We start from the raw sequence: 276611 nt of genomic DNA on the forward strand, positions 1-276611 counted from the left end.
AAAAATGCTTTAAGAAATCAATAATATCATAATTTATTTTGATAAATTTAGACGAATAAGACAATAAGTACTTAATTATTATTAACGCTACCATTTTTCGATAACAAAAATACTTTAATTTTTATATACTTAATTATGTTGGTTTTTATCTTGAATATTTCATTATCTACAAATAGGTAATGTAAATCTTACATTCATATTATTTGTCAATAATGAAAATTAGTATTGCTTTACAAATTATATTTACAGGCGAAAATGGTAACACGTAGAAGTATTGCTAAACGTTAATCCCTTCCCATTAAAAGAATTCATCATGAAAGACCCAAGTTGATATGAGATGGGTGCTTGAATAAAGATGCAATTTTAGTTACTATGTAAAGTCTTATAAACTGGAGAATCACGGTTCAGGAATGGCAGGCCTCTTGTCAATAATTATGATGGTGAAATTCTTTATGTGCGATCTATAAGGATGTTGAAATAATCACAATTAATTCAAATATTTAATAAGTATGTTTAATGCATTTAAGGCATACATAAATCATGATTACACTTCCACAATACACGTGAGTCGTATGTATAATTTATTATAAGGAAATCTAAAAACTCCAAATCTATTTCAATTCGTAAATTTAATTTGATTATCAAAAGTTTCTGTTTCCTTAGAAAATCATGTACCTATTCAATGAAAAATAGTTATCATCGGTTTTTTTTATTTCGGTTATAATGTAATTTAAACCTGTGCACGGACCAGTCGTGTCTATGAATGTTTCCTTCCTGGGCGTTAGTGCATCTAATTGGCGTCTACCTGTGGCTGGGTTCGGTTTCCTCAGGCAGGTGAATGTTTCTCTTAAGGTTACGCACGTATAATCTCACCGCAAGTGCATCTCATTCGCTATAAATAGGTATACACTATCCATTTCCTCAGGTGGATAACCCTTCTAAATTCAAACAAAAAGATGCATCGTCAAAAACTCTAGGTACGTACTTACCTACAACAGTTGAATAAATAATACTCTACAATGTTATACATCCTTAAAACATAATAATATAAAACCAAGGGTAACCATAAAACAGATTATTTACATTAATATATCATGTCACTTATCAGGTGTACCTAAACCTTATTAGATTTTGTTCTTAAGTATGTAATGAAAACTATCAATGATCACTATACGGTGACTATAATATTGTCATGTTATAAATAAAAGACAAATCCTAAAATCTAAAAAAAATCAGCTGAAGAGAAAAGTGATGTTGTCTTTTATATTAAATTAATATGGCCTTGAATGCTTTAAAATAAGCCCAATTGAACCCATAGTATCGGCATTTTTGTATAGTATGTTATCTACACAAATTTTGTGATAGTAAAATTAATTGAATTTCCACTCATTTGGTTTACTCATTATATTTGAAATTATTTGACATCACTTTTCATTATTTATTCTAAATCTCATTTTTGTAAACTCGTTTCCTTTTTGGATCCATGAACTTAAAACTAGGGAAGTAGGTGTATATTAATTATTAACGGTTACAATATTTGCATTTGTACAGTAGCATTTATTTTATTGAAATACTGCAATAAATTACCTACTGTTGCGTGTAAAAAATATTGTATCGGTTATTTACACAGTTTGGATTTCAAGTAATGGGCTAAAAAACGTGGTTTCTAAAGTTAAACTTCTATAATCTACACTATATAGTGAAATACTTTAAAACCATCTAATCAGATTTCACAGCACAAAAAAATGTTAAATCAAAGGAGCTTACGCTTATCTAAAAAAAATCGCGATAAACCTGAGTTATCCTACTGAAACACTAATTTATATTAATTTTCAGTTAGAGTTAGAATCTATCTATACCTTAAATATTAAAAATTGACAGAAGTGGATTTTTAAAAAAATAATTTCTTAACATAAATCTTAACGTAATACAATTTAATTAAATTTTCTTGATTGCCATTTAAAAGAAAACTATAGAAATATAACATAACGGTTAAATAAAAATTTGTGTTGAAAACTTTTATGTTGGTACTATGATAAAATAAAACATATCCATGATATCCGTTTCGAGAAGTGTTTTTATATGTTGATCTAACCAGGGCTCGAAATGGAACGGAACGCACCGGAGCGCCGTTCCGGCTCGTGAAATTTGTAAAATCATCGCTCCGTCTCGTGGAAAAAATATGTTGACCGTCTGAGCTAGATAGGCCATAGAATAGAAAATCTGACACTCATTTTTATAAAATACACATACGATTTGATGACTATATAAATATCTTCAGAAAATTTGTCGAGCGCTCCGGTTCGTAAATTTTTCCATTTCGAGCGCTGGATCTAACGGAAATCATTAAATTTCGCATAGGTATATATTTGTAAAAGATTAACCATTAGCTAATAATATCCAGCATCTTGCGGGAACACACCAATGAATGACAGCTGTTTGCATTTGTGTATCTTTATTCTATTATAAATGACGTAGTCTTGACTAATGAGCATTAACCAAAGTACCCTATTGCAAAATCGATAATATGTATAATTTATTATTATTAAACTCGTATTATGACCACGGCTTTGTAGTTTTTACTATTTAATATATTCAATTGAAATCATTTAAAGTCATTCAAAAAGATAAAATTATATTAAATTAGTTTTAGCATTTAATTTGCGCAAATAAAGACTCTCAAGATATTTAAAAATGCTTTAAGTTTAATCTGCACATGCTTAATGCCTTGATGGATATGTAATTTCTGACATTTCGTAAAGCTATCGGGCCCGTTAATTCATCGGCTTATTGGTATTAGACGGTATGCAGCCAATAAAGGATCGGCTGATAGGTATGAAGCGGTTTGCACCCAATGATGTTTGTAATGGATGATTTTCATTTTTAAATGCGACTCCGTGACCGCAGCATTTTAAATGTCCTAGTGATATGTCTCTAGCAATCACGGTAGTCCACATAGTTGATGATAATGAGAGACCTGTTGTAGCGTCCTTCACTCGGTTTGACAATCGATCAAACAATCTGCCTCTTCAGCGGCTTACATCAGGGCTCGAAATGGAACGGAACGCACCGGAGCGCCGTTCCGGCTCGTGAAATTTGTAAAATTATCGCTCCGTCTCGTGGAAAAAATATGTTGACCGTCTGAGCTAGATAGGCCATAGAATAGAAAATCTGACACACTAATTTTTATAAAATACACATACGATTTGATGACTATGTAAATATCTTCAGAAAATTTGTCGAACGCTCCGGTTCGTAAACTTTTCCATTTCGAGCGCTGGCTTACATCAATCTTTCCCTGACGATAAACATTTCTAAATTATTATCATGTGTCGCTACATTTCAAAATCAGCGAAGTCCACCTTTAGGTATTTTTGACGTTTTTGTGAATTGCTGAAGAACTACTGCTTTCTAAGATTTCTGCATTGTCGAAATGTGGAACTTATTCATTTAAAATATTCTATAAGTACTCGAAATAATATAAACTTTCACCCTTGTGACTGTGTATTTGAGAAAACAAAAAGCGGGTTTTCTCCTATTCATCTATTATGGACTTGCTGGTTTTGAAATCTAGCGACACTTTTTCTAGTCATGAGACCAAATAACTGCAGCACTTTCTGGAGAGCCGATCGTTCAGTGATATTTTTTAAGAACGTAGATATAAGTCCTATTTGTCATTTTAAAATTCGATATACAATAGAGCTTATAGAAAAAAAGAGACCAGGTCACGACACTATGATGCAACCATGGCATTGCTCCAAGTTTTTGTAACGAACCATGACTCGCTATCTTTCTTTTTTCATAGATTTCGGTTTTCTGAATGCTCGCTAAATATAATTCACATGGTGTATACCACGGAGCAACGAATTGCTGGCATGACATGAGAGGACACAAGAAGACAAACGAGCTGCATGAATTCTTAGAATTGTCGCATGGATCCCATAGGTCTAGCTTAGGAGCAGACAGGTCTAAGAAGAAAGTTAGGAAAGCATCCAATACACCAGTCCTATACTACCGTTACTCCTTTGCTCAGAATAGTCAGAACAAGAATAAAAAACAATGGAAAACTACGCCTTTGCTTACAACCATTGAGATAATCGGTCACTCTATATAAATTTCTTCATACTTGCATGGTTGCATGCCTGTGTTATAGCTACGATCTCTGCATACTTAACGGTTGATATCAGGCGTCACCAACCGGTTATGCCCACGAAAATATGTTTTGAAACATTTAAATTCTATTGCCGCTTAACCATAGTAAACCAACAAAATAAAACTTCCAAACATTGTCCGATATCTATAAAATACTCGCATTATTTAAATTGATACATACCTATATGAATTACTAATTAATTCATTATAATGTTATGTTATTCCACTACAATTGAACAGCCAAACGTGGGTGTGATATGGTAATAAAAAGAATTTATAAATGCGCATCTATTCTCTACAAAAGACTGGTATCGACGGCTACCGAAGGTAGTTTATCATATATGTATTTAGGAAGTTAATTGTTACAATAAGTTAACCGTCTGAACTGTCAAAAAGTGCTATGTTTTAACAGCACCTCTCTTGGCTGTGTTGACTTTTAGAGCGAGATAGACAGTTTTGACAGTTTAGATGGCTAACTTATTGTAACAGTTGTAATACCTCAATATATACTTAAATATGATAAACTACCCTCGATAGCCGCCGATAGTAGCCTTGTGTATAGAATTGATGCGCTGGTATTGATTTAGTAATTAAAGGAATCGACACGGACACCATAGTTTTTGAAATCTTCATTTAAACATTGTATCGTTTTTGTATTAAAATTAAGTATTGTCACGTTGAAAATATACATAATCAAAAATAGGAATAGGGATTAGCAATTAGAAAAAGACACAAGATTAATTTTGTCTTTTACACGAACTGCAACGCTGTGGCAGGAGTGAAGGGCTGTAAATTTCTTTGATTCGGTCTTTAACCTTGACTGCACAGCTGGACGGATCTTTTTGATAAACAGTAATTTATCTTGACGGTTGCCGCTCGGACGGTGGATGCCGATAAATTTAGAATGACAAGTAGCTTCATTTGAAATTTTTATAGAAGCAATGAATACCAAAGGACATACAGATGAGTATCCATGTATCTATAATGTTTTTATAAAATTATTTTCCGTCTCTGCGAATATTGATCATGAGTCTCCATTGTTAGAAAATACCATGCTTCTACTGTTTTAATTTATTTTAATAAATAAATTATATAAAAACTATCTAAATTACAGTGTTTTCTTTACATCTGCAGTATTTCATCATGTATATATTATTTAGCGCCCTAATTACTAATATATACATTTACAAGGCTTTCTTATTTAATATCTTTTATATTATATATATTCATGTTTCACTGATAGTCAAATCCATGTGACAGCGCGATCACAAGCCCCGATATTAAGAGTCAATTAATTAATCTAGCTTTACCGTTGAGCATATTAATACTGTTTATGCCTGACATTTCTTTTATTTCAATAACGACATGAATTTGCAACTTTATACTGTAACAGTATTGATGCCGATATATTATCATGATAGTCTCCTGTCTTCTGACGGTTCCTTACCTGGGTCGAGTTTCTGATAATAACTTAGGTAGGTATCCAGATTTCCAATGACCGTGGGACTAGTGCAGATCTATGTACACACTCAAACATGAAAAAATGTTCGTGGACATTGCGTTGTAGACCGCTCACTATACTGACTTTATAAAAACTTAAGCATAGACTTTCGATGATCCACAGTTATAATTCATAATAAAATATCATCTCGTGTCTAATTTGCGAATGCTTTTTGTTGAAACAACGGCCAATCACGAACATTTTATAATATATCTGGCCGGTTAATGATGGTATAAGTGTCGGTGTAGAGATCAATTATAATTGTTCTTTTAATAATAATCTCTGCACAAAAAACTTGCAATAAGTATGTAGGTATTATTTTAATAAAATTTTAACCGTTATCAAAATTGCTACACATTAATAATAAGCAGGAATCTGCTCACATTGCCTGCAACAGTATAACATTATTAAAACCAATGAGATTTATAATATTAACTGAATCATCTGAATTATCAATTTTCGGACATAGAGACGTCCCGTGGGTGTAAGCAGGCCACAGTGTAACGGAAAGAATGCGAAAGTATCGACATCTATAATATTTTTAAAACACACGGGAACCTCCAGACTTTTACGTAGGTATCTAAACCTACCAATGTTTGAGAATTTCGTGTTAATGCTCTAAACCGCAGTAGTTGGTGTATAAATGTTAATGTAATCAAGATTTTTGTTGCATTTATCAGCTTAGTTAGATACCCGAAAATAAATAAGTACCTAATAAAATAAGTGGGTATGTAGGTACCTAACAAATTTTAAATACAATTTAAGACTAAAAATGAAAGGGGGCAAGTCTGCCTAAAGGCGGCATTTTGCCTAGGGTCGTCACTGGATACTTCCCATACATCCATCCGCATAGCGAACAGTTTATTAATGTGCAATGAAACCCTGCTATAAATTTAAATTCTAACGGACCCACGGTAATGTGTTCGTTTATTCATACATCTGGTTAGTTGAGAAATGAGATTCTCTTTTCTTTTAAAATATCCATATTATTTACATTTAAGTAAGCTGTTGTTTATTGCATAAGTAATATGATTTTAAATAAATCAAATCGGTAAAAATAAATTTTAAGGAGATGGATTGACTATGTAGTAGAGTAGACTGAGTAGAGGACTTAACTAGGATGTAAATAAACTAAAAAATATTGATGAGAGACAGATGTCAGTGCAGGATACAATTATAATAAATTAATAAAACATCAAAGCAGCCAAAAAATTAAATCCCAAACAAAAATGCCATCAGATGCCGAAACAGCGATTATTATGTATCGAGCGCAGAAATCCTCTGAAGAGGTCTCTCTCCAATCTCCTGGACGTAGTAAATATTGGTGCGCTCGTCTGTCATTTGTAGGAAATAGGGAGACTGGTGACATTTGGATTAATCCTTTATATGCCGCAAATAGTTAATTGATAGTAATTAACATAAGAATTGATGTAATTAGGGCGTCCAAAGACGCTTTGGGCACTTAACCGGTTAAAATGGCCGACTCGTAGCGGTTTGCGCAGTCGCAACTGCAACACTGACGGTGGCTGACGGCGAGCGACTTGCAGCCCGAGTCGTGTACGATTTATTGCTAGCGACATCAAATATTTTTTCAAACTAAAGTATCGCATTCGACTAATGTGCGTAGCTTCATGTGGTAACGTGTGTTTTGTGAATAACGATTACGTTACATTGACATGTTGTAGACGAGACGAGTTTAGATGTGCGAGACGGCTAAATCTTCGATGTAGTATCTAATATTAATTTAACGTGTATAAGAATACTTCAAAATATTACACTACTTACTGCTTATTGTCTTTGGTGAAGAACTTTTTATATAATTTATTTAACTTGGTTTTGTTGACTTATTTTCTCTTTTTACATTATAATTTATTACACTAATGACTAATACAATAATATATTGTTTTGACGAATCTTTATCATAAATATCTAGATCGTTAAAAGACAATTTATCATTTTTTCTAATTCGGGTAATCATCTGTGCCGTTTCGAGCACGTGTTTATATAAATGCTTTTTAGTAAATTAATCTTTCATTAAAATTAACACTGCAGTGTGTGAAAAATGTATCCCAATTAAAACACAATACAACCAGCGTTTACATTAATTTCTAAAAGTATTACTTTTTAGATTTCAAACAAATTATATTATTAACAAAGACAATGGCGGACTACTTCCCGCGTATATTTTTGTAGTCATTTAATATTACATATTATTTATTGCACCACGATCATCATATTTACATATAATAACTTCAACCTGACAATATAAGCAGTAAATATAGCATTAAAAAAAATACTTGGTTGGTTTCATTCCAACGCATCGCACGGAGAAAAATAATTTAGTTATTAGTTAGTGGGCACAGCCTACTCAGAGACGTAAAAGTACTTGTATGTTATTGATGAATATTGAACACTTCTCATTAGGCTGTCTTTAAGCTGTTTTCAATCAACCTAAACTGTTTCGAAAAAAACAGTTAACTTTACTTACTGTTAATGGCGTTCATAAATAAAATTTCCAAACAGCTGTCTTAGTTTTGCTGTACTTTAGTAGATACTCACACTACCAACATGAACTTCAGATACTACACGACTGCATATACATGACGGGTGGAGATGGGGTAACGCAAATCATTAGTTGGTAGATAGTAGATACATATTAACTAGGATAAAACTATTAAAATATACGTCAAAAGTATTACCAATAACAAAAATCAATTTATAAAATTAAAATAAAGTGAATCTATCGATATATGTAATTATAAACTATATATTGTTTCAGTAGGTATTGTGTTATTAACCGGAACTCATTTATTAACTAAGCATATCCTAAATCAATATCTAACATATGTTTGTTATAAGAATATGTTTACAAACTTTGTTTCTGTTGCATTATTATGACAGGTACATTTTATGCTTAAAACAGAGGAAACTCTTTTTTCAATAATCCGTATAGATTAGATATAGCTACGGTGAACATCCGTCTTTTATTTAAGTTGACATTCCTTTATTTGCGCAAAACACAGTGAAAATCGTACTTTTTTACCAAATCCGGGAAAACACTCAACATTTTAAAGATTGGCATGTTTGGGTGAACTTGATTCCAGAGAATAGTGAAGATAAAAGAAAATGACATTGTTCTGGAGGCAAAATAACGTCTTTGAAGGAAAACAGGGCAGAAGGAAAAAATAGAGCTAAAAAAGACGGTCTGGATTCTGGAATGTGTTTTCTTTGCGGAAAATCTGGGTGGACGGGATTTATTTGGTAAGAAAAGGCTAAAAGTACTTTCAACTTTAACGGATTTTTTAAAGAAAATTTACAATCAACACAATACCATTATGTTCCCTATGTCGGCCAATGAAATATGATCACCTTAAATATAGCTCAAGACTGTACCTATACAATATGTTGTACAATATACTACTATTAAATATTATATTTAATTAGTAATTCTACCGTCTATATCCAGGAGGTCTTAGGTCTTGTGAATCAATAATTTCAGCCTGCTAATCTCAATCAAATCAAAATTCTCCCAAGGTGCAGAACCAACGTCACACTGGTAATGCCAATTGGGAGGGCGATAACTATGTTCAACGAAATTGCTTCGTGTGATGATATATTCCACCTACGTGAGGATGAGTATAGGTGGGCGTTGCTTTATAAATTCTTAAAATAGGGTCTGCTTAACTCACCCGGTGTACTTCCTTGTACCTATCTAATTTATATTTTTTGTATTCACACATTTCTACTGTTTAATAACATACTATCTATCTCTATACTGATCTATCTCTTTTTTATGTAATACTGTTTTATATTTCTTTGTTTCTAAATGTCACGTTGTGAACATCTTAAACTTATAATTTGTAATGTCCACAATATGTTAAAAATAATTAAATTGAATTGAAAAAAGTTTCATAATATAACAACAGTGTGAAGTGTTACTACGATAGTTTTATAATAGTTGTTAACATTAGAGCTGACGCACACGAAAGCCAGCCTCCCGCATCGTGGAGTAGATACCTAACTGCTCGTAACTAGGTAGCCCTTGAAGTCTCCAGTCTGAAGAGTGGGCGGATTACCAGGCCAATGCCCGGACAACGCTCCACACTCAACGTCTGCGCCCCTGGTTAACCGTCAGTGCGCAAAGGGCCGCCGATAGGAAATAAACCATTACGCTATGATTGTATTTGGTATAGGTACTTGTAATATATATGCATGTATGTATTACTTACAATAATATAGATATAACTGCGTTATCTTCCTAGAACTGATAACAGTGATAACTCCTAATATACATCCGTATACTGTTTGACGGTTTGATGATTATTATAAATTACCCAATTCAATATTTGATTCCGGTGTAAATTCAATTTACTATTTGCCTTACTGTTGGCATATTTCCACTTCCACGTACAGTATTGAAAGTTCTTTCTTTAGTGAGAAGCATACTGAGAGTGGGTCGATTGTTCGGGCTGTCGTATCAGTCGAGATACGGCGTTATTGTGAATATTATTAATTTCTGAAAAAATCGATATCTTTAAATAAATAAAACGATGAATTATTGAAAAATCTTTTCGACATCTTCAAGAGGATTTATCAAATTTATATTTTAATTATAATCATAAAAATATGTACTTAAGTATTTAATAAGAAGATAAATGCATTCCACGAACACAAAGTTGTTTTATTTTGTTTAATTAAACATTTTATCTTTGTCTATTTTTCTTGTAATTTTTTAGATACGTCTTTATCGTTTAAAACACACTAATTGTAAATTGTATTAAATTGCATCTTTCCTAATCTCTCGCTAGGTGCCCCTAGTTGCATTACATTCTCCCTCAATTGCGTATTTGCAAACAACATTATTGATAATTTTAGATTATATTATCAACTTTACACGCGGATTTTCATAATGTGTAGATACGTATTCAAACTCAAAACTCAACTTTCTGATTTTAATATAAAATCATAAAATTAAAAATAAAAATAAATACATTTTACTTTGTTTTACTTCCTAGACAACATTAAATAATCATCAGAATATCAATAAGTAAGTATTGCTTTGTTTAGAAAACCTGGTACTTACTATTTTATTCATACAACCAATAAGACTCTCCAGACTAATATAATCCGCATACAAACTATATTATAATTAATTGTTTGTATTTTGTTGCTGATTTGTACATTTGCTTGAAACTCAACGCCTGTCGACACCGGCCACCATTGCTATCAAGTTAAATGTAGTTGAGCAACATTTCACAAGACCACAGGTCACTACTTCATATGAAACATTTTAATAATTTGTGAACATACATAATTTTGAAAACACTCATGAGAAAAATATAGCCAATAGAAAAAATCTTTTTCGAAAAAAGTAAGACACCCGGCACACCGAATAAATTATTCGTTGAATAAAAGAAATAGTTAATTAAAATTATTAGCAAGTTCAAGTAAGTTGCAACATAAAATATTGGAGATATCCATGACGTCGGTTAGTAATTAAAGTAATAAATACTTTTCACTGCGTCCAACGCTACTGGTGCGCTACCCATCAGGTGGTCATTAGATATAATTAGCATGTTATTTAAATGTGGTGAATTAATATTAATTAAAATGTCCGCAGCGAATGGGTTTTAGAATACAAAAATCGATCACCTACCGTAACTCAATTTGAGCAGGTATTAATTAAAGCCAATAGTTAAAGTTTGTCGCAATTAAGCATGGCAGTCGTAGCATAGTGGTAATGCACAGGGCGCGATACCCAAGAGACGCAGGTTCGATTCCTGCCAGGTGTCTTACATTTTTCGAAAAAAAAATTCAATTGGCTATATTTTCTCATGAGTGTTCAGAATTGTGTATGTTCAATAATTATAATGGTACATTCTTAAATCTTGTGAATTATTCGTTGAATAAAAGAAATAGTTCGTTAATAATTTGTATACAAAAGCTTACCTAAGTACTATGTTTGTTTGTTTGTGTACGGGCAGAGATGTATCATGGCCTGGACTAGGCATTACTCTCTTTATCCGGCAGATTAAACCGGCTCTGCTGGCCAGCACCCCTCTCGCCCTTCATTGCATGCATCCCGCCCAATTAAAGTGATCTGTCAGTCTGTTTTCGGCTCAAATGGCTTCAACTTAACGGCAATCTGGACCGCTTCGAGAAGAGGCTTGAGCGCGTTGGGCGGCTTCCGGAGCTCTAAGGTCACGGTCAAGGCTGCGCCGGAACATGTCTATTGTCGCGCCGGTGACCAACGACGGGCGTCGCTTGTAACCATATTTAAAATTGTACAGAATTAATACAAAATAGTAATATTTAAGAGAAGATACCTACAACGCTAATTTAATATCAGATGTAAACACGGAACGTAAAATTTGATTTCTATTTAACATAAGTTTTGTACTTCTCCTTTAGAATTATTTTTACTTACTCAATTATTCGCTTAGCCTACGTCAACTGTAAGAATCGTAAGCATACGATGAACTGTTTATGATGAAAAACAGTCTCGTCTCGAGGGGGTAGGCAGATTGAGTGTCGCTTGGGGTCAGCAGTTACTCGAAGGGCGGCAAATCGATGCGAATCATTTGGTATATATAGAAATAGCTTACAAAATTTAGTAATAATGAAAATATCTTTCCATTAAAAAATTGAGCTCACTGGTTGGAAACAAAATGTAGTAATTAACATAAAAGGTGACATGACTGTATTTTTTATCGGTATTCGCGATGTCTAGTTCACTTCTGTTGCCCTTCGATATTCTTGGTGACCAGAAACGACACATGCAGATTTGCGAATGATTACAGTCTGACTCATTAACCAGTGTACACGGAAGTTGTGTTGGCCGTCGAAACTAAAGATGCAGCCCAATCTCACAGAGCGTCCCATTTGTCCACGATTTTAGTCTGTATCGAAGCGTCGCGCCGTCATTATATCGATTATCGATTTAATAATACCCAAACCTTTTGCGATCTCAGGTGAAATAATTACAAGATAAAAAGAACTTTTTATATACAACGTTTTTAAATTTTCTGTTGATTAAACTTGACTTGACTAGTTTAAACGATCATAGAATACTGAAATGTCATATTGACATTTCATTTTGATTTCCATAGTAACGCACGTATATATTAATAATTTAGTTGCTAGAACAATCCGCTTAGCAACCAATAATGGTGTCGAAATAACTTTTCATACAAAACAGAATTAACTAAAAATTAATTCAATTCTACTTAAAGATGGCTAAAAGTATTAAAAAAGTGCATTGGCATCGTGTTCTGATATATTCTAAAAGTTTCAAATGTCTAGGTAGTCGGGAAGTTAGTTAAAAATCGATTGCAAGATTTGTACCGGACAAATAAGAATACGAGCTAAGAAAAACGTTGTAAAATATCATTACAAATGTTGCCAAATCTTGTGAAGAATAAAAACCTCACGGATCGCCCTTAATTCCTAAGGACAGCGCTATTTAATGTATCGCAAAAATTACATGTAAGAAGCCACTGTATTACCAGCGTCAAAAAATGCCCACTTTTGTTATATATTTTGTTTGTAATGTATCCATTCAACACATTTCGTAGATAATCATAAAAGGATGATAAAATTACTGTGTAAAAAATGGGGCGGCATTTTGTCTAGTGACGTCACTGATAAAAATATAACTATAAAATTTTCTACAATATTATAAAGACTCGAAGTGCATGCGGTCAAAGAAATGTTAACTACGATGTATGATATAAAATGTTCATAACATGGATTGCGGAAATCTATCCCGGGCGTTGCCTACGGTGCACCAGATTACCACATAGGTAATATAAATCATTTTCGTGCGTAGGCACTTACTAAATCGCATTATTCCTTTACGGATAAACAAGTCAGACAAGACCTGTTCATAAAATCAAAAACAGGTCGACACATACGTTTATTACGCACCTACCTACCTGTTTGAATATTATAATTAGGTAAGTTATGTGTAATTATCAATTATTTCTTATACTGCATTGGCGACGTATGTTAAGTGGTCTGATAGTAATGGATTTACAATGAATAAATTTATTCTCAGAGATTTAGAGATACTAAGTAGAACGTATTTTTACATAAATAAATAATATATATTTTATGTCATTTATGTACGTCACAATTTGTGGCTTTATAATTTATTAATTACCTACTACAGAATGCTTTGTACCTATGTCTCTTCGATATCATGCTGGATAACTTTGCCTTGATGATCAAATGTGATACATATATCATTTTTATCGTCGAAGAAGAAAGTCCACTGAGGAAAATAGATTAGATTTATCCAAGAATTTCAAATTTCAGACAGTCAAATAATAAATAATTCTTTAAAATAAAATTTCAATACTTAGCCCTTTTAGAAGCATCAACACAAATGTCATACTTTTTTTAATTACTTAAAATACATTACAAGCATTTTTAAACAGCAAACTAGAAAAAAACTGATGAAAAACCCCCTATGTTGGATGTTATCCAACCATGAGGATGAGATTCGTCTTCTTTCAGTGATTTTTTCCTGTATTTCCCTTGTATTATTTAAAAATTGTCGTCATCACCTCACGATGCTGTGATAATAATCGTAATAAATACTTGTGTAAAAAAAATGCCATTAACACATTTAGCAATCCACTAAACACATTCTTGGTAAATTCTTTAGTTTTTACGTATACAAAAGGTCATACGACTTAGCAGTAAAAAATATTTTCTGTATAGATAGAAGTCCAAGAAGAAATCAATTAGCAAGATAAATATTAAAACAGAGTAAATATTTTTATGTGCAAATAAGGATGATTCTGCTTACCTTTTCGGAAAAAAATTACACGGTTGATTTATAGAATAATAAAATTTATACTTCAGTGTAAATACTCGTATTATGTCCGTTCCGGAATGGTAGTATTGATTAAATATTATAATATATCTAAATACTTACTATGTGATTCTTGTTTAATATTTAGTGGATGAGTGGTAGGTTTGTGAAGTCATGGGTGTCAGGTTTAAGCCCCGATGCTGGAAAGTTCATATATTGTTTCCCAATGTGTGTGTTGAACCATAGCATATAACGAATACGTTGAAGATGTAGCTAACATCTGTTCCTCGTAAAAAAAACTATTCAGAAACCTATTCAAGGCGCCCAAAATAATTGGCGTTCGATAGTAAAATTAACGTAAAATATATTTTTGTGTAATCGTAATAAAGATTTGTACATTTGCAGCTAAATCCTTCCAAGGGTTCCAATGGAATGGGTTCATGACTTAATCCGAAATTTCACTACATCTTTGGTCGTTTTCCAAGTCTGTACACCAAGCATACAGCTATAATTATTATTGTTAACTTCATTTATCCAATGTTTTTAGGGTTACATGTAAGTTGTACGTATGCAGTTCATCGTGGGACACTTATTCGTGCGCCGCAGTACGTTGAACATGAGTTCGTTTAACATTTTATCAAATTAATGACGAGTTCTTCGTTGCACATTTCACCGTGGAATACATTTTTACGTATCTTACAAAATGCGGCGATAGTTTGCAAATAGTACTGTTCCAATTAGATTAACCCTAACCTAACCTAACCTAACCTAGTAAAGACATCTCATAAATTCGCCACATGTTGTAGCATACGTACAAATATACTCCATGGTGACATGTTCAACGAAGAACTAATCATTTGATTAAATGTTACACGAACTCATGTTTCACGTACTGCGGCGCACGAATAAGTTTCCTGCGGTGAACTGTTTACGTACAAATTTCGGATACAGATTTTTAGAACTGCATTTTCTTCTACGCCCAATTTGATTATTCGACATTACCCTTAAGGGAATGATTACTCAGCGGTAATTTTTCTGACGCATTTTATTTCGTCGGAAGATTTAAAAGGGGGCTCAAAATAATTCATATTAGTCGTACAACCTTTAAATTATTATACTAAAGTCCTATATCAGGGATGGCGAACCTTTTTACGTACGCGTGCCAAAATTTCCCAACTAATATTTTTCAACGTGCAGTTTTTTTATGGCGATTTTTTTTTAAGTTTTGTAAAAAATAGTTGTAATAAGAATTATATTAAAAATGTTTAAAAATTGCAATTCAGTTATTATCTATTCACTGTATTTCTAGCCGAAGGCATATCTTTTATTCTTTGAATATTTTTTTCCTTGTTTTCAAATTACTCAAAGAGATCGTGGAAGCATTTAAACCACTCTCCTTTCATATTATATTCTCCATCACTGAGCGGTTTTTCAATTTAGAGATTATGTTTGGGGTAAAATAACAAGCAGTTATTATATTTCAATGACTGCCGATAATTAATTTCATAGTTTCATTTGTTGATTGTATATTTTTAAGTTTAACTCCCCGATCCTAAGGACCGACCTATGCAATCGTAAATTTACATTAAACGTAATGATTATTCTTTAAAATGATTTACCTGCATTTTTTTATAGAATGCGATTTGTCATTATTCATGCATGAATTTCGTCGCCTAAACATAATATAAAAAACCGAAGAAAATATGCATGGCTATGTCGTCATTATTTTTTTAATATTATATATAAGTAAGTACGTATAAGTAAGTAAGTTTGTAAAAAAAAAGATTTTGTAAATACTTAATAATATATAAATAAATAAAATAGTAAAATTTATTTTCTCTTCAAAATAAAACATTCGCGTGCCATGCAAAATCATCTCGCGTGCCATAGGTTCGCCATCCCTGTCCTATATAATGCATACTTTTCTCAAAACGGAGTAGGTATAAAATATTACCCGAAGCATAACAAAATCCCTCCAACTAACATCAAATGTGCATATTACATAACCACTCAAACATATACGCACTTGCACACAAAAAATAAATCACTAATATTATAATGTGACATCGTCAATAATAATTGAATATTTTACTCGGTATGTATGTTGGTAGCCTCGAGATTCCAAGTCCCTAAACGCGCCACTGTGAACAATATTTTCCATATGCGTCGGAAAACTAAATCCAAGGTCAATTGAATCGGAAATTATTATCTAAATATGTACGTAAATGTTCGGAAATACTTTTCATACAACTTTTGAACAGTTTCTATACAATGTTCAATGGACCGTCGTATTCTGACATTAGCTTTGGTTAGCAGTATTATGTTATAAATTGAAAATCATCCGAACAATATTAATTAAGCTATAATGGATTTGAACTATTCCATTTGAGCCGTTTCGCCTTTCAATATCTTCAGGCACTATGACTAGACAATGAATACAGTTAATTCTCGCTTATAGAATAAATAAATACAATAAAAGTAAGTAAAAACCATATTACATACCCACTAAGCAATGGATCAAAAGTATAAAACATTATTTGTAGGTATGCACTCCATTTTTGTTTTATTGTATATTACAACGTATTGAAATGTCATATCCTAGATCAGGGTTGGCAAACCTTTTTCAGTTTACTAAAATTTAAAAAAATGATGATGTTCTAATAGCATACATATAGCTTTATCACTTTTTTCAATTACGCTATACATTTCGGTCCGGCAATTTTGAAACTGTCTGCCAGAATTACTACTACTAGCTTCACCAAATTGTTCTTATTTGTGGTCATTTTTTGAGGGCAGAAATGAAATTATCTGTTTATATGTTAATTATATTGGTCATTTACGCACACATTGACATTAGAACTGTTCCGATTAGATGAGGTATTCTCTCGCTACAGTGGTCTCAAGCATTATAATCTATCGAAATTAGAGGTACGCGACGCGGCATTCCTCGCCACCTGATGAAGTTAGTGCGATAATATTATATGTGACGCATAAAGTCTAAGGACCGACCTATGCAATTATATATTTAAATTAAACGTAATACTTATTCTTGAAGAGTTTTTGCCTGCTATTTGTTATACAATGCGATCTGTCATTTATTAGTATTATAGTTTTTTTTCTCTTCAAACGCGTGCTATAAGGTTCGCCACCACTGTCCTAGATTCTAATAAAATTATTAACAGTATTAATAAGAATTTTGTTACATTCATTAATAAAAAAGTAATAGATACCAACTGTAGGGCTATTTATTATAATGTGTATATACCTATACATAAAATCCTTAAATTACAGTTTTTGGTAATCTTAAGCTGTCTATAAAGTTACATACAAAACGACGCAGTCAATGTTAACGCAACATCTTTATACGGAGAGAAAAATGCTTTTGACAGAGGTGATAATCATTTAATTTGTTACTTCTTGGAAGGAAGATTTGTGTGAATGTGATTGCTACATTTTTTTACAGTTACACATTAAGTTTTATAAGGTGTTCTTTATTGCGGACATCAAATAAATGTGCTCGTGTCTCTCCATACGTGCGCCTAGGAACCCGTGGTATTATTGAATAAATTACTTTTTGAAAAATAGCTGGGCGTAATAAAAATAAAAAAATCTCAATCGTAGATTCAACTACGTCGCATTATTTATTTTGTATCACCGCATGTTAAATATTATACACATTCGACATTAAATTAAACACGTTATTAAGTAAGACATAAGAAAAAAATAACATGACAATGATTTCAACAAAAAACTTTGTTTACAATCGACAAGGCAAAACTTTATGTTTACGGCTACAGCATATAAATTATCTGTTATGATATTTTTATGTCAAACGGATATCATGACATGATTTAATCAAATAAAAATTTACCAGTTAATTTACAGTTTTATAATATGTAAAACCAATTGCCTTATGCATTTCAACCCAGCGATGTAGTACTAATCTAATCAAAAAAGTCCCACAGCTTTAATTATATATAATATTTTAGCTAACCCCGTCCCATCTTACAACGTTATGTTTTAAGAATTTTAGAATAAAGTCCGTTTTAAGTTAGCCATATTGTGGCCAGTGAATCAACGTAAGATTGATGTGCATGATCAAATTTTGTAAAGCGCTTGAAGGATCAAACACTATATTTTGTCTCATAATCGCATCGGAATTTGACTGTTTTATCGTTTTTTACGCATTTTCACGCACAGTTTATAAGGTATGAATATACGTTTTTAAGTTATCGGTTATTTCCGGACGCACAACGATACAATCTTTCTGTTATAATATATTTTCATGCATAAAAAATATGAAAAGTTTCCATCTCAATATTGAAGAAATAAAATCGAGAATCGTCTGTTTTCCAGACTTATTCTTCAGTAATAATATTTTAATAGTATTGTTATTTTTTTAATTAGTTCGTAAGTATATAAATTATTGCAATACTATGTGACATAATTTTGCTATTGGGTATAGAAATGATACTTATAGAATATAGAAACACAAGGACCCCTCACATTTTCGGTACTGATACGTTGCGACTAGGGTTTCCAATCCCGAGATCCCGAGCTATTTTCGATACCTATGAATCCCGGGATTGATAAACATAATCCCGAAACTTTCGGTATTGATTTTTTATCAATTTTTACGGAAAATAAAATAAAAACGAAAATATAACAGAAAAAATACTTTTAATATCAAATAACTACATTAGAAATAAACTGAGTTTGAATGAAGTTTGATTTATATCCATGTGTACGTTGACGATTCATTTTATGTTTTCACATAAATTAATAAAAATGAGAAAGATTGGAAAAAAACAATGCTTCGCACTATTAACAAAGTAATTCCACCATGATCTCATACGTTTTACGGCAGTTTCATATTTGGCTGACTAATTAGATTTATGAAGCGGAAAGCCCATAAGTACACCATGATTTACTTTACTATTTTTAATCTCGCTAACCTATTCATTAAGTCTTTACTATCAGAAACAGCAATCTCATATTAAATTCACATTATTATTTATATTACAATATTACTCCATTAAACTTATGTATTCCCAAGATTGAACGTATACATATTAACAATAAATGTCTTAAATAGTATAAATTATACTAGATTTATTTTTGACCGATTTTATCAATGTTATTTGTAAATATAAACATTTTATATTAACAATGGAAAAAAAATTCCAATCCCGTGACCAGTCCCGGGATCCCGGAATTGTCAAAATGTAATCCCGAAATCCCGGGATCAGAATTTTGGATCAGGATTGGATTCCCTAGTTGCGACTGTTGCGACAGAAATAAGTTGACGAAGATATTGAACTGCAACAATTTTTGTACGCTTTACGCGGAGGATTTCGAATAATGCCGCCATTAATGTCTCGTGTATAATATAGCTTAAAGCTCCAATCTTATGGCGAGATTGTGTATTTAATTTCCTTTGATGAGAAAGCTTCAGATGCGTTCCGACAAACGTAATAGTCAATCTCCAAACTTTTGCAGCCCAACAGCGAATCCTATTTCTTTATGACAATGATTAATAATGATGCAAAAACTTTTTCTCGGTGATGCAGAACGTTAATGATTCCTGATGACGTGTTATATAATACTTTGCGCGAGAAGTATTCACTTCCTTTCCAGAAGGTATAATGGAAGTCATTTAACGTGGTGTGATTAGGCCATTATTAGTGATGTCCTTAGTAGAATTTTTAATGCTTCGATAATATTATAATATTCAACTTAGTTAATATAATAATGAGCAATTTTTAAGTGCATTTTGCATTTACGTGTATTAGCTTGTATATTATAAGAAATTAACTTGTAATTAAAATAAAAATATAACACGTATTTCGCTCACAAAGCGTATCCTTTGTAAAGGTTATAATGTGAGTGACACACTAATATATTGCTTTTTTATATATTTTGGATTTTATAGGTTTTATAGATAACATTTTATAAATTATTATGAATGACCACTTTCCTACATCATCAGATAGATAAGTACCTACTATCATCAACATTAATTAAATCGCCCATTCTAAATGGATTTAGAAAACTTAATATATGTTTGGAAGCTCTCGTATATTTCAAATGCGTTGTATCAGGGTTTCTTAAGTTTCTACGTTTTGAATCCTTAGAGATTTATTAGAACACAAATTGATGCTAATATTATCGGATATAATATCATTTCGTGATGCCATATAATCGCGTCACTATACATGAATTATTCACGTTGGAAGCATTGTTTTCTTGGTGATACTTTGTCAAGTTTTGGAAATATGGTAGTTTTATTTTAATTTGCCTCGCGAGTTATGATTTTCCTCCTGCTCCAGTATAATCCCAGTCGTAGTCAATGTTCATTAATAGCAAAAAAGTTACTTCAAAAACCATATCCTAATTCACCTTCTAAAACTTCAATCTCACTAATGTTCACATTCATGTGTCATGCCATGCGTGTAATTAATACAGCGAACCGCTTCACAGCCATTTCGGAGACATCACTCTGGTTGTTAAGTGAGGTATTCTTTCATTCAGCTTTTTGCTTCCAAGTGCAACTTAGTCAAGGTGGGAAAACAAAAATACAAGAAAAGCTGTCACGCAGGATTATATGAATACACACGCTAATACAGTATAAACTATAAAGCAACGTATTAAAATACAGAAATACTTAGTTACTTACGTTTCCTGATTTCAGTTGTATGGTAATCCCACAGATACGATGTTGTAAAGGTAAAGTATATCTTTCTGATGCTAATTGAAAAATTTCCTTTACACGACTTTGATATTATAAAATTTATCATTTAAATAATTTCTTGTCATCGTATTTTCTGTAATCAGTTGTATTTACAACAATTTTAGATAGTTACAGACATACATAGGTAACATTCTGATTTTAAAAAGTCCAGCCGAACAAACATATTTCTTCAAAATTAACATTATGTCTTCTAATATAGCGTCACGTTTGGAATACATAGATATTCTTATAGTTTTTCTTGGTTGGTACGGTATTATCAATAGGTATTCTTAAAAGGTGTATTATCCATCCATCTTTAATGGCAGACGCTACATCGAGCTTCGGCCAGTTCAACTTTTTGTCTCCACAATACTCGGTTCTCCACTGCTCCCCTCCAGATGTTCACTAGCAGCAGCTCCTTGGCATCATTCCCCACATTATCTCCTCAACCCAATTCATCCATGCATATTTTCTTTAGGTTCGCGGGTTAGTTGTAGGTGTCCCACCCAATTCAGTTGAAACATTGTGATCATCTTAGTATTTTTACGTATGCACTGAATCTTATAAAATACACAACATCAGTCAATAATTATCTACACAATATATTATATCTTTTAAATTTGACATAAAATTGAAATAGAAAATAACTTAACGAAAAATATCACATACCTTCTTCTTGTTGTGCCATCCCCTAGCGGAGGTCGGCCACAATCAAGGCGATCTTATCTTTGTCGTCTGCTACCCGGAACAGTTCAGTGGAGCTGCACTCGTACCAATCACGGAGGTTCTTAAGCCACGAAATGCGGCGCCGTCCTCTGCTACGCTTTCCATTGATCACATACCTACTGTTTTAAATTAATTTTATTGCTGGCATTAAACTCACATGTGTACTTAAATTGTATTCCCGGGATTACGGGAGCAATATCTTTTCAGTCTCGGAATACTCATTCTTGGGATTAGATAAGATAAATAAAAAAATCCCAATTTTATCTGTGTCTAGAACCGACATAATACGAATTAATACAAACAAAAATTACATACGTAGGTAGGTATAAGATTTTTCAAATGATTAGGTATAGCACGTTTATGATGACTTCGTTTATAATAAATATGTAAGTGCTATAACCATGCATAATTCTTTTCTGATCTCGTAATCCCTCAAAATAGTAATTGTATTCTGCAATTCATTTCTTACTGTTTATAAAAAAACTTATAGCAAACCCTTGTCCCTAAATTACACAATTCTGACATGTTAATCAATCACTGTATTTCAACAAATCAATAAATTGAGCGGAATCTCTAAATTGGGGATCCCTTGATTACTACCTCTATGTGCAATGTGTAAATATTATAAAAAATAATAAATAAAACTATAAATAATAATAACCGCTTGACATGCACCTAAACATTTCATTCAATGGCAGTGTTTATGAATGAAGAAAGCAAGGCGGAAAGATAAACTGCAATTTTATGCTAATCTTGAGGCACGTGTCGTGTCAAACACGGTTTACCATTTAACTGTCACTCTGTATAAAACGAGCGTCATTATTACGTACATGAAAAATTACATATTGTGTGATTGTACCTACTTATATATTTTCATGTAGGTACTAGGATACAGTTTACTACTAGAATATTATTATCTCCTGATCTGTATGTATGATTATAAAAAACGTAAGTGGGCACAATCTAATATGATTTCCGCTTGCGTTACTTTTTTTGGTAAGCAATAGAATTTTTATTTCCGTAGAAAGATGAATGACCGACGAATGCTAATTGAAAGTAAAAATGTTACAAAAAAAAATTATAAAATAACTGGACGGCTTGGACATTCTAATATAGAGTTAAACTATCATTTTTATTTTGTATAATTATACCGACAATTTTATTGAATTATTTCCTTCATCAGATCTTTGTTGTATTTATTGGATTGTTAATAGTTTGTATTTTGTAGAATGTGTAATCAAATCAGACTAAAAACAATGAATAAGTACTAATTTTATAGGAAAAAAAACTGTCGTTGCGATTAAATAGGAAACGTGGATTTGCATATGTGTACTATATCAAAACACATAACTTAGTCACTCAAAAGATAGTGTGGTTTATTAAAAAAAAAAATATTTTCAGTCAAAGCAAAAGAAGAAAATTATCTAATATCAATGGAAATTTGAATCATATTAATATGCTGACATAAATTATGTATCAATATTTAAAGCTGAAACCTTGCTTGCAAATTTGTAATTGAACTATTTCTTTAAATTTGAGTGATACTAAAGCCTAATCCAGACCAACCATATCTGTATAATATATTCATTATTTCCAATCCTCCTAGAAAAAAATCTAAACTAATTTCTATCAGAACATAAAAATTTTTTGAAAATGTTTTGTAATTAATGTACTTAATAAATAAAGTAATAAAGTAATAATGTTTTGTATTGTAAATTCGAACGATTTGTATACAATGTTTGATATGCACCGAACCGATGGATTTCGGTCTGGACTAGACATAATGTTACCAACATTTTAGCGAAAATAAGTTGGGTATCTCAAAAGGGTTATGTATTTTAACGATTTTTCATAGGTATATTCGCTTTAAAATGACATTCAACATATACCTATTTATTAATTTTAACAGTGTTATCCAGAGAAAAATAAAATTATTAGACATGAGTAAAAATAACACATACGATGGCCGCGCGGATAGGCGTTGGTCTATTGCGTCGTGGATCTCGGGTTCGAATCCTAGGTCTGACAAGTACACATATTGTTGTTCAATTTGTGTATGAGTCAGAGTATGGACCTAATAGGTTGAGCAAGTGGCTGACATCCATTTCTCGTAAAAACAAAAAAAACATCTGTCAATACAAACCTCCACTCTGTAGACGCCCATATAATCATATTAGGATCGGACATGGTCGAAGAAGAAGAAGAAAAATAACATATCCTTCATTTAGATACGATATCTAACGTAAATATAATATCGTATGTACAGATATGTTTTCTTCGGCTAAAGAAATTGTTAGATTTTCTGTAAATAAAAAAACGTTTAATAGTATACTTAATAATATTTTTTAGATTTTTTTGGTAAGTATAAATAAACCAAAGAACTGTTTATACGGAAACTATTAAACTTCATAATCAAACGTAACTTACTGAAGTTATAATTTAGTATAAGTAGGTACCTATAATATCATTCGTAAATGAAAATAAATATCGAATAAGTGATTAAATTTTGAATCATACTTTTAAACATAATTTATTCTGAAAAATATGTTAGGTACCTACTCTTAGGACGGCAGCACACTACTGGTTATTAATTTTGCTAGGTTAGAACAAATCTGTCGACGAAAGAAAGCAAAGTACACTCAATTCTGAGCGTTCCTGTTTGAAATCCAAAAATTCAAAGACTATTGAAACATGCGTTGATTTGTGAGAACATGCAATGAGATAAATCTACCGCGAGAAACAGCGTCATCTTTACAATAAATTATCATAACTGACTTCTAGCACAAATTCTACACAATTAAAATTCACTGCATGCGGTTAGGATTCGGAATAAATTTTAATTGAAAAATTGCAATCTTCTGAATAATAGCTAATTTTATGGATGCAATTGCCGTGTCTGTAATAATTATTATAGTTAATCACTAAAGAATTTGTTCAGACATACTATGAGCATAATATTGTGATAGACATATTATGAGTATAATATATTGTGATAGGTACCTATGTGAAGTGTAATTTTAAATTCAAGACTATTTAATAAATAATCTAGGATCATTGGTGAAGTGGAAATGGAAATTTCTTATAGATTCAATATTTGAAATAGTTTTAATTAAATACATAGTAGGCCTAAATCTAAATCATATACCTATGCCACCGACATTTATGTTGTACGTGAGGATGAGGATGAGGATGAAATCCTGCTCTCTTGTTTGAGTGCGGAGAAATGTATTCCACTGAGAGACTTCTGTTCTGTATGCATATTCTGTAAAACTATTTGCCATCCACCACACACACCTCCACATACGAGTGAATGAATGAATAGTTACCAAACAGAACTAGGTACATTGTGTAGATGGGTAGGTCTTAACTTCCTCTACCAATTCTTTCATAGAACACACCTAACTTAAATTCATTAAAATCTTTTTGTAGAAATAACTTTGTTTATACCTACTGAATTGTTCGATTATTCCGTGACTTTTAAAGACTGCTAACTTATATATAATTATATATATAATAATGTAAATAGCTTTCAAATGGGTGCTTTTAAACTATAAAATGATATACACCATCCACTTCCGTTTCTCTACGGGGAAAATGTGTTGGCGTAAACCTGTCAGCGTTGATGTCACGCATGCGCAGTTGCACAGTCGCACCGCAGGATTTTCTTGAAAAACCGGTCAGGATGCGAAACTTCTGCGTAGTTAACTCATGCAAGACTCGAAAACCCATTGCATTATAAAGTTTAACGTATTTATATTATGTAGGAATTTAATGAAATACATATTGTTTTATTTTATAGGTTCAATTTTATTCTGCCTTACAACTTATATTCGGTAAACGACTTTAAGTATTTTCTCTGATTCTCATTATAAAACGCTCTTACAATATTACCTCCTCTGAATCTAGAAAATGAAATGTATTTTAATTCTTATTTATATATTTAAGCATATCATGGATATTACAAATTATTTTTTCAAGGCGTTAACAACACAACATTGACTTTCTTTAAAACAGGTTATAAAGTTTAAAAAAATAATGCAATACAGTCAATGATAACGTAATAATTTTTGGCAAAACGAAAAAAATACTCATAGTTTATATTAAATTTAATGAACCATTATAAAAAAAATCTTTTTGACTGTTGCATTTATAAGAGGTTACCGTTTGTTGCTAACGATTTAATATCAAGAACAATTGTTACTTAGATACCAAAGAATTTAGACTATAAATAGAAATAATTGTATACGTTATATAGTATATGTTATGACATTTGAATTTGTTTTACAATCCCTTAAAGCATCGTTAAGTTGGTAAACCTCACAAATATTAAGATCGCTCAGTTGCCATTCCGATTTTCTTACATACACAACGGAGACTATTTATTATGTTCATTGTGATTATTTACTCGAGTGCAGTTATAAACGGTTTTGACGGATTGTCTTATTATATGCACTGCAAATTGGCAAATAAATTGCATAGCAATGGCGTGAAGTGAACATGTAATACAAAATCACTTGTAGCTAACTTAATCAGTGGTCCTTTGTTTCCTTCAATTTCATACATTTAGGCTCCATCTCTATATAAGGTTTTTTACAAACGTAATTTCTTCGTATATATTTCAAAATACTTTTTTAACATACGGAAGTAGGTAAGTAGGTACTTACCTACATTTTTTCATTTAAAATTCACTTGATAAAATCGTCGGGTGCAATTTTATTTGTTTCCCTTTTAATGTTAAACCTTTATATTAATAACATATTTTTATTCAATTAATAATATGGAATTCACAAAATTTAAGAATATAACATCCTTTATTGAACATACATAATTTGGAAACATCTCAGAAAAATACAACGTTTTCAAAATATGTTATTCTATTTTTATTTAACTTAAAACACTTCTTTTTATTTCCTGATTTATTGCATGTCATATTCAAAATCCATCGTAGCCAGATTCTAATGTGGTTTATTGTGGGTCGATACAAAAGCCGAAATAACTATCGACTCATAAAATATTATACCGAATCAACGCAACTCATGCGACTGGTTCTAGTATGTGTACGAATACATTCCAGTAAATTTAAATAATAATTAAATTAGTAATGAATCTAATGACTTCTCATAACAAAACAAGCCTCATTCTTTTTTTGAACTCTAATTTTCAATGTCAATAGCAATAGTAGGTGAGTTATAAGCAACAATGTCTTCATTATGAACGAAGTAAAATAAAATAAAAACGTTAATATTAAAAAACCGAATAGCTGTAAATTCGAAATTAATTTGGAAGGTATCCATACGAAATTAGTTTTAAAAAGTATGGTTGCCCATAATGTGTTCAAAGAGGAAATGCCGCCAAACTGAGAAGTTGCACACTCGCAGCATTATGGAAATAATTGGAATTCCTATAAAACCTGAGTTGTGTCACGCGACGCATGTAGAATCTTTTTATGTGAATAAACTTGAATTCTTAAAAAAGCTAATTAAATACTCGAGAATAGTTCGAAGAAAAACAGCTTCCGAAATATTGTCTTAAAAACCTTTAATTGTCTACTCACGATTGTTCTCAGAGAATTCAAAATTACTATAGGTATGCGGTAGCAACGTATATTTCAATTACAATTTTCTACATCGTTATACCTAATTATTTTAATGGAAATTAGAACTTAACACACTAAATAATATATACCATGTTTACTCTATACTCTTATAGCAGTGGTTCTTAACCTGGGTTCGATCGAACCCCAGGGGTTCGGTGAGTCAGTCTCAGGGGTTCGGCGGAGGGTTTAGTGTTGAGACAACAGATGTCAATGATGAATACCTCGATTAAATCATTGAAATTCAGCAGAGCCAGGTTCAACAGCAACTCTTCAGAACAACAACGCTCTCAACGTTTTAGTGTCAATAAATGGTAACGTACCCTGTTATTGCTAAGAAAGCTCTGAAGATTTTCATACCGTTTGTTACAACATACCTTTGCGGGCAATCCTTTTCGAGGATGTTGGAGATAAAAACGAAGAAAAGGAACAGATTTTGTTGCGAAAATGACTTGAGAGTGGCCGCGCATTTCTGAACTGGTCTCTGAAAGGCAACAGCAGAAGTCACACTGATTTGCAGTAAATATTCATTATTATGTTTTTGTTTTTGTGTGAAAACCATGTTTTAATGGTTTTGTTCTTTGAACACAGTGATGTTGATGCACGGTTCATTTTGTGCACCAGTAAAATATATACTTACCTATGTTTTGAATTTGAAAAAAATCATATTTTATTTTTCCAATTAAGAAGGGTTCGGTGAATGCGCATATGAAACTAGTGGGGGTCAGTACCTCCAACAAGGTTAAGAACCACTGCTCTATAGTCTATAATCATGTAGTCAATAGTGCAACCGTTTCCAACGCGTCGATTGCATGATATATTTTGATTGATATAATATAGACCCATAGGAATCGTGCCGTGAAAATATAAAAATCGAATATGTACATTATGTTGTAATAATATAACATGATTTAATTTATATCTCGAAATTAAGTATTAACCATTCCTTTTTATTTACTTAACTTAGTTGAAAATCGTTTTCAAATTAACCACGAAGAAGCCCGTGTGACCTCGTAGTATCACTTGATTCGTATTGCATCACTCGCAATCTGTCGCATAAGTAAGAGAAAGAGAATCCCGCGCTTTAGACTAAGGCGTAGTCTCCCCGTACCCTCGCGTAAGAGACTCTTTGTATAGTATAATAATAGTTTGACGATGAAGACAATGAGTGCCCAAAAAATGACTAAAACTTGTCAATTTCACGACGAGTGAAAATTTGAGTTAAATAAAGTGTTGTTGTTTAATTTTTAGCGTCTCAGTGTATATGGCAATAGTTTGTTCAAGTTGAATGTTGAAGAATGACAATGAGAGAGTGTGTTAGATCACTCATAGTTTTGATACTGAAAAGTACAACAGCACAACCTTCTTGAAGTTGGACATGCCCGGTATAGTCCGACCGTGTTTAGGAAAAAGGGCGTAACCCACACTGACCAAATTTTACAGGAGAGGCAAAAAACGTTTTTTGAATGATTTTGGTTTAATATTAATAAAATAAAATAGGCACAGACATTAGGTGGATGATGATTGATAATTTGGTGTAATATCTTTTCGATTTATTAATAATTAAAGAAGTTATTACAGAAAAATCATTAACATTGAGGGTAAATGCTTTTTTCCTTAAATTAAAACTTAATTAAACTCAATTAAAACCTGAATTTAGATAATAAATCGGCATTTGCGGCTTACTTCCTTTTTACAGAACGTGTATTTAGTTGTATACATTGTTAATATCTAATAAAAGCACTTTTCGAACAATCGAGGGTTACGCCCTTTTTCCTAAACACAGTCGTAAGCGTTTCAAATTCTTGCGTAAAACGATTATGCGAATAGATTTAACTACTTTAAAGTTAGATTCCTTTTCAATGATTCCTTTGACTGTACCTTAAGCAGGAAGGCGAAACTTGGAGAATAAATCACGACAAAAAGATGTACAACTTGTACAATACACCCAGGCTCTGTAGACTACTGTGTTCAGGACATGTCCACCATGAGCCAAAAATACGTGATCTGAAAAAAATCTCACTGAACACCCAGCTAAAAAGACCACAGCTTCTCTATCCCAATGAAGTACCAAGGAAAGTGGTTGACGGGAATTAATGAAGAAATAAAAAATCGTTTTACACAGACTAATAACATTTTTTATCTATCTAGAATATTTTACTTAATAAATTATTAAGTTTATATCGTGTTAAAACAGTTCATTGCTTCGGTCGGTGCTGGCTATTTACTTAATATGGATTAATTACTGGACGTGTATCATTCCTATATACTTACTTCATTGGTTGAATTAACGACGTAGCAATGGATAATTAACTAATATCTAAATACACCTAACCGGTTGTATAGCTTTATTTTACTAGTTTGAATCAATTCTTTGCATTGCATTTCGTTCATGACATTCCAATACAAACATGTCATCTAGAAAACAAACACGTTTTAAATAGGTAGGTAAACATTTGACATGAGCCATCGACACTAGCATGTTACTACGATTTTAGCACAGTTCAATCAATATATTTCGTCGTGTCGGATGCTCAATGGCTATAGGATATTGCTCCAGAAGTTAGCAAAGGTAATACCATTATCAAAAAGTTACATGATATTAATATGTTGTTTAATCAATCACGACCCGATACCGCTCAAATTGCACCAAACGTCAGACGAAATCGGAACATCAAGAGGGCGTATGACAATTCAATGTTATATTTTATTTCAGTTTAATTTTAAAAAAATAACGTCACATTTAATAATGCAGTTATTGTATAACGATTTCATAAAAAAAATATGTTCCTTCTGCCATAAAATTATACACACGTTATAACATTCGTATAATTGAATCGAAATGTCGCTTTCTTTTGCAACATTCACACGAGGTGTAATAAGTTGAAATGTGCGGAGCGAAATTTTTACTGTTCATGGTTTGATTTACATAAGTTTGACTAATTATGACAATTACTCTTTCGTACAACTGCTTTCGAAAGTATAATATTATTTCGGCGATTTCATCTTGATCGTATCGACGCACTGCTATAGAACGAGAAGTCCAGTACTAATTGACCATACAACTTATTTCACAATATCATCATTTGTATGGTTTTTACAATGCTGTTATTCAAACTTTATAATAAAGCTAGAAAATAGAAAGAATAAATAAGAAAACAAGTCTCCTATTATTATCATTTATCACCCATGAAAAAAACTATCTAAAACAATGAGATATTAATATCAGAAAAATACGATTCACATGTAGGTACAGTGAAGCAACATCCGTACATTTTAAATGATTTCTTTGAATCGTACCTATCATACCTAAGGTTTAGTGATTGTGAGCGAAATGAAAGACAGTGCCAGTCAGCTCTCAAAATGAAAAATTAAGATAACATTTGGGATACGCATCAATACATTCATTCGATTATTGGTTAGATTGCGATTTAAAATACCAATATACTAATATTACAATTGAAGTGTGATTATGAAACATTGATATATTATGTACCTACCTTTTGATTAGCTGTTTGACGATTTCTATGGCAAAATATTAATTTAAATTTATATATGTATGTCAGTTTAATTCGTTATAACTCAAAAACAACTGTACCAATATAAATTAAACTTGCACAGATTATCGAATACTTTGTTAGTATATCTAGATATCTCAAAAGGTTGCGAAATTACAAAATAAACTTCTTGGAAACTACAGATGTGCAACAATTTATCACGACTATATTATCATGACAAGGTAACAGTGGATTAATGAGATGAGGTACGTATGGGAAGAGGGTGCGCCTATATCCAATCGTTATCGATCGCGCAGGATCACTCGAGCTTTCAGCCGAGTATAATACTGACGTAGTAGTAATTAGATAGATACGGAATGTTGTCTTGTCTTTCTCATTGATTCTAAAAAAATTAAACCAAATCTGTTGATTTCTTCAAAGTATATTCATATAAATTGTATTTAAAAACTTCAAGTAGATGTAATCGCTAGCTGTCGCTAGTAAGATATAAAAAAATACTGAAAGGTAGGTTAGATAAAAGTATCTATGTATTAGAATACTCATTGAAAACAATTGAGTTTTTAAATAAAGGACTTCACTGGAGACTAACTATTGTAATTATTGGTGTGCGTATCTATAGGTATATACTGATTAAAATACTATCAAAATTATAGGTATTTTGACTTCGCGTCTACATAATTTATCATTGTTTGTTGTTGACTGTAAAGTAACCTCTTGTATTTGTGTATATAGATAACATCATGAAAAAATTTGCATTTCAATCTAATTGTATGGGGGAATTGATTTATTTTGGCGTTCCGATATCAATCTTGTAACAATGGATATCAATTTATTATATTAATTTATAACCGTAGATCAATTTACTCGATCATTTTATTACATAAAAAATAACGGTGATTTTTTTTCTCGTTTCGATTCCGCAAGCGCGGGCGCGTGGCCGAACAACCAATCGGCAAAATTATTATCTTATTGTATCATATTTATTGCTTTTCTGTTACCCAATAATATAACTGGATTGGTAGGTATTCTGTTCGTAGTCGTACGATGTACGAGCCTCGAGAAGATTAATGAGTCCACGTCTAAACTCTTTGTTAGTTGATCACTTACCTGAACTACCCACAGAGATAATATGCTAAATACGTAAGAGAAGCCCATGTATAGTATGCTTTTAATTTATTATTGGATTCACTATTAATATGTTTATAAATTTATACTGGCGTTGTACTTGAATCAGTCTCCTTCAATCTGATAGGTCTTCAACTTTCCTTCGCCATTATTTCCAACGCTCACAAAACGTTATGTTGGCCATCAAGCCACCGAAGTCATGGTCATCGCACACTAAATTTTCCTTCGACACTTTGATCGAACATGTCACATGACAAGCTCGTCACAGGCATTGGATTTTGATACCTCTGACGACGTCCGTGTCATCAACAGGCGTACGAGATGTTGTGTTTTTGAGGAAAGATTCGTCACAATAGTATATGAACTATTTGATTGAAAACGATGCATCTATACAACTAATACAAATATATATAGTATACATAAATGATTCTTCAACTAGACTCCTGACTTATTATTGTATTAAATAGTATGTACGCTATCATTTTGATACTTCCTACCTTTAACCTTTTCACTAGGTACCAGCCAAATTTTACAAGGCCAATCTGGTTTACCTGTAGACCTGGTATTTTTGAAATAAACGAAATCACTTTGTAATTAATATGAAATACGGTTATACACGGTGAATAAATTTACTAAATCAACATGTTTCTCTGATTTTTTGTGAAAATTTTATCCTTGCATCCTTGACAATTATTACTATTGGTAAGCCATTTAAATTAAATAATTTAAAATAAAAAGTAATCCATGATAGTAAAAATATTTCCACAATGAATTCTTTTATGTGATACATCGAGATCTTTTTACTAACAAGGTATGTTTATGAAGATTGTCGAAATAAAGCCAAGTAGGAAATTTATCTAAATCGAAAAACACTTTTTGAGCCGTGGTATTTTCTTCCGTTAAGTTGATAATGGTCATTTTGTTATCTATACCTACCTACATATATTGCTATAAGCATATGGCCGTTATTGTTCAGATATTTCAAAACCGATAACGAGTCCGTTGAACCTTTCAAAATTGTCCAGATAACATTATTCAATAATGCATGTACTGAGTATTTACTGAAATGATAAAATAGACAGGTCATAAACCTAAAAAAAAAATACTCTACATTATTTACTTTTCAGAAATCAACTATCAAGACGACGCATTTTATAATGGAGAGTCGACGATCTAAACAGGGCTTTTCTTTTAATATTATTGGTATATTATACTTTAAAAAAATGTAAAATACAAAATACTATTATTATGTAAGTATGTATTTACTTCAACAAAAATACATTTGATTTCAATGCATTTCCGATACGGCACAATTCATTCATCGTCTCCCGGCGAATTTATCAATGAAATGTAAACAAGACTAATAATACTACGAATTGATTTCAAATCTGACCCACTCCTACCACAGTGTGTGGGCGCGGATTCTCTATTTGCGTAATGCTTTTATTTTAGCGTCGCGACGCCGACGCTGCCGCTTCGGCTCTATAACTCGCACGTGATGTTTATTTTTGTAATATTCTTAAGTGGACGAAAACGAATAAACTACCTACTTGTAAATCAACAACTCGGAACGGTTTCTCTCAGTTCTTTTAGTGTCCCATCTACCGATGAAGTAAGTGTCTTATCATATTTTCGCAAGAAAAGATTTAATAATGTACAATATTTAATAAGTATACAATTTTCTACTAATTATGACGCAGGAGAAACACAATAAGAAAATTGTTTTGGTAAATAAAAAAATGTATCACTGCAATAATTGTTATAGTTTTTTCTCATCGTTACAAAGAAATCCACCAATATTTTTAGACAATATATGGCTCATTATAATGACATTCATTATACTGAGAACTGATTATATTTATTATTTTAGTTTTCATGTCTTCCGTACTCTCAATATTATCGGGGTGATGAAAGTTCATTTAATGGATATTGCGTGATTGAAATAATCAATTTAATTTTCAATCTTCACTTACAAGTCTGTATTCAAGTATATTGCATACGTCATAGTATTTCTTATTTTAGCAGTTTAATCAAAAGATAAACTACATATATATAACTTAATATTATTAAGGTAAATAAATATACCAAGATAATTAAGAATATAACGTGTTTGACTAATAATTAGCGCAAATAGTAAGTATAATATTGGTTTTTAAATACATTATAAAATCTATAAATTTAGTGTCATATTTACCAATTGACATTGTGAGAGTTATATATGTAATCGATAAGGTACATTTATTTTTTTAGAATATTTACCACATTGTTTAACATTCAGGGCTGAATTTACGTTTGAAACAAGGCTAAAAGAGTAAGATATATTATGGCCCCAAAAACAATTTATTAAAATTATATTCAAAATTATTACTTGTAGCCGCGTGGCTTAAGCGTTGGACTATCACGCCGTGGGTCCCAGGTTCAAATCCTGGGTCTGGCAAGAGTGGCAAGTACACATATTGTTTTTCAGTTTGTGTGTGAGTCAGGGTATGGACCTAATAGGTTGAGCAAGTTTAGTGGCTGACATCCATTTCTCGTAAAAACAAAATCTGTTAATACAAACCTCTACTCTGTGGAGGCCTATAATATGATCCTATTAGTATCGGACATGGACGGGAAAAAACACTTTTTAAAATAAAAAATGAAATCTAATATTTTTAACATTTCAGACTCTATTGACGTTAGTGCAAATGAAAAAAAAATATGTTGTCTAATTGTGTTGCGTAATCGCTGTAAATGACAAAATTCTTTAATTCGTGACAAAGTAGAAAATTACGTTTTGCCTAGAGAATTGTTTGCTGGTATGTAGGTATACCAATATACTGATATCGTTTTGTATTATATCTTTTGCGATCAATTTGAATAAAATTGTATTATATTACAAGCACCTTCTCCTGTCGAGGCTTTAGATTCTTTTTTCGGCCCCTGGAGCCTTCTAGTCTTACGATAATCAGTAAACACAGCCATATTAGCATTAGTTGTTATCAATAAAAGTTTATACTTTACACCCCGTTTACAAGTGCATGGATTTACTACTGACAGTACGTATCATCACGGCCATAGCAAAAAAATAGACATGTAAACACATATTATATTATTGCTAGATTGCATGCATGGCTCAAAAAGTTCAGAAACTTCTGCATTTTCACGCGACAATTGGACTGTGCGAACCTGCCGGTTAAAAAAAACGATCCACACCGCGCAGAGATTCATTTTGAGGTTAACCGATTTTCACGACCTGTCAAATAGTACCATACAATGACAACATCGCGTCTCGCTTACTCTTGATGAATGAGATTGGCGAGACAATCTGCACTTTTACGAGTAAATAGTTATTATCGCGATAGTTTAAAATATACACTATTGGTGCAAGTAAATCCATGTACGTTTATAGGCGCTGTATTAGCACAATATCATTTAATATAAAATCCAACTAATCATAATAGTGTTAACTTGTCTGTGATTATCGTAGCATTGTTGCAGACTTCTGGATAACGGCTTCCCTCGGTATCGTTACATCAACATTTCGTTGTATGCCAGAGACAGAATGTTAGCGCAAAGATACTGTTGTTTTCTTGTATTACATGCATTAAGAATATGTGATGGAATTTGAAAAATATCTTGTATTTATAATTGTATTATTTTGTTTAATATTGGACCACCTTTGAGATGATATCACTACCCAACGTATCATTACTTTCTTTAAGTATTTTTTTGAACAGATCGATAAATTTTTTATATTATGGCAATAATAAAACCGCAATAAACATTAGCACACTGAATATTATAATTGGTAAAATAAAATGTATATAATAACGATTAAGTATAGCATATCATAGATAATATTTAGTGGGTTATTATAGTTATTATAGATAAAAAGTATAATTTCATAACACTACATGATAATTAATTTATAAGTATTATACCTGCTCTACCTATCGTCATCGAACTGGTAAAATCTCCGATTAGAGAAAACATTAAATTTAACATATAAGATACAAATAACTCCATTATAAATACAAAAATTAATGTATGCTTACATTCTTGATTTATCTAATTAACATATAGGTCGAATATTTGCAATAACTCGTAGCATCGATTATCGAATATGTTAACAGTTCGACGGTAATTCTCTGCTTTGGGTTAACATTTCAATTAAACAACAACAAAAAAGTCAATAAAATACGTATATTGTTAAAATTATTGCGAATTACTATTTCAGCACAAAAAATATGCTATCATAAAAACGCTTTCAACACTTGAATAAATTATATTTTGATTAAATGATAAAACTGAAATAACAACGAAAATTAAGTAATCATGAATATTTAATGCAAAAGAAATGCCACTTTCACAATAATGTTAACAAAGGTATTTTTTTTAATTAATTGCATAATACAAGTCAGTCATGATGATTATGCACCTATATACATATTATTGGGTTAAGTACGTGATTAGGTGCTACATTTATTTTGCATTTTTTTTGTTCAAGAAATGAAATTATAAAAAACATTAGGTATATTATGTTTTTATTCATCTTTTTGAACGGATCTAGGACAATTCGGCGACGGGACAACCTGGCGCTACGCAATCGAATGACATTTGAAAATAAATAGACGTTCGTGATTTATAGGTAGGTGGCTGCACGGCTCAAGCGTTGGACTATCACGCCGTGGGTCTCAGGTTCGAATCCTGGGTCTGGCAAGTACACATATTGTTTTTCAATTTGTGTGTGAGTCAGGGTATGGACCTAATAGGTTGAGCAAGTGGCTGACATCCATTTCTCGTAAAAAACAAAATCTGTTAATACAAACCTCTACTCCGTGGAGGCCCATATGATCCTATTAGGATCGGACATGGTCGAAAAAAAACTAATTTTTAAATATATATTTAATGCTTCTATATTATTTAAAACTTGGTGAGAATTTAAATATACACACGTAAATAATAGCGTAATAAATTGTGCATATTACATTTAAGTTCCAACGAGAAAAGGGTTCTTCTATTTTTATACGAAGCGTCTGCCATAATAATTCTCAATCCGCAATAAAAAAACATTATGCCAGGAGCAAAGTGAATTAAAACTACTAAGTAGTAGATAGACACTTATTAAACTTCCTCGTCTACTTTCTGTATGAAATCATAACGGACATATATTTATTTCGCTAAAGTCTCAGTTGTCCCACTACCTTTTGAACCAATACAATACATACTCAATGCGCTCTACTTCGAAGGCGGAAACTCGATTATCTCCCTACTTAAACTGACACATTTTTTGACTTTTTCAATGCTACCAAACAAAACTACTACAACCCCAAGCCGCTTTTGCTATACCTATATAATGATTTACCTATAGGTATCTAAAGCAATAAGGCATATATCACGAGCATCAATCAAAATAATTCTAGTTTCTTTTTTTCCACTTCAGGCGTGTGCACTGATTCTATAAAAAAATCGTTCTTACACAGTGACGTCCCGTGGGGGTAGGCAGGTCATGAATTGCTTAAGGGCGGCACGCTATATAAGGGGGCAAATGAAGGAACGAATAAAATCATTACAAATTTTGAAATCGGTGGCGGTTTTCCACAAAGCAGACAATGCGGCCGCTTCATTAAAAAGTATCGAAATCATAGTTTTTTTAATCATAAGGGGGCCTCCATACTTGTCTGCGCCTCAGACTTAAAACCAACGCTGTTTGAGAGTAGGTTTAGTGGAAATACTCTAATCCTCAGTGATGACATGTATTTTTTTTTCAATATTTTCATTGCATTATTATCATTAGTCTATTTAAGATAGCCGAAAAACTAGGATAGTAAAAAGGTAGTTAAGTATTTACTTAATAAATTTGAATACAATTTGAGATTAAAAATGAAAGGGCACTGTATTTTAAGTCTGCCCAGGGGGCGGCACCTTGCCTGGGACATCACTGTTCTTACAAATATTAACTATTCACTTATTTATATAATTATACTTATGCGCAATCCAGTAAATACTTTTCTGTAATATTGTAGGCATCGCTGCAGCAATTTCCCTTTGTATTCTAAAGTTTATTGCACTATTTGGTAATTGTGTTATCTTTCATTTTAAAAATCAACAATTTTCACTTATGGCATAACAACACTAATGACAAAAGCATTTTTTTTTTAAATGATTTGAAATACCCGAGAATGTGAAAGTTGAGTGTTTTTAATATGAAATTAATAATTAAAATCGCAAATATTACATAATTTAAAAAAAAGCGAATAGCTAAGTAGACGATTTCATAAGATTCTGCGTGTGTATTTTATTTATGTAAAATTATGCATTGCATCTTTTTTATAATTTAATACAATGCACATTATTTGACCAACATAGCATTAATTCGTATTATGATAAAAAAAAATATTTTGTATTCTGAAATATATCATTATGTCTCGACTTAGAAAATAAATGCAGAAAATTCAGCCATTATCCATAATATATTAATTTTATTATTATCATTCAATAGTGATTATTAATTATAATTCACAGCAGTATATTTCGAAACAAAAAAAAACTTGCATACAAAAGGGAGAGTTTCTACAGATGTAAAATCAAACGTTTCATTATTCAATGAATTTATTTAGAGGGGTTGTTAACATATGAGGCGAATAAGTATTTCCAAAAACAACATATTAAGTATGTTATAAATTTATCAAAAACTACTTATCTATATTATGGTGCAATTCCACTGAATATGTAATGGTCTATAACTTCCAAAGTACGCCAAAATCCTACGAAAAAATATTTAAAAATGGAGTGTCAAAAAAACGACTTATCTTATATTGGGCATAATATTTTTATACCTCTATTGACATAGGGTTATAATTTGAAAATACAGTACGATAGTAAAGGTAACCAATCACCTTACGCCTGAAATACAAAAATATCTTTTACCACAAATATTGAATCAACACTTTTTAGAGTACATCTCTAATGCATAGGTATTGTCCGCATGATTATCAATTCACCTCACCGTCCGATTGCGACAGTTGTGGGTGAGAGTACATTCAGCGCAATTCGTATTTTAGGATTTTTTCTAATACATTTATTATATTTATGATATTTTTAAAATTGTGTATGAACTGTAAGTATTCAAATTAAAATTCTCTGCGCTGCCAGAATTGCTTGTAAATAAAAAAAAATACGGCCTGTTTCGACGCTTTGCTTTGAAAACTTACTTACATATTGTTTGTTATTTTCAGTTATATGTATTTATTTATCTAAATAATGATGATTTATGAAAAAAACTTTTTATATGCTTGTAACATTAATGGTTGCCGCGTGGCTTAAGCGTTGGACTATCATGCCGTGGGTCTCAGGTTCGAATCCTGGGTCTGGCAAATACACATATTGTTTTTCAATTTGTGTGTGAGTCAGGGTATGGACCTAATAGGTTGAGCAAGTGGCGGACATCCATTTCTCGTAAAAAACAAAATCTGTTAATACAAACCTCTACCCTGTGGAGGCCCATATGATCCTATTAGGATCGGACATGGTCGAAAAAAAAAACATTAATGCTAGGGGTTTTGATCGAAGTGCAGTCACAGGAAATAAATCATAGAGTAGGTACACTGCGAAATCACTAATAAAGAGTACTTGTAGTATTTTCTTTAATAACAGTTTACATATTCTTACGTTTATTGTCATTATACATTAAATTTGTATCCCTTTTTCTCCTCGTATAACAGCAGGGTGCAAAACACAATGCCGAAATATACACAGAAACAAAATCACAAACACAAATATACACAATATCGGTTGTATGTTAATATTGGTTGCAATTATCCTAGAGATTTCAGTACATTCAGTTCCATTATTGGCGCATTAAATGAATACAACTGTATAGATGAATATTTGAAAGCTTTCATCATACATATTGGTGTTGTGTCAGCCGCATCAGTGAACTGTGTCCCATCACATATTTTAAGATGTTACATATTATACGTGTATGTAACTTAACATTACACCTATTATATAAGATTCATTTATATTTAACTCATCTATTTCGTATCACACACAGTAAGTCTTATCCAATGAATGTTATTTATAGTTATATCGTGATTCAATAATTCTAGTCTTTTCCGTTCGTGATAAGTGATAACAATTGGTACAAGTATTGTATGCGATTAGCTATTTTTCTAATCCTCTCTAGGAATGCATTCTTATAATCTAAATCAAACACAATAAACCATTTCAGTCAAGCAGCAATTCCAATGAAATGTTTACGTTACGTGATAATCGTAGTATTAATTATTTGAAAAAATGTTAAATGTATTGCCACTAAATAATTTAAAAGCATTAGTAAAAAGTAATTCCGTAGGTGTTTAGGGATTAACAACGAGACTCAAATTTACATTGTGTCGATAGAGGTCAGTATTATCTATATTAATTATTGTTCGCAATCCGTATCGGGTTAAACTAACCTTACTAACTGGTTAATTTCCTGTTAATGTTACCAGCGCTCGAAATGGAAAGTTTACAAACCGGAGCGCTCGATAATTTTACGAAAATATTAGCATACCTAGTTAAATAGCTAATTGTATGTGCATTTTATAGAAATAAGTGTGTTGGATGTTTTATTGTTATATAACAGAGAAGTCATTGTTTAATTTTATTCCGTGTCCTATATTTCGCTGGTTGAATAATGTCGTCGTAAATATTAATTACAAGCCCCGAAATAATATAATATTTTTATTGCTTTGTTATGAGAGACGCTGTAATAATAATTATTTTGTGCTGCTTGGGCCGCTTATTACATAGGTGAAGGTTAATGCGCGGCAAGAGACGTGTGATTATGGTTATGAATAAACGCTTCATACGCCGACTTCGCCCGCTCGACGCGTTCTATGGGCACTATCGCTTAGGCGTATTCTACCCATGTGTATGTACTGACATCGCCTTTTTATGACAGCCCCAATTTAAAATCATTTCAGACACCGCGATTTGAAAGTCATTTATGAGGATTGTTTTTGGTTTAGGTAATCAGTTTATCATTTTATTCATTACGTTTGTCTTTGAAACGTGTATCTTTAAACCTGCTTGTTTCGTGCATACATCCATACATCTTCAAAAAGGTCAAATATAATTTTATTTATTAATACAGAACTAAAAAACACCACAGTTTTTGGCACTTTAAAAGTTAATATCGTTAATTTGTATACGCTAGAAATGCAAGGGGGATAATAAAAAGCTTTATTAAAATTATATATTTTTATTAATAAAATAAAATGTTTGTGTTAATTCTTAGTTCGAAAATGTTATCCCGGAATTCGACTCCTCTGGCCTGCATCTTTTCATAATTATTTTTATTATTTATGCATTTATTTCTCACGTATTCATTTAATGAAACCAGTTTTATTAGGAAAGAAACATTTTTACATATTATTATCTACGTATTGACTGTTCCATTATTGTAATATATTGCCGTATAGATACCTAGAAATAAAACGCTTGTACTTAATTAATTTTATTTATTCTCCCACTGTCATCACAGTAATGCTCGTAGTAATAACTTTAGTTTTAATTAATGAAAAAAATATGGGCATAACAAGAAAAACAACTATGTAATTTTAAACCTACTTTCCAAATTTGCCTAATAGGTATATGTACTCTTAAAACCACACGCTACATAAATTCTCCATATTCGTTATATTATCGACCACGTGTGGAAAACAATGATAAAAATTTTAATTTGCACATAGAGTGTCTACATCCGTGACGAACTACCACTCCTTACTGAGCAATTATTTCGAGTGTTTCTCAACCTTTTACACCTGCGGAACACTGAAAACAGGAGACACGTTTAGCGGACCGCTAATAATTATTCATACAAGTAGTACGATCTGAATTTTCCAACGTTGCTCGGCGGATAAAAAGTTAATAAAAGAAAAACATATTTGTGAAATTTAGGTACTTAGTCCAAAATTAGATTTAAATTTTATATTATCAAGTAACAGGCTAACGTGATGTAATCGATCTATATGCAGATGTGCTGCATCATATATTTATGTGTTCAAAGACTGTAATATTTCGTACGTAAATGAATCAATTTTTTAATATAATATTGTCTAATCTAAGGCTTTTAACTATTTAAAAAATTCAAAAAAGTTTTTCCTACGTCGTTAAATCATATTTAATTTGAGATACTTATAAAAACATAATTTAAATTTATTCTCTTATGGTTTTTTGTTCACAACTAATTTAACAGCATAATTTTGTAAATTATATGATATTATTCTACATTAACATAGTCTATTCACCGATAGTAACCTCATAATTAGTATTAAGTCCCGTAAGAATAACTGACAAGTACCTACATGTACACTATGATCCCTATTGTCCACTAACACCACCAAAAAGTGTCATCCCTTAAGAATCTAATTCTATGGAATCTCAAAGAGGCTGAAATCATTATCGGGCAGACTCATAGAAATATGAGTATTGTTGACTACGATTAATTTTGTTTCGTATTCGCAATGGGTTGAGATGGCGCGGATATGTCACATTATCTGACTCGTTGCCGATTGGCTACAGCGAGATGCTCTGTCTATTTTCAGACGAATAAATTTACATTCGTAGATACGAGGCGCGTCGTCGAGGCTTGTAAAGAAAATCCGCAGAGCCCTTCGGACGATCGATTCACGTGGTACTCTCACCACACGCCACTTATTCCTTTTATATTTTGATAAAACTGTAAAAAATCATTACAGTAATCTATAATCTGCAAATGAATCTAGTCGTTCTTTCCACAATCTGATATTCTTCAAACGAACAATAGACGCCGCCATTCATACTGCACCAAACCAAGTTAGAGGGAGTAGGTAAAGCTCGCACCCTTCCTTTCGGAGGTGATACTATCTACTGCCAAAAGTCACTTTTCGCCATTGGTCTACATATCAAATACTCTACCGTTAATGAACTTAAAGCTTTATGGTTTAAACTTTAAAAGGTGAATTGACATTCAAATAATATGCACACTTACTACTCGTACTTTAGGTACATACAACATTTGTACCTATTCAATTTCTTGAATTACACAGCAGGTATATATTTTATTTATTTATTCAAATAGTATTTATTATTTATAAGATAGGTAATATGCATTGAGAAATATCATTCAAAATAATTAATATTTAATAAGTCACACTGTGAACAATTTTGTGTAACCCAATTCCTCGAATTGTTTGTTGCGCACAAATCACACAGCTATTACCTCAAAGCAAGATAAATTTTAATCTCTGACTGTTATTAATGTTATAATGGTACCTGTTCTAAGCATTTCAATGCTGCATTCTGCGTACAAAATCGTTCTACAAGTTGTTTATTGCGAATCGATTTCGTGAAGGCCGAACCACTTAAATTGCTGCGGGCCTATCAATGAATTTATTCAACAATGATCTCTTATTTATTAATGATATTCAGGTATGTTGATCACTTCGATGTGTTATGTTATGTTATGAATTTTATGATATACGTGCCTGTACGCCTTTAGTTTCCGCGTATTCGCTGAATTCATATTAATTTGTTTACAAAATTCACAACAAATAATACTAGAATATTTGCATGACATCGGTATTTTGACTTTACTACTTACTGATTGATGACTAGACAATATCATTAAAAAAACTGTTTCTCAACAAAACAATCAACTGTTACAAACTCATTGTGTTATTATGAAAATAATTATTTATTCAATGTTATATTGAATAACCATGACAATGGGAAATATTATAGTATCATGAAAATTATAAACCAAAAACACCAGTCAAGATTTTTTCGAGTATTAATCGTGAATTATAAAATTGCAATTAAACTGTTTTTATGTCCTAAAAATAATATTACACATTGTTGAAATAGTACTGTTTTCTGATTTTGTGTAATTATTATCTTTAGTCATGTTAAAATTTCGACACCAGTTGACAATGTCCATCTGACAGAACAGAACCGATCTTAATGTTTTTTTTTAATTATTTCAATCGAGTATTATATATTATTGTAATTAATATATTGAGTGCTTTTGGCCGCCTGAATAATATCTTCAAAAATGACCTCCCGCTGTGCATAAAGCGCAAAGTGTTCAACTAGTCTGTGCTTCCCGTAATCGCATATGTGTGTGAAACATGGACCAAAAGAGAGATCCAGAAACATGGTATGGAGAGGTGCATGCTGGGCATAATGCGAAAGAACAAAAAGCGGAATGATTGCATAAGAAAACCGACAAGGGTTAGTGATGTAATAGAGATCGCTAAAAACCTCAAATGGAAATGGCCTGGACACATAGCTCAAAAAAGGGACAATCGCTGGACAAATCTAATCATCCAGTGCTAACCGAGAGGTACAAAACGTCCGCAAGGTAGACCTAGAGGTCGCTGGATTGATGAAATGGTTAAGTTCTACGGAAGTACGTGGCAACGCAACGCATAGGACCGAGATAAATGGAATCAGCTTGGAGATGCCTTCATCCAGCAGTGGATAGATGATGAACATACACAATTTCTCTCCGCCAAGAATTGTCAGTTAGTTGTTAACCTCATTTAATGAATATATAATAATTATTTACATTATTTGGATCAATTGATGAAAAATTGACATTGTTTTATCAGTCTTATCGCTTATCATACCGTAAAAAACATTAGTTAGGTACCATATAATTTTACGTGGATGTAATCTATTTTAAAATTAGATATGTATTTATCTGATATTCGGATAAATGATGACAATAGCCTATATGTACCTATATTTATGTTTTGCATAAATATAAATGACTTTTATCTTTCGAGGAATATGATCATACTGATAATATCAGAAAGCAAGTTGTTGGAATTAAAAAATAATCTTATTTATATTAATGCAAATTAAAAAGAAACAGATGACATCTCCGCCATTCCCTTGAAATTATCACATTTACTTAATTTATTTGCATAGCCCATATTCATTACGCCATTGTTTGTATTCATAAAGCGTAATAAATCCAATCCCACTTCGGTACACTGAGTCCGAATAGCAAAACATGTAAATATTTTATTTCAGTTTACATGTTTGCTAGAAGAATTTTAAACAATATATACATAGGTAATATTATTATATGCCAACTTAAGATAATATGCATGTTATACCCCAGTAGGTACATTATTACACTATTATAATATAAAGCTATTTGCAATGCAGCTACAGTTTTGTTATTCTTCTCCAATATTGTGATATAAATATTTATTATAAATTTTATAAGATATATCTAATCTTATTGGGTTATATTGGCAATTTACTTATTGTGGCTTATTTAAAAGGAAAAGTGCACAAGTAGATTCAGAACGAAAAACTTTGTGGAACCATTGTTCCCTTTATTACTAACCTTTATTCATATATTATCAGAAGTATCCAACTAGTTGCGATCTTTAAAAATAGTCAAGAATTATCTACCAAAGTTCGGAATTCATAAATATATATAAATATTAAGATGGGTAAATAATAATTATACTTACCTGTGTTACAAAACCATATATCTATATCATGGGCCCCACATCGTGAAGCGGCCCCCCAGGCTAGAATCTTTGGCGGGCCCCCCTACCTATCGCTAAGGAAAAGGGTAGTGTGACGCTTTACAATAGCGTTTTCCAAATGGTGGTGGTAAAATTGTATCGTACAACCACATAACTTTAAATAATAATATTATCGAAGGAAAGCAAATTTATAATGTGTGTACATGTCACTTATCTGGTCGACTCGCCTCGCCGGGCCCCCAGGCTAGAGCCCTGTCAGCCCCCCTCTTGTGGGGGGCATGATCTATATATATATTTGGAATAGATACCTATAACTTCACGGAATTTATTTTTTTGGGTACATCGGTAGATTATACTAATATGATTTACCACAGAATAATATGATGGTTATGGATGCAAATATCATTCGGCGCGACTATATAATATAATGTATATAGGTATATATATATTTAATTTGATATATATGTTTCTGATGTGTTGTTGGAGAAGTTTGTGTCTTCAAATCTCCTACCAAGCATTCATGTATGCCAACAAGGATACTTGAATCTTCACTATTGGATTCAGCGAACAAGGGATGAAAGCATGCGTAAGCGCTTTTGAAAAAGAGTAATTGCTATGCGATTGACCTAGACGTTGTTCTGTTTTGAAAGACAACAACTTTTTATTAACCATAAAAATGAAGACACATTTTATTCATTGGTTTTTGAATAACTATATTTATAAAAAAAAATATAGGTGGGGCTCGTAATTTAGTCGTAATCATCAAGTGTTTTTAATATCTTCGATACATAAATGGGATATGTTAAATCTGGGCGGTATGTAGGTAAGTAGGTACTAGGTTTTTTACTAAAATATGCGATGTAATAATATATAAATGAACAGACAATAATAATAAAAACCATTTTGACAAAATTGTCATATCGAAGGTTTTCTCAGCTCATCAAGTTATACAATGTTGTTTAAAATTGAAATATTTCCTTTCGTAAAAATATAAAATTTCATAGAGCAAGTTTTGTGTCACCTTAAAGTTTTAGTTTTGTCACACCTGTTTTAACAGCTCAATTGCGATAATATATTGATACTAAAGTATACATCCTTTTAATACAGGTATGTATGTTGTATACATAATAGAATAATGGATACTTACAATCGGTTAAATATAATCGGTCCTTATAAGTAATTAAACAAATTCTTTGCGGAATCATTTTAACCTTGAAATAATTGATTATCGTTGAAATCATTGTTTTGCGGAAATAATTAATTTATTGAACAATAATATAACAAATCCATAAACTGTGTTATCGATATTCGAGAAATTTATATTTTCTTCTGAAATTGACTGAAAAAAATATAACCAAATAAATTATTTATCATTGTATTTTGTTCTGGTAGAATTTTTTGTATTATTGATAAATAAATAGACACATCTGTTGATGCGATAAAAACATTATTTTTTAACAATACTTATTCCTCAAATATGGCTTTGCCAGTAGCACCTGATAAAATACTAACATTATTCTTTAGCCTTTTAATAGTAATACATATTATTATAGAGTTTTGATTTTACTTTAAAAAAAAATGTCACTGGTAGTTTTTCAAGTTCACAAAGAATGAATATAACAGTGGACAATTTAATAATAAACCATAAATATATTTGAACGTGCTAGTTATGAAAATATTAAAGTGTCTCATTGTTCATAAATTTTATGTGTGTATTGATTTATTTAAAGTGTAAATAAAATAATCACATGTATAAATTTGTGAGTTTTTGAATATAGCAAATGTATAAAAGAAAAGATTTTAAAAGTTGATCAATTTAGTTGTTTTCGTTATTGCTTTTTTTATATAAAAGCCAGTATAATATACCAAGTCACCACACCGTTTCATATTAAAGTAACCTACGTAGTAACGACTAACTGCTATTTAATGTCTACATTACCAAATCATATTTCTATTAAATTATACAATAAAATTAGTGCTTTATGACACAGTAAGTATACGATTATAGCAAGTAATGTTATTTCAAAACATAGCAGTATGAATGTATTACACACTGGTACATTTCAAAACAAATTAATGCCACCACCATAGTACATGGTAGCGTGCGGTGTTTTACTGCAATGCCTGTGCAGTGCATACCTACACCTCTTCACGGTTAGCATAGAATAATCTCAAGTTATAATATTTATTTATTCACTAGATGTCCACACACGCCTTTTAAATAATTCATTATTAAATAGATAGCCTCAGGAATATTCGATGTAAACGCAAAAGGTGCCTACGTTGGTAGGTACTAGGTACTCCGCTACATAATCCACACATACACAGAAAGACATAATAAATGATTTTTATTATTATTTCAAATCAGAATAGATCGTAGATAAGATAAATTTTACTGATTTATTCTAAATGTCTGCCTTGTAATTTGAAAAAAAGTATTATTAATCGTTATGTTTCATTGAATTTACTTAAAAACGAATTTATTCAATTAATCCGTACCTATAATACGAGTATAATATGAAAGATATTTAAAATACCTTCTTCTGAGGAGATAGAGCTTAAGTGTATGAAATTAAAGCAGAAAAGGACTCCTGGTCTACGTGTACAAGTCGATCTCGCAATTTTTTCAACAGGGCAGATACAAAACACCCATGACTTTGCTATAAGTACTTAAATAAAATGTCACTTTTTTAAGTTTTACTGTTCTCAGTTCACAAAAATATATATAAACACAAATTCAAAATTCTATGATTCCGGGACAAGAAAATATAATAAAATCCTGGGATTCGGAATCCCAAACCTTAATAATTAAAACCATAAACAACGCCAAAAAGCATAATTATTATTATTTCATGGATAGTTTCTAATTGTTTGTGTAATTATTCTTTAATAATTTCATTGCGCAATTTATATGCCCACGATGGCTGATCGGCTAACGCGTCGGCTTCGTGAATCCCAGGCTGAAATCCTGGGTCTGGTAAATACACATATGTGTTGGGTGTCAGAGATAGACCTAATAACTTGAGCAAGTGGTTAATATCAATTTCTCGTAAATACCAAAATTTGTTAATACAAACCTCCAATCTGTGGAGGCCTAGGTATATGATCTTCTTAGTATCGGACATGGTAAAAAATGCTAATCAAAGATCATAGAATATAAGTTGATAACCACGAAAACATTTTACGAATATAATATCTAGTGCGAATCAACTAGTCTAAAGCACTCATGAAATTTCACAGTGTAGGTATGCTTGCATACTGTGGATAATCGCATGCCAAACCCATGTAAGTATGTACATAATTCAAAAATAAGCTTAACGAAAGAATAAAATGGAATGATTTTAAATGTTTACTATAGATTTAAAATATTTAAATAATAACTTGTATCAGAACTTGACATTTAGAAATAAATATAAATACAATAATAAATCGTTTTAAACGATAGTCAACCTTTGACTTAGTAAAAACCGCGTTGAGCAAAGATGCTGGAAATATTTTATATTTTGCAATAAGTGAATAGGTATATTGAAATGTGTAAATTTGTATATTTTCAAAATTCAATATACATTCTCATATTATTATTTTATGGCGATACATACAAAGGTCAAATGTTTAATTGAGCATGCAATTTTAATTGAATGTAAAAAAATTAAGAGTTATATTTAAAAGAAAAATAAATTATTAAAGTGGCTATTTTTATTAAAATAAAAATATATATTCGATATCGTCAATATGTATACGTGGTCCAGTTTTGTTTGTTATAATAATAGTATTATTAAAATGATTTGAATCTACGCTGTAATTAATTAATTATATGTACTGTATAACATTAATTTATACATTGCATAAACTATTCAAGATAATTCTCACAAACGTGAATTATTTTTAATAATAACCTTGGTAATCGATGACTCATCAGGTGTAGGTATTTCAAATATGTTTATATAGCTACCAATCTTATTTAAAAATTTCTATATGAACATTTATAAACACCCATTATAACAGTTCTTTTGTAAGAAAGTTTCTAAATGACAGTAGAATAATAAAACGCACACATTTAGAAATATTATAAATTTTCTATGATATTTTTAAATATTTAATTATAACATAGTGGACTTGGCATGAGGTTTTAATAATTAATAATGAAAGAAAAGAATTCAACTAAAGTTCTGAATTTGAACAGTCTGTTTACCCATATCTGGCGCCATTTTATATTCCTGTCAGAATATTTCTCTTTATTTGAATTGTCTCGAGGTATTGTATTAATATGTACCGTATTTGTATTGCTTTTATATTGCAATAAGATAAATAATATTATTTAAAAAAAATGTTTGTCATACGAATATGGCGATCGGCATGTGTTTCTTGTTATCACATATTTCTATAAGTAGTCATATAAAGCAGAAAAATAAATTCCTTTTGACTTCACTTCAGATGTAAAAAAACGAATAAATCGTTAGTTAAAAACCAACAATAATTATTTAAAATGTATTATTATCCACAAATCTCATAGGAAAAATATGGTTTTATAATAGACAACGATACGCGGAAGGAGATTTTGAACACCTTATCGTCGATAAATAGAAACATGTCGCGAGTTTAATTGTTCTGCGGTCCTTTGTACATTAAAACTTTCAACTATGTAAATCTCGACAAAATATCGAAAATTTTGACACAGATGGGTATACCAGAGCTAATCTGTCCTTGTTTATTTAATAGAAAATCTGTTTTTATCAAGGTACGAATGAATGACGGTCTTAATAGCGGAATAGTCTAATGTTATTTTGCAAGTGTTCATACACCTACACATTTTAACATCTATGGAGAACATAATATAATGAATGGATAACGTGAGGACTGAGAAGGAGGCGTCTCTATAGATGAAAAAAACAATTCAATCTTAGACACGTAAACGATACTGGACTCATTCCAAAAGTCGAAAATCCGAAATCGAAAGGTTGTGGGGGGAAAGAAATTGACGCTGCTGAGGGAGGTCACCTAGTACGATAGCCCAACCACGCGAAGGACGCTACGAGTTACTCAATACCTTCAACTGTCCAGACTGGGGAATGCAGGGATCACTAAAGAGACATAACTAGGACATTTAAACGAGGTCATCTTCAGCAGATACGTACACGAAAGTGTTAAAATGTTATACGTTTTCATTGTACCTATATTTCGATATAAAGTAGGAATTACATATGTACAAGATTATTTAGTCCTGTTTGTTGTCCACCTAATTGAGATTAAATTGCGAAATATAATTAATAAACATTGGTACAACGTATTCTGTAAGAAAACTCTTTTGCTGCTCCACAATTACACATGCACGAACATTTTATTGAAATCCAACTTACCTATATTCATACCTGCAAACTATGTATATTGATATTCCACAACGTAGTAATCTGTACGCTTAAATCAAAACAACTTTTCATATGATCACGTGTCGCTACTTCCGATGAAAGAATAAAAAAAATCTCATAAAATATGGCTCACTCGCTTGTTTGTGCAGTTGCACATTGGAGTTTTTAAACAGTTTTTATACAATGTTTATTTATTTATGGGCAGATATAATATGTCGGTCTAGCTAGACTAGACTTTATATCTCCTGACCGCGAAAAGTGCACTCTGCACTGAAACGGCTTCGATACATTCATCGCGACGTGTCGACGTTTTTCGATACATCTTGTCGTTCGGAATAATATCGTATATTGTTATTTGCCCCGAAGCCTTGAAACTTTAGCAGAAAATCTTATCATTGAATGGAATTAGAAGAAAATAATCTTGGTAATAAATAATTCTAATGAAATTTGTTTATTACAATCAATGCTTTGTAGGTTGAATGAAAAAGTGGAACAGAACTTGGTGAATTTTTGATTACGCCCTGCTAGAACGCCGTAAAAGTATGCTATTGAAAAACACTTTCTCCTTAAATCAAAATCGTATCGTCTCGACGGCCATTTTGATTGGAGTGTGTTCGCTCGCGTTTTCTATTTTCATAACTTTCAACCGTAATTAACTGAATAATACATTACACTTTCAATTGCCAATCGACGACAATCACGCCGTAAAGAATAGCCATATGCTGCGTTATCCATAACGATGACTAATTCAAAAATATTAGCGTTTTAAAATCATTAGACGTCCGTCGACCATATTCATGTGCTTGATCAATTATTATTAACAGCATATCTATATTTTATATATTAGATATAACCACGATGGCCATATTTTATTTTTAAAAATAAAGCAAAATAATTCTGAAAACGATAAATATGAAATAAAAAGTTTATTAAGTATATTAATTTTAGATGCGTTGTGTTCATATAGGTACATGGAGAAGGTTACATAGGTACTTATACTGGTCAAAAATCATTGATAATCGTTGTTTGTTCATTTAGGTACAAGAATAATATTACACATTATAAAATGAAAAATCGTGGTGAATTAGTAGTTAATTGGGATATTTGCATGTATATCAGCGGATAAGTTGATCACTTTGAGAACGTACAAAATACATATACTTAAACAATACAATACAGGCATAATTATAATATTATACAATCAGAAATTTTGACCACAAAATTGGGTGTTTTTTTAATAAAAATAAATATAAACGAAAGGGAGTGTCCTTTGCAATAAATAACCTATTAATTCTTATGGATTTAAGTTTTGTACTATTCCATTTGAGTCGTTTTTTGCGACCCGAGTTTCGCCTTTCGGCATCTTCATGCGCTGTGTATACTCACCAAAGGCAAACACACACTCAGTCAGTCAGTCAGTAGAGAAGACTACCAAACGACAAGGATTCTTGGTTGTTTGGTGTCCATATGCTCTAACTGAGGAGCGGATATGGTTAAAAAAGACGTTTTTAGGTGTTTCCGAATCATAAATATTCAAATAAAGAATGATAAATTCTTGAATCTTGTGAATTATTCATTGGGAAAAAAAGTTTATCACTGTTATATTATATTTTTTTAAGAAAATCGCAGCATTTACTTATTTTTTTAAATTTACAATATGACCGAATAAAAATGAGACGTTATGATTTCTACATCTTTAAAAAATATGACAATATAAACATATTCCATAATAAAAACTTATGCTCGATATTTTTTTAGCAACTAATGACAAGCATCCGTAGGGGGCGAAATCTTATGTTTGAAGATTTCCCACGATGTCGTTGACATGACATTTATATGTCCGATCCTAATAGGATCATATGGGCCTCCACAGAGTAGAGGTTTGTATTAACAGATTTTTTTTGTTTTTTACGAGAAATGGGTGTCAGCCACTTGCTCAACCTATTAGGTCCATACCCTGACTCACACACAAACTGAAAAACAATATGTGTACTTGCCAGACCCAGGATTCGAACCTGAGACCCACAGCGTGATAGTCCAACGCTTATGCCGCGCGGCCACCGTGGGCGTTTTATATATTTAGAGGAGAAAAATGTAAAATAAACTGAGTGATTTAATAGTCGCAATGAATGATATTTTTAAGATTTAAACTTGGCATTGGTATTATTGAATGAGTGTTTTTTTTCAGTTTATAGTCCACTGTCCGTACGTCATCCAATAAATTTCCCAATTCACTATAAATAATATTGGACTATTGCCAATATAGGTACATACATATTTATTATTTTTAAGCTATGTTAGTACATACCAAAATGGATCGTATACGCCATACGGTATACGTGAGATCGCTTCCTCAAATCGTAAGTGGGAAAATTATTTTACTAACATCGATTAATTTGTTAACTTATTGAAGTTTTAAAACAGGATTGTTGTATGTGTCGTACAATAACAAACATTAATGTAAGTTTTGGGCTGTAGATCTAAAAAAAGGATAAAACAGCAACTCCATTTTTAATTTGAATTACAATTATTCAATAGAGACTATGTACGAGTATCATCCTTTCCGACTGATTTTAGTTTCCTCCACATGTGTTATACTCTAACTAACTACTCTTATACACCAAACTTCTCCAATATAGTCTTCCTCCGAACAGTTTGCCTGTCTTCAGCTCACTTTTTCTTGGATACTCATCAGGTCAAGATCATTGCTGTCCTGTTATTCTTTTAATTTATATGACCTGCATATCACAGTCTGCGACTTCAAAAATTTACCAATAGTTTGTTGTTCATGTTGTAATTTTTAAAGGTCACTATAAATTGAATTCAGTTAGGTTGTCTAGCTTGTTGTTTTTGTGTATTATGTAACTCTTTCTTTTATAGGTACATTATTAATATGAAAGCAAAATCGTATAATATATATGACGATACTTTCGCTCTCGCATCATGTCCTATGTACCTAACCGATTTTTTTTTTAATCGGTATATGTTCAAACACGCGCGTTAACATGATCTTACTCCCTACTTCAATTTTGGTTTGTGAATTTATGGATACGGCCGTATGTTGTAGCTTAACCACTGGGGAATAACAAAAGAAATGGCGTATTTCAAAAAAACACTACCTTATACTTAGGTCAATAATTATTATAAAGCAATCATTATTCCTAGAATGTTTATTACACTTGAATGGTCAAAAGCATAGCTTATAATAAGTACCTTTAGAATTATCTTGAAATGTGTTAGTCCTGCCCATTTTTTGAATAATAAAATGCCTAATTCTTGTCAAATTTGGGATCACAGAGATTATCAATATAATTTTTTATCGTAAATATTTTACAAAAATAATCTCGTCATAAATTATACTAATAGTTTTATAAATGCGTTTAAAAATTAATAAATGTAAAAAATCTTAACACCGCTGCACATTCATGTACTGAAATATGACTATATTCTAAAACATTAGAGCGAGAGGTTTAAAAGAACACTATTTTATGTAATAAAAATACTTTTTGCAGTCATCAAATATTTAAAATAAATATAAAAGATAATAAGGCTTCAAAATTATATAAATAGATTTTCTACAACGTTTAAGGAATGTCCAGGATCATAGTTTTAAAATGCAATAAAAGTTCCATTTTGACCTACGCTGAGCATGTAGCCCCTTAATAATTTTTCCAGATTCAATTCCGGGACGATTACCTCGGTTAACTTTTTTTATTTTTCTTTCTAATACCTACTGTTTATATATATATATATATATATATATGCGCCTTTTCTTCCCAAATCATATTTTCTTTCGGAACTAGTCATTTTTAGGCATGCAAGTTAAAATATGTGGGTTGAAGTTCCGGACGTTTTCAGTCAGACAAGTTGCTTTAATTACGGAATGTAGAGTTAGTAGATGTGGCTGTAACAAATATTGACGCTCTCAATCGAAGGGGAAGTACCGAAACTTCTGCATAGTATTAAAACCAGAAAACTGCAGGTCCTTGGCCACATTATAAGAATACAAAATTACAGCATTACCCAACTTGTCATCCAAAGAACGATCAGTGGTAAACGTAGCAGAGGATAACGCCGACCTGTGATTGGTATCAGTACATCTACATCGAACTATTCCAAGTATCATTTGATAATCCAAAGATCACAATGGTGGTGGCCGACCTCCGCTAGGGGATGTCGTGATAAAAAGAATATCCCATTATAACATTATTGTAGTAAATAATCCATTGTCGTTGTATATTAACAACCAAACTAATGTCTATAAAATATGTTTATGTAAGTATTACCCTATTTGAGTATCAAATAAAATTAACATGGCGTATTTACTATTAGGAATTTGCGATGACTCCAAAGGTGAAGAACGTAGTAGTAAATAAATAGCTGTCCTATGGCTTTTTATGCTTAAATAATATTTACTATTAATATTATTATTATAACACTAAGAAAACATTTCGCTGGTACCTGCGTCATTTTCGTCAAACATTTTTATTACACCTTGACACCAAATACTTGACATATAGTGTGTAGTTTTTCAATATAACACCTTATATTATTACTAGTGTATTTAATATGTTTGTCCTTAGGAGTAATTTTCAACCTTTTTTGCTTAGCGGAACCCTTGGAGCATTTTGTACAATCTCGGGGAACCCCTATTTTGATGACGCCTATTAATATGTAAAGAAGTAAATTACAAAACACGTTAAAATTAGTAAGCAATGATGTATATAAGTAAAGTACCGATCATAAGCAGACTCAAACTGCCGCCCCTTACAACCTGCACACTGTATATCAGGGGTGGGCAAACTGCGGCCCGCGGGCCGCATGTGGCCCGCCGGGTATTTTTTTGCGGCCTGCCATCATTAATTGTACTTCTTATTTCGAACAACTTTTTTATATATTTTTTTAAAAATATTGACAATAGATTAAAATTTGAAGAATTTGTTGTTTCGTAAATGTATTATCTCAGTACGTCTTCCGTGCGTCTTGTCTCATACTATGTAACCACTATTTTCTACGTTGAACATCGTGACACATTTAAATACTTTTAATTCCGCGTTGTAAAGAAAAAAAATATATGCCCATGATATGGTAAAAAGTTTGAATGGATTTCAATTAAAACTCAAGTAATTCATTCGACAAATATCAAATAACAACGTGGACCAATTTCCAACTTTGAAGATGCTGAATGTAATATCAGAATATAAATTTGACGAATATGGTAAAATTATTAAAGCTCGGAATGACGATTTTTCACAAAGATTAGGTGACTTCCAAAAAATTGAGACAAGTTTAGCAATAGATATTGATAGTGTACCGACAGAGCTACAGCTTGAGATTATTGATCTGCAGTGTGCAATGAAATGTCATTGGCAGTGTGACACTGATTTAAGAGAATTGCCGTGCCGAATTCACGTCGTGAAGAAATCTCCAAATTTTACAATACCCTTAATTCAGACAAATTCGACCAACTTAAAGATTATGCAAGAAAAATGTTCGTTATTTTTGGATCAACCTATATATTATGTGAACAAACATTTTCGATCATGAACCTCAATAAAAATTCTTTACGATCAAATATCTCCGATGCCCATTTACAAGCAGTTTTGAGACTATCAACTACAAAATTAACACCTGAATTTAAAAAAAATGTTAAAAAAATGTACTTACAACAGTTTCATTCTTCTCATTATTTTTTTTGTAATGTTTATTTTTCGTGATAATAAATAGTGTATATCTAAAAATGGTATTTTACTTGCGGCCCGCCGCTCATTTTGAATTCTCGAATTTGGCCCTACATCCAAAAAGTTTGCCCCCCCCTGCTGTATATTATAATGTTACTACCTCTTCATTGTTCTTTAATAATTTTGTCGCTGCTTTATAAATTAATGTGCTATCCTTAAAAAAAGCATAAACAATCTATCTGCAATAGACGTCTCAAGTATTAGTCCGTAAATGTTATATATAAGTATATCAATAAATGAACTTGCGTTTACGTGATAGAACTATGTGAAACAAAGTTATTTTTGTTAATTCTACTTTAATTGAGATTAACGTTGACAGCGGTTTCGGATTATCAATTAAAGTAGAATTAACAAAAATTACTTTGTTTCAAAACCATCACCGTAAATTATAATAAACTATTTTTTTTCGACACCCACTTAATATTGTCCACAATTCCTCAACTTTTCTTCCGTCTTTATTTATTAAGACGATACATCAGTGAAACGGCAAATAATTTTCAACTATAGGCGCGACGAAATTTTGGACTCGCTGCCATTCGGTGAGCGAACGTCGAGGTGTGAATACGTCAATTTGTTTCGTAATGGCGACGGGGTATTAATTCTTAAATTGTCTAAAGATGACTAAAAACGATACCCATTTACTTGAAAAAGAAAAGATATCAATGAATATAATATTATTATTGCTACTAATAGAACAAAGAACATTAAATGGACGCATGTAGAATTTATTTTACAAATAATATTTCGTTCGGCATGCGTCATTTGCACCCGCGACCCGCAATCCGCGCATCGCCTAGCCACAATCTTTTTAGACCATGCCTCAACTGAGGTATAGCCTTAATTATAACTCTCGTTAGGTAGGTATTGGTGAATGATGCCTTTAATACTACACAAGCAACATTTTCAGAATAATTCAGTGTTTAAAAAAGGGTTATGTAAAACCATCATTACCAAAATCTTTCTGTGACTTCTCGCAGAACCCCTGTCACCTAGGCACTACTCATGGAGACCTGGGGTTCCGAGTAGATATGGTAAAACTGGTCGATTTTGAAGACTAAGTATACTTACTACCAGTGTAAAAAAATAGTATAGAAACTTGTTCCTAAATACTTAAGTATTTGGAATACTATATAGAGCGTTTGGCGTGCGTATGCGACAAAAGTTTCATACTCAACTGAAACTAAAACCAACTCCATATTATTAGTATTTTAAAATACGTATCGGCTCAGGGAACCCAGACTGTGTATCGGCTTCAATATAATCGCTAAAATACGCTAAGCTCCGCTTGTCGAAAAGTCCCGTTTATTATAAATTTTTAAATTTATGAGTTGTTTTTCTGTTAGGTTACAATATTATTGTTAACAAAAATGAATAACAGTGATTTTTTTTAAATTTTAAACATGTTTTCAGCGGTATATAACAAGCTTAAGCCTGTGCGTCATCTCACCACTGTGCTGCGACACAAAATTTATGACCTATTATTATTCATATATTCGAACGCAATAGACTAATAAATTAAAATATACCTATATTCAAGTGCTATTTCGTTCGTACGCATTTAATGTCAATAGCGTTGAAAGTCTAGCAACTGGCGAGTGCACAGAACAGCGACTCGCGATGATATCATCATAAGTTTTTTGGAATAAGTTTATTGGGTAGTTTTATACGAAACTTGAGTACACAAACTGGTGACAGTATTTCCAACTCACCTCTAGTTCCGAGGAACACCAGTTGAGAGTCACTGCGTTAAACCGTAATCAATGACTTCTATATAATTCTGCGTTGAAGATTGGAAATGGGTTAGCAAATTTGATTTATCGTTATACTCCGCGAACTAACCGGTGATCGGAAGGTCTAAGCGCCATGCAAAATAACTTTTTACGATGCACTGTAGTGTACCCACTTATTTATTTTATTGTGTTATTTATTATTTAATAAAATTGCATTCCTGATAATCCGTTATGCGGACTCGACCTTGGTTAGTATACCTACATGCGAATAAAGTAATAAAATTTCCCAGTAAAATATTTTCAAGAAAGAATTAAGATTTTTTTATCAATGTCATGGTTATAAAAATATGTTAATAACTGTATGAATTTTAAATTGCGTACTTACTCTCTCGCAGATAATATCCCACCTGCAGTATTTATAGCAATGGAGTGAACGCCATAGCATGGATCTAATGCCGGGTCCACACTGGCAACATGTCACCGGCAACCTCGTTAAATTTTACGATAAGTATGATAATTATCATAAAATTTCTTAAACAATTATGATAATTATCGTAAAATTTAACAAGGTCGCCGGCGACATGTTGCCAGTGTGGACCCCGCATAATATTATTTTACAAGTGTTCATACACGTACACATTTTAACACCTATGGAGAATATAATATAATGAATGGATATCGTGATAGTAACTATTATTACTAATCCTTTTTGTAAAAAGTCACTCAATATAACCTATATTTTTATAATCCACGGCAGATATAATATATTTCCAACAATGTGCATAGCGCCCGAAGATGCTAAAAGGTGAAAACAGTGTCGTTAAAAAGATTTAACAGTAAAACTAATTTGGAACCGTAAGAAGAAACCAATTAGAATTATTTTACATTCAAATCCATTAAGTAGCATCAGTCAATAATACTGTCAATAGTGATAATTATGCGCACTTTTATTGGATTTAATTACATGTACCTACGTTATATATATTATTTGTTTATATACTATGATAGGTTTGAACCCCCTTGTGATAAGTCGCCAGTGAGTGTTAAAAATACAGTACCTAATATAGTTGTGCAGCAGAAATTTCACGTTTCAAATAGTGTGGGACATGCCATCAACGACTGCCCAATATTACAAAAGGAGCGATGGGCTCTGGGAGCTCTGTGTAGACAACACAATCAATAAATTCACCCATTTTTCACTTCTCTTTGTTCGCCACAATATTTGAACCAAACTGCTACAATGTACGATGAATTTTAGATTTTTTTTTCTACTATAGCAAGCTTTGAGATGCAGTGAAACAATTACATAAATATCCAGTCTTCGTGCATCTCTCGTAAATGTATTGTAACTTCACCGGGATCGAACTCGTAGCTCCTAGATGAGAAGCCACTGCCTTAGGCGTATAACTACGAAGGATGCGTCTCTTAATAAATACTTGACCTAAACGTGATGTTATGCATTAGTGTACCTACGTAATTACAAAATAATTAATTAGGCATGGAAATTATGTCTAGCAATTAATTGGTAAACATTTTAAAATGATGATTGATGAATTGTGTGTTATATTTCTTATTTTTTTCTTCTTTTATTATTGATCATTTATTTCATTATTGTTACTTAACTTAAACTGTTCCTCGATGCCCACCTTTCTTTAAAAAGCAGGACAAAAAACTCTCATAACGGAGCATTTAAATAAAACGGCGAGGTTGAAAAATATAACATCGATTCACCCACTGACTTTGGATCCGGTTCAAAGTAAATTTAAATTTAAGTACTATTATTTTATTGTTAGCACTGTTTGCAATTTACAGTCAATTTAAATTGTTTGTATGATCTGAAATTTTAACGAGACCAAAAGGTTAAATAGAATCGGAGAAAACATTATGAGGACGAATGGTTTTATTTAATGTGGACAAAAATCGTTGTAAAGTATGTATAATGTCTAAGTATGCTATATAATACCGTAACGCTGTAATAGTAATAAATTAGGTAGGTATATTAAAATGAGTGGCGTTTTGGTATATTTTAAGCGGACCAATAACCGGACAGTTATTTAGTAGGTAATTTATTAATCAGTTTATGTAATAAATTCATAATCGATAATGTACCTACGTCACTTACCTTAATGCAATAACATTTTATTTAACCAAACAAATCGGTTAGGTAGTAATTCATCAAATGTAATATATCTAATACTTACAACCTACAAATTTAAAATAAACATACACGATTATATCTGCACCCTAGGTAAGCTTAGCTAAATGCATAAAAACAATTTTCAAGCATGGTAAATTTCAAAAAGCAATTTTATTTCTAGAACAAACATTGTCTTACGATTTTCCCTTTAGTCCCTAATATTGAGAAAATCCTCCTCTCATATCTATTGGTATTGTCGTTTCATCTCAGCAGTAGTTTTCCAGCTTTTCCATTTGTTTCTCTAGAAGATTTTTTTGGTACCCACGTCTCCGACATACTATATACAGGTATGCCATATCTGCCCCATAGCATACTTAAACTATTATGGTTTGGATTAGGCAGGGATTATTTGAATTTTACTAACCTACTGCACCATCTGCAAATTGTATTCTTAATTCAATGAAAACAAATAAGTATAGCTGACAAAGTTACGTGTGCACTATTGATGTCGAATCTTAATAGCTTACCTCCACCCCTCGCCACTGATACCTAGCCAGTTTAACACTTACTAGACTAGTCTTATAAAGGTAAAGGTGGAGACAATCTGGGTATCTACCTACCTACTATATAATAATGTTGTTAAATATAATTTACTACCGTAACATAAAGAAAATATACACAACGTTTGAATTTAGTCAATATTGTATTCATTTGAGGTTTTCATATACCTTACCAGTGGCGCACCCAGGGGGGGGGGCAAGGGGCCCTGGCATATACCTTTCGGCTTAGACAAATAAAAACACGGCAAAAAAATGATTTGTAATAATTCTCCAGCACGCTTTTTAGAAAAATTTCTTAGATTTTAATTTCTAACACAAAAATTTCGAAACACTAATGTCAGGTTTTTTTAAAAACCCAATCCCTAATGGAACTGTCAAAAAATTCTCGGTGTCCACCCGAATTCCGGAGTGGTGTAGGTCATGGCTGTGGAGGGCTGTCAGGGCTCTAGTCTGGGGGCCCTGGCCGTGGGGGGCCCGGCGTGTCGGGTTGACCAGATAAGTGAGATAAACACACATCATAAATTAGCTTTAATAGTAAAAAAAGTCGCCTGCGGCGCTATTATACTTAATGGCCATGTGCAATATATTTTATGATTATTATGTCTCGATACTCGATAGCTCCATTATTAAAATAGATGTAATAAAAATCTCCAATAATTCACTGTATAAGTACCCTTAATTTGAACTAAAACACAATTTGAAAAACGTTAATGTAGTGTTTCACACTGCCTTTAATCTTAGCGGTAGGTAGGGGGGGGCAAATATCCTAGCCTGAGGGCCCGCTTCAGGATGTGGGGAGTGTAGGTACACCGAGTGCCATAGACAAAAGAACGATAAACGAGAAATTAGGCTGTGAAGAAGAAAAAGAGCCTATAGGTCTAATTCACATTCTCCTCCTTGGACCCCCCCCCCCCCAATATTAAATCCTGGGTGCGCCACTGTACCTTTGAGTGTTTAATCCGGAACAAAAAAATATCCTAATGGATTTAGAGACGAGGATCGAGAGCCGCCAAGGAACCCGATAGATTATGAACATATTGACTAACTATTCTTCTTAAAAAAAATATGTTATACCTATTATTGGCCTCCAGTCTGTTGAGGTCCAACGTTATATAATATTTTTTTGACATATTGCTATCTTCATGGACATGAGAATTTGAAGAGATATGTGGTTTTTATGGAAAGCTGAAAAAGAGTGTGTCGGTGTGGAGTCCCCAAATGAAATTTATTATTTTACTGTGGGCAGCCTTAGGGCAGCAGCAGAGGGGGGTGGAGAGCCTTGATCGCAACTTGATTGTAACTTAATTTCAAATTGATCATGATCCTCAACCAAGTGAGACAAACCGAGAAGAGATAAATTATATTAGGCGTATTATTGATAATTAAATCATTTTATTGAGAAGTTATATTATTTTCCTCACCCAATTTTATAAATAGGAGTGATTAAAACGTTAAAATTTATCTAAATCTTATATAAATCATCTTATGTGATGTCACGTTTTCTGCGAAAGACAGATATTTTTTAGCGATTTCTCAATAATTATTTCACAATATACCTACCTACTGCGTTGCATTAGATTAAAAAAAAAAAAAAAACAAGTAGCTAGGTAGGCGGTAGTCCGTTTCAAGAAGTGATATCGGTCTGTTAAACCTATTCAAGAAAGATCGTGTAAATTAGGTGGCTATGTCAGTATATCGCATGTCAAATATGGATTATTTTATTTTTCGGTGAACTAAATAGAAGCGAATGTGTGATGGACCTGAATCTTTGTATGAAACGGTCTCTACAAACGACATTCGCGAATTTGAGATTCACCTTGTGTCCAGCTCGAATCCCTCTTACCGTTCGGAGAAACTCGTTTTTAGTAGAAGTTTCATAAGAAAACTTGAATCTCGTATCACCAGACCAGCTGACGATGATACTACACAAAATGCACAGTTTGTAAACACGGCTATTGCAACAGGGATGGCTGACATAATTTAATTTAAAATTAAAATTCTTGCTTTCTAAACGATGTTTGGTATACTTATACAAATTGCGAGTTATTGTTGATAAGTACATATTGCGATTTCGATAAATGAAAATTTCGTTCATATTAATTAACGGTTTTTTTCTGTTTTATTGGAACGTATCTTTTAGCCACAGGAGTTTCACGTGTATGTTCTAACCATATCCATGCGTCACATCGCATTCGAACCGATGTTACCAGGACCAAAGACAATATGGAGAAGTGGGGATACTCTGGTGCTCTGACAAATAACATTGAATATGAGCGTTGATGAAACTGCGAAACACGTCCGCTTGCTACGTTAATTTGTACCACCAACATAATACTAGGTATATATATACACGACCATAATAGTGTACACTGAAGAGGGTGCATTTCTCACACGGATAGGAGAGACTAAGGCCGTTTTTGTCATTGTAAAATAATAATCATTTTCCGCAAACAGTTCAACGTATAGCTCTACAATGCGAATTCGCAATTTCCTACTGCGTTCTGTCTATAAATGAGTATAACCGATAAAACAAGAAATCAGTAACGTCCTCACTGCCGATATAATATGTTATCGTAATATTTTTTTTTTTATTTCTATGATAGAAATATTGATAATTCACTCAGTGAATTAGACAATTCATTCAGTGTGGAATCTTTCTAAATTCTAATATGTGATCAAAAATTATTGTTAGTAATAAATTAGCATGACGCTCTCTAAAGCCACGCTAGTATAGGCTATCGATTTGTATCACACCTGATTAATAACGAATCTTGTAATAATATTAGATGATATTATGTACATAATTTAGAACAATTTCAGAACCATACCTATTATTATTATTATTATTATTATCGGGTTATGTGATTTACAGTCTTATTTTATCAGGGTACTCGATTTATTGCATTTTTATCGCATTTGCACTATTGTACTATGAAATTGGCGCCATATTGTAGAACAACTTTAAACCCCTCAACGCGGATTGCTGATGTATTATAATTAGTATTCATTTGTGATGACCCTAACCAATTCTGAAGACATGTGACGTGACTCTCATTGAGAAAATTTCCAATAACGAAGTAACGCAATATATTTGTTGTTTGGCATTTAAATATTAGTGTTAAATCTATAATTATGTAGTTCTCATAAAAATGCAAATGACAAATAATACGGCACTGCGTCGCAACAGAAAAATCAACTGTATTATTTTTCAAATACTGCATTCATATTACCCACAGTAATTTATTAATAGACTTTAAATTGAATTTTTTAATGATTATGATTTGCGCAACACACAAAGATTTAATAAATTATTTATTTCATTCAACGAATAATTCACAAGTCTTGAGAATGTAACCTTTTTAATATTGAACATACATAGTTCAACATTTATATGAATAATATTTTAAAACCTCTGAAATAGGCTACGAAGGAAACAGCGTTCTAAGCCCCAATTATTTGCAAATTTGTTTTATTAGTTCAATAGTATGACTGATATTGAGCTATTTATGTTGGATCTCCACAGCCTACCTCCACATTTCGCCACTGGGGTGTATGATGCCATACTCGAAAAGGAATTCGGTGTACACGTTCATAAACTGCCCAGAAAATTTGACGACCTCGTCACTACGAACCGATAAACTTCCATCTGATTACATCCAGCGCATTCGCTCTGTCTATGATATAAATATAAATTCAGTCAAAACACACTTGAGTGCATGGTGACCTTAGTTTTTGGTAACTGCTCCTGAAACATTCCCGGTCATAAAAAATATAAACGCAAAACACAGGGTACTGTTGGTGGTCCCTTCATTGTCAATGATCAGGGATCGAAACGGACCGGAGCGCACCGGAGCGCCGTTCCGGTTCATTATATCCCCTAAACTGTCGTTCCGTCTCGTGGAAAAAAATATTTTGACCGTCTGAGCTAGATATGCCATATTATAACAAAAAAATCAAACACACAGATTTTTATAATATATAAACACTAATTAGACAACTACTTACTATGTTAATAACTTTCGGAAAACTATCATGCGCTCCGGTACGTATACTTTTCCATTTCGAGCTCTGTCAATGATGATGATATCGATGAATCCTTGGTTAGGGCTGAATTTACTAAAGGGGCTATAATAACTCAGAGAAGTCAAATTGGTAGGTTCCTCAGGACCCAAAACATAAATTGTGAATATTAATAATAAAAATATAATATATATATAAGTATGCAGATGAATGTCCAAACTTCTAGGATATGGGAGCGAACTCTTAGTAATAGCTTACCCAACAAATTGAATAAAATATGAAACAATAGTAATTCTCAAAAATAAATAAAATACCTACATCACTAATCAGTAATCACCACCAACTAAGTTTGCCAAGTTTCAGAAGAAGTAGAAGTAGATAAATGTTAGCTGTTTTTATAGAGTTGTTTGTACATCACTACATCAGGTTTACGAGTGTAAAATAATATATAGGTACAATGTATGTATTATCTATTCGCTTAGACACAAAGATCTAGTCAATGAATAATTTCTATTGTTATTGATTTGGTTTTTTAATGTGAATTTTTTCGTCGGTACAATGCCCCCATCGTGTGACCGACATTTAGCGGTAGATAATACAAATTTTATTCATACACTAACCCGACTAAACACATGCTCAAAAAAACGATTCCTCCGCAAGCCAACAGCCTACTTTCTCGTTTTGCCGCCTGCCTATTCATATCACTTTCTTGTTCATTGATTTGCAAATTATTTCAATGCCGCTCTGTTGACCTCCAACAAAATGGCGGTGCCAACGGATGCGAGTGACCGATAAACGAGAAAATAACTAATTTCATAAAAAATACTGAGATAAGATAAAGCCAAACTAGTTACGGAAACGTAGAATATAGAATCAATCTAGCTACTTAGATACGACATTCAAAAAACCGAGTAAGTAGTAAACACAACAGAAAAAGTGCATACCGACTGAGAAATTAAACAAACAGATCGATGTAGTGTTCCCTATTGTATTATTTTGACGTACTTAATAATAGATTTGGAAGTCACGTTGCAAATCTTAACCAAGCGTGCATGAGGTGCTGCAATTATTTTCTATTCTGAGATTGTAAAAAATATGCACCTGTCCTGTTTAAGTTTCAACTTTCTGACGATGCGAGCGTTCCCACGTCTCAAAAGAAACCCACCATTACCAATATTCTAGCAGAAAAATCAAAACTACACATTTCATAATATCAACTACTAAAAATCGATGTTTTCTATAAGAAATAACATGACAATATATTATTATAATCGTACCTACATAAATCCTCACTCCATATAAGTGGTAATTAATCATTCTTTCTATATGTAACTTTTTCATCGTTATCCTGTTCCTCGATGTTCAAAAGCATGGCCCCCAAAAGGGGAGGGCTGACAGGGCTCTAGCCTACTTTATTTCAGAGCCATTACATATTATTTCGAATGTGTTAGTGCATTGCAATTTGATGTGATATGATGGTTGATATACTTAAATAATAATTCCCGTGTATAATTTAGGAAACACTACTTTTCACTTATCACACTGCCTTTAACCTCAGCGATAGGTAGGTGGGCCCGCCAAATATCCTGGCCTGGGGGCCCGCTTCAGGGTGTGTGGGGCCATGTTCAAAAGATCTCCTGCATTCCGCCGCCCACATTACTGAAAATATCGAGGGGCCCGTAGCGCCCTTCACATGGTCCAATAAGCGATTCATCGATTAGAGGAACTATTTCTACCGCATCGACCCTCGATGTTTCCGCTAACGACGAGACTCTCCAAATTAGCGTTCCTCTCAAATTCCTTTCTCAATAGTTTTGCTAGCGTTTTAAATGACAGATCTATTCGTAGCATTTCTCGCCAGTAACTTCAAATAGTCGCATCCAGCATGTGGCGTGAAATCTAGTGTTTTTTTTCATTTCGCGAAAAGCTTTATTTTTTTATATTTGATAAAATTAATAAGCGAAAGGCCTTCCAAAAATCCCCACATAAGCTACAATGCTACCCACAAAAGCTACAATGTTTTTTCTTTTTCGTGAAATCTAACATTTTTTCCTGTGAAATAATTGTTTCTTTCCACTGTGAACATTTTTAGGGACGTTTTTTTTTTCTCTAGATGCCTTTATGTATACCTCGCATTTACTATCGAGGTTTCTTAAGGACTTTGGCACGCAAACTACTCTACTTGATGCTAGTCAAATGAAAATTGTGCCGGCTGAGAGAATATGCCTTATTGAAAACTGTTCTTCTACCCGCATCGGGTATTGCTAATTTGAATTCGGCCAGGGCCTATGAAACCGCCTTGCAAAAACCCTGGAAAATTCTTAGTAGCGCAAGGCGGAGGTGATTCTGATGAATATTTTGTCGTATTCATTGGGAACTGAGGACTGCGATTTGTAGTCGAGTTTTTTCCCGTGGTAAAAGAAATGTCGCATAGGACTGATATTCTAAGTATATACTTATCATATCTTATATGATTGCAGTCACTGGATCTGAAAGGCATGAATCATCTTTACATGTCACCATTTATTATTTTTATTCTTTTTGTTACATCAATACAGAAATTAAAAAGCGCATCTCTTCCGGCCTCGTTTGCCATGGTCCCCGGAAGGTCTCGAATGTCCGCATCTGCCATCTGTAATAAAAAATTCAGGTTGTGCCGCTCCTTGCTAAAGATTTGACAATCTAGGAGTAAATGTAAGACGTCCTGGTCGCTTCCGTCGTCGCATGGACACTTTCCATCAGATGTTATTTTAAACCGGTGCAGGTATGCTCGCATGACTCCGTGACCTGTAAGAATCTGAGTCATCTCAAAACATAGCCCCTTATGCACCCTGACGTCTCGTGCTGCTAAAATTGAAGGTAAAAACTTTCGGGTCAACTCCCCTGTCGATGAGTTTATGTATCGTGAGTTCCATTCGTTTTTCAGGGACGTTATTATTAAGCAAAACACTGCTTCTGGTTATAAGTTATAATATGGCCAAAAAGCTGCAAAGCTCTCTGTAGATATATTATTATGATTCTGGTTCTCGTCCACTACGTATACATTCATCGTTTTTGCTCTAGTTCTAGGTAGATAGTGTCTTTTACGATCTTCATTCATATCATTATTAGGTACACCAGTTCTGAAACATGTTTAGCGAATAATAAATAATTATGTAGTAATTACTACACAGATTTATAAAACTTATAAAATAAGTTAGTCATCAAATTTTAACATTATTTCACGTGGTTACCGATAAATTAACAGAAAAATATTGTAAACGCCAATATCTCTTCACAACCTGCTGTTTTTATTGTTTCATTTACAGTATTGACAGTTAAATTACTGATGAAACTGATTATGTATAGGTAGTTTATGTTTAGTATGTGTGGGTCATTTATAAAGCCATAAACATAAATTTAATATACATAATAATTATTATTGTTAGAAGGTGACTATTCGAAAGTATTCTTTATTAATTAATGAAAATGCAAAAAATTGTCGGTGTGTGTCTGTCTGCAGTGTTTGCGGTCGAGAAACAATAATTTCAAATAGCACTTTTCGCACAAATGAAAACTATTTTTTGTCTGTATTGCAAGACCTGCTACATTTTATTTTCGTTTATTGACGTGCCACACGCTAAGGCTAAGTAAATTTATTGTACATTGAGAGTTTTTATGAAGTCTACAAACCGCCACATTTATTATAAATAATAACAGCGGGAAATTCGTACGTTTCGAACTTCATAAAAAATGATCACAACTTATATGACTAGATCCAGATCGTATTATTAGAAATTATTTCAAATATTGCATATTATAAACATCTTGTTTTCAGCATTCTAACCGATTTCTATATTTCATTAGTATAATATTATGCAACCCTACCTTAACTTAAAAGCGAAAAAGATACACAGGTATGCAAAAACTGACTTTCAAATGTTTTTATTTAACATGTTTTGCGGTAATATAACGCATGTTTGTGTAGGCACCTATTCATTTTATTTTCTCTATAGTTTCGTTTTACATGTCTTGTCAAATTTTTAAATAAGTATGTATTGATAAATTTTCACATGGCTAAACTTTCTTTTGCTGAATATTTTTACTGTTCATTGTTATCATGATATGTACGTAAACACATTATTTTCGTTACTTACAAAGATGATCATAAAATAAGGTGTGAATGTAATGTTCATAGTTTAATCTTAATACTTAGCCACTAACAATGCGAATAAATAAAAATAAAATACAAAGGCTGTCGTTTTCGTATTGGACAATGGCTGCGTTTATATACTATATTATTTGTCGCCACTTTCCTCCACATACATTCTTACCCAGTAGCGCACCCAGGGGGGGGGGGGCCAAGGGGCCTTGGCCCCCCCCAAAAACATTGAAATTGAAAGCCAATAGATTAGACAAATAAAAACACGGCAAAAAATGATTTTAAATTCTCCAGCACCCTCTAGAAAAATTTCTTAGATTTTAATTTCTAACACAAAAATTTCGAAACACTAATGTCGGGTTTTTTTAGAAACTCAATCTCTAATGGAAATGTCAAAAAATTATCGGTGTCCATCCGAATTCCGGAGTGGTGTACACCGAGTGCAATAGACAAAAGTGCGATAAACGAGAAATTAGGCTGTGTTCTGTTGGGTAGGTTTGTGTACCTATAAGTTAAATGCAATAATACTTTTTTTTCCATTTTCAATTAATATTTTGGAACTTCACTATTAAAAAACCCAAAATCGACGATACAAATTCGGCGAAAAGTACGACTACACCCACCACCATGGGCTGACAGGGCTACAGCCTGGGGGCCCGGGCTTAAGAGGGCCCGGCGTGGCGGCTCGTCTAATTGTGAGATAAACACACACCAGAAATTTGTTATATTATAAAAAAAATCGCATGTGGTGCTATACTACTTCAGTACTTCATCAAAATTAACATAAAAAATATGAAGTATGATGAAAATATGATATACGTAACTACATGATAATAATTCACGTGTATCTTTTTATATTACAATTATTTTTAGTGTTTCTATAAAAATAAAAATGGTTATTTATCCAATATCGAAGGGTCGAATGCTACTTGGCTACCACAAGAGAGGCTCGCGACCAGTGGTTCATAGTATGATAACGATCGATAATATGATATGAGGTCCGACAAATCAAGAATTCAAGGGAATTATTTAACAATATAGTTAAATCCACGGAATACCATTTGGGAACACTACTGTAGAACATCACATTCCCCTTAACCCTGGTGATGGGTAAGGGGGCCCGCCAAACATTCATGATGTGGGGGCCATGCCCACCACAGTCGGTGGTGGTGTAAATTAAAAAAAAACATTTTTTTCGGTGGAATTCAGCATAAATATTGTGGCTCTAGACCAGTGGTTCTTAACCGGTGCACCGCTGGCTTGTTGCAAGTGCATCGCGAAAATAGTGATAAAAACAGAAAAATCAGCGAAATAGCGAAAACCGAAAAAGTCCTTCATGAAATTATGAAAGCCGATGAAAGATCTAATGTGATTTCGATGTTGCCGAATCGATCGCACGCGTCTACCGTTGGCCTCACAGGTTTTCGTTTCATAAATGAAAACAAAATAGTGGATCAATATCTATGCTGCAAAGAACTCACCGAGCGTACGACATGACAAGATGTTTTTGATTCTATTTCTTCATATTTAGAAAAATCTAAAATATCATGGAGGAATTTGTATGGATGGTGCTCCGTCAATGTTAGGCTCATTAAAAGGATTTGTTACCCTCGCAAAGACAAGAAACCTGACACCACCCAAACATGAAAATTATCAGAATGATTTTAACCATTGAAATTGAAAACCAATAAACATTTGGGCTTAAACAAATAAAAACACTGGCAAAAAAATGATTTGTAATTCTCCAGCACCCTTTTTAGAACAATTTCTTAGATTTTAATTTCTAACACAAAAATTTCGAAACACTAATGTCAAGTTTTTTTAGAAACCCAATCCCTAATGGAACTGTCAAAAAAATTCTCGGTGTCCACTCGAATTCCGGAGTGGTGTAGGTCATGGATAGGGAGGGCTGACAGGGCTCTAGCCTGGGGGCCCGGGCTGTGGAGGGCCCGGCGGGTCTGGTTGACCAGATAAGTGAGATAAACACACATCACAAATAATTAGCTTTAATAGTAAAAAAGTCGCCTGCGGCGCCGCTATTATATTTCATAGCCATGAAAATTTTCAATTAATTATATAATTGTGCAATATATTTTTTGATTATTATGTGTCGATACTTGACAGCTTCATTATTAATGTGGATGTATTTAAAATCGCCAATAATTCACTGTGTAACTACCCTTAATTTCAACTAAAACACAATTTGAAAAACGTTAATGTAGTGTTTCACACTGCCTTTAATCTTAGCGGTAGGTAGGGGGCCCGCCAAATATCCTAGCCTGAGGGCCCGTTTCAGGATGTGGGGACCATGGTGTAGGTACACCGAGTGCAATAGACAACGAGAAATTAGGCTGTGAAGAAGAAAAAGAGCCTATGGGACTAATTTACTTTCTCCTCCTTGGCCCCCCCCCAATATTAAATCCTGGGTGCGCCACTGTTCTTACCACTTCTTACAATAATTTAATATCATTCATTTATTTTACAAATAATTTATTGTAGTGAATATCAGTAGCGACGACTGCCTGATGTAGGGAAGTAAGGTATTGGTAATTGAAAAAAGTGCAAACTTCGGTCATACTTACCACTTACCAGTACCTTACGCCCTTGCGGGACTTGAATTTATTATGTTTTGTCTTCGGAATTTTACCGATTATCATTCTTGCATTGAATAATGTAATTTTTTATTTATTAATTAACATTTTGTTCTTATTAATTCAAATGTATACTTACTACCCATATTTATTTTTATAGTGATTTTCTTTTTTTATATAAGTAGATAGGTACTTAATTTTCATTCACTATTTTCCATTATGATCAAATATCCAGGTCTCAAACCAAAAGTTAAACACATGAAGGATAAGACCACCATCAGATTGTCATTCCGATACAATTAACGTATTACAATCGTACCTACTGTTTTATTGTTCTGGTATGCCGTAAGCTCGTCAATAAAAGCTTCGTTCACACATACATTTTTCATATCATCGGTATGTTCCTTTATATTTTGAAGGTGTCGAGTGACATTGACATAATAATCAATATAATGTTTTATCGTAAATATTTCACTATAACATATGCACGATTAAATCATTATTTACGTCTGCATATTTACATTCTCACCAATTATTAAATCATAATATATTTAAATAAGTATACATAATAATATTAAATATCTTTTTAAAGTACCTATAAGTACCTAACGTCTATTTATTTTCGAATTCCGTGGCGTCCTGTTGTCCCGGTGCCAAATCGTCCTAGACCCTGGACAGTGACGTCCAAAATGGCGCCCTAGCCAGCGCCAAAATGCCGCCCCATTTTTATACAGTATTTTTTTTCATCCTTTCATGACTCCAATATCTAAGAAATATGTTGTATGGCTACATTACTAACAAAATAAATACCACTAAAATATACAAAATTAAATTTAGATATAAAAAGCGAATAAATACAAGTAATAAATAATTATGTTAGACACCCAAATCACCAGAAGTCTGAGGTTTTGATGCATATTTCTGACACATTTTCTTCATCTTCTTCTTCCACCCTGTCACGTCCCAACATTGGGGCATAGGGCAAGCACAAGTTGGCGCCACTTCCCTCGGTCCATCGCCAACTCCTGTGCCTCCCGTCATGTCAGACCTGCAGCACGTAGGTCGCTTTTGAGGCTGTGCCACAAGGGTACGAAGTGCTGCACTCTTTGACGGCATCCGGAATACGTGTCCCAGCCACGTAGCTCGTCTCTTCGTGATAACTTCAATCACCGAAGGCTGTTGTGTCTGCTCACGAACTCGGGTGTTTGTAACGCGGTCGTACCAATGTACCCCTAAGATTCGGCGGAGACATCGATTCTCAAAGCTCGAAAGCCGAGACTCTTGAAGCTTAATAAGACGCCATGTCTCACAGCCATACATGAGCACAGGTAGCACGCACGCGTTAAACAAACGACATTTGGTCCTCACAGAATACAGCCTTGACCTCCATGCGACTCCAAGCTGGTTGAACGCAGAGCCCGCCACACCCATGCGGATGCCAAGCTCACCAGAAATACCACCATCATCGGCAACCGTGGCACCCAAGTATTTGACACATTTTATTATGCTATTATTGTACAACATCTACCTAAACAAAATAATTATGAGTTATTTCTATAATATACGAGTACCTAATATACTAAATGATTATCCTAGATTTGCCGCCCTTCGAGTAACTGCTGCTCCCAAGCGATGCGCAATCTGTCTACCCCCACGAGACGTCAATGCCAATGGGAGGGTAGTTCTGCATCTTGAGAAAACAAACAATCGATATTCCCGATTTATAAGATAGTTTTCAGTAGGCACATGTCAACAACACTGCTTCGGGGAAAACACGTAGAAACAAAGAACTCTTCTAGCTTTTGTGGCAAAGTCCATTAGAAGTAGGATTTAGAGTATACCTACATAGGTATATTCAGAATGAAAGTCGGTCTAGGTATTCTCAGTAATCGTCATGAGTCTACTAGAAGGGTAGGTAGATACTTCATCAATCATTCCCAAGCTTTTAAATAAATCGATTATGAAACATGTCTAACAAAATGAGTGTTATATTGTGCACGTATACATAAAATACGTTTTATCAACACAATCTAGTTACCTATCTCATTTTGGAGCTGGAAATTAAGTGGGTGCTTTAATATTCGTTAGTTTACTCAATGAATTTGTTCGCAATGGCTTGCGAAAAAGCTCCCATTTGCCACCTTTTTATGAGTAGTAAAAATATGCAAATCTGGATGTTTCACGTAACCTGTTAACTCGTTTAGTGCTAACTCCGCGACTGGCGCGTTTGGAGCAGTTGGCCATTAGATGTAATTAATGTGTTATTTAAATGTGGTAATTAAAAGGTCAGCAGTGATTGTGTTAATATCTGCGATAATAAACACAGCAAATTATTTCGAAAGTTTAGGTTAGTTCGATATTTGCTTGGTGGTTATTATTGAACAATAATTGCATAATTTAAGAAAAGATTTTAATTAACACATTACTACCAAACAGCTACTTTGCCTACAAAATAATAAGTATTTTATAAAAAGTCAATTAATTGTCAATTTTTGTCATTATTTTTTTACCTCTGTCGAACCTGTGTCGGCATGGTCACCCAGATAGATATCGAGGAAATATCCTAACGCAAGAGAATTACTGTCCGATCAGAGCTTGTGATCGAGATTAAATTTCTCGTCTCAAAAATTCTCGAGACAAGTTGATTGTCTTTTCTTGAGATTTTTTTAGAAATTTCGAGATTCTCACCACTCGACAAATCGTTAACGATATATAATCTAGATAAGTAGAGAATTCTTACCTGGAACATATAAAAAATGAGATTCTAAGGCAGCCATGAAAAAATTAAAAAGTCTCTCGATTCTCGATGGAATTTGTTAGATTCGCAGACGATTGTTTTCCTGGAAAAGCCAAAACAAAACATTCGACTATGACTGGGTGGAATTTGTGTTTAAGAAGTACTTGGATAAAAATAAAAAAAAATCTCGAGAATTTTCAAGATCCGAGAAATCAATAAACCAATATAAAATTCTCTAGAATAAAAAAATATTCTTGTTTTCAATAATTCTCGAATCTCGAAAATTGCAAAAGTCGAGAAATCAAAACCTCTAAGTAATCCTAATAACTGGAATGTAGTATAGAAACAGTCCCGTGGGTATATAATTAAACGAATTAAAAATATATAGTCTATTTACTCATTAAATTGTATTAAATAAACTTGATACCTAACCGATATAGGTACATCGTGTACCTACCTAAATAAAAATACTACATCATAATATGATATTATGTAATCCTACCTTTTAGGGCTCAATTATTGCAGTTGGTTTATGACTAGTAAATGAGGTAGTTGAAATCAGTATTATGTGTTTATTAAAAAAAAAATCAAAATTATTGTTCAATTTATTGCAAGTTGAATAATAAAATTATTTTATTCGCTTCGCGGCATTCTAGCGAATGTATGTGCATATCCGCTAGCGGCTAGGCTAGGTGTTGATTTCCATTCGACTCACAACTCGCTGGAGTCGCTGGCGACCAGTGATGCCAACCGTACTATAATTATAGTACAATACTATAATTTTGATTTCGCGGAAAATGTTAAATACTATAATTTTACGCCAAATATACAAAAATACTATAATTTTAAAGGATTCAAGACGAAAAATGTTCCTGTACTATACATTTTTCAGAAATACTATAATTTTTACGCTTTTGTACTATAATCAGCATAGAAAAATATGGCAACACTGCTGGCGACGCTACTTGCCAACCGCCATTTTTGACGTCAGTCATTAGATTACCAGCGTTCTGGTTGCACGTATTGCTGTCTTGTTTTATGTTTTTTCTGAATAACATTCGATGTGTAAAAACTTTATTCGGTTACTCCTTATGGAATGTCGTATATCCAGCACACTCGCTGGTCAACCTGTTGCGTTAATCCTACAAAAATAATTTGAGGAACGTGTGCTGAACTCTTGGAATGCCGATAATATAGTCTCATCTCGCATCATTCATTATACCGGTTTGTTTTCGATCAGATTTGTTGTTGACGTTTCGTGTTTTTTTTATCATAGTGTTCAGCGTCGTTACGAGTGAATTGGTTTCTTAATTATAGTAATGGTCAGCATTAATTTGATTTTGTTTACACCGGAGAGAAGTGTTAAAGTGAATTTTAAAAGTTGTGCAAAATATACAAAATGCGCCAATACAAACATGTAAAAGAGAAGGGTGCACATTATGATTAGATTAGAACTTATCATTCAGTGCCTAATTTCGATTTGCGATAATAATATATCTGCCGATGTATATGGACATGTACAACGTTTATACTGCTTGAAATAAACGGATAAAGCCGTTCGCGAGATAGTTTCCTTATATGATTTGACAGGTCGCTCTCAGTCATAACTTCCGCTCGGCCCGCTTCGGACATCCGTTTAACAATATTCTGTTCACAAGTTGTTGAAGAAATTGTAGAAATGACTCGCTTCTGAGTTTATTTTTACCAAGTGACTGTCATGTGTAAGCAAACACTTCTAATCGAGTTGTACAATATACAAGTTTAGTGTAAAGTTTTCACAATACATTGTATGGATTCATGTGAAATTTTGTATGTAGTGGTTTAATTAAGTGGATTAACACCATCAAAGGAATCATCCTCATTGCCACCCAAGATTGTCATCATTCCTATCGCCAAGGTAAAATACTTCTTTCTATAATTACGTTACTTTTACGTTTCTTGTAGTTTATCAGCTGATATATCATGCAACGTTTACTCGAAAGTTACAGTATTTTTATGAATATTTTATATTATCTGCGTCATTACGGTAGTTATTGTATTGTTATAATATTATTATCTCGTTGTCGACGTACACATTTTGTCACCGTTTTTCTCACGATCCCTATTACTTACTCTTACTGCGTAAGAAAAGAATATTACCAACATTTATTATTATCTACACAACATAACCGGCAGTTATGTATGTACCTAGAATCTAGTTTGACATTTGAACACACAATATACCAAGCCAACTTTATGTAGGTAGGTACATCTAATAAATTAATCCAACAAATGCCCATAGAGGTACAGGTGTACTAAAACTATTAAAGGAACATAACGTATTTCCAATGACATTATTAATGTCATTGCGTATTTCCCATATATTTCGAGTTCTCTTACCAATCTCAAATAACTACGAAATAAGAAAGAAACCCTAGTTTACCAATAATTATTTACGAATCAAATATTCCATCAAAACAGCGCCGCACCGTTGTTAGGGCCACCCAGGCAACCGTCCGGAAAGCGCCGAGATTCAGGGGTCGCCAAAATAAATGTTGAAATTTTAAATGTTTTATATATAAGATTTTATTCTTTTTAACTACCTGAACTATCGTATAATTAACTACCTATTTGTACAACCATTGATTTACTATATAGGATAAGTCTTTAGCTAAATTCACATAGATTAGATGCATACACATTTTCTGACAGTTCGAAAAGCATTCGGAGTCATTCATTGGTCGGCCTGTTGCTTATTAAACGGTATGCAGCCAATGAGGTATCGAGTGTCTACTGATTATGGTTTTCAGCCAATGAGATGTTATATCAAGCTTACTCAAACTAATGGTGGGCAATGTACGATTCTCGTTTGTAAGAACGTCTCCATTAGAGCAGCGAAAAAATCAATCCTCATTGTGTACCTTCATACAACTCATAATTCTAAACTATTAACATCGTATCTATATGTTTACAGTCGATTCTCCAAAATTAATTTTTTTTTTAATGTAATAATATGTATTATATAATATCGAGGGCTTAGTGTCAAACAACACTATCTACAAAAGTGCAACTTTACAGGGGAGCCAAAAATCGTTATTTTAGATTCTTGTAACTCAGTAAGGGAAATGTTTATTTAAAACCGAATGTTAATATTTTATAATTTATTATGTATTGTACATTTATCTTGCTTATGATGATGTTAAAATTTATAGGGATAGTTTTAAAAAAATATGAAAACAAGGGTAACTTATGTAGTTAGCGTTAATCTTTACTGACGATTTAATAAGAAATTAGAAAAGATTGACATAACGTTGTTTGACTATCATGTAGCCATAAATGTAAAATAACGTTATCTCAAAAAAAAAACCTTTTTTGTAGATAACGTTGTCTGACTTTAAGCACTCGATATACAGTAGGTAGTTACCTATCCAAATACTGTTTACCCGAAGCGCCAAATACATCATCATTATTTTGCTCACTATGTTACTTATGTAATATTATAATATAGACCTCACCAGGTAAAGGTATCTTAAAGGTGCGTACCTAATATTATGTCTACAATTACTGGTTATCGGCAATTCGCTTAGCTACACAGGGGGTGGTATTGGGTACTAGAAAAGATACAATCTCACAAACACCTTCGCCCTACATAGAAACGCTATCAAAAATATATGAATATCCAGGCAGTGGGATCGTAATTCGAATTCACAAATCGCGATAATCCGATAATCGCCCCGCCATATTATTTCCATAAGTATTTATACCTATTAAGACATCATAATATACGTATATATAATTTATGCAGTGGCAGTGGTAGTAACACGAAAGTTAGCATGCACACTTTTAGCTAATATAGCTAAATTTCGTGTTAAAAGTAAACACGACTGCCAGAATGGAGTCGGCAATCATCACGTAACACCACATAATGTCTACCTATGTTTAGCAAATGTATTAGCCCTTATCTGTTTTATAAATTATAATATTAATATAAGTATGTACCTACCTATTATTATGACTCCCAAAACGATTTAAAAATATATTTTATGTTGCACGTATTCATAATATTTTTTTAATATTATTTATATTTAATCAATATTGTTTTTATAATTAGGTACATAATCCTATAATGATAATTTGTAAATAAACTTAATGATAACAGCAAGAGGCTGGTGAAGTAACGTTCCATGGAAACTGTAGTTAAAACCGACACTGCGAAGTAGTAACTTCATTGAATTTTCTTTTCCTATATTTTCACGAATGTATCGCAGGCAGCCCGAACACTGAAAATTGACTTGTTTAATGTAAGTATGTATTGAATTTAATGCAGGAATGTAGTATCGTTTGACACCTGCAGAAGTTTATAATGAAGTATGTTACAATATATTAAAAATATTATGCCTTCTGACATAATTTTTTCAATCGAAATAATGAGAAAGAAATATTATAAAGAAAAATATGTCATCTTTAGTCAATAGTATTCATCTATTAAATAATAGACAGTTAGGTAATTATCCACGTACTTAATTGATTTCCTAATATTATTTTGAAAATACCTGCATTAGGTAGGTACCTACTAACAGTTAAGAACCTTAGAATTCTTGGATAATAAAGATTCAGCCATAAACTTGTACCTAGAGCTTGTGATTTATCCACTTTTTTGTTTCTTGAAATTCGGGAGTTCTCGAATTCAAGAATATTTTTTTCTCGAAAATATTGACTGATTTGTTGGTTTCACGAAATCTCAAAAATTATCGATGCTGATTAGCTTATGGTGCTTCCTCGTCCACATTTTTTCTCTATTTGCTCATTGATTGTGTATGTTGACTAAAGTTACAATATGTTGCAGCACTATATCCCTTTTTCACTTGATCAACCTTTAATCTCTTGGATAACACGCTAATTTCTCGATACTCTAATCACATGATATGCTATTACCACACTGTAAGCATCTGTCAAACTATTATGAGAGTATCATTTGTTTTATTTCGCGACCTGATTAAAATAAACGATGCCTCAGATTTTTCAAATTATTACGTATTCTCCCTGTTTCGCTCTCTCTTTGTTCATACTTTTTCTCTCATGTGTTTGTTACAGATAATCCAAGACAATACGATTATTTATTTATTTCGGTAAGTAAATACTTGTAAGCTGAATAATATGTTTTATCTTTGTTGATTTTCACTGAGATTTGATGGGTGCGCAATTCTCATTGCAGTGATTGCAATATCATAATATCTTCCCGCCCTGTCAGATGTCAGTAATGATTACTGCAAAATTCACTACCTACACAACGTGGCAAATTGCACGTCCATCGTTTAAAACTGTCCAACAACATACGTTAAATACCTGAATTAAAATTCAAATGGCGAAGGCAGTGCATTCCTTTGATTAGATGACCTCAGAATCCCAAGGTGACGATGCACCTGCATTTGAACTTGGAAACTTAATCCATGCTTACCTGTTGTGTTGCCGTTTCAAGTTCCGGCACGTAAAGATGGTGTTGATAATGATATGTTTTTGGCGCATAAAAGATTTCACACTTGGCTCTCTTGTCCGCTTTAATTACATTTTCTACAATACGTTTGACGACAATGCAGCTAAAGATGTATTTAACATAGGAGATCATTAATTTAGTATAGTCGTACCTAGATAGCAATGGGGAAGACTGCCTGTTAAACAGCGGTAAAGGATTAAAACGAATGAAAAGAATAATACTTACTACGTATTTAGACAGTGATCACTCAGATCAGTATATTAAAAAAATATGTTTTCTCTATAATAATTTCAACTCAAAAATTTAAAAATGAACTAGAATATTAATATGTTTAATTTGATATTTCTTATTGGATAAATCCAAAGTGCGGCATAATTTCATTAATTACCATATCGCATACAATTAATATAGCATTTACGATTACAGAGCCAGTGCCTGCATAGTTTTTAAAGGTGTCGCTATTTATCACACTATGATTTCATTCCGTACAGATGGAATAGTAAATCAAATAGCGCTATTCGTTGAAATTTGGCATATAGGTAGGCAAGTATGTGTTTAGAAAATTCTCGTATTTAGACGTTAAATATCTTAGTAGGTATCGAATCTTCGCAATTGCTAGATAACGATGTACCAATTAATAATTGCATTTAAAATTGTTATGCAGCTACTGCTATATGTGTGTTATATAGGTACTTAATTGAATTTGGTACGTGGACAATTATGTATGTACCAACAATATGCTTCTTTTATTACTATTGTCTTGATTTTGAAGGTCACAGTGAGGACGTATCTCAACAGATTTCTCCATGGCGTGGTACTTAGCCACCGGCTTTTGCTATGGAATACTTGTCTTCTCATTCTGCGTTTAATACGACTAACAGTCAAAATACTTGAAATTCTAACTAGATTAGTAATAGGTACTTATAATTTACGAAGGAATGAATGACTGATGACGAAAATTGATTTTTAGAGCGCATCCAACATCGCAACTTCGCAAAGTCTCCTCTCCCATTCAGATTTCAATTTCAAAACAAGAGTAGGTACAGCACTGTAAGTGCTTGCTGTCAGTTGTTGAGAACTTGTTTATTTTGTAAAACTACATACTTAATTATTGCGATGTTAATGAATGTTGTAATAAAACTAAAATAGCAGTAAACAGTCCACTGTTGAGGTCCCGTTGGCTCGTCGAATTATATTTACATGATTTTTCAATCAATACAATATGCATGTATGTTTTTTTTTATATCTGGTTATTCTCAACCATATTCCGCGTAGCCAGAGTGTCCCGATATATTATTATAATATGTCGTCCGCGAAATATCGCAAAGGCTTGCGAAAAAAATACGGTTTATAACTGTTTTGATGTATGTATTAGGTAGGAGTTGAGATGTCATTAAGATCAGGATTGAGATGGCAAAGGACTCTGCCAACCAAAAAAGGGTGGGAATCTTTTATCCGGATTCAGTGCATACTCGTTTACATTGTTCTTCCGTTCCTAGCACCTACTTCCACCTCCTAAATAGGGGATGAGAGAATGACCTACAACCACACTTAACACAATAATACCGATTTAAGTACTTATGGTGTGACTATTTTTCTCCTATAAGTAATCTGTGGACAAACTTCTTACACGATTCGCTTCCACGTTCCTGAACATTCTTCGGTGAAGCATTTAGGAAAGATGCTTCATCTCTTTCATTTGGTTCTCCCAGCAGGAGTCCATCGTCAGTCCCTTCATCCGGCGACGATTGTTTTCGATCTTACCAATGTTGTCTCCGTTTTTTTCTCTGTTGAACTAGTTGCCTCTTTAGGTGAGTAAGTTTATTATAACAAAATTGGTAGTAGGTACCAACCTATCTAACCAATCAAAAATATTTTTCAGTCGGTCGAATGTTGACAGTGTTGTTTGTTGAATTAATTTCAATTGTCAATTATGAATAAGTACATTAGCAACTTCAAATATTTACCAACGGTTGATACATTCACGCGAAACACATTTTTCATACAGAAAAAAACAAATAAGTACCTACTTACCGACTTAGTCATCAATTTAGTCAATAATTTGCTATGACTAATGGGAATGCGTATTATATAATAATATGGACATAGTTAATCATGCTCTGGATTTAAAAAATATATACTTATATGTAAAGCCCCTGGATACTTAGGGGTCCGTCTATAAAAATAATGATATCCGTTCATTCGTTCAAAGTAATCGATTTCAATAAGTATTCTAATTTTATTCTTTAAAAAATCCATTTAATGTTAGAAACACAATCATATTACGTCACGTGAGCTCACATGATATAACTACCAGAACAATCAAAAATAAAAACTCACAACTTACAAAATTTTGTGTCAATTAGACTAACACTGCGTGACTCGAAATGTGAAAATTTTCAGAATATAAAAAAACTTTCTATCGCGCATGTGGAGACCTCAGTGTGGTTCTGATACATTTTGGCAGATTTTTCTAACTGACCCATTGATGTGTAATATCAATGAACTGACCCTATTCGTTTTCGATTCAAAATGTGCTACGCCATGGGAACATCTGTCTGGTAACATTTGAAATAAGTACTAAGTAAAACAACATTATACTCTTTTGCCCATGGCGCGAACTTACCGTGAGCTCACGTGACTTGATCACAATGTGTTTATATCAGTATATTTTGTTGGTTTTGTAATGTCACATGATCTACACCCCCTTCGTTTCTAATCAACACATTATATCAGACCGTCTCCTACACCCCACCCCTTACGTCACATATTATGAACGATCCATTATTAATTAATGTCTCTTCACTCGAATGGTGTGCCATCACAATATGTAAACGATCCTATATTAATTAATGCAATGTCTTTCCACACCAATAATTTACATTTAAAATCATTAAAGTATATATAGATAATATAGACATACCTAAAAATGTATAACTATTAAGTAGTCATGTAATTAAGTAGTTAACTTATATTAGTTATGAGTAGGTACCTACTTAGGTACTTATTCATCGTGAAAAACATCATTCCATAAATTACATTCGGCTACAATTTTCTTCAGTTTACACATGTGTTCAGCATAATATGGTTTGTTATATTTTTGTCTAAATATAGCAGACCTTGAATATTTTTTTGATAAAATGTCTTCATCCAAAGTTATGAATGATATCAATAAAAGTGTCATACATTTTCTACAGGGTAAATCAGGTGAATATTTAACTAGTAGATATAAAATTGATCCTCAGATAATTTCATCTTGAATGTAGAAAGAAGTAAAGTGAGATTCGATATTCAAAAAACTATCGATACGTTTTTTATTTATATCGTTATTTTGAATGCCTCGATTCCAGTGCGGTTCTTCAACGTTTCGATCGTTTTTCATATCACCGATATTTTCTAAGACAATTCATTTGTCTATAATACATATTGCACCAGTGGTACCTACATACATGTCTCTAAACGAGTCTTTAGTAAAATTAACCCCAGCAACATACACTTATAAATCAAAATGACCACGTACAACTCTAATGTGTGAGAATTCTTTGGCTGGCAGTAATTGAAAATTGTTAGCAAAAACAGAAGAAAGCTCGTATCGAAATTTCTAAATCGTAATCTGTTCGTATGACAGGTATTGCACGCTTTTACAACTAGTTATAGAATAAGTGAAAATGAGTAGGTACCTGCATACGTTATCGCAGCTTGCGCTCGTATGCACGCATGTTCAGGTGTTTTAGCATTATAGCCATACCGGTTGGCCCATTTTCCGATTGCGAGTTTTTATAATATGCATTTTGATGCAGATAAAACATGCTTGGCCATCGCGCGATGTCTGATGAGTAATAAAAAAAACTTTTATTAACTGTGTGTTTTAATATTATTTTCTTAATGTGTTTTTTCTAATACGCCAGAAATTTTATTTATTCGATCGAATCGATGTTAACAGAACAGGATTTTTGATTTTTAAATTTACGTCAAAATTAAATTATCCATTACGTTTTACGACACGCACGTCTTGAACAAACCTACATGTACTATTAATTATTAATTCGTACTTATAAATTAATATTAACTGAGTAACACTTTTTTATTAACCTGATTGCATAATAGTAAATTTTACGTTGCGCCTTTTTCGATTAATCATTCTTAAACCAGTGACATATTTACTTACTGAGATCTTCAGTCGTTGTCGATATCCACCCAATATTTATATATTATTAAGTATACATTTATACAATTTAAACACATACCTGGTTTGTGTAATATTTTTTTTCATCAAACCTTTTCTTATGCCCAAAAAAGAGGAAAACAAAACTAATCAAAAACACCGTTATCTATATAAAACTTCTGAAACCCTTATTTAATAGAGTATTTAGTAAATTAGTATGTGTGTAAACTACTTATATAAAAATAGATGCTCAGCGTCAAGCTATTTTACTTGTACAGTATTTTATTTATATTTAACAGCTTAAAATGGACTGCTGGGGTCAATTGATAAATTAAGATCAGTTTTGACAGACTGAAGTGTGCGGTAATGTATTTTTTTAATTTAAAAGCAATATAACTACTCCACCAATTACCATACGAATAATAAAAAAAAAAAACAAGACTCCGGAAGGGTAGGGGGAGGAATCACGGGAGATAGGAGTGGAATGTTTTTGGTGGGGGGATTGTTCCAGGATGAACACTGTTTTGGTGAACTAATTTATTGAGGCACAGTAGAAATTATAAGTTTGATTACACAGCGTGTGCTCGGGAAGTATTTAGTTAAGAACGCGTCTCCATGGTTAGGGAGGTCCGAACTGAATTTAAAATAACTATTCAAAGTTCAAATGAGGGCGAATGGACGACTCTATGCATGGTGAATTGATTTTATTAGGTACCGATAGCTCGCAGGGAGCTTCCAGATGGGTAGTATCACACAAGAGGGTGTTTATACTTGCAGTGCAATTGATTCACAACTAGTTATTAGTTTTTTGTTTATCTAGAAAACAACGAAACTCCAAGTATGTACCTACCTTATAAGGAATTCTGTTATGGTTTGCAAACTAGTTTAACCGATTGAAAAATATTTGTTATGCACTCTGGTATTGTACTTAAATATTTTTATTTTATCTTATACGGACGATATCTCGGCTATGTGACGTCAACCCTGCACTATTTAACAATGCCCTCTCTAGAGGTCCTAGGCAACAATTTATCTTGTAGGTATGTATTAATTGTACAAGCAATTGCCTACCTGCACTTATCTGCATTACTATGCAATGCAGTTACATAATACGTCACCTACGTACTTATGCTTTGAATTTTACTGCTGGATAACATACAAATAATGTTGGTGGTGTTACGTACCGCGTAAAAATTGTTCACAAATGAAATTGGTATGTATTTATCTTCCTGTATATACGAAGGATGACTTTTGTAAAGAGATAGACTGTGGAGATCAGAAAAGAGCACACTTCCCAGGTAGGTATACTTACGGAAAATAAGAAGTTAATACGATATTACTAGTGATGAATAGGTACACTAATTATAACGACACACTAAATTGATGAAATTTCAATAGCTTTAGTTTTAATTAAACATATATTTTCCTAAATATTGTTGTTAAGTACATAAAATTATTTTTTATTTATAAAAACAATCATAATATATTTATATGAGACTCAATGCCATAAAAATTATTTTTTTAAATTATCTTATGAATTATTTTGGACAAAGCTACAGTCATAGACGATAATATTATGCATATACATTTTAGGGTTCGCCTTTCGAGCCTACCGTATTGCATACATTTTGGTAGACGGGGCTGAGGTCACGTGACCTGACGGTCATCAAAATAAATCTAAATTCCCAACAAAATAATCGTATAAATACAATAGATGAAGACAGATAGCGCAGTTGTATATTTTTTTCATTTGATTTTTTACATAAGATTCTGACTTCTGGTTCTGTTTATTTTTTAACTTTATAATGTCTTTAGTCTTCTTTTCTTAGAAGGTAGGCATTAAATTAAAGAATCTCCTAGTATGGAGCGTTCGCCACTGCTGTATTCTATAGAAATTCATATTCATATAGAATTGAACGAACACAAATTCATTGGTGACCAAGTTAAGTAAATCGACTTCAAAGTTAAATGTGTAATATGCGATTGTAAATTCTATGTGAACTATTTTCAAATTTCTGTATATAAATGAGATCTTGCTCTCGAATCGCTATTCTAGAAAAAATATTTATGTTTTTGTGTCCATTACTTAATTAACTTTATTAGTAAAGGAAAAATCAGATCAATTATATCCGTTTCGATTAAAGTAATTAGAATACAATCAAATGCTCGGAATATAAATTAAATGTTTGAATGAAATTAAAACAAAACACTTAATTAAATGCTTGAATACTGTTTCATGCATGAATAGGTTTGTAGGGATATTAAATCTGCTTTTATGTTTAATTATTATTTGTCATTCATTCATTTTTAGAAATTCACTTGTGAATTATTAACCACCATGCAAACCTACCTATAATAGTAATAGAAATTTATTTACTTACATATAGTGAACTTTACTAATAAATTCAAGACGTTCACAATATGACATTTAAAAACAAAGAAATAGTTTTGTTATTATAGCATTGGCAGGTGCTTAGTGAGTTATAGCACGTACTCTACCTTTTTTATTGTATCTTTTGATTGACAGAATCATCGGAAATTATTCTCAATGTATCTCTATATTTCCTTCTACAGTTAACTACATAAATAATTCAACCGTTCACAGTTTCAAAGCTAAAAATTAATTATAAAAACTGCGTTATATTCTTTCAATCGTTTCTACGGTATAGTCTCACGGACTTTTACTTTTTTGTATAACATAAGCACCTCAGCAAGCAAGTTTGTATGTAAGTACTTACATTTTAACAACATTCTTTCTTATGTACATACTGAGTTATAATGATAATAATATGCTTTCTATGAATGGTTAATTTTCGTAACGCTCTTTGATTTTAAGCCTGTTCAGTATTTATTTATGAGAGAAATTTCTGTATTGTTATGTAGATTTATGTAATGCGCTAATCCGAGGGAATTATTTGTATAAAATAACGATATTATTCAATATTATGAACTTCAGAGTTTCGTGCAATTATTAGCATTGTCATGTTCTAGCATAAACTGAACGTATTTTAGTTACGTAAGTAAGTCGTTGTGATGGTTATAGATTCCATTGTTATCTAATTCATTTATCTTTCATTATTATATATTCCATTTTCCGTTGCAGTATCCTATAGTTATAAAATGTATTATTTAATAATACTGCATAATACTTTTGTGCATGATTAATTATACAATAATAAGGTATTTACTTACTAAATAGCAGTGGCGAAGGGTGGAGGTAGGCTGTTATGATCCGCCATAAATACTGCACACAAAATTTTATCAGTCACACGTATTTGTTTTCATTAAAATAAGACTTACAATTTACAGAATGATGGTGTTGGTTAGTTTATAAAGTTCAATTAAACCCTGCGAGAGCCAAGCCATAATAGATAATACTCAAAAAATACTTGTCTATCTTAAAAATATCGTAAATTATGCAATTAAATCATAAATAACTCTGGATATTTTTTAGATAGAATAATATTTTATTAATAGATTTGGTTAAGGTGATGTCTCTAGGTAAAGTTGTTATCGAAAAATAGCTAGAAAAGTTTATTAATCGGTAAATATATATTCAAAAGTAATGAGAAAAATAAAATAAAAAATTAAGATGTATCGTGGAGTTCTATATACCAAAAATACGTGTCAAATTCGGTACATTTCTATCGGGTGGTATGGATGAATGACATAAGATTTATTATCAAAATTACGATAAAAATGTACGTAAATCTATTACCTAGGGAAACGCTAAACGTTAATTGGAATTTATTATATCCTTATATCTTTTTTTTTCAAATTTAAAAAACATCGATTTAGAGGTTAGAAAGCATGCAATTAAAATCGAAACATCTCGGTTCAGATGTAATTTATCGCAATAAACGCTTAGCGTTTCTATTAAAAATATTATTTAATAATTTTTAGGCTAGTTATTTAAATTTAATCTTGTATTTTTGTATATTAACGAATCGATTGTAAATAAAATGAATATTTGACAAGACTTTATCGACATATGCTGCTAACGCGGAAATAAATCGAACTATTTTTGAAACAGTACTTGCATAGATTAAAAAATACATACACACACACATACATTGAAAATAAAGGTTCGCCAGGTACGAAGACAAAAACTGTGTTAATTCTGCTGTCAATAATTTTTGTTTGCGATATTGGAGCATATGTCAATGGACTACATATATCAACCTCCACTTTCTGAAATAGTGTTGTGTAATTATTTCAGATATTTATTACTGTTTTGACATACCTACCTTTTATAAAGCGATTTTAAAATAAATATAGTTTCATAATAATATAAAGAAAGCATACGAGCGAAAATGCCTAAGATACTTCTGACACACATCAAATTTAATCTTTGTCTAGTAACTGTACAATTTATCCATATTTATGTTAAGTGTTTAAAATGTTATAAGTAAAAAAAAAATCGTCTATTCACGTGGTAGTCGCGAAAATTATGAACAATATACAATGTTAAAAATAATAAGAATTGTTAAAATTTCTAGTCACAATATTATTCAAAGACAAATTAACCCGATCAAAACAGGCTCGACAAACTTCCACTTCACTAACTTTTGTTCTATATGTTTATCCTGGATACAGCGGCAAACACATTTTGAAAATAGCCGATATACTGGATTATTTGTTAGTTTGGGTAAGTTTAAGTTAGATTAGGTAATCCTAACAAATAATCCAGTATATAGGCTATTTTCAAAATGTCTTTGCCGCTGTATCCAGGATAACCGACTTGTACCCTAACTTTAATTACATACATACTATTGTACTATATTTGGGCCATCAAACGTTCATTCCTGTCTACGGCCTTAAAATTATTATCTACGTGCCTATATAACTGTATGCCGTCCTGTCAAAAAGTGGAGGTTGATAATTTAGTATGTAGAAAATAGAAGTTATTATTAGTCTCCATAAAATATAGGGTAAACAATTCAGTGAATGAACACATAAGAGGTGAATTTGAAAATAAATTAAATTAAAAACGATTAAATGAACTAAGAAAATTATAACAATAGGTAGGTACAATAAATTGTGTACAACCGTGGTATTACTAATTTTATGCCGTGATGCTTTGATAGTTGAACTTTTCATAATATTTGGATCACTATTTAGTTGCTCATTTATCTGCTACATCATAAAGTCGTAAATATTGTTTTTTTATGAAGCAATCATAAATACAAAAAATTAAGATCTACTTTTCAATCATAGTAGATACCTAGGAATATGGTATAGGTGTTGATAATTTTTAATTATTTATTCGAGATCTTCAGGGAATTACAAAAGTCCACACCTAGAAACCACTGGGCCAATAAGGTTTCTTTTTATATCTCCAAAGCCATTTCACTTACACATTTATAGGTAAAATAAATAAAACTATCTTTTATTTTATCTTGCAGTTCTTTAAAATCGACATTAGATTTTTTCAAATAAATAACGTTCTGTCTTTTTCTTAGAATATTATGTAATCAGTGGTGCACTTACTTCAAATTCTAAATTTTTTTCTTACGTTTTACAATTTTTTTTTTAATTTGTCACTTATTTTGTCCTTGGGTTTGCTTATCAAGATTTGTTCGCATGTTTATTTACGTTTTTTCTTACCTCCAACTTCTTTTTTATTCAATTCGTTGCGTGTCTTACTTTATTCTTATCTCAGATATAGTTAGTTAGTTAATACAAACCGTCCACTCTGTGGAGGCCCATATGAACCCATTAGGATCGGACATGGTTGAAACGAAATGAATTGGGATGTCTATATAATATCGACATTGTCATAATTATAACTACAGTCGAACTCGGTTATTACAATCTCGGACATAGCGAGATCTCGGATGTAATGAGGAAACAGTCGTTGACATTTGGTATATGATTTTCACCGTACATTTTTATTCACTGTTATAACGAGATACTTATCGGATATACCGAGCTAAAATACTGGTAATGTGTTGATCGTTTAAAGACATTTCGACCCTAAGCAATAAAATCCGATCGGACAGGATGCCGCCGGGGACAGATTACGTTTATGACACTAGTTAAGTGTCTAATTGTTGTTTTCGCCGACAATAAAAATACCTATTCTCTGATATAACGAGTACCGCTTATAACAAGCACATTCAGCCGGTCCAACCTTCCTAGTAATAACCAAGTACAACTGTATATTCCTTATTTTGTTTAATAATAATTCGAATGGCATTTGTTTTGCTATTCATTTCATATCATTCTTTTATTCCACCTCTAGTAGAAATTCGATGTAATTGTCAATTGTACAAGATTAAACTCAATCTTATAAACATTTGTACTTAAATGTTCATTTACTACTATAAATGAATTTTACTGTAGAAAAATATTTATATTAATTCGTATTGACAACGTAAAAAAATCTGGTTCATTGACTGGACAGGATACCCTTGTATTGCCACTGTAAGAAAAACTACGGTAAACAAAATGTAAAAATCATAAACACTTTAAATCAAATCAAATGGACATGTTAGAATTGTAAATATTTTATGAGGAAAATATTAATTGTAAATATTTTTACATAGGTAAGTAAATATATAATAAATTTAAATGCATTTTTATCAAGCTTATGATTTTTAATATGTGGCGACACACAATATTTTATTTTATATTTTATTGCCATCTGGTTGCGATCGACGAAAGTTTTTAGTAACACATTTTTAGAAATTCATGGTAGATGCCTGTAGATGCCTTTAGATGGCGTTGAAGTCACATTTGATCGTAAATTGAGGCAAAGAATTCGCCTTAATGAATTTAAAAAAATGAACCAACAATATGATTATTTAATATAATATATTCTTAATCCAACGAAAACAAATAAGTACCTATGACTAAAAAAGTGTGCACAATTTTGTATCGCCCAAAGTATACCTAATACCATTATGGTTTGTTTTAGGCAGGGCTTAATTAATTTTTAAAAACTACCCAACACCATCTGTATATTGTAGTCTTCGTTCAATAAAAACAAAGACGTAGGACTAACAAAGTTTAATATGCACTATTTATGGCGGATCTTAACAGCATACCTCCACCCTTCGCTACTGGTAAATAGGTTGGTAGATACAACGATTTAATTAAATTAAAAACAACTTCGCGGATTACTTACGTACTTTATTGCAATTCCTATGTCTCTAAAATATGTTTTCTCTTTTTTTAAACCCAGAATTCACTTACCTAATTTTAACCCTAGCCAGATCAATAAACAATATTACGTATGCACGCATGTTATACAATGGTTTGTAAACTTCTGCCGTAAACACAAACACATGCGCACAATCATTTCTACGTCCACACCTGATAAACATTGTTGTCAAATTAAAATGTAGTTTGAACAGTCCACATCGTAAAAACTGAGCTCTTTAGTGAAAACAGCATTACACATGACCACACTTCGCTACTTCCCATGAAACGATAATAAATGTGACCACACCTACTTGTTCGTCAATACATTTACACATGTTTTCTATCCACAGCTGAATATAAAAGACTTTATCTTATATGTATACATATATTATATGTTTATATGTATACAATCGTTTTAATGCATATAACAGTTTTTCTACAAAGTATGCCCATTTGTTTACTGACAGATGTATGAAACGTTGCTCGAATTTGCGAACATGTGAAAGATTCTACGTTTTACTCAAATACCATAGTGATATTATCTCGAAACTATTCTTTATAGTCGTTTGATCACATATCTTATCAGTTTATCACCCTATGTACTCCATATCAGAAAATATAGATTTCAATGTTTTTATTACACTGATATTGACGTCATAGTGAAATATTCGAATAATAACGCTGACGTACAGGTAGGTACATAACAACAAAATAGCATACCTTTAATATGTATGCAGGTACGGCCTGCTGTATACATTGCTCAGTCAATTATATCACTAAAATCCATATATATTATGTATACCTAATATTGGTTTAAAAAATATTTTATACGGGACTCATAATATAAGTAGATCTTCGTATTACGTATAAGTAGTACATAGGTATTACCTAATTCAGATATTCCATTTCGTTATTAGTTAAGTACTGGGTAAATATTATTTGTCGTGGTTGCGTGCTTAATAGACGTAGTTTTCCATATTTTTATTTACCTACTCAGTTCGTTCATTAAGTGTGGGCCCTTTTTTGGACCAGATCTGAACATCGAAACGAGTAGTGATGAATAGAAAGTATATTATTATTTATGTTTAAAATTAACACTATCTACCCTACCACGCTCCAGTCTCAGAGCTTATAGAAAGGATGAGGTATCACTTCCCTCGGTCTGATTCCGCGCCTCTTGGCACATCAACCATCCATTGCAAATCCACCACGACATGTGAATTTTTCAAACCCGGAATTCAAACCCGAGTATCTACAACATTATAATACGACACGGATGTCATTATAGCATAATATTTTCTAAAGGGTTGTCTAAACATTTGATAACGTGCCTAACGTAACTTGTGTTTTAGCTTCTCAATTCCCTGTACCCTGGAGGTTTGTATTAACAGTTTTTTTTTTTACGAGAAATGGATGGACTTGCCCGGCTTATTAGGACCATACGCTGACTCCAAACGCACGCTAAAAAACAATACTATCTATATTTTCCAGACACAGGATTCGATCCTGGAACCCACGACGTTATGCGCGGACACGTCGTCAGCCACTCGGCCATCGTGAACGTAATAATTATAATAGGTACCTAATATAAATATGAGTGACGCCCTTAAGCACATTCAAAATGCGGTAATCATTTCGGTTAGCTTTAACAACATAAACGGTTATCTTTGACAAATGAAGTAGCAGCTGAGTAAATTTTAGCGCCTTTCATCATTATTATAGCCAATTTTAAAAATTCTGACCTCTATGAATCCATTATGCTGCCTAACCTCACGGGATATCCACTGCCTACAATTATTTATACCCTTCATCCCATAAGTTTGCGATGTAACTAAGGTAAATACTAAAAATAACAAAATAATGTTAGATAATATTACTTATATGATTTGTAAAATAAGGCATCTATATACTAGATATACAATAGTAGAAAGATGAACGATATCGTTCATCGAGGAAGAGGGCATACCTAACTTACGTAAGTATGTTCACTGTTCTTACCAGTATTAGTTGTGCATTTTATGTATAGTTACTACGCCAAAATATCATAATAGGCATCTAAATACCTTGAAAAGAATTGTATTGTTAGACCGGAAGGTGTTCAATTATTCTCACCAACAGGTGGTAAAAGTCTCTCATGCTTATAATACTCCTATAAAATTGAGCTGAATTACAGTACCTTCACGATATCAAATAGTATTACCTACCAACTTCTCTACTGTGCATCGCAATTCTTTTGTTAGGGATAGGATATTAAATGTGTCTAGGTTTTTTACACTACACGGTCATTTATTTAATACTTATCTCATTGTAATAATTGTAATACTTACTTATTATTATCCTTTAATCTCTTGGATAACACACTTATCTCGTATCTAAACGCCATTTTGTTGTTTTTTTAACAGTTTCCATCCATCGAATTCCGACCAATGTGATTTTACCAAAAGTATCAAGCAATCCGTGCCTTACTATTCCCATAGGAATTTGCTATTAACTATGCGTATGTATTCTTAGATCGTTTGTAAATATTCATCCATAAAAAATAGTTTTAATAAAAATATAAGTATTTAAGCCTACAAATAATATGTTAAAACTAAATTTTATAAAGATTCTAACGCCATCTAGTAATTCACCTACATTAAATCAAAATCAGGAAAGATCGTCGCCAATATTAATTGAATTTTCAGATAAACTCGGACTGATAGCATAACACCAGGAAGTTTATTTCATCGACTTGTATTCACGCCTAATCAATAGTTTGTTAACCTTGTCACGACATTGTGGTGTAAAAAATATTATTATCATCGAGTTACAGTAAAGTTACAAGGTACTTTTAAACTTTCTGGTACCTAGGATTAGAGTAATATATCGCCGTTTTTGTTGTGTTGGTATTTTCTGTTTGATCGCCGAAAACATATTCACCGACATCAGGAAATAGCATCCTAAATAAAACAACAATGATAACCATGCTGTCCTTTTTAAGGCAGGAGATACGCCACCTACTCACATTTTCTACCATAATAATAATAATAAAAATTAACGATTTTTACCTGAGCAGAGATCATTATCTGCCCAGATTTCAATAATATACAAGGTAGGGCGATTGACAAAAGGTAGGCTCATGTGCCACCTGTTGCGTTGCGACGTGCAGTCAGCTAAGAATTTATTTTACTAATTCTTACTCATGTTTAGTAACAAAGCAAAGCCCTACAAAATAAAATATTAAAACTGTATTTAAATAAATCGTGTACTTGTAGATAGAATTATCTCCATGGCCAGTATGTTAAGTGTGTGCATAATGTTACTTATTTATCAGTATAATAATATAGTAAGGACATATGCCATTACTAATAATTTGGTACATGCAATCTTAATTAAAACTTAAAAAAAATACTATGCCTACTAAATAATAATATCATGTTAAATATAATTCAGTTTACCGTTGTATCGTAAAAATTCCCGACGTTCGAAGTGCAATCAATACACCATTATAAATTATTATTTGAACATCCAATTAACAAAAGTAACCAAAGCAAGGTGCAAGGTGTAACCAAATAAATAAAGTAGACAAACATCTATGGTCCATGGCCATTCGATGTCAGTAATTATTGGGAGCAATAATGTGTTCGAAAATCGTATAAGTGCGAATGCTTAATTGAGTAAGTTAGTTGTAAAACCGTTTAAAATGAAATCTGAAAAAAACGTGTTTATATTTAGTTTTTTTCTTAAGTATATAAGTACTTTTTTTTCGACCATGTCCGATCCTAATAGGATCATATGGGCCTCCACAGAGTAGAAGTTTGTATTAACAGTTTTTTTTACGAGAAATGGGTGTCAGCCACTTGCTCAACCTATTAGATCCATACCCTGACTCACATACAAATTGAAAAACAATATATTGTGTGCTTGCCAGGGGGGTAAGTACATAGTTGATTTAAAAAATCAATTTGTATTAAGTACCATATGTTTTTATTAGTATAATAATGTACATACAAAATGAAACGTTTTATGTGACTTAAGAATATAAAACTATATTTATGGGGTTATACAATACTCACTAATAACTTTAGGGGTTTTTGACACCAATATCCAAGCATATAATACTAAACCAGATAAAGTCACAGTGTATAACTTGGTAAACGTTAATGACGGCCGTATTGAATTTGAGGTCACATGTTTAATTAATATTCGGGTCTGTAGAGGGTTTGTGATTGGTTATTTCATTTTATTTGAATATGAATCTGATACAAGCGCTTTACGGTATTTTGCATCTAATGTGAAGTTTTCACATCAACAACTCCATCGTTGCATTACTTAGTAGATACCTATACCTAATACATAATAACAATAGGTAATATATAATAATACATCATTCAGTACTTATAACGAAAAAAAAATCTTTACTTAAATGAATTTTATATTAAACGACTCAATTTAAAATCATTTTCAACGACATTGTGAATGATGTATGAAATCCTCCAGTGCACATGTTATTTTAAGCATATTATGATGTAACTACATTTCAACTAACTATATTTTTTGAAGCACTCACTTGTTAAGAGCTCGGTGGTACTGTCGATCTGTTGGAACTTTAGCAAGAAAGCGTGACTACCTGACCACTGAGTAGATATCACCGTGGAATATCTATATCAGTGATTCCGAAATGGGGGACAATAATATTCGCGATTTTATTTCATTATTGAAATGCTTGTAGTGAAGCCATTAAAATATAAATTATTTATATGTTGATAGAAACATCATTGAATACCTAATTCGTTTTAAATTGCGCTGTCGAGGTAATCGCGTATCAAATCTAATAAAACGAAATTATACAAGGTATCTTGCTTTAAGATGATACTAAATCAAGAATTGATTCTACGGTTTATTTTGAAAACTAATCGTGTGAGGAGTGGTGGGATGGCGTATCTAATGATTTGATCAATTTTAGAAAATAAATTGTAATGCATCTGTGACTGCATAATAACAAAATAACGTAACTCCCATGTACCACAATTACAGATTGTTTTCTTGTTTTATCTTTATTAAAACTATTCATTTAATCATTTTGTGAACTTGTAAACAAGTACATAGGTACTTAAAGTAGTGCTTATGAGTTTAGCATTATAACTAGTAAGTTAGTGGTTGTCGTTGTATTTAAAATGTTTAATTTCACTGACTGATCTATCTCAACTTCAATTGCCTGGCTCAACTCTCTCAAATAGGTATATACCTAATAGAGTCAATGTATATTACAGAGCTTCGGCATATCCATATTCCAGGGCATTAGAATTGTTTTCGAAAAAGAAATACATACTAATTATAACTCACTATTTTGGTTTTGCAGATTAAATGGCAATTATTTATTATGGTTATGTATACCGAAGGCTCGTGAATTAGCTATCACACTTAAATCCGTTAGGTTAGGTAATTTACCACCTTTGGGAATATTAGTACAAAAATGAAAACAAAATTGTATTTTATATTGTCGAGCTTTTCGATTTTAAAATATTAGAAATTATGTTTGTCTATAGTCGTGTACGCGCTCATGGATTTGGCGATATGGCATGTAAGCTCGACTTGTCCATTAAATCTTCGAATAAAGTAATGCAAATAATGTTATTACAGCGAGAAGGCATTAAAACAATTTATGGTATTATAAATTATCATTATTTTAATAAATATTTATAATACCATAAATTGTCTAGTAGATATGTTATATTAAGTAGTTACTTACTCTTAAATGTACTCGAAATTCCAACTTGGAGAACCTATTCCAAGAAAGGCTTGATCTAAATGACATGTGGATTCAATAGTGAAATATTTAGAATACACTTAAAACATAGTGGTTGATTCATTTCATTCGTTTTATATATTAGTATTATGTTATGTATTAGTCGCTTCGATGTTAAAGTGTACACGTTAGCAGAATATGACGTTAACCATCACCCTTACCGCAAAGTTGACATGGTTATTTTTCAACTAGGTACATATTATAATATACAATAATACAATATGCAAACACCTACACTTGTGTTAACGGAATAGAATTATTAATAACATTACTGTAAAGACATGAATGCACCATTTGCAATAACAACCATATTGCAATTTAGTTATAGTTCATTTTTCAACTACTATCTATATTAATATAATATATAGAAAAAAAAATGTACAAGGGTAGACCGAGATATATATGTGTGGTGTCGATTTTTTTCACATGCTCACTTTATTAGTAAAGCAATGAATGCCTTTACTTTTTTAAAACCTTTTGAGGGTTTTATTAACGAATATACTACATACAATAGTAAGTACTTAAGTAATTAGAAATAGTGTGTTTTATAATATTACATTTTGTCTGAAATAAAGCCTTTTAAAATAAAACCTGATTACCTACCAAGAAAACATGATTTCAAGATCCCCTTAGTAATGTAATGTTGTTTTCTCTGGGTATATTATAATTACGACTATTAATTGCAATGGAGTTAGTAGACCCTGACTTTGCTACCCCAGGTTAATGTCCAGCATCCACCGCATTAGGGCGCAAGCTAACGAAACCAGTTTTTAGAATCTGTCGGGTCTAGTTTTTATAGAATCGAGCAAAAAAGCCATTACGTGTTCCCACAGAGCCGTATCTGGGGTAAATAAAACCAGCCTCGGTCTCTTGGCGCCATTATTCGAAAATGTGCATTATCATTAATATCTCCAGGGTCGTTAATTAATAAGAACCGTGTTCGATTGTTGCTTATCGACTGTGTGTGAAGCCGCGTCGATTATCTCATAGACACACTTACTTTTTTTTATATTGTTAACGTGTTGAAAGCGGAGCACTGAATTGCTGTGATACTTTTTTAATCAGTGCGAGTTTAAACGAGTTGATAAGATTAAAACATACAATGGAGTGCTAATTAGATCTGCATTATGTTACATATTTTCTTCATTGCATTTTTTTCGCTGATAATTATCAAGGGAAATACCGTTTCGATCGTCCGTAGTCGTGTAAAATGTCGTGGACAAAATAGTCGGACATAATCGCACCAGCGTCTGTTTTTAATGATACATAATGTTTTCCCCCAGTCTGATTGGATCATTGGAAAGCATGAAATTCCAAAGTATGGGCACTAGGATGTGCGAAGTGAGGGGGTTTCTGCGCAGGCGCTGTTACGGGCCATAGTTGTTGTGTTGTTAGCTGCTGTCAAATTTTACCGGTTCTTTTGAAAAATATAGTTTAACATCTTAGACTATAGATACATGCTCATCAAATGGCTTCTTTATTTGGAAGTATGTACCTACCTATATTTGTGAAAAAGCATTTTCTACAATGAGCAAATAAATCAAACTTAAGATCAAAATTAACACAACCATATGGCATCTGTTTTGCGTATTCACAACTCAAAAATTGAACCTAGATTGCAGGATTTACAAACAATAATTGCATAAATCACATTATTTTTGCCGTATGTTTTTTTAAAAACAGAAAATATTTACAAAAGAAAGGGCGGCCTGCCAAATGTTTTTGATTTCAAAATTGTTCCTTTGACGAAAAAGTTGGTGAACCCCTGATCTAAAACTATTTACGTAACATTAATAATCTTAAGCAGAAAATTCAAGTAAAACTTTCCATATAAATATCTGCATACTATTATTAAATATTATTATCACTCCATCGATTATAATATGTACTCACATCTACATCACCTATGGACCGCACATCTTTGGTTTTAACTTACATACTTACTAGTTACTAGCATAATAATTGTATTCCGTTCATAATTGAATATCTATTTCATGCACATGCACCGTTTATAGATAAACATAACGGCCAGTGAAATGTACATTTCATATGTGCATCAAAACCTAGCTAATCCAATGTGTAATTAATTATTTAAAACCCCGTATGCTTTATGTAAACATGCAATGCGTTGGCCTTCGACTTTCGATTAGAAATGTCTTAATTCAACACTGTTCACTTGAGGTAATTGACGTTCCAGTCACTAGTCACAATTATTCACCTTATCGAATTGAATTATGGTCGCAACATACTTATGACTTATACAGAGTTCAGTTTAATGTTGGATAGTTTCACTAATAATCCTAATGCATAGTCGAAACCATGATATAAATGCCCGTAAATAATAATAATAAAACCGCTACACAAGTGCAAAACCATATATTTGAAACTTAACGCACGTGCACACCTGCAAACATGTCTTTCAAATGAATTGTAGTTTGGACAGTCCACATCATAAAAAAATCCGCGCTTTAATCAAAATCCTACAATATTCCACAACACTACGCGTCGCTACTTCCGATGAAACAGTAAAAATATTCCCCTGAACATAGTCACACTTGCTTGTTTGTACATTTTCATTTGTGTTTTCCATCCGCAGGAGAATACAAAAAATGACATTATTGTAAAATGCAAATATACAAAACCATAATTTTATTTATCAACTACAAAATAATAACCTATTTCTATATTTAAAAAAAATAATGATAAAAATATCTTTTAGTCATGGTAATTAACTTAGGCACTTACTTATTTTATAATTGCGATATTTTTTTATTACATTTTTGCCACAATTCGTTTATAAAGACTGAGTAACTACATGGTTTAGTTAGTTGTTTAGTACATTACCTTTATGACTGTTGATTTATCATCTTAATTCATCTATATGCGTTCAATTAAAATAAATCATTCTTCAATTTGATTTTAACGCCTAAGTATATAAGTAAATATACTCGGGGGCCTCTAATCTAAAGCCCACACATTTTATTTGATCTGAGCTCGATTAACAAGATTAGATAACCCCTATAAGACTGGACGTTGATCCAACTAAAAAGTCGACCGGTCCATTTCAGAGCGGGTGTTTTTTACCTGTCAAGTTTAAATAGCGTTTTTTTAAATATCTATTCATTTTTTTCCATCTCTAGGTAGTTATCATCATGATCCATGAGTCATACCATTTGTACTGGATAATAAAACGCAAAGACGTGATCGCATGTTGCACGTTTTCTTTATATTGTTGTCAAACGATATCATTCACTTTCAAATTATGAGATAATTTTATAAAATAAAGCTTAATGCATAATATTCTAATAGGTACTAAGTACCTATCCTTAGGACACGCCTATTTTAATAAAATACACATATTATTGACAAAATGTTCAAATATCAAATAAATTAAGAAAGAAAGAAACTCGGTGCCCAGACTTAATAATAATTTATAGGTATTCCTATTCTTCATTACCTATCGTAGGTCAACCACTATCGAAGAGTTCTTGTCTTTGTCGTCTGCTACCCGAAACAGTTATCACAAAATTCAGCATACATATTCCTCTGCTAGTTACCTACTTATACCGTTGATCTTTCCTTGGATAATGAGATGGGGAATGCAGTAGTTTTGTTCTCACATAATAAATGGTCGAGTCAGTTTTCTAGTTTTAATACTACGCAGAACTTCTGACCTTCAGTGTGCTTTATCAATTAAGCAATCGATACAATCACTAATCACGCCGATAATTCCTGCAACTGAGGTGCTATTTCAAAAATTTCATTAATGTTATTCCAAATTATGTAAGTATGGATAATTTTATAAAATCCCCTTTTATTCAAATACTTACACTATGTACTTGCAAACCAATAAATATCTGCTTACTAATTCTAGATATACGTACCTATCTATCCGAGTATTCTTCATAATTGAAGGGATTAACGAATGAAAGTATCATGTAACATAATTTTATATTCCAGATTTTTTTAATGGTTTTTTTGCCTTTAATCTCGTTGCTCTGTCATGAAGAATGATATAAAAATATTAGAAACGTATACATATCAACAAAAAAATCCAAGAAGAATAACTTTAAAGTAAATTTACTTTAAACATAGTATTTTGTAACATAGCCCTCAAACTTTTTACATATGCGGATCACTGAAAATATGAGAAACGTTTAGCGGACCACTGACGCAAAAAAATATATATTAATTATATAGTAACTTTTAATAACGTCTGATTGCGGTTGATTTCGTCTCGTGAAACCATTCATCTATTTTAACGACAAAAACACAATGCACCAATACTCGGGCACAAAATGCACGGGTTTTGAAGAAAATTTTGGATTTTTTAGCATAGGCTTTTGGACGCCAAAAATTCGCGGACCACCAGAAAATTTTTGCCGACAAACCTATATATTATTATCGTTGATAATAACTATTCTACGTCTGCACTATTTATTATCTTCCAAATAATACCTAAATATTTACATATCCATACTTAAATATTTACTCCATGGTCTCCATGCTTTATTCTCAAACAGGAATAAACTTTTCACAACAGTTAATCGACACTTGTCAATCGAATTATTTATATGTGAAAATTAATACAACTAATTTTATAAAAAGTGATTACCTAAATAAATCGCACGTACCTACCTACGTAATTATAAACACTGAAATCTCGTGGTGTCTGGCAATATTGCGCCAGCTTGATAAAAAAAAAGCTTGATTAAGTAATTGGATATAAAATTAATATTGTCCATACACAATCGTAGTCAATGATCATGAATGACAAACTCATTCTGTACAATTATGTAGGTTACCATTTTCAAGTATACCTAGATACTTACTTTCAAATCAGCTTGACAATGCAGTTCTTTTGTTTTCTGTCGTGACTGTCAAAAATCTTAGACTGATTACATTTTTAATGCATTATTCATTGACATTGTATATCACTCAACAAAAAATATAAACAACTGTGTACGTTCCACTTGGTAATATAATAAAACAATAATCAATTTGTTGGTATCATTTTCCGATATTAAATAGTACACGCCTTCCACCAATTGACTATAAGGGCTCATCCATATATAACGTCACGCCGTAAGAAGGGGGTCTGATATATTGCGGTGGTTTGTAACCAAGGGGATAATATTATGTGGGTTGTAGAAAATGTGATGTCACAAACAAAGCATAAAATCATTATTTCTTGGAATAAAATCACCCGTGAGAACATTATAATAGTATGTAAAAATCGTGTAGCGTCTACTTTATGGATAGCCATAACATGACACATACAGTATTGTAAAAAATACACAATTAATTGTGTATTGTCTATAAGCCTTTGAAAATTCATTTTTTACGAGTTACAATATTTTATAATTATTATTTTAACATTCCTACTTATTTATCTCAGTGTCATATCAACTCACATGAAATGGGCCAAAACTAGAGATGTTATGTACTATGATTTTGCTCATAACTTCACCCACAAATGCCTACTAGTGTACCCATACTTGGTAATATAATTAAGTATCAATTGTTACAGTTAAGTTATCTGACGAACGGTTAATTTTATTTATCTGCTCCAGAATTATTTTATTAGCCGCTCTCCATTAATACTGATTTGTATGAATAATATCTAAAGAATATAGTGTGTCATTCCACCCACCACCGTATTTGATTCATGCATATAATATTTTTCACCTTTCCCAAATAAGGAGCATAATATTATTATAAACCCTTTCATTTTTGGTTCGTTCTGTATCACTGTTATTGCTAATTTGTGTTGAATCATCAGTCAATTTTAAACGATGTCAAAATGTATTTATTATATTAATTATAAATAAAGTGTCCGTATGTAGTACTTGCCGATATAATAGATACAGCGTTCTAACTCACGAATTTGACACATTACCGTTACCCCAATAATTCTGATGTATCAATCAATCCCTTAAAATATTAACGCAAAGCGATTTCGGCCAATGTAATAGAGATATTTTTCATTAAAAGCATTAGCCTATTCTCATTATTAAGGGTGGTAGTTTTATTCAACTTTCAATAGCCAAATGAGTTGAGTTTGTTAAAATTATCAAATGAGTTAACATAAATTGATTTATATATTTGGAATTCTAGATCTGTAGCGCCTAGTTTCAAAAGCCCCTAAAACGATTTTAAGTAGTTCTGAGAAAAATGAGAACAACGACTTTAGGTATTAAATGAGAAATGAGAAAAAAACATATCTATTAAATCTGTGTACTTAATGTATTTATTTTTTAATTCGTTACATTCTAAAAAGTATTTTGGCTTTCCATTTTAGGGGTATTTGAAAAGCATACCCAACCATTTTAGCGGGTTTTGAAATTTACCCTAATTTTTGATCATACATATTGACGGTTTTTGGCGTTTTTTAAAGTTCAATCTTTAGCCACCATACAGGTAAAAAAATTATCCATCGAAATACATATTATCTAAGTCAAAATTTTTCAAAAACCGTTTTAGGGGCTTTTGAAACTAGGCGCTTCACTATAAAATGTAAGCAACGTCCTAATATTATATTATTCTAAAATATTAACACATGTTCTTACTTCTTACTATGTTGGTGGTTGTGGCTGTTTTTTCTTGAGTCGAATCACTCCGTTGAAAAGTTCCAAATTCTCCATACATGTACGTATTTTTCAGTCCGAAGTACCTATAAAAAATCTTTGCAACACAACTCTTTTACTGTAAATTAACTACTAAATGGCGTCTTATCGCACATGCTAAATTCCCCAAAGTGGAACGTGCATCGATCTGTATACGCAAATTAAGTACCTACCTACTTTAATGAAATAAAAATAACTTAAAACACTTTTTACTAGCATTGATAGGTTTAATTTATACGGCCACTGTAGTGGCCTTTTATATGGCGCCATGTCTCTTGTATGCTTAATATGCTCTTAAACCAGAGGTCTCTTAATAGATTTGAGTGATACATACACTTATATAAAGTTGAGTCTGAATGTGGGAAAATGGAAGGATAATAAAATGATTTTCCTAGTTTTTCGCAGACTACATTATCAGTATAATGAGGTTGGAGATGATAGTCTCCAACTTCGTGTTTTAATGCATCAGTTAGTTAAACAGTGGTGTTGTCCTGCCAATGTTTACAATATTTGTCCAGTTCGGTATCCTTTTATGAATTATCAGTGGCAGCGTTTCTTATTAACTTGTCATTTCTTTTTTCTTATGATGCTCCCGAAGTATCTTATTTTTCTGCTCTTTATAGTTTTTCAACATCTGTCTATTTTTTCTGCGGTTCCTTTTTAGTATGTCCACATCTCAAAATCTTCAAATTGTGTCTTTTTGGAGTGTCCAGATTTTCACATCGCAGAATAATACAGACAGGATTTATGTATTTTACTATTCTCACGATTATTTCAAGTCAGATTTCTCTATTGCACAGCACTGCTCACATCTTGAAAAAGTTGCTTTGACAGCAGGTAGGTATATATATTTACCATGTCAGATCCTATGAAGATCATATGGGCCTCCACAAAGTGGAGACTATATTAGCAGATTTTTGTTTTTACGAGAAATAGATGTCTGCAACTGTCAACGTATTAGGACCAAACACACTCTGAAAAACAACATGTGATTTTTTGCTAGGCCCAGGATTCGAACCCGGGACCCACGACATTATAGGCTGACACGTTACCCGCTAGATCATCGTGAGCGTACATATTTATTCATGTTTATTCTTTCTACCAAAGTGTTATGAATCAACAGTATTAAATATTGCTGACACGTTTATATTTTTACTTTCGTCTTGTGTTTAATTTTAGAGTAAATAATATAATTATGGGTACACAAATATTCCTGTATCTACGATAATGTTGTATCTTGTATTATTTAGGTACTTATTTACCTTTCGATCGTTGGAGTGTGATTTATTTAAAGTAATCATCAGACCTGGTCACTATCCTGCATTTCGGTTGACTCCCACGTACCTTTTAGGTGGCTGCGGACTGCGGTTACGTTTTGGAAAGTATCACAGCTTCCTAAAACTAATAACCTCGAAAAAGTTGATTTCGATAACTACATAAAAACAGCATTTTATCTGACCAATACAACAACATTACCTGCTGCAACGTCTAGCCTCGATTTTACACATTTCACTTCTCGTTTCTTCGGTTAAATGGCATTCACTCTTCAGCTGTATTAATATGAACACAGCTTTTAATACAGTCGCAACACCCATGACGCACAATAAAGTATTTAAATTAGACTATAGATTATAGAGAAATAGGTAGGTACTTAATTTTACTTTATTGTCAACTAATATAGGTACAATATAATATTATTATCGTCGTTAATAATTCGTAAGTAGGTAGGTACTTTTTGTATGGACCTTGATATTGTCATTATAACAGTGTACCTATATCGAAATCCCCATCGATTTCGCTCCTGCTAAAAATTACAACAGGTCAGAGGGGTCAAAAACATTATTATAAAATTTGTAGTTTCAAACTTAAGTAATGACTTATGTGTTAGAAGTAATAATTTTTAAATACAACTATTTACAAAATTATATTTCCATTCCACTCATTTCACTAGAGATTGTGATTTATCGACTTTTCACTGACGAGACTCAAGAATTCTCGAATTCAAGAATATTTGAGTAGAGAATTCGAGATTGTCTTGTCGAGACTTTTTAGGAAATTTTAATTTAAGGCATTAAGCGAGAAAATTTTTGCGTATTATCCCTTCAGAATCAAAGACAAACACTCCCGCAAATTGAAGACATAGAGTTTTTAGTTCTTCCCCCAAAAAAATCCCACTCGTGAATTCAAGAAATTCCCTCAATAGTCAAGGTGTTTTCCTAGGATTTTTTTATGCTTTTCCGAGAAACAATTTCCGCAATTTCGTTAAATTGTGAAACTTTTCCTATCCTTTTTTTATTTGGCAACACTTGAATTTCATTTTTTTTTTAATATATTCGTGGTAAAAATTTTGCGAATTCTCGAGATTTTTAGGTATTGACGATTTCTCGAAATATGAGAATCTCGACATTTCTGTAAAATAAATTTTAATGCTTCTTTGGCATGGGTCTATTTCACTTTTTTTAATTAAAAATAAATGAAATAATACTATATCCATTGAAGTTTTTTTCCATGGCTTACTAAGTGGCACACAGAATCTACCAGACTCATATTCTCATCTATACACGATGAGTATATATAAGTATTAATGGAAGAAACTATTACGTACCTACACTGCATGATATATGTAGTATTTATATTTTGGCGGACAGACAGAGCTTCTTTGCCTGAATAAATTTATTGCACATTAATAATAACAGTTCATACTTGTAAACATGTAAACCATGGAGGTATCCACTACCTATCATCATTATCATCAGTCACGACTTAAATAAATTATTTTGAATATGTAGTGAATTACAAATGCATTCTATACAATAAAGCGATATGTATGCAGCAACTACTGAAAGCTTTATTAATTGTTTTTACATTTCCATACACACAACCTATAAATAAGACAGCCGTTCCCAAAGGATTTATTCTCTCGCGATCTTCAACGCCTACCAGAAAACTAGTTACGTAGGGTAGGTATGTAAAGATCCCGGTTTATAATATTACATTAATTTACATGTAAAATTATAATATTATCTATCCCTGGCTTTTGAGCCACAAGTGATTATTTCTTAAACCGTCTTTTTATTTACACAATGTAAATAAGTACTTAAAGGAACAATCAAATCAAAAAAAAAAAATCAAAAATTTCTTTTTACAACTAGAAACGGCTGTTAACACAATGCTTACGGGCCCTTTTAAATAATTTTGTAATTAACGTGTTAATTTGCATTTGAAAAGTAATTAGCAAAAACACAATTTTGTGCGGCCCGTAAGCTATGGGTTAAAAACAAAGATAATAAAAAAATCCTTCTGCCAAGCTAGATAGAGCTTTCTGGAGTTCTCTATCGGAATCGCTGAAGCAATTTTTATTTTTAATAAACGTAAGTGCCATTTTTATATTATAATTTATAACAAACGACCTGCCCCTTGAGCTCCTCAGAGTTCGCATGAAAATTACCAATGAAAGTACCTACACCAGGTGTAATTTTTTGCTTTACTTACATTATTATGTTTAGGCTCCATATAGAAAAAGGTTTTCTTGAACATCTTTGTTTTATACTGAATATTTTGATTCATTTAAGTACATGTTTGTAAAATAAACATTAAGTACCTACTATTACTTGTATTTAACAAAATAAAAAGTTATAACCACGACAAATTTATCGCTTATCGATAAGTGAAATAGGTTCTTACGTCTTATAGGTAGGTACTTGGTTATGTTTAGTTGGTCAAAGTGATAAAAAATAAATCAATGTTTCAGTTATTTCTAAGCATACTAGCTATGTATTATAATTATGTTTTGCCAACTACTATAATATTATTTATATAATTATGCAACTTACTTATGTACTCCAAGTATTTATATTTATTACATCATAGCATTCGTATTGTCTATTTTATTTAGCTACATAAAATCGCATAACTTGCGTTTCGCAGAAGCTGCTGGTTTATTTCATTCACGTTGTTTTGTTACGCCGGTGTCTTGACATTCTATACGAAATTTATTACAATTTGAACGCCTGACGACTTGCAAATAATATGCATTCGCCATTTTGTCGCTTGTGTCCCTTACCAGTAAAATATGGGCGATAATATCGCATTATTTTATCGTTGTTTCATACATTTTTGCAACGGCATAGATGGCGTTTCGCAGTCATTATTTTGTAATAAAAAAATTCTATTATTTATTTATCACCATGTCACAATATTTTGACACATTTATGAACACATCAGCGATTCCGTATTTCAATGAATTATGTACATATGTATTATTTTCTGTTTGACCGGTTTGAAGTTATTTGAGTAGGCACTTTTTGATAATTCTATATTGATAATAATTAGCTGTAGTAACTGACGTTTACGTGGGAGAACGATAATATAGTAGAATTAATAACGACAAAACAGTTTGTTTCAAAACCATGATAATAATTAGCATTGGATTGTCATTAAAACTATTTCTTTGTACCTATTTGTGTTATCTTAATATTGTAATTTCCGTAAAGGATGACAGACGCTTGATTCTTTCGATATTTACTTTTCACTATTGTTTGTCAAAACCTACCTTCATATTAGGTACATTACATACGATTCTTAATAGTCTTAATACCTATGTGGCTTTGCTCTAGGTGCGCATTTTCAAATAATTCCGCGCCGTTTTATTAGCGTCTCTGCCATTGCACAAGTAAAAAGAACCGCTATTTTAATGTGATTATTATACAGTAATAATATTAGACCTGATAATTTCAAACACGTACAAAATAAATTGGGCGTGGCAGAAGCTTTTTGTTCTTGACCACTCGCCGAAATCAGATAGAGCCGCACTCCCAAGCGCAATTGTTCGAATTTTTAATCTGGATTACTCAATTTCTTCTCACACTTAATGAAACCCAGTTTCGGTAAGGCGAGAAAACAATAAGATATGTTATTGTGTATTTACTTTTGTACAAAATACTACGAAACCATAAATCAGTAATTGGGTATTCTTTGGGACAGTTTAAGTAATTAAAATCAAAAACACGTCATATCTATTAAACGGACTGTTGGTATTTTCTACCACTCAGGAAACGAAGTATTGTACCTATCGTTAGATTTTCGTTGAGAAATAATGTGAAATAAAAGTTTTTTTTAATATATACATGATTCTCCTCCATAGATTTTAAAATAGGTACTTAAAAACTGAATATGAAAAGGTAATTCAGTGATTTTATAGGATTAATATAATATAGACACTACATCTAAGTCTCAAAAAATATGTGTTAGTAAATATTAACTGTAGAATAAGATTACTCCTACTTCACCGTTTATTGGTAACTAATATTTGTTCGATATTCACAAAGTGGACGCTGCCAATTTTGTTTTATCGAACTGGTGTTTGTATGAACAATTTTGTTGTGGTGAAAACTGAAAACACTGTGATATTGATGTTTGATAAAACGTCCCGTTTCGTTGGAAACACAATGGTTTTAATGCCACTGTATATTAATATAAAATACCTCCCAATTGTTACAATGTCTATCATTAATGTCTCAAGATTTTAGAAGCTAATAGTTTAAGAGGCAGTGGATATCGGTATCATGGCCTCCACAAAGGGGGGCTGACAGGGCTCTAGCCTGGGGGCCCAGTGTGGCGATTCGACCAGATAAGTGATTTAAACACACATCAAAAATTCTCTCGAATAGTAAAAAAAGTCAAGAAAAAATTTGTATTATTTAAAAATATGTGGTTTACGAAGTACGATACAATGTTTGATTGTGTATCGATACTCGACAACTCCATAATTCAAATAGATGAATTCAAATATACAAAAAAACACTAAATATAGGTACCTACACATTAATTTTAGCGCGTACACCATTTGGAAAACGCTACTGTAGAGGGTCACACTACCTTTATCTTTAGTGATAGGTAAGGGGCCCTTCAAAGATCCTAGCCTGGGAGCCCGCTTCAGGATGTGGGGGCCATGATCAGTATATTGTATTGACTTTACCAAGTCAAGTGGCGTAAGGGAAGTTTTGGCGAAAATAAATTACCCGTGTGATTAGATTGTTTAGAATTTCCTTTGTAGCGTCCAGAAAGTCTCATTAGCTCTCAAGAGTTACGTGTCAACTTTTTACGGACTTAAAAAAAATATATCGACAAACCAATAATTTTATTTTTGTTTCCCCTGTAAAGTTAGAAAACTTTGCTTATTCCCTTTTGGCTTAGCACCATCGTTATTAACTATTCGTTTTGCAAAATAACATTTGAAAATTAATGGCTTCTAACTGATGTTACATATTATTATTGTCTTCAATAGCAAGATTTTTATATTAGGGTGGCTTCGAAATATGTTAAAGATGAGCTTATTGTAAAAAATCCAGCCTAAACATATGAAAAGTAGGCAAAAAAATTACTTTACAACCTTTGATTTTCATGGAAACTCTGAAATGAGAGAATGCTTTTATATTGTTTGCATACAAAAATGACATATAATTGGCTACAGTGATTTTTATAGGATAAACCACAAAAGGTTACAAGTACCTGGGAGAAAATTCAGCATGTTTGGTGGCTGCTTATCATGTTATATACAGCATATTACACATATGAACTTTAAAGTCGTATATTTACTAAACATAGGTAGGTGCGTACGTAGATGGTGGCATACATGGTGTAGATGGGTTGTTAGCTTCGTCAAAAAGTACCAACATATTAAAAACATATGGATACGTGTAAAACATTTTCGCAACATAACTATGTCGGTATTTTAACACTGAATTGCGGTTCATGGCATAAGCAAAATGTTCGCATGGGGGTCCCCAAATCTTTCCGTTCCTCGGGCCTCGCATGTAACTAAACCACCACTGGTCTCTAGCCCATACCAAGTATATCTACGATGTTTCTTACTGAATTACATATTTTTTGCCTGTATACAGGTTTGTCATTCTCATTAGTTTATTATTGTCTCCTAATATAATATTCTCTGAATCGAATATTACCTATGACTTATTGACAACTTAGTATACCCACGACATTTAATAAATAATAGCCATCGTAGTAGCTATTAGCATATAAATGGCATAATTATAATAAAATTAATAAATTGTATCGTCATCTATGAGAAACAATTAAACTTTTCAATATTTATAAATTTATTATTGCCTCGGGGTGACTTGTTTCCAATGTAGGTGCGTACCTGTGGAAAATTTCGTGATGGGCTTATATAATGCTGTATTATTTTTAACCGCACCCTTAAGACATCAAAAGCGTATTCAATTATAGCGTATATATTATAATATTTATGTTTTGTGTAAACAGTTTTTTTAAAGTTCAATAATAATTTATTGGCTATAACAAATTGCCGTGAATTAATTTTCAATTTGATATTGCGTAAAATGGCGCATCAAATTTTTAAAAACATTCGTGTATTCTGATCTTTTTCTAAATGTTATAAAATGTAAAGTAGATTAGGTTGACGAACTTGCAATTTCGTTCAGAGAGATCGATAGGTTAATATTCTTTTTTTAGCCACCTTACGTCACAAGGCTCACTATATAGTCAGGCCGTGATACGAAACTGTAAATTTCGATCGTAGTATTAGTTATTGCTCGCACTTCGAGTGCTGTTTGTTGAAAGTGGTGATTGTTTCATATTGAAATACATGCCATGTATTACATGGTAATACATTAATTGATTTGCATCAAATATACAATCGAAAATCTTCATTTACTACAGGTTACCTACCTAATTTCATTCGAAAATAATCGATGACTTGCACTACTTGGGTAGGTAAATCATATAAAAGTTATAAACTATCGATACTGGTAGGTATCTTCTGGGAGAAATGTTTGCAAATATATATTTAATCGGATTTTAACTACTTTTGAAGGTCACCCATAAAGTCGTGATCGTTTTGGTCCTCTCTAGACACAACAATAATAATTGAAACTTGGTATGGTTTTCGTATCGGAATAAAAATATTGGTCCTTTTTTAACGTTCCTACTAATAATAATTCAGAGTATGTATGTAGAAATAGCTTATTATTTATCAATATAATCAGCACACAAATTAATCACATTACGTTTTATTTTAAAGCCCTCAAGAGTTACATAAAATTGCGACTTTCAATCGTAGTGCTAGTTATAGTCTATACTAATAGTAAGCTCTGCCATACTTGACCTGTGTTGCATATTGAAAATAACAGTAACACATTAATTAATACAAACGTAATATTCAATCGAAACATTTTCATTTAAATATGTAGGTACCGTAAAGTTACCAAATTGCGTTCTAAGTTTTGAACGACGATTTATTATTACGACGATGTATTATGGTATGTACATAGTACTCCGATCAGACCTTGCAATTTCGCGTCGCGGCCTGACTATATTATTATGAGGCCTTGGTTTCAATCAGAATAAGAATAAATCAACCAAATAATCCTGATATATGTGGCTTGTATAGATATTTCACAATCAATGAACCTAATTAATTCGTGTGATTTTTTAATGCAATGTCTAATTGTTTTTTTTTTCTTTTGTTATAGATACCCGTAGCAATGGCGGCCACGGTGGCTTACCCCGAGGCCGGCCATGAGCTAGCGGACTATTGGGCGGAGTACCGGGATCTTGGGACGTACTACGAAGAACCTCAGCATTACGAGGGTATGTAAAAAATTCAATCAAGCTACATTTTTTTGTAATTATGATGCACACGCAGGGTAAATCTGTGAAACTTAACTTACCTTGAATAAGAAGTCGGTAGTCGATCGTGTTGATAACCTATTGGATTTGACAATACATAAACATCCTACACGCCAAAAAACCATCTCTAATAATTGTGAAATTGTCTCGTATGGAAATAAAATGACAGTCAATTTTCAACATGGCCAAGAGTAGACTTTGATAAAGGCACTCTACATAATATAATATAAGAAGAAACGGATACTTGACGTGATAAAAAATTAAAATAATGGTTGCGAAAAAGAAAAAAACCGAAAAATAATGATTATGTTTTGGTGCCTATTACATAGTTGTACAAAAACACGAACTATTATCGACTATAATTAAGACGCCATCTTGGAAGGTGTTTGAAATTTAAGTATCTTATAAATGCATTTTCCTAACTATGTTAAATAATTATTATGGTTTAGTGCATGTTGCTGCTTATCCTTGAACAATTATTGTCGCGATCTGTCATTCCACAAGCAGCTATTGCTACATTTGCACTATACTGTGAATCTTTTGATTTCGGCACAAATCGACCATGCTTCGTGTTTGAAATAGTCAATGTAGTTATGTAGTAATAAATAATTATTATTAATAAAACAATACCTCGTATTCTTAACGAATTCAAGTTTCAGGATTTAACTTGAATAATTTATGGGGCTGTGTTAATATTGTGTTGACAGATACTGTCGATGACAGTGTTTAGTTTACTGCAAATGAATATGCAAAGCAAAATGATTTGCAACCAACTTAATCATTAGTAAAACTAACCTTTTTCAGCTTTCCTTTCGTATTATAGGTATAGATATAGAATTTTTCATCCCGACATTACTGTATGTATAATGTTAATAAGACATCTTGTACCTGCGTGTATAATAAAATTCCAACATGAAAATAATATTTGATCAATAAATCTGTATTGAATGTGGTACACTTTCTATTCAAACAATGTCTATCAAGAGCGTCTCTTTGTTTATGGCCATACTTAAGAAAAGCTTTTACCTTTTCTAATGTGATATAAATGTGAAAGCTTTACATATTTTATTTTCTAATGAGCCGATTCATCTTTTTACGCCAGGCGTCCATCTTCGACCCCGGGGAATGAGCATCACTTGTCTTGTCTTATTGATGGAGGGTTTTTAATATGAGAACGCTGCACTCAAAAACAGTTAAGAATTAATTTAAATAATATCCAAAAGATACGTAGTATTGATAGATCAATTTAGTCACAGCAAAAATTTAAAAGAAAATTATGTCGAAGACGATTTGAAGACGATGTGAACTTTTTCCATCTTTCACTTTATGTTCGAATTATAGGGATTGTAGAATTGTTACAACAAATTATAAAAACACTGGCAGTGTCACCCGGCGCTGCCCAGGAGTGGAATGGTTTAATATTTGAAAATAAAAATTCTAAATTTAATAAATACGTGTAAAGTGCAAAAGATTGAATTTAAAAAAATGAAAAAATATAATATTAGAGATTTTTATTTAAATATCTTAAAAGGTACATAGTACATATTCAATTTATTATTTTAAGGATTTTCTATATAATATAAATATCCATCTATAATATAAATATCCAATCCATCATTCCAGGGCTTTACGATACACAATATTTGTGGCTTTTCCAGTTGGTGCCAAAATATATAGATTTTTTACTACTCCCCACTCTTGATGCCGCTACAAACAATTGTCCGTGAGTGAAGCATTCCGATCTAATGCCGGGTCCACACTGGCAACTTCGTTAGATTTTACGATAATCATGATAATTATTGTAAAATTTAATGAGGTTGCCAGTGTGGACACAGCATAATAATACGATTATTTGCATCTAACTTTGCCATTTGACCTCCGATCAAGCTGAAATAAACGCCAATATTTTTTAAATGTACACATTCTAACGACAATTTCAAAAAAATGGGGTTTGCGTCATTAAATTCCGCGTTTCAAGGTCCTGTACGTGGCGGTATATTCCGCAAAAACCGTAAAACTGTACCCGGGTGCAATGGGTTAAATCTGAAATGCGAGACCCCGACCACGCACTCCGGCTCGTTAGCCTCCGTCTACCCTCCTAATTTTGTCGAAATCCGACTGCGCGTGTGGATTTGTATAAAGAAAAACCGACGCGACGGTAGCCACACCCAAATATACTCTTCAAATTATAGTATAGATATATAATACTTATCGGGGTAACTAATTAAAATATATTTTTATTATATTGATAATTAATTATAAAGACGTATTTTTGATTTATTATTAATTTTTTTCATGTGTATCATTAAGTACATAATATTAGTATAGGTACCTACGCTATTGCTATAAATGTGTATCACATTGTAAATAGAGTTCGATATTGCGAGTAGGTAATAAAAAAGGGCGGGCGAGAAGCGAGCGTGACAAGCCAATACGACAAAACGATTTAAACACTCTCGGGGGTAGCGACCATAGACAAAATTAGCTATCACCTACCTCTTGTGTATGGAAATAAATTATATCTGCGCAGTGCAAACAACCGCACATAATATTGAATATACCCAATGTCAGTATTTGAACCACCGCATCATATCGTTTATAATATGCGTATAATATGTGTTATTTCGGTGCGATCCAAAGGTTGATCCTTATAAATAAGAAACTTATTCTTGAAATATACCAGCTTTTTTTTCTCGTATGTTTTCATCATTAATAATAATGTGCTGTCTGCTGAGCATTGATTGCATACAAATGCATCGGTGACCAAGTTGAGTGAATCGGACTTATTTAGATATTTTTCCCTTATTCTACATTATTTACTTTTCCCAGACAATTATTGTTGGTATTCTTCACGGATATAATAGCTTCGAAAGAAAAATCATCCAAATATCAACGTGTTCTATTAATTATACAGAACTTAATGGAATATGTAATCGAATGTCAGGAATAAAAATATGTTCGTAACCTTTCCTACAAAACATTTGCATGACGTCTGAATCCAGTTTCTCGAATAAATATTAAATTTATTCTTTTATAGAGATGTCAAAACTGCTGCTAACTCATTGTTTATTTAAAATATATGTCACTTCTACACCTATAATCTTCACCAATTTATAAGCATTTCAATTAGTCACTGTACAATAAATTTGTTATTGTTATTAATATTATATAAGATAACACATTTTTAATACCAATCAATAACTAATACATACTATTATAATCTTCTAAGATGATTATTTACGTATGTTTTCAAGGTCAAATAATAGTCACAATAAACAAGAATTCTTATTAATTTATTTTTATTACTTGCGTATCAAATCGTCAAAGCACCCACACGTATATTATTGTAATAATCTCATCTGTGAAATAATAGTTAACATTTAAAAATAATGAATCTTGTCACGTTTAAACGACGTAAATTGGATCTAATTGCTTAATCATGACGGTTTTGGGCACAGGCATGATTTGTAGCCAATTTCGGACATTATATTGTCTATTCCCCTCCCCGTACATGGGAAACATTGTCTACATTAATAAAAAAATCATAGAACGACCCGTTATATTGTTATTGCTTTTTACGTCTGACATAAAATTTAACTTAGCAAATAAATATTATGTTTAGTTGACTCGAAACTTGATAAAACTCATACAGTTCAGTGGGTCTATTCTATACCTATCGACCGCTAAAGTGATAAATATTACCAAACTTAGGGTAGGTTTGTATCAAAATATTAGCACTTATTGTAACAATTACACGAAGTTGGTTTTTATTGTTGCAATAAGTGCTATATTTTAACAGCACCTATCTTACTGCTGTTAAAATAAAGCACTTATTGCAACAATAAAAAACCAACTTCGTGTAGTTGTTACAATAAGTGCCAATATTTTGATACAAACCTACCCTAAGTTTGATACTATTTATCACTTTAGCGTTCGATAAGTATAGAATAGACCCACAGAGGCGCCAAACTAAATAAAAATTAACACCACTCGAAACTTTTCAAGAACTAGGTATCTGTTATGTCCCTGCTCCACTGCCATACAAGTCAGACAATTTTAAAGTCGTTAGATTTTTTTTCTAGGATGTTCCCTTGTTCCCTTGATGCTCGTTGGAATTCAAATATGTTTGATAATTTATTCGATTAGTTACCAGAATTCGTCTGTCAACTACGACGTGAGTTCGATCTGACATTAATACACAATCATTCAGACCGAAAAAGCTTGTAATTGTTCTAAATATTTAATGATTGAGTTTTAAATTTATATATTAGAAATTGAAAGATTTACTTAGCAAATTGTGTTGCCTTCTTCACTCCCATAAATTATGTTATGTAAATCTACATGAATATTTCATGAATATTGGAAAACATTACGACATGATTTTTAACTATCACAACTGTGTAAGCTCGCCTTTACTCGTTCATTGATAGGATGTCGGTTAGTAGCAGAGCATAGGCCATAGACAAATCGGACGACTAATAATTATTATTGTCTACGGTTTATTGGCTCTTCAATGGAGCACATGCATTATTCTCTATCAATGTGTGGTCCGTATGGTTTATATAGGAGCCCAGACGAAATCTTTTTTAAAAGGGTCAAATATTTTCCTGAATTGCAAACCACATTATATGATTTTCATTGTGACATATCAGAATACAGAGATACGTTTTATAATTATATTATTTTTACGCCGGCATACCGGATAAATTGACATAGAGATACTAATTACCTGTATTTTTTTTATAAAAAAAATATTATTTTAATCTGAATTTATGAACGTTTTCCATAGATTGCATTAATGTGATTTTGATAATATGTATCTGTCTTTAAACAGAATCCTTATGATCATAGTCGGCGTCACAATAAAACAGCCACCAATAATTGCACCGACTTCATCGTAATATTGATAAATTATATTTAAAGAGGGAGATCGAGAATGCATTGGGCAATAAGACGCGATACAATAAAATTGCACGATTTCCTAGCACGCATTTCAATAATCGAATTCCGATTATCGATTATCTGCCACGAAAGCTCATTGTCCTGTTAGTAATACTTTCGTTTTCTTGAAAGAATTTTGTTGTCTTCGTTTTCATTGTGTCCGACAAGACGTAAATACCTATCTGATTATAAAAAGTATTATCGGTGTACCTACCCATTTCTGTTTCGGCGCATGACTTTACTTACAGCGCCAAAATACCTGCTGCACAATGAATGACTGGCCGTTGCTTCATTTTCATTCATAAGAGTGCTTGAGATATGTATATCAGCGCATCTATTCCATACACAAGGCTGCTATCAGCGGCTATCGACGGTAGTTTATTATATTTATATAGGTATTGAGGCGGTTAATTGTTACAGTAAGTTAGCCGCCTAAACTGTCGAAAAGTACTAGTGCCAAAATTGTATAGGTCAGATATTAACCAAATTTTATTATTGAAAAATTTAATGTTAAATTATTTATTATAGAAACTATATATTTTTCAACACTAAAGACTTTAATATTCTTAAATCATGTAGATGTTTGGTATTGAACAAAAAATAGTAATATCATTCTCTCGTGTAAAATTGCAAAGTGCTACTTATGTATGGCCTTTTAGTTTTATCATTATGAAATGGAAATTGCCGGGCATGTTTCACGGCGACTAGATAACATATTATGTCCAAAATACAGTGTATTATACATTATACAAGAAGCACTGAACGACCATAGGTTCGCCCTAAAACACGCTGAATCTACGAACAACTCATTAAGGTCGGTGAATATACGTAACAACGGAGAGCCAGTAACCGAGAGAGTAATGTGATGTAGAGGAAGCCTCTATACAGCATGATATAACTAAATATATCAATTAGATGCAATAAGTACCTACACACATAACGTCACATAAATTAATTAATACTAAATTATCGACACTATTCTCCTCACAACAATTAATCAGATCCGGCAGTGTATGTACAATGTAGATTCACTAGTAAGTTCTTCCCACCCAAACATCAGTACACTCAATTTATTTAAATAACGATTTTATGTCATCTTTAGTTTATCGATTTCTCCGTGAAAGGTGTTAAGATTTCTTTAAAGCTGAAAATATTTTGTTAAAATGAAATGCCATCAATAGGTACCAAATTTGACCTCCCAACAGTGATGCCAACCGTACTATAATTATAGTACAATACTATAATTTTAATTCTGCGAAAAATGTAAAATACTACAAAATACGCAAAATATACCAAAATACTATAATTTTTAAGGATTCAAGAGTAAAAATGTTCCTGTACTATATATTTTTAAGAAATACTATAATTTTTACGCCTTTGTACTATAATCAGCATAGAAAAAGATGGCAACACTGCCTCCCAATCTGGTACATGGTGCAGAGACCACATATGAATGCAATCTGTTTCGTTTTAATAGCTCAGGCACAAATCTTTTTGACTGTATGAACATTTCGAACTCTCTTTTACTCACTGATTTCTAAGCCTTCGTGGTGTGTCGTCTGGAATAGATGTAGTGGTTAACATTATCTACTGATAGTAGGTACTTAGTAGAATTAAAATAATGTAATGTTTAATAATGATGTTAAAAGACAATATTATCTTTCATTAATTTTCTACTGTATATTAAATAAACTATTTTTATTACAAATTGTCTGTTTACGATTCATTTATAAAAAAGAGGAGTTTGTATCATTCATCACCCAATGAAGTCATCCATTTTTATGAATCATTTACCAAAGCATATAAATTTCTTTGTCTCACTATTTTTACTCATTCACTAAAATAACTACTTATGTCAGGTATTCAAAGTGTGCGCCGCGACGCCCTGGGGCGTCGCTCGGTGTTGGGAAAAAAATGTAGGTAATCTTAATTCAATGTACTGATGCACGACCACAATAATAATTATATTATGACCGTATGTTTTTTTCAGACAATACCAAAATCTAAATTCTCTTCTCTCATCGCAATGGTTACCGTTAGTTCACCAGTTGTCCTTTATTTTCGCGTACCAAAACGGTACTACGTCTGATTCTGGTAGAAAAAATCAGTTGGCAGCTCAAGAAAACTGAAAAACAGAGGGCGCCATGGAACGACAAAGTTTGAAAACAACTGACCTGTGTAATTCCGTATCTGCAGGAAAGTATTTGTAAACTTATCGACGTTTCCGTAATTATCGTCGAGAATACACACACCAACTTACATACGTCGCGAATGAAAGTTTGCATAGGTAGGTACTAAAGTGTTTAAAAGACAATTTAGTGCGGACTACACAAACGGACACCAATGATCCTAATAATTATTACCGTTAACCCACGCTCATTCGATAACCACTTGTAGATGCAATAGCTCTCAATAACTCATAGGTTCACTCGCTCACCCTTAATTATAGTTACCTGCTGGCCAGGCGTAATAAAAGTGCGGAGTATCTGGGCATGGAGAATGTATATGGAGAAGTGCGATATTCCGCGATTGTAATTGTGCGCAAGTGGCACCTGCTATACTGTGTTGTCCCCGTCCCCTCCCGCCATCTTATTTTTCAAAATTGACCAAGTCATTTTTCTGTTTTGAGGCTTGTACGTAGTTGCTGGACCCGCTTTGCTGCTTTCAATATTGGATATGTAGTACATATGTGACGCTAAAAAACAAACGTGGTCATCTCCATCACATGTGAAACTGAGTAAATCAACTTTTTTGTTTTTGTGGTTAATTTGAACCCGTGAGTTAATAATTTCCTAATTTATGATTATATTTTATTTAAAGAATACGATTTAAACAATGCTCAATAATCGCGGATCCTTAATAAACAAGATATTTACGATTTTATGTTGGAGATGGCTATGTTTGTTTTGTATCATCTGGATTTGACATAAATACTATTGGAGATAGACAGTTTTGTTTTGTATTCGATCGGTTTGTTTTGTATTCTTACAAACAGGGTTGTGTTAAAATGGGTGCCGGACGAAATCCCGAATGTCAAAATCCCGAATGGCCGAAATCCCAAATGGCCGGAATCCCGAAGGCCGAAATCCCGAAAAATAAAAATATATAAACAGTATTAATTTTCAACCAGCGGTTCCCCAATAGGCGGCGCTTTTTCTCGATTGTATAATTAATCTAGATAATTAAAATAGTAGTATTAAAAACTATTATTAATTATGGAATGAAGCAACAAAATAATTTTCAACCAGCGGCACCCCAAAAGGAGGCGCTTTTTCTCGATTGTATAATTTAACTAGATAATTAAAATAGTAGTATTAAAAACTATTATTAATTATAGAATGAAGCAAAAAAATAATTTTCAACCAGCGGTACCCTAATAGGCGGCGCTTTATCTAGAGTGTGTAATTTAACAAGATAATTAAAATAGTTATAATAAAAACTATTAATATTTATGGAATCAAGCAACAAAATAATTTTCAATCAGTGGCACCCCAAAAGGCGGCGCTTTTTCTCGATTGTATAATTTAACTAGATAATGAAAATAGTAGTATTAAAAACTATTGTTAATTATAGAATGAAGCAAAAAATATTTTTTAACCAGTAGTACCCCAATAAGCGGCGCTTTTTCTAGAGTGTGTAATTTAACAAGATAATTAAAATAGTTATATAAAAACTATTATTAAGTATGGAATGAAGCAAAAAAATAATTTTCAACCAGCGGTACCCCAATAGGCGGCTCTTTTTCTAGAGTGTGTAATTTAACAAGATAATTAAAATAGTTATATAAAAACTATTATTAATTATGGAATGAAGCAAGAAAATAATTTTCATTCCATAATTAATAATAGTTTTTATATAACTATTTTAATTATCTAGTTAAATTATACAATCGAGAAAAAGCGCCGCCTTTTGGGGTGTCGCTGGTTGAAAATTATTTTCTGGCTTCATTCCATAATTAATAATAGTTTTTATATAACCATTTTAATTATCTTGTTAAATTATGCAATCGAGGAAAAGCGCCGCGTATTGGGGTGCCGCTGGTTGAAAATTATTTTGTTGCTTCATTCCAAAATAAATAATAGTTTTTAAATAACTATTTTAATTATCTTGTTAAATTACTTACTCAAGAAAATGCGCCGCCTATTGGGGTACCGCTGGTTGAAAATTATTTTGTTGCATCATTCCATAATCAATAATAGTTTTTTTATATAACTATTCCAATTATCTTGTTAAATTACACACTCTAGAAAAAGCGCCGCCTATTGGGGTGCCGCTGGTTGAAAACTATTACTGTTTATATTTTTTTATTTTTGGGGATTTCGGCCTTTGGGCTTCCGGCCATTCGGGATTTCGGCTTTCGGGATTTCGGCATTCGGGATTTCGGCCCTTCGGGATTTCGACCGGCACCCGAAAAAAACAACATTATAAATGTATAACTTATTTCATATTTACAACTAACACTTCATAATTTGAAAATTATAATTGGGTTTATGAATTTATTTTGAGTTTTATGATATTAGAATTAAAGGTAACTAAACAAACATAACAATATTTTTGAATAAAAATATATAAAAAAAATAAAGATGACTGAACCAGTTTACACGATATTATGCAGCTTTAAAACTGAACATAAAATATGAACAGCCAAGGCACAGCCCTGAGGTTCTAAAATGCTAACTGTCGTAAAACGTTTGAAAATCAAAATTTACTTACCGTTTTTCAGTCTTCTTTGAACGTTTAATGGTATAATTTGATCTGGTTAACTTTCGTGCATTATCTGGAGACACTATTTCAAACTTTATTTGGATTATTTTCCATTCTTTGACAATTATTTCGCTTAAAAACTTGAAGAGCACATCGTATACACAGAGAAAACTTTTTGCTGATGGGAGTCATCTTGATAAAATGCCACGACATGATTGGCCATTTTGAAAAAGTGCTACGTCGTTATTGGCCAAGACGAATGTGACCACGTTTGATATAAAAAATCAATGGATATGACTAAGTTTGAAAAAAATCACATCTTTTATTTGAATTTTTGAAGCAGAAATTGAGGAGATAGCCATGTCTTAACTAAATAATATTATATAAAACAACACAAGCAATCATACCAACCAAAAATCTCAAAAAAGTCATTGACTGGAGATGGCCACGTTTGTTTTTTAACGTCACATATATAGGTAGGTATGTAGTATCTAAGATAAATCTTTGCGTAGCTACCTATACGGAAAACACATTATGTTTTGTCATTAACAGCGTCTATAAATAGTCAAATAATTCCTAATGAATTCAAAACAAATTAAATACGACTCATTAATATGCATCATTTAATACTGTTATGTATTTGAGAAGGCAAACCACGTTGATCAAAATTGTTGTCTAACTACTTGTTGCAAGTACAGTATTACGTGGTTAATAAATTTTATAATTGATGCCGGAGCCGAAATGGGAGCAACTTCAAAAAAACATTTAAGTGGAGCCTGCCGTTGAGACAATTTTTAAAACTCTAAACATCGTGTTAATAATAATTAAATACAGGTTTTAATTTTTTGTGTCGTTCAGTAGTTGAAACTGTTTTTATTTTATGTTCTATTAATGACAAAAAATTGATACCTAATTCTAGATCAAAGACAAATTAAACATTCGACTACAGTACACTGACAATTAATATAATCGACAGATACTTTATATCAGATTATCAAACATGTCGATCGCGGTATAAATTTTGGTCGATCACACCATATTATGCCCATAGGAATTAAGTCGTGAAAATAAAAAAACCATATGTATACAGTATTGAGTACACTAGTGACTAGTAGGTACAGACAGTTATAGTATAATACGATTTCATTGAGATTTTGTTAAGTAAGCATCAACTATATCTTTTTGTATTTCCTTAAGGTGATACTTCAGTGAAACGGCAAATAATTTTCAACTATAGGCGCGACGATATTTTCGGCACTCGGAGACCGATCGTCGAGGTGTGAATACGTCAATTTGCTTCGTGTTGGCGACGGGGGTATTAATTCTTAAATCGTGTAAAGGTGACTAAAAACGTTACCCATTTACTTTAAAAAGAAAACATTTCAATGAATATATTACTATTGTTACTAATAGAACAATAAACAGAACATTAAATGGAATCACTGCCAGTTTGGATACTAGATAATAGGTAGATCAGAGTCTACTTAATTGGGACATGTCTGCTCTATAATATATTCTTCAAATACATTAATATATTTAATAAATAACTGAATTCCACATCGGCATCGTGAGAAACAGTTCATAGAATAATAATGTACCCATATATTTTATTGCAGCGGTCGTTGCAGTGCACCGTGCATAATATTAGATATATTAGCAGAATGATTATTATGAATCGTATAATAAATAACAATAATAAAATAAAATTGTAGATAAAATACACATAGTTAGAGAAGTAGGTGTTGATATGTGTAGAAGACTGCAGTGAAGACTTTACCTGAAGAAGATTGTCAATTTGACGTTTACTTTGACTTCGTGACCTTGAATAGTGCAAATTGATAAACTCTTCCACCCATTATTGAAATTACAACGTAAGAAACGGTACTGTTCGGTTATACCGGAGGCAGCGGAAAACGCATTTTGAAAATAGCCGATAAACTGGATTATTTGTTAGGTTAACCTAACCAAACCTAACCTAACATAACCTAACCTAACCCAACCTAACCGAACCTAAACTAACCCAAACTAACAAATAATCCAGTTTATCGACTATTTTCAAAATGCGTTTTCCGCTGCCTCCGGTATAACCGAACAGTACCTAAGAAACTAATGTCATCTATATACAGTGTGAGATTATTGGTCCTATAGTCCTAATTACCATTTGTACGAAAATCACTAACACCGCACTGTGTAGTATGTGTTCGAAATAACCCGAATATGTTACTTGGTGTGACTGTACGTATGTCGTATAGTGTGTTGATAACTTAGTCATTATTCAAATGTGTTTGTTATATTATTATTTTCGTTTAATAATCGTTTACCTCTGTCATTTCTCGGTCACATATGGGTTAATTGTTTTATGAATGAAAGGAATTTTGCATAGATTGTTATATTTTAATCACTTTTTTTAAATCAATAACAACAATTTAATAATATATTATTATTAATTATCAATATTCATACTTGCAGCACAATTATAGTATGTATGTATGCCTGAGCCCTGAGGTCAACAGTTAAAAGATTCCAAAAGTATGCAGTGTCTGCCACGTTTTTATCATGTCAATCCATTGTCGTGTTGTACGATATTAATTATTTGAATAGGGTTTAACACTGTGAAAATAAAATACTTAACTGTTTAAAATAAAGACAATCTAAATAAGTATGTTTTGTACCTCGACTTTTAATGTACGTTTATCTTACATCCTGCATGCAATGTTTGTCTTGGTCTGTGTTCAAACTATATTATAATTTTACCTGAAATACCCCGCTTTATAAATATTATTGTAAGTAAGCTCATGAAGCAGTCCAAACAGTTTCGATATTAAATTGTATACGCCTACGCCTGAGTCTGGTCTAAACTGATTCATTCAGAAATCTTCTATTCCTACTTGTAGTTACCTACCCTGTTATTCACAGGTAGACATCCGGACGTCATATTGTATGAGTTAAGTGTGTATTAATACCGGGAGCAGGTGAGCTAAAATCTTTGGCACCTGCCATAACACTGCTTGTATTCTTGTATACAATAATATTTTGTCTACTATCCACGCCACAGTCATCTTTCTACAAATATCTTCTGCTTTTTTAAAGTTGCCCATTAACCTCATCTACTGAATTTATTGAATGACTTCTAGACAGGTACCATAATTTTATTATATACCCATAGCCTCGAAATGTCTCTGTGTCAATCTGGTAATATTGAGTTACTTACTTTAGGCTCTATAACTCACAAGTCACATAATTTGAATGTATTAATAATCTCTTTTATGCTGTCAATTCTTGATGGAAATACAATTATTAATAAAATAATAAACAATAATATGTAGTACTAGTTCCATTTATTTTAATATTAGTCAGGACCGGTTTCTTCTGCTTCAAAGGAACATTGGCACCTGCTGAAGAATATACAATAATACAGATATTTATACAAGACATTTTAAACTCAAAATTTTATTGAATAATAAGAATTAAATTAAATTCAAAGTTCAAAAATAAATCAAATAGTTATCTAGTATTAATACTCTTTATTTGCTACGTTCAATTATTCGACAAAGCCTAGTGCACCTTACATTCAGGAATGTGGAGTTATTACAATGAAATAACAAAGGATATCATAATATGTATAATTACTTAGGAATTTCAAATCAAGTAATAGCGGGAAAATAAATATAAGCAAAAAGTACAATTCAAAAATACTTCTGTATCGTTTGAAGCACACGTAGATACGAGCTGGGGCTGACAACACTGAGCCATATTAGAGATATGCCCCTTCAATTCCTTTCACACGTGTTACCTGCCTTTACATGTCATCTACCCTGTACCAGTGTACCACGTGAATTTAATTCGCCACACACGCACGAGCTTTACTTTTATGAATACGCTTCCAATTAACACCACCTTTACAACATTCAAAAATCGCTTAATTTTACGACAACAGTTATTCCTTCATAAATAATTTATTAGGCAAATGTGATTGGAGTACATCATCTTGTCTACGTCGAATGGTTCATGCTCGCTGAGGAAACCAGTTCCTCCATTCACACCGCATTATTATGGTCTAATTCTCTCATAGTAATAGCATAGGTTCTTTTGATTTCTGACCAGTCTCAGAACCGGTCTTTGTCGTTTACGATCGGCCGTTATCACTCTGTCGAATAATAATTATTGCAATCAATCGTGCGTATAATTTGAATACCTGTAAGTAAACTTATTCAATCCGCGCCATATTCATGAAATATTAGCATACATTTACCCTTTTATAGTAAGCTTATAATTGAAACCACGCCCCTCCTACAAGGTTTTCCTCTAAATAAAATATCCGTAATATTAAGATTACATCGGAAGGCTGTTCAGAACAAACTATACGAGTCGAGAATCGTTTTAATTAATAGATAATATATAACTATGTCATTTTGAGTAGCACGAGTGCCGGTATGTATGTAATAATAATTTTCTAAACTACGCGTTGAATGTCAATTTTTCCCCGGAAGATCTAAAAATTCTAAAAGAATCTATATTTTTTATCGTCGAAATACGATAGCAGCGTTTATTTTTACCTATCAAATAGTTTCTTATCTTATTCCGTTGTGAATATTTAAAGCAGTTTATGGAAGTTATTGTCGGTAACGCTCGTTAAATACCTGTGGATTTGTAGTATTACCATCGTTCGAAATGGAAAATTTTACGAACCGGAGCACTAAATAAATAAATAATCCTAAAATGTTAACATAGTTATCTAATTTTATATATACATATTTTATAAAAATAAGTGTGTTATATTTTTTGTTAGGTAGGTATATGGCCTATCTAGCTCAGATGGCCGAATTAATTTTTCAACGAGACCGAGCGATCATTTTGGGAATTTCATATACCGGAACGGCGCTCCGGACCATTTCGACCCCTGATTGTTACTGAACTATTCTTCATTTTATTAAGGGGGGACATGCTCGTCGAAGGTCAAAATTGAGTTTTTATTGTATATTCAAACCATGATCCTGGACACTCCTTAAACGTTGTAGATGATCTATTTATATAATTTTGAAGCCTTGTTATCCTTTATAGTTATTTTAAACATTTGATGACTGCATGAAGTATTTTTGTTACATAAAATAGTATTCTTTTAAACCTCTCGCTCTAATGTTTTAGAATATAGTCATATTTCGGTACATAACTGTGCAGTGGTGTTAAGATTTTTTACATTTATTAATTTTTAAACGCATTTATAAAACCATTAGCATAATTTATTACGAGATAATTTTTGTAAATTATTCACGATAAAAAATTATATTGATAATCTCTGTGATCCCAAATTTGACAAGAATTAGGCATTTTATTATTCAAAAAATCGGCAAGATTAACACATTTCAAGACAATTCTAAAGATATTTATTATAAGCTATGTTTTTGACCATTCAAGTGTGATAAACATTTTATGAATAATGATTGCTTTATAATAATTATTGACCTAAGAATAAGGTAGTGTTTTTTTGAAATAAGCCATTTCTTTTGTCATTCCCTAGTGGTTAAGCTACAACATACGGCCGTAGTCATAAATTGACAAACTATAATTGAAGTAGGGAGTAAAATGATATTGACGCGCGTGTTTGAACATGTACCGTTTAAAAAAAAATAAAAAAAAATTCGGTTAGGTACATGTTCAAACACGCGCGTTAACATAATTTTACTCCCTACTTTAATTATAGTTTGTCATTTTATGGCTACGGCCGTATGTTGTAGCTTAACTACTAGGGAATGACAAAAGAAATGGCGTATTTCAAAAAAACACTACCTTATTCTTAGGTCAATAATTATTATAAAGCAATCATTATTCATAAGATTTTTATCACACTTGAATGGTCAAAGATATAGCTTATAATAAGTATCTTTAGATTCATCTTCAAATGTGTTAATCTTGCCGATTTTTTGAATAATAAAATGCCTAATTCTTGTCAAATTTGGGATCACAGAGATTATCAAAATATTTTTTTATCGTGAATAATTTACAAAAATTATCTCGTAATAAATTATACTAATGGTTTTATAAATGCGTTTAAAAATTAATAAATGTAAAAAATCTTAACACCACTGCACAGTTCTGTACCGAAATATGACTATATTCTAAAACATTAGAGCGAGAGGTTTAAAAGAATACTATTTTATGTAACAAAAATACTTCATACAGTCATCAAATGTTTAAAATAACTATAAAGGATAATAAGGCTTCAAAATTATATAAATAGATCATCTACAACGTTTAAGGAGTGTCCAGGATCATGGTTTGAATATACAATAAAAACTCAATTTTGACCTTCGACGAGCATGTCCCCCCTTAAACACATTATTTAATAAATCTTGGTTCTAACAAAATGAAACCGCGTTATGCATCAACAGCGCATACAACAAACTTATATATTTCATTGTTTTCATTTATTATTATGAAGATTATTTGCAACAAAACATATTAGGTATCTTATTCGGTTCCTTCAACACTAATCGGTATTTTCCGGAAAACTCGAGCATAAAACTGATCGTTATTAATTTAGCAGTAGAACAGTAACTGAATCATTCTTATTTTAATAGTTAGCGTCTCCCTAGATCAATTAAAAAACTCGACATTTTCCTTGCAGTATATTGTGCTGCACAAGCTCTAACTAAACTTAACTTACACTCATCCTGACGCATCCCGTGCATCCAGAAATATAAATAGATATCTCCCTTTCCGGCTCTCGTGTCGAAGGGGAATTCTTGGCGATTCGTCTCCTGGTTTTTATTTACACTAGCTAGTTTTCATTTATATTTCAAATCTTTTTCGTCTATACGCATCATCTCATATGTAGAGATTGACGTGCGTAATTCAATTCCAGACAAAATTTTCAATCCGGGATTTTGGGGTTAATATGTATTTTTGTCAACAACAAACAAATAGGTCAATAAAATCATTCAAATTCAGTGACACGGTGTACATAATATGACTTAGGTATCAGGTTAAATATATATTAGATGTGTACATAATATAATTTCTCACAAAGTTAATCACAAAAATATGTTATTGCATGTGAATATCATAATATGAAAATTAATCCCAGAATTTCTGGATCTAAAATTTAATAGAGATCGGGGTTTGCAAATCATAATCATAATGTCACGTATTTAAACAACTGTTGACGTATCCAAATTTTAATTCATTTGTTTATTTATTGCAAAAGGGGGTTATCAGTCATTAGGAATGGGTATAAAATAGGATAGAAGAAAGAAACTTACGTTAAAACTTGGTAGAATTCACCCAGTTACGCTAGACGCACAAAAACGTAATTCAACACTATTATTTAATTGTGGGGTAATCGGTTTTTGTAATTAGAAGCTTCATATAAAAACGCCATTTAAATACAAATAATTAGTTACCGATGTTTTTAGAAGTTGCTGATTTATCTTTCATCTAATGTAGTCTTATGAATAGATTTACATATTTTGCCTTTCATTAATTAGGTATCTATCTAAATATATCATAATCTATATACATTTTAGTTGGAAAGTCGCCGGACTATATTGAACATATCCATTGTGTTGTTTTTTATTCAGTGTGTAAGTATCTAATCTTTCACATTATACTATTGTTTACATTTCCACTGCATTTTTAATTTTTGCTTAAATAACTGTCATTGAATAGTTTCGTATGTGGATTTGTTAGTATTTGAATATTATTATTCACTTATACATTTTAATAATCTTGATTTAGACACATTCAAGTTAGTACATAATATATACTCGCTATCTAAACAATCTTAATTTTAAAAGATCTTTGAAATTTATGTCATTGAACAAGTATGTGGATAATAAAATATGTTGCTTGACACATAATATTATTGTAATAGTACAGCACAATAATCATTGCGAGCTCGTGGAAGAGTGGAAAGAAAACGCAGTTTTCGTGGAAATTTTCTTCGTCACTATCCGGCGGCCGTGCCCCATCTGCACGCCGCGTCTTCCCGCTCCAGAAAAATCACATACTTTATGTCAGTCTCCTCGATTCTCGCTCGCGGTCAGCTTGTTTGAATCGCTGGACAAAAATAAACTAAAAAACAACGGCCGCTCCCACAATAACACAACTTTACTGTATCGATTACTCTCTTTGTATTCCGCAAAACTGTGATAGAGATAATAAAAAAGATCTCGCGTAAAGTGGTATTGATAAACTGTGGCACGATTTGTTTTGTTTATTTTTATTGCAGTATAAATAAATACAAATGAGTCGGTGTAGTAGGAATCGGGAGTTATACGCCCAATAGTGTACCAACATCTAAAGCTGTGATCTTATATTAGTTTATTTGTTTAGCCGCATAAAGAAGAATATTAATATAATGGTTTGTGTTAGATTAGATTAGCTCAGCGATAGAGTGCATACTTGCATTAATTGAAAATAAATCTGTGTTAACAAGACATCGATTCAGTTTGTTTTGTGTATTTTTATAGCATTATAATTAAATACAAATGAATAAATACATTCACCACAATGAATATTTGTGATAATTTTTGTGATTTCTTTGGTGTTGGATGTGTTTAGTATGGGTGCGCTGTGTCACCTGCGTAAGAACTGCGTCGACGGTTGGTGGTTTGTTTCTTTTTTTTATTAATTAAGTAAATAAGAACTGGCTTATGATAAAACTTCACTATAGTGATTTTCCATTCATTCATTAGGTATCGGTAAATAATCTTCAGATTGCAAGACTGCTCGGCCGCCTGAATTGTTTATGATAATAATGTAGCCAAGTTTTGTTATAGAAATTTAATGGATCTCTTTATTAATATCGAATTATCGTAAATTTGCGTATTATTTTTGCAACAAAATCGGCTGTCATGTTTAAGACACGTTTAGTATCTTATTATAATAATTTAATTATGGAAGATTTATCAATTCTCCAAAATATTGATGAAAGATAATTGTATTAATAGTATAGTGACGCGCCGCCGTTCCAAGGCAACAATATCTATATTTTATAAAATCGATCATGATACGAGGGTGGGTCAATAAGTCCTTAGAAAAGCCGACAGGTGGCGCGACTAGTACTGTAAGCGGTTTGTTTTCATGCAGCGGCACTACCGATTCAGTATGCTGCGAAGTTTCAATCAGATTGGTCGGGTTGTTGTGTGTTTCTCGTACATTTAAAAAAAAAATTTGCTTGTGGAAAATGGAAAAATGGAAAATTGAGTTTAGAGCTGTTATTAAACATTTTAATATAAAAGGGTTAACAGCAAAGGAAATAAAAAATGAGTTGGATTTAGTTCACGGCATATCTGCTCTTTCACTTGCAACTATTTATAACTGGTTAAATGAATTTAAACGTGGTCGTACATCAACAAAGGATGAACCACGCTCAGGACGTCCTGTAGAGGTGACTACACCAGAAATGATCAATAAAATCCACGATATGCTGTTAAGTGACCGAAGATTAAAGTTGAGTGAGATAATTGAGGTTACAGGGATCTCAAAAGGTAGCGTCATTTCTATTTTACATGACAAATTGGGCATGAAAAATATTTCTGCAAGATGGGTGCCGCGTTTGCTCACAGTCGACAATAAACGCAATAGGGTGGTGGCCTCTAAAGCCCTGTTGTCGCTCATGCAACGCAATCCGGATGAATTTTTTCGTCGCTTTGTGACTGTAGATGAAACATGGATACACCACTATACTCCCGAGACGAAAGAACAGTCAAAGCAGTGGATTGCGAAGGCAAACCATGTCCAAAGAAGGCGAAAACCGTAAAATCAGCTGGTAAGGTTATGGCTACTGTATTTTGGGATGCACGTGAAATTATTTTCGTTGACTATTTGGAAAAAGGAAAAAAAATAACAGGGGATTATTATGCATCTTTATTGGACCAGCTAAAAAACAACATTGAAGAAAAACGGCCTCATTTAAACAGGAAAAAAATCCTCTTTCATCAGGACAATGCCCGTGTTCACACATGTTTACGATCAATGGCTAAAATTGAAGAATTGAAGTTCGAATTGGTCGACCACCCACCCTATTCGCCAGATTTAGCCCCCAGTGACTTTTTCCTTTTCCCAAACTTAAAAAAATGGCTAAGTGGACAACGTTTTTTTTCAAATGAAGAAGTCATCGATCGGACAAATGCTTATTTTGAGGACCTTCCGAAAACTTATTTTTCTGACGGTTTAAAAAATATTGAGAAACGTCTAACCAAGTGTATTGAGCTCCAAGGAGATTATGTTGAGAAATAAAAAAAAATACAAAAATAAAAACTGTTTTAATGCTTTTTTCTAAGGAATTATTGACCCACCCTCGTAACATCGGTAGCTTTGTAAACACTTCGTAATAGTCATAACTCATGAGATAAGTATAGTAGATTTACTAAATTTTCATACACAACTTATGCGCCTGTACACGTGCATGTATTTACTGGCAGCAATAGTGTGCATTTTAAACTATCGTGACAATAACTGTTTACACGTAAAACTCCCGATTGTCTCTCCAATCTCATTCTTCAAGAGTGAGCTTGACGCGATGTTGTCATTTTATGGTACTATTTAGACAGGTAGTGAAAATCGATTAACCTCAAAATTCGTTCGTTGTTCCTTTTTTTTGCCGGTAGGCTCGCCACTATCGTTCTACTGCGCAGGCGCAGAGCGAAAAATTCGTGACTGTCACATGAAAATTCAGAAGCTTCCCAACATCTTTGATTCATGCATGGAATCTTGCAACTGCAGGACAATACATGCTTACACGTACATTTTTTGTTATGGCCGTGATAATACGCACTGTCAGCAGTAAATCCATGCACGTGTAAACGGGGTATCAGGTATGTTATATTATTTTGGTTGGGTATAAACAGACATACATTTGCGACTAAATGTAGTGAACTAATTTAACAATAATAATTATTGTCAACCCTTTTACATATCAGTACTGTCGGCTTTCATTTTCAAGTATATGTGTAGGTACTTCATGCCTCAATTATTATTATATTCTATGAAGAACAAACACCTGTCGGAAATGAACTTTTACTGGGTTCGACGAATTTTCAACGAGTAGGTATGATTAAAATCAAATCAATTGAAATTGATGACTAGATTGTACCGACCATATATGTATTTATACAAATAGACCTGCACAAATAACCATCGGTAACGTATCAGTTGCCTCACGTGACATTTCTCATATACCTACGTGTACAGTAGTTTTTATTCTTATTTTCAGGCCCATTAAAATACTCAATGGCCATTTCTATGGCATACATAACAATTTCGTCACTAACACAAATTAACTACTCATTAGCTTTATTGCATAATTATTAGATACTTTTAATTTATTATGCTGGGCATATTTTCTATAGCATTTTAATTTTCATTTCACATCGCCTTTTATCTCGGTACGACCCTGGCAAATCAATCTCATACCATACCTGTAAAGCTAAAAATTAAACTACTGTGCGAAATGCCTTATAGGTACGCAGTGTAATCATCCGCATTTGACATTATCTTATTATCAGCTACACTTTCATATCGAGGTTGCTAATCCAAAAAGGCGTTCGGAACGTTTTGTTTTGGAAAATTATGTTATTTATGGTGTTATATTGTTTAAGTACCGTCTTCAACTTCTCGAAACTGCATCAACGAGAGCTATTTCGTGACAAAGTTTCAATAAGTATCTATATTATAACGAAATCAATAAAATAGTTTTTCATATTGTAAAAAATTAATTTACGAATCATCACTGTCTTTTTGCTTATCAATTCAGCGTTGCCAAACTTGGTGTTTTTCTTGCTAGATCTAACATTTTTGAATACATAATCCAGCTTGCAAAATACCTACGCATCTGGCATATGGCGTTAAATTTAGCATTTTTTGACTACGTCAACAGGTTAAAATTGTGTTTATGACTTAGGTATGTATTTATTAGTTGCGAAATAATTAATTACTCTTTTCTCGCAAAAATCATTATTCAAAATATTATGGCTTAATTTTTTTCATATTATAAGAAAATCTAGAATTTTTTTCCTGCCAACTAGCTTATTTTCTTACCCTATCTAGCATATTTTGTCGATGGAATTTGGCAGCACTGCCTAGCATTCTCGATATACTTCACCTCCATAAAAGATTTTCTTCGACATCTTCGGTTGTCACACTATCTCTCCACTGAAATATACCTACCCATCACCAATTTCTTAAAATTAACAATCAACTTCTTTTATTGTTTGCAGAAGGAGAGCAAGAAGCAGAATGGCTGGCAGCGGCAGGCTTGGGTCAGCTGGCCAAACCATTCCTGTCGGGACGCGAAGCTGGTGAAGCGGAAGTAGCTGCGGTTCTGCAGAGACTTCCTCGAGCACAGGCTGCGGCCGTAGCAAGGCGCGTGCGCTACCTCAACAAGACCTTGCGAAAACAGAGAGTTCGAAGACCTGACATAAGAGATGTTTTCCGGGACCATGAGGTTATTATTATTTACCAATTATATTTATGCAAGTATTTATATAGATATCTAATTAATTTATCTATCGTTAACGTATTGTCGCCGGCAGCGCTCGAAATGGAATATTTTACGAACCGGAGCGCTCGATAATTTCCCGAAATTATTAAAACGTGTTCGATTGTTCTGTTATATAGGTATCTAAGTACTTACCAAGCATTTCGTATTAAACTTTAAAAAAACTATGTAATGTAAATGAATTTAATAATATGTTCTTAATAATTCACGCATGGACCTACCTACTTACCAAAATGCAATTTATAAAATTTCCACAAGACGGAGCGATCGCCTCGAGGATTTCAAGAACCGGAACAGCGCTCCGGGCCATTCCGTACCACGCATCATGTTTATTGTTATAATTGTAGAAACTTTATCATACACTAGTATCGTCTCATTGTCGAAATCCTTTTAAAGTCAGTTTGTGAAAATATTGAAAAAACGTGGAAAGGGGTTAACTAAAAACATATCTGAAACATTATTTAAATACTCCGAAATATAATGCAGCCGTGGTGTCCTAATTGGTAGAGCACCCGTCTGCGAAGTTGTAGATCGTGGGCCCGTTTCGACGACTGGCCAAAAATATGCGTGTTGTTTTCTTCCATGTGAGTTTGATGCGGTGCAAGAATCATTAGGTTGGTACAATTGCTATTAACCAGTAGTTGTAAAAAGTATGTTAATAATATAATCTCCGCTCCGTGGAGTTCCATATACTACGCTTAGAACTTGGGAGCAAACTCGGTACAGTCCTACAAACTTATCTGAAGAATGGTCAAAAATAGAATTACGAGCTACCTTATGGACGCCATATTGAAAACGTCATTTAAATGTCTGAATGTTTGGTAGTTTTCAACTGTGGCTCCCCCATCAATTCTTCAGATAAGTTTATAGATCTCTAACCCACTTTTCAATATATTATGTAAGTACATATTTAAATATTATTCTGATAGATATTCTGAAGGGTTCCTTTCACGACTAGGGATTCCAATCCCGGGATCCCGAGCTATTTTCGATACCTATGAATCCCGGGATTGGTAAACATAATCCCGAAGATTTCGGAATTGATTTTTTATCAATTTTGATATAAAATTGAAATAAAATAAAAACGAAAATATAACAGAAAAAAATACTTTTAATAACAAATAACTAAATTAGAAATAAACTGAGTTTGAATGAAGTTTGATTTATACCCATATGTAAGTTGCCGATTCATTTTATTTTTTCACATAAATTAATAAAAATGAGAAATATTGGAAAAAATCAAAGCTTCGCACTTTTAACAAAGTAATTCCACCATGATCTCATACGTTTTACGGCAGTTTCATATTTGGCTGACTAATTAGATTTATGAAGTGGAAAGGCCATACACCACGATTTGCTTTACTATTTTAAATCTCGCTAACCCATTCATTACTATCAGAAACAGCAATCTCATATTAAATTCACATTATTATTTATATTACAATAATATTTACTCCATTAAACTTATGTATTTTCAAAATTGAACGTACACAATATTAACAATAAAAGTGTCTTAAATAGTATAAATTATACTAGATTTATTTTTTACCGATTTTATCAATGTTATTAAAGTAAATATAAAAAAATTATATTAACTATGGAAAAATGCGAATCCCGGGACCAGTCCCGGGATCCCGGGATTGTCAAATTGTAATCCCGAAATCCCGGGATCAGAATGTTGGCTCGGGATTGGATTCCCTATTCACGACCAATAAATACGTGTTTGAGTGTTCGATCCTCTCATGATTTTCTGGGTAAAAAGTAAGTCCCACTTCCAATTTAAATTTCCAACATTTTCCCTATCTATTTTCATTGGAATAACAAAGGTAGATAATCCTAAACAATTCTACACTTTGAAATCTCTGATAATACCTGTTACATGTGATACTATACTACGTATGTTACTCTTTCTAACAAATACATTGTAATTAATAATTTGTTTGCCCATAGAAACAGATTCACACAATCCTCAGCTGGAATTTTCAGAAATGCTCTTGTATTTTTTGTTTATCGTCGTCCGTCTAACCATTGTTATCTCGTAAAATGTGAACGAGTTACTATCTAGCTAAATTAGATAGGAATTAAATAATAAATTCATCATTATGCAATTATATTTTTATGAACTTTGATTTTTCAAACAGTAGATATCTTCAAAGAGTTGTTGTATGCCAACAGTAGGTTATCATATCACAACTAACTTATCGTAAAGTAAAGTTGGTTACTTAAACCTTTGAAATCTGCCTGTCAAATAATTTTACACACCAGTCGTAATAACAATATTATGAGTGCATTTTGAGTAGGAATTTGTGTAAGTGCTCCTACAACCTACTGTTCTTACTATCAAAAGTAATTAAAACTTCATTTTCGTAAGTGGCGAAAGCATTTTTAATGTGCTACCCAAATTTTAGCAATGACAGTGAGTGCGTACGATCCAATAGCAAAATAATGAATTAGTTTACCGACTGGCGCGCTTCGAATTGCATGCGAAATGTCTTTCGCTCCATTTCGATTTTCAAAAACGGAAAATCTGTCAAATTAGTTCCGCGGGTGTTTTTGTTTATGGTTTTTTTGTGATACATAATATTATTATCATGGTTTCAAACCATTGTTTGTTCACACCAAATAGTTCATTGGATTTGGTAGGTGCATTTTCATATTATGAAGTGTCAATATTCCTTTATGAACATTATAATACTTATATCGTTAAATATGTAGAAATATTCTCAATAATATTAAATTGCCAATCCTTTTTTTATATTACTAAACGATAGTGGTTAACACGAAAAATGTGTGAAATAATTAACGTTTGAGCATTAATTTCTATATTATGATAAAATAATTAATTATAAGGAATTTTTTCAGAATATACGAGGTGTTTATATTTCGAAATATTAAGAATGTACCTAATTCGGCAAAATATTTAATTCGTGTGTGTTTATGTGTTTACTTACTACATTTCCTGTTTCTTGTTAATGTTCTTATTAATGCATTTCGTATTCATTTATGCAGTGAATAACATAATTGGTAGGTATTATTTTTAATTTTCACATTTTCGTACGTGGAATTTTTGTGTTTGTAATTTGTTATTCTAGTCACTAGTGCCTGCCTATAACTTCCTCGTCAGAATTGATTATATATGCAGATAAAGTACCTACCTATTTATACCCACAAAATACATTTATATTCTTTTAAATTGTCATAAAATCATCTTAATTTTACGAAATCCCTGTTTAGTGAATGACCTTAAACTTAAACCGATATTAGTAAAAAAAAAAAAAACAACATTCAGACAATCAGGCGCGCACACAAGGGAAGGGTTTCGGGTCCGGACACACCCCTCCTATAAACGGAAAAATAAAAATTATTTAGGTAAATTAAATATTACTTCAGACCTCATGACTGAGGATCGTGACCCGGATGATTTGGCTGTCGGCCACCCTATGAACGGCTTGGCCCCACTCCTCTCGGCATTATACAACATGCAAGACCTGTGGCCACTGTATTTCCACTCATCCAATGTTTGCTTTAATATTCCGAAGCGGCATCTCTTACAGATAATACAAGACAGCGCGGATGACACGAACGGACACTAATGATCCTAATAATTATAACCGCTAAGCTAAGCTGTTCGAGGTAAAATTTAAGGGTATTTTTCTTACCGATTTTTTGTATTTTTAAATACACCCACTTAAATATTATGGAGTTGTCGACAAACAATAATCAAAATTGCATCACACAATCATGTATTTTTTAATGTTTTTTTATTACTATTGGTAATTAAATATTTTTTTACTATTGGTGCAATTTTGTGATGTGTGTTTATTTCACTTGGCAGGTCGATAAGCCACGCCGGGCCCCCCTTAAGCCCGGGCCTCCAGGCTAGAGCCCTGTCAGCCCCCCCCCCTTGTGGGGGCCATGGTGAATACCCTTAGTTATATCTGCAGGCCATCTGTTTATCGCTATATCTGTAAAAATGCGGTATTTCGCGGTTAAAGCGACAAGAAGATAATATAAGTAGGAGGCGGGATAAATGTGGAAGTCAGTGGCACCAGCCAGACTTTTCAAACCCGTCGCCTTAAAAATCAATTAAAAAATATTACTTATAGGTATATATTTTTTTCAAGATACAGTTGAAATATTTAATTAATGTTTTTGCTGTCTTATTTTTTTACAGAATTCCAGTGGTAGTGAGCCGAGGTCCCGAAGCGCCACGCCAGATTCATTAGATTCTCTTCCGAGTGGAGGCTCCGGCAGTCCACCGACAGAATGGGCAGACCCTCCACCCAATTCCATGACGTAAGAAACATATTTTTATTAAAATATACCTACCAGTATTTGACTACTAAAGAATACATGACCATTGCAACCTGCTAAATCAATTCTTTGGCATCTTTTTTTCGCAAATGAGTTGATTTTGTAGTTTCTAAAGACCGAAGTATTGATAATGAATGCTATGATGAGCGTACGTGCACGAAACGGCTAAAAATCCAGCTAGACAAACCTTTTTTAGGTACTACCCACTAAGGATCTTTTAAATCAGGGGGGGGGCAAACTTTTTGGATGGAGGGCCAAATTCAAGAATTAAAAATGAGCGGCGGGCCGCAAGTAAAATACCATTTTTAGATATACACTATTTATTATCACGAAAAATAAACATTACAAAAACTTAATGAGAAGAATGAAACTGATGTACATTTTTTAACATTTTTTTAAATTCAGGTGTTAATTTTGTAGTTGATATTCTCAAAGCTGCTTCTAAATGGGCATCGGAGTTATTTTTGATCGTAAAGAATTTTTATTGAGGTTCATGATCGAAAATGTTTGTTCACATATATAGGTTGATCCAAAAATAACGAACATTTTTCTTTCATAATCTTTAAGTTGGTCGAAATTGTCTGAATTAAGGGCATTGTAAAATTTGGAGATTTCTTCACGACGATGCAATTCTCTTAAATCAGTGTCACACTGCAGATCAATAATCTCAAGTTGTAGCTCTGTCGGCACACTATCAATATCTATTGAAATCGATGTTCAACGTAGAAAATAGTGGTTACATAGTGTGAGACGAGACGCAAGGAAGACGTACTGAGATAATACATTTACGAAACAAGAAATTCTTCAAATTTTAATCTATTGTCAATATTTTTTAAAAAATATATAAAAAAAAGTTATTCGTAATCAGAAGTACAATTAATGATGGCGGGCCGCAAAAAATACCCGGCGGGCCGCAGTTTGCCCCCCCTGATTTAAATCATTATTGGTCACTACTAGTACTAATGAGTACAAGTACTAATCCCGTGTAAACAATCCCTTATAATAAAATTCTGCTACGTAAACAAACATTTTTATAACCCCTTGTAGGTACCATTTTTATTGACGTCGAGAGTTGATTCAATATATTTTGAAATATTACTTCATTATCAGATTATTTGGAAATTATTACTGAAGAGAAATTTCATATGACATATATTTTTTTCATAGCTGTCTTTATTTAACATTGATGTCATTGTCAAATGCCATTTCCAAACCTGTTTATACCTACCTACTAAAATGTTTTTACATTCGGTTACACATACCTATATTTAATTATTGTATCTATTGAAATCTAAACAGGTACCTATTAAAACTTATTATTCTATCAACAAAGTTGGAAATGTTAAGAATAATAAATTTTGGTAAAATAATAATATGTTATTGTGCAAACAAAAAAGTAACATGGGTAGTACTTAAACAATTAGCATTTTTTGACCGCCAATATTAGCTCAGAGCCCCTTCGAACGTAAATCCGACCCTGGATTCAGGATCTCGAGGCATGTCCGATCTGTTGCTCCCAAAATGCGGGAATTGAATAGTTTTTTGACCTACATAAATAACTGAAGAAAATGTTTCTCAATAAAATATACGAAAACTGTAACTAGTTTGCTTATTACTGTTATTATGAGTATTATGACCCATACCCTTGCGGTACATACAAGGTGGTTTAGTGATGCATGGAGATAAGTAAAACATCTTGCGGAATTTTGAGAGGTTATTGGTTATTTCATTAAGAAAAATAGTTATAATGTTTGGTTAAGTGGAAAATATAAAGAAGTCTCTAGAGTACATAGTATAATCTTTATATTGGAGTTTTAGATACGGGTCTGCAGTGTATTGTACTGTTAACATTATTTATGTAACAACCCCATCCATTAGTTTTCGTATTTAAAGGGAAACAATTGGTAATTGATAATGGTATTGTTTTTCTTTATTTAAAATATTATACCTACAGATTATTCCTTTTCCTCCAAATAAAATGTACATATTGTTTATAATCTTTAAAAAATACTAATTGATCTACAGACTCAAGATAAATGATGTAGAACACTAAAAAACATTGGACTACATTTTAAATGTTCCACCAATTCCGGAATCAGGATTGTGAATACTAATCCTGGAATTTTTTTTTATCCTGGATTGCAATACATAGTTATGATGGTATTATAATATTTGGTTATCTATTGTTTCAGTGATGGTTATCCAATAGTGAAGCAAACACTGTACCGGATACCATCTGCTCCTCCTGCCAGTTTTCCTCACTCACAGTCAAGTCCAAACCGACGAGAATCCGATGGACGAGATGGAAATGGTCACTCTCCACCATTACATTACTTGCATGTTCCTGTTCATGAGCTGTTCAAATCTTCAGAACTGCATTGGGCAGATGTCGCCTCCAACACAGGTATGGCCATTATCCACTTTCAGAGGTATATCAAGGTATTTCAGCATCTGGGGCGGTAACAAAAAATGTGCCACTTACGTAATACAAAATTTGTACCCATACTACCTATAAATATTGCATTCACCTGTGCTCGATTACCGTTGAAAGTTTTAAATAATACGGATTAAATATCTAACTAATAATATAAAGTATTTTATTTTAATGTACGACACCTAAAACAATTTTTTTTGTTAAGACAAAAATCATAGAATTCTTATATTTACAATTTTTAAGCTCTATTTATTTACCTAGAATTTTCAATGTAATAATAATAGAAAACTTTTTCAGATAGTAAACACTAAAGATATTTGCGCCTTAAACAATAAAATATTATATACCCCTTTCACTATTCCATTCTTAAAATTTCCTGCGATCTGGTAACACTGCACTGATGTTTGGTGAATAATTTGTTACCTAGATTTTTTTTAGCTGTGCGCCAATACTGAATTCCCTTTCTCTCAATATCGACTGTACTTTATGGAGACCTGCACATAATACATGTCATTTTTTCTTTTTTTTACTAACTGCACAACTTTTGTGTTATTGATAGAGACGGGTGGATTTTGAGCAAAACATTTGCAAGATTGGCGTGATGTGTGCAATGACACTTTTGTTATTATCGCCGCATTTTCTTTTAAATATGCATAGATTTATTTACTAATATTCTTCTGAAGAAGGTTTCGTTGACGTGTGGATACTGAATATGTATTAAATTAACACTAGTTCTCAATGTATGAAAATTCACAATTTTTATTTTTGCGCATTCAATTTATTTCTTCGCTTGGAACAGCTACCACACTCGTCTACCCCTTGCTTTGCCACTGTCCAACATTGATGATAAACTTTGTCGGTCATCATCACCATGTCTCTATTTGGTGACACCAATTTCTTACATGATCAGTGAAATGCTACCAGTTTAATTTTATAACAGCTGCTGAATTGGGTATAAGCAAACATTAAAATATATTCGTATTTAAAAATTATGGATATTTTGAGCTTCAGACTCCTTATAATAGGGCAATCTGATTTATTTTTATGTAACCAATTGGAAAATAATAAATATGTTTTTGTTACAGAGGGAATTGAACTCTTAGGTTATCAAAGATTCGGAACTATCCAAGGGCCCAGATTGGGTAGGGAAAGAGTTCCAACTGCCATATCATTACATGATCATCAAACGCTAGGGTAAATTGACTCACGTATTTATAGCTCATTGACTTTTATTATCTACACAATAACAATGTTATTATCATTATTCGAATCCTAATAGATCTTTTCTTTGTTTTTCAGAAGACTTAAACAAACTCATTCTTCGATAACACGGGCACATAGTGTGGCATCAGACCGACTTGCAAATGACAAGAACAGTTTATCCCGTGCGTCTTCGCATGAAGTCTTAAGTTTTGAACAAAAATTTAAGAAGGATTCAGAACACATGATCCAAGATGAGGTAATTATACTTGTAGCTAGTAAAAACTATTCTATCTTAATGTAATCTGGTCAAAGAAAAATATTTATTATGTGTATTATCAGATGTGTTTCATAAATGGTTTTTTCTATAATTTTCAGGTATGGCCCGAAGGTGGTTTGGCATCAAACATCGAAGACCTCTCTGAGAGTCAACTGAGAAGACTTATGCCTCTGTTATGGCTAGATCTGACTGCTTTATATGATCGACATAAACTTCCATTCCAAAAAAGAAAGCCTTATAAAAAGAAAAAGAAAGATGGTAAGCGATATTAATCTTATTATTTCAGTCTTCTGTTGCCTCATTTAAATTGAATGGTTTAAAAAATTTTGTTTGTTATTTCAGAGAAAAATGTATTTGGAGTTTCTCTCTTGACACTTGTACGAAAAGACCATCTAGTTGCAGGAGAAGCAGGGACTGTCGTACCAAGAATATTGCGTTTATTATTAGATGCCCTCTTCACCAGAGTTCACGAAGAAGGAATTTTGAGATTGGCAGGAAATAAGATAAAGGTATTATATGTTTTCATAATCTCAGTGTATTGCCAGTAATATAATTGCTAAACATCACACATCAACCAACATCAGGAGAATCCAGACTTCCTCCAGTAACTCTCTCCACCGTGACTGAGGGCTTGTTTACACAGGCTTATTACTAATCATTAGTACTTACACTGATAAATCCTGATACGTGGTAACAGGCTGAATACTAATGCTTATTACTAATTGAGCCTGTTTACACATGGCGTTACTATTACAAAGTTACTATTTTTGCACATTCATCAGTTGTATGGTCCACATGACTTCATCAGCAGTTTCCCAATCTCAATTGTCTGTTCTGCTCTGGAATCTTTGTACTGATTTTGTCAACATTTTATCCTTTTCTCTAATTGTGGCTTTGAATTAGACAATAAATACTCTTGATGATTTTAGTGAGTTGTTTTGTGTCTTGTAAAGCATGTTCAATAATATATATTTAATTATTCTATTTCAGGTTGAAGTGCTGTGCAACGAAATTGAAAGCAGTTTCTATTCTGCACCGCATGTTGTTGAAGAAGCGATTGCTGCGGCAGGTTGTCACGATATTACGGCGACTCTCAAAAAATTTCTTAGAGAACTACCGCAGCCAATACTTACCAATGAATTAGTGCTCCTATTTTATCAGACATACGGTATATACCTATACTTATATTTTATGTAATCTAATACTCTTGAGTCCATACATAAGAGTTTATCTTTTCACTTATGAACAGCTTTCATTTTTATTTTCTGAAGAAAATTCTTATCTAGACCAAGCTCAAACACATAAAACAGAAGCTACAAAAAGGACTCAAAATCAATGTTTAAATTAGATACAAGTCATTTCGTAATTGTGGATTCATAGCAAACTTTACCCTATTAGCAATATACAGAATATTAATTTTGCTTTGGTTACCAATTCAACTAAACTAGAAACATTGCGGAATCAGCCATGATACCTACATAAAAATCACTCTATGGTGGTTGACAGTTTCATGTTATTTATAGAATTCTGGTATCAATATTTTGTGAATACTTTTGCAGCATTGGAAGGTGCCGCTCAGGGCAGAGCTTTAAATCTTTTAGTTCTTTTGATGACATTTGAGCATAGAGCAACATTGCTAGAACTATTGCTGTTGATCAACCAAATATCTCATTCTGAAAAGTCCAATAAAATGACATCACACAATGTTGCCATGATAATTGCGCCGACACTCTTTCCCCCAAGGTAAATATTTATTAATTTATCAATATTGTCAATATTTATTATTAATCAGAGATGGTAGTAATGATAAATACAATTAAGATTAACACATGTCATTACTATTACCCTTCCACTAACAATATTTTATTATAATTAAAACTATATTTCAAAAATAATTACTATGGTCTTGTCAGTATTTTTATTTCTGCTTTTAATATTTAATAAGTCTGTCTTCATAAATTATTTATATGGTGTTTATTTTTCAGCGTTGTCATGAGGCCAACGGATGGACTCGAGGCACAAATTCAAACGGCAGCCAATAGCTGTCGGGTCACCGAAGCTTTAATGAAATTCTGTGAAAGTCTTTGGCTAGTTCCGCCTTCCCTGTCCTCACAGCTCGATAGGAAATCGCACATTAAAAGTCAACGGACGTCATCATAACTTATATCAAAACATTTTAAGTATACATACATACCTTGAAATGTCGATTTTTAAATGATATTTACCATTAAGTTTTAAGTTTAGTTCCGCGGTTATTAATTTTATTCTAAGGAGTCATTGTATATTATAGCATCTTTAAAATGTCTACATTACGGAACTGCAAGCTTCAGTGAACACCAATTATTATTATTGTATATTTACTGCACATTTTCATACAAGCAACGTTATACTATTATATTACATACATTCATATTTTGATAAAGTTGAAATTATTATTTTGTTTGCATTCAAAATTATATTAATTGTGTGACGACGTTCTCTCTAATTTCCATAAGAACTGAGAGTTGAATAAAATTTGAATATAATATTCATCATTATTAATTCATATTCTAAAAAAAGGAACTAGTAACTCATTAAAATCAGTTTGTATGTTATAATTATATCCTCGCTATGTAATATTTTATGCGGACAGGTGAGGGCTAATTAATTGCTTTACGATTCTCTCTGTAGAATAATACCAAAAATATTTTAAGTACATCCAAAAATTTACTCAATAAATAATTATATTATAAGTAGATAGTTATTATTTTTAAGAGGTAAATTTTGATTGTGCCCTATCATTCAAAGATTTTAAATAGAATGATTATTGTAGATGTATGTTTCATTTAAATTATTTTATATAGTTTCACTTTCATTTCGACTATGTATGTGTAAATAACATCTTCCAAACTACTGGACATGTTAATAGTTATTTAGTCTGACATCAAAGATAGAGGAAACACCCATAGTCACTATAATTCAAACAATATACAGTTACATATTAATGTTCATGAATTTTGAACACATCAATTTCAAAATTATTATATATATAGACATCCTCAAATAAGTTACCAGCAATATTGTAATTTACAACATTCATGTCTATTCCTTATCAATTCTATCGAGTATAGAAGTACTAATATTATGCCAGTAGGAATTTTTAATCAGATTTATGATAAATATAGAAATCATTCCTTTAACATACATATTTATTCTTAGTATGTATGTAATTTGCTGCATTACATTTATTCTAATCTTTGCATTATATGTACAGAATGATTGTGACTGGTATTATCCACCTATACCTTGCGAATCATAACACTTAATATTTCTATTGGCTGTTTAAAGATGTTCCGACGTAATTAAACTACCATGGATGGTTTTGACACAGATTATAGCATTGAATTTAACTAAAAAAAATCTTTAAAAAAACATTAAAATCACTATCATTAAAAATCTACCTACATGCTGCGATCAATAAATTATAAAATTCAGTAATTACGTGTCAAAATGATAACATACTTCACAACAAATCAAACAACCTGAGAAATATATCTTTGCCATTATAATCAGATATAATTATTATATTTATAAAAATCAGTCAAATTTAATATTGTAAAGGAGCATGGTTTAGTAGCCACCAAAATATGAGAATATTATATTATAAAAAGTACTTATTACTTTTATTTCTAATTGATAAAAGAAAGGTTGTGCTGGAATTTCTATTTATCTAAATATGTAAATATTTTTTTTCATCAGTCTCAGTAATTAGGAAAAATTTGAGACATCTTTTTGCTGTGAATTTATAGTTTTTATAATACTAAACTGCAAGTGTTCTTCTTTCTTTTAATTTCATTTATTCACATCCATTTTTATTGAGTAGTTTCCACAACCTTATTGTTAAGTAGGTATTGTATGACTAGATTTTAAGTGTATTTATTATTTTGTACTAGTTCATTTAATTATTGTGTATTTGTCCATTAACATGCGAACAAACTTAATTACTTGTAGACTTATACAAAGTGAAGACTGATTCGTTATAAATTTTAATGCGTAAGTCTAAGCAATAAATTTTTCATACTGTTTTGATGCCTAAAACTTTTTTCATTTACCCTCACTCCTGCAATTAAAGATTTCAAAATTTCAAAATCTAAATTCAATAAAAAACATAATAGAAACTGATTACAAAAACATAATAAAACACTATAATGGAAATACATAAAACAAAATTAATAGTCTGGTTTTTTTTTTTATTCTGGTTTAATCGTTTTAAACATAATTACACAACAATATTATATGACTTTGTTTACTGAAAAATCAGTATTTGGAATTATATTTAGATTAATGACTAATTTGCTCATGTCACCATGGAAATGGCACAATGCAAATGTTTTGAATTAAAGATTAAAGACAGTGCATACATAATCAAACAGTTGATGAAACTACAATGTATCGATTAAAAAATTAAATTAATAAGAGGAACAATTTGAAATCAACACAGGAATAGAAAATAATTATAAATCAACTCGTCTTTTTTTGACCAACGATCCCAAGAGATCTGAAATGTATGGTAAATTATTAGTTTGATCATTGGCGCCTGAATTAAGCGAGGAGAGGGACAATGACTGAGGCTGTGACCCGGCGGCACTTTTCCCTTGTCCCTTCATATTGCGGTGTTGTGGAAAGCTGGGCATCAACTTCGGGTCACAAGCTATAAGGATAATAACAAAAATGTAATAAATATATGGTGCCTCTATCTTGAGGATTTCCTGGATATAGTCAGTCAAGACAACTGACACCTAAATCGGGCAAGCTACATATTAATATATTGTCCGAACAATATTTCACAATTACATTTTACAGAGAAGAAAATTATAGTAACTAAATTACCATGTTCCGCTCCTAAGCAGAACATAATATAGGCACTGGGACAACTGGACGCCAGGAGAAATGGGCACCAAACTGTCGAATGAAATAAATATACGTTCTTTACGATTTGATACAGAAAATAGACGAGGAATTTTAATAAGTTTCTATCTACACTTGGTAGTTTTAATTATTCATTTTACTCTTAACATGTTTTTTATTGCAGATTGAGAATTATTATGCCAGACGCTTTATATAAAAATAAAAGAACTCTCTTCTCGTTGGAACATGTGCACAATTGAATCATTATTTATGTGTGCATATTAAAATTCTCACTAAATATTAAATAAAAATATAATGTATAAGTATTAAATATATATTTTAAAAGTAACTATAATTCACGAACGTCTATTTATTTTCAAATTTCATTCGATTCCGTAGCGCCAGTTGTCCCGGTGCCAAATCATCCTAAACCCATAATATGGGCTATTAACAGATTTTTTATGAGGAATGGTTGTTACCGGTTCGCCCAACCCATTTGGTCCTTGCACTGAACCAAATACACATTGAGAAAAACCACATGCATTTTTTGACCGGCTCACACTTTGTGTGAGTTCACTCACAGCTTTGTATTTATACAGACAGCATTACGCAAATACAATACATATTATAATTGTTATATAATATGGTTGGCTATGCAATAAAATGTCATTGATAACTTAAACTGGGTTCTTATATGTAAACTAGGTTGTGAAGTTAATGTTCAAAAGTCTATAAGAAAACATTACTCTATACAGTGGAGCCTAAACATATGAAAATAGAACAAAAAGGGCATGTCTACTAATTTTCATAAAAACTGAGTACATACAAGGTTTATATGGAAAAATAGCACCTATTTTAAACTGTAAATTGCTTCAGCGATTTTGGTAGGGAAACCACGCAAGGTTTTTTTGATATTGTGTAATATTCTTAATTGTATGTAGGTAATATTATTATGTACATAAATAATAAATAGCTGTATAAACCTTGGGAGGCATAAAGGACATGGAATGAAATAAAATACAATTTAACTCATTTAGTACTAACAACGTGACTGGCGTCACGTTTGCAATATTAGGTGGCCATTAAATATAATTAGCATACTATTTAAATATGGTAATTAATTAGTAATTATCTAGTCAGCAGTCAATGTGTTGTACTTGATCACATTTTATGTAAGACTTACGTAATGGTGGCTCCTTAAAATAAGAACTTTGAAGGCATTCTTCAGCAGTAGCTCGCTTATTAGGATCGTACATAAACAGAAAGTTTAATAATCTCAATCCCGCCGTCGAGAGCCAAGGGAATTTCTGTTTCAAATTGTTATATGGCTGTTGTTTGAGGGTGAAGTTTTGTAGAGCCGGAAGCGAACTGAACTCTGGCCAAATGGCATCGGAAGGTGTGCCTGCAAAATAATGTTGAATTAAATATTATATATTTCTATATTATCATGTGGGGTGAAATCATTGCTGGATGACAGCCTCCCCGAGCTTGTTTCACTAGTTTCAGTTTTTACGAAGCTGTTGAATCTTCTTCCAGGTGGAGCGCACCTTCTGTGATTTTCCACTGAAGGCAATTGCATTTTAATGTTAGTACCACTTTTGTATGCAAAGAAATGATCTCATTCGTTGTTAGCTGTCCTTTTTTGTCATTCCTATTTGTTGTTACGTATTAGCTAAGTTTATTTGGCAGACCATAAATAATGTCATTGGTTTGCATTGATAGTAGCATAATTAAAATGAATGATTTTGCATGACCTCCTCAGGTGTAGTACCGAAGTACATAAAACACACAGACAAACACGCTTCCTCTCTGTCTGCGCATTGAACACAATGAACGGCATCGAGTACATCAATAAGAATGTTGACAGATGACACTACTGCCTGGTAATTTTTCAAGGTCTTATATATTGAAAAGATTTTTCGGTATAAGTCTGTTTACTGGAAGTCAGTGGCAATTTTCATAGCCGATTTTGGCAAAATTCATGAATTCAAAAATGATAAGCTGCCCAACAAATACATAATCCAGTATATCGGATATTTTCAAAATTCGATTGCCGCTGGCTTCCACTAAATAGACAACCATTTTTTCATATACCTGTCTAATACAATTATAGATCAAGCATTAAGTTCAAAAAACAAAAAAAAAAATAGTGATTAATGGCAACTGCTAGTTAAACCTTTAAATTATACAGTAAAACCTCGTTAATACTAATTCCATGGGACCGAAAAATGTAAAAATATTCGAATTACAAAAATTAACGAAATTATAAAAAAAAAAAAAAATTGATTTTCATTAATCTCGTTTCCGATCATAAATGTGCCTACCGAATTGGGTCATAAAATGTCAGGAATATTTTTATTACCTTCATAAAATAAGTAATTTTTGATGTTTTAAGAAAAGTCTGCTTCAATGATTGGCTCATGAAATAGTGTACTTTATTACAATTTATTGAATATTTTTATATGCCAGGACTCTGAAATAATTTCGAATTTCGGGAAAATTTTGAATTACGGCGAATTTCGAATTATCAGTGTTCTTACTAACGAGGTTTTACTGTATAATTTACAAAAATAAAACGTTACCTAGTAAATCGACAATGAGTTCTAGCTGTGCAATTTCAGAGCGACCGGGCAACAAGGGTTTGTGAGCGAGGAGTTCTCCGAGGATGCACCCGCCCGCCCACATGTCCAAAGCTGGTGTCTGCAGAGGAGCTTCGAGGAGAAGCTCAGGGGCACGGTACCACAATGTGACAACGCGAGGAGTCATCCCTCGTGGGGGCAAGCCGAGCCATCTAGCCAAACCAAAGTCAGCTGAAAAATCATATAAACATTTAATTTGTAAGAAGTACATCTCATGCAAAGAAATTGCGGCCTGTTATTGAAGTTTTACTTTGGACACTATTATGTACTGTTATTTGCAATTTTACATAATTGTTTGTCATTAGGCTAACTAATCATTTTTCAGCTGAAGGGTGCAGGTAAGCTGTGGAGATCTGACATAAATAGTGCACGCTTAACTTTGGAAGACATACATACTTATTTGTTTTCATTGAAATAGGAATATGGTTAGTTGGTTTTTAAATTTCAATTAAACCCTGCCTAAAGCAAACTTCACCACTGGCATACAATAATATGTTTAAAAGTTTCATCAGCATTGGTTTTTCTTCAACATCTTTGATCTCACGAATAATTGAACTAATAGTGTTAACCGTAGAGTACTAACTTGTTCCATTGTTTATGTATGAGGGGTTGTATTAATTAGTTTATCAATATTGTTATCTGGGATAGCTATGCAGTGCACTAACACACCTTCCTTAAGCCGTGTACTCATTAGCGAGCCGTAACTGTAACCGTTCCAGATACTGTAACTAACTCTAAATGCGAAATAATTGATTATTAAGCTCGCAAACTAATTATTTGGCGTCCATACTGGTTATTGTATCTGCAACGTTCACAGTTACGGCTCGCCAATGAGTACCCGGCGTAATATAGATGATGCAAGAGTTTAGTGTGTTACTCATAATAAAGATGTGAATCCTTGTTCTAAATAAAATAACTTAAATGAGGAAATGATTAAATTATTGAAAAATAAATATTTACCAATTTTAACGCATCCCTTGTCAGTGAGAAGTAAATTGGAGACTTTTAGATCTCTGTGAACTATGTAATTCCCATGAATGTATTTAAGACCCTTCAACACTTGCAACATTAAACATTTCACCTGAGATTCGGTGAAAGATGTCGTCATATTGTCGAGTAGCGAAGCAAGATCTTGCTCGCAGTATTCCATTGATAAGAAGATGCTGAAAACAATCAGTTTTGAAAATTTAAAAAAAATCTATTGGTAGGTAAGTACCTATGTCAATATAATGTAATGTTATCTATATTAGCAATAATGGCGCTACAAAATTGTGCATGGATTTACTGCTGCCAGTACGTAACAAAAAATAACAAAAAAAAGTGTAAACACGTATTATCGTGCAATGCATACGTGGATCAAAAAAGTTCAAAAGCTTCTGAATAAGCGATAATTGGATTGTGCGATATCTGCACCTACGCAGTAGAATGATGGTGGCGAACCTGCCGGGCCATAGGATTGGTTTGTCGAATATCCGTTTTTGTCGAAATCGACCATTTAATGCAGAATGATTTTTTGTATCTAAATGGACCAGAACCATCCTTCTCATTAAATTGCTTTGTAATGAAAACAGCATTCATATGCTGTAAAAACAACAATTTGAATACCTACATGTATTTAAATATAGGATAATGAAATTTGTTGTTCGTCTCCAGAACATTTGACATTTGGTCTAATCAACAAACCAATCCTACAGCGAAGATACAATGACAACATCGCGGCTCGCTTACTCTTGAAGAATGCGATTGGCGAGACAGTCAGCACTTTTACGTGTAAACAGTTATTATCGCAATAGTTTAAAATACACATTATTGGTGCAAGTAAATCCATGCACGTGTACAGGAGATATTACTTTACACAAAAAGTTTCATGTGAAAAAAATTTTTGATTCAAAAATGGTGTCAAAAACATAGAAAAAGTAAACAATAATGAAAAATTATATAACTACAAAAAAATTACCTTTCCAAACTTCTTCCCACAAGTACTTCTTTTAATTGGACAATATTCTCATGGCGACATGACAGCAAAACTTGGATCTCCCTCAATCCGCTCAATGGCAGTCCATCCTTCTCTACTTCCATTCTCACTTTCTTCAAGGCAACAATATTACCATTTGTCTTGTCCTTGGCACGATCTATTTAAAGACAAAACAGAAAATTATAATACGTTTAGGTACAGTTTGCACCAATGTTGGCTTAGCACATAGAGTGGCCATCTCTGGAAGCTAAAGGTCGTGGGCTCGAACCCGTTGCTGGTCAAAAAAAAATTGTTTTTTCAATGTGATGTGATCCAGTGCTAGGACCTCCTGAGCTCCCTCCACTCTTCACGGTTTCTAGTTCTTCACTGCCACATACACAATACATGTCTTGTCAAGCCTGGATATTATTTATGTGATGTGTTTCACTCACTACCAATGGCGGCCGGTGGTCTTCAGAATAGCAATTTCTGGTAGTGCGCAATGGTTTACCTTCTATACCCAGCATTAGAGCATAGGGCAAGCACAAGTTCGCGCCACTTCCCTCGGTCCAACGCCAACTCTTGCGCCTCCCGTCATGTCAGACTGCAGCACGTAAGTCGCTTTTGTAGCACCGCTGCAGGGTAAGGGAGTGCCGGCCATGGCAACGGAACCCTTGAGGCTGTACCATAAGGGTAGGAAGTGTCACACTCTTTGGCAGCATCAGGAACACCTGTTCTAGCCACGTAAAGGTCGTAAAGCGTCTCTTCATAATTAGCTTAATCACCGAAGGCTGCCGTGTCAATAAGCTAAGATAATATCTTTGTGTATAATGACTCAAACGTCGAACTTCTCAGAAGGTAAATTAAATATGCTTTTGTTTATTTATTCTACTTCTTAAAAAAGTTTTTAAACAGAATGATATAATATCAATAAAGAAAAATAAATGTCAGTTTATGGCTTTACGCTCCGAAAAATGAATGCGTCAGCCAAATATGAACCGTCGTAAAAACGGAGACGTACGCTGGGTCACTTTGTTAATAGTGCATAGCAGTATGTTTATTTCTTAAATTTCATATTATTATTAATTTATGTGAAATTATAAAATGAACAAACATTGCGTGGGTAATATTTATATTGTAAATCAGCGTTCCTTCGAACTCAGATTTATTTCTGATGTATTTATATGTCATTAAAAGTATGTTTCTCTTATATTATTGTTCTTATTTATTATTCAGCTACGACCTACTACTCATGTAGTGCTGCTGTGTTTTTTTTATTATATTGAATGTATTTGAGTGGTTTAGAAATAAATGCGGCAGTTTGTATTTTCGTAAAAGTTTGGCGATTCATTAAATCTTAAATGTGAAATTGTGAAAAATTAACTCGCCAACATTGTTATAAAACAGAAACTGGCGTTTTTGTTTCTGGAGTAATAATTTCGTGCGCCGATCATAAAGTGTGTAAAAAATGCTACACAAAACGCTACCACAGGAACATTGGACTACCGTTTAAGAAGTATACAATGGCCTCATTGTAATCCTGTGCAAACTGAAAATTCATTTGGATCGCAATCGCTTTGCACACATGAACGGAGTATTGTTCATAATACTACTACATGTTCTACTTCGCGAAGTGAGTGATACACATGAATAACAATGAAAAGTTGAGTGATGTCTTCAAAAATGCAGGCAGTGCGTAGCACTTGGATGGTATTAGAAGAGCCGCCGCTGTTCACTACCTACATTAATTGGTGCCCTCATGGCCTGTTGTAGTGTTAAAACAAAAATCAAAGTGAAACAGTGCAAATGAAGCTAAATAACCACTGTGGATACCTACTGCAAACCCCAGTAAATACGAAGCTCAAGCTTGCCATACTTTTACTGAGTAGGAAAATTAAAGCACTTACAAACAATTCCATAAGTTCCTTCGCCAATTCGGTTAAGCTTCTCGAATTCTCCGACAAATCTGCACTTTCCCAACTAAAACCATAAACAATATTTTTATATAGAATATGTATGTACTAACAAACCGCCGTCTAGCTCCAAAAATATCCGAGGGGAACTGCGAAAATGATAAGGAATGTTTTTGTGAGGGAGAGTACAGTTACAGGATGAACAATAAGGAAATATTACAGACAGTTTTATTGGGACAGACACGATACAAATTATTATAATGATTAATAGAATTAACTGATATAGGGCACCAGAATAATATATTTCTTTCCTTCGTTAACCAACGCGTGTGCAGGAAGAGAACATTAAAGTTTTTAGAATGTCTCAATCTTTCAGCAAGACAATAAGAAAATAATGTCTGCAATTGCTTTAATTAAACACAATCACTGCTGACCTTTTAATTACCATATTTAAATAACACGTTAATTATATCTAATGGCCAAGTACTCCAAATGCGCCAGTCGCGGTGATGGCACTAAATGAGTTAATAAATATTATTCTTTCTTTTTTTTTCTTTCGACCATGTCCGATCCTAATAGGATCATATGGGCCTCCACAGAGTAGAGGTTTGTATTGACAGATGTTTTTTTTTTTTTTACGAGAAATGGATGTCAGCCACTTGCTCAACCTATTAGGTCCATACCCTGACACACACAAATTGAAAAACAATATGTGTAACTTGCCAGACCCAGGATTCGAACTTGGGACCCACGGCGTTATAGTCCAACGCTTAAGTCACACGGCCACCGTGGGCGTCAAACAGTTAAAACAATACGTACATATGAGGTGTCTGGAAACAAAAGCGGAAGTTTTTAAAAATTGATAGAAACAAAAACGGCAATATTCTGGTGGCAGCTGGTAAACATTTCCAGACACCTCATATGCCTAAATGATGTATGTACCCAGAGAACACAGAAATAGTGGAAAGTGCGTTAACTTCTGGGTGTGGTAGGGTAGTAATAAGTTTTAATTCTCGAGTGTGGGGAAATATGGGATTAACTTAAATGCGTTTTATAGAATACAGTCGAACTTGGTTCATTATGATCACGGAAATAGTGAGATCTCGGATGTAAAGAGGAAACATTCGTTGACATTATAATTTATGATTTTCTCCATACATTTACTCACTTTGATAACGAGCTACTTCTCGGATATACCGAGCAAAACTGTTAATGTGTCGATCGTTTAAATTCATAAAACATTATCGACCCTAAGCAATAAAATCCGACCGGGCAGTTAACTAGACCGATGCCGCCGGGATCGGATTACGTTTATGACACTAGTTAAGTGCTTAAGTACCTAATTGGTGTTTTCACCAAATTGAAAAAGTATCCACGCATATGCTTGAAATTGCATGTAAAAAATACAAGTTTTGTGAAGTCAGTAGGTACCTACCAGCGCCGCCTTCTCAGCACTTCATTACAATAAACAACTTCTTTTGTAGTTTATGAATGCCATGCATGTTTCAGATTTTTTATGTTCTATGCTTAAATAGAATGTGGCGCGAAAAATGTTATATAACGACATAACGAGTAATGCTTATAACAAGCTAATTCAGTCGGTCCCATCTTCCTCGTAATAACCAAGATCGACTGTATGTTATTTTCAATAGTTATGTTTGTATGCATTAAAGTCTGTCACATAACCGAAACATGCATTCAATTTTAGTAAATATTTAGGACATTCTCAAGGCTTTTTATTTTATGGACTGGACGTCATTAAATCATAAGCAATTCGGCTTCAAAATCTTGGTCTATAACGATGGACTTTGCATTTCTATTAATCTTATTAATCTATTCTGTGGATGTACCCAATATTTCTGCCTATTTCTCATTTCTGTTAACATAACATTATATAAGCGTTATGGTGATTAATTTTATAGAATAAGTCGCTTCAGTGTGCGCAAACAACCAATTTTGTTACCTCGAATGACTGTGTGCAAGGCGCCAACACTGACAAATGTACAATTACTTGAGAGGAAAGCCGGCAATTTATTTATCGATATCAAACACAATGAGCAGTAACAAGAATAGCCCCTAGCCGCTAGGGCCTAGCGTCAATAGGTACTTACTATATCTTTCTCTGGGATCTCCATCGTTTTCCCAGTGCGGAAAGATATAAGTGCAGTCTTTCTTGCCGATGAGCCTTGTGGATCAGAGCCTTCGGGATTTGTTTTGTCAGAATCTGAAACTATTAACCGGCATCAATAAATATTCTAGAATCTGATGTTTCCAATAAATTACAAATTACGAAATTCTATAGTTTTATTACTTCTCGTCATTGTGTCCATCTTCAAGCCAATAACTATTCCTATTGCCTAATTGCTAATGGAATATGCTTAATTACAAAATTTGAAAGGTTATAATTTATAAACATCTACAGATACTTCAGCGAGGTAAACAGACAGATATTTGAAGCATAGACAACAACAGGCATTTCATAGCAGACGCCATTGTAGGACGTTAGACGCCAAACAAATAATTTTAGGTTTGAGAAAAGAAATATTTAGTCATTAAATATAGTTTTTTTAATTTTCTAAAATAAATCTATAAAATAATCAAATGAACGAATTAGATTGTATGAAATTATTATGTTGCCATGTACATAATTAAAAATAATATTGTAAAAGTCATAGACTACCGTAATGTAGAAATGTCAAACTATGGATATGGTGTAATAACATAACAATATTTTAGGTTATTTATTTTCCTAAACGGTTTTTAAATTAATATTTTGCTGAATTTATTATTCTATACATCAATAAATGATTATTATATTGCTATAATTATTCCTTAGACATGTCTCGAAGTGCTTCATTTTTCAGTAGACTTTGGCGAAAAAGGTTTGATTTTTAAAAATAAATTTGTGTTCATTGACATGACATGCTTAGAAATTACTTTTTTAAAAATTCCAAAGTATTCGTGGTCATGAGGTCTTCGTTGACAAGTTCTGTAAAACCCCCTAAAGCCGTGTTGACACGGTCCAAGTACGATCCAAGTGCCATCCAAGCGCAATTGTATGAGGTAAAAGCCAATTTGCGGCAAAAGCACAAGCGCAATCGTATCTCCATACTAATTATTCCTATCCAAGCTAACTCGGATGAGTAGGACGCGGTCCGAGTAGTTTGGATAGGAATAATTAGTATAAAGCTGTCACTTGGATGGCACTCGGTCCAAGTGTACTTGGATCGTTCTTGGACTGTATCAAGGCGGCTTACATTATTATAGCAATAGGCAATGCTGAAGAAGTGTATTGCAGCATTCTGGCTATCAGGTATCTCTAGCTCTCTATCTGACAGTTTTTGGAAGAGATAATCATCGAACTAATTTTCTGCTACATTTTTGGGAGCTACGTATTATTGCACTCCCTAATTATATAGGTCTCGATTCACTTTTTATCATATAATTCATTAATTCCAGCGATTTTGGCAAGTTCGATCTGGTTGAGCCACATGTTGTGAGTCCTCTGAGGGATGTCCCAGATCATATAAAAAAGCCTAGTTATTATGAAACAGGGGAAATTACTTATTGTCCTGCAAATGCTGAAATCAAAACTTCTGATCAAATTAATGGCATGGTACAGAGCTGCAAACTGGCAAGCAAACTACTGAAAAATGTCGGTGACTTCATGAAGGTCTGTACCTATCGATTAACATTAAATGGACATGTACCCATAGATAAAACTAATAATAGCTTTTTATAATCACAGTCAACACTATTGCATTAAAATAATAAGAAAGGAACCTTTGTAATGTCAGTTGACAAACATTTTTTCATATCCAGTAAATTGTACACAATATGTAATTCGCCAAATTCATTATTACTATTGTATTGGTAACAGATGGCAGAATAGCATTGAGATCAAATGACGCGTTGTTCGTGAAGCATTTAACAGAATGTTAATTTTGTACACACATGCCTTTTTGCAGATACAAAGTTTATTGTAATGGGAGTGAATGCTTATTCCAGTTGAATTAACAAATATTTTATAATTTTTTTTTTTAACTATGTCCGATCCTAAGAAGACCATATGGGCCTCCACGGAGTGGGGGTTATATTAACAGATTTTTATTTAGGAGGAATAGATGTTAGCCGTTTGCTCAACCTATTAAGTCTATACTCTGGGTCCAAACACACATTGAGAAACAAATTGTGAATTTGCCATACCCGGAATTCGATCCTGGGACCCATGTCATTATAGGCTTGAAGCGTAACTGCTAGAGGTGGGAAAACTGGTCGATTTTAAAGATTAAGTATACTTACTACCAGTATAAAAAAATACTTTGTATCGAAACTTGTTCCAAAATACTTACTAGTAATACATACTCAACTGGAACTAAAACTAACTCCATATTATTACAGTATAGTCACCATTTCTGTCCTTCACTATACCAACTTTACAATTAGGGAGAAAGAGAGAGAATGACGATTTGAAATATCGCTGTAATAGAATCACTAAAAAATACATTGAGCGCTGAGTCGATTTTAAACACATTTTAAATTTATGAGCTGTTTTTATACATAAGCGAGTCGCGGCGTCGCAACAGTATCAACTAGCTAGCGTACTCGCTAGTATCGAGGACAGCGAGTCTCATACTCGTAGCAAGCGTTCGAACTTCTAAGTATTTTGTAATAAGAATATTGGGCCACACGTACTGAGTATGGGTAGTACATGCCAAGATTTGAGTACGCAAACTGGTGACAGTATTTCTAACTTACCTCTAGTAACTGCTGGCCCATTGTGCCCTAATTACGGTAGGTAATAACTAGAACTTACCTACTTTTAGACCATTCAGAAATCTTTTGGTATTTGCTTTTACATTTTTATAAATATATTATGATTTTGTGTCATTCCTTAAGTATGTACCTATATGCATACCTACATTCGTTCATCTTCCTAGTTTAGTCCAGTGCTTATGTGTTTTATATTGTAATTTATCTGAATTAGCTGTAAAATTATAGTACTTACTCCAGGACATAAAACGCACATTTCTACAAATATACCATTCAGTCAAATGCTTAACAAACAATATGTCATCAACGCTATACTGCCATCATTCTGTTGGCGGTAGGAAAGCTAATGTATTTGGCGAACTGCATACTTACAATTCACATGTAACCACATTTATTTACAATAAAAAATTTATTACAATATGCGTAAAAAGAAGAATTGGTTTTCTAAATAATATTATCTTTATGTCGTTGTCTCTTGCGTTATACCTGTATAGACACATATGCACAAAATCTGACACTGTAGCTTGACACAACGCAGGGAGTCAAAACATAGTTTACTGGCTCACATCTGATTCTTTCCGCAGCGCCTTCCACTACGGTAGGACGTATTTACGTATGATTAGACGTTCAATCACCACAATCGAGTCTGCTTTAAGTCTAATGCCTATCTAAAAGCATACCCAAAGTGTGTCTCACATTTATTTGATACGGCTATTATTAGTAGTTATTTTGTGTGAAATTCCGATAGTCTCATTAATTTAAACTATTATATATTTTTCTTTATTTTATACAAAACACCTAGTAGGGTGATTTAAAATCAAAACAGTTTTTATAATAAAGTAACCTTACCTGTATGTCTAGTTAAATAGTACCCAAGTGATATTATTTTACAAAATTTATTCTTTCCCCATAATAATATTCCATATATGGAAATAGACACCTCTTATTATGTAGATAGCATGTTTCAATATGTTCAACAGGTAATTGTAGTATTGATGGCTATTTTGTTAAATAAAACCACTTATAAAGAGCATACCTGAAGTCACCATACGTTACTGGTTAATACGAGGGTGGGTCAATAAGTCCTTAGAAAAGCTGACAGGTGGCGCGACTAGTACTGTAAGCGGTTTGTTTTCATGCAGCGGCACTACCGATTCAGTATGCTGCGAAGTTTCAATCAGATTGGTCGGGTTGTTGTGTGTTTCTCGTACATTTCAAAAAAAAATTTGCTTGTGGAAAATGGAAAAATGGAAAATGGAGAAAATTGAGTTTAGAGCTGTTATTAAACATTTTAATATAAAAGGGTTAACAGCAAAGGAAATAAAAAATGAGTTGGATTTAGTTCACGGCATATCTGCTCCTTCACTTGCAACTATTTATAACTGGTTAAATGAATTTAAACGTGGTCGTACATCAACAAAGGATGAACCACGCTCAGGACGTCCTGTAGAGGTGACTACACCAGAAATGATCAATAAAATCCACGATATGGTGTTAAGTGACCGAAGATTAAAGTTGAGTGAGATAATTGAGGTTACAGGGATCTCAAAAAGTAGCGTCATTTCTATTTTACATGACAAATTGGGCATGAAAAATATTTCTGCAAGATGGGTGCCGCGTTTGCTCACAGTCGACAATAAACGCAATAGGGTGGTGGCCTCTAAAGCCCTGTTGTCGCTCATGCAACGCAATCCGGATGAATTTTTTCGTCGCTTTGTGACTGTAGATGAAACATGGATACACCACTATACTCCCGAGACGAAAGAACAGTCAAAGCAGTGGATTGCGAAGGCAAACCATGTCCAAAGAAGGCGAAAACCGTAAAATCAGCTGGTAAGGTTATGGCTACTGTATTTTGGGATGCACGTGAAATTATTTTCTTGACTATTTGAAAAAAGGAAAAAAAATAACAGGGGATTATTATGCATCTTTATTGGACCAGCTAAAAAACAAAATTGAAGAAAAACGGCCTCATTTAAACAGGAAAAAAATCCTCTTTCATCAGGACAATGCCCGTGTTCACACATGTTTACGATCAATGGCTAAAATTGAAGAATTGAAGTTCGAATTGGTCGACCACCCACCGTATTCGCCAGATTTAGCCCCCAGTGACTTTTTCCTTTTCCCAAACTTAAAAAAATGGCTAAGTGGACAACGTTTTTTTTCAAATGAAGAAGTCATCGATCGGACAAATGCTTATTTTGAGGACCTTCCGAAAACTTATTTTTCTGACGGTTTAAAAAATATTGAGAAACGTTTAACCAAGTGTATTGAGCTCCAAGGAGATTATTTTGAGAAATAAAAAAAAAATACAAAAATAAAAACTGTTTTAATGCTTTTTTCTAAGGAATTATTGACCCACCCTCGTATGATTCATCTCTTAGAAACAAATAATTGCAATATTTATAAAATAATTTTCATAATATTTTTAATTTTATAGGTTGGTATGACCACTGATGACGTTGATATTTTTGTGCATGAAAAATGCATTGAAAATGATGCCTACCCATCTCCACTGATGTATAGGGGATATCCAAAGTCAGTTTGCACCTCCGTTAACAATGTTGTTTGCCATGGAATTCCAGACAGTCGACCAATGGTTGATGGAGACATCATAAATGTGGATATAACCGTAAGCACTGTCCAAAATAAAGAAAACCATACCTTAGACTTTTTAGTACAAATCTGTACTGCTTAATTCCGTATTAGAACTTTCTTTTTACCTAAAAATTTTGTTTTAAGGTTTTTCTAAACGGCTATCACGGTGATTGCTCTAAAACCTTTCTTATTGGGAATGTCGATGATCAAGGACAAGAACTGGTATCCGTGACTGAAGAATGCTTGGCAAAGGTGAGCAGTGCTACAGGCAAAAAATAAATCATCAAAGGCCTTTTTATAACCTTTATTGGGCATAATTCAAAATACATATTTACATGAAAATATTTATTCTTTTTACAAATCCTATAGAAATGGTCTGTTCTGATTTCTGCAGGGAATATCAATATGTGGACCAGGGGTGCCCTTTGAAGCAATAGGGTCAGTAATCAACAAATGCGCTAGGAAGTATGGATATACTGTTATTCCTGCATTTCTTGGACATGGTATCGGAACCTATTTTCATGGCCCTCCCGATATATATCACACACGTTAGTAATTTCTTTTTTAGTTACAACCAAAGTATAAAGAAAATCTTCTTATAACCATTCCTCGTTAAGTATTAACATAACCTGCCTCTGCAGAGTTCCATATTTTCCTACCTAAATAAAATTAGCAACTCCAACTTGAGACCTGCAATTTATTTAGGGTTCGCAGACAGATTTTGTTTAATACTAATAAAACATTCAATCAACAGGAACAACTTATTTTCAGGAAACTGGAAGATTTTGTAATTATTGTTGTCGTTCCTTTATTCATTTACGTAGTCACAACAGTGATTTCACCATTTTTCATCAATAACTTCGTCATTTTTGTACATATATACATTCATATGATTATTTTCCAAACATCATGACATCCAAAACAACAATGTACTTGTATTGATATATAAAAAATAAAGTAGGGTTTGTAACATTTGTTGATCATTGAAAATATCATTTTTAATTTCTAGGAAATAACTACCCTGGCATAATGTTGCCTGGTATGACGTTTACAATAGAGCCTGCTATAACTCCGGGCGATGAAATGATAGAATTACTTGAAGATGGTTGGACGGCAATTACGGCTGACAATGCAAGATCAGCCCAAGTTGAACACACCATCCTAATATCAACAGATGGTCATGTTATTCTTACACAGTAAAGGTTTTGATTTAATACTAAAAAATACTGTATGTAGTACCTAATTAAATTGTAGCGTATTATAATTATTTATTATAGATTAAAATGTAAATATGTGAATCATTTTACTTGTTTTTCTTTATTTACTTTTTGGTGTGCCTGACCGCTTCCCTTGTACAATGTAACAGCCCTCTACATTTTAAACTAGAGATTCCCAAACTTATGTGGCCCACTCCCTCCTTTTCAGAAAATAAATACTCAGCCTGGAAATTCACCTTCTCTTAAGGGAAAAAAGATGCAGTGACAAATGTGTATTCTTTCAAATATTTATGACTCTATATTTATTTTCTACCTATGGAACATATTAAAGAAATATGTTGTAAATAAGATGCATTAAACACAGAAAATTAAGACAAACTTTATGTTCCACTAAAATATTATAATGAAGGGAAATGCAGTAAAAAAACTTTGTTCTTTTGTTAACAGACATGAGCACATGACGATATAACTTGATTTTGTGTGTTTATTTGGGGAATATAGAAATCACGACAAATCAAACTACCTATTATATTACACAACACAAAAAATGTGTACGAACGGTTTTTCAAAATTTTCTGCTGCTTTCTTTTTGCATCCACCGTATGTTTAAAGCTCTCAAATTGCTTTCGAGCCTACTATCGTTCTTCTGGTTCACTCTACTAGCTAGGGGTGTTACCACCTACTTTGGGAAACACTGAATCAATTAAAAATATTATAATAACTGTAAAATGTACCACATTGAGAATATGAGGCAGTTAAGACGAGTAACAAAACAGAGCAGGAGGGTGCCAGACCGAGACAAGCCATACTACAGCACTAATGTAAACAATGTCAGTGATAACGACCCTAGATAATATTCAAATTAACCGTGACCACATTTGGTGCATGGGAATAATCAGTATTAGCACACGTTAATCTCACTATAGTTTACTACTACGGTAGAACAATTTAACGTTGAACATGCGCAGATACAATCTCTTCTAATCCACAAAAATTACGTAGAGCGAATGAGGTTGCTTTTCTAGACAGCACTCACATCATTCCTAGTACATCGCTTGACATGGTTCCGACCTTTTTATTTTCTGTCAAAATCATCAAACTTCACGTTAATGTGATATTTCTATATAGGCACATATGGAAAAGTCTCTCAAGCTAGGTATATGTTCTGATAGAAATATTCTGAAGAAGTTTGGATTTTCATTTTTTTTTTCAGGATGACCATCGAATTGCCTATTAAATGGCAGGATATTAGAATAGTATTTTGATGGATGTATGTATGATGGATGATAGATAAATAAATAACAAAAATCTTGTTTTAGTCAAATTTATTTGCCATAATAAAATTCTTAAATAAAAACAAATGTAACTTGGTACAGTAAAAGCACAAGCACATTCTTATATCACTCATTGTATATCAGTCAAATATTAGAGAAAACTCCTGACAAGGCAATAAAGCAAACTTTTTTATGGTATACTTTTAATGAATCTCATAAATTAGGCTGATCTGTTTTTTTTTTGTTAACTTATATAGTTATTAAAAAGAACACTTAAGTTTTAATATGCTTGAGCAATGTCGTTATAATCACGATTAAAAATTAACACAAATAATGGAAAGACTTAGTTCGTCAAGGTGTAAATGCTTTTGGAATAGTTTGGAAGGTATCAATTATTTATGTTGAATCAAAAATGAGAATAGGAATCCTTCACATGTTATATTCAAGAAAGAAATGTTGGTAAACGTACAAACAATAAATATATTGTCGTTGAGCCAGCTATGATGTGTTGTTTGCAAAACTTGACAGGAGTCGAAAACACTGCAAATTTTAATGACCATGGAAATATCTTTGATCGTAATGGATAATTTTTTCCTTGCTATATTAATATATAAGAATTGTACACATACAGCCGAATAAAAGACAGTCATATGGCCACATTTATTCAAACAAATCTCCTGACAAATTATCTGGACGTACAAATAGACAGACGGTTTTAAAGATGAAACTGCACTCTAATATATAATAAAATTGCGTAAAACCAAAAACCTGGAATCAGCCTCCCATAACGATTCTCTTCACCGGGCTTAAACAGGTAGAATAAAGTGAATTTATTAAATAGGTATGAGATCAAATTTGTGCAGATTATCACACAGGTAATATGGTGATGAAACTATGGAAGATAAAATGATTGATAGGACAGCAAACATCTATAACCTAATAAAAAAGATCAACCTTCTTTTAAGTAGTGTGGGTGATACATGTGTATTTATCTTTACCTATAAATATTAATGAAAATTGAAACAAAGGATTTCTACTCTTTATTGTCAGCATTTAAAAAACAGTACTTCTGCAACTCTTAGGTTTGTAAGTGACTAGAAAACTGAACAATATTAAAAGTTATATTATTTATGAAGACCTTTCTTCCGAAGCTCGTAATGTTACTGCCAATATGTTTTATAATCAACCGGAATTATTGAATATGCGGTTGGTAATATTGGAACCACAGTATAAACATGTTTCTTTATGTGGATTGCCTTCAAAGTTTACAATATTTATAAGATTTGACATTTTTTTCAATATTCTATACTTAACACATAAAAAAACTACAGACAATGTATAACACATTTTTAGAATGGTTTAAAAAATCTCTTAAATTACATTGATATATTTGCAAAAGTTACATCACATTTATAAATTGAATATATACAGTATTTATTATTCCCTATTACTCCTGTTTTTAATAATATAAACACAATGTATTCAGGTATAACCTACAGGTACATCCCACACAGTGAATATTTTGACAAGACATGGCATTTACCACTCGCTAATTTAATTTTTTCATAAGTGACTTAAATTTAAAAATTTTCTTTTTATATATTACGATTGATAAAATTTCTGATTATAATGACATTGCTGGAACACTCATAATAATATACTTTGGTGCCATGTTCTAATATTTAAATATTCTGAAATATAAACAAAGTTGTCTTGTGCAAGAGTTTATGGACTAGATATTATTACTTAATAATTAATATTTAATGAAATATATTTCATTTTAGCAGATAAAAGTTTTATGTGGTTAATGAAAGAGGTAAGAGAGTTATAAAATATTCAGTGGAAAACTCCGATAACACATAATGGATTATACATTCATTATTTTTATGAAATCTTTTAAATAACAACAAGATAGACTGGAAAGACATACAATAAACAATTTTGTAATATATATTATTTTTTTGTGAATGTCGTAAAGTTATAAGAATCACGTACATGGAAACATTATATTAATAACTATATAATCATATTCTTCAATAGAAGACTAAAAATGTATAAAATATAAAAAATTTGATTAAATCCAGAAAACTGGAAAAAAGATTGATATAAATTTTGGTGAATATAATCATCATTGGAAACCTGTGATAATGTGGTGCTTCCGAGCGCATTATTATTTTCGCCGGACATATTTCGATGGGTGCAAATAAATTCACACTTGTAAAATGATATTTTTTTCAAGAGTTTATGCAATAGCAAAGGTTGGTAAGGTAGGTATAGTAAGAAATTGAAAAGCGTTTCAACTATCTAGAATCTAGATTATCCCGATACTACTTATTCAGTTTGAAGAATCTTTGAACAAATTGTGTCAGGTTGAAAACTTGGCCCGGTCCGACAGTCGGATCCATGTTGGTATATTCATCTAGGTTATGAGTACATCCTGGAAATACAAATACCAAATATTTAAATTAGTGAACTTTATATAATAAGTAATTATTTTAGAGTACATTAATATTAATTAATTGGGACACCACATAATTAAGTGAAGAGGTGAATCACGATTTATATTATAAGATAAGTGTGGAGATATTTTAAGAAACTTTTATAAGAATCGGTTGTTGGTCATTCAATCAGTCTGTGCCCTGGATTCAAACAGCATAAGTACATACATATTTTTTGAAAAAAAAAAAAAAAAAACTACATATGAAATTGCTGCAGGCTTGAAAGAAAAATAATGCCAAAGAATGGGATTGCACATTATTATACATTTTTCTGATAGATTTACCTTAACTTGAATGTCATTAAATTGACTATGCTCAGAATTAACCTCTCTGTATTCATAAAGCTTGTGATGAACAGAATCTTACATCATCAATATTGGAACATACTTATAGGATTTCGAAACGTTCGTATATTCCTACTTATCAATACTGTCATTCAATCTTGTTTGTAGCTTACCTGATGAAATGAGAGAAACAAAGTATTTTTTATTGATGGATAAATTTGATAGACCAACCTGAAGTTGAAACAGCCGGATATGGAGGTGGAGGTTTGATCCAAGAACCGTCAGGCCTCTTCATGTGACGACGATCAGATGCAAAAGTTTGAAAGAATTCTACGGCAGGAACAACACGAAAGTACCTTAAAAAAAACAAATTTTTAATGTGACACCCATATTAGCTACAACGAAATCACCAATAATTATACAATGCTACACTATAAATGCATAATATGTATACTAACATAACTTTGAATAGCCTAAAAGAACACACCTATTGGAAAAATGTTTGAAAAAATCTTGGACTGAGTTAGATTCAAATTCACATCTATCGCATACTTTATAAGCAATAGTTATGGGTCCCTGGGTTGTGGTTTTTCCAAATTATACATTTCCAATGAAAAACATTCATATGTGAAAAATCAATAATCACATATCAAGGAGAAAGGTCATAAGTCAAGGTTTTTAAACATAAAAATTAGGTATGCCATATTGTCAAAAAAAACTACCCCAAATCCGCATTTTTAAATGTAGAAATCAAACTCAACACCATCTCATTATTATTTTGTATAACTCCCATTTGTTGTTAGTATTGTGTATATGTCAATTCTCTATCCATTCTATCTATGCTTTTAATAAATAAAAATTTCGTCATAAAAAACGTGAACTACTAATTTATGCAATCTAAAGTGGAGTACCCGTACCCGGCTTAAGACAATTAATAATTACTTAGTAACATACAATTTTTGTTTATGGATTGTTATGTTTAAAAACTAATTTCAGTAGCCGTTTTTTCTTTAGCCGCTGTCATCGATATATTTATCATTGGTACTGAAATACAATTTTTAACCATATTACATTGCATAAATTAATTTAACGTGGACTTATTTTGATTTTTCCATTTAAAAATGTGAATTTCAGGTTATTTAGTTTTTTTGACAATATAAGTATAAATTAGTAGATACAGTCTTGTGGGTGAAATGGAAACAGCATATCGTCATTGTGCCTTAAAAATCAGCTATGTGTATTTTTCAAAACTTTACAGGAGAGGCTAAAAACAATGCGAATTACAATGCCTGTCGCCAACAACATCGAAATATTTTTTTAAAGCAATTCCAGAATACATTTTATCATAATCATTATATTTTTTCCTTGGTATAGAGAAATTATTATAAAAATTTTTGGTGCAAAAAACCTGTTTTGTGAAATTTATGCACATAGCCGATTTTGAAGGTGCAACGACGATATCACATTGTAATACTTTTATCATTGTAATTTATCCAAAATGCATTTATTTATAATATAAAGAAATTATCATCATTATTACCTATGGTAGTCAGAGTTGACTACTTGATCAGTCCGGAAAGTCTCGGTTACATATTTGTGGAAAAATGTAGGAAAAGGCAACTCTGAATCTAAATCATACACAAGGCAAGTCTTGGCGTCCCAGCAATACATGAAGATCACATGATAGTCCTAAAAGAACAATGATGTATGATCAGTGTAATAACGGAATTATTACGTTAATTGAGTCAGCGATGTAATTCAGTGGTAGAATTCCATTTTACAAAATAATAAAATAAATTATATTAAATTCTACAGGAATTGGTTGTAACACCATTATCAACACTCAAAAATAAACGACTTGTCTGTGCTAAGTATAACACTCATATAATGAGACGGAATGATCTCTCTCCCTCACCCTGAGCCTATTCAAGAATAAAACCTACCTACTTACATGGAAACATTTATTTAAAACAATTTGTTTTCCTGCAGGCTATTTATTATAAATATTATTTCCACGAATGTGAGAATTTCAATGCCCTGAGGCAATGGTTCCCAACTGGTCGATCGCGATGCGAAATTTGGTGGATCCCAATTATGAAAATAATAAAGATAAGTCAGTCAAGTAACAAAATGTTTGTTTTTACAAGAAATGGATGTTAGCCACTTGCCACAACCAATTAAAGGTAATACTCTTGTGTCTAAATACACATTGAAAAACAGCATATGAATTATCACAGTGCCCGGAATCCACAATATTATAAGCCCGACGCATAACTGCTCGGACTATGTCAGATACATCTAAATTAACAAATGGGATCTACTTTTCGATTTCATGCTAAATTTAATAAAAGCGAAGCATGGATAATGAGATTTTAATTTATTATTTTATTATGGATGAATAATTTTTCACTACTGCATTATTACTTACTTTCATTGATTTGATGAATTTGATGATGAATTTAACAATTGAATACTGACGATTTATAGAGCTTGATTTTGTGCTTTCAACTAGTAAAAATAACGGCGGATTATTTATAGTAGTTGTCGGATAATTGAGCAGCGGATTACTGAGAGTGTGCTGTATAGTGAAATCGACGAAACCGGGGGTTGGATGCAAGATTGCACATGAAAGAGCACAGGGGGGTTGTCCTTCTGCTAAGACGTCCGAAGCCATGATAATCTAATGGTATGGCTATAATGTACCTATTGTTCTACTTACTCAAATAAAAACCTAGGTCAAGGAATTTTCTCATTTTTTAAAGAAATTAATACTTATACCTATCTATTGGGTAAAGATACATTAAGTCATATTGTCCTTGTGAATGTGGCTTTTGAGATCGAAATCCAAAACAAAACCAACTTATTTTTGGGTAACAGTAGGTGTTAGCTTTTGGTTTGTTGCTGGGTCTCAAAAGACACAACCTCAAGAACAATATGGAATACTACATCTTTTCCATCCATGGCCATCTGCACAGCGGTTGGCAGAATTATTTATAACAAATACGACAAAAACATTATGGGTGAGATAAAGTATTATAGTACCACTATGTGATCAGATACATAGGCACCATTTAAAAATGAACCAGATGCGGTAAGGAAAAATATAGGGATGTAATATTGTCCTATTTCCACTAATGATCGATAACCAAATTGACTCACCCAAAAGACTAGACGATCTTCTTCACGACCAGCTCTCTGTCTCCAGAGAGGAACTGTTTTACAAGGATTTGAGATAAAAACTACAAAACAACTTTCCAATTCTTCCGGAACGCGATCATTAACATCTTGACATAATTTCCATACATTTTCCTCGCTGAAACGAAATAGTACGCATTGTAATCGTAATGTTGAAAGATTACTGCATAATATAGCTATTTATATTTACTCACCAGTAGCAAGACACATAAGAGCAGTCGGTTTGCTTAGGAAAGAGAGGCTTCATTACTCTGTCGGATTTTTGTATATTTTCGTTGGAGGGACGTGTTTGTGTATTTAAAGACATGCTGACATTCCTTTCCTTTGTTTCCAAGTATGCCGAGATTAAATCGATTTTTCCATCAAAATGTACAGTCGGCAAAGTAGTTTTTCAAATGTCATAGACAATCTAATGTTGAGAGTGCTAAAAGAAAACGGAAAAACCAAATCAAGATAACATCTAAATGCATTTGAGATCCTACTCGGAGAAAGATTATTCAAAATATTATGAAAAAAGTATTTTAAATACCGAAAAAATAACGTATAATAATTTATAAAAATGGTGAATAATTTGAATGGAAAATTTTATGGTTCATAGATTTGAAATTTAATAATGAAATGCTTGAAAATATGTTTATAATCTTCCACTAAAATTACGATAACTGCGCACTCGTAATAAAATTGTTTTCTTATACGTGAAATGAAATTAATGTGATTTTTAAACTTGTTAACTTTCGAAGTAGGTAGCTATCGTATCGCATAGGGCGAAAATATTTATTATTACAACATTATGAATAAAAATAAACAACCGGATATGAGTATAAAATGAATGTATCATTAGCCCGATGGGTTACACTTGGACCGTGTGTTGACGTTATTGTTCGTGCAATATAAGAATTGGGTTCATATTCAATCACTGAAACATTTTTTCAATATATACTTCAAAATTAAATTCGATTCATCGGAACCATGACTCGTAAGTAAATCCCTCTTGTTTTCACGCTCTCTTAAAAACACTCCGTTCGTCATTTGAGACTGTCAGATGTGTACAATAATTAAATGATAATATTTTAACCGACGCCAGATTCTTTCAGTATGGTTTTACATTAATAACCAAATCAATTCTTGCTACCTAAGTATTTGACTTTAATCCGGACATCATATTTGACAGATTGGATCTTACTGTTTTCGTGGTTACGGTTTCTATCTAGATTGGTACCTACCTATCAGTGACTTCAACCATAATAGGTACTCTGCTAAATTATGCATATTTTATTCATAATCAGCGTTTAAAGATTATATGCATAAATATATCATTAAGTGGAATGTCCCCCAACGTTATTGACTAACGGTATTCTTAATATTGTAATACTTATCTCATAATATATTGGCAATGTATTATGTATGTTTACCATGTATTTTTTTGTTTGTTTATGAAATCTTTTGACATAATATGACAGTCTTTGGTTCCTTATTTGTGGTATGCATACCCCCTGGTGGTATGTGAAAGATTCAAAGTGCTACACGCGCTACTCTGTTGTCCTAAAAACATTTTCTTTATTTGCTGTGCGGCACAAAATAAGACTTGAGCGAGTTATCTGTTTATGTATTTTTGAAAATATAAAATAATATATTTTTTTTTAATACTAAGTAGGTAACGGTTATACTATGCCCTAATTATTTTTGTAAAAATTGGGTTATGATATTATGATAATTAAATCTGTCTCCAAATGGGGTATGATCATATTGTAAGTTTGGGAAACGTGACTAATCCATTTGGACCAGAAATTTTATATTTAACAAAATGAGATGTTAATTGGATATTGGTTATAGTGCCGCAGATGCCCGCATGAGCTTTTATAATTTTTTTGTTACAAAAACAGTTTATTCCATGTAGACAATTATATTAAATACCTTTTTCTGTGTGCGCAGATGCTTTTCGATCCAATAATTGTTAATTTAAAATTTGATATTTTCATATTATATTTCGATGCATCATTATCACACTAAGATTAGGTTGGGTTTGGTCTAAAAAGAAAGGTATAAAAGCTCATGCAGGCGTCTGCGGCACTATTACCTGCTTGTTTTGTTAATATTTCATTACCTGCTAAATAACAGTACTCTAAAATAAAATAAAACTCAAGCATTAATTTCCTGATAATAAGGCATTGACATCATTTAAAATGTATGATTGTGGGCATTATCTTATTTTGGTGAATGAATTACTTAATACACTTATTTGAATTCTTTAACATTTTACTTTGCCTATTCATAGGTACATAGATAACAATTTTTGACAAATGGTGTTTGAATTCACAAGAAACTACTGTTACATGTTACAAAGATGTCTTTGTGAATACATGCATTATCAATAGATAACTAGTTCCAGCCTGCTTTGGGTGTTTGACCTTTTTAACACCTGATATCCTTGAACTGCTGTGAAATTTCTATTTTACACATGGTTATTCCAATACACACGTAAAATTGTCAATTTACTGATTTCAACACAAGTGTTTCAAGTAATTAAATTGGTATCCAAAAGCATTCTCCATGTGAAATTTATTACCTGTATTTAAGGTAATTATTTAGGTACTCGCCTATTCGTATACTGAATGGAAAAATAATACACAAAGTATCTTTCCTGTTGAAATGTTTATTGCTTAATTTGGACACAATGTTAATATTTATCAAAATTTTTAAACTTTCTCCAGGGTCTTTTTTTTTTTTTAACATATCTGAAGATGGATGGAACAATATAATAGAAATGTGTGATGATATTTATGAATTTCAAATTGATGATAGATGATTGTTAATACGCTTCTTTTTCAAGGTGGAAACCAGCGTGACTTGGCGCGAGCCAAAAATCAAAAGAAACAACAGGAACAATCCAAAAAGAAGACCACTGAAAAAACTGGAATGACCTTAGAACAGCGTAAATTTAGGTGTGTATAATTCGCTATTGTGGACTTATTCTAACAAGCATTTTGTTCTCGACATCCGTACTAGAAATTTCTAAATACCTACCTCTTTTATTTTTGTGGCAATATGGTACTACTTTGATGTTAAACAGTAAATGCATCCCATGCACATGCTTATTCTAGCAGACTGTTAAAAGAGATTTATCGTGTATGTCATATACAAAATTGCCATAGGAATAGAGAATTGGTTAATACAGTCGAACCTGGTTATTACGATCACGAAAATAGCGAGATCTCAGATGTAATGAGGAAACATTTATTGACATTTTAGTTTATGATTTTCTCCATACATTTATTCACTTTTATAACGAGCTACTTCTCGGGTATACCGGGCAAAACTGTTAATGTGTCGATCGTTTAAAAACAACATTTTTGACCCTAAGCAATAAAATCCGACCAAGCAGTTAACTAGACTGATGCCGCCGGGATCGGATTGCGTTTATGACACTCAGTGTCTTACCTAATCGGTGTTTTCGCCGACAATATTGAAAAAGTATCCACGCATATGGTTGAAATTGCATGTAAAAAATCCAAGCTTTGTCAATAGGTACCTACCAGCGCTGGCGGCTCAGCACTTCATTACTATAAACAACTTCTTTTGTAGTTTATGAATGCCATGCTTGTTTCAGATTTTTTATGTTCTATGCTTAACTAGAACGTGGCGCGAAAAATGTTATTTAATGATATAACGAGTAATGCTTACAACGAGCAAATTCAGTCTCCCATCTTCCTCGTAATAACCAAGTTCGACTTTACTTTTCCAGTGCATGCACAGGTACTAAATTCTATTTAATAGTAAATGTAACTTAAAACGGGTCCACTGGTTACATTTCATTAGATTGCGATGCAATAGCAACACTCATTATTTTCCATTTAATATTGTCATTCGAGTTCACATTATACCATATTTCATTGGCGAAGGGTGGAGGTAGGTTGTTAAGATCCGACAGAAATAGTGCACACAAAATTTTCTCAGTCATACATATTTGTTTTCATTATACTAAGCTACAATGTGCAGACACTGTTGGATAGTTTTAAAAAATCCGTTTAACCCTGCCTAAACCAAACCATAATAGTTTTGGTATTATTGGCGATCCGCCAAAAATAGTGCAAATTTTTTCAGTCATAATTATTTGTTTTCATTGAATTATGAATACATATTACAGATGGTGTTGGTTAGTTTTTTTTTTAATTCAGTAAGCCCTCCTGTATAACCCAACCAAAATAAATTAAAAATATTCTTCTATCCATAAAATATCCAAAATTATGTATTAATGGCATGTTTTTAGATATTTTATAAATAGATGCATAGTTATAGTTTTTGACTATTATCTATTATGGCTTGGTTTATGCAGGGCTTAATTGAATTTTAAAAACTAACAAACGCAATCTACACATTGTAGTATCAGTTAAATGAAAACAAATACGTATGACTGAGAAAGTTCAGTGTGCACTATTTATGTCAAATTTTAACAGCCTACCTCCACCCTTCGCCACTGTCATAATATTGAAAGTTTCTTAAATCTTCATCATTTAATTTTTGTTTTAAATAACATTGCATTTACCAAATAAACGTATGACTCACAAAATAACAATTATTAAAATTAATAGTATGTATTGGGTAATTCAATTATTGCTTACCTTTAATTTTGAAATATCGTTTTGCTTGATTTGTGTTTTTTTTACTTACATTAATCGACACTGCAGTAAAAGAAATCTTGGTTTTATGCATATTAATAATCAACTAACCGAACAATTTGTACACACAGGAACCTTCTACATATCATGTAAAATACACTAAGTACTTATATAAAATTCTACAGGTTTGTTTATCAGTCGATAGCTATTAATAAAATAAACCATTTGTCTCTGCTTGAGTACTTTGCACTACAGTTGCCTGATAGGTAGAGGAGTCGTCTTTGAAGCTATGAGTATTGGGTTCAATCCAGTGGCTGATCTCAAAAAATGCATTTTTCTTAACATGAGTTCGTTCTAGTGCATGAACCCAATGGGTTGAGCAAAATAATTTTACAACCATTCTTCATAAAAAAAGTCTGTTAATATTACCTTCTTTCCATGAGGGTCCATATAATGGTCTGCGTAGGAACAAACATAGTTATTCATTTTTCTAAATTCTCTCACCATTGATCCGAGTTGCGCGGGTCATTTTCGTATTTAGCTAGTTATTTTTTTTTATTTAATAAAATTAATTTATATTCCTGAAATAATTGCTAGAGTGAATAAGAAACGTCCCTTTCTGTGTGTGAAGTAATCGTTTGTAGTCTTGATTTGATAATAGTGTGACAACCAAAATACCCATCGAGTGTAAAACCAACCTATAGAATTTATACTGTCATTGTATAAAAGGTAATTCTAAGTCAATTAATGTAATAATTTAATTATCATATCATCTTTACACTAACCCTTCAATACATCTTCTAATAAAATATATGAAATTTATAATTGGTTTATGAAATCATTTTGTCATACCTAGTTAACCAGTACCTACTCTATACCGACTTATTAAACAGAAGAAAGGAAAGGTTTGCGTTTACATTTTCTTTGTTACATTCCCAATACTTCGCTAGTGGAGAACTACAAGGTTCTAAGTGTTTATCCTTGGAGAAACAAAAGTAACAATGAGGCAGCTTAGAATACTACTTCTTTGTTGGGTTTGTTTTTTCAAGGACGAACATTTGGAACCTTGTAGTATTATGCCGGGTCCACACCGAAAACAAGTCGCGCGACAACTCGTTAAATTTTACGATAAGCATGATAATTATCGTAAAATTTCTTAAGCAATTATGATAATTATCGTAAAATTTAACGAGTTGTCGCGCGACTTGTTGCCGGTGTGGACCAGGCATTAGGCTCACGACTTGTTATTGTGTATATAAAAGAGAACTTGTAAGCGTAAATTCCTATCATCTATCATTCAGAAGATTGAAAATAAATAAACTTGCTCAGACTGAACAGATAGAAGACGACAAACAAATAAGGAATCGCAAAACAAAAACATTTCCATTATTAATAGCGAGAAACTGTGTGACAACCGTTATCTATTAATCTTGAAGAATGTTTTCAGTGTTTGAGAAGTATGTATTTGCAATTAAGGCCATTTAAAATCACTTAAATTTAACAAAGAGTGGGCATGTTTACGTCCAGCAAAGAGTCTTGAATATTTAATTGACCCCTGGACACGGGTGGTGCTGATTTCTTCCATATTAGTTTAGGTACAGAAAATTTATTACTCAGGGCAGCACCTTTTGTATTACCCTTCGTTTTTATTTAATTAACGTAAATGTTGCAAAATGCTTTCTGCTTGACTTAGATGTTTTTTCTCATATTAGGAAACAAGTAGATGTCATAATGGTCCAGACCAGACGATAATGTCTCATTTCAATGTATGTGAGTGAATGCACAGCAGCCATTGCAGTCTGACATGGTGCCGAGTGTGATGTCATGGATTAACAAATGAACTCTTCTCGATTTTCTCCCTTTGATCACATTCTGCACTTGTCACACCCAGGTCAGCTTTCAGCACTCATACGCTGCTTCCTGCAAGGAATTATTTATGTTCGAGGGCATTATGTTATTTCCTGTATTAACTTTGGCCTCGGTAAAAATTATGACATCTACAATTTCACGACAAATTCGGAATTGTCCACATTATATTATATCTGTTGCCAAATCAATATTTTTTGTTAAAATAGTATTATTATTCAAGGTGTATGTAATTCAGTAAAAATCAGCATTATTGATATACTTCGTAAAATTCCTTTTACATGAATGAATTCATGAAGTGAAGTATTTTGTGTAATATTCGTGAAAAAGAGACAATTTTTTTTACATTGTGTTAAATGTTTAAAAAGAAATCTTAATTAGGTACCTACTTATTATTATTTCAAATCGGTTTAAACCAGTAAGCATTTTTTAATCAACATAATATTTTATTTTCTTTGGTTACCCATTACTACTGTCATTAATTTAATTTAAACATCTTTTCCCAATAACATATTACTTATTGTGAAAGTAATAGCATTAATCGTCAATTTCATTTCTTCAATCCAATCGTAACTTATTATGCAACGTCACTATTCTACATCATCGGTAATTTGTATGAAAATTTATTATTACAGTATAGATTGTGCATCTTCATTTTGCAATATCCGTGACCTTATTATCAACTAATAATATTGAATCTTGCAACATTCGACAAATTCCTTCCTGAAAATTTCATCATAAAATTTTTGGTTCTATTTTCAAAATATTCTGTTTTAGGCAATGTATTGTTATTGGTATCTGCATATCTTTCGTAATACGATGCGCTCTCATTTTGCACAGGCAGATGTATTGGCCAACGATTGTGTGATTTTTTTATACTTATTAGGTATATTTAATAATATTATTTAAAAAATGTATTATGTATGTCACAAAACTAAAATTTTAAACCATGGTTTGCAATCACTGAATGTCGGGGTTGGTTTATATATTGTGAAATTTTTATCAGCATTATAGAAAGCAGTTAGTTTATAAATAAAAAATATTGAAATCTCAAAAAAATTTGCATAGTTACGAAAAAAAATTATTACTGAATTATCAATCATCATTAATATACTTCGAATTCGTGGAGAAGTTTCTTGGATGTTTTTTGTTCATATAAATTCATTTGTCGGCACACTGATTTTTTAGTCTAATTTAATTTTTATGTCTAATAACACGATTGACAAAACATGAATCCCGTTATCCCAGAATTGAAAATTCTACTAACCATGATGATTTCTTCTATCCCACAAGCATGTGTAATGTTTTTGCTGTATATATTTTTTTCCTTCAAACAATTCACCCCTTCTACTGATACCACACCACACCACTGGGATGAGTGAATAAAATTAAGTTATCTCTCTGAATATCGTTCCACTAAATAACATTTTTTTTATTTTTAGGGATGCAGAACTAATGCGGGAAAAGCAGAAGAAGAAGGATGAAGATGCAGCAGGTACCGCTCAAACGTCTACATAAAACATACCATCTTGTCTTCAAAACAGTGAACTAAATTTATGTGGGAATCACCATTATAATTTGGCTTATGATCATCTCACACTTTTAAAATTTATTTATTTCAATTATCTTTTAACATTGCCAATATTATTTTTTCATTGTTTTAAGACTTTTGTTTTATTATTGATTATTTACTCACTGATTTTTGTATAACCTGTAAAAATATCAACATACACACATAAATTTTGTACAATAATTAAATTATATAGATGTAAGATTTAATGGCCTTTTCTTTTTGATTTTGTTATAACCATCTCAAATCTAATTCACATAGAGCACAACCAATTTTTTCGCTGCGCTGATAGAGAAATGAAAATTGTACATTGCCCACAATATATTTGAGAAAACCCGATATAAATTCTCATTGGCCGATAGCCACTCCAAATTAATTGGTCGATATCTGATGGGCTGCATATTGTTTAATACCACCAAGCTGACAAATGAATGGCCCAGATGGCCCAGAATGCATTTTGAACTGATAGAAATAATTGTGTATGCTTCAAATCTATGTAAATTTAACTACAGGCCTTTCCTATATCATGGTAAATCATTGGCCCAACTAATAAATACTACTCCATCTTCAGTGCAGTCATTGAACAATATGGAATCAGAACCATCCAAAATCCAGAGAATTTTTAGACAAATCAATTCCTGGTCGGTGTTTGGTGCCAGTTACCACACATCTTCCAGCTGGCGGGGGCCTCTGAATCATTAGGTTTCCCATCCTGAAATATCTCTTGAGTTAGTATTTCCCGCATTGCTCTAAAAAGAAATCAGGGTTTTCGTAAGACAGTATTCAAAACCCCAGTCGATTTTGAAATCAGCAATGAAAGGAGTTTTGCCTAACAATAAAACTTATTCGTTTTGACGTTTAAGTCCTTGAGATAGGGTTTGCCCTTCTTTCTTCCTGTGAGCTATTAATGTACTAATTTTTCTTCATTGTTAGTCGTTCCTCTTATTTATTCAATAGTGATTACCCATGTGTCCTCATTGTCTATGCTTTGCAGGTAAACAAGCAATTTCCAATAAGGCATTTTCTCAACCATTGTGTTTTAAAATTTTCTTCAATTTAGGTTGCTTGTATCATTGAATACCAAAAAGTAAATAGCACAAAGCCAGAATATCGATTATTATTATTTATAGTTCTTAAAAACTCTCAACTTACTGTTGAAGACAATCTTCTATAGATAGAGGTGGAGCCTAAACATATCGCACCGTGAGTGTAAAACCAAGGCATCTGCAAATTTTTCAATTTCGAGATTAAATGCAAAACAACTGCAAAAGTCGTGAACTTGATAATGTAAAAGTGAAGTAAATGAAAGAACATGCAATATAATGTAGATATAAACCAAATATTATGGTTTTTTTTTAGAATCTTTATTTAACTAACAAAACGAAGACTTCAAACCCTAATATATCCAAAATATGTCTTTTGCAGATCCCTTAGTTTTACACTCACAGTGCAATATGAACATGAACCAATAAAGTAACTGATTTTATATTATTTTTTTCACGCAAGTGAGTTATTTTGAAAACCGACGTTTTGAACCTGTCTGATCAAAATTTCCTCATTAGCGACAGGAAAAAAATCGAGAGTGATGACAGCTTTAAATACCTGGGGGTACATATCACGAGAGAGCTTACTATCCAAATGAGATTGGCTGAAACAACATTCACGTATAGAATATCCGGAACACGATTGTTCTGATTGTTACCGCTTATTCAACCCACGCATTCTGATGGTGCTGCTTTACGGTAGTAAGTCATGACATCTTACGATGACTCAAAAATCAAATTATACTGAGCTTATAAGCATATACGCGGATACTAGGTATGCGGAGTACTGAAGAGTTAAAAAATGGAGCATACAGCATCTCATCACATCAAGAGTGAAGAAACAACATTGAACCGGGCTGCGTATGTCTTAAGACAATTTCAAGCCAGTCTGCCTGATCTGCAGGTTAACTGAATTCCAGTGTCCTGGAGAGTCGTTGAATACCATACTGGTATTGTATGTGGTATCATTATACTCTAACCTAGGTATATCGTCAAAGAAGAAGAAAATATAATATATATATCGGTGGGTATTTAACATCTTAACCTCTCACCTCAAGCACCTTCTCTTGTGTTTAGTGTTTGAATATTCCCAAGCTAAAAATAACATAATTTTCTAATAGGTATTGACATGATTCAAAAATACTGTGTAATATAATTATTTAGGTACCTACAGTGAAACCCCGATTTTACGGTTTTCAAGGGTCCCTAAGAATAAAACGATAAATGCTGGATATATAAAAAAAACTCGTTTTTCTCCTGGATTTTTTTTGACGTTTTCAATTATTTTCAGTTTCTCAGCTAGAGTTCTAGTTTTCTTCATAGGGGGCATTTTAGTTGTACCTTATAAAAATTCGTGATATGAGATGCGGGGCAAGCGAACGCCGACCAACCTGCCGAAGCTGACTGAAAGGTCTGTAGTATGTATCATAAACAATTCTACGAAAGCGAAATGAATTATTCAACAAAAACCGTCAATCGGGATAATATTTGTGACGGGACCATAATAATTATTTAGTCGATAGATCGAGGAAAACAATAAATCGGGGACCGGTTAATGTTTGGCGGGACTGAATGATGGGACGAAATGAACGATCCGTGCGGGAAAACGATTTTTGTGAGAACGGTAGATCGGGGTTCCACTGCATGTTGATCTGGCATGGAAAAAATGATCCTGGCTCAACCATACCACTCTGAGACTTCGTAGCTTATTAAATTAGATAATAAAAAAAACCACTAGCATTGAAGAAAGAAGTTGCTGACCTGGATTTTAGGGGATCATGCATGCATGCATCATTACAAAATAATATTTTTTTGAATTATCCATGCATAAAAAAAATCGACAACAGTTTGCGGTTGATAATTAATACGGTGGCCGCGTGGCTTAAGCGTTGGACTATCATGCCGTGGGTCTCAGGTTCGAATCCTGGGTCTGGCAAGTACACATATTGTTTTTCAATTTGTGTGTAAGTCAGGGTATGGACCTAATAGGTTGAGCAAGTGGCTGACATCCATTTCTCGTAAAAAAACAAAATCTGTTAATACAAACCTCTACTCTGTGGAGGCCCATATGATCCTATTAGGATCGGACATGGTCGAAAAAAAATTAATAATTAAATAGATTTTTAAAATGTAATGAATCAATATTCGAAGTGATTTGATAATCTCCGAATTAGAAAAATTATGTCCTCCCAAAAAGATTAGATTCTGATTAGGCACCGTGCAATATCTTTATGTCCTCCATTACTTTGTTTTTTTATTTGGTACTGAAAAATCGCTAAAGCTGCTAAACCGGAATGATATAGATACCTACATGCTAGTTTGACTCCCTCGGTTATAAATAAAATTATAAATCTATGATTTTTCTAAGTATGTTTCTGGAGTTATTGAAATATTTCCTTCATTACTATTTGAATACTTTTTAATTGAAGAAATAAATAATTTTATAATAAATTTTACCAAAAATATCGCACTTTTCAACATTTACGGAATTTTATGTTCATTTTTAAGGCATGTATTTAATTTTGAACAGCCATAATGTCAGTGTTTACATTATCATAAAACCGAGACCGATTCTAAACAAGTCATAAATTTAAGATGGCAGCTGCGACAAGTGTCGTTGTTCTCGATAGGGGTAATAATACGACTTGTACAGTGAATTTACATGGTAAGTTAACTTATTTGTGACTGGGTACTTCCACATTATTTCAAATACTTCCTGTATCTCCATTTCGTTTTCAAATGGCTCTTGAACTGTCATTTGGTAGTAGCAGTTTTTTCATTCATAAAAAAAATATAACCTCTAAAAAATACTCGTTAGTGAAGTTACTCAACTTCACGAATAACTTTAAACTTGTTTTACAATATCTGTTCGCTAAATCCATGGATATTTTATGAAATCGATAGAATGAATGCAATAACTTTGGTACCTAATTTAACTTTGAGAAATATTTTTTTTCATTTTGTGTAAATAGAAAAAAAGAGGGAAACGTATTTTTTTCAAATTCATTACTTTGGTACCTATGCTCGTGAGGAAGGCGTTTTTAAAAAAATAGCCTTATACATTATAAAATATTATTGAAACTGTTAATTCTCTTACGTTATACACCCTATTCTTCGTATTGGTGCTACGTAGGTATATTGTGTTAATGATTAAAGAAATTCGTTAGTACAATCAATTTAGAATTGGCGAATTCATACAGCAGGTACCTACTATCGATATGCATTATTGTAATAAATGTACATAATATACATATTCATTATTTCATTATTAGTAGTTTTACCTATAGAAAGAAGATTATTATCGTTCTGAAATAGATAGACCCTATCTAAATCTAAAATAATATGGTCTATCTATCTTGACGACCGCCAAATATAACTGTTAAAAGTGTATATTTTCTCTGTCTGCTTATTAAGCTTATACATACACCTGTGTTTTAGTCACATGTTTGACAATAATTAAATTTTAGACAGGCATGATATTTTTCCTAACATTACCAAAATGCGTTAGGGATTGATCACGTATGATTTGGCATATGGGTAAATTGTCAATAAACTCATGTTCTGTATTATTATTTATCAGGAGCAACGGTGGTGTCTTGGCGTGTAAATAATCAAGAACAACTATTTGTGAGGTATGAAAATTTGCATAATATATTTATTAAATTTTGTTATAAATTTATTATTAGAAATGACAAAGAATTATAGTTTGGTAATAGTTTTTATGACTGGCTGAATAATTATTTTTAATCGCCGATAATTTGATTGCGAAATAATCATTTTGAAAAGAGAACATGCTCTCACTAGAAATGGAAAGGTTGGTCGTATGGTGGGGGGTGGGGGGAGGGGGAGGTTTGTCAAGAGGGAAACGTGGTTTGCGCGGGAGAGCGACTGCCCTCGCAAAAACTACCTCCGTCAGTGGCGGCTAGAAATGGTTTTGCTTTCTAGAATTAACATTATTATCAATAATTTATTGTAACGTGTGTTACAAACCGCAGCAACATAACATAAAGTTCATTTGTAATCGAAGTTTCGAATACTCTTTAATAAAATTTAATCAAACCGAATCATTGCAATTTTTCTGAAACTCAACCAATTGTCCATTGCAAGAGAGCGACCAAACATCTTTAATTATGTTAATTTATTATAAAAATATTCAAATGTAGTGACATCCGCATATCACAAACACAAAGATATCCTCCCGCCCAACTGCTTTCGAACATTCAACAAAAACTTTCAGAAGGAATGACTTTCATACCTATTTAAATATATTTTTTGCATGTGTAAAATAATGGGTTTACGTTAACCATCTTCAAATACCTACACAATGTTCTAAGTAAGAAATTTTCTTTTCAATTTTCCCTCGTGTTTTTAACAATGCGAGGGAGGGGCCGTGGGATTTCGCCCGGGGTGGCTGAATCTCCGGGATGGGCCTGTTATTGTTATTATTTATTGCAGCGCTCGAAATGGAAAAGTTTACGAACCGGAGCGCTCGACAAATTTTCTGAAGATATTTACATAGTCATCAAATCGTATGTGTATTTTATAAAAATAAGTGTGTTAGATTTTCTATTCTATGGCCTATCTAGCTCAGACGGTCAACATATTTTTTCCACGAGACGGAGCGATAATTTTACAAATTTCACGAGCCGGAACGGCGCTCCGGTGCGTTCCGTTCCATTTCGAGCCCTGATTTATTGGATCGTATTTTTATTAATAACGAAACTGTTGTAACCTAGCCTAACTATAAAATCGTATGTAAAGTTTTTATTTTTATTTATTTGAAATAATTATATAATGTCGTTATCATTTTTAAATAATCTCGTTATTCAGAGTGCTTCAGCCTTCTACATTTATTGAAGTTCCAACTTTAGTGAAGCAATGGGAGTACTTATATAATATATTATATTAAATTTTTGATTTAAAAATATCATCTGAAAATTTGGTGATACTTACTCAATACAAAATTAGATATCGATGAACTTCTATCGGCATCTCATAAGTAAGTATCCTTATGTGTCCGTTTGTATTGTTTTGTGTTTCTCCGTCCTACGATTGTACCCACATTATTATAATAAATATTGTTTGCAAATAATTACTCAATTAATTTGATGGATAGCCTTATACCCCGTTTACACGTGCATGGATTTACTGCTGACAGTACGAATTATCACGGTCGTAACAAGAAAATGCACGTGTAAACACATATTATCGTGCAAGTTGCATGATTGCATGCATGTATCAAAAAAGTTCAGAAGCTTCTGAATTTTCACGGGATAATTGGTACTTGCATGGCGGATGCGCATGCGTAGTAGAATTATAGTAGCGAACCTGTCGGAAGAAATACTAACTACATCGCGCAGAACATTTTGACGTTTACCAATTATTTACGAACCTGTCTGAAACTGTCAAATAACACCTTACACATGAAGAATGAGATTGGAGAGACAATGTGCAATTTTACGTGAATTATCGCGGTAATTTAAAATACACATTATTGGTGCCAGTAAATCCATGCACGTGTTCATAATAGCGCCTGTACACGTGCATGGATTTACTGGCAGCTGTAGAGCGTATTTTAAACTATCGTGGCAATAACTGTCTCTCCAATCTCATTCTTCAAGAGTAAGCGAGACGCGACGTTGTCATTTTGTAGTACTATTTGACATGTCGTGAAAATCGGCTAACTTCAAAATGAGTATAATTCGTTTTTTTGCCGGCAGGTCGCATGAAAATTCTGAAGCTTCCAAACTTTTGATTCATGCATGCAAGCTGTTTACCCATACATTTTCTTGTTATGGCCGCGATAATACTTACTGTCAACAGTAAATCCATGCACGTGTAAACGGGGTATAATTATTATATGTAATAAATATTGTTAAATTACTCAATAATTTTATTAATGTGACGGATAGCCATAGCCTTTGTAATACATACACATATCTCTTTTAAAAACGTTGTCATAGTTTGTACTTTGTTTCTGGTGATTCAATGAAGCATAAATTAACAAATAATATGAAATGTACCTACTCTTAACGCAGTAGAATATGAATAGAATAATGTAAAAAATGAGTTGATTTGTGTCCGCCTATGGCTCGGTTAGTTTGGTCTCCGTCTGCACAGTTCGCCGTCGTGTTTTTGCGCGCGGTCTCGCCACATTCCCTCTGCCGCTTCTTTCACATAGGATTTCTCCCGTCGCCCGTCCTCCCATCTTGCCGAAGACAAATGGTCTCCAACGGCCAGTTTGGCCTTTCCTTCCCACTCTAATTACATTCGCTTTCCCGTTCGCTTCTATCACTGCGGTCCATCATAATACAATCGGTCGATAAACATTTATATGTACCCCGATGTGCATGCTCACGTAGGTACTATGGTTAGTCAAATCCAGGAAAATTAGGGAGCGCACTCACACATTTGGTAATATCCTACCGTGAAAATTACTAGTATCCCTCGAAGCTAATATTTTATTATATTGCTTCGACCTGTCTGCTACAGACGTGGAATCATAAGTAAATTGTTGTATACCTATTATAAAAATACGGGTGTTGACTGTCTGCTATTCACTAGGCTAGGCGCACATACAGAAAAAATGATCTGGGAGTGATCCATCTAGAAAAAAAATACCGTCATCGATTTTTTACAACCGCACTCTTGTATATTTCCCATACCCAGATACCCCACGGCTTGACTCTCACAATGGACACCTGACCTACAGTTATAACCTTTGGTTAAATGAGTCGTTGCGACCAGTCGCACCCACAAGTGGTTATCGTATGTGCGTTATCTAATGGTCCTAACAGTTAGTACCGTTAGTATCTGTGAGTGTTTCGCGCCTGGCTGTTCCATCTTTCAATCCTTTTTTTATGGCGCTACTCAAATCAAGTCTTGGCCTCCTCTACTGCTTTCCTCTAGCCGGCACGGTCCTTTACGGCACCTCTCCAGTCTTGGATGTTGAGAAGGGCCTTTGTGTCTCTCTTCACCCCTCCTTCCACACGATTTCCGATTACTCCTTACTTAGAAGCGCGTTAATTGACGGATAGCAGCTCTTGCTGATCCCGTTAGCAAAAAGCTGCAGGACAACGTCATCAAACGCGCTTCCTCTCTTGGGCAGGTGTGCTGCTACTCGACCTCAAGATAATAGGATCGATCACCCTCCTTTTGAGGGGAACAGTACTATCGAGTCCATCTTATGCCCCCGTTGAGATCCGAGAACTGTGAGCACCCAAGTCTATAAATATCAGTCAGTATATTATATAAAGTCAGTTGAGGTGGTCGGCATCCACCAAGCGACGTGAAATATATCTGATTATTTCCAGACATAGCCAAGCCACACGGTTTTTGTTTGATAGAAAATGACCCTGAATGCACATGCGGGCACGACTATCAAGACACTAAACACGTACTATAGGACTGCCCACTGATGGGATCCGATCGAGGTTGTTTACTAGGCTGTTTACTAGGGTCCGTCCACGCGTGGCCCCAATTGGCTAATGGCTACCCACGCCGACATATCTACCAAATACATAAGCTGTATGTAACCTGCCTAGTTCAGCCCCACGAGTTTTACGAAGATGACATGCCCATAATGTTGAGGTCATCTGCGTAGGCAACTAATTGACTCGGTCTGTGCCATTAGTGTTCATATGCGACTTCTTCACGTGTCAAATTGGACAGCATGGAAGCAATTCACTCTCCTTGCTTGAGACCCCGAGACACATCAAAACCCCGTAGCCGGACAAAACCCTTCGTCAGTCGACCGTTTCACCTGGGAATGTGCATTCCGCATTGTGGCTTTGATGAACCTGACAATAGGTACCTACGTAACTGTATGTTTGATAAGCATGCACGCTCAATCTTTTTGTGCAATGTCAGAAGATTTAGACATACCTATGGTATGGCAAAAAGCAAACATATTCCATTAACATAATATACAATTTGAAATCTTTATTGTATTAGAGGGTACATCATTTAAATAATGTTAAGATAATTAATTGGTGTATCGGAAATTTAGTTAATAAATAACAATCTTTCGGTGTATTTTTGCCAAACATATTAGTTAACTATCAATTGCTAACGCGGCGTCTTACGTTGGCAAAGTCAATGCGAATGCGATGCGACGCGGCGCGGCACGGAAATATCAAAAACATGGAGTGCACGTGGAGTGCCCTACGTGCAGATAACACTACGTCTTACGTGAGCGACGTCGGCGAAGCGATGAGCGGCGCGCGCAACTCGAACGTAAACCCGTATAAACGTACAACCAAAAAAAGTTTACGAACATTTTCACACACGGTTATACGTTTGAGTTGCGCGTGCCGCTCAATGCTTCGCCGACTTCGCCCACGTAAAACGCCCCGTTTACGATGCGATGCGAAGCGGTGCGGGGCTTCAGCGACGCGATCAGTTGGTTTAATATTTTTACGCGAACGAACGCGGCGCGCTGCGAATACTCATTGAATATCTTCATATAAATGATGAAATTCTCCATGAACGTGTCTTTCTAAATACATAATATTAGTTCCACTTTGAGACAGATATTTCTCTAAAATTTTGTATTTAAAATATGAGTCTTCAAATAAAAATCCCTTGCGTCCGTCCATGATGAATGTGCGATGCCGACTCATTGCCGACTGGTGACAGGACAACGTAGCTGCTTCGCATCGCTTTGCTTTATATCGCTTCAAACCGCGTCGCAATCGCATTCGCATCGACTTCGCCTCCGTAAGACGTGGCGTAACTCCCGTGCAGGTATGCAGGCGATGTATTACTTACGTGGATCGGCACAATATTCTATTAAGGCGATAAATTAAGGAATGAATGTCATTAATATAAGTTTTCATGGTAAATTGTGTGGGAATGACATTTTTACAGAGTATCTGTTTTGAGGTGACGTATAAAGCTTGGGACGGGTATTTTGGACGTAGATTTGTGGATGTACCATTGATATACTACTAGATGAGCAGTTCCCATACAAGTGTCATTTTAAAAATGTACCACAAAAGATATAACGAATATCGTCTTATAATATTTCCTTGTAGGTATAATGCGTTAAGACCGTTAACATGGATTCCCGAATTTCACCCGTATTGCCCTGGCTGTAAAACTAAATTTGCGTTCTTGGAATAGTGAACCCAAGGGTGGCTGCAACGCAAAACAGACAGAGCAAGTCGTCATGCGCTGACTATTAGTTAGAGTAAGATGCAAGCTAGACCGGGCTTACTCAGTAAGTTTTAACAAAGGCCGACTCGCTGAAAATCGGGCGTCATTTTAAGAAGCATATGATTCATCCAGTAGTATATCAATGGGATGTACCTATATCAAATGCCTTTATTTGCTGTATCCAGTAAAAATTAACCACGCAGAAATAATGAAATGTAGTTAAGTGGGTACTTAATGAATTCACATAATACCTATAACGTGAAACTAAAATACTTAGCAAGTTTGGGGTTGCGTTTTGAGTTTGCTTAAGGGTGGTAAGACTACTGTGTTACTCGTATATTTTGTAAGTTACCCTTCTGTACCTCAATATGCATTAGCCAGGTAGGAGTTCCTCGATATATTACAAAATACGTCAAGAGTTCTGCTAACCATAAAGGTTGGGAATCACTGGGCCGTATCGTGTGGTGGAAACTTCGTTTCCTACCTTAAAAAACCTACATTAAAAAAAACCAGAGTTTTACTCTCAACATGAGATTTTATAGTGAAAGGCCTCCAGAATTTAAAACGAATTAAGAATCATTATCTGACCTAATCCAATGCCTCAATATTTTAATGACTTGACCAGGGAACTGAAATACATAACGGGTAAGGCGATAGCAGGTAACCGACTCGAGTAAGGAAGAATCTGGGTTAAACTTACAACGTGTCAAGAATACGTTTTACGTCGAATACTGAAAACTGCTCTCGATTTATGCATTTACGCTCATTTAATATTGGTGTATTACACACACTATTGCACATGCATAATGCGTGCTTCATTTTCGTATGACACTCACACATTCAAAACCCTGCATCAAGATGCGGCGTATTGAATATAGCCTATCGGTATTCTATTTATTATCTGTTCTGTGGACTTGACGGACTTAATAAAATGTAAGGGTTAGCTCTCACACCGGTAACATGCGGCAGTTTTCGGTGGCCCGGTATCCTGCGGTAGAATTCTGCGGATGGTGCGTGTGGGTCGGCCCTAAGACAAAGAAAACTATCCCATAATACATTATAAATGTATTGTATATAAATGTATCGGAAACTTGTTCGTATGCAGTTCGCCGTATCACACTTCACCGTGAAATGTTGTATCGGAAATATATGGCCGTATATTAAAGACCCTTTAACCTCTTTTGGCCGTATAGTAATGACAATTCATGTCTAAATAAAACACGGTTCTTGTCGGTTTACACTTTACAGAAAACCAGCAGCAAACAAATTTTGAAAATAGCCGATATTATACTGGATTATTTGTTATGTTAGGTTAGGTTTTCATTCATGAATTTTGAAAAAATCAGATATGAGAATTGATTTAATGTTCATATTGAATCTAATAAAATTTGGAGACCGTATATACGGTCATCTCTTTCCGATAAGAAAGCTCACGGCGAACTGTGCCACGGTGAAATGTTTTACGTACAATTTACATGTAACCACATTTATAAGCGTTAACCATACACATTTCATAATTATTGCAATGGATATTATGTAGATATTATTTTCCATAGTCCATAGAAATATGATTACGGAAATAATTATTTTACCATTCAAAAATACCAATACTATTAACAATAATTAATAATAACTATGAACAAGAAAATGGATGAATCAAAAATCATCGATTTTTGTCTTTGCAATCGATAATGAGTATTAATAAAATTATTTAACACATTTTTGTGACATCCTACTTACTGCATGGAGTATGCACACTTATCTGTTTTCTACGAATTTCGAAAATACTACGAGTATTTCCCGTGGAGATGAAACCACCATAAAGTTATCGGAAGTTTTCTGTTTTACACTCAGGTATCCGATTGTATTTTTTTAAAGCTTCTACACTTTGTAATTTGTATGGATAGTAATGCAGTGGCGAAGGGTGACTTTTGGAAAGAGGTAAGCTGTGGAGATCTGATAAAAAGAGCACACTTGTCAGGTATACTTACGAGAATAGCAGGGGCGGCTCTACCTTAAGGGTTCGTAGGGACCATCCCCACATCGTAATCATGTCGAAAATACACGTCCTATATTTTTGGCATTGTCATAATATACCTACTTAATTGAATTAACTATTTAATTTATTTTATCCATCTAAACTAGGGGTAGTCAACCTTTTTATACCTACCGCCCACTTTTATATCTCCGTTAGTAGTAAAATTTTCTAACCGCCCACCAGCTCCACAGTAATGGTGATTTATAAATTAGGGAAGTAACTTTACTTTATAAAATTTATAAAGCAGAGTTACAGCAAGTTAAAGCATACAATAATAATTACTTACCAAATACTTTTGTCAGGCTTTCGCTAAGTTTGGCAGAATAAATCTTTATAAAAAATCTTAGGTACAATAGTTAAATGAATCTTTTTATTTATACTTTTTTATATTTTTTTTATACTTTTATTTATACAGAAGCATCAAGTCTGATGAAATTACATTTAATTAATTAAATATTTGGATATAAGACAGGAATTTTTTTATTTTGCCATAGGTTTTCAAACCCCAACCGCCCACCATGAAAGCTGAAACGCCCACTAGTGGGCGATAGGGACTAAGTTGACTACCCCTGAATTCTAAACCCTTTGAAATTTTATAGAGATACTTATTAATATTATATAAATAAATAAAGCGATGATTGTAAAATTATGTAATAACATAATGATGATTTTTTTTTGAATTATTATTAACCATGTCCTTGCTTTTCGTATAAGGTGGTTGTTAGTAATTTTGAACAATCACAAATACCCAGGCTTTGAGAAAAACACATAAATATTGTATCCTCGCTAGGAATAGAACCCAGAACTCACAGTACAGTAAAAACTAAACAATGATTCGGTTCGTGGATTGTATGCGTATGAATACGTATACCGTTGTCAGCGCTTTGGGCACATCGATTGCCAGGTAATTAGTAGCACTAGTAGGGCTTAACATTCGCATGCACACCATCGACCAACCGAATTACTGTTTTGTTTATACTGTACAAATTAAGAAAGCTATGACGTCTACTTCTCACTAACCGGGGGTCACCCATTTCCATTCCATCGCCGCGGTACATATCTCGTTCTACAAAGGGTGTGAATGCATTAGCGTTAATATACTCATATTGGGGAGCGAATCAAATGACCCCTTCGTGAGTAAAAACGCACGCTATATGTCGTTGTTCAAAACTGGTAATGGTAAGTAAATAATAATTATTATTACCTATTAATTAAGTTATTATTTTTAAGCACGCTTCTTAGATGTGATTAAGTAACGACTTAGAGAATCATATTATTTATTCTGATAATAAAATCATATTATCATAAGTAGCTTGGGACATAATGTATAATATGAGAAAGTAAGTAAGTATGTATATTTAATAATTAATGGCTAAACCCCACCACCTAGAAAGTCGTCGAGCCGCCACTGGAGAATAGTATGATATTTACTACTAATGAATAGGTACACACTAATAAATGACAACGACACACTAATTCAATGAAACTTCAAAAACTCATTGACGACATAAAAATGAGCGATGTGTTTAAATTACGTATTTTTCAAAACGTGTAGGTATACCCATCAAAAATCATTAGATAAAATTTATTTTTATTTATAAAAACAATCTATTTATTAATATTCGATTAAACGCCGTTGAAATTATTTTTTTAATTATTTAAATTATTAATGATTTTGGACAAAGTGCGCAGTCGTGACAACAATATTATGCGCGAATGTTTTAGGCTCTGCGATAGGAGCTTACCTTATTTCGTACAAATCAGCAGACTTCAGAATTATTTCACAGATAATCGGAAATTTATTTACGTCGAGACGTCGCCGCGTTTATTATTTATTGACGGCGCGCTGTGGTATATTTTTTAATACCTTTGCAGATTGTTTTGTAAACTGTGTAATACTGTAATACATTCATACATATACGACATCTCTCGTTGGCAAAATAAATTATTTTTATATAACATTAAACAATGAAGTGATTAAGTATATAAATATGTCAATCTGCAATTAAAAAATATTTTTCATAAGAAGGTAGGCTTTAAATAATCGCCTAGTATGGAGTCTTCGCCACTGTAGTGTATGGCACGCATATTTAGTATGCGTGAAGTACCTATCTAATGCACCTACCTTACAATAATTTGTTTTAAAACAATCTCACACTTACAATAGATTTATTTTGTCTGTGCCAATTTAATTACGTAATAAAACCTACTGTAATGATTCAATGAAGGTATGTTTTACGTAGGTACAATGTAAAATTATTGTATTGATTCAGTTGAATTCAAGGTTTACCATATGGATCAATGAGATAAGTCCACAATTGTTACTTTTTATGAGCATATTATTTAATATTTTGTTAGTGTAGTAATAATATTTTAAAAGACTTCCAGCGGCAGTGTTGCCTTGTCTACTGAAATTTTGGTCAGGAAAAGAAGAAATTATGATATTTGTGATGAATAAAAGTCACTTTTTACATGATTTTTTAAAAGACACTTGTGAGATTATGTCAATATGCATGCTTTCACCAAACACAATCGTTGAATTTCATACATTTTTGTCAATCTACCGATATTTTGAAGAAAAAATCAAAAAATCTATAGAATTTTGAAAATTTTAGTTGGCAACACTGTCCAGTGGTACCATGTCTTCGCGGAATATCTATTAAAAAAATCCACGTTTTGTCTGTAGGATTATCTTTTATTTTCTGGTCATTATAAATTAATACATACTAAAACAGTACCTATTATTATCTATCGTCGTATTTTATTCATTTGTGTGTGATGCTTACGAAAATAAAAGTACTTACCAAATCATATTGTATTTGATCGAAGGTCACTCTTCAGACTTTGAATCATTTTAATGATCTTTATTAGTTCTCGTAATACACTCAAGGTAATTTTTCGTCGAGTACCTATTGCTTTACTGAGATACAGTAGTCAGCAGTGTAACTACGACTGGTTAGGGGGATTTACTTTGACCCTCGACACTAACTTGGAAAGTATCGCTAGTTTTGATCTGTTTACTTTTTGTTTTCCTTAAGATTTTTTATTTAAAATTGAAGCCGCATCTTGCCGAATGATTAGTTTTTTCCAAAAGCAAGCACAGTTACCTGTACAAAATAGGTAATTTAATGAGAGTATAATATTATGGTACGAGCTATTTGGAGAGGCGATTTGTAAACTGTATTCACCTAATGAATATAGGTACCTAATGTAAATAACGAGAAATATCGATCATTACATAATAGTCTAAACTCTGAAGAGTACTTCTCAAACATTTTCATTGTACAGATCCCTAAATTCAGGAATAAAATTAAGGTTCCCCGGTTATTTAAATGGTTTTAATAACATACTGTTATCATTATTATAGGTACGTATCTAAATTTTTATTTTAAAAAATATTTAACTTTTTTTAGATCACTTCATATAATAGATACCTACTTCCATATAAAGAAAATAAGTTTTTCGTAACGTAACGTAACGTAAAAGATTAATCAAGCAATAGTGATAAATTATGATAAACAATGATACAAAACTTAGAAGTCAGTATGCGAGACGCAAACTACGGTAAGTACACATTGACAACTTTACATTGGAGACAAATCAATATGTTTTCGCGCATTAAACATCGGGAATTTCATAATTAATGTACCTAAATTTTTTCAGTATATTGCGTACTTATTTTGTGTTATTTCCTGTTTTAAAAATAAATATATATTTTACAACGTTTTTATTAGGTCGTATTCTTGTTTGTCCGGTGGTTGTTTACCCAGTACAAATCTTGCAATCGATTTTTAACTAACTTCCCGACTAGCTAGACATTTGAAACTTTTAGAATATATCAGAACACGATGCCAATGCATTCTTTTAATACTTTTAGCCATCTTTAATTAGAATTGAATTAATTTTAAGTTAATTCTGTTTTGTATGAAAAGTTATTTCGGAAGAAATCCGTAAAAAGTAAAACACTATTATTGGTTGCTAGGGGTCCGGGGTCCTAGCAACCAAATTATTAATATATACGTGCGTTACTATGGAAATCAATATGAAATGTCAAAATGACATTTCAGTATTCTATATTTATTCTGTATTTCTATCAAGTACAAATTTTTTTGATCGTTTAAGCTAGTCGTCAAGTCAAGTTTATATGATTCAACAGAAAATTTAAAAACGTATATAAAAAGTTCTTTTTATTTTGTAATTATTAGTTTTTATTTTGTTCTTTGTTATTTAAAACATTGATACAAGTCTGTTAACTGGAAGCCAGATGGGAACAGCGGCAATTTTCATAGTTGATTTCGGCAAAATTCGTGAATTCAAGAATGATAATCTAACCTGACATAACGTAACCTAAAAAACAACCCAGTATAGGTATCTCAAAACATTATGAGTGGAAACATTATGAAGCAAAAATGGAATTTTAACACGGTAACATCATTCTTTCATCAAATTTGGACTCAAATACCTACCGTATTTAACCCCCCCCGCATACAGAAATATTCATGATGTGCGATATTGCAATTTTTAAATGTTAGTAAAATCAATTAAATTGCACCAGCCATTATTTTTACTATTCATAAATTACTTATTTGTATCACTAATTTACAAGATTTATAATAATTACCCCTCTGTTTGAGAATCACCGCTCTGAAGAAATAAATTGCTTTTTTTTCATTTTATGTAGTTAATTGTGTGCAATTTAATTTTACATCTTATATTATAAATTATTGTGTTACTGTCAGTTTTCGTAAATATCATCTTGGCTACGCTATTGCTACAAATGCTATGTTGCATAATAATAATTTTGGAGATTTATAAATGTTCGTACCTACTTATATATTATATTGTGAATAGGTGTCCCTTTTTTTAGATATTATCACATGATCATGGCCCCCACATCCTGAAGCGGGCCCCTAGGCTATGATGTTTGGCGGGCCCCCTACCTATCGCTAAGGGTAAGGGACGCGCTGCAGTTTCGTTTTCCAAATGGTGTACGCGGTAAAATTAGGGTGTATTTGTAGCTTTTTTTGTATTTTTAATAAGATGTAGGTACATCCAGTTGAATTACCTATGGAGTTGTCGAGTATCGGCACACAGTTAAAAATGGACTAGCTAGAACTAAATATTTTTAATTAATAATATCATTGAAGTAAAATAGACTTTTTTTTACCATTTGAGCAAATTTATGATCTGTGTTTATCTCACTTATCTGGTCAACCCACCACGCCGGGCCGTTTAAAAAAAAATAAAAAAAAATTCGGTTAGGTACATGTTCAAACACGCGCGTCAATATCATTTTACTCCCTACTTTAATTATAGTTTGTCAATTTATGGCTACGGCCGTTTGTAGTAGCTTAACCACTGGGGAATGACAAAAGAAATGGCGTATTTCAAAAAAACACTACCTTATTCTTAGGTCAATAATTATTATAAAGCAATCATTATTCGTAGGATGTTTATCACACTTGAATGGTCAAAGACATAGCTTATAATTAGTATCTTTAGAATTATCTTCAAACGTGTTAATCTTGCCGATTTTTTTAATAATAAAATGCCTTATTCTTGTCAAATTTGGGATCGCAGAGATTATCAATATAATTTTTTATCGTGAATATTTTACTAAAATTATCTTGTCATAAATTATACTAATGGTTTTATAAATGCGTTTAAAAATTAATAAATGTAAAAAATCTTAACACCACTGCACATTCATGTACCGAAATATGACTATATTCTAAAACATTAGAGCGAGAGGTTTAAAAGAATACTATTTTATGTAATAAAAATACTTTATGCAGTCATCAAATGTTTAAAATAAATATAAAGGATAATAAGGCTTCAAAATTATATAAATAGATTATCTACAACGTTTAAGGAATGTCCAGGATCATGGTTTGAAAATACAATAAAAACTCAATTTTGTTCTACGCTGAGCATGTGGGCCCTTCAGGGATTTATAAAAATAATACTTATAGATTACTTATTGATTCTTTACAGGTGTAAATCTGGTTGAAACGTAACTGGTTGAATTTCAGTAGGTACCCACTTAGTTACTATGAAAATATCGACATTATGTGAATTTTTAATATTTTTTTTTATTTATAATTTAATACGATAGCAATATTTATTGAAAATATTAAACTAGGAAATCCGGAAACATACCTACACCTCAGTGGCGAAGGGTGGAGGCAGGCTGTTAAGATCCGCCCTAAATAGTGCACACTAAACTTAATCAGTCATAAGTATTTGTTTTCATATGTCATAAATAGTGCACATTAAACTTTGTTAGTTAAACATATTTATTTTTATTGAACTAGGACTACAATTTAAAGACGGTGTTGGTTAGTTTTTAAAATTCAATTAAACCCTGCAAAACCAAGCCATAATAAATAATAGTCAAAAAATATTCATCTATCTATAAAATATCTAAGATTATGCAATTAAATAATATATAACTTTGGATATTTTGTAGATAGAATAATATTTTTCAACTATAATAGTTTGGTTTAAGTAAGGCTGAATGAATTTAAAAAAATTAACCAACAATATGTGTGATTTGTATTCTGAATCCGACGAAAACAAATAAATATGAATGAAAAAGTGTGCACAATTTTGTTGTATCACCCAAAGTATACCAAAACTATTATGGTTTGGTTTAGGCAGGGTTTAATTGATTTTTAAAAACTAACCAACACCATCTGTAAATTGTAGTCCTAGTTCAATAAAAATAAATATGTTTAACTAACAAAGTTTAATGTGCACTATTTATGACGGATCTTAACAGACTACCTCCACCCTTTCCTACTGGCGCACCTACCCATTAGAAAACATCTTGGACCGAGAATTCGAATACACATCTTTCGCTCACCAGACGAGTAGGTACTTAGAGATATTGACATCACCTTGCGACTTTGACTCTCAATTTTTAGTTTATTGTGATTTTTTAAATAAATACATATTTTTGTAAAATTAAGTTTGATGCCAGTTTATAAATAAAAAAATCCCAAAAATACCATTGATAACTTTCAAAAGATTAAGATTAAGGGATGCTGAAAAATATGCACAATTATAATGTTTTCATACTAAATTGTAGGTATCAAATTAACTATTAATCAATTAAATGCTAACTTTGAGAAATTTCTTATTATTATAAATCCATGGCAGAATCAAATGTAAAAAAAAGATGATTTCGTTAGTTTTTTCTAATCTCGGAATCCTGGAATTGAAAAAATAGAATAATGTTATCCTGGGATTGATGGAATTGAAAATTGTCTGGAATTGCAATCCCCACTAAATAGTTGATTGTACCTAATTGGAATTTTGTGTATTTTTTTTTTCTAGCAAGCAAGCTGTATTTGATGGAAAGAGAGCTATCCGTGGAGGGATTCCGTTCGTATTTCGTGAGTATTTTTACAGATTTTTTAAATATTCTGTTGAAACCGTTCCAAATAGCAACAAAAACATAATATATTTTGTTAATATGAAAAACCGGTGGTTATGCTTTTATTAAAATGACCCAACATTGATAAAAAGATTATTTACAATCAAAATATTTATTAATATATCAAGGAAAAGCGACGTAATCCAGACAACTCAAATTTTACAGGAGGCACAAGAACGTTTTTGATATGGTTTTCGGTCAATGTTAAAATATAAAATAGACATTACCATGGAGTGCATGATGATTTTATATCCCTAATCTGATTATTTTAGTTACTGAGTTAATTAAAGAAAAACCAACAAAAATGATGGTTAAGTCGTTTTCCCGCATCGCTTCCTTTATTTAAAAATTCTCAGCTAAATTTAGATAATAAATCGGCATTTGCAGCTTACATCTTTTGGACGCAACATGTATTTAATTATGTAAAACGTTATTATCCAATAAAACCTATTTTGAAAAAACTGAGGTTTACATCCTTTTGTAAATACTTATATTTATATAGTGATATAAATAGTGTTGACCTAATTTTGTTGTCCCAATGTGACCATTAAAATAATAACATGCTTTTGTTTGCCCTCTCTTAATTTTCTTTTACCCCTCGCAGCATTTTTATTAATATCCATTTGTAGCGCAATTCGGCCAGTGGCCCTTTGGACCTCAGCATGGGTTTGCACGCATTACGAGATGGATGGTTGAGAAGCCGCCAGAGAGGCTTCCAAGTGGTGATGTGGAGGCAATATTTTCTCTTATGGACAATGATTTCACCAGATCAATGTGGAACTACCAGTAAGACTTTTTACTTTGAAAAATTTTGACTTGTTATATTTATTTATTTTGAATATATTATGTACATACCCAAAAAAACCGAAATAGCAAACACCGCAGACATTCAGTCAACAAAGGCGTGTATTTAGAGGCGCAAAATCTAAGAAAATATGAACACATTTTATATATAATTTCACATAATATGTAATAATCTATAACTTCCAAAACCTGCCAAAAGCATGTGTAATGTTAAAAAACTTAATGACTAACGGCTCGTCTTACGTGAGCGATGAGCGGCGCGCGCAACTCAAACGTATAACTGTATAAACGTACAACCAAAAAAAGACTGTTTACGAACATTTTCACACACGATTATACGTTTGAGTTGCGCGTGCCGCTCAACGCTTCACGCGACTTCGCCCACGTAAAACGGCTCGTTACAGAAACCTATTAATAATAAAAGCCAATATGTCCAATTTATCGCAATAAAGGGTTTATCAGTTAATTAAGATGGATACACTTCTAATTTGAATATACACTATCGAACTAATCATTTTAGCTTGAAGCACAAAAACATTGTTTACCAATAACATTGAATTGTAGACTTGGGGTGTTTAGAAATGTACGTCTCAACTAATCTTATCGCGGTTGAGTTGTGCTCACAAGATACTATGAAATAACCCACCCATTTAGTGAAGAAGTGTCTTTCATTCCTAACAACAGATAAAAAGTTACTTCTCCGAAGACATCTCTCACAGTGCACTAAGTTTTATTTATAAATATTGTCAAGGCACTTAATTTAATTAGTTGTCTTTATGACTTTCAGGTTCCGTCTGACGTATCGTCTAATATTACGTGAAAAGGAGCTTCATTTTAATATAGGCGTGTACAACCCAAGCAAGGACTTGACTTTCAGTTTTAATATGCTACTGCACACTTATTTCAAAGTTCCTGACGTCAGGCGATGTCAAATAACAGGTCTTCATGGATGCACTTTTATTGACAAGGTAACAATTCACATTCAGAAGCTAATGGCTAATTCGTATGTTTCTCATTAGTGAGAATATTAATGTATCCAAGGATTTATGCAATTTTAATGGTTATATTTCGCTTTGTCTAGACAAGAGAAGGAACTTTATACCAAGAAGGAAGGGAAGTTGTCACTATTGCTGAGTGGACTGACAGAATCTATCAAAATACACCACAGGAGCATATCATTACGAATGTTGTAAGTGGGCGTAAAATGAGAATCCAGAAGTATAACTTTCCCGATACTGGTAAGCACTAACTACCTATATTTAGCAAAATAGAATATTATTAATTTCTAATTATTATTTTAGTTGTACGGTTTACTCTAAACAAAATTTTAATTTTATCATGGTAAATGGGAAAATTTATTCCAGTTGGTCCAAAATTTCAGTGAAAGGTATGTATTTAATATTTTAAACAATTATAATGTTTTTACTCAGTTTCATGGCATGTGTCGGAACTCTATGCCAGACCGGAAATTAGTCATCCGTAAAATTATAATACTTACACCTACGATAGCTGTGTGGCTTAAGCGCCGGTTTATAGTATCGAGGGTCCCAGGTTCGAATCCTGGGTCTGGCAAGTACACATTGTTTTTCAATTTGTGTATGAGTCAGAGTATGGACCTAATATGTTGAGCAAGTTGCTGACATCCATATCTCGTAAAAATAAAATCTGTTAATACAAACCTCCACTCTGTGGGGGCCCATATGATCCTTTGAGGATCGGACATGGTCGAAAGAAAGAAGAAGAAAATTATAATAATAATAGTGGATCACAAAGTATTTTTCCCATCATATACTTACAATTTAACTGTCCAAAGACCAAAACCAATGATTGTGATGTTTTTCTTTCAATCAAGAATTTCTAAAGGAATATTGTATTGTTTGGGGTTACCTATTGATAGGTTTGTACTATTGAAACTGAATCGAACGAATCAAACTGGACGGTTGGATCTGTTGGATTTCGGACCATTTCGCAGAATTTTCACGGAACACTTTTCTGACGACTAATTAGTGTTGCCAATACTTAAATTAATTAAATAACTTATTTGTCTCTAAAACAACAACACATTTATTGAAATGTCAACTTGTTATGAAATTCTAACCTATAGCTCGTCATCTACAATAACACAAACTGTCGTATTCATTTATTTTAAATGTACAAAATATAAATAATGCTTCATGAATAGGTAGCCATTTAGGTCATTTATAAGATTTATAGATATAACAAAGGTTTTTAAAAATTACTTTTGCCCAAAGCTTTTCATAATTACCTACTTGTTTGATTGTTTTCATGTCAACAGTTGGATATTGACAATCGAATATAAATTGATAAAATTCATTAGGTAATATCAAACCTGATCATTCCGGGTTGATTTAACACAGTTTGTAGTTTAGATTCTCCGTTACAAAATATAAATAAAATGAAAATAAATTCTTGGTCTGACATGATAATAATATACAGTTGAACTTGGTTTTTACGAGGAAGATGAGACCGACTGAATTTGCTTGTTATAAGCATCACTTGTTATATAACATTTTTCGCGCCACGTTCTATTTAAGCATAGAACATAAAAAATCTGAAAACCATCGTAAAAATCCCCGAAACAAGCATGGCATTCATAAACTTTTGAGTTAAACATAAAGTTGGTTATTGTAATGAAGTGCTGCGCCGCCGGCGCTCCGGCGCTGGTAGGTACTTAATGACTTCACAAAGCTTGGATTTTTTACATGCAATTTCAACCATATGCGTGGATACTTTTTCAATGTTGTCGGCGAAAACACCAATTAGGTACTGAGACACTTAACTAGTGTCATAAACGTAATCCGATCCCGGCGGCATCGGTCTAGTTAACTGCCTGGTCGGATTTTATTGCCTAGGGTCGAAAATGTTGTTTTTAAACGATCGACAAATTAACAGAGAAGTAGCTCGTTATAAAAGTGAATAAATGTATGCAGAAAATCATCAACTAAAATGTCAACAAATGTTTCCTTATTACATCCGAGATCTCGCTATTTCCGTGATCGTAATAACCAATTTTGACTGTAGATAACAGTGGCGAAGGGTGGAGGTAGGCTGTTAAAATTCGCTATAAATAGTGCACACTAAGCTTTGTTAGTCATATGTATTTGTTTTTATTGAACTAAGACTACAATTTACAGATGGTTTAGTTTTTAAAAATCAATTAAACCATGCTTAAACGAAACCATAATAGTTTTGATCTAATTTGGGCGATACGACAAAATTAGGCACACTTTTTCATTCATAGTTATTTGTTTTCGTTGGATTAAAAATACATATTACACATATTGTTGGTTCATTTTTTTATTTCATTAAGCCCTGCCTAAACCAAACTATAATAAATAAAAAATATTATTCTATCTATAAAATATTCAAAGTTATGTATGATTTAATTGCATAATTTTAGATATTTTATAGATTGACATGTATTTTTTGACTATTATCTATTATGGCTTGGTTTCTCAGGACTTAATTGAATTTTAAAAACTAACCAACACTTTCTGTGAATTGTAGTCTTATTTCAATGAAAACAAATATGTATGTCTGAAAAAGTTTAATGTACACAATTTACGACGGATCTTAACAGCCTACCTCCACCCTTCGCCACTGGTAGATAATGATATTAAATCAAACTCTGCATAGAAAATATGGCTGGAATTTTGGGATAATAAGACCAAAAGCGGTTTCTTGTTCGTGCATGGTTTTTTTTTTTTTTTTTTTTTTTTTTTTTCGACCATGTCCGATCCTGATAGGATCATATGGGCCTCCACAGAGTGGAGGTTTGTATTGACAGATTTTGTTTTTTACGAGAAATGGATGTCAGCCACTTGCTCAACCTATTAGGTCCATACCCTGACACACACAAATTGAAAAACAATTTTTGTACTTGCCAGACCCAGGATTCGTGCATGGTTACTTATGAATAATAGGTATTGATTATTAAGCTATAATATACATAATTCAAGTGAACTCCTATGGTGTAAATGTCTAAAATATTAATATGAACATCTCACGATATATAAATGCCGAATAATGATCATCTAAATTTTTCTTAATCCTAAAAATATTATAATGTTCATAGGTAACGCAATATGTCGAGAAAATGACAGATACGGAATATAATAAAAAATTACTATAATATTTAGGTTAGATCCTGTCTGGGCCGTCATCACTTTGACAGATCGTCATTAGTCTATGGATCGTCAGAAGTGGTTTGACGTTTCATTCCAAACCATTTCTGACGGTCTGAGAATGGTTTGATTTTCAATGGAACAGTGAACCAAACGTCAAATTTCAAACCGTTTCCGGTTTACTTTCTACCCATACAATTTGTACGTATATTGCTATGGTTTAGTTTGATTGGTTTGATTCAGTTTCAATGGAACGAAGCTGATAATGTTCACATTATCATCAGTGTTGCCAACTGTCATTCACAAAAATATGAAAAAGAAAACGGAAAAAAATGCTAGATTTTCTCAAAGTAAAAAAAATGTTTAGAGATTGGCATTTCAAAAAATAAGTAATAGTTATCAATATTATTTTCATTAGGTACAGCAAAGATTGAAGAATAATTTATTATTGCACGTATCACATCCGATAAATATGTCATATAGTTAAAAATTAATATAAGTACGAAATGTGGATATCACATAAATATTGTATGTAAAATTTATTGTATTGATAAGATTGATTTTCAAGTATATCTGGTGCAATAATCTAGCTTTTATCTGAAAACTTACTAGATTTAACGCCATAATGTCAGATGTGAATTTTACCAACTATGTAGATGCCTATTCAAAAATACTATATCTGGTAAGAAAAACGCTAAGTTGGATATGCTGATTATCATTCTTTTTTTACATTGCTGATATGTGTATATTATTTCAGTTATCTGGAATCCTTGGGTGGAATGCGCAAAAGAAATTGCCGATTTCGGAGACGATGAATTTCCAAATATGATTTGCGTGGAAGCGGGACATGTCTCATCGCCTGTTACATTACTCCCAGGAACTGCATTCGAAGCTAGCCAGATTTTACAGGTACCTTTATAAAACATGTGCCACAATACATATGAATGATTTTTTTGACTAACGTGTAATTGTTATGACAGATATCTCAATTTTTTTTTGTGACTTGTTACAGGTGATGTGAGTGGACGCATCGGGTGGCAGTGGTGTGGGGCGTGCGTTACCGCCCGGATCGAGTTGTAACGCTGCGGCTCCCGTTTGGCCTCTCCTGGTGGGCTTCTTCCCACCTCATTCTCATTCCCAGAATCATTCTCACACTCACCACTGTCCCGGACAGACGTTGTGCTCTGTCTGCATCGCACCGTCCGTGTGAACTTCCATCATTTGATAATAAAATTGTTATTAAGATAATATCTAACAACTCAACATAGTGTCTTCAAATGCAATATTTTGAAACTCATTCTAAGTATAATGTAGATTTTGGTGATATCATTTCCTTGTGAAATTAAAAACTTTGTAATGGCAATATGAAATGTTCAAATGTGGCCATTTCACAGCACTACATTAGTTAGTTACAAAAAATCATTTTGGTTTGTTCTATGTATGTATAGGCCAACTGAGAGAAGATTGAAACCTATTACGTAATATACGTTACTTATGCAATATTTCATCATTTCCTAAAACACACATGAATTAAGTTTATGATAATATCATTTAGGTGCTTTTTAATGTTTGTGTTTTTCAATTATAAAAATCTTACTCATACGATTTTCTAATGGAAATTTATGATAATTTTATTATTTTCTTCAGTATTTTAAATAGTGATTTTATTTGGACTATCTTTGAATGGATATTTTTTCTGAATATTAATTACATTATTCCTACATAAGTTTCACTAAAGAGTGTTTCATTAATTATAATTTTATAATTAAACTCCTGTGGTTATGGAAAATCTTTTTAAATGTTAAGTACAAAATAGTAAAGAGAAATTGTTTTGTTAAAACCAGATATAGGTTAAATTTTAACACCTTTTAGTAAGCGTGAAAAACTATTTAACTAATATATTATGAATTACGATGATGTGCTTTTTGAATGTGTCATTTTCTCGGTCTACCTGAAAACGGTGTCCCACGAAGCATGTATCTATTCAATTTTCAACTAAGTAGTTTAATATTGTCTGCTTTCATCAAAATTTCTCCATTTGATGTTTGTGGTTTCGTAGTTTTTTGTTGAAGCACAAATGGTTTCGTTTCTAGTATTTGTTATTATTGTTTTAATATAAAAACATGATTTCCTAAATCGCCTCCAAAGAGGGTGCTAAGTAATGACGATTTTACAAATTCTTAATACATATTTATTACAAGAGTATTAAATCATCATATCAAATGTAAAACTCAACTCAAGTCCCATATTAAACTATTGCACTTACATATTGAGTTTTACGTCTGATACGATGAATTATACAAGAAGCAATAAATGCTTCAAGTGTATGATTAGTTTTAGATATAAAGTAATATTATGTTTATAGTAAGGAATGGTTCGGATTTTTGTTTTATAAAACATTAGGATTAATATAAATAGTTATTATTGTTTATAATGAAACGAAAACATTTTTATACAAATTTATAAAGAGGCTCAAATGACTGTGGTTGTATGCTCAATTTTTTAACAATTGGCAAAGACTGTTTTCTTGCCATATCGAAAGTTCCTGTTTGGAAATTAGTAGGCCGACGGGCTGCCAAACAAAAGTTATTTAAGATGTTTTTGGATCTTCGATATTTCTAAATTGACTTTAGTGCCAATTGGTTTTAAAAGGTGGGTTAGTAATTTTAAGTCTTTTCTCATCACGCCATCTTAGGCGAAAACAACAATAAATTCTCCAAAAAACCTGGTGATTTGACTGTTTTTTTCAATTATGCATTAACTAAAGGTATTTCATGATATGTAATTAGGAATATATAATTTTATGGCTTTATTCACTGTATACGATAATTATTAAAAAAAAAAAAAACTACGTAATATACCTACAGAACCATAATTTTTTGAACTTGTTAAATTAGCATAATGCGTACTACGGTAATGATTACATATTTATATATTTCACGATTTTACAAAAATATGACTTAAATTCTCCACCTCGGTCAGTGTGTTTTTCAACCATTTTGCGGAAAATTAGTAAAATAATATCTTTCAAAGCCAATTCACCCTTTGAAAAGCCGAAAGTCCATAGATATCAAGCTGCTGAAAGATCGTAAATTGAATTTTCCCGCAAGTGTTCTTTTTGGACATAATGATGCATGCACTGACTCTCAAACACAAAATTTTAATATGACCACATTATGTATTCCATTTTTCAAACACACTGATTTATCTTTTATAAACATTAATTAGAGGTGGTCGTCCACCACACATTTTTTCAAATTCATTGTTATGCATGAAGTATTATTATTACATCAAACAGAATTTTTATTGATATTATTTAAAATTCGTAACTATGTAATTAAGAACAGTATTTAAAATTTTATTGTGATTTAATCATTCCTATTACAAGAATATCATTTAGTAAAATTAGATTATAAAAAAACTAATAAAATATTTAAAATTTGTCCCTCCTGCATTATAACTAATTATTGTGCAATAAATTTTCAAACCCTATCGCAGTCTTATTGTTTCATCCAACTGAAATGTGGAAATAAAAATCAGACAGAATGAAGAAATAGGCAGATTCTCAAATCAATGAAATAGACAATTGTTGAATCTAGGCGTGCGATCTTCTATCTGCACCTCACCACTCTACCCGTGCTAAGTATCTGACCACCTTACCCACCCACCCATGATTTAATTCTATTATTACCTGTGTCTCACCTCACTACACCACACCTATTGTGAAACAATTTAACCATTAATATGACATGCACATGCAATTCCTTCTCGTGCGCAGGAATTAAGTAAGTTTAATGTGATTATTGTTATGGTTGTTATTATTACATTGCTTTTTCTCGCTCAGTGTCCCTCTGACTGTCTAGTTTCATGTCAAAACTATTGAACCTCATGGTAATGTAAAATGTTAATAACTCCACCGCTGCTATCTAACTATTTTACCTACTCGATTATAAAAATTTTGTTATTTTCGGAAAGTTTTATCTAAACTTCGGGATGTTATGATATATCGAAATTAAACTATAATATATTTGTAGCAAACAATGTCGTCTATAAGTTGTGATAGTTACATGATTATTGGTCCAGTAGTTTTTGAGTTATAACAGAACATAAAGAAACGAGAATTATCATTAGTATAAATTTATTATACTAATAAGTTACTGACACCTTGGTGGCTTGAACTACAATTCCATCAGTGGCGAAGGGTGACTTTTGGAAAGAGGTAGGCTGTGGAGAAAGCCCACTTCGTCGCTATAGTACTTGTTTTCCGAATATCCATTTTTGTCAAAATCGACATTTTAATGCAGTTATATTTCTTTTGTCTAACTACACCGAAATCATTTATAAAAATTGTATATTTTCTTGTAGAAACAGAGATATTTTTTTAAAAACTCCGAATACGCCATGTTTCGCAACGATTGCTTTGTGCTTATTTTCCGAATGTCAAATAGAATAGCTCGATCTCACTCTCGCATATCGCTTTCATATAGCACTGTCTACTTCTAATGTCGCTCACTTCATATGTGACTGATGTCTGTTTTTCGTCTTTCAAAGCGCGCGATTTTGACTACTATTGTGTTATTTTAAGTTTCTATCGTTTAAATAGTGAATTTATCAAATTTAAAGCTATCAATCTTGGCTGGTACATCACCAGTTCGCTCTGAACTTACAGCAGAGTTATGGAAGTAAGTATTTTAACCTAAATTACTGTATTTTGTACTGAGAAACAGAGATAATATCCCAACGGTCATACGAATTGTACAGTGTGACTCGGTAACTACGGTCTTAAAAAATAATTATTATTAATGTCTATAATCAAAACTTTTTCTGTTTTTAATTTACTTTTTATCTATTCATGCTAAAATGTACGCGAATATTTAATCTCATTTATTAATAAGATGTATGTTTATACCTATTTTTTTTTTGGTGGATTTCCATTGAATTACAGTACATTTGATCGTATTTTCATTAAGTTTAATTATAATACTATTGGCTATCCAATAGATATTTTAGTTAATGTACGATCTATTAAGGTTAATTCTGGTTTCGTGAGTGAACTATTTTATATAATAATATTATACTCAGGATAGAATATTCTCAATCAATGGTTATTAAATAACACATGCCCCTATTTTTTGTTCCATGCCAATAAAACATAATACCTAATATGCAATATATGGTTTGTAATAAGTTTAATTGTATCAAGTTCGATTAAAATCCATAATGAAGCATTATTTGTGAACAATAAAAATATCATTGCCACCGTTTTAATATAGAAATTAGGAAAATTTTACTACCTACATTATTATTACGTAAATCTATGGATACAGTTTTTTTATAACTATAATTAGATATATAATTTTATGTTGATTCCCAATTTTGTAAACAGAAAATGGTGAATGGCATATTTTATAATTACCTATGAAATTAGATAAAAACGATCATCGATACAACTTGATCACCTATTTACAAAAAATCATGTACCTATCAGTAAATTTATTAAAATTTACGTAAATATATATTAAGTTTTTAAGTTTGTACTTTTTGACCACACGGTATACCGTGGTCCATGCAACGATACGCTACGGTCTAACATTCCGAATGTCCTTGTTTTGTTCCGAATATCCACTTTTCGGAGCCAGCGCTGAGAATGATCCGTATATCCACATTGCTTACTTGTAAATAAAACGTATTTTCTCTTAGTTTAATGAATTATACTAATATATTATTCATCAAATATCTTCTTGGATAATGTGGCAATCATAAAAAGGAGACAGGGTGCTTGATATATGTACTGATATTTAAATATAAGACAGGGAACTTTGTTTTTCGTTTCCTGAACAATCGACAATTGGTCTATTCGGAAAACAAGTACTATGGCGACGACTTGTCAGGTATACTTACGGGAAATAAGAAAATAATCCAATATTACTACTGATGAATAGGTACACAATAAATCGATGAAATTTCAAAATCTCCCTGACGATATAAAATTAAGCAATGAGTTTGAATTATGTATTTTCCTAAACATTTATAAACGTAACATAATATGCTCAAAATATATTGTCAAAAATCCGTTGTATCTGTTCCATAACAATTTATAATTTCACCCGTAACACTAGACATTTTATAATACTTCTATGTTTAAAACACTGACGAATGACTTAGGTACAATATCAGATCATAACTGATTGAATAAATTATCCTAGTCAACTGAACTAACTGATAAATAGAAATCACAAGATAAATTATTTTTTAACAATCAATATAATATTTTATATGTGATTGAATCCCATAGAAATATATTTTTTTTAATTATCTTGCTATTTTGAACAAACATGCAGCCATAGATAATAATATAATGGGTAAATGTGTTAGGCGCTGCTTCAACAGCCTATCGATTTGTATGGACAGGTACAGACATCCTGAGGTCACGTGACATAAACTCAATACAATGTTGAAGAGAGATGTGATTTTTTTAAACTTTCGACAGATGTCACAGATGGTGCTTATTATATAATACATTACTACATAATTATAAGGTAGTATCACCGGCCTTCCGCGCGCTCTTAAGCGGAGATAGCAGGCCGTGATAACGTCAAGGCCAAAGCGGGGGTGGGAGACAGAAACGCACGGTGTATTTTGTCAAGGCTGGTATATTTTAAGTAGATACAGGTTATTGACGTGGCGGTGGGTTGGTCATGGCGATGCAGTCTTTTCGGCTGGCTGTCCGGAATGCTTTTAGCTTGGTATCTTGCTTGGCGCTGACGCGGTCCTTTTGGCTGGAGAATAGGGGATGCTGGCTTGGCTTCGCGTCCGAGGCGAGAAAAGATCCTGGCTGGTCGACGTCTGATACGAGAGAGAGCTTTTGCGGACGATGCTGTTGGTTCGGCGTCACGGGAAAGAGAGAGATTTTCGCGCGCGTCTAACTGTCAGGTGGCGTCATGTTTGTCCGTCGGTCGGGAACCTCCCTGTTTTACCCACGGATTGACTAGTGGCGGCGCGAGCAGCCGTTTTTGACAGACCGCGTCTGTTTTGGCGGGAGATGCTGGCGAATTTGAATTTCCGATTGAGGCGGGCTTCGCTCGGCCGAGGGTTGCGATAACCGCGAAGAGTGGACGTAGGCTGTGGTATTTTGGGAAATATGATGGTTCGGTCCGCCCTTTGAGGTGGTCTCCTGTGGGAGACCTTCATCTGGTATCAGTAGTTGTCATTGGCATATTGAATAAATTATTTTTATATACCTAGTATTTATGTGTTTAAGTATATAAATAATACGTCAATAAGAAATTAATTATTTTTCTAAGGTGGGCTTAAAATAATCGCCTAGAATGAAGTCTTTGCCACCGACTTCCATAATTTGCAAGTTGACATTATCTAGTCTTCCGTCATAATGTTGACAACTGAAGTAACTTTTATTATTAATCATTAGTTCATTCAGTTCATGTTTTGCATCGCATTGAAAAAACAGCATTTGAATTTGGCAAATGTGAGAATCGAACACGCAACTATCTCAATAATCAGGGATAGTAAATTATAGACTGAGAACTGACATGATCTTCCAACTCTAAACTACAAGATATTCAGATACGGTATCCACTGTTCATCTGGATGTAGTGATTTTTTTAAATTCTGCTTGTCAGGGGGATATAATATTGAGTTATTACAAAAGTAGATTAGAACACTAACTTTATTCAACCAAAATTTTTAGATTGAAGATACACTTTAAATTCTATATACAATTATACAGCACAATTACATTGGCGGTGGTGGAGTGACTTCATTGGGCATTTTGTACGCACCGACCTCTTGGAGTAATGTCTTTTTGGATTCAAAATAGTTCTTGAACCATTCTATGTGATCACGCTTGTCTTGTGCAGAAAAGTAATGGTTTTTTGAAAGACCGACGCATACTAATTCCATGAAATGCCTTATAGGTCCTTTCGGTGGGCACCAACCTTCTAAATGGTTTTCCAGGAATATGTGTTCTGAAAAATGCACAGCTTGCTCTGCCTCCATACCTAAAAAATATTACATATATTAAAAATGTTGAATTATTCACAAATCATTGTTACACCTAAGAAAACTTATTACATTTTAATGATAAAAATATACTCAAAACAAAAATATGCTGAAACTAATGAATCCTTAACCCTTTCGCTGCGAGCCATTTTCGCGGGAATTTATTTTCAGTCAACTGATCTGTTAAAACGGTCACTACAGCTAAAACAGATCGATTCCAAAATTAAAAAATAGATTACTAGATGAACTATATATCAGTTATTCCAAATGCACCAAGAAATAAACTATATTCGTTACATTCTCACTAAAATAAATCGAAGAAAGTGAAGACGCTAAAAATTATCCAAGCTTTGACCGCGCATTCAAAATGGCGGCCGTCCAGTCTTCACATACACGGTTTCAACACATACTACCGAGCAATTCGACGCGTTTGTATTTGTTATACACAGGGCTGTGTTGAATACATGCTGCCGTGTAGTTGGTTACGGTCTATGACAGATATATTACTAAATCACTTGTGGAATAATCAGTGGGTTATCGCTTATCGCATTTAGTAAGTCGTAAACTCAAATTTTATTACCGTTTCAAATTCTGAACCTATATTTATTTACGTCACCATAAAATAATGTTGTCATCCACTTATTCATTAATCATTAGGATGTTTTGGAGAATAAAACACTAAAAATAATTACCGCACTGCTAAAATACTATTATAATATAATTTATGAGGCGCCGTCGGCTTTTTCATTGTACAAAGGGCCTGTCGAATAATCGCCAGGCATGTGAACAGAGCTAACACAGTTTCGTGGCACATAAAATATATAAATTATTACCCATTATAATAATGTAAATATCAAACATGGAACAATGAACAAAGCCAAACGAATTTACTGGAGAGCTGTGCATCGATAAAATATTTTACAGCATTATTTCTTCGATAATATTATGTGGTAGTGACATTTTGGCGGGTGAAATAATTATTTCACATATATTTATAATGACAAAAAATACTAAAAACAAATCTTCAATATGTTTCTTTCGAGATCACAAATCACTAAGAAAAAATACATAACACTAACGTAATCATAATAATTAATTAAAAGGTAAATAAAAATATTATCGATGCACACTTTTCGATGCATGACCAATGTTTTGTTTTGATAACCCTGGTGACGCATCTAGTACACCCGTCTTCGCAATGGTGCGCGATTCAAACAACTGAATAACGAGTGTTCTTTTCAAAAATATATTTCCTTGTGTTTTACTTGACATTTTTATGATCTGTTGCCTGATATGTCTACCTAAAAGTTTGAACTAATTTTTAAAGCATATTATCCACAAGTGTCTCTTCTAGTTTGGTCAAAAATACGAGATAAAGTCTATGGCATGTTTACATGCCATATGCAGTCTAAGGGTTAAAAGTTATTTTTTAATTGTAAATTAACCTGTGAATTAAAAAAATTAAGATCAATGCAATATTCTGGAACAATTTACTCTTGCAGAACGATTCTCAAAACTTGACAAAACGCTTGTCAATTCACAATATTTTTTTTTTGTGTTTGATTGTTATTGAACGTAATGCATTCATTGCAATACATATTTGTCCCATTACGAATACATATTATGAAAAAAAAATGGTAACTTTCAATTTAGTATCTACACAAAAAAATAACCATATTATGTATATTGTATATTTGATGACTGTATGTTTTGGTCACTGATGGATTACGAATCATTTTGTGACTAATGTATATAGCAGACGTGGGCAAATGCGGCTCCTCATTGGGTTAAGTGCAGCTCCCAATATCTCTTGATAAAAATATAGGTATTTTCTTTCCCCATTATACTTGTATTTTTGCGAGTTTTCCTTTCTAAATGTGACTATGGTGTGGCTCTTGTTGACCTCATGTATGCCCATCCCTGGTATATAGCCTTAATTGCAATCTTCTAAGGGTAAATTGCATGTTTCGTGATTCCATCACTAGTTGTCCCTAGTACATAGTGCTATACGTCTTCACCTATGAGAAGATTTAGGAAATTTTATGTGTATTTAGCAATTATGATGATATTGTATAAACTTGCTTACCCTGTTCATTATCTATGGGAAATTTCCAGACCTTCCCTTGATTCGTCCATAAAATCATTTTTTGGTAATAATTGGCTGGCGGGTGTGTTACAGCCAAACGCAATTCATTATTTTCCAAAGCATTCCATGTTCTCAATTCGGTTCCTTCATTTTTTTGCATGTTTGTTTTGAATATATTCAACGGCTCACCATTAAACAGAGCAATCTGTTTCATTGACCTGTCCAAATAAAAATGAAAAATGTAGATATTCCAGAAAATACGTTGTTATCTATTTTTTTATAGGTGCAATCTTATTTTAACCGACGAAAGGAAAACTATCACCGTAATATACACATGAATTAAATATTGCTATCTGACTATATTTGACGTGGACATTAAATGCTTACTGTTAATTATATTTGTTGACTGGAATAATAATTCATAAGAGTAAGTTTTGAATCCTTATATTACATTTTATCCAGACTACCTTGGATAATAATGTCACTATACATTTACAATACCAAGTGAAAAAAACTGATATATTCTTGATTGGACTACGATAAATACAAATATTAATTCTTCTTCCTAGTGCTACAACCCTAAGTGTGTTTTGGCCTCCTCTACCTTCTGCCTCCATTCATGTTTGTACAACTTGACACTATCCATCCATATTATAGAAAGTCGACCATGTCATTGTTTACCTACCAGCTAACCAAAAATCAGTTTCTTTAACAATCAACAATAAAGACCACAGACAATATACAAATTCCCCATCTACTTCTTTCAAGAAAAATAGTATCCGGACACCTTAGATCACTATAGAAAATCATATGATCATCTCTGGTTCAGACTATTATGTAATGATCGATATTTCTCATTATTTACATTAGGTATATTCATTAGGCGAACAGTTTCAATAGCTCGTACCATAATATTATACTCTCAATAAATAATTACCTATTTCGTACAGGTAACTGTGCTTGCTTTTGGGGGAAAAGTGAATTGTTAGATTGCTTGCAGGAAATACTTACGTTTTAATATCAGTGCGCCTTGAAGAACCTTTATGAGTTTGTGATATAGATGATTTCAGCTCTTCATAATTTCTATTGCCATTGGACCGATACATAGCGCTTCTAACCTGTTGTGATCTCGATTTTTCTGCAGTCTCATCTCTACTTTCAGATTTGTCAACTTTCATTCCGTCCATAAGAATACTAAAAATAATAAACAATATTGTAAGGTTAGAAGTTCGACGATTTGAGCGAATGGCGATCAACCGAGTAAAAAAAAAATGTTGGTTTACTATTTACAAGTCAATAAATACTACGCCCACATAGGGATGTCATATCAAAAGAAAAAGTATCGATTCCTGGTATCTGTTTTGTCAAAGATTTATTTATGAAAAAACTGCCGTTGACAAAAACAAGCTATATCGCTGGAAAAAATGCTAGATTTTGCTAAAATAAAATTGCAAGTAAATTTACTTATTCTACCAAAAACGAAGTGCAAAACTCGAAAAATTGTCATTTTATAAGAACTATAAGAATACCTTTGTTTGAAATATCAAACAAATAATTTATTTATTTAACAACGCATGATAAATAATAATTAGGTAACATCAGAAAAGTGGAATCCCCAATAATCCTCAAACTGAAGTCACATACCTAAGCACACATTAAATTATATGATACCATTCACTATAATACCATGAATGCTCACACAGTACCGAACTATTAACTGTTGTGGAATCTTTTTTTTATGCACAGCAATGGTATTTAATATTTATTGCAAAATAAATCAATGACTTACTTCCAGTCGACATTTTCAGTAAACTTTTTATGTTCCAATGCCTTTTCTAGCAATTCCTGCTCAGTTTGTGCCACATTCTTTCCCAATGACTGTGCAACAGCTGTGGCAGCTTCTTTGATATCTTTCTCTACAAAACAAAAATAAAATGTAAACTTGACTTGCGAAGAGCAATAAATATTAATAATAACAGGATTGAATTAACAAAGTCAGAACTCGCTATCATAAATGCAGAGATTATGCAGATAATGCAAATTCTACACTGACACACACATAATCACAGCCATCTGGACTTTAGAGAATATAAAATCCCCCCGCTTTCTCACATACATACCACCCACCAACCTCTGCAAATCCCCCATTCACATTTCTTTATTTCTTCACACTACATTACAACCAGGATCGCCACGAGGGCTACAGACTCCTGTACATAAAAGTTGTCATCTATTAATAATAATTACTATACATTCTTTTCTTTTGACAATGTCCGATCCTAATGGAATCAGTGGGCCTCAACAGTGTGGAGGTTTCTATTAACCCTTTACTGCATGATTTTTTTTTTTGAAAAATTTTATTCTTGGTGTCAAAATGCCTTGTGAATGAAGGAAAAATAATAAAAAAATTTTTTTCGAAAATTCCATTAAATTTTGTATGTTACTGCGTGGTGTCGCAGATTTACAAATGTCGCAAATTACACTATGCAATTTACACACTAAGCAACACTGTGCAGTAAAGGGTCAACTCATTTAGTGCTGACACCGCGACTGGCGCGTTTGCGTTACCTAGCCATTCGATACAATTAACATGCTATTTAAATGTGGTAATTAAAAATTAATTAACAGCTCAGCAGTGATTGTATTAACCCAATGCTTACAGGCCGCACAAAATTGTGTTTTTGCTAATTGCTTTTCAAATGCAAATTAACACGTTAATTAAAAAATTAATTAAAAGAGCCCGTAAACATTGGGTTAAAATAGATTTTTGTTTTTACAAGAAATGGATATGAGCCACTTGCTCAACCTATTAGTAACAATATGTGTATTTGCCAGCCCCAGGATTTGAACCTGGGATCCACGACATTATAAGCTGACGCGTAAACCGCTCATTAATACTAAGCACTTTAATAATTTATATTTTGTTTATGTTCAGACTGACACATATATCATATCAGGAATCGTTTCACAAAAGCATGCAGGTACAACGAAATCAAATAAAATCGATATACCTATAATAATATGATAAATTACATAAAAGCATGACTTGTATAATACACAAAACAATCATACAAGATCACCGAATCAAAAGGTAACCAATTCTGAGAGTTAATTTCAGGTAGTAGCTCGCGGCCGCTCCTCGGTTTGGTTGCCGATGTGCACTGCATATACGGTTGCAGCGTGTCTGCTTATAGGGGCTCTTACATATTGGCCAGAATATAGACGAAGGACTGTATTAGAGCATGGTCATGTAGTGGTATGATGAAGTGATCTTTGTCACCTCTGAGGCAGCTCATATCACACCATCAAAAGGAATACCACCATATAAGACTACTAGACCATACTAGAACAATACAGCAGAATTTCGAAGTATCATTCCTAGACGAATTGTTTTTCCGTTTGTTAATACTGTTCATTCTGTTATAATACTATAACTAATGTCAAAATACACAAAAGTTTATCGCATTGATCATTCCTTTATTGATCATTTTTGTGAAATATTTTACAGAGCAAATAAACAGCATAACTAAAAAAGTAGAAAAGCTTTTTTTCCCCACTTCACTCATGATTGTTTTCAAATTTATTAAGTGCACCGACATATTCTTAATGGTGTTGTGTACAGTACCTACACACATAAAAGATTATCATGTAGGTAAGTAAATCACTATCTTAACCCTTTGGCTGCTACGATGTTGTGCAAAATCCGGTCGAGGATTGCTACCAATAATTGTCGATAAATTAAAGTATTGTATTATTTTTAGACACCTTACCACTCCAATTGATTCTGCGAAATCGGAATAAATCGAATTATGAAAACACGGTTCGTAATTAATTTATCGTTTTGAATAGATAATGAGGCGATTAGATATCCCGAGCTACATCTATTGCTAAAAGTAATTGACATATCTCTTTCTTGCTCCATCCTCCGAAATGCACGATCCGCACACAGTTTTGATTTTTACCAGTTATTGGAAACAATCGGTTATCCCACACGAGGGATAATAGGTACAAAGTAGTGGAATTAGGAAACTACCCGGCTGAAAAGAAAAATTTTGCATGGTGGCCTTGTTAAAAGATCTCGTACAATATGCGTGATTTGTGAAAAACTTCTTTATGCTGTTGGTATTGGAACATTTAAAATATGGACTGCAAATGATTTTATTTCATTATTTTTTTATAAATGAAACTGTTTTTATATAGCACAAATGCACTTTACTTTAAACACTGAGTTGAGTAAAAGACTTTCCCATTGGTTCAAATCCATAAAATATAATAAAACATTGTCCTTCCACTAAGAATTTGACTGTAAACAAATTTTTATATTGTAAACTGAAATTTGTATTTGGAATTGTTTTTATTATAAAAAGGGTGATGCCATGAAAAAAATATACAATAGTTATAAGTTCTAAACCTACCCAGTCACAAAAAATATATGAATCGGGATATATTACACAACAATAAAACTAAATAGATAAAACAATGTTTCGTAGCACTGGTGCAGTAGTATGTTCCCAAATTAACTTAACATTTCAGGCATCAAAAGCAAAACGACGATCGTTGTTAGCATTTCTGGCCATTATCAAAAACAACGATATATCGTGCGTAGCATTCTAAGGGTTATTGAAATTTATCAACATGGCTTATTAATTTTTAAACAATACCTGCGTCTTTTGGTGGGGATTTTACAAGTTTCGCTCTTTTAAATCCATCATTTTCTTGGATGGAACGTTCAGATGATTGGGTTTTAGTTTTGTAATTCATCATACTCTGTAATAGCTGGTTGATCCTCTCTGTCGCATCATTTATCTTGGGTTGTTGTTCCTCCTTTACACTCTCTTCAATTGGAGGTTTATCACCCTCATCCGGAATTTTTGCGGAGTGCTTTCTTATTAAGGACAATCTCGAAGTAGCCACACGAAAACGCCTGAAATGAATACATTCTAAATATTTTGACATTCTGTTTTTAGGTTATTTATTTAAAAAAAAAAAAAAAAGATAGTGCAAACTGGGAATGGGTTGCATGATGCTACACATTCATTTTATATATTATCAAGGTACTTTACATTGAAAGCATCTTTGAAAATAGTAAATAATTCAATTCAAAGTTTTCAAATCTTCAGCAAAACAGGCAGAATAATTTTATTGACAGCCGATGCCCAATTTCCAATTTTGACTTTAGAAAATACCATAAATAAAAAAATCCTCTTCCAGTACTGCCAGTCATGAAATTGAATATTACCTTATTTCGTCAGCTGTCAATTTGATATTCCAATATTAATAAAAAAGAGATTGGTCTCTCTTTGTAAAAATTACATTATTTTGATTTATTGGTTTTCTATAAAACTCTTGTAAAATATCATTACGTATATTGTCCACTCAAACGATGATAAGCAGCGTTCAAATTATTATTATTCAAATTTGACTTTGAAGTCCTTGAGATAGGGTTTGCTCTTTCTTCTTCGCGTGAGGTTATATTCTACAAATTTATTTTTCCTTTTCTTGTCGTTGGTCATTCCTCCCTTTTTATTTACTGGTCATACCCGCGCGTTTATTTTTTATGTATGGAGTTTGGGACCCTTTTGTCTTCATCTTGAACGAACGTTAAGTGATAGTTAAGTGAACGTTAAGTGATCAGTGATTGTGGCGCAACATCTGAATGACCATGAGGAGGATATTTTAAAAACAATGGACACCAGACGGCGCAGCAGAACTGCTACAGGAGGAAAAGTTCAACGTACGAGCATCGATTAAGATGCTGATGTTTGAGGTATTCTCGTTACGAACCTTATTTCAGCAGGGGGTACGGCAAGGGGTGGCACAACGTCCAAAAAACAATTCTTGGCGGCCCCTACGGTCGTACCAAAAAATCGAAGAGGGTTTTGGGGACAACGCATAATAAAATTGGCGAGAACATGACTCAGATCCTTACCGGAAGGATACCTTCACTCGGAAGGCACTATCAAGGATTCCTCCGAGCTCAGAGTCCCGGAAGGCCCTCTAACTCACATTATGGCTGGGGTACTCCCAAGGGGCGACGTCCTGTGGGAAGGGAGTTCTCCATCGGAGGTACGGGCTCCACCAGGGATCCGTACTTTAAGCGGAGGTGACAGCATCTGGACGACCAACAACATTGGGGGCCGCCTAAGAGACTTTCGGGGAGTCTGGATGACGTAGTGTACCCCCCCCCCCAACATTGGTAAAAATAATAGCCGTAGCCCGCATACCTTTTGTGCGGACACCACCATTGGTAAGTCCTTCTTTACTTTTACAGAAAGAATTTTAAACGCAACAATCAGCAGAGGCCACTCCCGAGATCGAGGACTTAAAGAACCCCCTAGAAGAAGCGGGTCCAACCCCCAGTTTTCTCTCAACCCTGTTTCTGATCAAGAAACAAGATGGGACCCTACGCCCTGTTTTCAACCGAAAGCGTTTGAATGAGTTCCTACAGCCAAAGCCATTCAAACTAATTCACCATTACGAGGTTCCAGCCGTCTTACAAACAGAATACTGGCTAGTAAACATAGATCTAAGCCAGGCGTACCTCCAGGTACCCATGGCTTCTCAACATCGTCGATTCGTTCGACTAGCCTACCAAGGGGAGCTCCTACAATTCATGTGTCTCCCGTTCGTGCTGTCAGCCGATCCGATTATGTTTGCATCCCTGACCAATTGGGTCGCCGAACGCCTACAAAAAAATGGCTGAGAATATTCACTTACCAGACGACTTCCTAGTAGCCAACCAATCCGAGAAACAGTCTCGGTTCAGGTGGAATACAGGATAACCTTCCTACAGTCTTTAGGGTGGTTAATAAATATTAAAAGATCCTGGCTGAACCCAAGCCAACAATGAGGGTTCCTGGACATCACGTGGGACACACAGAACAAGCGGAGGTTTCTGTCGCCGGAGAAGTGTGTAGCACTTCTTCACCATCTCGTGACCTTAGAACAACAAGGTATCATCTGGCATTTATACCAAGCTGAGATATTGAGCTCCAAAGTTTTGAATATGAATAAAATCTTAACTATATGCAATGAAAATTGGTAGATATTAACAAAATTATTCTTATTGCATTATGTTTGTATTTTCAAAGCATTTTATACTAAATATATCTGATATTATCTAATCCAGACATTAAAATTTTGTGATGGAACTTAATTGCTCTGAAAATCGAAAAAAATCAGAGCAACAAAGCTCTATCTGATTATTGAACCTTGATGATGTGAAAATTTTTTGCTACAAGGCTTAATTATTGTGTTTAAAATTGAATAAAAATACCCTTTTCGATTAATTCTTTATTAGAACAACATTAAATTAAACATAGTTCATGAAAAATGACAGGAGGTGGTATAAAAAAATGTTGCATAATACTGAGATTTAGAACAATATTAATAGTTTATAAAATGACAGGAAAGTATCTTCACTTTCAAGGTTTTTGTTGTTAGAATCCATTTATGATCCATGATGAACTCTCCAGTGTTCCAGAAACTCTCTGAGTTCTCCAGAACTCATATAACTTCACAGCTCTGAAAAAAAAGTTTTTATGATAATAGACTGGCATAAAAAAAATACTTTCACAAAACTATTATTACAAAACCTCTCAAATTACCATTGATATACTACTGGATGAATCACATGCTTCTTAAAATGACGCCTGATTTTCAGCGACTCGGCCAATGTTAAAACTTACTGAGTAAGCCCGATCTAGCTTGCATCTTACTCTAACTAATAGTCAGCGCATGACGACTTGCTCTGTCTGCTTTGGGTTGCAGCCACCCTTAGGTTCACTATTCCAAGAACGCAAATTTAGTTTTACAGCCAGGGCAATACGGGTAAAATTCGGGAATCCATGTTAACGGTCTTAACGCATTATACCTACAAAAAAATATTATAAGACGATATTCGTAATATCTTTTGTGGTACATTTTTAAAATGACACTTGTATGGGAACTGCTCATCTAGTAGTATATCAATGCAAATTACTCAATTTTTAAATGAAACTTAATAAAGATATCATTGTATTGTCACTGCAGTGATTCGGGAAGTAATAATTAAATAGTTTATGAAAAGAGCTATTGCAACTATTATTATTTAGTCAAAATCATCGCCAACATCTATGTTTTCTTCGCAAACAACATACTCTGCAACATCTCCGAGTACTTCCACTTACCTGAATAATAAAAAGGAGAATATGTATGAAATTATGACATATTCTAGAAACAATTTATTCAGATGTAATGTCAAATTTACAAAATATGAAAGAACAGCAAATAAATTAAGTACTATTTGAAAAGAAACATAAGTACCCAAAATTCTCATCAATTGTAATATCATCAGACAGTACCTATAACTTGAATATTGTTTATATTAAGAACAGCAAATAAATTAAGTACTATTTGAAAAGAAACATAAGTACCCAAAATTCTCATCAATTGTAATATCATCAGACAGTACCTATAACTTGAATATTGTTTATATTATCCAATAAATTGAGATTGTTGCTGAAAATAAATAGATAATAGAATTACTTATATTAAATTTGAAACAAAATAGAATAATTAATTGCAATACATGAATAACAAAAATAATATATAACCTCAAACTTACCATGTATTTAAAGCAACGATATTGTAGGTTGGTGAGGTATATTCGTAGTATTATCATCCTCTTAAATGTCCACAATACCCCTTTCACTTAAATTATTGCTCATCTGTATGTTATTTTAATTAAATTGTTGAAAAATGAAGCGCGAATATTTGAGAGAAACGTACTAGTTTGACAGCTGAACAGAAATTAAACCATATTGCTCCAAAATTATTTTTTTTACAGAAAATGGTCCATAGTTGCTTTCAAATTTTAAATGGAACCATGTTGTTCCAAAACAAATCACCAGTGCATCTGATATAGAACTTTGATGCCCTGCTATGTCATAAACTATAAAGATTTTTTAAATCTTGTAACACAGTTTTAAAGAGAAAATTATTATAAGAATTTTGGTACCAAAAAGTCAAAATTGACCAAAATGCCAGATGATACCTTATTGTTCTAAGGTCACGATCTGCTAATGCAGGTACAAAAAGGCAGATGGTCCCTCAGACAGGCACATATCCAACCCCTTCTGGGGCGACTTGACTTAACTTCACATCCTACCTCCACGAGGAAGGTTGTATTGCCGATGGCTACAATGCTCCAGTCATCAATATGGCCGATAGTGACGTTTCTAGACAAAATGCCGCCCCCAGGCATGGCCAAAATGCTACCCCATTTTTTTTAGAGTATCTTTTATTATCCTTTCATGACTCCAATATCTAAGAAATATGTTGTATGGATACATTACTAACAAAATATAATTACCACTAATTCCTATTGTATTTAAATGCCATCTCTGCTTCAATAGACAATGTTGTGAATCCACGGTTTCAGATGCATTTAAAAATACACCTGATAACTTCAGGTAAGTATTTACCTACTTAAAATTCGCAAATCTGCACGTGGCATTGCTGGTCATCAAAGACGTGACGTCCAAGGACAACGGAAGTAAACTAGACATCGCAAACCCGTCAAAAGTTACAGTATTGTTAAATCTTTTATGTTAATTAATACATTTTGTTTCTAACCAGTGAGCTGTTTTTTTTAATGGAAATATATTTTCGTTATTACTAAGTTTAGTTAGCTATTTTTACATATACCTAACGATTCTCCTCGATTTTCCGCCCTTCAAATAACTGCCGCCCCCAAGCGACGCTTAATCTGCCTACCCCACGGGACTTCACTGATGGCCGAGGTCCCATCCTCACCAATTGATGACAATCCCACCACAGGCCCAACAGGGCATCATGTGGTGGCCCTAGGCGATAGGATCCTCAGATTTGACACAACGCAGGTACAAAAAGCAGTTGGTCCCTCACAGTGGCGCACCCAGGATTTATTATTGGGGGGGGGGGCGAAGTAGGAGAATGGAAATTAGTCCCATAGGCTCTTTTTCTTCTTCATATAAATATTTTTACATAATTATTTCACAATACACGGCGATATATTTGTACAGTTTCTCCTAGTTTTTATTAAATTGGAGGCATAGTGCCTTTAACCGTTGAGCGTGTCATCAGCGACTGGCGGATTGGAAGTGAACAGCAACCATGCTGGACATGTGTACCTAGTATGCTTAAACATTACCTAAATAATATCGGCTGTGCTACCCGCTTGGTCTATAGCAGTGTTTCCCAAAGTTTGGTACGCATACCCCTTGGGGTACGGGAAGAGTTTGGTGGGGGTACGCGCTGCACCGGGTTATGGCTACGGCTAGTGCAACAAGCATTAATACAACATCCATGCTAGAAGGTTTATCGCATGCGGAAGAAGAGCAATTGTTGGAATTATTAGCTTCTGACGGATTCTTGCAAAAATAAATATAAGGAGTGTACTTAAACATCATTTAGGTTGCAAATGCAACATGTGTATCCAGTTTTAACAGAGAAATTCTTGAAATACATTGCCTTTTTCAACTTCATATCTATGTGAAGTTGCTTTTTCAGCATTTGTAGACATTAAGTCAAAAAAAGGAACAGCCTTTGGGTGTGGAACCGCATCTCAGATTAAAATTAATAACCAGGGAACCAAATTATGATGATCTGACGTTTCAACATAAATAATTTCATCCTTCTCATGGTTTATAATGAATGTTATTTTTTATAATATAACTTTTATTTATATTTTATTATGAATGAATTTTATTTTTCGTTTATTATTATTTTGTTTATGTACTACAAAAGCAATATATTTTGATTGTTATTAAAGTACTTATATGCATTTTTCTTTGACGAGGAGTACTCAGTGTTACGAAAATTATATAAGGGGTACACAGAATGATATTGAAAGTTTGGGGAACACTGGTCTAGAGAGCTACAATATTTATGCCGAATTCCACCGAAAAAAATGTTCTTTTGATGTACACCACCACCGTAGTGGGTGTAGCCGTTCTTTTCGCCGAATGTTTATCGCAGATTTTTGGTTTTTTAATATTGAGGTTTCAACATATTAATTGAAAATGGACAAAAAAAGTATTATTGCTTTTAAATTATACACAACCTACTCAATACAACACAGCCTAATATCTCGTTTATCGGTATTTTGTCTATTGCACTCGGTGTACCTACACCATGGCCCCCACATCCTGAAACGGGCCCTCAGGCTAGGGCAGTGGTCGGCAAACTGCGGCTCTTTGGCCCCTTGAGTGCGGCTCTGCCACAGATGCTCTCTGCTATATTTGACATACATACAAAGAAGAAGCAAAGAAAATGGAAGAGGATAACCGTAAATGTAATGTTGAATAAACCGAGACTTCGCGTTTATTCAAAACTTAAATGGCTTACCGACCTTTATTTATGTGTCGGGAAAAATTAGCGCATTCAAATTTAGAGAGATACTACAACTAAAAACTCGTAATTTTGCGCTAAATATTCTGTCGATGATGCAACGAAGAAAGCAGCTGAGGAGAAGAGTCAAGAAAAATAAAGTTCTGTATTTAATTAGGTACTGAATAAATTCTTTCAACAATGTCAATATTGCAAGTTTTGTGGTTAGTAAAAAGATTTCCAAGAGAGGAAATCAAGAGTAAATGGAGAAATCGATTTATTGATGAGAACCTGGAATCGTGCTTAAAATTAAATCAACATACGAACCTGACTTACCCAAACTTTACAAGGAGATGCAAGGCCATTATTCACATTGAGTTTGTCAGCCATTGCCATACTTCAATTTTATGGATACCTGACTTACAATTTAATTTGTATTAATAAATAAGATCATTATTACGTATGATATTCAGTTTTATTCAGTGTACATACCTATAATTTAATTATGACTTAAAACTTTAACTAAAGTTTATTAAGTAAATTAGCAGTGTACCTACTTACTACCTACGCATATAATTTCAGTTTAAGAAATTTGGCTCTCAAAAGAAATCTCAATCGTTGTACTGTTGATATTTGGTTCTATTGACTAATGAGTTTACCGACCACTGGGCTAGGGTATTTGACGGGCCCCCTATCCACTGCTTAGATTAAAGACAGTGTGAAACACTACATTAACGTTTTTTCAAATTGTGTTTTAGTTCAAATTGAGGGTACTTATACAGTGAATTATTGGCGATTTTCAATACATCTACTTTAATAATGGAGCTGTCGAGTATCGACACATAATAATCTGAAAATATATTGGACAATTATATAGGTAATTTAAAAGTCATGAACTGTAATAGCGACTAGACTTTTTTTTACCATTAAAGATAATTTATGATGTGTGTTTATCTCACTTATCTGGTCAACCTGACACGCCGGCCCCCCACAGCCCGGGCCCCCAGGCTAGAGCCCTGCCAACCCTCCCCAGCCATCACCTATACCACTCCATAATGCGGGTGGACACCGAGAATTTCATTCGAGAACGGGTTTCTAAAAAAACCTGACATCAGTGCTTCAAAATTTTTGTGTTAGAAATTAAAATCTACGAAATTTTAATAAAAAGGGTGCTGGAGAATTACAAATCATTTTTTCCCGTGTTGTTTGTCTAAGCCCAAGGTATAGTTTATTGGCTTTCGATTTCAATGTGTAAAATCATTCTGATGATTTTCATATTTTGGGGGGGGGGCAAGGCTCCCTGCCCCCCCCCTGGGTGTGCCACTGATCCCTCAGGCAGGCACATGTTCAATCCCTTCTGGGGCGACTTAACTTTGCATCCTACCTCCACGATGAAGGTTGCATTGCCGACGGCTACAAAGCTCCAGTCATCAATATTGTCGAGGTCCCATTCTCGCCAATAGGCGACAATCCCACCACAGGCCTAACAGGACATCGTGTGGTGGCTCCAGGTGATAGGCTCCTCAGAGTTGACACACAGAACGACATTCAATCACTTCCTGACGACAGACGCAGCCGACACAGGCTAGGGAGCCCATCTGAATGAACACCACCTATCAGGTACGTGGGAACAAGACCAGTTAGCATGGCATGGCATTCCATCAGGAAGGAAATGTTTGCAATTCAATCTCGGGTACAATCAATAATAGGATCAGATCTGCTTCTGCAGACAGACAACAAAACAATGGTGGAATACATCAACAAAGAGGGCGGTACAAAATCTGTTACCCTCCTAAACCTATGCCGACAGATACTAGTATTTACCAGTCGAGCCAACATCACGTTTACTGCACAATACTTACAACTGTGTGGCAGATCATCTCTCCCGCAGACAACTCATTCCCGAATGGCACCTCATCAACACCGCAACCACCCCCTTGTTTCAAAAATGGGGTGTTCCCGAGGTGGATTTATTCGCAAGCGAAACAGCACATGTCGTTGCAACGTATGTATCACGAGACGTTACAGACAGTGGCGCGCTGTTTCACGACGCCTTCAGCGGAGTATAGGACTTGCGTGGATATTTCCCCCACCAAACTTACTTTCACGAGTCCTAGCGCACCTGAACTCAGCAAAAGGTTGTACTTACTAGTGGCACCGAGCTGGAAACAATGCTTTTGGGAAGTGGACTTACGAAAAAGGGCGATAGTACCTTCTTATACAATGCCTGGCCTACATACGACATTAGTAGGTATGGAGGCCAACCGTCCACCTCCAAGGACCCAGGACCTGTCCCTTTAACTATGGATAATTTCGGGTGGGGTGAAATAACAATATCAAATTGAATGGTGGCGGCCTTCGACTCTAACAACTTACAAACCAGCTTGGAACAAATGGAAGACAATGACATGGTGTAACATGAACCTAATGGATCATAATAGCCCTCAACCAATGGATTTGGCCAGATACCTAGGCTACTTGCACAACATGGAGGGTTTTTCGTACAACACCATCCTGGTGCATAAGTCAGCCATAGCCACATTTTGCAAACCGATTATCATTGTAGGTATCAGCATCAATGTGGTAGGACAACACAATATGTTACAAGCAATTTCAGTACACAAAACGAAACCCGTCAAACCACCGGTTTGGGATCCAGGACGAGTGGTAGATCATCTTAGGTAAACAACACCGGTGGAGGACAACCTATTCGAAACGTCTCGTAGGACAGCTACCTACTCGGCTGCTTCTCGCATCGGGAATAAGGGTTCATGACCTCACACTACTCAGTAATAGTAGACAATGGATTAGTGGATAAAGGTGACCACATAATTGTATGGCCAATGTTTGGCGCAAAGACAGATACCGCCAAGCATCGTCAATCGGAATGGAAGCTAAGCGCTTCCACGTGTCAAAACATCGACCCAGTATTCTGGTTACGGAAACTCGTCTGCATGTCAAACCCAAGGAGAGAGGAAGGATATTTCGGAATTATTTATATCTTCAAGAGGACCACCAAAACCAGCCACCAGGACAGTTATAGGGAATTGGATAAGGTCAGTACTGTTGGAAGCAGGTGTACAAGAACCACCAGGCAGTGTCCGCACAGTGGTGGCTTCCTTAAACTGTAAATATACCCAATAGATGATATCTTGAAGAGAGGTAACTGGCGTAGTGAGTCGACATTTCACGACAACTACCAGAGAACGATGGACACACCACCATCACAAGGGGAAAAGTACCCATTAACTTATCTATTCAACCATATACATTGAAAGTCACGATGGTCTATACCTCGTCAATGAATCATTGTCACATACAGGAATTTGGCATATCCAACACCAGGTGATAACAAACAGATATCTCAAGGACTTCAAAGTCAAGTTCGAATAATGAAAGTAGTTTTACCTACCAATAAAACTTTTATTATTCATGTTGACTTTGAAGTCCAGGTAACTTCTACCTGGTTCCTTGAGCCATATCATAATGAAGACAAAAGGGTCCCAAACTCCCTACATAAAAAATAGACGCGCGGGTATGACCAGTAAATAAAAGGGAGGAATGACCAACGACAAGAAAAGGGAAAATAAATTTGTAGAATATAACCTCACGCGAAGAAGAAAGAGCAATCCCTATCTCAAGGACTTCAAAGTCAACATGAATAATAAGAGTTTTATTGGTAGGTAAAACTCCTTTCACTTTTCAATTATGTACCTACCTATGTGTTTGAAATATCTGAGATATATATTTTACCTACCTACCTACATACTTTTGAAACATCAATACGAGCATTAATAATAATATGCATTAGGTAATGATAATATTAGTAGGTATCAATGCATTCAATCTAAAGAGCTTGGACGCACGTTGTGAAGTTTGATAATTAATTATCCGAACTACTTTTTATTAACAGTAACACTTATATATTATCATTTGTTCAAATCTGACCAATGCTAGTAGGTTAGTCTATGAATCTAGTGTGACCAATCAGAGGCAGCCACCGCTCGCGATTCGCTCGCTGTATGTCATTTGTACACGTATTTTCCTGTCACACATTTGAGGGTACACATCTTTTTTGGTGCCGGTGTCCAATAGTTTTCCAACAATGAAGTTCTTCGGATTTATGATTTTCTTTTCTCTGGCATATATCTGCCATGCCGGAGAAGAGGATGTCTTGGACCTTACCGATGCAGATTTTACATCTAGACTTCGGGAGACTGAAACGACGCTCGTCATGTTTTACGCTCCATGGTAAGTGCCGGCTTACTTGGACAATCCCAAAAATTGTTTTTTGAACTATATCTTATTTAAAAATTGCCAAAGTTGGATTTTTCTGTATTTTATTAATACAAATTGTTTCATTACCTATATATTTGTTGAATATATTATGTACCTACTACACAATTATTTAATTATGTACCTACGTGGATACCTTGATAAACCAATAAAACTCATGCCTCTTATCTATTTGTTATTCCATAGTCGTGGCTAATAAAATTTAAATGTATTAACTTTAGGTGCGGGCACTGTAAAAGACTGAAACCCGAGTATGCTAAGGCAGCAGAGCTTCTCAAGGGAAACGATCCACCAATTGCGCTAGCAAAAATTGATTGCACCGAAGGTGGCAAAGAGACATGTGGGCAATTCGGAGTTTCAGGATACCCCACATTGAAAATCTTCCGTAATGGAGAAGTATCACAAGACTACAACGGACCACGTGAAGCAGGTATCCACTGATCACTTTTCTATTTTAATAATATAGTTAAACCGGCAACACTTCTTTCTTTGTGTGTTCAACACACTGTGTCTCATTTTTAATTCAAATTTAGGTAGACTATGGTGAGGGTAAAAAGGGTGTATTTTATATGACTACATTTTGACTGAGATGTCATAATGACCATCTCATCATCATCAGCCTGAATCTATCCACTGCTGGATGAAGGCATCTCCAAGCTGATTCCACTTCTCTTGGTCCTGTGCGTTGCATTGCAACATACTTCTGCAGAAATTTATCATTTCATCGATCTGATGGGCATTTTGGTCTAGTACTTATATGAAACATTAATTATGATGAATCTTTATTAAAATATGTGTGTATTTTAGCTGGTATCGCGAAACACATGAAAGCTCAAGTTGGACCCAGCTCTACGGAACTGAAATCTCTAGAACAATTAGAAAAATTCCTTTCCAAGGAAGATGTGGCGGTGGTTGGATATTTCAAGAAAGAATCCGATCTCAAAGGAGCATTCCTCAAGCTTGCCGACAAATTGCGTGAGAAGGTGCGCTTCGGTCACTCCACTTACCCTGATATCCTGAAGGCTAAAGGACAAACGTATGTATTGTTTTATGCATTCACCTGATAGTTTAAGGAAGGTGATAATTAAAGTTGTCATTAAGATAAACCATTAAACAGGTGTAAAATGCAATTATAAGTACCTATTAGGTATTATTTAATTGCATACTTAGTGTCCTATTTCTGTACATTAATTGTTATTCTTAAAATAGTAGATATTGTTATCTTTTTATGTTACAATTTTAATGTTAGTATGTGATATGTACTGTGATAGGTTTGCACAAAATATCACGCTTTCTGATTCTGTTGCTGATTCTTGAGCTTCTTTACGAGCTGTTTGTTGGCGACTTTACAGGCAGATTATAAATTCGCCAACAAACAGCTTGTAAAGAAGCTCAATGTAATTGACGCTTTATGCTATTACTTTTTTGATATTCAAAGGCGTTATGCTACAATAACCTTAATGTTTTATGTACAACTTTCAGCGATGCTGTAGTTTTATACCGTCCCAAGCACTTATCCAATAAGTTTGAAGAAGACTTCGTCGTGTACACCGGTGATGCTGAATCAGACTATATCAACAAATTCATCACCAAGAGCTAGTAAGATATTTCTTTGACCGTTTAAATCTGATCAGTCTGTGTTTACAAATACACACATCATATTGGCTTATTTTTTTCTTCAAATTGTAGAATAATTTTACTGAACATTTTACAGTCATGGCTTGGTTGGTCATCGTGTACGAGACTCTGTTGCCGACTTCAAGAAGCCACTCGTCACCGCTTACTTCTCTGTTGACTATACTAAGAATGTTAAAGGAACAAATTATTGGAGAAACCGAATCTTGAAGGTACTAGCTTTTTTTTGCAATGTTGCAAGTTACAAATATTCAAAAACATAATATTTTATTAAGGCATACGCACTATGTATATACAAGATGTATATTATACAAGACAATGTCCTAATAAATTTTGAGTAGTGAGTTTTGCATATGAAAGCAAAAAAGGTGGCAAATTGTAGTTTTATCATAAGCTTTTTCAAATTCTCACAGACCAGTTAACCCTTTCTAAGCGTTACGAATCCCGACTTAGTACAACAGTGCGCGTTGTGATTTCAAGCATCAATAAATCGTAATAAATGTCAGTCAAACATACACAAATAGAGTAGTAAAAAATCGGAGTCAAGTTCAAAAATGATTATGACAGAACCTAATATTTTATGTGACTCTAAAAATAAACATTCGTCGCCTAAATCTGATAAGAAATTACGAACAAGACTTCTTCATTGAAAAAATGCCAGCTTACTCGAGCGGCACCATGACACTTACGAAATGGTGCTGGACTAATGCGTCGATGACAGATTAACAAGTGTAAGAACAGTTCAGTATTCTTATAGTCTACCGGCTACCATTTCGACAAATATGCCATACACATAATGAATAATAATATGGTTTATGACTTTTATGAGCATTTTTGTTGAGTGTGTTGAAAAAATATCAGTCATAAATAACTCATTTTTATAGCATCCAGGACATCTCAAACTGTGTAACTTTTGTTTGAACTCGCATACACATTGCAGCACTGCAGGCCGAGTATAAATAAATCATCCTTGAGAACTACTGGCTATTTGAGAGTGATGTACTTACCACCAGTGCCTGGTTTGTACCCAGTGTTGCCAACCGTACTATAATTATAGTATTTGTACTATAATTTTGGTCCGCGTACTATGTACGATATAAAATAGATATAGTACGCCCAAAATACTATAATTTTGTCTTCGAAAATTTGGAAATCTGCGGCCCGCGCCGAAATATTTTTCCTAAAAAAAACGAGCCGACTAGAAAAATGAAAAATCGGGAACCTGCGGCCCGCGACGAAATATTTTTCCTAAAAAAAACAAGCCGACCATGAAAAATTGGGAACCTGCGGCCCGCGGCGAAATATTTCTCCTAATAAAAACGAGCCGACTATGAAAAATTGGGAAAATTTTCATTTTCAACAGATGACAACGCGTACTATATTTTATCCCCAAATACTATAATTTTGGAGGCTCTGTACTATAATTCCACTTTCAAAATATGGCAACACTGTTTGTACCTACCATTGACCCCGAACTGAATGGAATCGAATGACACATAGTTTATATAACAAAATGGTTTATTTTTCGAATACCTATTACAATTCGTAAAATATTAAATTTCAAACACTTTTTGCACTTCTAAATGCTTTATAGTCACCACAATTTTATTTTCAAGTTCATTTGTTTTTTTTTTATTATATTACTTCAATAACCTGGTACTAGAATAGGTAATCTCTTATTTTATTATAATGACGTGATAGTAAGTAACTCGAGTTATTTTCGACTATAAATATAAGAAGAATTCTACATAAAAAAAATAGTAGTCATGAATCAAACCCTTTTGAATAGTATTACGAAAAAAATAATTCTCAAGTGTCTGTCTCACACCAGCAGACGATGATTTGCCGCGCAGTGTATAAAAATTCAGTAGCGCGGGACCTGGTGTTTGCGTAATACGATAATTTCCGCATTTATGCGGGAACGGGCGTCTGAGTGTTCGTGTCTTTTCTTTATAAATGGCTGATAACTAGGGTAAATAAATAATTTTTGTCTGTTTCACCTAATACTATAACCAGAAAATAGTATTTAAAAATGTTAATCAATGATAAACAAAGAGACATATTAAATCGCGGAATTCTAGGTATATTTAAATGACACCTGGTTCAAATTATTTTCCGAAACTATAAACTCGCGGATAATATACTGGCAGATAGGCGAATGAATGCAATCTCCAAAAGCATTCCTTTTGTAAAAATATTTTGTAAATTCACTTTGATCAATGTAACTTTCGAATATTCTATTTAACAGTTTACGCACCAAATAGTTTTTCAATCACTAAAAAACAATATAACTTATTATATCGCAAACTCGTATCGTTACAAACACGTCAGTCAAATGTCTTCGGCGCACATGCACTAAGAAGCGATAAGACACTATATACGCGGCAAATTTGAATTGGCCCGATGACTGATATATTTTTATTCAAGACATGCTCCCGAAAAATATTTATTTAAATTAGATAGAACAAAAGTTTAGGCTATCCATTGACAGATGTCAAGAGAAGGATGATTTTTGAATAAATTAAATCAATATTCGAATTATTCGCGCCTGGCGGAAAGCAGTACTAGGCAAACGAAAATCGAAATGACTTTAGTCAGCTGACGCGCGGATGACTCGCGCGTATAGGCTGACTAAAGTCAGTTGCCGCGTTAGAAAGGTTAAGAATCACTGGTTTAAAATGATTCTAATGAGTTGACACATTTGCATCTTTTACTTTATTTATGGCTTTACTAATTTATTAATGGCTGTAATTAATTATAACAGATCAATTGTGTAGATTTCGTCTTCATATAATTTGTATGTAAAATTTATTTTGTATTTTAGGTTGCAAAAGAGTTTTCTAAAGATTTTACCTTTGCTATCAGTTCCAAGGATGATTTCACCCACGAATTGAATGAATTTGGAGTTGATTTTGTCAAAGGAGATAAGCCTGTCGTATTAGCATACAATGCTGCCGAACAGAAATTCATTATGAGCGAAGAGTTCAGGTATTATATTTTGAATTGTTACCACTTGTTACATTCTCTATAAATATTATTGTACACTATTGGTTTCTCTGCTCAATGTGCGGAATAGAGACTAGATTGTCAGTGTCTTGTTCCACCGATTGCGGGTTGAAATCCCGTAGCTGTATAAATTTTACTTATTTTTTCAATCAGTAAGTGTGTTTAGATTCAGTGCATAGATCTATTGTGTCAAGTGAATAGTGTTTTACGAATATACTAGAACGGTACATACAGTAAAACCTCGTTAATAAGAACACGGATAATTCGAAATTCGCCGTAATTCGAAATTTTCGCGGAAAAAAAAGTCCATTGAACATAATTTGCATATAAAACCATACCTTTAATTCGAACTGGCATATAAAAATATTCAATAAATCGTAATAAATAGGGCCCGGATTTATATGCTAGTGCATGTTTTGTTTGGGTGTATGCACAGCTATGGGAGTTGCACAGAAATCCGTTTCGAAACACGCAGAATCCAAAAATAAAATTTTATTATGCATATTTGAGGCGTTGGAGCATATTTGAGACATTAGTGCATATTTCATTTATAAATGCATATTTTAGGACTTTTGCATTTATAATTTTATCGAAACATAACTAAATCAGGTAGATGCACTTGCATTTTTAATGGCATCCCCGAACATTTCAATAATTTATCAGAAAAAGTGAAGTGAACCCGGGCACCTTTATTTTAATTTTGCGCTATCACCTCTGTGGACGCTGAGAGATCATTTTCCGCATATAAACAAAATACTGACAGATATGCGGAAAATTTAATGCCAGAGAATAATAAAACTTATTTTTTCGGACAAAAAAACAGCAAACAGTATTTAGGAATAGTTAAGTGTGTGGTTTTTGTTATTTTATGTTGTGCTTAGTTTACATTTTGCATTTCTTGTTCAATAATTTGTAGGTACCTACTTGTAAACAAACTATTTTGAAAATTGTAATTGATTAACTTTATATTGATTATTTGTGTTTTTTATTATTGTATTGTACCTATTGCTTAAGGTTATTAATTTGTTATTCGATTTTTTTATCTGCAATATTGGGTGAAGTGGGTATTTACAATATTTTTCCATATAAATGTCAATTTTTAACTGCATATTTCTTTGGTTTTGATGATTTTAAGTGCATATGTGCATGCATATAATCATGTTTTTTGTTGCATATAAATCTGCTCCCTAGTAATAAAGTACACTATTTCATGAGCCAGTCATTGAAAATTGTGACAGACTTTTCTTAAAACATCATAAATTACTTATTTTAAGAAGGTAATAAAAATAATCCTGACATTTTATGACCCATTAACACACACAGAACCGGAAATTTGGTAGGCACAGACAGCACTGATCGAAAATGATATTAATGAAAATCAAAATTTCTTTTTTCTTCAAAATTTTTATATTTTAACCCCATTTTTTTTTGATTTTCGGTCCCGTGGAATTCGTATTTAACGAGGTCTTACTGTATTTCATTCGTCAATATAACCCATATTTGAAAGAAAAAAATAAAATTAATTGTTTTATTTACTATAGTTAGAATGTAGACGGAAAAAAGGAGTGGAGACATTTCCTGGAGGCAACCAAGACCCACATTGGGCTGCAGTGCCGATGCTGATGTTAGAATTGCTGGAATGTGCTCTTTGTATTTATTTTTGAATGATGCATTTTACAATTTAAATGGTGAAATCTGTGTAGAATACTGTAAATATTAATTATACATTGGCTCTTTTATGGATCAATTACAATTAACTTGACTTAACTGCCACATTCACAAGGTTGTGCTATTTCCTTGGTCCTGTTTGGTTGGTCAATATCGCGTCGGGTTTATTAATTTGGACCCACAGTGGTGTAGTTGGCAGAGAATCTGTGTGAACCTTTTGTGTTTTTGATTTTATAGTTAAATTATATATTGTTTTTCAATGTGTGTTTGATTCAGAACAGGTCAGTCGCTTGGGCATATGGCCAACAACCATTTCTCATAATTAAAATTCTATTGATGTCCTCCACTCCAATCATAAGATACTCACAAGCAAAAATCATCTTTTACTTTGTTAACTAGCGTTACTGCGATGGGCATTTAAACATGCCCGAAATTAATCGAAATCAAATTTTGCCGCAGTTGATAGATATGTACATAAAAAAAAACTAACAGGCATCGGTAGGGTCAATTTTCATGTATAATATATGATTACACAGTTTAATATAATTTTGTATTTCATTGCAGTGTTGAAACCTTCCAGACATTCTTGAAGCAACTTAAAGATGGCAAATTGACCGCTTATCTTAAATCTGAAGCCATCCCAGAATCCAATGACGGACCAGTCAAGGTTGCCGTTGGTAAAAATTTCGATGAAATTGTTACAGACAATGGAAAAGATACACTTATTGAATTCTACGCTCCGTGGTGCGGACATTGCAAAAAGTTGACTCCAATCTATGATGAACTCGGTGAAAAGGTGTGTAAACAGGATTATATTATTGTTGTTCATCACATTGCACAATCAACTATTTATATTGATATAAATCTTCAATAAATAATGGAACAAACATACCCAGACTGTTTATACAACAGTCATTGTATACTTGTATACAGTAAATTTCATCATCAGATTGTGGATTCAAAGTGACATTCAATGTTAATACTAGCTAGCTAAGTTATCTTTTGCATTTTTCATATTTATACCAACTTATTTACATATGAAATTATTTGGTATAGTGGAATCACTTTTGATATACAAAATAGATAACGGATATAATCCTTTTCACTTCCTCTATCACTTGTTACTTTAATACGTCTTGCTTGAACGAACAATAGAAAAGATTTTGTGGATATTGACATATTGTTTATTCAATTAATCATAGTGCGGATAAATCACTGTATACGTTTTGAACATAGTTGCGATAAGCGAAATTTCACGATCAACTGGGGATTTGAAAAACAAAACAATTTAAAATTATTTATTTTTAAAATATGAATTTGTCAATAACCGGCAAATAATCTGACTTTATTCCTGGCATGTGACACATGTCAAAATATGTGCGGGACAAAAAAATATAACGAATTCACACTTGCCGGGGTCGCGATATATATGATGCTTGACGTTATTCATTATCTCAACATTGAAATCACGTTTCTCATTCTATCGATAATCTTTGCTTATACATATATTGATCTAATTTTTTGCAGATGAAAGATGAAGATGTTGCAATTGTCAAAATTGATGCCTCAAACAATGATGTGCCTCCCGCCTACCAAGTACGTGGATTCCCAACACTTTACTGGAAGCCCAAAAATAACAAACAAGACCCAATGGTTTACGAGGTAAGATGTTATGAATTTATTGATTAAAACATTAATTTGTATAATTTCAAGTGAACCAAGTGTCAGTTTTGAGAACAGCGCAACCACTCACCCAAAATATAATGAAAATTAATAATAAATAGCACAGTAGGCATGGCGTGACTTGGGGCGTGGGGTTAAAAGGCACACACCTCTCACGCCGCTCGCCAGCCAAAAACTATTTTTTTGTTCATGATCTTATCAACCTGAAATCTTCACGGTAGCTTTCCAGATACAAATGTAAAATATAATATATGTATGCCATCGGTCTACTTTCCGAGATAATTAAAGACAAATATTTTCACAAAATAATCACACATCGCCTTAAAGTATTCTTTTTATTAGAATTGACTTTTCACACTTTATAAATTATCAATAGTTACCAGTAGCCTTCTTCATCAGCTTGTATTGTAAACTGCCATATCTATAAATAAAAAGTCGTGTAAAATTAATGTTAAAATTAATAACACACAGATTTTAATTATCCTATGTGTGAGTATTTTTTAATAATATTATCATTTTCTTATATGAATTTTATTTCTTCATCTAGGGTGGGCGAGAATTGGACGACTTTGTGAAATACATTGCAAAACAGGCCACCGAGGAACTTAGTGGCTACGACAGAAACGGAAACTCTAAGAAGAAGACTGAACTTTAAGAGGGACTTTATTTCTGATAACATTTATCAGATTAGAAATTTCCATTTACAAAATATCTGTTTTTTGTATTAATGTTAAGAAACTATGAATCGGATTTATATTAAAATTATTTCCTGATTTAAGCTGGTTGTCAATTCGCAATGCTGTGTTATTTTGTGTGTTTACCACCAATACGTATGTGAACATTTTTGGATTAGGTTTTCTCTTGAGTTGTAAAATAAATATTTTTTTTTTATAGCCATGTGTTTTATTAATTTTATTTATCCCCCAATAGATTATTAAATTTCACAAACTTTCGAACGCTACTAAAATTTGGGAAATTCAATTAGACCTACTGGCGACATCATAAACATAATGTATTTTGTTGACGTTGCTATGACAACAAAACTCACTACATAAACTTAACCATAGATTGATACATACAAGTCAAAAACTACTAAGAAAAAGATGAATTTCATGAGGAGTTCTAAGTCACCCAAAAGGTTATTAATGTGTTTTCATAATGTTACATTTTCGTTTTCAATATCCAAGAAATAAATTTAAAAGTTACCTACATCGTATATCTATTCAACACATACCTACTTATATAAACAGTGACATCCCAAGGAAAAATTTCACTAAAGCATACTCAAAATGCTTTCCGTATATGTTTCAGATTCATGTTATTGCTTATTAACTCCCCATGAGGGAATTTTATCATTTCTTTCCGGATATGTAAAAATACAATGGAACAATAATAAATTGGTTACATACATTACAGTTTGTGTAAAAGCGGCCATAAATATTGTTTACAGAACCGTTTGGAATTAATAATTCACGATTTTTTTAATGAAAGTAATTATATTCTATCATTACTTACATATAGAACCGCAGGGGAAAATATCCATAAGGAAGGTAATTTTGTGAATAATTTGATTATGAGTATATTACAAGCTTGCCACCACTAAGAATGTACCTAACCTAGACAAGGGCCTACCCTCATCAAAATCACTTGTGCATAGAGATTTCATATTGATATTTCCTAGTACGGGTATCTTGTCTGCAAGAGATTTTTTTGAAAAAAAATCTAAATACTGGTGTACCTATCAATACGTTTTTCACATCCCCATTTGTGCATAAAAGGTTAATGCAGTTTTGTGAAAAATATGTACAATGATTATAAAAAAAGATTAATGTGTGTATGAAGTTATTAAATTGATTTTTTTTTCACTATTAATGGTACAAACATACAAACTATTACTTATATGATAGGTATATCGTCGTCGCGCTTGCAAAATCCGCTATGTAATAAAACACAACTTTTCAGGAGAAGGAAAAAACTGATTTACTCAACAATGCCTCACGTTTTTTACAAAGCAAATAAACTGAAAATTAGATAATTACTTCGGATTCAGTATAAATGATATTTTATAATACAATATTTAACACTTTAGTCGTAATAATTTTTTTTTGTGGGTAAAAGGCACATAGCTTGTTTTATTTGGGTCTTTAAATCCGTTTTGTGGTTGAGACAGCACATAGCGTATTTAAATTAACGCGTATTTTAGACATAGCGGATTTTGCCCCGAGTAAAAAATGATAATTGCATAATTTAATGATATTAATTCTATGCGTAAAACATCTTTAACCAAGCCAATAGTCTGTATCGAACAAACCTTTATCTTCCCAGCCAAAATTTGACATATAAATAAGTAATAATTATCGAGTGAAGGGGAAATAAAAATATCCAGAGTACGATGGATAAATAATTAAACAATTTTATTATAGCACATCAAGAAAGTTACATTAGATTATAAATAATAAACAGTTGTATCACCTATCTAGTTACTGGAGTTTTAAAATTAATCGATGGTGCAGATCACAAACCTTCTATGTCAAATTTTATGATTTTGACTTTATGGTATCAAAAAATCAAGAAAAATTTAACGGATCTATTGAACTTTACCTCCTATGTCAATGAGAAATATAGGCCAGTTTATTGATCTTTTAATTAAAACTCCTATGTCATATTCATCGTATTATGCTGCAAATAAATCAGTTTTAACCTTTCCCTGTAAAATCGTATTTTTTGACTAAGAAGGTTTGTGATCTGCACCATCGTAATACTCTTCTTTAAGTAAACACAAAGGATTGTGCGATGTAATGTAATTTTACACTTTTTTATTGTTTAAATATTATTTGTCGACAAACGTAAATAATCCGCTATGTGCAATAGCGCTGGTAGTAAAAGGCGCATTCTGAAGTAAAGGTCAGTGCAAACTCCGTCATGTGTCATTGACAGGCGCATTTAATAGTAACTTTTTTTACTTTAAAATGCGATATGTGACCGGAATATTCATAGCGTATTTTGCAAGCCATTTTTAAGTGAAAATACATAGCTTATTTTGCATTTTTTCTAAACTAGCGTTGATATTAGAAAACGGGTTTTACAGGCCCGTCCGTCGCGTCTCGTTCTATCACATAGCGTAAAAATGTAAAAACGCAAAAAAAATGTTTGTCGGATTTTGCAGGCGCAACGACGATATTATATCTATTGGTGTAATGCAAATTATTCTAAACAAAAATGTAAAAGATAACCAGTTTTACCACTGACACACTGGATCAACGCTCACAGAAGGGGGAGTGGGAGTGCAGGCAACCCATTTCATCGCCACTAAAGATTTTGTTTAATAGCAGTGCCATGCCATACGCCTACCTGTATTTTTTAGAGAGCCTTGGAGCGGAGCACTGGAGCAATGGTATTTTACCTGGAGCCGGAGCACTAAAAATTTGTAGTGCTCCACTGCTCCGGATGTTTTTTTATTATTAAATTTTCGTCCTAAAATCCAATGAAAATAGTATTTATATTTTGACACTGCAAAACTGGAATTATTTGAAATATGGCAACACTGCCGAGTGATAAATAACCTCACTTTTTTGACAGGGCAAATAATGAGAGACGATTTGCTGTCGTTTTATTTAATAGAATAATGAAAATGACGATTATTTTAAAACTACTTATTTTTTTAACATTTGTATACATATAATACTTATTAAAACTTTTTACCTGGAGCGGATCCGGAGCAAGTATTAAGTCCCGGAGCGGAGCAACTCAAAAAAGGGTCTGCTCCGACGCTCTGATTTTCTTTTTTACTCTATCAATCTGTAATCACCTCATGGTGGAGTAGTGGGAGAGTACCTGTATCGCCATGGATGCAGTTTTGAACCCTGCATCTGGAAAAAACCACATGATTTTCAATGCATGTTTGTTGAATGTATTGGGTGAATGGCTGACATCCATTCCTTGTAAAAAGTTTGTTAATAATATAACCTCTATTCTGTGGGGTCCCATATGCCCTCCTTAGGAATGAAAATGCTGATTACCTTTTGAAAGCATTTGAGAAATTTTAATGAATCTGGAAACCAATCATCAGTACCCACTGCTGTTTTAGGAAAATATATTGCCTGTTTGCTTCTTTTCTGGCGCTATAGCCTAGGGCAGGGGTGATGAACCTGCGGCCTTTTAGGGTCTCAAGTGCGGCCTTTTGACTGTATCCAAATATATAACTTTTTATTTATAACTAAAGCTACTATTTTAAGTGACATTTTGCAACAAGTTATTAGTATTGTTAACTATATTCGTGCAAATGCAACAAGGCATCGGCAGTTTCGTAACATACCTACTGAAGTCGAACGATGAAAATATTCACTGTGGATTTGCTGTATTATTCTAACATACATTGGCTATCGCAGGGACAGGTGGTAGCCAAAAATTTGTCTCTGCGAGAACAGATAGTTGAATTTTATGAAGAACAGAATCTGCGATGTGAGTTATTGAAAGTAAATTTCCATATGAATGTTGCATTTTTGTGTGATATCATATTAAATCAAAATGACTTGAATATTTGTTTGCAAGGAAAGGCCTTTTTTAAAAACACTTCTTCAAAAAGAAATTTCGGATAAACATTTACCCCAGTTAAAAAAAAATAACACAATAACTTTTTCTTAAAAAATACTTTGGAACCTACGAGGGTGGGTCAATAATTCCTTAGAAAAAAGCATTAAAACAGTTTTTATTTTTGTATTTTTTTTTTATTTCTCAACATAATCTCCTTGGAGCTCAATACACTTGGTTAGACGTTTCTCAATTTTTTTTAAACCGTCAGAAAAATAAGTTTTCGGAAGGTCCTCAAAATAAGCATTTGTCCGATCGATGACTTCTTCATTTGAAAAAAAACGTTGTCCACTTAGCCATTTTTTTAAGTTTGGGAAAAGGAAAAAGTCACTGGGGGCTAAATCTGGCGAATACGGTGGGTGGTCGACCAATTCGAACTTCAATTCTTCAATTTTAGCCATTGATCGTAAACATGTGTGAACACGGGCATTGTCCTGATGAAAGAGGATTTTTTTCCTGTTTAAATGAGGCCGCTTTTCTTCAATTTCGTTTTTTAGCTGGTCCAATAAAGATGCATAATAATCCCCTGTTATTGTTTTTCCTTTTTCCAAATAGTCAACGAAAATAATTCCACGTGCATCCCAAAATACAGTAGCCATAACCTTACCAGCTGATTTTACGGTTTTCGCCTTTCGCAATCCACTGCTTTGACTGTTCTTTCGTCTCGGGAGTATAGTGGTGTATCCATGTTTCATCTACAGTCACAAAGCGACGAAAAAATTCATCCGGATTGCGTTGCATGAGCGACAACAGGGCTTTAGAGGCCACCACCCTATTGCGTTTATTGTCGACTGTGAGCAAACGCGGCACCCATCTTGCAGAAACTTTTTTCATGCCCAATTTGTCATGTAAAATAGAAATGACGCTACCTTTTGAGATCCCTGTAACCTCAATTATCTCACTCAACTTTAATCTTCGGTCACTTAACACCATATCGTGGATTTTATTGATCATTTCTGGTGTAGTCACCTCTACAGGACGTCCTGAGCGTGGTTCATCCTTTGTTGATGTACGACCACGTTTAAATTCATTTAACCAGTTATAAATAGTTGCAAGTGAAGGAGCAGATATGCCGTGAACTAAATCCAACTCATTTTTTATTTCCTTTGCTGTTAACCCTTTTATATTAAAATGTTTAATAACAGCTCTAAACTCAATTTTCTCCATTTTTGTAAACAAGCTAATTTTTTTTTAAATGTACGAAAATAAAAAACAACAACCCGACCAATCTGATTGAAACTTCGCAGCATACTGAATCGGTAGTGCCGCTGCATGAAAACAAACCGCTAACAGTACTAGTCGCGCCACCTGTCGGCTTTTCTAAGGACTTATTGACCCACCCTCGTATCTACCGCATAAATTGAGGGATAATGTACATGCATTTTTATGTATGTTTCTTAAATGCGGCCTTATTTGATTTAAGATAAATGACTGCGGCCTTCCGACAGGAAAGTGTTCGTCATCCCTGGCCTAGGGTAACAGACTGTATGGTCCTATGCACTCCTTCTCCAGTTCTCACTCCTACTGTTTGCAAGTCTCTGTAGGGCATCGAGCATCCGAAACCATCATCTTTCACCTAATTACTAACAAACATAATTTTTTGATGCCAGGAAAGAAAATATTTATTCATCACAGAGGCAGCTTTTAGAAAATGATATAATCTCGACAGATAACGTATTGGATAGCGATGATCATTCTAGTAACAATGCTAATGAAAACATTCCATTAAAAATACTTCATAAAAATCAATCAAGTGAACGTAAAACCAGAATTGAAGAAATCAGTCAAGAGTCATCCGATGGCAATGATGTCGTATTTCAAAAAAGAAGTGCTGGTTCAGGCAAGAAACAGGAATCAAAACCAAAGAACGACGATGAGAATGTCAATATTATATCATCAGTAACGCAGGTGGAACCTCTCGAATTATCAGTTTCATCTCGTAGCTCCATTGAGAGAGACAACAATATTACATCTCAAAATCATACAGACACAACATCAACATCATCGGCCAGTTCGCTGAATAAAAAAAATGCACCGAGTTTGCGTTCATCTCCTGATGCAAAATTAAAATCCCTAGAATACAATGGATCTGACAATAATGATCATAATCTGGAAACGGATATTAAAATAAAAAATAAAATTGGTCACAAACAGAAGAAAAAATCAGGCCGTTCTAAGGAAGAATATATTGAAATGAAGGATATTAAAACTGAACAAACCGGCGAAAATTCTACAAATAATAAGAGTAACTATTGTTTTATAGGTATGTAAGATGATATACTAACAATTTATGCTAATTATACTAATGCAAATTTAGAAAATTAATATATTATGTTAATTGCCAACGATAATTTATTATAATACATTTATACAATCATAATATTATAATGGGTTCTGAATATAGGTGAAAATAAAACAGACCTACATAAGTACAAATATACATTTAAGAAAACAATCATCCTCTAATCCTCATTTTTTATGATTTCTGCTAGACTTGATAAAATTTGTATTTCTCTCTTTAACTGCACCGGCAGCCTCACCTGTTACTTTGATATTGTTTGGTTTATTTTTTTGTTATGGCTGCGATAATACATATATACTTATAAGTGACCTAGGATGGATTTTCAAAGAGATATAATATGATATCTAAGATATTGTCATAAGAGAGATAATCCCCTTTCTCTTTTACGAAGACATGCATTATGGTTAGTTTAGCATATTCAATCATTATTAAATTTATCTCCTGTTTCTTTTTGTACGGAGAATATGCTAGGAACCAGGTTTAAAAAGTTTCAGATGAAAAGAAAAGTCGCGTATATTTTTTTAGGTGTCCACATTCTGGGAAGTGAAATTCTGCAAAATCATCTGTTTCTTTGTTATCCACTCGTGAAGTTGCATATCCTCGATTGTAAATCAGGAAAATATTTCACAAATGATAATAATATGAAGGAATTAAAAACAAAACAATTTGACTTTCATCATTATGGGTAAGTACCTACTTGCTTGATAAGAAAATATTGAATGTTTTGTAAGTATTACCAAAAAACTAAAAAAACATTTTTCCAATGAAATGCAGTCTTTTGTAGGTATATTATATTTTTAGGTCCATTGTACCTTCCTGGGATGAAGTATTATTATTTGATGATGCATTGACAAAGGATCTTTCACTTGCAGAAGAACCCATATTTATTTTTGAAATAATAAATAATCAACACCTGACCCATGGAAAAAAAGGTTGGCATGTGTTATAATGATTAATGAATGAAATGAGCTTAATTCGGTCAATATATGATTAGTGTAAACTGTTTACTTTAAAAGAGTTTGAATCTTTAATTTCTCCATAAAAAGCAACCATTATTTTGATAGTATCTGTTCAAATAAAAGAGCTCTCACAACATTGAAAATCTTCCTACCTATCTCGAAATAATTCATTTTCCTCTTATTATAAATTAACTAAAGACCACTTATCAGAATTAATGATTCCAAATTAAAGACATAATATACCTACATATTTAAGTTGTATTGACAAAATTATAAAAGCATTTTATGTTACAGTTCAAAAGGAAACAGATACAATTGCTTGGGCATTTATAAAACCTGCCAGTGGTAATAATTATACCAACAGAAAATTAAAGTTGCAATTATACAGTCCTAAAAAACCAGGAAGTAATAATTCACCGATTCCTGTATTTGCATGGTGGAAAAATAAACCATGGGAAGTTTATCCAAGCGTTTTGAATGTTATCGTGAAGAGCCTTCGTCCAACTGAGACCCAGGATATTATCAACAACATTAAGTTAAATCTTTTAAAAAGATTTCATGTAAAACGTACTAATAATGGACCATCTTTAGCATCAATTGTACATAAGAATGATAGTGCAAAATTTACGCAAAGAATAAAAAGACAGAATTGCGCAATTCCAAATAAGATAGTTAAACGGATTAACAATATTGAAAAGTGCTCAAATATCATCAAGTTTAGCCATTGTGGAACCTATTTGGCATGCGGAGTCTTGAAAGATTCTAAACAAACTGTTTTGATATACACGGTAAGACTGTAATGTGGTGTTTTAAAACAATGATTTACTTATGAAATAGACTACTTATAGAATAGATGCAATAATATTTTCATTTGTATACAGGTTCCACAATTTTCTGTGGAGGCAAAACTAACCGGCCATAAAAATATAATTTACGATATATGCTGGAATACTACCACACGGTTACTAACAGCTTCTGCAGATTCTACAGTATGCTTATGGGATATATCAAATTCAAATAAATGCCTGCTGCAAAGAATGGTTCATCCTACATTTGTATACTCGTCCAAATTCTGTCCAATCAATGAAAATGTTGTAGTCACCGGATGTTATGATAAGGTGGTCCGTATTTGGATGACAACTCAAGAAAACGATGAAAATGATTACAGTATTCACCAAGAGCTGCCAGGTCACGATGGATTCGTTAATGCTATATGTTTTGTGGCAAGAAGCAATATGTTTTATTCGGGCGACAGTGTTGGAGTGATAATAAAATGGACCCATGACAACGGCATTTGGATAAAAGTTTTGTAAGTATCTTTTTCATTCATTTTTTGAAATAGATCTTTTAAGACAGTATAGTGAAAGCACAATACATAAAAAAAGTATAAATAAAACACACTGCCAAAGTTCAATAAAGTTTAATTTAACAAGTGAATGATTAGTCATATTAGTGTAAATTTTATGCTAGAAATAGTTACCATTAAAAATTACACATTTTAGGTTGATTGACGCACCTCAATTTAAACAAAAGATTATTAACGATTTACAAATATTTCCTGACAATCACAGAATACTCGTTGTGATAAGAAATTCTCCTTCATGGACGTTTGACATTGCCACATCGGCAGTTTTTACATGTTACAAAGACGGAATCGATTCAAGGTGACTTACAAAATATTTGATATACTATTATATTACTATTATGTATTACCAATTAATAATATTATTGTTTTAAAGTCTTTTACTTGATATAATAAGGATAAAGATCTTAACGACCAGCTTGAATATGAGGCTATCCGACAACAAACTTAAAACTGACATTATTTAAAAGACTCAAGGGATACAAGTAATATAATATACAAAAAAAAAAATAATCAGCCACATACCTATTTATGTGTGAAAATAGACTTATATGTGTAACTTCTTAGTAGGTGCATAAGTTAGGGAGTAATTAATCTTATTGTGATCGGGAGGTTTGCATATCTTTGAGTATACTGGATTATTTGATTTCGACCATGTCCGATCCTAATAGGATCATATGGGCCTCCACAGAGTAGAGGATTATTTGATAGTCAATAATTATTAAATTCTCTTGACACCACCTTATTGCCATATTAAAACAAGATTATTTTGTCAATATATATTGTCTTTAAGGTATCAAGTGAGAGGAGTTATCTCGCCGTGCGCAACACTAGTTTTTATTGGAAACAATATTTGGGAAGCTTCAACGGGACATCTTTTAGCCATTTATAATCCAAGCGCATATGACCATCATAGTATCATGACTGTGGACTATCACCCCTGTTATCATTTGATTGCCATAGGGTGTGGATTAAATGGATCCCCATTGTTGTGCTGCGAATATCAAGACAGTCATATTTCTGACCCTAAGCTGGGCTTGGAAATAATGTCACCGAATTTTAAATTTCTCATAAATGACAAAAAGCCGCTTATCCAGTCAGTTACACCGGTCAAAGGCAAAATAGATTTGCATAAAATCAATCATAAATATCAATTTGCGGATATTGCTAATAACAGTGGCAACATAATAATTGATAAGAAGGATAATAAATTATGGAGCTTAATAAATAAAATGGATGATGCTATTTTAACTGTTAGAGCTGGCCACAGAAAAGAAGATAAAATAGTTTTTGAAAACGAGTTACTCGGTGACAATACTAAAAACACCAACAGTGATAATGATAAAACTGTTACGGTTGACCTCACAGAATTTCATAAGAAAATGGAATTACTTGACAAATTGCCATTAGAAGCTAAAACTATTCAATCTAATGACGTTTCTAGTGATAAGGATACATACACAGTGGAGAGAGAAATATTAAAGATGTCTACTATAAAAAACCTGCATGTCACGAATGATAGCTCATCTAACTTAAGTAATGCTGAATCATTAGAAGATGATATGCTCACTTATTCAATATCACATCATGATGATAATATTATGACAATACCCACAATATAGTGCATGGGTTGAGAACCTTTTTATGTTGGAAGGCCGCATTAATTTAACATAATAAGGCTGACATTATTTTGTAACAACACAACTAATACGATTAGTTTTAGGACCGATAAGTACACAAAGTATTTTTATTGCCTACATTTCGTTATTTATTATGACTTAACAAAACGATATAATGAATTTTTTCTTAATTTTAAAAATAACTAAACTTTTAATAGCTGCTTTTTCTTTGAAAGTATTTGAATATTTGTTAGCAGCATGGGAGTTCTGCAGTTTCAGCTGATCTCTAGATGGGTATTTGCCATTTGTGGTCTCACGAGTGGCATCATTTGGGCAATGTATAAAAATGTAAATTCGCAATAATAAGTGGATGAAAAAAATATCTCTGGTATTTTATGTGAATTTTAAGATTAAAATAAAAAGATTAAAAAAGAAAAATTAACAAAAACAAAAGGATTTATTCTGCAAAATTTAGATTCATTCAAAAGGCTGCAGGTTCCCCACCCGTGATATAGTGCAATCTTGATGTTATTCATAACAGACACGAATGATGCAGTAAACATTTATAGCTGAGATATACATTTCTGAGTTGCTGGCCATGCATACTGAGGTGTGATTGCATGATAAATAGATAAGTAGCAACTACAATAACAAGTTACATAAGTAATATATTATATTGCAAAAACGTCTAATTTATCACTATGCGAATTCTAATGCAATTATTATCTCAAACAAGATTCTTTTTAAACAATATTTTAGAAAATTAATACTGTTAACTGAGGGTACTCAATATAAATTGAATTTAAATCCTATTAATTTGATGAAAGTTTTCTTATTCCATAATAATTCGATTTAGTGATCTATTTTGTGTTTTTGCATCTTCAGGATTCACCTATGTTGTGTATACAACTGACAAAGATTAAAAATTTCTCTTGTTTATATACTAAGCAAACAATCATAAAATTTACATTTATGTGTACAAAATAATTACCCAGGTATAGGAAATTAAACAGTAGGCAGTAATGAGCTTTCTTATTCCAAGAAGGTGAAACTGAAGCTGGTAAAATGGATTCCTATGGAATAGTCCAAAACTAGAAACATTTCCAAAAACAACATGCGTTGTGCCCAGCTGTGGGATCGAACCCATGAATTTCAGCTTCAGAGACGGCCACTATACCAAATAGCCCACCGAAGGTGCAAAACTTATATTTCTATGCAAACGTTAACATTTTGTTTTATACAAAATTTCAAAGCCCTCAGGGATACATAAGTGGCGTTGCACGAGATTTGTCAATTTTCAAATGAAAACTGCCTTTTTTATTTTGTATGTATGGTGTGAATTGAAACCATAATAATTTTATGAATACTTAAATAATCGCTAGTGCTCAGTTTTGTCATTAGCTTTGTTTAGAGACACAATAAAATCAAAACACATATTTTGCAAATCATTGAAACAGTCGACGATTGAAACCATCAGGATCAGGTTTTTTTTCTTTACAATTCATTCAAAAGTGGACAGTCCGTATAGTTAGCATTGTTAATATAATAATGTTGTATGCTATGTATATTATGGTTTCATCTAGTTTTGGTACATTAAATAGATTTTCAGCTCACAATAAAATTTCAGAAGGGAAATGATTTTTTTTAATTTGGTGGATTATCCTTCTTCCATTGTTTTATCCATTTGGTTATGTGTTTGATATTTTCATCCATTTGTGCATCTGTATCGTTTTGTAATTCATGAACTATAGCGGAATTGTACGATGATCTTGCTTCATCTAAAATGGTCTGAAAGATTTCACACTGTATGTTGTCCTCCAGTTTTTTCCCCGAATAGCCACTGTAAAATAATTAATATATATAATAATACAATTTACATACTATGGTGAGTCCAGAATAAAAAAGTCTCAAATTGGTTAAAATTAAGTTGAGTATGCCATCTATGTTAAAAATTCGACCAATGATGTGTATTTGAACTTTGTTATCATTTTATCTAAAATATGTTTCGAAATAGTGTCAACCCCATTATAGGTGGCAGGTGATAAATCAGTTATTCATCTGATTATGATGCAATAAAATTTGTATGAGTCAGTGGCGAAAGATGACTTTTGGAAAGAGGTAGACTATGGAGATCAGAGAAAAAGGACACACTTGTCAGGTATACTTATGGGAAATAAGAAGATAATACGATATTACATATATATATATATATATACTACTGATGGATAGGTACACACTAATGATAACGACACACTAATTTGATGAAATTTCTTTAACTCACCAACAACATAAAATTGAGTGATGAGTTTAAATTATGTATTTTCATAAACATTTATACACATCAAAAATCATTAGATAAAAAAATTATCTTTTATTTTTAAAAACAATTTATATGTGATTGAATGCCATAGAAATTATTTTTTTTAAATTAACTAATTATTTATTTTGAGCCTATTGTTTTGCATACATCCCGATACACATGCTGAGGTCACGTGACATAAAGTCACTACAAAATAACAATCAGCATTCCTGGCGAAATTATCCGATAAATACATTAAAGACAAATGCGCGCTGTGGCATATTTTTTTAAACGTTTAACAGATGGTGCTGTAATCTGTATTTATTTATAATACATTCCTACATATATATGACAGATGTCGTTGTACAACCAAAAACGACAATCTTCTAAAATATTATAGTTATATATAAATGATGGTTTACCGTGAAACCAGTCTGTCATAGAGAACAGTGTTATTTGTTCGAAGAACAAAAACAATGTCAAACCATCTCTCGGGGAAAAAATCACAACCATGATAATCAACAATGTATCCACCTTGTGACATAGAAGGTTCTAAATAATCAAGGAGCTGCGAACATACAAAAAACATTGAATTAGTTCCAGGTACATATCCAATAAAATTAGTTATGAATTACAACTGCTAGTAATAACCTACAGTAGAACCTCGATTATCCAGACTAATTGGGGATGAAGGTAGTCCGGATAAGGAAAAATCCAGATAATCGAAAAAAAATCATAATTGACAGGGAAAGACAAGTATATTCAGTATGAATAATTTTTATTTGTCTAGATTTACATATACATACATACACATATGTATAATAAATTATTTTTTATTAAATTATCGATTTTTGCTTAAAGCTTAAAGCAGGTTCTACCGTGTTACTGGAACTTACTAATGGTCTTTTCAAAATTTTGTTCCATGATATTTCAAAGTTGACACATCTAAAGAATTCCTGAATTCAATATGAAATGTCATTCTGACATTTCATATTGATTTCCATAGTAAAACACGTATATATTAATAATTTAGTTGCTACGATCCCCTTAGCAATGAATTTTTTTCCGAAATAACTTTCCATACAAAACAGAATTAACTGAAAATGAATTCAATTCTGTTTAAAGATGCATATTAAAAGAATGCATTGTTCATATATTTGTACATATATTCTAAAAGTTTCAAATGTCTAGCTAGTCGGGAAGTTAGTGCAAAATCGATTGCAAGATTGGACAAACAAGAAAAAATTTATACTGGACACACAAGAAAATATCTGCACCGGAGAAACAAGAATACGAGCTAATAAAAACATGGTAAAATAATAACAATTATTGTATAGTAATAATAATTGTATGTCACTGTTCAAATAGAGCAGGGTTTCCCAAACTTTTTCTGCAATAGAACTAGGTTATTTATTAGTGTAGATAACCATTCTGCCAATTTTGGAAACTATCGTTAAACTGACAAGTCTTGTCAGCCAGTCAGTTAAAAACAATATACCCCGTCTTTTTCATGCGCGCGGTGTGAGAAAAGATGGTCCTCCATCTGTACCTAGATCATGGCCCCCACATCCCAAAGCGGGCCCCCAGGCTAGGATCTTTGGCGGGCCCCCTACTTATCGCTAAGGTTAAGGGCAATGTGACGATCTACAGTTGCATATTCAAAATGGTATTCTTATGTTGATATGCACAATAATGGATAAGTCAAATATCGACAATAATCAAAAATGGTCAGTATCTATGGCAAAACCACATATTATTAAATGTTAGTATGCTTGAAGTGAAACATATTAATTACTATTAGTGCATGTTTGTGATGTGTGTTTATCTCACTTGGCTGGTTGACTTCTCAAGCCGGGCCCCCCGTAAGCCCAGGCCCCCAGGCTAGAGGCCTGTCACCCCCCCCCCCCCCCTTGTGGGAGCCATGACCTATCTAGATACTTGACGTCATAAACATCAGTGGAGATTGATCATCACTCGTCGCCTTTCAATATAAAGTAGATTCCTTAATTGAGGCGTCTAATTCCAAAAAGCGATAAGTCCACATTTGGTCGAAATCGAGAAAAAAATACGCACATATCCTTTGTATAATTTTACACAATATGTATTAATCTATAAATTCCAAAATGCGACATAACCTTACGAAAAAAAATATTTTAAGTCTCGATTTATTACAAAAAGCGCCAAGTCTGTTTTTCATATTATTTAAAGCTTGGTTGATTTCGCGCGTGTTCAAGTCAACCAATAAGGGAACGTTCAGTATTAAAAAGGGCGTCTCCCATGCTGTAGCATCTGGTAAACTTATGACAGTGCCACGGAAATATGTGCCTTATGCGTCCAATTTTATTTTGCCTATATTTATTACATTTAAGAGTTTATCGGCTGAAACAAATTGCCATTTGGTTCTAATTTCGACATAGAATACAACGAAAAAAAAAATCTCACGTTAAAACAAATAATTGAAGCAAGAAACATAAAAATGTTGTTTCCTGAAAATATTGAATTGTGGACTTGTCGCTTTTTGTAATTAGACGCCTCAATTATATTAGTTTTACTTATTTCACTTCTACTTAGTAGAAGACCTTTAAATGTGTTGCAGTATATAAAATCTTTCCAAATGGTCGCGGAACACCTATTCAGGTTCGACGGAACACTGGTGTTCCGCGGAACATAGTTTAGGAAACCCTGAAATAGAGAATAATTCTTTAATGAATTCAAATATTCCTTTCGATACCTTATCTTCATCCAGCACTGAACATTTATAAACTTTATCATATTCTGAAACGCATTTGTTATTTTTCACCAATGTCGAGATGTCCTGCCATATTAAACCAGTTTTTTGTGCTAGTTTTTTACATAAGGAGGATTTTCCGACACCTGGAGTTCCTGCAAAGTAAATAACATTGTCATCGAAAATAAATTAAGAAGATGGAAGCTTTTACATGAAAACACTAGAGGTTGATCAAAAATTCCTGTCTCGAGAATTCTCGAAAAATAACGTGACAAAAATCGGTTCTCGTTTCTCAATTTTTTTTTCTAAAATTTAAAATTAATACAGGCGACTCTCGACTTTCGTACGTTATACTTTCGTTCAATTCACTATTTCGTGCATTCCTTGAAATTTAGATTTATTTGATTAAATGTTATGCAAAAACTGTGCGCTCCCAAAGACCTTCTCAAATACGTAAAAAATTTTAGTCTAGCGTTAGGAGTTGTACCAATGCGTTGTATGTTTTGCCAATTTATTTGATTATGTAAATATTTTGCCCTTATACGTTTATAAACAAAGGGTGGTATTCCACTATCTCTTGACAAGAAAGAAAACCCTGATTGCTAATATGCCTTGTTAACTTTAATATACTCATTGATAAATAAATATTTTAAAGTACGCTTTTAGTACATTCAACATTCGTACATTTCAGGAACCAATTACGTACGAAAGATGAGGCTTGCCTGTACTCCATATCGGTTTTGTGATCAAGGTCTTGTTTTTTACCAAAAACCTAACATAACCTACTGTAACACGGTAACTGGGTTGTTTTTCAGTAGGTCGTGTCAGGTTTTGGTTTGGTTTTTGGTCTCAAAAGATCAGGGTCGGATTGACACTTAAAGGAGGGTGGAAGGGCTTAACGTATTAGGTGTCCAAAAAACGCAACTGACCAAAATGTGCTCAAAGTTTCCTTATGGATTTTAGAAAGAAAGCCAAAAAAATTTCATAACTACTAGGTATCCGATTGGGGGGTCTAACGGGGTAGTGCATGCGTACCGCACGACACTGTATCCTGATAGTGTCGCATAGCCTCTCCTACTCAATTCCTATCTCTACCTCCATTTGGTGAACCCTACAAACCTGAGCAACTACACCTAAGATCAGGTAGTCAACCCTGGTGGAAGGTGTAGTCAGGGCTAACGGAGAAGGAAGAAATGGCCCTCCGAAAAGGGGGTTGGGCGTGGGGCTAACAACCTCATCCCGTAAAAAAACACATTGTTACGAAACCACACCAACAGCCTCGGAAACCGGACACTAAACTCAGACAACCTAGCAAACGCTTTAAGGAAATACGATTTGGAAGATGGAATACATTATCACTCTATCGACCAGAAGCACTTAAACTCCTTACAGAACAACTCATAAAATACCAATGTGATATTACGGCCCTACAGGAGATGCGATGGATAGGTCAAGGAGTGATGGAGAAACGAGACTGCACTATACTCTATAGCTGCCATGATAGTGAACATCACTTTGGGACTGGATTCATCGTAAGCAAACGAGTGAAACATTTAATTATTGTGTTCGAACCAGTCAACCCAAGGATCATGCGACTGCGAATTAAAGGAAGTTTCTTCAATTACTCATTTATAAGTTTACATGCCCCTACAGAGGATAAGTCGGATGAGGAAAAAGAGGACTTCTACGATGCGTTAGAAAGCACGTACAACAGTTGCCCAAATCACAATGTCAAAATAATACTCGGTGATCTAAATGCCAAAATAGGACGGGAGGAGATCTACACTGCCATTGTCGGAAAACATAGTCTTCACAATGAAAGTAATGACAATGGTACCCGACTAATTAACTGTGCAGCGTCACTAAATATGGTTATTGGTAGCACAATGTTTCCCCGTAAGGATATATATAAGGGAACTTGGAAATCCCCGGATGGGTGCACAATAAACCAAATAGACCATATTTTGATAGACAACAGGCACAGATCGGATCTAATGAGCGTCCGGACATACAGAGGGGCTAATGTAGACTCAGACCATTTCCTAGTGTGTGGAAAAGTTAGAGCAAAGATCTCGAACACCAAAAAGGAAATGGGAGCAAGAGCAAAACCCTTTGACACAGAGAAACTGAAGATTCCGCAGGAACTGGCTCGGTACCAGGAGAGCTTGTACACTCACCTGAGCGACAATGTTGAGGTTGGAGACCATGAAGAGGTGAATCAACACTGGGAAGAGTGCAAGACTGCCATAGTATCCTCAGCTAATGATACCTTAGGACGCCGAAAGACAGGTGAACGATCAGAATGGTTTGACGAATATTGCCGCGAAGTCACTACGAGAAAGAATGAGGCTTACTTAATGATGCTACAGAAGAAAACACGGGCATCAGACGATGAGTATAAAAAGCGCCGGCGTGAAGAAAAGAAACTACACAAGAAAAATAAACGTGATTATTTAAAAAAGGAAATGATCCTACTCCAAGAACACTATAAAGCCCAAGAAAGTCGGCTGTTCTATAGAAAGATAAATAATGTTAGGAAGGGTTTCAAGCCTCGTATCACAATGTGCAAGGATGACAATGGCATGATACTCACAGAAAAGCACCGTATTCTTGCCCGGTGGGTGGGTTTCTTTGATCAACATTTAAATACCCCCCATAATGATGCCGGCAACACTAACATTAATACTCATGACCAGGAATCAGTACAAAGTGGCATGGATGATAATGAAGAACCACCGACATTAAATGAGGTAAAAGGTGCCATGTCAAGGTTAAAAACAAACAAATCGCCTGGAATAGATAACCTCCAGAGTGAATTAATAAAATGTGGGGGAGAAAGCCTGCTCAAACATTTACATAGCCTAATCCACCAAGTATGGACTTCAGAAAAGATGCCAGAAAAGTGGAAGGATGGGCTGATTTGTCCCCTGCACAAGAAAGGAGACCAACTAGAATGTAGTAACTACAGAGGGGTGACAATCCTTAACTCTGCATATAAACTGTTGTCGATTCTGATATTCCAGCGGCTGGAACCCATTGTAGAAGGAATACTCGGGCACTACCAAGGAGGCTTTCGACGAGGGAGATCATGTGTTACTCAAATATTCACTCTAAGGCAGATTCTAGAAAAGACCACTGAATTCAATATTAACACGTATCACCTGTTCATCGATTTTAAGGCAGCTTATGATAGCATTAATCGATACCGGCTATATGAAGCAATGCGAGAATTTGAAATTCCGACGAAAATAATTAAACTTGTAGAGATGACAATGACACCAGTACAATGCCGGGTAAAGCTTCAAGCGGAAATATCCGAGCCATTTGTATCACTGAATGGCCTAAGGCAAGGTGACGTTCTGGCATGCCTTCATTTCAATATTGCGCTAGAAAAGGCGATACGGGATGCAAAGATTGATGCCCGTGGCAGCGGCACGATATTTACTAAGCCTGTGCAGCTGCTGGCGTATGCCGATGATATCGACATCATTGCCATTTCAGAATTGGCGCTGAAAAAGGCATTCACAGCACTAGAAGCCTCTGCCAAAAGAATGGGTTTACAAATAAACAAGGCAAAAACTAAATACATGCCTGTCTATGTCACACCACGAGAAGTCGCACCAAAGTTAGATATTGGTGCATACAAGTTTGATACGGTCGACAGTTTCATATACCTTGGATCTCTTGTAACTCGACATAATGATATTACAGAAGAAATCAACAAGAGAATCATGTCTGCGAATAACTGCTACTTTGGTCTCTTAAGACATTTCAAGTCCCGCTTACTATCTCGTCGAACTAAAAGCACTCTTTACAAAACACTTGTAAAGCCAGTGCTCACCTACGCATCGGAAACCTGGACATTAACTCTGCGAAATGAACGAGCCCTGAACATCTTTGAAAGAAAAATTCTCCGCCGTATATATGGACCGATCAGGGATGGCACCAATTGGAGGAGAAGATATAATGCTGAGCTCTACGGACTGTACGAAGATTGCAGCGCAGTTCAATCAATTAAGATTGGGAGACTGCGATGGCTAGGTCATGTGCACCGTATGAATGACAATGAACCGGCAAAGAGAGTGATGTCTAGCAATCTAATAGGACGTAGAAGAAGAGGGAGGCCAAAGATTTTAGATGGAGCTGCCAGTGACTGCCGTATTCTGGGGGTACCAAATTGGAAAGCGGCCACATTGGATAGGGACAGGTGGAGGGAGCTGTTGGAGGAGGCCAGGACCCACACCGGGTTGTCGCGCCCCTGATGATGATGAGGTATCCGATTGAACTTATGTCATATTTTCTGTCAAAACTAACGAACTTCAGGCTTATGTGGTATGTTTATAATTCTGGATGGAAAAAGCATTTGGAAGGAATACTAAAGCTTGTAAAAAAAGGTTGTGACTAAATTACGATATGGTGTACTATATTCTGCGGACCTGTTAATTACTAATTAATTACTACATTTAAATAACATGATAATTATATCTAATGGGCAACGCAATAGTTGCGTTGGGCGCACGTAATGAGTTAAGTACCGATGTTTTTTGTAAAAACCCGTATCGAACAAAATAAATCCTGGTGTAAGACCGTAAAGAAAGTAAATTTTAAGAATTCGACGAACCAGTCTAGAATCCTTGAGAAATCACAAGAAAAATTAGATTGTTAAATATCACAGAAAGTTGTGTTCGACGATAACAATTGTCCAAGGTGTATAATAGTGTATATTATATATTAATATTGTGTAAGTTTGTTTGGTAATTGTGCCGCAGATGCCGTCAGGAGTTTTTACAATTTTTTTTTTACGAAAACAGTTTATTCCATATAGACAATTATAATAAAAACCTATTTCTGTCGGCGCATAGGCTTTTCAATCCAATAATTGTTAATTTAAAATTTAAAATTTTGGCATTTTGATGCAAACAAATTAAGATTATATTAGATAATATTAGGTTGGGGTAGGTTAGGTTAGGTTTGGTCTAAAAAGAAAGTTGTGAAATCTCATAACGGCATCTGCGGCACATTTACCCGGATTTTTTTTGTAAAAACTCATATCGAACAGAAAATGGGTCTTGTGACTAGTTGTCCGCCGTCGCGCACTGCCATTTGTCAGTGAATGCAGTGTTGCCAACCGAACTATAATTAGAGTACATTTTGGTCCGCGTACTATTGAAAAAGTATAGTATGTCAAAAATACCACAATTTTGAAAAATGGAATTAATTGAATTCGCCGGTTAGGTTAGGTCAGATGGAAAAATAGAATTCGCCGGTTAGCATATTTTTACATTTTCAACACGTCCTATAATTTTTGCCGAAATACTATCATTTCTTGGACCGCGTACTATAATTCGATGACAAAAAGATAGCAGAATTCAACAATGGCGACTGACAGCCAAAGACGGTGGACGACCAGTCACAAGCACCAAATCCTGGTGTAAGACCGTAAAGAAAGTAAATTTTGAGAATTCGACGAACCAGTCTAGAATCCTCGAGAAATCACAAGAAAAATTAGGTTGTTAAATATCACAAAAAGTTGTGTTCGACGATACTCGTCCAAGGTATATATTATAATATAATTATTTGGATTTGTAATACCTATTGATAACTTTGTGAATTGCCATAAATTGTTATAAGATACACCCATACAGTTAGTAGTGAGAATAACAAAAGGTAACAGAGATGATTCATCATAAATACCTGTGATTAAAATGTTCGGATTAGGCACTATAGAAGAGGTCATATTGATCAAGTTTAAGCTGACAATAAATCGCAATATTCCTGAAATTTCAATAATCAACCTGTCAAACAACTGTCAAAGCAAGCATGCATCATAGACAATACATGGATTCATGGACATGGATATTATCTATGCACACCATGCTCCAGCTTTTTTCAATGTAGCCAGTATACTGTATCATCATAATCGGTATTAGGCTAATTTAGTTTTTTGTACAATAAAACTTAATAATTATGATACCTAATAATAAAATTTAATTTTATAAGATAACTGGAAAACATTTTTATTAGGTATGAAAAATTTTCTGTCCGTAAAGATTTGTTCGCAAAAGGTAAGTAGGTAGCTAGCGTGATTGGGTGAAAATAGCAATGTCCTCCATGGTGACATTAAAAATCAATACCTATGTTTTATGACGCCCACGATGGTCGAGCGTTACGAGTTAGGTTTATAATGTCATGTGTCCCGGGTTTGAATCTCGGGTCCAGCAAAAGATTCACATGTTTTTTTTTCCAAAGTGTGTTTGGACCAGAGTATGGACGCAAGTGGCTAACATCCATTTCTCGTAAAATCTGTTACAATTTCTACCATGTGATATTTTAGGATCAAACATGGAACAAAATTAAGTAGGTACCTACCTAGGTGTTGAATTTTAAGAAAATAAAAATAAACATGTCCCTAGAAAAACTTATTTTAAAACATTTTTTTCTCTTTTTGACGCTACCTACTTTCTAGAGTGCTATTTTTTAACCTCTGCAATTAAGTATATTATAGGTATTATACTACCTATGTCGGAAATATTTATTTTTTACTAATCTTTGTCTTTCGGCAATCATTTTCTGATTTCAAATTTTTCCTATTTGTTATACCTACCTAATACTATTCCAAACAATAATTACCTACCTAGTGCCTATTCTATTTTCATCGCGGCTTGCCTAAAGCCGTGTTACACGGTCCAAGTAGACTTTGATCGAGCGCCATCCAAGCGCACTCGTATGGGACATCTTCATACAAATTACTCCTATCAGTCCTATCCAAGCTATTTGGACCGCGTCCTACTCATCCAAGCTAGCTTGGTTATGAATAATTAGTAATAAGATGTCTTACGAGTGCACTTGGAGTGCACTCGGTCTAAGTGTACTTGGGTCGTATTTGGACCGTGTTAACGCGACTTTATTAAAGATATACAATAATGTGGGTGTAATTAATTTTACGCGGGTAGGTAGGTAGTATGATTCTTTCTCGCAAATACAAATTTAATAAAGATGAGCATATTATTTTTTATTTAAAAGGAGAAAGATATTTTTGCTTTTTGATGTATTCCAACTAGTACCATTTATCAAGCAATAAATAACATAAAACAAGTGAATTTAATTATGAGAAATAATAATAAATTATGTTGTTTTTTGAAAACTAAAATATTAAGTAAACTATTTTTTTTGGTAGGTAGGTAAATTGCTTTTATTTGAGCAGCATAACCGAACGCAACCGGCGATGAACGCATCGCTGTATTTCCGACTAGCAGACGCGATTTCACGAATTCTTCTTTCGTGACGACACGTTTCTCGTTCATTCTCTCGGGATCTTTAGCCGAGTGTGGATTGTTAGATTGTGCCGGTGCTCACAGGTGAGTGCAACACGTAATGGCCGTACTTTTAAATGAAAGTTCATTGCTAATAATATCAGGATCAGAATTAGAAAGCAGGATCTCGAAAATCTCGGAGAGTTTTCAAAATTATCGCAATTTTGACAGCTACAGCTCTGCAATGGCGATACAATGACCTTTTTATGTCCATATCGTTTCTAGATTACCGTGGTATTTTGTACGGGAACCATATACCGAGTTGTAAATTCATTATTAAAAGTGATTTGAAAGTCCTGAAGGAAATTACGGATAGTATTTTTCCACCATGGCTCCATTAGTTTTCCAGACATGTGCATACGCGTCACCGGCACCATCTAACACGTGGTGAAACGTAGACATTGTGGGATCTTGTTCCAAATATCTCTTTGTCTTTCATAATCACGTTGTGACTGATTTCTGTGCAATTTTTAACCAATCTTTCTTCAGTATAGGCCCCCCCAGTGTTCTTTTTTCATGGCCGACATCCTTTGTATCTTGTCCCTTATTATGAGGCCGCCATATTGATTCGCCATTTAATACATCGTTTTCAAGATGGAAATGTCACATTGAAACACACCTTCAACCTAACTTGGAACTAGATAGTTTGTTATTATTCTAATTTTTTTTTATTATTAATTTCAGACTTATTACAATGGGCAAAGAAAAGATTCATATCAACATCGTCGTGATCGGACATGTCGACTCCGGCAAGTCCACTACCACCGGTCATTTGATCTACAAATGCGGAGGTATAGACAAGCGCACAATCGAAAAATTCGAGAAGGAAGCCCAGGAAATGGGAAAAGGCTCCTTCAAATATGCCTGGGTGCTGGATAAGCTGAAGGCAGAGCGCGAGCGCGGTATCACCATCGATATCGCCCTGTGGAAGTTCGAGACCGCAAAGTACTACGTCACCATCATCGATGCCCCTGGACACAGAGATTTCATCAAGAACATGATCACTGGTACATCCCAAGCCGATTGCGCCGTGCTCATCGTTGCGGCCGGTACTGGAGAGTTCGAAGCCGGTATCTCCAAAAACGGACAGACCCGTGAGCACGCTCTGCTCGCTTTCACCCTCGGAGTGAAGCAGCTCATCGTCGGAGTCAACAAGATGGATTCTACTGAACCTCCGTTCAGTGAGTCCAGATTTGAGGAAATCAAGAAAGAAGTCTCCTCTTACATCAAGAAGATCGGTTACAACCCTGCGACAGTCGCTTTTGTTCCCATCTCTGGATGGCACGGAGACAACATGTTGGAGCCGTCCGCTAAGATGCCATGGTTCAAGGGATGGAATGTAGTGAACAAGGAAGTCAAACAGGAAGGCAAGTGCCTGATTGAAGCCCTCGACGCCATCCTCCCCCCTTCCCGCCCCACCGACAAAGCTCTCCGACTCCCCCTACAAGATGTCTACAAAATTGGCGGTATTGGAACAGTACCCGTGGGCCGTGTGGAGACCGGTATCTTGAAGCCTGGAACCATTGTCGTGTTCGCTCCTGCTAACCTCACCACTGAAGTCAAGTCCGTTGAGATGCATCACGAAGCTCTGCAGGAAGCCGTCCCCGGAGACAATGTTGGTTTCAACGTGAAGAACGTCTCAGTCAAGGAATTGCGTCGTGGATTCGTCGCCGGAGACTCTAAAATTAACCCACCCAAGGGAGCTGCCGATTTCACCGCTCAGGTCATCGTCCTCAATCACCCCGGCCAAATTTCAAACGGTTACACACCCGTATTGGATTGTCACACTGCCCACATCGCTTGCAAATTCGCAGAAATCAAAGAAAAGGTAGATCGCCGTACAGGAAAGTCCACTGAAGATAACCCTAAGGCCATCAAATCTGGAGATGCCGCTATCGTTATTTTGGTGCCATCCAAGCCTATGTGCGTAGAGTCATTCTCAGAATTCCCCCCCTTGGGCAGATTCGCTGTCCGTGACATGAGACAGACTGTAGCCGTAGGAGTCATTAAGTCTGTGAACTTCAAGGACCCCGCATCCGGCAAGGTGACCAAGGCCGCCGAAAAAGCAGGCAAGCCCAAGAAGTAGCTAGGCCTGGTGTCAGTTGCGCAATCTTTCAAAATGCTTCTTAAACACTTTTCCCATCGTAAAGTGTTCCGCAGGAAAAAAGGCTTCACTCATTCCTTACTATATTTTTTTTACTTCAATTATTATTAATATTTTATTTTATGTAAGGTTATATGCATATACGAGTCCGAGTCCTGAGATGATATTTTTGTAACTTGCAATTTCTGAAGTGTAAATTTCATAGTAATAAACGAGTAGCCGGAAATCGAAATTTACTCTTTTCTTTTCTCCTTTACCCCCTTTCCTCCCAAACACAATTGATTCATAAATTGAGTATTGACTTAATTATTACTCCAATGACACTGAGTGGGTGGGTACATAATTTGAATTTAAATTTCATGCATTTCCAAAAAATATGTTTTTTCATTTGTTACAAATTCAAGACATTTGGGTTTTCTGATCAGCTGTTTTTTTTTCTTCAAATATCATTCCTGTGATGGTCTTTATTAGTGGGATATTGGTACATTGTGCCTTATCAGTATTGAGAAAATATACATAGTATGCTAAAGGAAACTAATCTCATCAATTTTGAGAAAGGCTAAAGGTAACATTGATTTCTTGTATAAGTATTGTACATGGTATACGTAGGCAACTTTACCGCAACAAACCTGTAGTCATTTTATCGTCATACGTATATTATCTATGGGCCAGCGACGTCTGTCAGATGCATATTATCTGTCAGATTGACGTTTCTTTATAATGTTTTACATTATTTTTAATGATTGATCACAAAATGATTAATTTAAGCATGTATCGAATGGTCTAATAACTAATTCATTAGTACAATTCAACGACGTGCTCAATTTGGTAGGTAGTTTTTTTGTTACTCACTCTTGTGAAATACCTAGTGAATCAAAACAGCTGCGCCGACTATTACCCTTTCTATGAATCACCTAACTAGACAGTAACTTCAGAATCCTAGGTAAAAAACAATTTCCGGTCACCAAAAACGAAATTATCCTTTTAAAACTCATTCGCCAAATTCAATAACTAGCCACGGAAAATATTGGCAATATTCCTTCCTATGATTCCTTCGTTTACTGCAGTTGAAAGTTCTGGGTTCTTCACTTATGACATTTGGACTCTCGGGTCTCGTTATCATTATATTAATCCTATTATACTAGTATAATAGTGTGAAATGAAAACACACGCCACGTGTTGAAATTATTATTCTAATCCATACATACATAATTTAATTATTTTGTATAGCTTCTTAATTTTTCGTTTTACTTCTGTACTGGTCAGTACCTATGCAATTTAGGGTTAAACTAAATGAATATAATATAAAGGGCGGGGTACCTATTACAATACCTACTGATTTATAAACTTATACTGCAGGCAATGAATCTTCAATCCAATTGTTACCATGCCTTTAATCTATTAGTTACCTATTTATCATTGGGTATTGATGATGATCAAAATCAATATTTTCTAAATTTTGTATTGGTTGATAACATATTGTATGTAATTAAAATAAAATCGTCAAATAATCTTATCCATATATTTTATCACTCCATGGTGGCCAGCGTTGCCAATTTAACGTTTATCTTGGCAGATCAGCATTTTTCGATAGGCGACTAGCTTGCAAAAATCTGGCTTGTGGCGTTTTTACTAGTGTTTTTTGATGCCTCCAACCATGGGCGCCGCCAGGATTTTGTGTAAGGTGGTGCATGTAAGAAAATTCAAATTCTTATTCCACCAAATGTTGGATATTTCGCGTAAGCGTCGCAGTTTATAATCTGCAGCCACTCATTAGTTCCCTATATGACCCATACATCCTGAAGCGGGCCCCCAGGTCAGGATATATGACACCCCCCTACCTGTCGCTAAGATTAAGGGCGGTGTGCTACAGTAATGTTCCCCAAAGTTTCGCAGAAAACCCATTGTTAAGGGTATTCCATGTAATTTTAGTGATTTTTAAAGAAATCCAGTTAGTTTATTGAGTTGTCAGCACTCAGCATCATATTATGAAGTACTAATAATATAGGTCATATTGGATAAATAGCCATTTTATAAGTAAGTAAACACATAAGTAATTGAGCCCATATCTGGAAAACTAGCGTTATCATGATAACGCTGTTTTTTGGTAAATCAGTTTAAATTACGCGGCATACACCTATACATGCACTCACCAAATATTACTTTGATATTCTAACAAGAGGTGGCAGTAGACAGTCTAAACTGATCACGTGTTGCACGCTGTTTATCCGTAACTGAAATGTTTAGATAGAAGATATCTTCAAAAAAGCGGGAAAGGATGCAAATGAAGTGCTTGCACAATTGTTCACAGCCTGCATACGCAAAGAGGATGTCCCAGAGGCATGGTAAAATGCCAGCATTGTCATTCTTCACAAAAAAGGTGACAGAGAAGACCTAGCAAATTATCGTCCAATAAGTCTACTCCCTATTCTCAACAAGACATTCACAAAAATTCTCACAAACCGTCTGCAAAATGTACTAGACGAGAACAAGCCGGATTTAGAGGAGGATACAGCACTATGGACCATATCCAAGTCAGGGAAATCATAGAGTGGTGCCAGGAATACAAACTGCCACTATGCATGGGTTTTTATAGACTATGAGAAGGCGTTCGATTCAATAAAGAAATGTTCAATACTCGACGCACTCAGAAAACAAGGAACCCCTGGGCGCTATATAAATATTTTCAATAATATATACGGTAGTGCAACAGCATCTGTCGATCTCCATAAACCATCGCGCAGATTTCCTATCAGCAAAGGAGTTCGACAAGGTGATACAATCTCATCTAAATTAATTTAACCAGCTTAATTTGTTTATATTACCAGTGGTCTAATTTCTTTTATTTAGTTAACTATCAATTCATGGTGGAACTGCATTGTATTGTTGTTTTTATTTAATAAAACGCATTGTTTTTGTAGTACTTATTCCACTTTTAATCAATAGATTAGGACCAGTTTCGTCCGCCTCAGAGGAAAATGTCCCTCTGAGGCGGACGAAACCGGTCCTAATCTATTGATTGAAAGTGGAATAAGTACTACAAAAAAAAATGCATTTTATTAAATAAAAACAACAATACCAGTGGTCTAGTCGTCAACTTGTGACTTTTTACAGTTTTCATCGATATTATGTAAACACAATATTTTTGAGTCACGTGAACTTAGAAAATAAAGTTGTTATTTTTAAACTAGGACAAAATTGATAACACATAATATTATTATGTATATCAATGTTGGGCATAAAAATGTGAGAGAAGTCTAATTTCGAAGTCATTATGGACAACAATATTGTCTTCGACCAAGCATAAATACACTACAACCACAAACCATTGCGGTCAGGTGTTTGATGTAGGGATGGTTTGGGCATGAAGTACGTCATTAAGTTTCAGTAATTAACTATCGAAATATCGAAGATGCGCCTTATGAAAAGTTGGGGGGAAGCGAGAAGTACCTATTTGAAAAAAACCCGGCAGTATTTTATTTAGATACTTTTTGAAATCTTATTTGTAGAATGGTGTCAGATTCTTCTGGCACCGTAGGCGACTCATTTAGGTGTTGTTTGTTACATTCAAATGACACTAACACCATTGCAATGTAAACCTGAAAAATTTGTCCTTTCTCTACCTGAAATTTATACCTTAGTGTTTATCATTAATTTCTGTTAGCACAATAAATTGTAATATTTTTTACACTTGTTCTAACATGGCATGAAAAATATGAAGATGGTTAGGTATTTAATATTTATTAACAGAGAAAGCGTGTAGGTAGTCTTCTATGCAGTGGTTGTTTTATTAGTCATTTTAATGTCGCAATACTTGGATATTATTTGTATGTTTAATGCAGAAATGTGTAATGGTGATATTATATTACTCACTCTAGTGATAAAAAAGGACTAGCTTATTCGAAAAACAACTTCAAATAGATTTTTCCTTTAAATGTGGTAGGTTTCTTAGTGCAGCTCCAATCTCAAGAATGTTAGAAGCAAGTTCTTTTAAGAGGGTACACGAGTGAAACACTTGTTTTCATATAACAAACATTGTATGAATAATTTTTGTATACCTACAAATATATTTATGTTTAAAAAAAAAAAAAAATTCAGTTAGGTACATGTTACTCCCTACTTCAATTATAGTTTGTCAATTTATGGCTACGGCCGTATGTTGTAGCTTAACCACTGGGGAATGCCAAAAGAAATGGCGTATTTCAAAAAAAACTACCATATTCTTAGGTCAATAATTATTATAAAGCAATCATTATTCGTAGGATGTTTATCACACTTGAATGGTCAAAGACATAGCTTATAATTAGTATTTTTAGAATTATCTTCAAAATTATGTAAATAGATTGTCTACAACGTTTAAGGTATGTCCAGGATCATGCTTTGAAAATAGAAAAAAACTTCATTTTGACCCACGCTGAGCATGTCCGCCCTTAAGTAATAATAATAATATATTCCTTTTACTATTATATTAATTGACTTGTTTTGTTTTTCGAGTAAATACGTAACGTTTTTTAGTCATCTTTACACGATTTAAAAATTAACTTCTCCGACACCATCACAAAACAAATTGACATGCTCACAGGTCGACTATCGCTCTCCGATTGGCAACGCTTGTGAAATTACGTCCCACCTATTGCTGAAAATTATTTACCGTTTCACTGAAGTATGCTCTTAACAAGAATCTCAAAATAGTGTTTATTTTTACTCACTCACTCACTGCTGGAACACTTCATGACTAATGTACAGTCTTAATTATTGTGAATTACAATTTCAATCATTTTCTTCTGATGGCACTATGGCTCAACTTCACACTTGGCCTCCATCACCACTTTCCTCCAACCAGCACAGTTCTCTGTGCCCTTTCCCAGTAAGTTATTGACATTGCAGGAGTCTTATGTCAGTCTTAACACCATCCTCCCATTGCCTCTTTCCTCTTGGGTTCCCAACAAGGGTCATTTTTGGTGCCTCTGTCTTTTCAGGCAATGGACACAATATTATTATGAAATTGTATTTTTAGTTAACTACAGTACACTCTCAGTAATCCGCCACTCGTTTATTCGACAACTACTATAATCAGCCGTTATTTTTACTAGTTGAAAGCACAAAATCAAGCTCTATAATTCGCCGGTAGGTATTCCATTGTCAAATTCAGTAGTCCGCCGCGTACAAGTATACAACGCAGATGAGACTGGTTTATTTTGGAAACTTACGTTCATTGCGAAGAAAGTAATGTACCAGGGAGGAATGTGCCCAAGGACCGCATCACAATTATGCCATGCTCCAATGCAACCAGGACACACAAAATGAAGCTTTTGGTCATGGGAAAGCCAGGAATCCTAAGCCATTCAAGAATATCTGCCTCATTGAACAACTGGTTGTGTCAAGTGATTTACTGTTTAATATTTAGTTAAAAAATTTAGTTTATAAATATGTATAATTTAGTAAATACTTGATTTTGATTATAAATAAAACCGTAATTTGCTAGTACAAATTTCTCAAAAAAAAACTATTATTACGAAATACCAGTTTTAATTTTTACCTTATTTTGTATGTATGCACATGATCCACCGCTTTCACTAATTGGACACTTGTCTGGTTTTTGGGGTGGCGGATTACTGAGAGAGTACTGTATTACGTATTTTCTATAACCAAGCCAGAAGATACTGGTATTAACACACATTATTATGAAATTATATTTTTAGTCAAACTATTAAGTACGTATTTTCCTACGAATAAAAAAAGAAAGAAAGGAACATACTGATTCATTGCAGTAAAAAACGGGCAACCAAATTCGCCATTTTGGAAAGTGATGATTTTGCGTAAACAAATATCAGGTGGTCTGTACGTGTGCGTATAAACTTCGTATGGGTTTGTAATTTTGTGTATCACGCAATGTCGGCCATATTTGCCAGCCTTTCTGATTGCTGTGAGTTGTACATTATGCTTATTCCTTCTTTTTTTTATTCGTAGGTATTTTCTATAATCAAGCCAGATGATACTGGTATTAATTGAAATTACACATTATTATGAAATTATATTTTTAGTCACAGCACAAAAAAATAGTATTGTGAGATGCCCGAGGTTCCAGCGGCTAGCTCAGGTGTCCATCGAACCACGGATTCACAAAAAAAGATTAAAAAAGGATTTATATATGTTGGTAAAATTAAATAAAACACTAAGTCTTTCTCGTGCAGTCTTAGCGTTATATATTTTAATATTTGGTTGGACAACGTTACTTTATAGTCCATTACATATTTTGTTTTTACAATTAGTTACGCAGGTCCGTACACGGTTTACAAAGGACGTTACTAACTTTTTTTTTCTTTTTCAAATTCCCCGTACCCACGCCGTGATTGGCTAAATTTTATCGCGTGATGCTTTTGATTTGACGAATCACGAGCACCACCCCGGCGCAGGCGCGTGGAGGTTTTAACGTTGCCGGCAAGCGCGGCAAAATTTATTATATATGAATACTTATATTTAGTCTTAAAATTATCTCTCTCATCCATCATTTAAACTTTTTAAATCTATCTTAATTACACCTCCGCCCAGTAAGTGATTTTCACGCACCGGACGAAGGCCTTTACTCATGAATAAAAAAAATAAAATTACGTAGTTGAGCAAGGAATCAGATTAGATGTTTTATGAAGCCGTTTCTAGAGGTCAGGGTTACGTTTCGACTTATAACTACTAAATGATTATATACACCGGGAGAAGCCCACCTGTAACAGGGGTGTATCAATTGGTTGGATCCATTTTGAACCACAATATGAAAGAACATCGTGAATACAATTCGGAAAATATTTCACATTGGCTGCCACCGTGCGAGATTATTTTCTGATTTGTCATCATTATTTGCCCATCAACCCAGGGCAATCCTATCCTCCATCCTCCACTATTTGGGCCAGTGTCTACTAGATGTTTGCACCGGCCACTCTAGCACCCTCGTTGACACTGTTCAACCACAGGAGTCGGACTGTCCGGTCCGGTATCCAGAATGCCTCTCGGCGGTTGGGCACGGTCCGTTCTTGCTACATGGCCTGCCCATCGGAAAACACCAAGTTTAACAAATGCAAGAATACATTCGTCTTGGAAGAGGTTGTAGAACTCCAGGTTATGTAGTATACAATTTTTGAAAGTGTTATAATTCAGTAAATTGTTGTGGAATGCGCAAAGACCAGGCAGTAGACATTATTATGTCGAATCATAGTCATCTCAAACTAGTTCTGAATTAAGGCCTCTCTTCATTATATTTTCGGTGTGTAATTTTTAGTATTTCTATAATACTTGAAAATCTCTTTAATCAAGCTTTGTCGGTTTCTAAGTATTTAAATTAAGTTTAGTACATAACCCACCATTGGCTTCTAAGATTCGTACAGTGATAATTAAATTGTTCTTTGAAGAATGTTACGTACTTATTTTCACTATAATTTTTTTAGATACTATTGTATTATCTCCAACACTTATTTTTCGATTCCTGTGGGTTATGCCCAACATTTGTATCTCTCCATATTACGTAGTGTGCTCTCAGAGTAAATAATAATATATTCCTGTTCTTTTAAAATATTATAACTTTTACTTTAAGAAAAATTTAACACCTACGGTGACGTACTAAGTGGTAGCATCTGAAGCTCTTGTAATGGAATGCGTAAGGTGCTGGCCTTTATCCGAGAGCTCCCGGTTAGATTCCCGGTGAGTAAGTAAGTATGTATGATTGATATTGTAGAAGTATACATTAGAAATACTGAACTATCCGTTTTTCCGGTTGTCCCGCTTTTTGCTCCGAAATCCTGATTTTTTTTATTTAACATGGTAAAAATCCTGATTTGGTAAAATTATCTGACAACGCTGGTTGCATACTACATTCACGTCCTTTTAGTACGGGCCCGTATATCCTATGCAGCACCTTTCTCTCGAATACATCGAGCGCACACTCATCGGCCTCAGTGAGTCCAACTCACTCTGACGCGTAGGTCAGTATTAGTCCGATCAGCGTCTTATACATCAGAATTTTTGCACAATAACCTATTTTAATCCTTGGCATGAAATCTCGCCACTTATAAAGCAAACCAATTCATATAAACCACATATTATGAGTTGTTTTAGAAGTTCGGTTCGGTTTGATTTTTTCGGTCAAACATAAGTGCAGCTAAATGGAGTGACAATCCTGTTTTATACGTAGTAAATTATTGTTTGATTGTAAAAAAAAATACTTTCAATATCAATTCCGTATTGAATTCAAAATTTTCAATATTCTATTGTATCTCGGAATTAATATTTTTTGCGTGCAATTGCCTTTGGTTATAATAAAATTTCTATTAACACAGTCAGTGCTCAAAACACGCCTGGCATGTGACCATTAGATAAATATACATTCACTGCTGACCAGTTAATTACCACATTTGAGTATCATGCTAATTATTGCTACATGCCAGGCATGTCTTGAGCACTGACCGAGTTGTGGTAATTAACTGGTCAGCAGTGACTGTGTTAACAGATGTATTGCAAAGGCACAGTTTGGTATATCAAGGTGTGGGATTTAATAAAAAACTTATATATTTTTATGTAACAAGAATCTTATTTCATTAAAAATATTGTATGAATAGTTTATTCTACCATAGTTCAGTGCACTAAAATGCTGACAATATTGTCTTCTTCTCTGATAATTTATTACTAATGCATCATATTACTAGTAGGTTTTAACAATATTTTCACAAAAACTAGAATTAAAAAATAAATAAGAAATTGGTTTGAAACCATTTGTAGGTATATACAGTGGAACCTAGATTATCCGAGTTTGATTATGCTCATCAGAAAAGACATTGAAGGACAAATGGATGGTGAAAACAGAAAAATGTTTATTTCCGGAGTAATTTTTTTTTCGATTGTCCGGATTTATTGTTATCAGAATAATCTTTATGTCTGATTAGTTCCGAGTAATCGAGGTCCTACTGTTTGATTTTTATTCTATATAGCGAATTTGTATGATAATATACACATTTAGAGATATTTTAGGGCTCATTGAGCTTTGACTTTTTCTTCCATGGAATCATATAGCATATCAGCGTATTCCTTTGCCTGAGCTCTGCGTCTCTTGTTCATTTCTGGTGCTATAATATATCTATATGAAACAACCGTTACTGTAGTTATCCCAAGAGCCCAAGCAACTTTTGACAAAGGGTGTGATGAAGAAAAAAAGTCTCTGAAGCCGGCCATCTTAACTTTTCCTTAAATTCAAGAAAAAATGAGTTATTATAAAAAAAATATTCCGCTGAAATAGGTACTGAAACTGAAAAAAAAAGATTTTGTAAGTTTTATTGTTTAATTCAATTATTCTTACGTGATTACTAAAAGACTCCATATTCCAAATTGTGAACGGATAAGATTTTACTAGATTTTATTTATCCTTTCATGGGCACAAGGGTATTTTGAAAATTTAGTACAGCTATTCATCGACTTTTGACACTGAGTTACATTCCTACAGCAAAAAGCTTAGTATTTCTTCGGAAGCAAGTAACTAAATGGGAATTTGTTCTGAAAATCCGATACCCGTCTGTGTAGTCTCGATCGATTAAATAATAATTAATGGTCTATATTATGATTTGGTATTTTTTTAAATATGGAATTTGCAGCAAGTTTCATGAATATGTCATCTATGATCATAACAGTTTTAGATTATGCATAAAAAAATACTATAGCTAAACAACTTAAAAACGGACCTGCGCAGAAGCACACCTTTCGTGCGCATATAGTAGGTGTGTAAACGTTGCTTTTGCGAGCGTAAACGCTGCATCTGTGTGTGAAAAGTCTGTTTTACATGATACAATAGTAATTTACAGTTTTACAATGAATACCCCATCTCGATCGGGGTATTACAAAAAACCTTTAGAAAGACAAGCATGAGAAATTATTGTTTTTATGTGACGTGATATTGAAGTGATGAAAAAACAGTAGGTACAATTCGAGGGCTTAGTGTCAAACAACACTATCTACAAAAGTGCAACTTTACAGGAGAGCCAAAAATCATTATTTTAGATTCTTGTAACTTAACAAGGGAAATGTTTATTTAAAACCTAATGTTAATATTTTATAATTTATTGTGTATTGTACATTTATCTTGCTTATGATGATGTTAAAATTTATAGGGATAGTTTTAAAAAAATATATAAACAAGGGTAACTTATGTAATTAGCGTTAAACTTTACTGACGATTTAATAAGAAATTAGAAAAGATTGACATAACGTTGTTTGACTATCATGTAGCCGTAAATGTAAAATAACGTTATCTCAAAAAAAAAAAAAAACACTTTTTTGTAGATAACGTTGTCTGACTTTAAGCACTCGAATTATAATGATAGGTAGATATATATTTTTATAGAAAATGATTTTCACGGTATGCGTTTTATAACAAGTTTACTAAAAATACCAATTGAAAGACATTATTTGAAAATTATAAAAAAATGTGATTCGGTCATCGATATATTTAAGGTGACGCATCAGTGAAACGCCAAATAATTTTCAACTGTAGGCGCGACGAAATTTTGGACTCGCTGCCATTCAGTGAGAGAATGTCGAGTCAGAAACACGTCACTTTGCTGCGTGATGGCGTCAATTAATTCTAAAATCCTGTAAAGATGACTAAAAACGTTACCCATTTACTTTAAAAAGAAAACATGTCAATGAATATATTATTATTGTTACTAATAGAACAATAAACAGAACATAAAATGGACGTATGTTGGATTTATATGACAAATAATATTTCGTTTGACAGGCGTCATTTGCACCCGCGACCCGCAATCCGCGCATCGCCTAGCAACGATCTTTTTACACCGTGCCTCAACTAATGCATGGCCTTAATATGTACACTGTTCACTTCTACTTTTTAAGTCATAATTTGTGTTCTCCTAATTATTTAATTAATACATACCTGCAGTAATATAATCAGTTAATGTATCGTGAGGGATGTGAATGATAGGATAGGTATTAGTAGATAGGATTAATTAACATAACTATCATAATAGGTACTACTTATCAAATAATAATTGGGCTTCTAAGTGAATTGCTGAGGATAGAATTATTGTTATAAAATAAAAACCTAATTTCGCCGGATTGGTTTTCTCAAAAAATAACACAAAAAATCTTCTACACGCAACTAAAGCGACTTTCTGTTATCGCTGAGATCTTGTTGTGGACAGTGGTTTAATAATTTATTCATATTGAAAGTAACTTTGACAATTTTCTACGTGTAATACGGGCTGTTTCTTTATTAGACGCTTGTGTACTGGCCGAACATCAAAAGGTTCAGTTTTATGTTGTCGGACTCTAGTTTCTTGTTGAAATAAACAAATAAATATTGTACTGGGATGGTGTAATTGAACTGTTAAATACAGAAAGGTAATATTATCTGGAACCGATGAGCAAAAATGGCCAAAGCTGGATTTTAGAGACTATTTTGGTCCTGTAATGTGTTATGCATTATTTGACCAAATTTCACCGACGTTTTTAATGAGCTTTACAGCAAAATTAAAATCCAATGTCATTCAAAACAAATTTCGGAAAATAAAAATCGTACCTACTCTATTTTTCCGGTTCAGTCAATAACAAAACTTTTGATGTTAATTCTTTTACAGCAAGTGGATTTTCTTTAGCTTTCTTTTCCTGATGATATTTTTCGAGTAAAGGTCCCCAGATATAAAATCCGCCAATTATTCCAACTATAGTTGTGACAATCAACTGAAATCCAGTAATCCCTCTTGGTTTTCTGATCATTTCAAGCTCATAATATGTTTCGTAATAATATACCGAAGCGTGAAGTCGGAAAAATAAAATATCTATTTTCTTTGAGTGATTTGACACTAGTCTTAAAATGCTTCTTCTACCTTTATCCATAGAATAAAATACCTTTCTATTATCTATGTAGCTTTCTATTAACCATAGACTAGTCATGGACGTATCAATATTGGAATTAATAAATTGGCACTACTTGTACACTGCACGAGACCAAGAGGTTTTTATTTTCATGGGGTCATTTGTAGCAAAGTGTACGTACCAAATTTTGATTTTGATTGACAAAATTGTATCAGACTGACAGTTTTGATGTATATTGCTATGGTAATTAATATCACATTCTATTAAAAAATTGCAATGCAATGTTTTGATAACTGGAAATGGTACCTACCTACACATTGTATATTATGAGTCTAATCTGAAAATAGTTGGAAATATTTTCCTATTCTGCATACCTACCTATACCTACGTAAATTAATATATTGTGAGTAAAGTTTTATTATTCGAATTTGACTTTGAAGTCCTTGATTACTAATTTAATTTCCTTTTTCTTGTCGTTGGTCATTCCTCCCTTTTTATTTACTGGTCATACCCGCGCGTCCCTTTTTTATATAGGGAGTTTGGGACTCCTTTGTCTTCCACGAGGAAGGTTGCATTGCCGACGGCTACAACGCTCCAGTCATCAATATGGCCGAGGTCCCATCCTCGCCAATTGATGACAATCCCACCACAGGCCCAACAGGACATCATGTGGTGGCTCTAGGCGATATGATCCTCAGAGTTGACACAACGCAGGTACGAAAAGGCAGTTGGTCCCTCAGACAGGCACATATCCAATCCCTTCTGGGGCGACTCAACTTCACATCCACCTCCACGAAAAAGGTTGCATTGCCGACGGCTACAACGCTCCAGTCATCAATATGGCCAATTGATGACAATCCCACCACAGGCCCAACAGGACATCGTGTGGTGGCTCTAGGCGATAGGATCCTCAGAGTTGACACAACGCAGGTACAAAAAAGCAGTTGGTCCCTCAGACAGGCACATGTTCAATCCCCTTTGGGGCGACCTAACTTCGCATCCTACCTCCAATCATCAATATTATCGAGGTCCCGTTCTCGCCAATAGGTGACAATCCCACCACAGGCCTAACAGGACATCATGTGGTGGCTCCAGGTGATGCCGCAGCCAACTCATTCCCGAATGGCACCTCATCAACACTGCAACCACCCCCCTGTTTCAAAGATGGGGAGTTCCCGAGGTGGATTTATTCGCAAGCGAAACAGCACATTTCGTTGCAACGTACGTCTCACGAGACGTTACAGACAGTGGCGCGTTGTTTCATGACGCCTTCAGCCGAGTATAGGACTTCAGACTGGCTTGGATATTTCCCCCACCAAACTTACTTCCACGAGTCCTAGCGCACCTGAACTCAGCAAAAGGGAAGTACTTACTAGTGGCACCGAGCTGGAAACAATGCTTTTGGGGAGTGGACTTACGAAAAATGGCGATAGTACCTCCTTATACAATACCTCACCTACATACGACACTAGTAGGTACGGAGACCAACCCTCCACCTCCAAGGACCCAGGACCTGTCCCTTTAACGATGAATAATTTCGGGTGCGGTGAAATAACATCAAATTGAATGGTGGAAGAAAGGGCACTTCTTACTTCCAGATGGCGGCCTTCGACTCTAAAAACTTACAAACCAGCTTGGAACAAATGGAAGACAGTGGCATGGTGTAACATGAACCCAATGGATCATAATAGCCCTCAACCAATGAAATTGGCCAGATACCTAGGCTACTTGCACAACACGGAGGGTTTGTCGTACAACACCATCCTGGTGCATAAGTCAGCCATAGCCACATTTTGCAAACCGATGATCATGGGAAATATTAGCATCAACGTTGTATACAACACAATATTATGTTAAAGGCAATTTCAGTACATAAAACCAAACCCGTCAAACCACCGGTTTGGGATCCAGGACGAGTTGTAGGTCATCTTAGGAAAACAACACCGGTTGAGTACAACCTATACGAAACGTCTCGCAGGACAGATACTCGGCTGCTTCTCGCATCAAGACGAAGGGTTCATGACCTCACACTACTCAGTAATAGTAGACAATGGATTAGTGGATAAAGGTGACCACATATTGTATGGCCAATGTTTGGCGCAAAGACAGATACCGCCAAGCATCGTCAATCGGAATGGAAGCTAAGCACTTCCACGTGTCAGAACATCGACCCAGTATTCTGGTTACGGAAACTCGTCTGCGTGTCAAACTCAAGGAGAGAGGAAGGTGGGGATATTTCTTAATTATTTATATCTTCAAGAAGACCACCAAAACCAGCCACCAGGACAGTTATAGGGAATTGGATAGGGTCAGTACTGTTGGAAGCAGGGGTACAAGAACCACCGCAGTGTCCGCTCAGTGGTGGCTTCCTTAAACTGTAAATATACCCAATAGATGATATCTTAAAGAGAGGTAACTGGCGTAGCGAGTCGACATTTTACAACTACCAGAGAACGATGGACACACCACCATCACAAGAGGCAAAGAACCAATCAACTTCTCTATTCAACCCTATACATTAAACGTCACGATGGTCTATACCTCGTCAATGACACATTGTCACATACAGGAATTTGGCATATCCACATCAGGTGATAACAAACAGATATCTCAAGGACTTCAAAGTCAAATTCGAATAATGAAAGGAGTTTTTCCTACCAATAAAACTCTTATTATTCATGTTGACTTTGAAGTCCAGGTAACTTCTACCTGGTTCCTTGAGCCATATCATATTGAAGACAAAGGAGTCCCAAACTCCTTACATAAAAAAGGGACGCGTGGGTATGACCAGTAAATAAAAAGGGAGGAATGAACAACGACAAGAAAAAGGAAATTAAATTAGTTGAATAACACCTCACGCGAAGAAGGAA

At 33.2% G+C, this 276611-nt stretch overlaps 10 protein-coding genes and 1 long non-coding RNA gene across 15 annotated transcripts; 6 read left to right on the forward strand and 5 right to left on the reverse strand.

Moving 5' to 3' along the window:
• Positions 1-75692: 75692 nt before the first annotated feature.
• LOC147072338 (rho GTPase-activating protein conundrum-like) lies at positions 75693-146334 on the forward strand. Its single transcript, XM_085947460.1, has 12 exons — positions 75693-76600; positions 112415-112532; positions 134435-134661; positions 138890-139011; positions 141222-141433; positions 142549-142657; positions 142763-142922; positions 143042-143201; positions 143286-143452; positions 143934-144111; positions 144503-144686; positions 144929-146334. Exons 2-12 carry the CDS (start codon positions 112427-112429, stop codon positions 145101-145103), a joined length of 1800 nt encoding a protein of 599 aa, XP_085803586.1. The 5' UTR covers positions 75693-76600; positions 112415-112426; the 3' UTR covers positions 145104-146334.
• An 839-nt stretch (positions 146335-147173) lies between these two features.
• Positions 147174-156773, reverse strand: Cdc2rk (cyclin-dependent kinase 10). Its single transcript, XM_085947461.1, has 8 exons — positions 156648-156773; positions 156448-156566; positions 154331-154403; positions 152427-152601; positions 151430-151632; positions 150413-150640; positions 149014-149232; positions 147174-147633 (listed from the first exon to the last, which is right to left on the reverse strand). Exons 1-8 carry the CDS (start codon positions 156664-156666, stop codon positions 147437-147439), a joined length of 1233 nt encoding a protein of 410 aa, XP_085803587.1. The 5' UTR covers positions 156667-156773; the 3' UTR covers positions 147174-147436.
• Positions 156774-157017: 244 nt separating this feature from the next.
• LOC147072340 (methionine aminopeptidase 1D, mitochondrial) lies at positions 157018-164188 on the forward strand. 2 transcript variants are annotated; one of them, XM_085946382.1, is made up of 7 exons: positions 157020-157072; positions 157173-157218; positions 157796-158009; positions 161550-161741; positions 161852-161959; positions 162102-162255; positions 162717-164188. In XM_085946382.1, the coding sequence occupies exons 2-7, from the start codon at positions 157175-157177 to the stop codon at positions 162905-162907; spliced, it is 903 nt and encodes a 300-aa protein (XP_085802508.1). In that variant the 5' UTR covers positions 157020-157072; positions 157173-157174; the 3' UTR covers positions 162908-164188. The 2 variants fall into 2 exon arrangements, with proteins under 2 accessions (XP_085802507.1, XP_085802508.1); XM_085946381.1 differs by having other exon boundaries at positions 157018-157218.
• A 1973-nt stretch (positions 164189-166161) lies between these two features.
• Positions 166162-170601, reverse strand: tun (N-terminal glutamine amidase tungus). The gene is made up of 5 exons (XM_085946383.1): positions 170370-170601; positions 170140-170293; positions 168521-168669; positions 167212-167336; positions 166162-166635 (listed from the first exon to the last, which is right to left on the reverse strand). The coding sequence occupies exons 1-5, from the start codon at positions 170480-170482 to the stop codon at positions 166526-166528; spliced, it is 651 nt and encodes a 216-aa protein (XP_085802509.1). The 5' UTR covers positions 170483-170601; the 3' UTR covers positions 166162-166525.
• A 394-nt stretch (positions 170602-170995) lies between these two features.
• LOC147072342 (putative SERF-like protein) lies at positions 170996-178436 on the forward strand. Of its 2 annotated transcripts, none has more exons than XM_085946384.1 (3): positions 170996-171741; positions 172234-173117; positions 178100-178436. In XM_085946384.1, the coding sequence occupies exons 2-3, from the start codon at positions 172978-172980 to the stop codon at positions 178173-178175; spliced, it is 216 nt and encodes a 71-aa protein (XP_085802510.1). In that variant the 5' UTR covers positions 170996-171741; positions 172234-172977; the 3' UTR covers positions 178176-178436. The 2 variants fall into 2 exon arrangements, with proteins under 2 accessions (XP_085802510.1, XP_085802511.1); XM_085946385.1 differs by having other exon boundaries at positions 170996-171151; positions 173006-173117.
• A 3413-nt stretch (positions 178437-181849) lies between these two features.
• Positions 181850-205800, forward strand: LOC147072343 (uncharacterized). The gene is made up of 8 exons (XM_085946874.1): positions 181850-181935; positions 182851-182902; positions 197803-197861; positions 198532-198688; positions 199494-199674; positions 199788-199944; positions 203609-203760; positions 203864-205800. Exons 1-8 carry the CDS (start codon positions 181866-181868, stop codon positions 203870-203872), a joined length of 837 nt encoding a protein of 278 aa, XP_085803000.1. The 5' UTR covers positions 181850-181865; the 3' UTR covers positions 203873-205800.
• Positions 205801-210520: 4720 nt separating this feature from the next.
• On the reverse strand, positions 210521-218133 carry mRpS31 (mitochondrial ribosomal protein S31). Its single transcript, XM_085946479.1, has 6 exons — positions 218020-218133; positions 217618-217880; positions 214746-214872; positions 213968-214150; positions 212957-213174; positions 210521-210869 (listed from the first exon to the last, which is right to left on the reverse strand). Exons 1-6 carry the CDS (start codon positions 218028-218030, stop codon positions 210604-210606), a joined length of 1068 nt encoding a protein of 355 aa, XP_085802605.1. The 5' UTR covers positions 218031-218133; the 3' UTR covers positions 210521-210603.
• Positions 218134-220295: 2162 nt separating this feature from the next.
• LOC147072345 (uncharacterized) lies at positions 220296-221874 on the reverse strand. The gene is made up of 3 exons (XR_015070728.1): positions 221562-221874; positions 221371-221455; positions 220296-220480 (listed from the first exon to the last, which is right to left on the reverse strand). It is a non-coding gene; the product is annotated as an uncharacterized LOC147072345 (long non-coding RNA).
• Positions 221875-228340: 6466 nt separating this feature from the next.
• Positions 228341-237486, forward strand: ERp60 (disulfide-isomerase A3). Its single transcript, XM_085947823.1, has 9 exons — positions 228341-228556; positions 228823-229031; positions 229409-229637; positions 230084-230200; positions 230316-230448; positions 233061-233224; positions 235475-235706; positions 236438-236572; positions 237141-237486. Exons 1-9 carry the CDS (start codon positions 228411-228413, stop codon positions 237246-237248), a joined length of 1473 nt encoding a protein of 490 aa, XP_085803949.1. The 5' UTR covers positions 228341-228410; the 3' UTR covers positions 237249-237486.
• On the reverse strand, positions 236591-258291 carry Ak6 (adenylate kinase isoenzyme 6). Of its 3 annotated transcripts, XR_015070727.1 has the most exons (7): positions 258148-258291; positions 252457-252608; positions 250148-250293; positions 249041-249266; positions 240296-240462; positions 239836-240067; positions 236591-237014 (listed from the first exon to the last, which is right to left on the reverse strand). XR_015070727.1 is itself a non-coding variant. In XM_085947825.1 (5 exons), the coding sequence occupies exons 1-4, from the start codon at positions 258188-258190 to the stop codon at positions 249071-249073; spliced, it is 537 nt and encodes a 178-aa protein (XP_085803951.1). In that variant the 5' UTR covers positions 258191-258291; the 3' UTR covers positions 240200-240462; positions 249041-249070. The 3 variants fall into 3 exon arrangements, 2 of the variants coding, with proteins under 2 accessions (XP_085803951.1, XP_085803950.1); XM_085947825.1 differs by lacking the exons at positions 236591-237014; positions 239836-240067 and having other exon boundaries at positions 240200-240462; XM_085947824.1 differs by lacking the exons at positions 236591-237014; positions 239836-240067; positions 240296-240462 and having other exon boundaries at positions 245855-249266.
• Positions 258292-259754: 1463 nt separating this feature from the next.
• LOC147072348 (elongation factor 1-alpha) lies at positions 259755-262102 on the forward strand. Its single transcript, XM_085947827.1, has 2 exons — positions 259755-259811; positions 260451-262102. The coding sequence occupies exon 2, from the start codon at positions 260461-260463 to the stop codon at positions 261850-261852; it is 1392 nt and encodes a 463-aa protein (XP_085803953.1). The 5' UTR covers positions 259755-259811; positions 260451-260460; the 3' UTR covers positions 261853-262102.
• Positions 262103-276611: the final 14509 nt, after the last annotated feature.

This window comes from Rhyacophila brunnea, unplaced genomic scaffold (genome assembly GCF_057557595.1).
Source record: "Rhyacophila brunnea isolate RB1 unplaced genomic scaffold, BYU_Rbru_1.0 scaffold_2, whole genome shotgun sequence".
Taxonomy (NCBI): domain Eukaryota; kingdom Metazoa; phylum Arthropoda; class Insecta; order Trichoptera; family Rhyacophilidae; genus Rhyacophila; species Rhyacophila brunnea.

Coding starts and splice junctions, on each gene's coding strand:
- LOC147072342 (XM_085946384.1), top strand. CDS start 172,978: ATGATTGTTAATACGCTTCTTTTTCAAGGTGGAAACCAGCGTGACTTG. Junction 173,118..178,099: donor TTAGAACAGCGTAAATTTAG/GTGTGTATAATT, acceptor TTTTATTTTTAG/GGATGCAGAACTAATGCGGG.
- tun (XM_085946383.1), bottom strand. CDS start 170,482: ATGTCTTTAAATACACAAACACGTCCCTCCAACGAAAATATACAAAAA. Junction 170,294..170,369: donor TCTTATGTGTCTTGCTACTG/GTGAGTAAATAT, acceptor ATTTCGTTTCAG/CGAGGAAAATGTATGGAAAT. Junction 166,636..167,211: donor TCCGGCTGTTTCAACTTCAG/GTTGGTCTATCA, acceptor TTGTATTTCCAG/GATGTACTCATAACCTAGAT.
- LOC147072348 (XM_085947827.1), top strand. CDS start 260,461: ATGGGCAAAGAAAAGATTCATATCAACATCGTCGTGATCGGACATGTC.
- mRpS31 (XM_085946479.1), bottom strand. Junction 214,151..214,745: donor ACTGAAAATGTCGACTGGAA/GTAAGTCATTGA, acceptor TATTATTTTTAG/TATTCTTATGGACGGAATGA. Junction 210,870..212,956: donor TCCCATAGATAATGAACAGG/GTAAGCAAGTTT, acceptor AATATTTTTTAG/GTATGGAGGCAGAGCAAGCT.
- Ak6 (XM_085947825.1), bottom strand. CDS start 258,190: ATGACCTCTTCTATAGTGCCTAATCCGAACATTTTAATCACAG. Junction 252,609..258,147: donor TCCGAACATTTTAATCACAG/GTATTTATGATG, acceptor TTTACTTTGCAG/GAACTCCAGGTGTCGGAAAA. Junction 249,267..250,147: donor TATGACAGACTGGTTTCACG/GTAAACCATCAT, acceptor ATTATTTTACAG/TGGCTATTCGGGGAAAAAAC.
- LOC147072340 (XM_085946381.1), top strand. CDS start 157,175: ATGTCTCGAAGTGCTTCATTTTTCAGTAGACTTTGGCGAAAAAG. Junction 157,219..157,795: donor AGTAGACTTTGGCGAAAAAG/GTTTGATTTTTA, acceptor CATTAATTCCAG/CGATTTTGGCAAGTTCGATC. Junction 162,256..162,716: donor TCCCGATATATATCACACAC/GTTAGTAATTTC, acceptor TTTAATTTCTAG/GAAATAACTACCCTGGCATA.
- Cdc2rk (XM_085947461.1), bottom strand. Junction 154,404..156,447: donor AGATCCCAGAGAAAGATATA/GTAAGTACCTAT, acceptor TTATGGTTTTAG/TTGGGAAAGTGCAGATTTGT. Junction 147,634..149,013: donor TTTTAAGGAGCCACCATTAC/GTAAGTCTTACA, acceptor TTATCCTTATAG/CTTGTGACCCGAAGTTGATG.
- LOC147072338 (XM_085947460.1), top strand. CDS start 112,427: ATGGCGGCCACGGTGGCTTACCCCGAGGCCGGCCATGAGCTAGCGGAC. Junction 142,658..142,762: donor CATGATCATCAAACGCTAGG/GTAAATTGACTC, acceptor TTTGTTTTTCAG/AAGACTTAAACAAACTCATT. Junction 144,687..144,928: donor CCGACACTCTTTCCCCCAAG/GTAAATATTTAT, acceptor TTTATTTTTCAG/CGTTGTCATGAGGCCAACGG.
- ERp60 (XM_085947823.1), top strand. CDS start 228,411: ATGAAGTTCTTCGGATTTATGATTTTCTTTTCTCTGGCATATATCTGC. Junction 228,557..228,822: donor GTCATGTTTTACGCTCCATG/GTAAGTGCCGGC, acceptor TATTAACTTTAG/GTGCGGGCACTGTAAAAGAC. Junction 229,032..229,408: donor CAACGGACCACGTGAAGCAG/GTATCCACTGAT, acceptor TGTGTATTTTAG/CTGGTATCGCGAAACACATG.
- LOC147072343 (XM_085946874.1), top strand. CDS start 181,866: ATGGCAGCTGCGACAAGTGTCGTTGTTCTCGATAGGGGTAATAATACG. Junction 181,936..182,850: donor TTGTACAGTGAATTTACATG/GTAAGTTAACTT, acceptor ATTATTTATCAG/GAGCAACGGTGGTGTCTTGG. Junction 199,675..199,787: donor GATGCACTTTTATTGACAAG/GTAACAATTCAC, acceptor CGCTTTGTCTAG/ACAAGAGAAGGAACTTTATA.